A 228,449-nucleotide genomic window follows, 5' to 3' on the forward strand; every position below is an offset into this window, starting at 1 on the left:
TTCGAGGTTGCCAGGAGCTGAGGGGAGGGGGAAATGGGGAGCGACTTCTAATCGGTGATGAAAATGTTTTGAGGTGATAGAGTGATGACAGTTAGTTACACAGGCTGTAAATGGAGTAAAACCACTGAATTGCACACTTTAGAACGGTGACTATTACTGCATGTGAGTTATGTCTCAATAAAATAAAACTAAGTACTGCTGCTTGAGAGGGTTCATTAGAGAAAACGGTTACCTTTTTTTTAAAAATGAAGTTTATTTATTTATTTATTTATTTTTTAGAGAGAGTTTGTGCACACGTGAGTGGGGGAGGAAGAACAGAGAGAGAGGGAGAGAGAATCCCAGACAGGCTCCATACTCAGCACAGAACCCAGCATGGGGCTCAATCCCACAACCCTGAGATAATGATCTGAGCTGAAATCAAGAGTCAGATGCGTAACCAACAGAACCACCCAGATGCCCCAAAATAAGTTATAAACACAACGTAAGATTTAAATTGGGAGGAGGATATAGAAACAAAGTTATGTGGAGATGCTTAATTTGCAAAGGCCCTCCTTGGCCTTAAATATTGGTGACCCTTCACAGCATCATTTTCTTTAACTTACTCTCCGGAGCACTTTTCATCCCTGCACTCACCTATCCCTCTCATTAACCACACGGTAATCATATCCCCATTTTACAGATGAGGAAGTGCAAATTTAAGAGAGGTTGAGCCCCGCTCACAGGCACACCAGCTGGCAAGTGGCAGAGCCAGATTCCAGTCCAAGTTTGCTGGCACGGAGTCATGCTTTTCCCATTGTTCCATCAGCCAACTACAGTTATTATTACCTTTTTTTTTTTTAAAGATTTTATTTATTTATTTGACAGACAGAGATCACAAGCAGGCAGAGAGGCAGGCAGAGAGAGGGGGAAGCAGGCTCCCTGCTGAGCAGAAAGCCCGATGCAGAGCTCGATCCCAGGACCCTGGGATCATGACCTGAGCCAAAGGCAGAGGCTTTAACCCACTGAGCCACCCAGGCGCCCCTATTATTACTTTTTTTAAAGTTATATTTAATTTTACCTCAGAAATTCCATGCTTTAATTTTACTTGACACTGGGGCGCCTGGGTGGCTCAGCGGGTTAAAGCCTCTGCCTTCGGCTCAGGCCATGATCCCAGGGTCCTGGGATCGAGCCCCGCATCGGGCTCTCTGCTTGGCTGGGAGCCTGCTTCCTCCTCTCTCTCTCTCTGCCTGCCTTTCTGCCTACTTGCCTACTTGTAATCTCTATCTGTCAAATAAATAAATCTTTAATTTTACTTGACACAGAGGAGCCCTTCACAGAACAATGCTCATCAGCCATCATCAGAATTATTTCATTTTCATAAATTATACTCATGTAGAGAGTCAAGTTTCTCATTCTTTCATTCAACCGGTGTTTATTGAGCACCTTCAGTGTACCAGACACTCTTCTTGGAATTGGAGATATTATCTATCTTCCTTTCTGTCTCCAAATGATAAAGATCAGGGGAATGATTTTTAAAAATGGAAATAATGGATACTTTTGGGATTGAGAGGGGGATGGCATAGAAAGAGATACAAAGCGTTCATAGTCTGAACTATGCTTGTGTGCCCCCACCTCCAAATTCATATATTGACCCTGATCCCTACTTTGATGATATTTGGAGGTTGGGACTTTGGGAAGTGCCCAGAAACTACACATTTCTTTCTTTTCCCCCAACTTGACCCCTCCCAGCATACGCACTTTGTCCCACTTGGATCGAAGGGGCTCATATCGCTCGTGTAACACTTACTGCATCTCACTGGTACTCTTTGCCTGCCTGGCTCACTTACAAGCTGGGCAGGGGTCAGGGCTGTGATGTTTCCAATATTTTATTCCCAAAGATAATGACTATTACTCCACAGTCTTCAAAAAGTGCTGGTTGAATGGATGTGTCAGGCTTACAAGCCGGGAATGGCAGAGTGGGGGTTGGGAAGCCTGTTGATGGTTATATATAATTTAGACTGCTGTTTGACCAACACTGGGTCCCGCAGCCTAGCCACGTTGGCACATAAAGTGAACCATCACAGCCACAAAACCCAAAGAGGGTGGGTGCCCCTTTGCTGTGATGGTCTCTGGCAGCATTCATACCTGGGCCTGCAGTTGTGGGAGAGGAAAACCTTCCCCACTGGTTTTCCCCTGCCTCCACCCAGGGGTGTTATGGGATAACTGAGCAAAGGGGCAGGAATGTGCTTTGTAAGTACATATCTTGGGGGAAGCACTGGTGAGCCAGAAGGGGAGGAGGCATTTGAGTGGTCTGGAGCCAGGCGGCTTGTGAGTACTGGGAGCCCATGTAATGTTGGAGAGTCCATGTCCTTGGTTCTCTGTGGTCAAGAGGCGACAAAGCCCATTTAACACATGCAGGCTCTCTCAAATCTCAGGCTGCTTCCGTTTCTCAAATTTAATAGTATGCGAAAAAACCAAAGAGAAGCAAAAACAGGGCTCCCAAATTGTGGCACGATTGAAATGGTTACATTTAACAGATAAATGCTTTTAACACAGAGATTTACAAAGCTATATGATTTTGACAGTTCTGCAGCAATTGCCAGTTTTAATCTGTGAGTTAATCTGTGAGGGAGATTAATCTGTGAGGGAGAAGGCTGTAATGAGACACCAGTTAAGTCGTAATCTGAAAAGTCTCCTTCCTTCCTTGTGGGCATGTCTCTGACTGAATAAATAACCAAACCCCTTTAGAGGGAATGTTCAAATTTCACACTTGAAGTTTTTGTGAATGTGAAGCCTAGGCAAAAAGTCCCTCTCCGCCTGGGCAGGGCTCCAGATACAGCTTTCACATGCTTGAATTTCTAGTGATTTTTATGTCCTTAAGGGGGGGGGGTCCCAGACAGAATTAATAATGTGGTCGTGAGTCACATCCTCAGGCCTGGCCTCATACTTTTTTTCCAGTTATAGATTCACACTCCGCTGAAGTTATAATTCCTTCTAGGATTTAAATTTTTCGTCAAGGCCAGAAAGGATTCATTCATTCATTATTGAAAGCTATGACTCTATGCCAGCCACTGGGCTAGAGGCAGTGGGTAGAATAAATGTCTCTACCCTCATGGAGCTTATACTCTAGTGGATGGAAACAGAAAACAAGCAGTACATATGAGAGGAAAATTAAGTAGTATGTTAGAAGATGGTAAGCGATATGGGAAAAAAATCAAGGTAAATGGGGCCAAGAGTATGGGGGTAAGAGGAGACATGCTATAGTACTAAATAGGGTGGTCACGGTAGGTCTCTCTGAGGAGACATTGAGAAGACTCAGGCAAAGTCTGGAAGGAGGTGAGGGAGTCACCCGGAGGAGACCTGGGAGAGAGTATCCACGGCAGAGGTAACTATCTCAAAGGCTCAGTGTGTGCGTGTATGAATTTGTGTGACGATAGACTTGAGATTCAGCAAAAAAGCCAGTGTGACTGAAACTGAATGATCAAGGGGAGAGTAGTAGGAGAAAAGTTCAGGGAGGTAATGGAAGCCAGATGATGTATTGCTGTGTGGGAATTTGGTTTTTCCTCTGAGTTAGTTGTTGTCAACCTTTTTTTCCCCCCATAATTCTCCTTCGGAGAGTCTTTAGATTTTATTTCCTAATTGGTGCCCTCTCATAAAATTTTCATATCATAAGTAGACTTATATTTGTCTATGTACTGTGGCCTTCCGAGGGCCACAAACCATTGTAATATCCAAGAATTTTTTTTTTGACCCCCGACCCCTAAGAAACAACTTTTATCCCCCTGGAGATGATATTGCTTCTGTTGAGAATGCATACTGGGTGAACTAGGAAGTCATCAGGGAATTTAAACAGAGGAACAACATAATCTTACTATTAAAAGGATCATTCTGGCTGTTATGTTGAGAAAAGACTGTAGGAAGGTAAGTGTGGAAGGAAGAAGACCAATTAGGTAAGAGATTATGGTGCCATAGACCTGGGTAGTGGAAGTGGAGGTACTGAGAGATAGTCAGATTATAAGCCCATTTTGAAGGTAAAACCAATGGGATTTCCTGATGCACTGAATGTAGGATGTGAGAAAAAAACAAAGCAATAAGAATGATTTTGTTTTTGACCTGAGCCACTGAAGGGACGGCATTATCATCAACTTTGATTGTTAAAGCCAAGGGTCGAGTAGTTTATTTAGAGGGCATTTGGGGGTGGTGGCAATAAAGTTCAGTTTTGCCACATCCTATCCGATGTATTGCAAGTGGAGATTTTGAGTAGATAGATATGAATCTATAATTCAGGAAAGAGGTCTGTGCTAGAAATATAAATTTGGAAGCTGTTGGTAGATAGTCCTTAAAGCCACGAGACTGGATGAGCTCAACAAGGGAGTGAGTGTCAATAGAGAAGAGAATCAGGGTCTGATCCCTGGGGCATGTCAACATCAAGAGGTTGTGAGAAGAGAAGGAATCAGTGAAGAAGTCAGAAGAAACAATCGGTGAGGGCGGAGGAAACCAGGAAAGTGAGGTGTCCTGGAAAACAAGTAAAGAGCATGTATCAGGGAGGAGGGAGTATCCCGCTGGTGCAAACACTGCCGATGGCTGCTGAGAACCTTCAGTACATGATTGATTGTTGGATTATGTGCTATAAAGGTCCTTGATAACTTCAGGAAGGGCAGTTTCAGTGGTATGGTCAGAGCAAAGTCTGGTTATATCAAGATTAAGAGAGACCAGGAATGGAGAAATCAATGACATTGAGTAACGTCATCTACGTTAAGAGTTTTAACTGCAAAGGGATCAAAGAAATGGGGCAGTAGTTGGGTAGAAGGGCCAGATACATCAATGATCAGAACAGACCTCCGTCATCAGTGAGGTCAAGGGAGGAGGGTTTTATCAAGATGAGAGAAGAAAAGCATAGATGTACGCTGATAGGAATAACTCAGAAAAGAGGGGGTATATGGTGATGTAAGAGAGAGTAAGGAGAAGTTCTGGGGCAATAGCTTTGTGAAGGTGAGGAAGGATGAGGTTTAGTGAAGGATTGTCTTTAGATACAAATATAGATGATTTATCCATGGCAACTGATAGGCAGGCCGATTACACGGACACAGATTTTGATAGCTAGATAGAAAATGGAGGTGGGGGAGTCTGAGATTTTTTCAGCAATGGGAACCACAGTCACTGCCTGAGAGAGAGGAGGAGATGACATATTTGGAGTTTGAGGACAGAGGCCCAGCTGTGAAATGATCAGCCCAGAATGAGTGACTGAAAGGCGGTGGATAACAGCGTCATCGATGGAGAGCCGCTCACAGAAATGAAAAGCTGTATATCGTGTTGAAAAGATTCACCTACGTGGATTTTCGAATTGCCGAGTGTTAGGTCAGGTAAGAAATTGGAGAGAGTGACACTGAGCCAGGAGGTGACATTGTTGAGAAATGGGGGTGGGGGGCATGGCAGCGGGCAGATAGCAGGGGCAGCTTACGGGATCGGAAGGGTCCTGACCAGTTATTAGCTTGAGTCCCATTCCTGGTCAAGGAAGTGGAGCTGGGAGTGCCGCAGGTTAGCGTGGGCAAATGTGGCCTCAGAGGAGTGGAATACTGAGCCCGGAAGCCAAGGCCCAGGGGCAGCCAGTCAGCAACGAGTGAAAAAGCCGACTGGGAGCTAGAGTAAGAAGTTCTTACGCTTTCATTAGAGGGTGAGTGTGCACTGGTGGGGGCAGGCATTTGTATTCCAAGGATCCTGATAGTGAGATGAGATGTGCAGATTCTCAAGCTGCTAGTGCACATGAGCCCATGGGGCCTGATCGCCACGAGTCCCGTTGGCACCACTGTGAACTTGTTAAATAACATTTTCTTGGCTTGTGGAGTAGTAGTCCTGTATGACCTGTATTTGAAAATATCAAATCATCCTTATCCTCTCTTAAGCCCCTAAAACCTCAGTTCAGGGCTGTTAGAATTTAGCCTTTGCCTTGCAAACCAAGATCATAAGCTAGGGCCATATTTTCTCAAAATTTGGCAAAACAAAATCAAATAGAATTCAGGCCCACTAATCCAATGTCATCTTTTTTTCCAGCTAGCCCTCCCTCCCCTTCATCCCCACCTCCCTTTCCATAAAACCACCCATGAGAGGTAAGGCAGCCAAATGTGGTGACCCTTTGCTCTCCTCGACCTGGGCAAGTCTTGGCAGATAGTGTGAAGAGAGGAAGGGTGGGAGACCAGGAAGGAGCTAAGATGGGGGTGGGATGGTAATGTGAATCTGAAGCATGGGGGTCTAACCAAATTCCAAGTCAACTCAGAGACAGAAGGGGTTGGGCCCATCTAGGAGAACTTTTCTTGGTTGGATATGGGATTTTTTCTGACTTTGGTTTTTCCCTCAAAAAGTCCTTCCAAGGGTGCCTGGGTAGCTCAGTCAGTTAAGCATCTGCCTCCAGCTCAGGTCATGATCCCAGAGTCCTGGGATGGAGTTCCAGCTCCCTGCTCAATTGGGGGTCTGCTTCTCTCTTTGTTCCCCTCCTTGCGATCTGCACACTCTGTCTCTGTCTCTCTCTCTCTCTGGGGGGGAGGGGGAAGCCCTCCCAAGCTGACTAGATTGTAAGGTGAAGCTACGACTTAATTTTATTTCATGATTCTTAATCTTTTCATCACCAATGGTCCCCTTTGTTCTGGACTGAATGTTTGTCTCCCCCCATCCACATTCATATGTTGAAATCCTAACCCCAAGGGTGATGGTAGTAGGTCAGGCCTTTGGGAGGTAATTAGGTCATGAGAGTGGGATTAGTGCTCTGATAAGAAGAGACAGGAGAGGGTGGGAGGTTGGGGAACCGGGTGGTGGGTAATAGGGAGGGCACGTATTGCATGGAGCACTGGGTGTGGTGCAAAAACAATGAATACTGTTGCGCTGAAAAGAAAAAAAAAAGAGAGAGAGAGACAGGAGAGAGCTTCCTTCTGGTCTCTGTTCTCTACCAGGTGAGGATAAAACTAAAGTCAGCAGTTTTCAACTCAAAAGAGGGCTTCCACCAGAACCTGACCATGCTTTTAGTCCATACCTGACCACATCCTTTTTAGTCTCTTTTTATAACGTTGCATTTATGATGGAACCTTTTCCCCATTTTTGTTTCAAATTTATTAAAATCTTCCTTTCTACTTTCACTCTCCATTGGATACGGATACCTTCAGGATCCACTTCTACTAAATATTTTAAATACTTCCGAGAGTTCACAGACCTCACTGTGGGAACCCAATGTCCTCATTTCCTGCGCCACCTGGGTCGGTTCCTGTGTACTGTGTCAGTCCTGTCCGTATTCCCGTTGACCTCCATCAGGACTCAAACTGCACAACCACATAGAGCCCCATGCTCAGAAGGGCCTATGCTGGGTTTAATGCTCTGCTGTCCCCATTTTGAAATTTGTAATAATCTTTGAACAAGGGGCCCCATGTTTCCACGTTGCACTGGGCCCCCCATCGTTGTAATTCGTCCTGCCTGACTGTGGGAGGCCCTGGGGTTGGTGGGAAATTATGGCCCTGAGTTACTCTGGCAGACTGCTCAAGACCCTGGTAGGACATAAGGAGACTTCCCTTTCTCACTCACCTCAGACCCACTTTATTTGCATTAAACAATGGAAACATGGACATTGATCCCCTCTTGCCTCTTTGATTGGAAACCCCCTGCCGCAAATCCTGTGCCTGTCGCTCTCACTTTTGTTTCCTTGTGCTGTATTTCATTTCCCCCCAATCAGGTGTGTTACAGTTAAGCAAATGACCAAGAGCCTCCTCAGTGGGGATCCCCATTCACCTCCCACACCACCCTTCACCCCCACTACGTGGGCACCCATGCACTTTCGCAGACTTCCTAGCGCTATCATTGAACTTTCTGGCTCCAAATGCACCAGGAGCTGAGAGTATCAAATGGCAAAAGGGAAAGGAGATGGCAGGAAGAGGAATGGAGGGGAAGGAAGGAAGAAAAAGAAGGAAGAGAGAAGCAAAGAGGGAGGAGGTGAGGGTTAGGAAGTGCTTGGGATGAGACCTTGCTAATTCCATCTGCACAGCTGGTACCTGCTAACCCCTCCCCACCTAGGTTGGCAGACTGCTTCATGATCCTGCCAGCCCACTCCTGAGACCACAGCAAAAAGAAAACCAGGAACCCCTGAGCTGGGTTATTAAGTTCAAACTCTCAGGTTTAAAAACATCCCTGATGTGGCCGTAACCTTCCATCTTCTGCCTCTGCCTTTCTGGGATTACCCATGTTTTTCTCAGTGCACGTGGCCCTTCTATCTGGGATGCTCTTCCCTCCCTCCTCTGCCTATCTGTGAACGACGTCATCCTTCAAGGCCCTCTTGAAACCACCAGTTCCCCTGGGAAGACTCCCTGTGCCCAGATTTTGTCGCAGGGTCCTCTGTGCTGCTCTATCTGGTATTAGACATCATACGGCAGCTTCTGGTGTAGGAGACAGGTTCCCCACTTTAGCTGTGAGCGCTTCGAAGAACCCTAGCAGTGTGCCTGACCCAACTGGTGATCCGTGTTTGCAGAATGAACAAATGAACAGAGGCGAGGAGGGAGAAAATGGGAAGGAGAAGGAGCAGAAAAGGAAGAAAATCTAACAACAAGAAAAGGAGGCAGGAGAGCAAAAGAAGAAATTAGAGAGGGGAAAAAAAATTGCCTCCTTCAGAATTTATAAAGTGTATTTTATGTCTTCGGAACATTTACAGGTTGTATTTATCAACACAACTACGCTGCAACGCAAATAAGGTCGATTTGATTAATTTAGTTACCGATGAAACAGGTGAAGTTATACCAGCTGTATAGTGAGTAGCTGATCGTAACCGTGAGTGTGACCTGAATCCAGGATGGTGTTTGTAGGGAGGCAAGTGGTGCTGGTACGTCACCTCTTTCTTTTCAGGGAAAAGGAGAAAAAAGATAAAGTCAAAGGAGAAGCTCCCCCGATCCCCGCCGCCACCACCAAAAACAAGAAAGGAAAAAAAAAATTTGAGAAGGGAGGGGGTAGGTTTTATGTCTACGCTTTTCTCTTTAAGTCCGCAGTCACGTTTAGCTGTTGGACCATGTATTGGTAGAGGGTGGATTTGATGTTTGTTTGTTTTGAAGACCTGGAGGCATAGGAGGTATAAGGGGGGAAGGAAACAAATTGAGTTTGGGAGTTGAAAACAAATAGTGACATCTGTGTCTCCTGTTATCTGGACTAGAGACAGCTCGGGATAGCACTGTCTGGAGCCTAAAAGTTTCAGAAATGGGAAGGGGATGATGGGAGTGTTATAGGTTTTGTGTGAGGTCTCTAGATTATACTGTATCAAGAAAATTATAGTTAGCCACAGTCTATCATTCAGAAATACTATCAGCGTCTGGAGTCATTCAACTGTGTACACACATATATTCAACAACCCATTTAAAATAGCTACCTCTTGGGAAACCTGGGTGGTTCGGTCAGTTAAGCATCTGCCTTGGGCTCAGGTCATGCTCCTAGGGTCCTGGAATCAAGTCTGACATCAGGCTCCTTGCTCATGGGGGGGGCCTGCTTCTCCCTCTGCCTGATGCTCCTCCTGCTTGTGCTCTCTCTCTCTCTGACAAATAAATAAAAGATTTAGGGGCATCTGGGTGGCTCAGTGGTTTAAGCCTCTGCCTTCAGCACAGGTCATGGTCTCAGGGTCCTGGAATTGAGCCCTGCATCAGACTCTCTGCTTAGCGGGGAGCCTGCTTCCCCCCTCTCTCTCTGCCTACTTGTGATCTCTCTCTCTCTGTCAAATAAATAAATAAAATCTTTAAAATATATACATATTAAATAAATAAAGAAATAAAAGCTTTAAAACAGCTACCTCAGTTTCAATCATGTAATTTATTTAATTTAATAATTTTGTATTGTACACCTGGATATTTAAATTGTTTTCAGTTTTCATTTTTAAACAACATGCACTGAAAATTCCTGTGCACATCCAGGATGATTTCCAGGGGATAACTTTCTAAAAGGAGCATTTTAAAGAATGACATTTGGGGTACCTGAGTGTCTCAGTTGGTTATGCGTCTGTCTTTTATTCAGGTCATCATCTCAGGGTCCTAAGCAGGAAGTCTGTTTCTTCCTTTCCCTTTGCCCCTCACCCCTCTCTTGCATATGCTCTCTCTCTGTCTCTCTCCCTCAAATAAATAAATAAATCTTTAAAAAAACCATAAAAATAAAATAAAAGATGGCAGTCTACAGTGTAGAGTAGTAGCTAAAGTATGGATTAAAAACATTTGTGGGGCTCCTGGGGGGCTCAGTGGGTTAAAGCCTCTGCCTTTGGCTCGGGTCCCGATCTCAGGGTCCTGGGATCAAGCCCCACATCGGGATCTCTGCTCAGCGGGGAGCCTCCTTCCCCCTGCCTCTCTGCCTACTTGTCATCTCTCTATTAAATAAATAAATAAAATCTTTTAAAAAAAATACTTATTTGCTATGTAATTTAGTTACATCATTTAGTTTCTCTGTATCTCTGTTTGTGCGTCTGTAAAATGAGGGCCATAGCACGCTGCTCCATAGGGCTGCTGGGAGGATTAAAAGAACTAATAACACAGTTAGCCTAGAGGCTGAACATGATAAGAGCTCAGTAAATGTGAGCTATTATTATTGCCAGACAGTTCTTTCAAAAAGTTGCACAAATTACAGAACACTCTATGCTAGGATACACTGTCACTAGAATTAATGTTGGATATTATCATTCTTTTAAATTAGTAATTCCCAACTTTGACTCTACATTGGCATCATGTGAAAAACCTTAAAAATGGTCCCACTCCCAAAGATTCTGATTTAATTGGTCTGGGATGTGACCTTGGGCGTTGAAATTTTTGAGGCTTCCCGGATGATTCTGATGGACAGATTGGTGAATTATCACTGTTTTATTTCCTCTTTGATGGGAAAAAAAGTATCAATGGTGTTAGCAGCTGTGGGGAGGGGTAATGAGGAGTAACTGCTTAATGGGTACTAGGTTTCCTTTTGGGGTGATGAAAATCTTTGGAACCAGAGAGATGTGGCAGTTCTATAACATTGTGAATGTACTAAATGCCACAGAATCGCTTACTTTAAAATGATTAATTTTGGTGTTACGTGAATTTCATCCCAATAAGAAAATTAACGAAGAAATATTAGATCTTTTAATTTCTTTATTTACAATTATGGTTGAGCATTTAAGTATATGTTTAGTAACCATTAGGATCATTTTTCTTTTATTCTTTTTCTTAGGCCTGTCTATTGCCTACTTTTCTGCTAGGAGGGTCATTGTACTGCTTGTAGGAGCTCTTAGAATGTTAACCTTTGTCTGACACAGGTTTTAAATATTTCTCCAGTTTGCTTTTTGTCTTTTAATTTATTCATGTGTTTTTTGATGTATATAAGTTAAATTCTTTCCTTGTAATTAAGCTGTTGGGTTTTTTATGATTTTGTCCTTTGGCGTCAGGCTTATAAAGCACACCCCCCCCCACACACACCCACACGCTAGAAAAAGAGCAAACTAAACCTAAAAAGAACAGAAGGAAGGAAATAATAAAGATTAGAGTAGAGATATCCAAAGTAGAGAATACAAAAATAATAGAGAGGGGTACCTGGGTGGCTCAGTGGGTGGGCCTCTGCCATTGGCTCAGGTCATGATCTCTGGGTCCTGGGATCGAGCTCCACATAGGGCTCTCTGCTTAGCAGGGAGCCTGCTCCCCCCATCTCTCTGCCTGCTGCTCTGCCTACTTGTGAGCTCTCTCTCTGTGTCAAATAAATAAATAAATCTTAAAAAAAAATAGAGAAAATCCATTAAGCCAAAATTGGTTCCTTGAAAAGTTCAACAAAATTGACAAATCTTTAGTCAGACTATGAAAAAAAAGAAAGAAGTTTCAAATTAATAAAATCAGAAATGAAAGTGATAACATTACTACTGACCTTACAGGAAAAAAAAAATCAAAAGAAGTTTCTGAACAGTTGCATGCCAATAAATTAAATAATCTAGATGAAATGGACAAATTCCTAAAAACACACAATGTAACAAAATTGACTCAAGAGGAAATAAAAAATCGGAATAGACCTGTAACAGGTTAGGATACTGAATCAGTAATCAAAGTTATCCCCAAAAGGAAAAGTCCAAGACCAGATGGCTTTACTGATGTTATCAGTGAAAAGTTCTACCAAATATTTAAAGAACCAATTCTTCTCAAACTCTTTCAAAAAATTGCAAAGGAAGGAACACTTCCTAAGTTACTCTATTAGTCCTTATACCAAGGTCAGAAAAATACATTGAAGGGAGGAAAACCGCAGACTAATATTCTTTATGGACACAGATGCAAAAATCTTGAAGTATTAGTGAACTAAATATATTGAAAAGATTATGCACACCACAAAGGGGGATTTATCCCAGGAATGCAAAGACGGTTCAACTTACAAAAGTCAAGCGATGTAATACACCACAGTAATAGAGAGAAGGAAAAAAAAATCCCCACACAATCACCTCAATTGATGCAAAAAAAAAAAAAGCACTTGATAAAATCCAATATCCTTTCATGCTAAAACAGGAAAATGATGCCTGATTTTACCTATTCAGCATTGTATTAGAAGTTCTAGCCAGAGCAACTAAGCAAGAAAAACAAACCACATCCAAATTGGAAATGAAGAAGTAAAACTATATTTATTTGCAGATGACATGATTGTGTGTGTGTGTGTGTGTGTGTGTGTGTGGAGAGAGAGAGAGAGAGAGAAATTCCAGAGAATCCACAAAAACAATATTAGCATTAATAAACCAATTCAGCAAAGTTGCAGGATACAAAACACACAAAACCCAGTTGCATTTATATTCATGAACAATTAGCAATCTAAAAATGACATTTAAAAAACAATTCCAGGGATGCCTGGGTGGCTCAGTTGGTGAAGCAGCTGCCTTCGGCTCAGGTCATGATCCCAGCGTCCTGGGATGGAGTCCCACATCGGGCTCCTTGCTCGGCAGGGAGCCTGCTTCTCCCTCTGCCTCTGCCTGCTGCTCTGTCTGCCTGTGCTCACTCTCTCTGACAAATAAATAAATAAAATATTAAAAACAAAAAAACCCCCCAAAAACCCAATTCCATTTAGGATGCATAAAAAGAATAAAATACTTAGAAATAAAGTTAACCAAAGGGGTGTGAAACTTGTACACTGAAAACTACAAAAAAACTGCTGAAAGAAATTAAGGAAGATCTAAATAAATGGAAATACATCCAAATTCATGGTCTGGAAGACTTAATATTGTTAGGATGACAATATTATATCTGTCATACTACAGAGTGATTTACAGATTCAATGAAATCCTTACCAAAATCCCAAAGACCTTCTTGCAGAAATGGAAATCACTTCTAAAATTCATAAATCAAGAGAACTGAAAACATAAAACTTATACACAAATGGTTGTAGCAGTACTACTGAAAAAGGCCTGACATTTGCTTGTGGAAGTGGGACCGGAAAAGTTGCAGCTTCAGCATTGTCAAGTGTCCAAAGAGGAAACCTAAAATGGGACAAAGCTGTAACGTGAGATCTGGGGGTGTGTGGCTTCTCACACATCTAGGGAGCTGAGGGAGCGGGAAAATGCTTAGATGAGTGCACTGTGGGTTTCCTTATTCCTATGTGGCTGGGCTCAGCTGGGTGCAGTTTTCTGCATTACCTGGTATCCCCCTTGAACATCTCTCACTAACCCCTTAAAGCACTGTTTCCAGCAGGTTCCAGAAGGTAGGTTTACAGCAAGTTCTGAAGCTGTGACACCACAGTGACTTCTCTGCCATTCAGCAGGCCATGACTTGAGTCCTCTCCAAAAAGTCTGGAACTCAGCCCTAAGAGTGGTAGCTGCCTTTGTATCTACTATTCCTGCTCATCATTGTCCTCTGGAGTAATCCACTCGGACACTCTCAGATAGATACCCTTTTCCTACAGTGGGAATTTGTCATGCCAAAGTCCTCCCATTTTAGAGTCACAATATATCAATAAAACAACTACAATGAACACCAAATACGTTTTGTGAAAATTTAAAGTGAATGACAAAATGTAGAGTCTCTCACTGTTGGCTTTTGGATATGGTGAATTATTATCTAAAACAGTTGTGAAAAAAGTGAGACCTCCGATGTGTAAACCAGACTTCATGCAAGGGCCTGGAGTGGGGGATGGAGGATTCTTGGCACGCCAGAATGGAATCCGCCTGCTTATAGGAGCTGTATTGGTTCCAAAGGACAGAAAGTGAGACTCAAGGATTCCAGGGCTTGAGAGGGGTGGGATGGCGGGGCTAGGACTCAGAAAGGTGGATTTTGAGAGACACGGGGACTGGAAGAGTTTGTAATATCAGGCAGAACATACGTATCGCAACATACCAATTTCCACACCCTTTCTTGGAAAGTTGCCAGAGTTAACTCTTTAACGTTAGGAAGGTCTATTATTGTTTTATGCTTTTATTTTATTGTTTTATGCTATACATGGGTCCGTGGTTCATACTGGACATTTGAGAAAAAACTCCGAGGCTGTCATGGATCCCTTCATGGGGTGCAAGATTCTGACTCTGGGGTTGGTCTTTCTGGCTTCGGGGAGTACCACGCTCGTCCCTGCTGCCTCTCATCATTGACTCTTGTGTTCTCTCATTGAGCGACCTAAGGTTTGGATTGATTAATGCTTTAGTCTGGGTGAGGGGACTGAGGGAAGCTCTCAGTGTCCTTCCCTGTGTCCCTGTGGGACTCCAGGGGCAGCCACTGCAGGGTGGGACATCGTCCTTAGGAGGAGGGTGAGTGGTTGGGAATCCAAAACACAAATCCCTAAGAGATTGTTCAAAGAAAATCCCTATGGAGGGGGGGAAAAAAAAGCAATTCCCATGGTTCTCCACTCTCCTCACCCTTCAAAAGTGTTTCCTCTCTGTCCCAGTGTAAAAGAAAGAAATTGAAATCTATGGTGTCCAGTCCTAATTTTTAGAAAAGAGGGGGGGGGGAAGGGCAGAGATTCAGAGGAAAAAATAAATCTATGTCTGGAAAGAGAGTGGGTAATTGGCTGTGTCTTTTGGAAACATGGGTATGGCAAGAAGCTAAGAATATCTCTGAGAGGGGCAACTGGGTGGTTCAGTCGTCGTTAAGCATCTGCTCAGGTCATGATCCAGGGTCCTGGGATGGAGCCCTGCTGAGCAGGGAGCCTGCTTCTCCCTCTCCCACTCCCCCTGCTTGTGTTCCCTCTCTCGCCGTGTCGTTCTCTGTCAGATAAGTAAATAAAATCTTAAGAAAAGCAAAGGATATCTCTGAGAGAAGGCATTTCCCTGTTTGTCCATAAGTCAAAACTGAAGTTCTGGGGCTTAATGTACCTACAGATGTATTTTGTTTGGACTGTTTAAATTCACGTTTAAAACAGTCGAATGGGTTGTTGGTAGTTAAACAGTAGGGGCTTTCAAAAGAAAATAGGATTTCTGGTTCCATTTAAGTGGTTGATCTGGCAAGATTGGTCTTTATTTTAAAAGTATGAAGGAATTTGGCAGAGAAGCCCCAATTCCTTAATAATCTGGTCCAGGGAAAGTGTTGATTTCATTTCCAGAGTAACCTTTCACTGTGAGAAAGAAAGAGCCAGGCTTCTTGCTGTAGCAGCCAAAACTTTCCACCTTTTAAAAAAGTTGAACTATCACATGCATGGAAATATATAAATCATACGTGCGCAACGAAATAAAAGATAACACACCTGTGTAATCATCGCTCGGGTCAGGAAATAGACATTACCAGGGTCCCCAGATACTTCCTCTCAGGCCTTTATCCCATCACCGGACCCTCTCTTGTTTCCAAATATTAACGCTATAGTTTATTTTTGCCTGATTTGACATTTTATAGAAATAGAAATACATTATATGTACTCTTTTATGCATGTCTTCTTTTTTTTTTTGACTATTTTAAATATTGCTTCTCTAAATCTTCTTGTTCATGTCTCCCGGTGTGGGTATGCATGCCTTTCTGTTGGGTATACGCCAGCAAGCGAAATTGCTTTGTCCCAAGGTATATTATGTTAAACTTTGGTACTTACTGCCAAACAGTTTTCCAAAGTGGTTTTCCTGATTTGTTCTCTTGCCAGAATAATAGGAAGCATTCAGGCGCTTCACATCCTCATGAATGTTGGTATTGTCTGTCTCTCAGTTTTAGCCATTCTTTGAATATGTAGAGGAACTTCGTTGTGGTTTTAATTTTCATTCTTTTCTTACGAATTCCGTTGCGCATCTGCTCATGTGTTTACTCACCGTTTGAATTTCCTCTACGGTGAAATTTTTAATTGGGTCATTTGTCTGTTTCTTATGAACTTGCAGGAATTCTTTTATAGATTTTGGATACAAGCTCCTTCAGCTCTATGTCCTGCCTTTTGTGTCTTTTGATGAAAATGCCATTTTTTCCCCCAAATTTTGTTGTGATGAGAACACAGTGTGAGAGCTACCTGCTTAACAATTTTTAAAATGCACAACACAGGGGCGCCTGGGTGGCTCAGTGGGTTAAAGCCTCTGCCTTCGGCTCAGGTCATGATCCCAGGGTCCTGGGATCAAGCGCCCCCGCAGTGGGCTCTCTGCTCAGTGGGGAGACTGCTTCATCCCCTCCCACTCTGCCTGCCTCTCTGCCTACTTGTGATCTCTGTCAAATAAATAAAATAAAATAAAATAAATAAAATACACAACACAGTATTAGAGGAACAATGTTGTAGAGCAGATCTTTAGAACTTACTCATCTTGGTTAACTAAAACTTTATGCCCACTGCTTAGTAACTCCCCGTTTCCGGTCTCCCTAGCTCCTAACAAATGCCATTCCATTCTTCAGTTCCATAAATTTGACTCTTTTAGATACCCCTATTAGTAGAATCATTCAATATTTTTCTCCTGTGACTGGCTTCTCTTGCGTAGCGTAATGGCTTCAGGGTTCATCCATGCTGTGTCATGTTGCAGAATTTCCTTCTTTTTTAGGCTAAATAATATCCTGTTGTATATACATACCATGTTTTCTTTATCTTTTCGTCTGTCGATGGATATTTCCACATCTTAACTATTGTGAATAGTGCTGTAATGATCATAGGAATGATATCTCTTCACGATCTTGATTTCAATTCTTTTGGGTAAATACTCAGAAGTAGGATTGCTAGAGGCGCCTGGATGTCCGTTGGTTAAAGCGCCAACTCTGGATTTCAGCTCAGGTCATGATCTCAGGGTCCTGGGATGGAGTCCCTGTGGGGCTCCAGGCTCAGCAGGGAGTCTGCTTTAGGATTCTCTCTCTCTCTGCCCCTCCCCCTGTTTATGCTCTCTCTCTCAGTGATAAATAAATCCTAAAAAAATAAGTATGATTGCTAGATCATATTGTAGTTCTATTTTTAATCTGGGGAGGACATCTACACTATATTCCACAGCAGCTACACCATTTTTCATTCTTGTCAACAGTGTTGCAAGTGTTCCAATTTCTCACATCCTCGACAACACTTTGTTTTGTTGGGGGTTTTTTGTTTTGTTTTTAATAATAGTCATCCTGGGGCACCTGGGTGGCTCAGTCGGTTAAGTGTCTGCCTTCAGCACAGGTCGTGATCCGAGGGTCCTGGGACTGAACCCCACATCAGGCTCCCTGCTTGGCAGGAAGCCTGCTTCTCCCTCTCCCACTCCCCTTGCTTGTGTTCCCTCTCTCGCTGTGTCTCTGTCTGTCCAATAAATAAATAAAACCTTAAAAAAAAAGTCATCCTGACAAGTGTGAGGTCATATTGTGGTTTTGATTTCCACTTTCCTGATGATGAGTGATGTTGAGCATCTTTTCATATATCTGTTGGCCATTTATAGGTCTTCTTTGGAGAAATGTCTGCTCGAGTCCTCAGCCCGTTTCCTAACTGGGTGTTAGTTTCTTTGTTATTGAGTTGTTGGAGTTTCTTATGTATTTTGGAGCTTAAGTCCTTATCATAATATGGTTTGCAAATACTTTCTCTCTCTCTGTAGGTTGCCTTTTCACTCTGTTGATTGTTTGTTTTGCTATACAGAAGCTTTTTAGTTTGTATGTCTATTTGTGTTTTTGCCTGGGTTTTTGGCGTCATATTAAAAAAAAACAATTGCCCAGACAAATGTTAAAAAGCTATTTCCCTAAGTTTTCTTCTAGTAGTTTCAGGATTTAATGTCTTACATTTAAGCCTTTAATCCATTTTGCATTAATTTTCTATACGGTATGGTGCCTCAGTGTTTTTTTTTAAGATTTTATGTATTTGGGGGCGCCTGGGTGGCTTAGTGGGTTAAAGCCTCTGCCTTCGGCTCAGGTCATGATCCCAGGGTCCTGGGATCAAGCCCCACATTGGGCTCTCTGCTCAGCAGGGAGCCTGCTTACCCCTCTCTCTGCCTGCCTCTCTGCCTACTTGTGATCTCTGTCTGTCAAATAAATAAATAAAATCTTTTTTTAAAAGCCCATATCCCCCATGCTGCCCTGGGATTCCAGGCCCAAAGCCTTCTGGTTTCTACCACTGGGATGTGTGGTACTTGCTTTCCTAATCTCCCCACTCCTCCACTCTTGACAGCATCCTGGGCTGCCTGACTGGCTATGGCCACACGTTGGGGGACTCCGTGCTTTGGCAGTAGTGGAAGTACCTGGGAGACACCATGTGCTATGGGTGGCTCTGGGACGAGAGGGCAGGCCATGAAGGAAAATGTGAACAAGGATGTTGAGAGACAAGGCTCCTACGGTTTTTGGTAGCGGGGTGGGGCAGGATGCTGGGTCATCACAAGGCAAGGGAACAAAGGAGTCTGAGCTAGGAGAATGTAATTATTACTGTTGAGCTGCCTTTCCAGTTTAGGTAACCAGATATTATGTAATGAGGTCAAATGACAGTGTTAAAAAAAAAAAAAAGCCTTCAAATAATACGATTTCGGATAATACAAAAAGCCCCCCCCCTTAGTTAATAAATAAAATCCCCATTTACTCTCTTTTAAGTAAAATTAATGTAAACAACAAAAAATTCAAATTTTTGTCCCACACTCTCCCTCAATTTCTTTTTCTTTTTCTCTTTCTTTCTTTCCCTTGTTGGGCAGCAGCTGATAGAACAAGCCATGGTTCTCTTACAACCAAAAACTTGAGTGACTTCTGGTCAGTGCACGTACTCTTCTCAGCCCTTCCAAACTTAAAGTGATCCAAACCCCAAACCCCCCATGTGTACCATTTTTCTAGATAGTCAAGATTAATGGAAAACAGAAAACTATCATAGGGCCTCTGAGTTACTTCCCATTTAAAAAAGAAAAACATCTAGCATCTCTAGAAGTTACATAGAATGTCTCAATATAGTATGTCTCAAGAAGGCTGTACCTTATACAAAGTTATTACTGATCTCGAAAATATCTGGGGAGCGGGGAGGTAGAATAGAAAAGCTAGCCGTATGTTCAGTGATCACACCCTCTGTGAACTCAGATGTAAAGTTACCAATAAGCTAATTGCGACTCTGGCTTACCATGTTTTTGAAGAATGTCCATCTAAGCATAGTATCTCTGATCTCAGATGGGAAGCTCAGAGACATTCCTTTCTTCCTACGAAGTTTAGAAATTTGTCATACTATCACTGTCAGCCACGAGACTAATTGGAGTTTCTCCTATATTCTACACAGTTCATTGAAATTTAATTGACAAACCATAAACATACTTAAAATGTGCAGTTTCGGGGCACCTGGGTGGCTCAGATGGTTGGGCGTCTGCCTTCGGCTCGGGTCGTGATCTCTGGGTCCTGGGATCGAGTCCCAGCCGAGTGCTGGCTCTGCAGGGAGTCTGCTTCTCCCTCTCCCTCTGCCTCTCCCCCTGCGCATGCTTTCTCTCTTTCTGTCTCAAATGAATATATAAAATCTTTCAAAAAAGTGTGCAGTCTTATAATATATATGTCCACCTGCAAAACAATCTTCACAAATCAGTTAATTAACATATCCACCCAGGAAGGTTTCCTCATGGCCCTTCCTAATCCTTCCCACTCCTCCACTCCCACTCCCCCCTCAGGCAACCACACATTTTCTTTCTGTCTTTCTGGCTTAGTTTGCATTAGCTAGAACTACACAAATGTAACCATGCAATATGTACTCTTTTTTTTTCTGTGTGGCTTCTTTTGATCAACATAATAATTTTGATGTTCGTCCACATTTCCGCACGTGGCAATAGTCCTTTCCCTATTTACTGCTGTGTAGTATTCCATTGTATGTATATACCATTCCTTGGCTATCCATTCATCTGTCAATAGACATTTGGATTGTTTTCAGTTTAGCTCTTACAAATAAAGCAACTATGAATATTTGTGCACAAGTCTTTGTATGGATATATGATTCATTTCTCCTGAATAAATACCTTAAAGTGGAATGGCTAGATCATATGGTAGGTTTATGCTTAATTTTTTTTTAAAGATTTTATTTTTTATTTGTCAGAGAGAGAGAGAGAGAGAAGGATCACAGGCAGACAGAGAGGCAGGCAGAGTCAGAGGGAGAAGCAGGCTCCCCGCTGAGCAAGGAGCCCGATGTGGGACTCGATCCCAGGACGCTGGGATCATGACCTGAGCCGAAGGCAGTGGCTTAACCGACTGAGCCACCCAGGTGTCCCTTAATTTGCAAGTTCAGCTCCACACTTTGCCCGACTGACACCAGGGACAACTAGCATTTCTTCACTTCACCTTGTCTGCCATGTTGCTTTCAGGTGGGAGTGGAAGCTCAGATCCCTCCTGGAGTCACTTTTATCTCCATCCATGTAGATGTTACATTGTATTCTTTACATACTACAAAGGACCAAGTAGGTATCTTCCAAGTGGAAATATTCTTTGGAAACACTCAGTAGATGGGATAAATAGAATGGATACCACTTTAGAGCAAATTAGTAAACTAAAAGATTATTCTAGAATTCAGGTTCTCTCCTTCACCTCTGTAGTGCTGTTCAGAATTCTCTTTACCCTCTTATAATTAGTAATTCTTTACGTTTACTTTCCCTGTTCAGATTAAATCCTGTGTGTTTCTTTCTCCTCACTGGATTCTAACTGATACACTAGTAATTCCCGATGACTCAATTTTTGACATTCCTCTTTTTTGCATAATAAAAAGAACCCGTATCTAAAAAAGAAAAAAAAAATTTAAAAAAGGGACGCCTGGGTGGCTCAGACGGTTAAGCGTCTGCCTTCGGCTCGGGTCATGGTTCCAGGGTCCTGGGATCGAGTCCTGCATGGGGCTCCCTGCTCAGCAGAGCCTGCTTCTCCCTCTCCCTCTGCCTCTCCCCCTGCTTGTGCTCGCTCTCTCTCCAATGAATAAATAAAATATCTATTAAAAAAAGAGGGAAAAAAATTTAAAAATAAAATAAAAAGAACCCTGCAATTTCAATGGCCTGATACCAAACTTTGCTTTGAACTCTGAAGTCTAGTAAGTGTTTGGGAGCAACCTTCCATACTGCTGTCCTTTAAGCAGTGACTCTAGAATTAAGGTCCTTTTCATCCTAAGCCCCCACTGTCCCTCAGAGCCTCCCAGGGTCCCTACTGGATCCTCTGCATCTGGTCCACTGATAGACTGAGAGAAAGAGAGAGAAATAGAAGATTATATGGGGTGTTTAATGCCCAGACAGGGAAGTGTTACACATCTTTGCTGCCCAAATTCCAATGTCCACAGTCCACTCAGGGAATTTAGGAAACAAAGTCTTCAGGAAGAGAAAATGGGGTGGTGAGCAACTATCTAGGTCCCTATTTTTCCAATGTATTTACATTAATTTTAGACTTACTGGTGAACTGTTTCTATTTTTGTAATTATCTAAGTTTTCACTTTGTTTCTCTCTCCTTTCTTTCCTTCTTATTTTTCACACCCACTTGTTTTTCATCCATAAATAATTATTGAGAACCTCTGCTGTTCCAGGCACTGTTCCAGGCTCTAGGAAGGTAGCAGTGACCAAAACAAGAAATCAAGGTTCCTGTTTTGTTGTGTGCATGAACTCTAGTGGCAAGACCCAGAAACAAGTAACAAAATAAACACATACACATACAACTCTAGACAGTGGGAAGTTCTGTGAGAGAAACCAGCATGAAAGTGCAGGATGGTGGAGAGGAAGAAGATGGTTAGATTAAAAGGTCAGACAAGGTGCTTCTTGAACAGTTTCACTGGAGCCAAATCCAGAATGACAAGAAGGAGCCCCCCGTATGATCATTTTGGTGATCATCTCTGGCTCTGGCTCGTTCAAAAAAGCGTTGCCTCTTTTGCAAGCAGGCCTGGGCGGCAGAACACACCTGGAGAAAAAACGTCCCATCCCGCTGCCAGTTCTCTCTTGAAATGCTAGACCATACACCTCAGGGGGGCCCTAGGGAAGCACAGTAATCACTGTGGTTCTCGAAATGTGGTCCCCAGATGGGCTGCATCAGTATCACCTGGGGGCTTGTTAGAAATGCAGCTTCTCAGGCCCAACCCCAGACCCGCTGAGTCAGAAACTCTCGGGGAGGAGCCCGTCTTTGTCCTCCAGGTGCTGCTGACGTGCACGGAAGCCTGAGGGCCACTGCCCTCGTTCCACTGGGCCACTCCTAGGTGACTGCTTCCCCCGTGTCTCCTCTCTCCTGGAACCTTCCCCAGCCTCACCCTCAGCAGATGACCTAACATATTCTCTTGAACAAAACAAAGCAACTGGAGACGAGGTTGCAGACTCTCCCACAACCACATTTCCTTACCTCCTGGAGACTGTACTAGAATTCTCCATCTTCCCACCTGTTTTTGTAAACTGCTCTTATCTATGACTGGTCCTTCCGCTTCCGCTCTGGTTCTCGTCCCCTCTTGCCTGTTCAAGGACATCATTCCACCAATTTCTCCTCCCTCCTAAATCACTTTCCCTCTCAACAGTGTTATTTCCATGACGTTCCTGTGGCATATACCTGTCTCTTTTTACTTTATTTTCGTATGCCCGAGTATTTGAGTCAATTTCAGAATCGTGATGTTCCACTCCCAAATATTTCAGTATAAATATTTTAAAAGGGGCGCCTGGGTGGCTCAGTCGGTTAAGCGTCTGCCTTCAGCTCAGGTCATGATTCCCTGCTTGGCAGAGAGCCTGCTTCTCCATCTCCCTCTGCCTGCCACTCCCCTTGCTTGTGCTCTCTCTCTGTCAAATACGTAAAACATCTTAAAAAATATTTTAGAAACAGAATATGTTTATACATAACCAAAATAAGATTATTACAGTGAACAAAATGAGTAATAACTCCTTAAATCTAACACACAGTTCAAAATCAAAATCAAATTTCTTCCATTGCCCTTTAGGAACCCATACAATTGTTTTTTTCAAAGTCAAGATCTATTTCAGAGCCTGGTCATTTATCCCTTGATTTCTTTCTTTCTTCATTTTGTTTTTTTTGGGCTTTTTTGTGTTTTTTTTTTAAGATTTTATTTATTTATTTGACAGAGAGAGAGATCACAAGTAGGCAGAGAGGCAGGCAGAGAGAGAGGAGGAAGCAGGCTCCCCGCTGAGCAGAGAGCCCGATGTGGGGCTCGATTCCAGGACCCTGAGATCATGACCTGAGCCGAAGGCAGCGGCTTAATCCACTGAGCCACCCAGGCGCCCCTCTTTCTTCATTTTGTTTTAAAGATTATTTATTTATAATCTCTACACCCAATGTGGGGCTTGAACTCACAACCCCAAGATCAAGAGTCATATGCTCCACCAACTGAGCCAGCCAGGCGGCCCAATCCCTTGATTTCTTTAAATCCAGGCTAGTCCTTCCTTTTCCTTATCCTTTTTAGTGGAAAAGTCAGGGCCAGTTGTCCTGTGAAATGTCCCACCTTCTGGATATTTCTGTTTGCTTCCTGATGGTGGCATTTAGTTAGTCCTCTATTTCTTGTGTTTCCTATAAAAATAAATCAAGAGTTAAAGACTTGATAGATTTAACTAAGGCATTGGCAAAGGGAGGTTGTAAATTCTTTTTGCAGTGCATTGGGAGATATGCACAGTACCTGATTGCTTACCGCCAATGACCATGACCATGAGTGACCACTGGATAAGGTTATATAAGCCTGATCGCTCCACAGCAGTTATGTTTTCCCCTTGGGAGCAGAAAGGAATCTAGTGGTATCATTTTGGTCTTGTATGAATTCCAGAAATCCCCATTAACCATTCTCCTAATGATTTTAACTGCTGATAATGACTGCCTGACTGTATGAATCATTGCAAACATGTTTCAAAAGGGTGATTTTCTTTCTTTTGAAAACTTTTAGAGGGTGGGGATAGGCAGAGGGAGAAAGAGACTCTTTTTTTTTTTTAAGATTTTATTTATTTATTTGACAGACAGAGATCACAAGTAGGCAGAGAAGCAGGCAGAGAGAGAGGAAGAAGCAGGCTTCCTGCTAAGCAGAGACCCCGATGCAGGGCTCGATCCCAGGACCCTGGGATCATGACCTGAGCCAAAAGCAGAGGCTTTAACCCACTGAGCCACCCAGGCACCCCAAGAAAGAGACTCTTAAGCAGGCCCCATGCCACCCAGCGCAGAGCAAGACAGGGGCTTGATCTCACAGCCTGAGACCAAGACCTGAGCCAAAATCAAAAGTCAGATGTCTTGGGGCACCTGGGTGGCTCAGTGCGTTAAGCCTCGTAAGCCTCCGCCTTCGGTTCAGGTCATGATCCTAGAGTCCTGGGATCAAGTCCCACCTCGGGATCCTTGCTTGGCAGGGAGCCTGCTTCTCTTTCTGCCTCTGCCTGCCACTCTGCCTGCTTGTGCTCTCTCTCTCTATTTCTCTCTCTCTGACAAATAGATAAATAAATAAATAAAATCTTAAAAACAACAACAACAACAACAACACTGAATGAAGTTAAAGATCTGTTTATAGATGACCAGGGTTGTATTGAAAGGACTCAGAAGCCAACCTGAAGAGGTCCACTGGACCAAAAAAAATAAAAAAGGACATTTGATTGTCAACAAGGACAAAAACTGCTGTACCAGACTGAAACACAACCGACATGGTTAAATCCATGAACTTGTAATGTAACACTGGAGAATTCTAGGCAATCAAGTCATTATTTTAAAAACTGAAAAGTAAAGGAAAAGAATCAAGTTTTTATCCTGTCTTTCCATAACCAAATGGTTGGCAAGGGGAAATTTCTCTCTACAACGGTACTCCAGCTGATACATCCGGAAAGAATGATAACACTAGAATATCATCATTTCATAACTCCTTGGGAATTGATAGAATTAGTCCATAATCATCAATAGCAGCTCATAGCATGAAAACATAGAGATATCCAGATAATATTGTTCCTGAGGGAAGCAGAGTCATTACTTTTGAAGCTCTGTGCCCCCCCCCCAAAATGGAATCTAAGTTTGATCAAGACTCTAGATATAATTACTAATTAACAGGAAATACAGAGGTTGAAAGAAAATGTTAAACAGTATTGATGTGAAAAGCCAGACCATAGGAAACTCTACAGAAAAAACAATCTGGTTTCTTCAACCAATAATTGCAAATAGGGGGGTGGGGCAAGTGGAGGAGAGGGGCGGGTAGACTGGAAAAGATGGAAGAGACAGCCGCCAGTCACAAAGTGCGAACTCTCTCTGATTTGAACCAACTGTGATACTCCTTTGTAAACTTTTTTTGTCCTTAGAATGCATTCCCCCTAACCAAGTACAAAGAACTATCTTGTTAAGTCCCTTGAAATAAATTCGTTCTCTTTGTGGTTGTTAGCAATTTGATAATTATTTCAAGTTGTTCATTGTGTTCCCAATTTCAGGGGCTGCACTTTTTAGATTTTTTAAAAAGATTTTATTTATTTATTTGACAGGCAGAGATCACAAGTAGGCAGAGAGGCAGGCAGAGAGAGAGGAGGGAGCAGGTTCCGTGCTGAGCGGAGAGCTGATGCGGGGCTCAATCCCAGGACCCTGACCCTGAAGGCAGAGGCATTAACCCACTGAGCCACCCAGGGGCCCCTAGATTTAAATTTTTAATAGGTATTGCATATATACGAACCAAAAGGCAAAACTGTACAGGAAATTATGCAAAAAGAAGTCTTGTTTCCATACCCGCCCTTCAAACTCTATTTCCTTTCCATCTATAGGCAATTATTTTGTTTATTTAGGCATCTTTGTACAAATATAAGGATTTTTACAAATACAAGGATTTAAATGCATATGTATGCATGCACATATATAAAAATGGATGTACATAACTTTACTTAAAATTTTATTAGAAAATATAATAAAACAGAGGAAATGCGTAAAACAGTTCAACAAATAGTTATAAAATGATCATTCATATAACTCCCACCCAAAATGAGAAAGAGAACAAGACCCTCACTCCAGAAGCCTCGGACACCATGTCTCTCCCGAGTTGTAGCCCCTCCCCTTCTCCAGTTACGCTGGATGTACTCATTATTCTTTTATAATATTTTAATATAGGTTTTTCCAACTTATAAGGCATTCCCAAACAATACATGTGCATTTTGCCTGATTTTCAGCTTCTTGTAAATGAAAACACAGACTATAAATTCTGTTTTGTCTGGCTTCCTATGCTCAAATACAGTATTTAAGATTCACCTGTATTGGGGCGCCTGGGTGGCTCAGTGGGTTAAAGCCTCTGCCTTCGGCTCAGGTCATGATCTCAGGGTCCTGGGATCGAGCCCCGCATGGGGCTCTCTGCTCAGCACGGAACCTGCTCCCTCCTCTCTCTCTGCCTGCGTCTCTGCCTACTTGTGATCTCTGTCTGTCAAATAGATCAATAAAATCTTAAAAAAAAAAAAAATTCACCCGTATTCTTCATGTAATTGCAAACCATCCATTTCCACTGTCATACGATGTTTCGTTGTATGATTATATCACAATATATATTTTTTTAAGATTTTATTTATTTATATGACAGCCAGAGATCACAAGTAGGCAGAGAGGCAGGCAGAGAGAGAGGAGGAAGCAGGCTCCCTGTGGAGCAGAGAGCTCTATGCGGGGCTGGATCCCAGGACTCTGGGATCATGACCTGAGCCGAAGGCAGAGGCTTTAACCCACTGAGCCACCCAGGCGCCCCATATCACAATATATTTTCACATTGTACCGTTGATGGGCTATTATGAAAAACTGCTGTATTCTTGTGCCCGTGACTTTATAGCCTGCATGGACAGGTGTTTCTGTAGGGTGTCCCCTGGTGGTGGCTTTGCTGATCAAAGAGCAGATGTATCTTTTGACGTGCTGGAGTCTGCCAATTTTTCAAAAGTGGTTTTGCCTGTTCGCTCTTTCACAAGCAGCTCTAGTTGTCCCACATGCTTGCCAGCCTCTGATATTATCATTTTTAAATATTTGGCAAAATTTGTGGGTGTGTAATAGCGACTTACGTGGTTTTCATTTGAATCTCTCTGGATTACTTATGAAAGAACATTGAAAAAGAAAAAAGAGGGGCGCCTGGGTGGCTCAGTGGGTTAAGCCTCTGCCTTCGGCTCAGGTCATGATCTCAGGGTCCTGGGATCGAGCCCCGAATCCGGCTCTCTGTTCAGCGGGAAGCCTGCTTGCCCCTCTCTCTCTCTGCCTGCCTCTCTGCCTCCTTGTGATCTCTCTCTGTCAAATAAATAAATAAAATCTTTAAAAAAAAAAGACAAAAAGAAAAAAGAGTTTGGGATGTTTGGATACCTGACTGACCTGGAACGCTGAATGAGAAGTCAGTCCATTCCCTATAGCTCTGCAGTGCGACTTCCTCATAAATCAGGTGTCAGTTTATTGGTTTGTTTTGGGGCTGTCTATTCTGTTCTGTCTGTCTGTACCAACACCAATACCACCCAGTCTTCATGACTGTAGTTCTGGAGTAATTCTGCATTTCTACAGGACAAAACCTACGCTTTTGTTCTTTAAAAGGATCTGGGCAGGGTTTTTTTGTTTTTGTTTTTAGCCTTTTGTGCTTCCGTAGAAATCTTTTAACCAATTTATGAAATTGAAAAGAAAATTCCCGTTGGATTATGTTATGATTTATTGAATAATTGTGATTATATTGTGATTATATTGAATAACTGTGATTATACTGAATTTGTAGTTCAGTTTGGTTTCCGCTGAGATATAACGAACATCTTTCCCCTCGTACTATTTTTGTCATTGATTTCTGATGTAATTACATTGTGACCAGAGAATATATGTCATAGAATTTAGTCTTTTGAGATTTGATGAGCCTTGCTTTTGGGTCCAGTATACAATCAATTTTTGTAAATGTTCCACATTTCTGTGGAAATTATGGATTCTGCAATTAATAGTTCTATTGTCGATGTAAGACTGGTTGGTTTTTTAAAGTATTTTACTTATTTAGGGACACTTAGCTGGTTGAGCATCTGCCTTAGGCTCGGGTCATGATCTCAGGGTCCTGGACTGAGCCCTGCAGTGGGCTTCCTGCTCAGTGGAGAGCCTGCTTCTCCCTCTCCCTCTGGCCCTCCTCCCCGCTTGTACTCTCTCTCTCTTTCTCAAACGTTTAAGAGGGAGAACACACACACACCAGTGCAAGTGAACAGTGGTCATGGAATGCTCCTTCCTTTATGACACCCTCTTTTCTCTCAGCTTCTGTAATATCCCATCCTTTGATTCAGATATGAGGGCAGCTGGGTGGCTCAGTGGGTTAAAACCTCTGCCTTCGGCTCAGGTCATGGTCTCAGGGTCCTGGGATTGAGCCCCACATCGGGTTCTCTGCTCAGCAGGGAGCCTGCTTCCTCCTCTCTCTCTCTGCCTGCTTCTCTGCCTATTTGTGATCTCTGCCTGTCAAATAAATAAATAAAATCTTAAAAAAAAATAAGGTCCACACAAGAGTCCATTTTGCTGGAAAGAGTGACATCAGAGGTATGTGTCTGGCTGGCTGGCTTCCTTCCTTCCTTCCTTTCTTCCTGCACGGACGGGTGTTTCTGTAGGGTGTCCCCTGGTGGTGGCTTTGCTGATTCTTCCTTCCTTCCTTTCATGGCTTTCAAGAGTAGTGGTGGTTGCAAGGTCAGACTCCTGACACAAAAATGGCACCCTTGGGGCCACCTGGGTGGCTCAGTCAGTTGTCTGCCTTTAGCTCAGGTCCTGATCCTGGAGTCCTGGGATCAAGCCCTGCATCGGGCTCCCTGCTCAATGGAGAGCCTGCTTCTCCCTCTTCCTCTCTCCCTCCCCCCACTTGTGTTTGCGTGCTGGCTCTCTCTCTGTCAAATAAAGAAATAAAATCTTTTTAAAAATTTGGCATCCTTGGTGTAAACAACAGTGGGAATTTCTCCTACTGCTTAGGCAGGCGGTAGCAGTGGTGGTGAATGCCTGAGCTGTCATGGGCAGAGCATGGTGTGGGGTATAATTCCTAGAAGCTTAGCATTCAAGCTTGCTTTTCGAGTCTCCCAGCAGTATTTGGGGTACCCAGAATCCTCCTATTAATATCCATGATTCCTTACTCGGCTGAATTAATTCCTGTTTCTGGAAAGTAAGAACTCTGATTAATCAGAGTAAGCGATCATACTGCCCCTGATAACTGGCAATTCCAGTTTCATGTGGTTAAGGGGTGAACTATGAGAGTATACAGGGTAGGCATGTGGCCCAGCCTTTGGGGCCTAGGGAAGAATTCCATAAAGGGAAGACACTTGAAGTGAGTTCTAAAAGAGGATTGTGAGTGGGGCGCCTGGGTGGCTCAGTCATTAAGCGTCTGCCTTCAGCTCAGGTCACAACCGCAGGGTCCTGGGATGGAGCCCCACATCAGAATCAGACTCCCTACTCACTGGGAAGTCTGCTACTCCTTCTCCCTCTCTCCGCCTGCCACTTCCCCTGCTTGTGCTCTTTCTATCTCTTTCAAATAAATAAAAAAATAAAATCTTTTTAGAAAAGATTAAAAAAAAAAAAAAGAGGAGTGTGGGTTAGCCAGGCACAGAGCATTTAGGAGATTCTCAATCAAAGGGCATTCCAGGCTGGGAAACAGAGATGCCCAGGGATGATATAAATCACATGGCAACATTTCTGAGTTGGGGACAGGGTGAGGGAAGAGGTGAGAGAGGAGGCTTAAGCAAGAAGAAGATCCCTGAGGATTTGTATACTATGCCCAAAGTGGTTTCCTGGACTAGCGGCACGGCTTGAGTCCTTGCCTTGGAATGTATACCCTAGGAAAACGTAGATGCTTGACACTTCCTGCCTGATTTTAGATGAGTATGTACTCTGTATTCAGCTCTCAACCTTGCCTGAAAATTCAGGAAAGAGCTAGCTGAAAGTGACCGTAGCCCGTGATGGAAACCCCTGACCCAGAAAGAAACCAGCGTGCTGGACCCCCACCTTGCAAACTCCTGAGCACAGCTCCCCTCCCTATGTCAGCTCTGACCCAACTCAGCCAAACTCCATTCCCTTAGAGACCTTGTTCTCTCAAGTTCTCCCCCAGACAAACTTCCTCCCTCCCCATGTCTCCTGCAGTTGAGTTAACAGAGCATTTTTCTCTAAAGCTGTATCTTACTGTTCTATATGGATAGATGTTTCTGTGATTTGTCCTGCAGACCTGACCACCTGGACCTGTACGTACACGGGCAGGCTAAGGAATATTGTTTGTGAGACTTGTGCCATGTGAATGACCTTGGGAACCTGATGGTTTGAGATATATCATCTGGCCTCCAGATCAGAACTGGTCCTTCTGTTCTGGACGCCAAGAGCGACAAGTCTTGTCTCACATCCCCTCCTGCTCCAGGATGGGCTGGACCCCCAGAATGGAATCCAGGAGGGGAGGCAGACACACATAACCCAGGCTCTTTGAAAATACAGAAAAATGATAACATAGAAACGCAGCTCGCTCCAAACTGCACCTAGGCCAACAAATGTTTAATTTCAAACCCCATTATTTGCCCTATAAATACGGCCCTTTGGGGAATGGCCAATTGGAAGCCTCACCTGACAGGAGGACACCCCATCCAGGCCTCTCCATCGGAACCCCAGCCTGGCTGTTTCCATGGGGTTCCCCCAGCTGATGGGGTTGGATGTTGTAAGTACCTGATCTGATGTAACGTAGCCTTATTTTCATTTATTGCCTGCTGTTAACCTTCGTCTGTATGTAGATTCCTTTCCTCTTCTGTGTCTATCAGGTTTCTATGATAATAATACAGTTTTCTTTCCTTTTTGGAACTGAAACACGGCTGTTGTGAATCTTTTGTTCAGAACGCTTCACTTCACTGGGAAAGAAAACATTTTATATCCCTTCGTGTTGGCCTTGCTGCTAGAAAACGCGAAGATGATTGCTCACACGGAGCAGTTTCCAAGCAACAAATTCACTTACTGGTTTGTCTGCCTCTGCCATTAGACACACAATTGTCCCTCAGCTCCAGACTTATCCTTCCGTGCTCAACTTTGGGAGTCTCGGGCTGGGACTCTGCAAACATCTCTGCTCTACCTGCTGGTTGCCTCTTAGGACCTTCCAGTAGAAGATGCCAGAGGGAGAGGGCAAGGCTTCAGGAAAGAGAGGGGGACTTGCTATTCCTGTCTGCTTCTTACGGGATCGCTGCTTGTGTCCCATTCCAATGCGCATCAGCTGCCCTCCTCATGCTGACAGCTCCTGGTCCTTGCACAGAGGCTGACGGAGTGATGCTTTTCCCACCACTTTCAGAATGAGTTGAACAGTGCCCTTCTACAGTGTTATCTCCATGGACTCCTATGTTTCTAAATTTTCATCATTCTAACTTCTCTCGGCTCCCTCAGTCGCAAGGGTGGTGGCTGCTTCCTGCGGTTGGAATCCACCCGACACAGTGTTCTCATTCTGCTTTTCCAATTACCTCTGCACAACTCTGTGTACCTGTTAATGATTCATTATATTAAATTCTGTGTGTGATCTGGTGGGATATCTGTCTCTTTACCAGACCCTGACCCAAATACTTTCCTCTCTGCTTCTTGAGTTTTCCTTTTTTGTAAGTCAATCTTTCTTATTTTGTCTGGTCAAATAATTTGCATTATGCATTTTGGAAATAGAATCAAAATAAGATTTTCCTATAGAAACTGTGGATTTCAGAGTTTCTCTTTTCCCCCAACCTCCCATGCATTTCCTATAGCCACAGCATTGGGAACCCTTCTCCCAGCGTGAGCCCCTTTTTCTCCTCTTAGTGCTTGAGTGCTACCTAGAAGACAATGAAAATTCGCCCTCAGGGAAAAAGCACTGTCTTTTTTTAAAAAACATATTTTTAAAGATTTTATTTATTTATTTAACAGAGAGAGAGAGACAGCAAGCGAGGGAACACAGCAGAGGAGTGGGAGAAGGAGAAGCAGGCTTCCCACTGAGCAGGGAGCCTGATGCGGGGCTCGATCCCAGGACCCTGGGATCATGACCTGAGCTGAAGACAGACGCTTAACGACTGAGCCACCCAGGCGCCCCAGCACTCGGTCTTTAAGCAAGGACATCATCCCCTGAACATTCCCCACATCTGCTTAGGTATGGGATTCAAGCCTAGTTTCTCTTTAGAAAGGACACATACATGGCCCTCTCCCCAGGATGTTGCTCTGTTCTACAGATGTCAGTAGAAAACGCCTTCTAGTGAGTGGGAAGAGAATATGCTTTGTCTGGGGGTTTGGACAGTAGTGTTCTACAGTGGTTAAGCTCCTCTTGCCTGCAGACTTATTCCCACATTTCTTCTTTGCTGTTGCGTTTTCAGACTCTAAGGTTATTCTGCTGCGAAGCGTGGCTCTCTTTCCTACAACAGCGGTCGTCTCTGCACATTGGACTTCATTCTGGGGGCCTGACTGGTTCCATCATCCGCATGTTTGGAGATGCTCTACTTTGGAAATACTTGAAGCGCTGGCACCATGTTACCCTGTGAGTTGCTATGAGGAGAGGAAACAAGACTTTGGGGACTTTATAGAGGAAGGGAAGAAAGAGTAAGAAGCACTGGGAGGTATCCTGAGATGAGGTAAGTGGGCTTACGCTTCAGAAAGGAAATGTGAGGGGCGCCTGGGTGGCTCAGTGGATTAAGCCGCTGCCTTCGGCTCAGGTCATGATCTCAGGGTCCTGGGATCGAGCCCCGTGTCGGGCTCTTTGCTCCGCAGGGAGCCTGCTTCCTCTCTCTCTCTGCCTGCCTCTCTGCCTACTTGTGATCTCTCTCTCTGTCAAATAAATAAAATAAAATCTAAAAAAAAAAAAAAAAGAACCTTCTTAAAAAAAAAAAAAAGAAAGGAAATGTGAGTAAAGAAAGTAGACACATGGGCAGACTCAGGTTGAGGGAACAGAGAATTTGGGCTACTTGTCAAGCATGATTTGCCCAAATCATGATCTGGGCAAATTACTGTCTTTAATGTTGTGTGGAATACAAAGAAAGGCACGAGATATGGTGCCTGGTTTTGAGAAAGTGAGATATAAAACTAGAACATTGGGTAATGCCCACAGAAGGGGCGTGTGAGGCAGCGCCAAGTGGTCAAGAAGACAGGAGACTCCGGTAAGGCTTCAGGGTGGAGAAAGTCAACAGTTTCAATACTGCTGGGAAACTTGAGAAAGCTAGTGGAGGAAGAGACCTCAGAGAGGGCAGACCGCACCCTGTGGAGAACTGGAAGCAGGTTCATGGTTGGGGGTGGTGGTGAGATGGACCTTTTATTTCTAGAAGATTGGAGTGTCTCTAGGATAGGATACCAGATGTCCACCCCTGAAAGCCAGTAGCCAGCATCCAACTGTACAAAGACAAGGATAATGTCTAAGCCATCTTGGAGTGTGGTGCTACACTAGGAAGCCCATAGCTGACCCTGTGGTTCTGTAACCTACCTCATGGTTTCCCTGCGAGCTCATTCTCATTCATGAACTGGGTGAAAGGGGAAAGGGAGGTGGCATTGGGTGGCAGGGGACCACCGTGGTTCTTATTTCCCTTTTTGCTCCTATCGACCATTGTCTGATGCATGGCAGTCATCTAGATGGTCCTGAATACAGTGCTGGCTGGGGAACCATGCCTGCTGATTGCCACCCAAATTTCAAAAGTATGTTCAAGTCTAGGTACAGTAGTGACTCACTCGTCCACTAGCTGAACAGGCTTCTCTGACATGACTTTGCTGGCCTCCCTTTGGGGATTGAGTTATGACATCAACTTGACTCCTCCCTGGGCAACATTTATAATTAGGTAGATTGATTCCTCCTCTTGGTCTGCCCTAGATGAATGTGTCCTCCTAGGTCCCAGAGCTGTGTTGGGGAGAATACAGAACCTACAACCTAGTCCCAGGAGTGAAAAGGAGCAACTGAGGGGGTAGGATGTCTCGAATTTCTAGGGGAGGATGGTCTAGATTCCTAGGTCTTCCAACAGCCCCAACAAGTAAGTGCAGAGGAGGACGTCGCTCCTTCCTAAAGGAGGAGCTGGAAGGGGAGGAATCAAAGAGGAGGCAGCAGTTGCTTTATGAAGTTGGGAAAGAGATACCTGGCTCCTTCCCAAGTGAAATTCTCTTACTAGTATTTGCCTTAGATTTGGTAAGATGTTGAATAAACATGATGTGGTAATAATCTGGAAGCAGATGCCTGACAGCGTAGGATGACTGACTGCATTTATTACAGCAGAGTCAGTAGCTCTTACATTTTTTTCAATTTTTAAAAATTTATTAATAGATTTTTTTATTTAAAAAATTTATTTAAAAATTTTTTTATTTAAAAAATTTATTTAAAAATTTTTATTTAATTTATTTATTTATTTGAGAGAGAGAGCGTGCGCACAAGGCGGGGAGGGGCAGAGGGTGAGGGAGAAGCAGACTCCCCCGCTGAGCAGGGAGCCTGACATGGGCCTCGATACCAGACCACAGGATCATGATCTGAGCCAAAGGCAGACACCTAACCGATTGAGCCACCCAGGCGCCCAGTTCTTAGATTTTTAAGGAAGTCTGTCCAGTGTTATAGGTGCAAGAAAGCAGGGCTGGAGTTTCTAGGTGCTTGATGGAGGTGAGTAGGTGAGTAGAACTTGGGGCCAAATCCTCGCATTTCAAGAAAAGAGATGGAATGCGAATGTTATCTGGAATTTGCTAATAGCCATCGGGGAACTGAATCTCTTCCCCCTGCCTCCCATCTTCATTGGGGCAGAAGCTGAAAATCTGCCCAGGTGTCCTGTGTTGCTATTACTATTCTTGCTGTCATTATCACTTCACATTTTTATGGGGCCTCATGATTTTTTTTCTTTTTTAGATAGAGAGAGAGCAGAGGGGAAGGACAGAGAGAGAGAGAGAAAGAGAGAGAGAATCCCAAGCTTAGCGCAGAGCCTGACGTGGGGCTTGATGACATGACCCTGAGATCATGACCTGGGCCCAAATCAAGAGTCGGGTGCTCAACTAACCGAGCCAGCCAGGCACCTCTGGGACCTCATGATTTTAATTGCACTTGCGTGTTGTATATTTACTTGGTCTCCACATAGGCACTGTTGAAGACCGTAATATAGAAAATTATAATGGCATTGGTAACACCATTTACTGGCTTTATTGCTTTGGCCCAGGCCTTTTTGCTCTTCTGGATTAGAGAACAGGCAGAAATTAATGTAGATGGTTGGGGTGCCTGAGTGGGTCAGTCAGTTAAGCATGTACCTCTGGATTTCAGCTCAGGTCTTGATCTCAGGGTGATGTGTTAAAGCCCTGTGTATGTATCTATGTATTAGGAATGAATGAACGAATGAATAAATAAGAAACGAATGCAGAAGGCCAAGAGGAGTCTCGGTTTATCCTCAGCTTGATGGTCCCCCCTCCTACCCAACAGCCAGGTTGCCACTGCGTTTGGCAGAATGAGCTCTTTGCCACTCCCGGGATTCATGCTGGACAGCGGAAGGCCTAGTTCTCAAGCTCCAAACCAGGTTTCTAGTGGAGGTATCTCCCTCGGGCTGTAGACAGCTTGAAAGGACCCCCAAGCCTGTGTGCCCTGTAGAAGTAGTCCTCTGGGCCCTCCCTTGGCTTTGCTTCTGGGCCACCAGGTCCTTCTTTAGCCCTTGCCTCAAGTCCTTGGTCTTCTACTTAAATATGTCACCGAGGCAGTACTTAGGGGTATGCTTCTCTTTGCCCTCACTTAATCCTGTCTTTTCTTGGGATTTAGCAGAGGAGGAAGATAATTCCTCCCCAAAAGTACACTTTTTACTTCCACAATTAAACTGTGATTGTATAGGGGCACTTGGGTAGCTCAGTCCGTTGAACATCCGTCACTCGATGTCAGCTCAGGTCATGATTTCAGAGTCATGAGATTGAGCCCTGCACCGGGCTGGGCGAGCCTGCTTGAGATTCTGTCTTTCCCTCTCCTTCTGTCCCTCCCCCAGTGCTCTTTCTCAGAAAAAAAAAGTGATTATATAAATAACACATGATTTTTATTTGAATTTGAACAACCCATGGAAATATAAAGAAGAAAATAAAAGACCCCTGAAATCTCATTACCTTGAGAAAACGAATTCTTTGGTAACCGTCCTTTCAAGAACCTCTTTATGCATGCAGGCATACGTGTGTATAGTTTTACACGAATGGGATCGTATTACACATACTTTGTGTGTGTGAGTGTGTGTGTGCGTACGCACACTTTAAGTCATGGATTTTTTTCTCTCTCCCTACCTCTTCTTCCTAAATGAACACTCTCTCTGCCTCTTTCTGTCCTACATATGATCAATATTATTATCTGCTGTGTACCTTTCTATATTCTTCCTATCCTATTACTATCATACAGATATAGATGTATGTTTACATATCTATGCTTATATAATATGTATGTATTTTATAAATAATTAGATGGGTTTTTTCCCCTTGGTTTTGAAATGTTATATCCTTTAATCCATACTTTCTTTCATCATGTTTTCTTTTTCTTGCTAGTTGTTATTCAGCTGTAGGAACATATCAAAACACGCTTATCTAATCTTCCACTGGTGGGTACTTCTGTTTTCTTTTTCAATTTGGGAATATTATGAATAAGACTGCTATGAACATTCTGATGTGTTTTTTTGTGGACATAAATAGAATTGCTGGATCGTAGTTGGTCCAAAGGTGTGCTGGAACTTCTTCACTGGACACCTGAACTTGGGCAGAAGCCTTCTCATCCACGTCATTGTCATTATTGGTCTTCTTTGTAGGGGAGACCGTAGAAAACTCTGACTTCGCCATGTCCATAATGACACTCCTTCTGATTTTACACTTTTATCTACCTAGGCTCTTGATCACATACCAGATGTCTAGTAAACCACTCCAGGTTCCCACAGACCTGCTCATCAGACAGTTCAAGTGGCACATGACCATGATTGTGGGATCAGTTGTTGCAATTTGTGTAAGTATATTTCCTTCCATTCGTCTCTGTCCCTAAAGCTTGAACCAGTTCCTTTCCATCTAAGAGAAAGAAGTTGAGGGAAGCTCTCCATTTTGTCATTCCTTCTTTCCTCTTTCAGAAGTGACATAGAGGGACAAGCTCTTAGAAAAACAATGAGCAGGATGCCTGGGTGGCTCAGTGGGTTAAGCCTCTGCCTTCGGCTTGATCTCCTTTTTCTGGGCATCAGTTCAAAGTTTTTGTCATGGGATGAGTTTATGTTGTTGCTATGACTAGTTCTGGTGAAACTGAGAATCTCTTCTTTTTTTTAAATAAGATTTTTATTATTTATTCAACAGAGAGATAAAGAGCACAAGTAGGCAGAGTGGCAGGCAGAAGGAGAGGGAGAAGCAGGCTCTCTGCTGAGCAGGGAGCCTGATGCAGGGCTCAATCCCAGGACGCTGGGAGGACCTGAGCCAAAGGCAGAGGCTTAACCGACTGAGTCACCCAGACACCCTGAAAATCTCTTCTTGAACATCCTTTCTTGCTTTGGGTTCCTTATCAGAGAACAGGGGATGATAATTCAGTAGAAAAGTGCCATCTTAGGATAGAGTATATATTTTAGGGATATGATCCTGACAGAGGAAAAGATTACTCCAAGAGATGGCATTTCCTCATATCACTACAGGGCAAGAAACCCTTGGGGTTGTGGAGGAGGGCAGTTGAGAAGGGTAGTTGCTGGGCAAGAGCAGGAAAAGGTGGGGAAATTGGTTTCATATGGGGAAATCAGGCAAGTAAGTCAATGCATTGGGGATAATGAGAAACCAGTTTCTCATTGTTGAAGGAGTTACAGATAATGGAAAAGGGAAGACTAGAATAGACCCTGAGGTGTTGGACTGGAGTTGAAGGGATAAACGGAGTTATTTTATAACGTTAAGAAGGAGCAGTTCAGGGGCGCTTTTGTGGCTCAGTGGGTTAAGCCTCTGCCTTCGGCTCAGGTCATGATCCCAGCGTCATGGGATGGAGCTCCGCATCAGGCTCTCTGCTTAGCAGGGAGTGTGCTTCCCCCCTCTCTCTGCCTGCCTCTCTGCCTCCTTGTGATCTCTCTCTCTCTCTCTGTCAAAAAATAAAAAAAGGGAGCAGTCCACCAACCCATCAAGAGGACATAACAGACCTAACTATTTATGCACCTAATCACAGAGTTTCCATATATACGAAGTAAAAACTTACAGAACTTCGAATAAAAATAGACAGATTCACAATTAGAAACTTCAGCATCCCTTCATCCATAATTGAAAGTACAAGTCATCTACAGTGTTGACTCTCCACTCCATTAACCTGTTACAGGTGGTGGCTTTTCAATGTAGGGTTATTGGGCCTGCTGGGACACTGAAGAGGTGATATCTCGTGTAGGAAGGGACTGTCCGTTATCTATTCAACACCTTTTTCTAAGAACAGAACCTCTAAACCAGCACTTTTTTGTTTTTCTAGAGAAAAAAAAAAACTCAGAAAAACAAAATTCAGACTGCAACCTGCTTCGATCCCTACCGAGGCCGTGGGCAGCATGCGAGCAACGTCACGTGATTCTGTAAATTTTACAGTCGTAAAATATTTCGACCTTCATCTGTTAAGGTCATGTACCTATTACAACTTCCTCCATGTCAGGTGATATTGGAGGGGTTGATCACCAGCATTTTCTTAGAGCCTGTTAAGAGAATTTGAGTGGAGGAACAATTTAGCTTTGATGTAATGTGGTTTGCAGTCATTCTTGGGTATAGCTAAGTTGTAGCTAATTGTCTTGGTATAGGAATGGCTTCCAGGAACGCTTCTCCCCACACTGTGCCAACCCAGCATCACGACACAAAGAAGCAGCCAGAAATCCTATCATGTTATGAATGCTTCCTGTGACCCCCAGCACCAATAGTGGAGGTATTGGAGGAGAAACAAAATTTGACACAGCATATTGCAAGATGGCCGACACACCTCCAGATAACTGAATCCATATCGCAGGTGGAAACAAAATAGGGGTGAAAATAAAATTGGTGAGTGACAGCTGTCTCAGATACTTCCCCTCAGACCTCTCCTTGTATCTTATTAGCCAGAACTGAGAAACTCGCAAGAAGACTGGGGAAGTGTAGGGGCACCCGGGTGGCTCAGACAGTTAAGCATCTGCCTTCAGCTTGGGTCATGATCCCAGGAGTCCGAGGGGTCAAGCCCCACATTGGGCTCCTTTCTCAATGGGGAGCCTGCTTCTCTCCACTCCTGCTCTCTCTCACTATGTATAGTCTCTCTCTCTCTCTCTCTCTCTCAAATAAAATCTTAAAAAAATAGCTTGTGCTGCATGTAAAAAAGAAGGGGAAGTGTGGAATGTGACTGTTGTGTCTGACCCAAGCCAGTAATAATACCCCACATGATAATAATGTAGCACATTTGGCTATACTATGTCCCAAACAAAAATGGGGTATTGGATAGGCAACCAACAGTGTCTGTCACAAACACCCTCCCCGAGTCTAGACCTAGGGAAACCTGCCTGCAGGAGAGCCCAGATCTGCACAAGAGACACACTCCTACAGCATCACTGTCTCACATACACATGCCCTGAGTGTTTAGAATGAAGGAATAAAGAGAACAAGGAAGAAGGGCCTTCAGGGCCAATGGGACTCCCACACTATTCCTGTGCCAGACCCATGCCCACCAAAGTTAGAAAATGATAGCAAAATCCCACCCCTCTGAGCAGTGAACCCAAGAAACGATGTTCCCAGAGCCTAATACAATTCAGTCTCTGGTTTTGGCAAAGAACAAAGCTGAGTTTCAGAGGTAGCTGAAGGCATGTCAGTAGGCAAAGAAGAAAAAAGCTTCTCGGTTTCGGCCTCACCAGAGGCTGGTCTGCACTGGTTGTCTGAAGTCCACCGCCTATGAACTTAAATTCTGCTGGGACATTTCCCACAATATGTCCTGTGCATATTTTAGCAGGAGGGAAAAAACCATGTCTGCCCGTTTCTTCCTCTTCCAGACAGTAGGGTGTGGGACATTCCCTTCCTTCTGAAAAATGTGGAAATGCGTAATAGCAAAACCTTCATCGTCAGATCTTACTGGAAGGGCCCATCTTCCGAGATCATGTATGTTTGAAACATCTCAATTTCCTGTTCTCCTTTAAGTTTCACGGTCCTGATATCCAACTGCTGTGTAAAGTGTGGGTTCTATAAATGACCAACCTTGAGAAATATAGCAAAACCCACAGACATATGGTTTTAAACATGAGTTAATATCTGCATATGTGTTTGGTGGTGACTGAGACACCAGCTTTGGTTCAGAAGCAGCATGAGGTAGGGCAGGTAGAACTAGGTCTGGCGGACTGACGATGCCTTCCCGGCAGAAAGGTGAAGAGACACCAACCACTGACAGGTTCTTCTTTCTCTACCCACAGATCTTGTACATCAGAGTTTCCTGGCGTGACAGCACCGTGCCTCTGCCCCCATAGCCCCACCCAGCCTGCAAGTCTTCTGCCTCTCTCCTCCAGGAGCTCTCGGACCTGATCCATCTTCTGCACTGGCCTCCTACCCCAGGAGATGGGGGGAACCTTTTGTCCCCTACCAGTCCCCAGACCTCCACTTACCACCTGAGGGCACCTCCCCAGGCCAGCTACACCCTGGGCGGCTACCTGGAGGCCATTCTTGTCGCCAGAGACCACCAGGGCAGGCCCAAGACCCATGGTGGGGATCTGTTTTGGGCACAGCTCCTGGGTCCCTACCTGAAGGCAGGAGTCCCTGGAGATATCCAGGATCTGGAGAATGGCACCTACCTGCTGACCTTTCCCCTGCTCTGGACTGGACAGGTCCAGGCGCAAGTGCGGCTGATCCACTCCAGCGAGGCCGTTGGGGTCCTGCAGGGAATCTGGAGAGACCAGTGGGCCACGGTCGATTTCATGGGCTATTTTCGAGGACCCACAGGACATGAAGAAATTGTGACTTGCAATGTGAACCCCCTGCTAACTGGGGAAGAAGAGTCCACCTGTCACTATAGGGATGAAGATACTGGTGAGCTCTGGTTCTGTGCTCGGCCTCCCACCCTGCCCTGCGACTCACTGGTGGGCCATTCAAGTGGTCATTATTGGAATGTGACCACACCACACGAGGAGGCCCTGCTGGCATGGTAAGAAACCGAGCATCATCTGGGATCTCTGCCCCCAACCCCCGAACCCTGGTCCCTGTGATTTTTGTGCCTCAGCTGCTACCTTTATTCATCTGTTCCCTTCTATTAAACATGTTTCCTGCTGTGGGCCAGGTCTCCTACTACTTTTATGCAACGGTTGGCACCCCTGCCCTCTACACATTTTCAGTGAGGAGACTCATGGCTTTTGAAAACACACAGTGTGACGAGTACTTAAGTGTAGTATTCACAGAGTGCTGTGAGGGCACGGACAAGGGGCATCCCACCTGGTAGGTCAGGCAGGTGGAAACTTAGCTAAGCTTCAAAGAGAACCAGGGACCTCTGGCAAAAGAAAAACACTCCAGGCCTCGCTGCTCTTCTGATGGCCCTTGGGAGGAGAGAAATGGTGCTGAAATCACCAGCATATGTGGTCAGGGAGTGTGGAGGATGGATGTGACCTCCCTGAGTGAGAGGGGAGCAGAGCCTGCAGCCTGGAAGCTGGGAAGGGCTGAGAACTGTCCTCAGTCTTGGGGGAGCAAGCCTTTCTGGGGGGACAGAGAGATCCCAAGGAGGAGAGGGGTATTTTGAGAGACCCCAAGAAAGAGGGAGGCATTTTTTAAGGCAGGAGACATGGGCATTTGGTCTCCAGCGGGGAGATGGAGACAAAAGCAGGGTCCCAGAAGAAGGCTGGGTGGGGCCGAGTAGGGGTGCGGGGACACCCTCACTGAGTGAGGGAAGAGAAGAGTCAGAGGTGTTTGCGGGCTGGGCTGGCAGCTGGGATGTGTGCTGCTCCGTGGCCCCAAGGAGCACGGAAGTTCTCACGGGCTGCCATGAGGACGGGAGGAGGTGAGCCAAGCTGGGGACACCCGAGCTGCCAGGGTGCCTGCCGGCCTCACAAGATGCTCGTCTCTGGCAGGCTCTCGGGAGCTCAGTCTGGGGAATTCCCACTAACACGGACTTCCTGGCACCAGAATTTAGTGCCAAGAAACCTTGGTCTTTCCTAACCAATTCTTATGCTCCCTTTGGAGAAAAGGAGAACCACACATCCTTTTCGCATTGGTCGATTAAAAGTAACTCTAAGATGAAATTACAGGAGCCATCTCGGGATGTTGCTGGGGGTACAGCCCAGAAGTCTCTGGAGTGAGAGTGTGTGGGTTCTGATCCCGGCTCCACCTGCTCTGACTTGCCAGCTTCTATCTGTGTGATCTCTGGGAAGTCACGTAACCTCTCTGTTCTCTCCTCTGTAGAGGGGAATAATAATAGTACTTCCCTCAGAGGCTTGTGGTAAAGAACAAATAAATGAATGTATGTAAAGTGCTTAGAGCAGGGACAGCATATAGCGGCTCTGATGGCTCTTACATTCGTGTCCCAAGCATTTTCCTGCTGTCGAGTGGCCCCTGCTCTATGGGACATTGTCCAAAGTCCTGGAGGTCCTGGGGATGGGAGAGCAGGGCAGAAGTGGCCCCGTCCCGTGGGAGCCACCATGTGCTGATAGAAGACGGGCGTTAAAGAGATAACCACACATGTACACATGTGACAAATGTGTAGTGGACATGCATTTGCAGCCCCAAGATCAGGTGTTTTCTTTACATCAACTTTAATTCCATCTGAGGACCCCTGCAGCTGGGCTGGTGGCAAGAGCTCCCTCTCCTGCAAGAGCTCTGCAAAGAAACTGACACCTTGGCCATCTGGGATCCTTCCTTGGTCCTCTGGTCACCCCAAGGTGCCCACTGTCCAAACTTGTGTAACCTTGGGGTCTGCTGGGAGGGCAGCCAACCTCACCTGAGTCCAGCTTGGGACCATCCTTCACCTGCTTCCGGAAGCTTTTGCCTCTAGAGGGCGCTAGAGCCCCGACATTCAAGGAAGGCCATACACAGGCATTTTTCTAGATTGTAGGAATCTTCTCATCCCTTTCCTTCCAGAAGCAAATTCCTCTCTCCTCCTCAGACACAGCCCTTCAGGCAGTCCGTTCCTTCATTCAGCAAATGCAAGCTGAGCACGCCTGCCTGCATGGGCCTGCTGGAGGCACTGGGAAGGCAGCCACATGTACTCTGCTCCCGTAAAGCTTCCTTACGACAGGAGGGAAGGTCAGAAACAGAGAACATAGCAATACCTAAGTAGTGTATAGAATATTAGAAGGAGATATGGGGGCGCCTGGGTGACTCAGTTGGTTAAGCAACTGCCTTCAGCTCAGGTCATGATCCTGGAGTCCTGGGATCGAGTCCCGCATCGGGCTCCCCGCTCCACAAGGAGTCTGCTTCTCCTTCTGACCTCCCCTCTCATGCGTTCTCTCTCAAGCTCTCTTTCAAATAAATAAATAAAATCTTTTTTTTTTTTTTTAAAGAAGGAGATACGGGCGAGGGGAAATTTAAAATACACAGGAGGTGAGGATTAGGGCTATGGTGGGGACAGGTTGCAATGTTAAATAGGGAGTCAGGGTAGACTTCATTAAGAAGGTGCACCTGAGCAAAGACTGGAAGGGGATGTGAGAGATGACCCAGGCTATTCCCGAGAGAAGAGGTTCGAGGCAGAGGAAATGCCGTGCTGTGCCCGGTGTGTCTGAGGAACAGCAAGGAAGTCTAACAGCTGAGATGGGGCGGAGGACAGGGAGGTGGCAGGTGAAGATCAGTAGCATTAAGGGAAGGACATGGCATGGCCGGGAAGGGCTCTGTAAACACAGTAATTTTGGGTGTAAGTGAAAAGGGAGTCACTTGCAGGATTTTGAGAAGACAGGCACCCCGATCACATTTTTTTTGATATTTTATTTATTTATTTGACAGAAAGAAAGAGATCACAAGTAGGCAGAGAGGCAGGCAGAGAGAGAGGAGGAAGTAGGTTCCCTGCTGAGCAGAGAGCCTGACGCGGGGCTCGATCTCAGGACCCTGGGATCATGACCTGAGCCACAGGCAGAGGCTTTAACCCACTGAGCCACCCAGGCGCCCCCCTGATCACATTTTTAAAGGGTCTCTCAGACTGTTGTTTTGAGGATGGATTGCAGGTTAAGGGAGAATCAGGGAGACTGAAAGGTGGGAGGCCTTTGCTTCAGGTGGCGATAGTCAAGGGGTCTAAAGTGATTCATTTCTGGGTATATTCTGAAGGCAGTACCTATAGCATGTCCTGAGAGAACACGGAATGTGCCAAAAAGTGAGAGCTCGCAGACGAGTGTGGGGTCTGGGGCCTGCTCGCATGGAACGACAGTTGCCATCAGCTGGAGAGAGAAAGTGGCAGGTGGGGTGTGGGTGGGTTGGAGAGAGGGAGTTTGGTCACGTGTATTAGACACCAAGTAGGGATGTTGAGAAAATGATTAGACTCACAAACCTGGAATTTGGCAGAGAAGACTGGGCTGGAGATCTTGGCTGAGTGAGACCACCAAGGTAGGGAGTGCGATCTGGAAAGAGGAGCCAAGGGCTGTGGCCCAAGCCTGGGGAGAAGGGGCTACTTACTAGGGGAGGCAGGGGTCCCAGAGACCAGGGAGCGATTGCTGGTTTGATGGTGGTCAGGGAGAATCCAACAGGAGTGGGGCTCAGTGAGACTAGGAGGAGAGGAGCACTTCTTGCAAAATGCTCCAAGCCTATGAATCATGCTTTTTGTTGTTGTTGTTGTTGTTTTTAAGAGAGCTCTGTGCCTGGTGCAGGGGGAGCGGTAATCTTAAGCAGGCTCCACCACACTCAGCGCAGAGCCCAAATCGGGGCTCAGTCTCATGACCTTGAGATCATGACCTGAGCTGAGATCAAGAGTTGGATACTTAACGGATTGAGCCACCCAGGTGCCCCAAATCATTTTTTTTAAAAGATTTTTATTTATTTATTTGACAGAGAGAGAGATCACAAGTAGGCAGAGAGGCAGGCAGAGAGAGAGGAGGAAGCAGGCTCCCCGCGGAGCAGAGAGCCTGATGCGGGACTCGATCCCAGGACCCTGAGATCATGACCTGAGCCGAAGGCAGCGGCTTAATCCACTGAGCCACCCAGGCACCCCATGTTTTTAATTTCCTGTACTTCTGTGATGCTTTGACACCTTGGGGCCTTGTGGACCAAGGAGGGGTGGCCACTCCCGGGTTACCTAGCTCCTGGAGAGAGCAAACAACTTGCCTTGAGCACAACCACCCAGTCCTGAGCGCACACCACCCCCCTGCCTCCTTTTATCGGCTCTTACAGACCCGGCCAACAGCCTGGCCTGAAATCACCCCAGGGCCCGTACTGACGATTAGAATCTCCTTCTACAGCGCAGAGCCTGCTGACATTACTCAAATGACGCAATCCTAAACCCCCCTGCTGCTTGCCCTTCCTTGCCTATTCCTTCCTATGAAAATCACAACAAAGCTTTTGCCTCTGCCCTTGCTCCCTCTGCCCCCAACTGACCCTGGTGCTTCTCTGTGTGCCCCTGCCTCTCAGGAACTCTGGGTAATACCTGATCTTTCTCATGGCATCATCTCCTGCTCTGTTCGTCTCCCCAGTGCCTAAATAAAACCAAAATCCTGGGTACATTGTCAGACAGCTCTGCTTTCTGCACTGACCGAATCCCCAAGGCCAAGAACTCGGGTCCCCGGATCCCTGAACTCCAGCTTCCAATCCTCTCCTGCCCCCAGACCCTCCCTGTCTCCCAGAAGCCCTGACACTGGACAGATGCCCTGGACTTTGAGGACATCCTTTCCTCCAAGAAGCCCCATGTCACTTCAGCCCAGGATTCCTTCCCATCACACATTCCCATGAAGGGCTCCCCTCTCGCCAACTGGCTTCTCTTCAGGAATGTGACAGACAGGGTCCTTCCTCAGGGCGTTTCTCCAATCTGGGTGGCCAAGGAGAGCAACAAGAGTCTGGGTAAGTGACACCGGGCCTTGCAGAAGAGGCAGCACTTATTCCGGGCCTGCGGCTCCGGACTCTCCTGTACGCAGAGATTGCGTTGCTTACAGATACTTATTTACAGTCGTGTCCCCTCGACACCCGTGCCGCCCTGGGATCCCGGGCCCGAGGCCCTCTGGCTTCTACCACCGAGCTGTGTGGCACTCACCGTCCTGCTCTGGCCGCTGCTTCTCCACCGCTGCCAGCCTCCTGGGCTGCCTGGCTGGCCGCATCGTCCACATGATGGGGGACTCCACGCTTCGGCAGTGGCGGGAGTACCTGCGGGACACCGTGCCCTGTGAGTGGCCGTGAGCGCAAAAGACGGATGTGGGCGGCCATTTGCTTACAGAAGTCCTAAAAGAAGTCCTAAAAGTACCCGCTGCCCCCACTTAGAGGCTTTGAGGTCTGTGGGATGTCGTCTACCCTCCTGCTGCAGGGATCGAAGGCATTTGCCTCCCGGGAGGGTTAGCCTGGGTGAAGCCCTTCCTTTGGGGGAAAACAAGAGCTCCAGTTCCAACTAATCTGATGTGTAGGCAACGTCAGATGACCCCGCAGGGTCACTTGGGGACAAGTCTGCACATGGCAGGGCGAGTAGGTGACTTTACAAGCAGGAGATGTCTCTGGAGGTGAACAGAAGCTCGTGACAGGGAGTGCGGAAAACCAGATCCTCTGCTAGCTGATTTGGTACCTTCCTGTGAGATAGAAAAAGGGGCCCCCTGTGCCCACAGAGCCCTGAAGCACCAGGTGGGGCAAGCAGGAGGGCCTGTCCCTGCAGGAGCATCTGGCTATCACAACGAGGGGACAGACCAGACGTCAGAAGCCTCTGGCCCCCAGCTGGCCACCGTTGCACAAGGACAGAAACTGGACAGCTTGACTGTCTCGCCTGGGGCAAGTCTTCATCCAGGGCTGGTTGAAGGGAGCTGGTGGGTGAATCCGAGTTGAAGCGCTGGGTCAGAGAGGAGACCGCAGAGAGTGACCACGTACTGCGAAGGAGGGCGGGGGCAGCCAAAGGAACATCAACCAGACAAATTGTTCCAGGGGATCAGGGAGGCCCAGGACCGAGAAGAGGTCTTGGGACTTGGAAACTGGGAGGTCACTGGCGATCTAACAGAATAGGGAGAGCACAACCTGCTGATAAGGCCAGAGGCTACTTGGGTCCTAAGAGGAAAGTGTTCTTAAATGAGGAAGTATAGTCCCAGATTAACCCCTAAGCCTCCTCTTGTCCTCCCCACAGCTCTGAAGCCTGTGGATCTACACGTCCCGTATCACCCGGGGCCCCTGACGGCAGCGGAGACCACTCGGGGCATCGTGCTGCACTGGCGGGCCCACAGCTGGCCCCCGCGCTCCCTGCGCACACCAGTGGCCTCCCGGCACTCTGTGGTGCGGGAACTGGGGGACCTGGCCGGGGGCCCCCACACCGTGGTGGTGCTGGGCCTGGGCGCCCACTTCACCACGTTTCCCCCGTCCGTCTTTGTGCAACGTCTCGCAGGGGTCAGGGCGGCGGGGGGCGGCGCTGGCGGCCCGGGAGCCCCGCACTCTCGTAGTCACCAAGCTGGCCAACGCCAGCTACAAGTCCGTGTATGGCGGTGACTGGTTCACGCTCCAGGTGAACCGGCTTCTCCGAGCTGCCTTTGCGGACCTCCGTGTGGCCTTTGTGGACGCCTGGGAGATGACCTCCAGTCTGGGCCTGCCCGACAGGATCCACCCGGGCCGGCTTATCGTCCGCAATGAAGTCAACTTCTTCCTGTCCTTCGTTTGCCCCACGTGAGTGCTGCTGCGGGTCCTGGGCTCTGCGGACGGAGAAGCTGATGGATGGTCAAGCCTGGACATCCTTCCCTTCAGCCGTCCTCCCCTCTTCGCTTACTTTTCTCATGCCCAGGCCATGTATCAGCCAGCAAGAATTGGGAGGGAAGCCTGGCAGTGGACCAGTGACATCTGTCACATCTGTGCCTGTAAGGATTGTCATTTTGTGTGTGGGGTCTCCATTTAGAGCGTCAGCGAGCCTTCAAAGTCAAACTTCAGTCCAACAAGAGATTACTGATATGACCCGGCAATTCCTTTTCTGGGTATTTATCTGAAGGAAAGGGAAACACTAACTCAGAAATGGATCTGTATCCCCGCCTTCACTGACGGCAGCTTTATTTACAACAGCCAAGATATGGAAGAAACCTGAGTGTCCCCCCGTGGATAAATGGATAAAGAAACTGTGGCCTATATGAGATGGAGAAGGACCCCGGGAACAAGGCCCTCCCTGTGGACGCTCACCCCTCTCCTGCAGAGCAGGAACCAAGGAGCAAACTCAGACTGCTTTCAAAGGATGCCAGACAGATGGTCGCCAAAATGGACTTTTCATTGACTTTCCTCCTCATTTTAATGCTAAAAACACGCCCAGGGGTGGAGACTCCACATGCAAATGAAAGCCCAGGGTATGAAGGAGCAGGTTGTGTCAGCTGCCGGTGCCGCCCCATCCTGGGATTCCCTGCTCCTGCCTGCTGAGCATCATTCCTTTTCTCCCACATCAGCCCCTTTAACACTTGCCCTGGCTGTTCTTGAGAGAGCCAGTGTGACACCTTAGTCGTGACTGTCTCCCTTCAGCGGCAGCTGTTGCCCCAAGAAAGCCTTTCCTGTACCTTTAAATTTGGGGTCCAGCCTTGTTTTCTATTATAGCTGGGTACAAGGACCCAAGTCTGGTAACGAGTCTGGTAACATATATACACAATGAAATATTAATCAGCCATAAGAGAGAAAGAAATCGGGACGCCTGGGTGGCTCAGTCGTCAAGCATCAGCCTTTGGCTCAGACCGTGATCCTAGGGTGCTGGGATCGAGTCCCACATGGGGCTCCCTGTTTGGCGGGAGGCCTGCTTCTCCCTCTCCTACTCCCTCTGCTTGTGTTTCCTCTCTTCCTGTGTCTCTCTCTGTCAAATAAATAAATAAAATCTTAAATTAAAAAAAAAGAAAGAAGGTAGGAAAGAAAGAAATCCTGCCATTTGCAACAATATGGTTGGGGTTTGAAGGCGTTATGGTTAGTGAAATACACCAGAGAAAGACAAATGATCTTACTTACATGTGGAATCTGGGGAAAAAAAAAAAAAACCAAGAAACTCATGGGGAGAACAAAGCAGTGGTTGTCAGAGGTGGGGAGGAGGCAGCATGGGTGGAGGGGATCAAAAGGTACAAACGTCCAGCTATAAAATAAATAAGTCCTGGGGATATAGTGTACATCGTGGTCACTACGGTTCATCATACCGTATTGCATATATGAACACAGTAAGAGTGGCTCTTCAAAGTCCTGACACCAAGAAAAAATTTTTTAGCCATGTTGGAGATGGGGGTCAACTAGACTTATTGTGATGATCATTTCAAAATAATACAAATATCAAATCATTAGCTGTGTTCCTGAAGCTAATACAGCGCTATATGTCAATTATAATTCATTTTAAATCATTAAAAGGAGTGTTTCTTGGGTTAGTTGTATGATAGACTTTTCCCAAGACCTATTTGTGTTCTTAGACAAAGGAATGTTGTCTAATTTGGCATTGCTGTCGATAACAAAATAAGTGATTTGGAAATATTGAATATCACAACATATTTAGTGCTTTTTCAGAGAGAAAAAATAATTTTTACAACATAAATATATAATACTTGAAATTCCACGTCCTTAAATGTCCTGCAAATATCGTCAACCCAAAACAGAGCATCCGGGCTCATGTAATAATAATCAGTACAGTTGTCTTTGTTTTGCTAACTTTTTTTTTTTTTAAGATTTTATTTATTTATTTGACAGAGAGAGATCACAAGTAGACAGAGAGGCGGGCAGAGAGAGAGAGAGAGAGAGGGAAGCAGGCTCCCCGCCAAGCGGAGAGCCCGATGCGGGACTCGATCCCAGGACCCTGAGATCATGACCTGAGCCGAAGGCAGCGGCTTAACCCACTGAGCCACCCAGGCGCCCCGTTTTGCTAACTTTTATTTGTGTAAAAACACATTTCTCACCTTTGTATTAGGAAGGTAGACTCCTCAGGGCAGAGAGATCTTATTTGGCAGATTATGATAACTTAAATAGTCGCCATAAGGCATGGGGCTGTGTTTCTGCTCTGACCCGGGTCTCACACAACTGATAGGCGCAAACCCACCATCCAGAAGGAAGGTGACTGGACCCACAGTATACATGACGACAGCCCTGCAGGGCACTCCTCCGCTGGCCTGGGACCCCAGGGGCCCCCACGTGACTGCATCCCCCGCCCCCAATCTGGATCCTGCCACTGCTCCCATTGGCTGAGCACAAGGCTGCGTCCATCCATCAAACCAGGAAGAGCAGGTGCAACCCGAGCTCAGGCTGGTGTGGGAGGGAGAACGCCCCGTGGCCCCACAGGAGGGCATGTGCCCTGCTTTGCTAGAGGAAGCCCACTTCACCGTGACGCTGCCTGCTTTTGGTATCATCTCCGCCTTTACTTTTTTTTTTTTTTTTTTTTTGGTAGATTTTTGTTTATTTCTCAGAGACAATGAGAGAGGGAACACAAGCAGGAGGAGTGGGAGAGGGAGAAGGAGACATCCTGCTGAGCAGGGAGCCCGATTTGGGGGCTCTGGGCTCGATCCCAGCACCCTGAGATCATGACCTGAGCCAAGGGCAGACGCTTAACCGACTAACCCACCCAAGGGCCCCATTCACCTTTACTTTTTTTTTAAATTTTTTTATAAACATATAATGTATTTTTATCCCCAGGGGTACAGATCTGTGAATCTCCAGGTTTACACACTTCACAGCACTCACCATAGCACATACCCTCCCCAATGTCCATAACCCCACCCCGCACTCTCTACCCATCTCCCCCCAGCAACCCTCAGCTTGTTTTGTGACATTAAGAGTCTGTTATGGTTTGTCTCCCTCCGGATCCCATCTTGTTTCATTTATTCTTCTACCTCCCCAACCCCCCATGTTGCATCTCCACGTCCTCATATCAGGGAGATCATATGATAATTGTCTTTCTCTGATTGACTTATTTCACTAAGCTTGATACCCTCTAGTTCCATCCACGTCGTCGCAAATGGCAAGATTTCATTTCTTTTGATGGCTGCATAGTATTCCATTGTGTATATATACCACATCTTCTTTATTTTATTTTTTTTTTAATTTTTTTTTATTTGCCAGAAAGAGAGATCACAAGTAGACAGAGAGGCAGGCAGAGAGGCAGGCAGAGAGAGAGGGAAACAGGCTCACCGCTGAGCAGAGAGCCCGATGTGGGGCTCGATCCCAGGACCCTGAGATCATGACCTGGGCCGAAGGCAGCGGCTTAACCCACTGAGCCACCCAGGCGCCCCCCACATCTTCTTTATCCATTCATCTGTTGATGGACATCTAGGTTCTTTCCATAGTTTGGCTATTGTGGACATTGCTGTCATAAACATTCGGGTGCACGTGCCCCTTTAGATCACTACGTTTGTATCTTTATGGTAAATACCCAGTAGTGCAATTGCTGGGTCGTAGGGTAGCTCTATTTTCGACTTTTTGAGGAACCTCCATGCTGTTTTCCAGAGTGGTTGCACCAGCTTGCATTCCCACCAGCAGTGTAGGAGGGTTCCCCTTTCTTCGCATCCTCGCCAGCATCTGTCATTTCCTGACTTGTTAATTTTAGCCATTCTGACTGATATGAGGTGATATCTCATTGTGGTTTTGATTTGTATTTCCCTGATCCCAAGGGATGTGGAGCGCTTTTTCATGTGTCTGTTGGCCATCTGGGTGTCTTCTTTGCAGAAATGTCTGTTCATGTCTTCTACCCATTTCTTGATTGGATTATTTGTTCTTTGGGTGTTGAGTTTGCTAAGTTCCTTATAGATTTTGGACACTAGCCCTTTATCTGATAGGTCGTTTGCAAATATCTTCTCCCATTCTGTCAGTTGTCTTTTGGTTTTGTTAACTGTTTCCTTTGCTGCGCAAAAGCTTTTGATCTTGATGAAGTCCCAATAGTTCATTTGTGCCCTTGCTTCCCTTGCCTTTGGAGATGTTCCTAGGAAGAAGTTGCTGCGGCTGAGGTCAAAGAGGTTGCTACCTGTATTCTCCTCAAGGATTTTGATGGATTCCTTTCTCACATTGAGGTCCTTCATCCATTTGAGTCTATTTTCGTGTGTGGTGTAAGGAAATGGTCCAATTTCATTTTTCTGCATGTGGCTGTCCAGTTTTCCCAGCACCACTTATTGAAGAGGCTGTCTTTTTTCCATTGGACATTCCTTCCTGCTTTGTCAAAGATTAGTTGACCATAGAGTTGAGGATCCATTTCTGGGCTCTCTATTCTGTTCCATTGATCTATGAGTCTGTTTTTGTGCCAGTATCATGCTGTCTTGATGATGACAGCTTTGGAATAGAGCTTGAAGTCCGGAATTGTGATGCCACCAACTTTGTCTTTCTTTTTCAATATTCCTTTGACTATTCGAGATCTTTTCTGGTTCCATATAAATTTTAGGATTAATTATTCCATTTCTTTGAAAAAAATGGGTGAGATTTTGATAGGGATTGCATTACATGTGTAGATTGCTTTAGGTAGCATAGACATTTTCACAATATTTGTTCTTCCAATCCATGAGCATGGAACATTTTTCCATTTCTTTGTGTCTTCCTCAATTTCTTTCTTCAGTACTTTATAGTTCTCTGAGTAGAGATTCTTTGCCTCTTTGGTTAGGTTTATTCCTAGGTATCTTTTAGTTTTGGGTGCAATTGTAAATGGGATTGACTCCTCAATTTCTCTTTCTTTTGTCTTGCTGTTGGTGTAGAGAAATGCAACTGATTTCTGTGCATTGATTTTATATCCTGACACTTTACTAAATTCCTGTACAAGTTCTAGCAGTTTTGGAGTGGAGTCTTTTGGATTTTTCACATATAGTATCATATCATCTGCGAAGAGTGATAGTTTGACTTCTTCTTTGCTGATTTGGATGCCTTTAATTTCTTTTTGTTGTCTGATTGCTGAGGCTAGGACTTCTAGTACTATGTTGCAGTGGTGATAATGGACATCCCTGCCATGTTCCTGACCTTAGCGGAAAAGCTTTCAGTTTTTCTCTATTGAGAATGATATTTGCGGTGGGTTTTTCATAGATGGCTTTGATAATATTGAGGTATGTGCCCTCTATCCCTACACTTTAAAGAGTTTTGATCAGGAAGGGATGCTGTACTTTGTCAAATGCTTTTTCAGCATCTATTGAGAGTATCATAGGGTTCTTGTTCTTTCTTTTATTAATGTGTTGTATCACATTGATTGATTTGTGGATGTTGAACCAAACTTTCAGCCCTGGAATAAACCCTACTTGGTCATGGTGAATAATCGTTTTAATGTACTGTTGAATCCTATTGGCTAGTATTTTGGTGAGAACTTTCGCATCTGTGTTCATCAAGGATATTGGTCTGTAATTCTCTTTTTTGATGGGATCCTTGTCTGGTTTGGGGATCAATGTGATGCTGGCTTCATAAAATGAGTTTGGAAGTTTTCCTTCCATTTCTAATTTTTGGAACAGTTTCAGGAGCATACGAATTAGTTCTTCTTTAAATGTTTGGTAGAATTCCCCTGGGAAGCCGTCTGGCACTGGGCTTTTATTTGTTAGGAGATTTTTGATGACTGCTTCAATCTCCTTAGTGGTTATGGGCCTGTTCAGGTTTTCTATTTCTTCGTGGTTCAGTTGTGGTAGTTTATGTGTCTCTAGGAATGCATCCATTTCTTCCATTGTCAAATTTGTTGGCGTAGAGTTGCTCATAGTATGTTCTTATAATTGTCTGTATTTCTTTGTTGTTAGTTGTGATCTCTCCTCTTTCGTTCATGATTTTATTAATTTGGGTCCTTTCTCTTTTCTTTTTGATAAGTCTGGCCAGGGGTTCATCAATCTTATTAATTCTTTCAAAGAACCAGCTCCTAGTTTCGTTGATTTGTACTATTGTGTTTTTTTGTTTCTATTTCATTGATTTCTGCTCTGATCTTTATTATTTCTCTTCTCCTGTTGGGTTTAGGCTTTCTTTCTTGTTCTTTCTCCAGCACTTTAGGTGTAGGGTTAGGTTGTATATTTGAGACCTTTCTTGTTTCTTGAGAAAGGCTTGTACCGCTATATATTTTCCTCTCAGGACTGCCTTTGCTGTGTCCCACAGATTTTGAACTGTTGTGTTTTCATTATCATTTGTTTCCATGAATTTTTTCAATTCTTCTTTAATTTCCTGGTTGACCCATTCATTCTTTAGAAGGATGCTGTTTAGTCTCCATGTATTTGGGTTCTTTCCAGCTTTCCTCTTGTGATTGAATTCTAGCTTCAGAGCATTGTGGTCTGAAAATATGCTGGGAATGATCCTAATCTTTTGATACTGGTTGAGAACTGATTTGTGACTCAGGATGTGATCTATTCTGGAGAAGGTTCCATGTGCACTTGAGAAGAATGTGTATTCTGTTGCTTTGGGATGAAATGTTCTGAATATATCTGTGATGTCCATCTGGTCCAGTGTGTCATTTAAGGCCTATATTTCCTTGTTGATCTTTTGCTTGGATGATCTGTCCATTTCAGTGAGGGGAGTGTTAAAGTCCCCTACTATTATGTATTATTGTTGATGTGTTTCTTTGATTTTGTTATTAATTGGTTTATATAGTTGGCTGCTCCCACGTTAGGGGCATAGATATTTAAAATTGTTAGATCTTCTTGTTGGACAGGCCCTTTGAGTATGATACAGTGTCCTTCCTCATCTCTCATTATAGTCTTTGGCTGATAATCTAATTGATCTGATATAAGGATTGCCACCCCAGCTTTCTTCTGATGTCCATTAGCATGGTAAATTGTTTTCCACCCTCTCACTTTATTATTTTTTTAAAATATTTTATTTATTTGACAGAGAGAAATCACATCTAGGCAGAGAGGCAAGCAGAGAGAGAGGAAGAAGCAGGCTCCCTGCGGAGCAGAGAGCCCAATGCGGGGCTCGATCCCAGGACCCTGGGATCATGACCTGAGCTGAAGGCAGAGGCTTTAACCCACTGAGTCACCCAGGCGCCCCCACCCCCTCACTTTAAATCTGGAGGTGTCCTCGGGTCTAAAATGAGTTTCTTGTAGGCAACATATTGATGGGTTCTGTTTTTTTTATCCATTCTGATACCCTGTGTCTTTTGATTGGGGCATTTAGCCCATTAACATTCAAGGTAGTTATTGAGAGATATGAATGTAGTGCCATTGTATTGCCTGGAAGGTGACTGTTACTGTATATTGTCTCTGTTTCTTTCTGATCTACTACTTTCTTAGGCTCTCTCTTTGCTTAGAGGACCCCTGTCAATATTTCCTGTAGAGCTGGTTTGGTGTTTGCAAATTCTTTCAGTTTTTGTTTGTCCTGGAAGCTTTTTATCTCTCCTTCTATTTTCAATGATAGCCTAGCCAGATATAGTATTCTTGACCGCATGTTTTTCTCGTTTAGTGCTCTGAATATATCATGCCAGTTCTTTCTGGCCTGCCAGGTCTCTGTGGATAAGTCTGCTGCCAATCTAGTATTTTTACCATTGTATGTTACAGACATCTTTTCCTGGGCTGCTTTCAGGATTTTCTCTTTGTCACTAAGACTTGTAAATTTTACTATCAGGTGACGGGGTGTGGGCCTATTCTTGTTGATTTTGAGGGGGGTTCTCTGCACCTCCTGGATTTGGATGCTTGTTCCCTTTGCTGTATTAGGGAAATTCTCTCCAATAATTCTCTCCAATATACCTTCTGCTCCCCTCTCTCTTTCTTCTTCTTCTGGAATCCCAATTATTCTAATGTTATTTCGTCTTATGGTGTCACTTATCTCTCGAATTCTCCCCTCATGGTCCAATAGCTGTTTGTTCCTCTTTTGCTCAGCTCTTTTATTCTCTGTCATTTGGTCTTCTATATCACTAATTCTTTCCTCTGCCTCATTTATCCTAGCAGTAAGAACCTCCATTTTTTATTGCACCTCATTAATAGCTTTTTTTATTTCAACTTGGTTAGATTTTAGTTTTTTTATTTCTCCAGAAAGGGCGTTTATCTGTCCAGAGAGGGTTTCTCTAATATCTTCCATGCCTTTTTCAAGCCTGGCTAGAACCTTGAGAATCGTCATTCTGAACTCTAGATCTGACATATTACCAATGTCTGTATTGATTAGGTCCCTAGCCTTCAGTACTGCCTCTTGTTCTTTTTTTTTTTTTTGTGATTTTTCCTGCCTTGTCATTTTGTCCAGATAAGAGTATATGAAGGAGCAAATAAAATACTAAAAGGGTGGCAAAGACCCCAGGAAAATGTACTTTAACCAAATCAAAAGAGACCCCAAATTATGGTGGGGAGAAGGGGATAAAAAGTTCAGAAAAAAAATTTTTTTAAAAGAAAACAAATAAAGAAAAAATATAGAAAAGGAAAATATATATATATATATATAAAATAGATAAACTAGTTAAGAAAGTTAAAAAGGGTAAAAGTTAAAAAAAATTTAGCAGAAGAAAAAAAATTAAATTAAAAAAAATTAACCACAAGACTAAAGAATCATGGGGAGAAAGCCGTGAGTTCCGTGTTTGCTTTCTTCTTGTCTGGAATTCCGCTGCTCTCCTTGGTAGGTGAACTTGGTCTTGGCTGGATTTCTTGTTGATCTTCTGGGTGAGGGGCCTGTTGTAGTGATTCTCAAGTGTCTTTGCCCGAGGTGGAATTGCACCGCCCTTACCAGGGGCCAGGCTAAGTAATCCACTTGGGTTTGCTTTCGGGAGCTTTTGTTCCCTGAACACTTTCCATACAGTTTCAGAGGACGGGAATGAAAATGGCGGCCTCCCAGTCTCTGGCCTGGAGTTGCTGAGAGCTTGGGGCCCTACTCCTCAGTGCGCCCTCAGAGAAAAGAGCCCAGTCACTCCTGTCTCCCTGACCTCTGGCTGTGCTCCAAGCTCACGCAGCCTGCAACCGGTTCAAGGTTACCCCGAGCTGAGAGCTCACTCCTTGGCTCTGTCTCTGTAGCGGGCTTCCCTGCCCTAATACCTGCGAGCTCTGTGACACTCCGACACCCCCGATCCTTCTGTGACCCTGCGGGACCTGGGGTCACGCTGACCCCACGTGGGCATCACCCTGGTTTAGCCTCTGGAGCAATGTCCCTTAGTGGAGCAGACTTTTAAAAGTCCTGATTTAGTGCTCTGTTGCTCCGCCGCTTGCTGGGAGCCGGCCCCTGCCCCCGCGGTTTATCTTCCCGTCCCGTTGGATTCACTTCTCCACTGGTCCTAGCTTTCGGAAAGTGGTCGATTTTCTGTTTCTAGAATTGCTGTTCTTCTTCTCTTCGATCTCCCGTTGGCTTTGTAGGTGTTTGCAATGGTTTGATAAGCTATCTAGCTGATCTCCTGCTACCTGATGTAGTCTCAGCCTACTACTTCTCTGCCATCTTGACTCCTCCTTCCCGCCTTTACTTTTTTTAAAAAAGATTTTATTTATTTATTTATTTGACAGACAGAGATCATAAGTAGGCAGAGAGGCAGGCAGAGAGAGAGATGAAGAAGCAGGCTCCCCGCGGAGCAGAGAGCCCAATGTGGGGCTCGATCCCAGGACCCTTGGGATCATGACCCGAGCCGAAGGCAGAGGCTTTAACCCACTGAGCCACCCAGGCGCCCCCCGCCTTTACTTTTTAAACAGATTTCCTAAGCAATTCATGAACCAGGCAGCATCCCAACCCACAAGTGGAGATGCTCCCCTTCTCCGCCTTCAGAAATGACATTCTCCAGTTTGTACCGAGAAACAGTGACTTTGGCTCCAACCGAATAATTCCTTTTCTCCAGAGACCACAAGTTAAAATCTTAAAAAGAAAAAATTCCTTTATCTCACAGGATTGCACTGAAAATGAAAGGTAACAGACAAGACAGATCCTCTGTTGGGTCCATGGTCAAAGGAATGAGACTGATACAAAGTGAAGGTCAAGCAAAGCTTTATTTCACGCCAAGCATCGAGAATCAAACTGACTGTCCAGGGCCATATCTTACAAAGAGGCGACCTCTCTCTGCCTTACAAACTAGCTTTTAAGGGCAAAGGTCATGTGATTGGGCCTGGCCATGCACAGGTGGCCAATGTGATTGTAACACAGAGAAAGCAGCAGTCATGCTAGGTCACACATAAGTGGCCAATGGAATTACAATTTACCCTATAGTAGATATTTGAACCAGCCTATCACCTTGGTCAGAATTGGCACCCAAAAGGCGCCCAAAGGGCGGGGACCATACTCCTTGGTAGCTAGGGAGACAGTATGCGCCCCCCACCCCCACTGATCGGATACCTCCACCTGGCCTGACCCACCCTTGTGTTTGGGCTTTGTTACCTGGGACTGGTTTCTGGGATTTGTTTTTAAGTAAGTTAAAATGTGGTGCATTCCCACCAGCAGTCTATGACATCCCCAGTTGCTCCACTTCCTTGTCAGCACTTAGTATTGGCTGGTCTTTCAGTTTGAGCCATTTAACAGATGTGATGTGATTTCACTGGAGTTTTAATTCACATTTCCCTAGTGACTAATGCTGTCACGCATCTTTTCACGTGGTCGCGAGCTGTATGTCTTCTTTGACAAAGTATGTTTTCAAATCTTTAGCTCATGTTTGCAATTGGGATTTTTTTTCACAAATTTTGAGGGTTCTTTGTATATTTGGGATACAGATCCTTTGTAAGTTACATGATTTGCCAGTATTGTCTCCCAGTCTGTAGTATCTCCTTACACTTATTGATGGCATCTTTTGAAGAACAGATTTCATTTTGAGGGGCTCCAATTTGTCAATATTTTCTTTAATGCTTTCGGTGTTGAATCTAAGAAATCTGTGACTAACCCAAGGTCAAAAGGATTTTCTCCCAGTTTTTTTACTTGATGTAAATAATTTTAGGACTTACGTTTAGGCTGATGATTCATTTTGAGTACATTTTTGAAGATAGCGCAAACTATGAATTAAAGTTCATTTTTAAATGTAAATTTCCAGTTGTTCAAAACACTATAATTTCTCCACTGAATTGTCTTTGCATCTTTGTTAAAATAAACTGACCCCAGAATTGTGGATCTCTTTTATTACTCTGTTCTGTTCCATTGATCTATTTCTCTGTCTTGACACCAATACACTTTGATTATAGTAGCTTTATATTAAGTCTTAAAGTCAGGTAGCATAAACTTTGTTCTTCATTTCCAGTTCTCAGCCATTCTAAGTACTTTGAATTTCTGTAGGAATTTTAGAATTGACTTGCCAATTTCCACAAAAGAGCCTGCTGAGATTTGGTTGGGATTGTGTTCTATGTACATAAGAATGGGGGGAGAATTGACATCTGAACGGGATTGAATACTGTTCATACTTAGGTATGACATCTCCATTCATTAATCTTGAATTTCTCTCAGTAACGTGTTATAGTTTTTGTGTTCAGATCTTACACATCTTCTCTTGTATTTATTTCTAAGTCTTTCATATTTTGAAGCTATTGTAAGTGGTACCATTTTGATTTGACTTCCATTTTTTGTTATTAGTATATGGAGAAACAATAGATTTTCGTGTATTGCCCTTTATTCTGTGACCTTGCTTAAATCACTTACAGCTCTAGTAGCTTTTTTTGTCCATTCCATTGGATCTTCTACATAAACAATCAAGTCATCTATAAATGAAGAGATTTTCCTTCTTTCTTTCCAATCTGGATTCCTTTTGGCTCAATTCTTCTGAAGGGGGGGGCGGGCTTTATTCTTGTACTCACAGGGTTTTAATTTGTACAGGTGACTGAGTGATGACACAGAGCAGGTAATAACAGTGAAAGAAAGCTTTCAGAACTCACATTTCCTGCAGAGAATGAAAATGCCATGCCAGAGAGGGCCACCTGGGGAAGCACTAGAGGAAGTAGAGGCAAGACCAAGGGAAACGCATAGACCATACCTTTTAGTGTGTTTTCCCCGGCAAGATAAGCAAGGAAGGGGAAACAGCTTAGGACTGACTAGTTTGACTAATTCTCATGGACTTTGGGTTACAAGTACTATCTCAAGTTCTCTGGCACCTGGCACAGGACTGACTCAGGGCAGAGGAAATATTGACTTGGTGGGTGAGAGTTAGATAAAGGAGGTGGTTTAGAGGATGGGACTTGGATCGATTAGTTCGCATAGGAACTAGGAATGCCGCAGGAATGCCCTTTGCTATAAGAACAGGCTGGGCCTGGGAGGGGCCGTCTCTCCCCAGTCAGCAAGGCCTCATGTGTCAGAGCATCAAGAATGCAGATAATTTTTGTTTAACTTAATAAATTGCACTGGATGAATGAATGCCAAATGCATAAATGCAAAATCTAAGAAAACACAGAACACTTTTCTTTCTTTGTCTTGCCTTACTGCAAGACAGTAAGGGCTAGAGCCTCCATCACAATGCATGGGGGTAGTGAGACCAGGCATATTTGCCTTACTCCTGGTCTTGGGGGAAATGCAGGAGCAGGGTGAGGTACCCTGGAGAAGAAGAGACTGGGGTGGTGATAGATGTGGCCAGTGAGGAGGGGAGAACAGAAACTTAGGAGAACTTGGGAGAAGATCTGAGGTGATATTTTCAAAAAGTGGTCCACCGCTCATAGCCCTTGCTCGCTCTCTCTCTCTCTCTCTCCTCATCACATGGATTCTGACCCCTCCCATATGACCGACCATCCTCTGGGCTGAAAAGCTATATTTAGGCTCTGCCCATCTATGAATCAGAACTCCAGGCCCTCCTGCTCCCAGAACCCCACTCCGTGAGTAGAGCCACAACTCAAGACTGATGACTGGTCCCTCTCATTGCTTCCACTGCCAGAAGATGAGGCCACATCCTGTGATGAAATCATGCTCTCCCATCAACACCATCTACTCAGTAAGCCAATGCCAGCCTCATCGGGGGGAGGGAGGGAGCAGAGCCTTCTAGAACCTGCCCAGTGAGTCACCAAAGGTCCCAGCCTCACTGTCTCACCCCCACCCACCACCAGCCACAAGCTGGCAGTGCGCTCCTTTGGAGATGGTCCAGAGACTGTCACCTGGGTGACTCTGTTGCTCTGGGCCTTAAATCCCTCCTAGTCAAGGAAGCCTATGGATGAGTCAGGACTCTCCGAGCTGTGGAGGGAATCACCTGAGGAGCACTAGAAAAATATGGCCTCCTGGGAGTCACCCTCCAGAACTCTGCTCTCAGGTGCTGAGGCCCAGCAGTTGTGTGGGACAACTAGACAGAAGCATCCAGAAGGAGCAGAATGCTCTGTGCACTCAGCAAGACTGGAGTTTGGGTCCTGGACCTACCATCTGAGAGTCATGTGACCTAGGGCAGGTCTCCTCTGAGCCGTGGTCTCCTCATCTAGAGTGGAGAATAGAAGGACCTACAGATATGGTCTTGCATCCTGGGGGGGTCAAGGAATGGCCTCCAGAAGGTCCACCCTTACCTCTTAACCACAGGGAGGTTGTGAGATTGCACAAAAGGATCCGATCAGGGTAGGAAAGGGGTCTGGTAGGCCTGTGTCCTGGGAAGGACAGCAGCGGAGGGGCTGAAGGGGAACCCCTGCCGGGAAGGAGAGGGACCAAGAGCAAGCTGGTTGTTCCTGGTGCTGGGGCTGGAGGTGGAGGGCATCTGACCACCAGTGGTTCCCTCCTCCTTCTCTCTTCTCAGAGACTCCTCGCTGCCTGTCCTCTCGCTGGCAGACCTGGAGCTGGTCCTGCTGATGCCCCTTCCCCTGGGAGGACAGACAGAGGCCAAGAGACACTCAGCCAATGTGTGTCCAATGAAAAGGAGAGCTAGAGAGACAGAGACTGACTCCTAAGGAGAGGTAGAGGTGCGGGCAGGGGCCAGGAGTGGAGGCGGAAGAGGAGAGGCCACACATGGCCAAGGGCAGAACCATGGCCTTCAGCAGGAAGATAGAGGCTGGGGCCTCTGTCATGGCTCTCTGCGCTCTGACCACAAGGAAGCACTTTTGCAATATAGGAAAAGAAGACACCACATTGATAAAGGAAGTGCTGGTCACTCTGGGGGCGGGTGAGTTTGGGGAAGGCTCACCCTCCTGTGCTCTTCTGAAAGGGCCTGATCCACGCTCTCCGGGTGTCTCCTGCCTCCCCAAGGAGGCACCGCCAGGGTCTCCCCTCTGGCCTTGACGGAGCTGCTGTCGTCTCCTTCTCGGGGAGGAGAGCGAGGCAATGGGTCTGTTCCTGCTGCTGTCTCTGCTGCTGCTGCCGTCACGTCTGCAGGCTGGTGAGTGTCCGGGACACCCTGGCTCTGCCCTGAGGCGCAGCGAGTCCCCAGCAAGGGCTGTGGCTGGGCAGCTGGAGAGGGGGTCTGCTGGGGGAGCTGGCCAGGCCTCCCAGCCCCAGCAAGAGACAGGCTGGTCCCATAGAGCTGGTCAGCCCCAACCCTTCACCCTCCTCCCTACCCCATGCCTGGCGAGGGGACCACCCAGGCCAGAGAGCCAGACCTACCATCTGTCCCACTACTGCCCGTGGGGGACAGTGTCAGAAGAGCTGGGGTTATCTTCTTCATCCTCCCCGTGGCTTCAAGTCTCCTCTCCCGTCTCCTGCAGGAAGCTCAGCAGAATGTGATCTAAGTACTAACTGTGGAATCAAGCAACCAGACCACCTCTCAGCCCTCAAAGGTGGCTCCGTCCGCATCCCTTTCTCCTTCTATCACGAATGGGAGTTAGCCAAGAAACCGAGAGTGAGTGTAGCCTTGAGACGGACGCACTTCCATGGGGAGGTCATCTACAACAGTACTCTGCCTTCCATCCATAAGGACTACAAGAACCGGATCTCCCTTGAATTGTCAGAGGCTCAGAGTTCTGGCTCCCTGACGATATCAAACCTGCAGGAGAAGGACGGGAATATGTACTTTTGCCGGATCCAAGTGGAAACATTAAGATGCGGCAAGAAGGTGGTACAGGCCCTCAACGGGACCAAACTCACCATCACCCGCGGTGAGTCCAGCTGCCCCGGCAGACACCACGCTCACCCTGAGGCTCTTAAAGGCCATGGTACCCCCATCCGCCAGGCCTGGCCCAGGTTCCACTCTTCCTGTGTGCCCTTCTCTCAAACTCCTCTCCCCACACCCACCCTCCTCCCCAGCCCTCTGACGACTTTACTCTTTCTCCTCCATCTCCCCAGGCCTTGCCACCCCCTCACTGCCCCCTCCAGATCCAGGCCCCACTCCCCCAGCCTCAGCACCTTCTGGGCTCCCCAGTTATCCTCCCTTCTTGCCCTAAGCTGGGGCTGCAGCCTGCATCCCTGCCCTCGCCCCCAGGCTGTCCTGACTAGTTCAGGATGTGGGCCGCCTTCCCTTTGTCCTGCGTCCACGTGGGCAGCCCCAGCCAGACCCGACTCTTGCATCCCCAGCCATGGGCTCAGCCCAGCACACCCAGCAGGTGCCCAAAGATGACCCGAGAGCCCGTTCCCCTGGCAACGCCCCATGACCTGTTTTCCTGATCCCCCCACTTCCTTCTCCTGCTCTGCTCCTTGGAACCCAGACCATGATGCTCCCCACCCAGCCCCATCCCTCCTCTCCTTTCCCATCTCCCTCTTCCCCTGACTCCATCCTGTTTCCCCTCGTTACTCCCCCATCTCTAGTCCCCCGCCTCTGCCTGTACTGTCCCCGTTGTCCCCTCCGATCTCGCCCCTCCGTGCTGGCCTGTGAGAGGCATGGCTCCAGCAGAGGTACAGCCGCTCCCGCTCACTGTGCGCTGTGGGGGGAACAGCTTGGTATGCGTCTCCGTGGTCAACCTGCCCCACGGCCCTACAGTAACAGCAGGTACTGCCGTCGTCTTCCTGCCACAGATAGGGACACTGAGGCTCGAACAGCCTGAGGACCTGCCCAAAGTCACCCTCGTAGTGTAGGTGGACTTGAACCCAGCTTAACCCTGGAGCCTCCACTCTTAACCAGTAACTGTCAGCCTCACCGGCTGACCTGAGGCTATCATTGTCTTGAGTATTTTTCATGGATAATGGATGTGCTGCATTCCTAGATCCTCCACGTAACTCAGCAACCCGTGGGGACTTGAACCTGGGTTTGTCCCCACAGCACAGGGGGAGGGCATCTCTCCCAGGAGCAGGCACTGGGGGGTGCGCTGTCTGTAGGCTTCCTTAAAAACGAAGCCTACAGCTTCGTTTTTCAGCGACTCGTGCTGACAGTTCCCAACTACACATCACTGCTCCTGGCGGGAAGGACACCGTCTGTGTCCCCAGCCCTGGTAACCACTGCCCCGTAGGACCACCGGGCTGGTTTCAGAGCAAATAGAAATCGGCTCACGACTGAATTAGGCCAGACAGGCTTGGGTTTATATTTCGGGCACCTCCTCCATCTTCCCTTAAGTGGCCATTTGGGGGAGATTTTGGCTCTTCTCAGACCCCTCCTCCTCTTCCTTCCTTAATTCTCCTAACTTTTCTCATTCCTCAGTTTCAGTCACATTCGCTATGAGTTTTTCATCAATAAATAAATTTTTTCAATTAGCACAATTAATTGGATATTCATGCTCATAATTTTTTTAAAATACAGGGAAGTAATAAAAAGAGAAGTTTTAACCTAAGTGAAGTTTCATCACACAAAACATCCCCCTAAGGGAAATTTGCAGCAAATCGAACTGAGAAGTCTGTGGTTGGCTTAATCATGCTTTTTACATACAGATGTTTTCTTTTTGTATCCAAAGCTCACTGTATTCTCCTCTGTAAATTCCTCTTATTATGTCTTAGCCCAAAATCCTGTATTCTCCTAGGGGCTGAAAATGTTTTATTTTCTTCTGATTTTTGTATGCTTTCTTTTGACAGTAAAACTCACTCATCTAGTGAGAATTTCTTTTGGTATATGGTATGAGGTAAAGAACTAAATTGATCTTCATAGCAAGAAACAAATCAATCACTGTTCTAGGGATTGTAACATCACGGTTCAATGGCTGGTGAGTCTATGTCCATAGAACCACGTTACTTCCTCAAAAACCTTACTATTGTTTTGCGCTGTTGTTTCACATAAATATTAGAATAAGCTCACCAAGTTCTGAAGAAAACACTTATAGGTATTTTTAAAACCAGAATTGCATTAAACCTATAAGGCAATGACAGAAACGGAAATCAGTGTGAGTCCAATCTTCCCACCAGAATGGCCGCTACTTTATATCCCTCAGTAACCTCGGCAGTGTTCTTCCACAGACCATGTAAGTATCTCACAAGACGCTTTCCTCTAAATCCTCTATTTCTTTAACTAATATGCAACGTTATTTTTTGAATGTTCATTTTCTATAATTTTCACTAGAAAATATTGCATAAATTCGGGCCAAATGCTGGGTTATGTGCACGTTTACCTCTCCTCCCTACCAAACTCTACTACAATGATAGCAAAGGGAATTTTTTTTAAATTTTTAATTTTTTAATAAACATATAATGTATTATTAGCCGCTGGAGTCTAGGTCTGTGAATCGCCGGGTTTACACACTTCACAGCACTCACCATAGCACACACCCTCCCCAATGTTCATAACCCCACCACCCTCTCTCTACCCCCCTCCCCCCGCCCCCCCCTCAGTTTATTTTGTGACATTAAGAGTCTCTTATGGTTTGTCTCCCTCCCGATTCCATCTTGTTTCATTTATTCTTTTCCAGCTCCCCAAACCCCCGCACGTTGCATCTCCACGTCCTCATATCAGGGAGATCATATGATAATCGTCTTTCTCCGATTGACTTATTTCACTAAGCATAATACCCTCTAGTTCCATCCACAGTGTCGCAGAGGGCAAGATTTCATTTCTTTTGATGGCTGCATAGTATTCCATTGTGTATATAGACCAACTCTTCTTTATCCATTCATCTGTTGATGGACATCTAGGTTCTTTCCATAGTTTGGCTATTGTGGACATTGCTGCTATAAAACATTCTGCCTCTTCGGATCACTACGTTTGTATCTTTAGGATAAATACCCATTAATGCAACTGCTGGGTCCTAGGATAGCTCTATTTTCAACTTTTGCAGGAACCTCCATGCTGTTTTCCAGAGTGACTGCACCAGTTCGCATTCCCACCAACAGTGTAGGAGGGTTCCCCTTTCTCCGCATCCTCACCAGCATCTGTCATTTCCTGACTTGTTAATTTTAGCCATTCTGATTGGTGTGAGGTGGTATCTCATTGTGGTTTTGATTTGTATTTCCCTGATGCCGAGGGATGTGGAGCGCGGTTTCATGGGTCTGTTGGCCATCTGGATGTCTTCTTTGCAGAAACGTCTGTTCATGTCCTCTGCCCATTTCTTGATTGGATTATTTGTTCTTTGGGTGTTGAGTTTGCTAAGTTCTTTATAGACTTTGGACACTAGCCCTTTATCTGATATGTCATGTGCGAATATCTTCTCCCATTCTCTCAGTTGTCTTTTGGTGGTGTTAACTGTTTCCTTTGCTGTGCAAAAGCTTTTGATCTTAATGAAGTTCCAATAGTTCATTTTTGCCCTTGCTTCCCTTGCCTTTGGCGAGGTTCCTAGGAAGAAGTTGCTGCCACTGAGGTCGAAGAGGTTGCTGCCTGTTTTCTCCTCAAGGATTTTGATGGATTCCTTTCTCACATTGAGGTCCTTCATCCATTTGAGTCTATTTTCGTGTGTGGTATAAGGAAATGGTCCAATTTCATTTTTCTGCATGTGGTTGTCCAATTTTCCCAACACCATTTGTTGAAGAGGATGTCTTTTTTCCATTGGACATTCTTTCCGGCTTTGTCAAAGATTAGTTAACTATAGAGTTGAGGGTCTATTTCTGGGCTCTCTGTTCTGTTCCACTGATCTATGTGTCTGTTTTTGTGCCAGTACCATGCTGTCTTGATGATGACAGCTTTGGAATAGAGCTTGAAGTCCGGAATTGTGATGCCACCAACTTTGGCTTTCTTTTTCAATATTCCTTTGGCTATTCGAGGTCTTTTCTGGTTCCCTATAAATTTTAGGATTCTTCGTTCCATGTCTTTGAAAAAACTGGATGGGATTTTGATAGGGATTGCATTAAATGTGTAGATTGCTTTAGATAGCATAGACATTTTCACAATATTTGTTCTTCCAATCCATGAGCATGGAACATTTTTCCATTTCTTTGTGTCTTCCTCAGTTTCTTCATGAGTACTTTATAGTTCTCTGAGTAGAGATTCTTTGCCTCGTTGGTTAGGTTTACTCCTAGGTATCTTTTGGTTTGGAGTGCAATTGTAAATGGAATTGACTCCTTAATTTCTCTTTCTTCTGTCTTATTGTTGGTGTAAAGAAATGCAACTGATTTCTGTGCATTGATTTTATATCCTGACACTTTACTGAATTCCTGTATAAGTTCCAGCAGATTTGGAATGGAGTCTTCTGGTTTTTCCACATATAGTATCATATCATCTGCAAAGAGTGAGAGTTTGTCTTTTTCTAGCAAAGGGAAATTTTAAAGACAAAATCCACAAGGACAAAAAATATGTGAGTCATGTGGTCAAAATCAGTATTTGGGAAGCTGGAAACACGGAGACTAATGTACCTGGCCTAGGAGACCAGGGAAGCTTAACCCTAAACCAGCAGTGGGGAGACCGGGAAGAAAGGTGATTTTTTAACTACAGAAACCCCTGACGGTTCAGCAAGGGCGACCCCAGAACACCTGACAGTGGGAGTGCAAGGGGGTCAGAAAGCTGGAGGATTGGGCGAGAATCTTTTTAAGAAGCAGGAAAACCTCTATACCCCTCCCCACCCAGCAGAGACTGGAGATTTGCTTTCCAGAAAGGATGGACCAGAAGGACGTTGGGGGCACTACCCCACGCATACTGGGGGCTTGGGATCAGTCTTTAAAACTGGAGATTTGGTGAACTGATGAGACCCTAAATGCCCAGCCCCCTTAGATGCCTCCCAGTTCTCAGGCAACCCAACTGGTATCGCCCATCTCGCTAAGGGCAAGAAATCAGGAGATTCTTCTCTGGGAAATCGATCTGGTGGAAACCCCAAAGGATCCAGGAATCCTAACCGATCCTACAGTCCAGGAGCTGACAAGCACTTTCTTCCAGACCACATACACTGCCTCCAGTCAGCGTGGCTTCTGCTCATCAGCCTCCAAGGGGACAAGGACACGGGGTCTTGGCCTCTCAGGGAATCTCCCAGCCCTGAGGATTACCTCTGCTGTCCCTGGGATGCCTGAGGCTACAGTTTAGAGATCCCTATTTGTCGGCGATGAAATGAGGTTCTGAGGTCACACCACTGATGGGAGGTAGAGTCAGCATCTAAGCTGGGTGATGTGGATTCATTACCCGCTCCCTGTGTGGGAGCTTCAGAGAGTGGTCCCCCGCCCCCAGTATTCCCCAAAGTAGGAAACAAGATGTGACAGTTTCATCCAGAAACCTCCAGTCCTCCAGGGGAAAATCTGCTAAATTCTCATGTCTTCTCAGCTCTCACGACGACCACCCCTGCCCCCACCACCGCCGCCCCCACCAGTGGTGTCTCGGAAGGCAATAGGAGCTTTGTACCTTCACCCATGGGTGTGGGACCTGTGCTCATTATGACAGTGGCTGACATTGTGCTCAAAACTGCAATTTTGGGACTGATACTCTACCTCAGGTGGAAGAGGAGCACAGGTAAGTGGTTCCGGGCCATGCCCCAAGCTTCCCTACTGGGTGTTTCTCAGAACCACCTGCATCAGAATGACCCCCATGCAAACAGTGAGGGTGGTGAAGAGGTCACTATCCATGCAGGGGCAGGAAGTCAGTGAGGAAACTTTTGGTAACTCAGTGCTGTGGAGGAGGCTGGCGATGGGAGAAGAGAATCTTGTAAATGACTCCCAAGAGCCTCTGATCCCAGGGGCAACATGAAGCAGGAAGTGGCCACCTCAGGTCGGCCTTACAGACGCATCAGTCTGTGCTGGTGGGGCCAGAGGTGGGCCAGGCGGGGCGAGTCTAAGGCAATGGCAGTGGGTGGAGGGAAAGACCAGATCCTGGAACAGTTTCAGAAGGAAAACCAGTAAGACTTGGGGATTGGGCTGGTGTAGAGGCGAGGGAGTGGGAAGGACTAGGGTGAATGAGCCCGTGGGGAAACCACCAAGCAAATTAGAGAACACAGGGGTTCAAGACCATGTTTGGGGGAGAACGATGGTCCCTTAGTCTGGGATATGTTGGAGATGTGCCCGTGTGGCCTCCGCGGACAGATGTCCCTCAGCAGTGTGGGTGTCTGCATCTATAGCTCAGAGGACAGGGCTAGAGGCGTTCATCATTTACACCCCACCAGTCTCCAGTATTGATCTGAGATTCCTCTGAAGAAAACTTTCAGTGAGAGGAGATTAGCTGCGTGAGATACTAAAGCACAGAGGTGAGGAGCACAGAGTCCGGACGGCTGCAGTCAGGTCCTGGCTGCAGAAACGCTGGTGCAATGGTACTACTACTCTCTGCCTCAGCTCACCCGTCGGTAAAATGAGAAGAATAACAACACTCACCCCGGGGTTTGACATGACAATCACATGTAACGCATCGAGACTAGATCCTGGCACAGCATAAGGACCATATGAGCATTAGCGCCTGCAATTTTACGCTGTAATGATTTAAATGATTCGATCCTGTCCTATATGGAAACACAGATAAACCAATATCCGAGAAGAGAAAAGCCCCAATATAGGCAGGATGAAACAGATCAAAATATATTCAGGAATTTAGTGGGCTAATAAGCAGCATTTCTAATCAATAGGGAAAGATGAGAGTCAATCAGTAGATGGTGCTGGAACCATCTGGGAACCAACATAATGCTAGAAAAAGTGAGCAGCCATCTGGGGAAAATAATATTATCTCATAATTCGCACCAAAATAACTTCCACAGAGATCAATCAAAGAGTTAAATGAAGGGGGAAATAACCCCAGTACTCGAGGAAAGCGCGTGAGACCATCTCCGGTCCATGCAGTGGAGATGGCCTCCCTAAGTATGATGGAAAACCTAAAGCCATGAAGAAAAATATTGACAAACTCAACATACACAAATTGTTCTTCATTCTGCGGAGGAAAAGTCACAACAGTTGTCTCTAGAGTGAGGCTGAGGGTCGGAGAAGAAGAGCTTTGACAGTCACTGAGGGAAGAGAAGAGGGTATTTCAGGATTCCACCCAGATGAGATGCCAGAGCTCTGTAAAAGCATCACTGCGCATGATCATGTCTCCCCCACGCAGGTGTAGAAGCTTCTAGAACTTGTTGGTTAGAAGTTATGTTCCCCGGCTGGCACCAGAGAAGAAAAGTAATAGGGCTTGCCTACGACAGAGTTCCTTGTTTCCCCTCACAGAAAAGGATGAGGAGGCAGATGGCAGAGGCTTCTGTCCTCGGGCACTCAGGCTTCTAGCTTCCTGCTCACTGTCCTAGCTACTGGCTTCTGTCCTGAAGATTGCCTCATGATCCAAGATGGCTGCGGCAATGTGGATGGAACTACAGGGTAATATGCTTAGCAAAATAAGTCAATCAGAGAAAGACAACTATTATATGATCTCCCTGATATGAGGACGTGGAGATGCAACATGGGGGTAGGAAAAGAAAAAATGAAAGAAGATGGGATCGGGAGGGAGACAAACCATAAAAGAGTCAATTTCAAAAAACAAACTGAGGGTTGCTGGAGGGAGGGGGGGAGGGGGAGGGGGTGGGGTTATGGACATTGGGGAGGGTAAGTGCTATTGTGAGTGCTGTGAAGTGTGTAAACCTGGCGAGTCACAGACCTGTACCCCTGGGGATAAAAATACATTATATGTTTATTTAAAAATTTAAAAATTAAAATAAATAAATAAATAAAAATCAAGGTTCTGTAACTGAGTAGAAAGAAATGAATGGAAATTGGGTAAGCAAAGAGCGTCCGCTGCCATAGGCCTCAGCCAGAATTAGAGATGTGTCAACTAAGTGTGGCCTAAGGACAGGGGAACAGGAGAGGTCAAGGAGCTCGTGAGAGGGGGAATGCAGAGGAGAGGATCAGCAGGGAGCTTGGACAGCCTGAAAGAAAGTGGATTATTAAGGGACAAGAGTTCATAGGGTCAAAGCGCACACATAGCAAGCAGGATCATAATAGGAGAAAGCTGGAAGGAAAGAAAGTTGCAGCATAAAAAGGATGCTGGCGCTTAACATTTCAGAGTTCTCAGTCCCTGAGATTTAAAAAAAAAAAAAAAAAAAGTCCAGGGTATGGTGGGATAGAGGGTCCTGGAGTTTGGGGGATGTAGGAGTCCCGTGTGTCCATGGATGGTGGAACCTCCCAGATGGTGTTGGGTGGTGGAGGGCATGTCTGTGAAGCAGGGGCCAATCCTTGGGAAATGCCGCAGAGAGACTCGGAGGACGAGGAGGGAAAGTGTTGGTGGGGAGACTGGCGGGTGTCAGTGGCGGAGGGTGGAGAGGAACGGGCTGCAGCTCAGACCCGGGTCCCAGCCATGAGGCTCACAAGGCAGAGAAATAGCTGCCACTCCCCGTCCACAGGCTCACCCCCTTCTCCTTCCTTCTGGCCAGGATGAAGCCCAGGACAACCCCATCCTCTATGCCTCCCTCACCCTCTCCAGCTCCTCATCACCGGCAGCACCTCCCCGCCTCCGTCCCAAGGAGGACCCCCAGGAGGAGACCCTATATTCTCTCGTAAAGGCCTGACGAGTGGGACTGGAGGATGACTTCCTTAGACTGAGCTGCCCAGCGGGTCACAGCCTCTGATAATGACCCCGGCCAGACACGGAAGACTCAGAAGCCAGTGGGCGTGGAAGGCCTCCAAGGACCACAGAGAGACAGGCTGCTCCAGCCCCTCTCCACCTCCCCAGCCCGTGCCCACAAGAGTCAAAGGACTGGTGGGATTTGCCCGAAGGCATCTAAGGAGAAAACTGATGGCACCTTCCATTTCTGGCTTCTGCTTCTCGCCAGGAATGAATTATAATAAAAGGTCACACCCGAGATCCCTCCCCCAGTACTGGAGTTGGGTGACTGCCTCGGGGCGGGAGACAAGAAACCCCGACTGGTAGCCAGCCCAGAAGCCAGGGTCTGCCCCTCCTCTACCCCTTCTCCTTCCCCTCCCATCAGAACGAACACGCAGGTGCCAAGTGCACCACCTCATTTCGGCTCCGCCAAGCTGAGCCGGACGGGATGCGCTCACCCGAGCCGTGAACAGGACCACAGGGGTTAGTGCTTTTCTCCAGGCCACGCACCTAGTAAGTGGCTGAGCCGGGGTCTGAACCCAGACCTGCCCTCCCCGACGAAGGCCTTCTCCCAGGACTCAGGTGTCCCGGCCTTCCCAGATCCCTCAGACTGTGCCAGCCTCCCACAGACACAGGGACGTGCCCCAGGGAGGGGAGAAGAGGGAGGGAAGCTGAAGGGAAGCCCATGGTTAGAGACCAGCTGTGGAGAGCTGTAACCTGTTTTATTAACATGGGAAATGCACAGCTAGGACTTCGGCCAGTTGACCTGTAGCCGATGAGCAAGCCCCACACTTAGCAGCTTCTCAGGGACCCTCTGAGGGGCTTTCCCTGCTGCCGGCAGGAAAGAGGGTGAGAGAGAGCAGCAGGGAGCCAGGTGCACATAGCTATTCCTCGAAGAAGGTCAAGGTGAAGTCCCCGGCATCATCTCCACACCACGGCTCCTCCAGCTGCTCTGGCTCTTTCCCAACATCTTCCAGGAACTGCTCCAGGTCCAGGTCACTGGAGGCGTCATCGTCAGGGGGGACACTTCCAGCCCCCTGAGGCTGTGGCTCCTTGGGTCCCGGCCCTTCTTCCCCCTCCCCCACCCCCACCATGCGACAGGCCCCCGGGATGAGCTGGTGGGGTCGGGCCCTTGGGCACCATTCTAGCTTCTCTGTCCTCAGACAAGCTGGTTGCTTGCTTGGGGGATCTTCTTGCTTTTTAGCCCTATTATTTTTTTCTCCCTCCTACAGCTTTGACCCATCAACTCTCATCCCACCCTGGGATCCCGGCCCCAAAGACCCCTGGCAAGACTCCTGGAGCTTCCTGTAGGAAGAGGTGATCCAGGAGGACTTTGAGCGGTGCCCCGGTGTTTGCAGCGCGGGCAGGATACTGGAGCTTCTCCAGAGGCTGGGCAGGGTCAAACACTGAAGTCCTGGGCAAGGAGTCAGAGCTGGGCCACAGGTAACAGATGCCCAGAGAAGTCAGGAAAAGAGCATTGTTTATCACATGGTGTTACAGACAAAACACCAAGTTCTGGAGCATTCAGAGAAACATTTTTCTCAGTTTCTGCTCTCAAGGGACAGTGGGGCAAGGACGTGGCCCAAAAACATGACCAACACCAGTCCTATTTACTGCTACGTGAATCAAACAGGGAATGCGTTAAAGGAGTTCAGAGTAGGGGTGGAAAATTCAGAGGGCATTTTTCTGTAGGAGATGAGCTGAGTGAGCCTGGATGGTTGGGATGGTACAGGAGAGAGGGGACAGCAGGAAAGAGAGCGGGATCAGAGGCCAGAGGGAGAAGGAACAAGCAGGTGAGACAGGCAGGCAGTCCCAGCCCAGCTAGAGCAGAGTTGGTTTTAGGACTGGGAGAAGAAGTTTGGGTTATTCTGCAGGCAAGGTGGAGCCCCTGAATGTTTGTGAGTAGAAGCATCTAACTATATGGGTCAAGTTTTCCCAAGAGTTTACCCAAAAGGGAAGCTGGAAGAAACGTCTAAGAGGATAGTCACTCTGGGCCTCACCCTCCAAGGCTGCCTTCCACAGTTTTCAGCCTCCCTAATGGGTCATTTCCACGAGTGTTTGTATCCTCCCAGGACTCCTCTTGCTGTGACTGAAACAGAAAGCAGCTCGGGCGGCAAAGGGGGGATTAGCCCAGGTGACTGGAGAATGCAGGGGTTGGTGTGGCTTTCAGAGCACTAACTAGTCTCTCTCAGGATCTTTTTCTCTGAACTGCTCACTTCTGCCCCCTACTGTTCAGCTTCATCCTCGGCCTCCACTTGGTCTCAGGGCCCATGGGCTCTTGCCACAAGGTGGCATATGACCTACTTTCTCATGTCAGTTTTTTTTTTTTAAGTTTTTATTTTTTAAAAAAGATTTTATTTATTTGACAGATGGAGATCACAAGGAGGCAAAGAGGAGGCAGGGGGCGGGGTGGGGGGCGCAGGCTCCCCGCTGAGCAGAGAGCCTGGCGCGGGGCTCAATCCCAGGACCCTGGGATCGTGACCTGAGCTGAAGGCAGAAGCTTAACCCACTGAGCCCCCCAGGCGCCCCTACGTTTTTATTTAAATTCCAGTTAGCTAACAGTGGAGTATTGGTTTCAGGTGTACACATTGTCATATATGTAACTATAGGGATTCAACAGTTCCGTACCTTTCCCATATCAGTCTTTCAGGGAAGAACTACTTTTTTCCACTAGCTCCAGCAAAACCCCTCAGATGGCCACGCCTCGACTAGCTTAGGTGACCTGTCCATCCTGCAGACAATCAGTGTGGCCAAAGAGAAGTGTTGCTCTACATGACCAGACCTGAATCATGGGCAGAGGCCCACATTCTGGATATAGAGTCAGGACTGGAGTTTTATTTGCATGAGTTGAAAGTGCATTGTTCTACATAACCCCCATCCGCCCCTTTTTCACCCTCCCTACAGCCCTGAAGCTTTTGGAGCTGCACTCCACATATCAGACAGGGCCCCTGAAGGCCACAGAGACACAGTGCTGCATTGATGGGCCCACAGCTGGTGCCTGTACTCTCTCCACGCACCGGTAGCCTCCCAGCACTCTGTGGCCCAGAAGCTAGAAGAGCTGGCCAAGGGCCCCCGCAGCATGGTAGTTCTGAGGCTGGGTCCCCCACATGGCCACCTTCACTCCATGTGTCTTTATCTGGTGACTGGCAGGGATCTGGGCAGTTGTGGCTGAGCTGTTGGCCTGGGAACTCTGCACTCTGTGGTCACCAAACTGGCCAACACCGACTCCAAGTCTGTGTGTGGGGCAGCTGCTGGTTTCCTGTCTAGGTGAACCGGTTCCTCTGACCTGCATTTGGGGACCTCCACCTGGCCTTTGTGGACACTCGGGAAATAACTCCCACTCAGGCCCTGCCCCGTGGCACCCCCCCACCCCATGGTGGTTCATCTGCAACAAGATGGATTTGCTCCTCTCCTTCATCTGCCCCACCTGAGTGCTTCTGTGGGTCCTGGGACTGTGTGATGGGGGCCTGGGACACAGTTGTGAAGAGGACCAGAGCCATAATAGGAATTCTAGGATAAAAGCGGGTGTCACTGACTTCTCTGGACTGGAAGACCACAGTAGTTTCTTAACCAGTCCAGCCAATTCTATTCTTGTCCTACTCTGACCACGTCTCCACTCAGAACAAGAGTAGTTACTTCATTATTTTTTTAAAGAGTAGTTACTTTAAATGAGACCAAGTCATTAGCCTGCTCAAAAGCCAAAGCTGAATTTGTATCTCAGTATAAATCCAAACCCCTAACTGTGGTCCTTGATGGCCCGGCCGAACTCTGCATCATTTGTTGTCACTCTCCTCTGCCGTCCAACCCCATGCTCTTCTTCTTGCTCAAGCAAGTCAAGTCGTCCTACCTCAGGACCTTTATACCTGCTGTTCCTGCGCCTGGAATGCACATCTGCCAGCCCCTCATATGGTTGGCTTTCTTCCCATTCAGCTCCCTGATTAAAAATCATCTCCTCCTAGGCTTTTCCGGACCACCTTAAATAAAAGAAGCCATCTTCCCATCCAGGCACTCTACCACTGTCTTGCTCTCCTTTTCTTTCATATCACTAAACACAATCTGTAATTATCTGGTTTACTATTATTAGTTGTCTGTCTCTCCAGAGTGTAAGCTCCATAAGGAACAGGGTATTTGTCTAGCTTGCTCACCATCGAACCGCCCCCCCCCATCTAGGGCAGTGCTTGAATCATTCCTCCAATGAACAGATGGATCAAAGGCAGGTGACTAAGGTGTTACCTCTATGCCCTGCACCTTCTCTCAGCAAGCCTGCATCTTGTGAGAAATAAGCAATTGGCCGAAGTGTCCCCCTGTGGCAGTTGCTAATTACCAAATTTGCATAATTATCACCATTAAGGATTCGCATTTACTTTAGGTCTTTATGATTTTCCATGCAGTTTCCTATGTTTATTTTGGACGACCCTCCCAAGAACATTCTCCCACTTTACGGGGACCCTGAGAGGTGGCACAGGGCTGAGCCAGTCCTTGGTCCTAGTTTGGTTGCAGAACCAGTGATAGGGATGACTGTCCTCGCTGGAAAACCGGCCTCTTGCAAGGGGGTTTGGAAGCGATCACCCTGACCTCTGGTCTTCCGGACATCAGTTCCGTGGCTGAGGGGCTCCTCTGACGACCCTAAAGGGGGCTCCGTGACCAGGCACGACTACATCCGCAGTACCTAGGACCCTCTTCCGGCTCCGCTCCTGGGCCACCGGGTCTTCGCTCAGCGCTTGCCATGAGTCTTCGTCTCCGCTGCGTTCAAACACGTCGCCTGCCACCACCACGGTGCCCAGGGCCGTGCCCGCCACCACCACGCTCACGTCCCGCTGGCCCCCGTGGCCCGGCGTGGCCCACACCTCGAGCCCGGGGCCCAGCTGCAGGGGCCGCTCCTCACCTAGCCCGTGGGGCAGGTAGCGGCCTCCGGGGAGGCAGAAGTCGTGCGAGACCAGCAGAGCCGCCCTAGGAAAAAGCCCCAGGTTCCCGATGTGATCCGAGTGTCCGTGGGTGCCCACCACCAGCGTCACGTCTCCAGGGGCCACGCCCTGCCCCGCCAGGGCCCCCAGGAGCGCCTCCCGAGCCCAGGGGCCCCCAGTGTCCACGAGGATGGGGCCACGGGCCGCCTCTTCCAGGGCGGTCTTCGCCCCGCCGCTCTCGGGCGGGGACTCTCGGCTGGAGGCTGAGCCCCAGGCCTGAGGCAGCACTAGCGTCACGGAGCCGTCGGCGCGTACCGCGTCGTCGACCCCCTCCGGCTCCGCGTAGCCCTGAAGCAGGACCACCACCGAGTAGCGGTCGCCGCGCACCAGCAGAGGCGGCTCCCCGCGCAGCGGCTCGGTCCGCACCACAGCGCTCATGGCAGGATCGGGACGGCTGGGGATGTGGGCGACCGCCCAGTCCCTTTGGGTTCCCACGTGCGCCCCGCCTCCTCCAAGTAGCACCTTCCAAGTCTGTTCTTTGCCACCCCTTAACTCCCTCAAGATGGTATCGCCCTAACCCCCCATCCGTAGATGGTATCGTCCAAGCTTCCCTTAGCGGGAACCCCGCCAGTCCCTCTGTTTTCGGCTGTGGCCACGCTTCTCTTGTGGTAGGTCCTCACCCATCATCCCTCCAAGGATATCCTCTTTATTTCCCTCAGTCTAACCGAGGCGCTCCCCGCCTTGGACCTAGTCTCACCGCTTCTCCTAATCCTTGCCTCACTGCAAGGTTAGACCAGATCCTCGGAAAAGCGCGCGAAATTTTGTCCTCTGCGAGCTCCCGTAAACCCAGAGTATGGTGGCCGAGACGCACTGCCGGACGCTGATTCTTAATTCCGGTGCATTCCCCCGCACGCGCCCAGAGGGGTGGCACGGACCCGCGCCTAAATGGTTATCAGCCGGGGCACCCCTGCCAGCCTCCCTGGACTGCAAATTACAAACCACCATTTGCTCCCAACAGCGGGCGACCAACGGCCCCATTCTCTGGCGCTGCTATATCGGCCAGGTATGATGTGTGCAGGGAAGTTGTTTGAAACTAGGGGCCCAGGTGATATTTAAAAAATTTTTTACTAGCGATGTAGAAAATTTGGCACCTGTGAAATTACGTGGTGGGCCCTCGGTGAAATTAGTATGAAGTAGACCAAATATCTATCCCACCTAACTTATCAACATCACCCCATCTTCTTAATGTCCCCTTTTTGTTCAGTTTCTTGGGTTGTGGCCTTGACGCAGGCAGTGTGTATAGGTCGTGGAGAATGTCCAAGCTGGCTTCTTCCTTGTAAAGGTCTAAAAACGGACCCGGAGGGCAAAGTGCCTTTCCCCTGAGACCCATAGCTCCAATGGCTTCACTGACCTCTGGGTGGGGTGGGAAGTAGTAGAGATTTAAAGGGGAAAGCCTTTAGCATTGTACACACACACACACACACACAGGAAAGCCTTTAGCATTGTACACACACACACACACACACACACCCCACCCCACCCCCCCCCCCCCCGCCCGCCCGCCAGTTAAGGGGTTAGATGGCAGGCAGAGGACTCATCTGTCTGAGCAGGCCTTCCGCCTCCTGCTCCTGCTTTTGTCCCCATAGCCTTTGCTATGCTGCACCACCAGGATCCTACCTGAGACCAGACAGGAGAGAACAGCTACAAGCTCTGGGGTGGGATCACTCACACATACACACATGCCCTTATGTGGATCACGAAGAGCTCAGATTTCAGAGGGTTCTTCTCCATGACTCCTGCCCCTCCTGGGGGCTCAAAGGCAAGAGTCAAAGATCCTCTGGGTCATGCTTGGAGTGCCCTGGTGTGTTGATCCTCTCTTCCTCTTCTTCCTCTTCTTCCTCCTCTGGATCTTGTTCCTCCTCCCCTTCTGTCTTCTCTTGCCCATCTGTGATCTTTTCCTTTCCAGTCCAAGTTTCCTGTAGACACGCTAGGTTGGGTGTTAGAAAAACAATTTAGATATTGGTCTGGGGGGGGGGGGTAGGGGAGGTTGTGGCTTGGCGGCAAAGGGGCTAGCCCCACACACTTACCAGTTTCAGCAGGGGGGAGCACATGACCTTCACAGAGAAAATGCTGTAAGGGCTTTTCCTGATGATGGAAGTACCAGTCTCCCACGACATCTTCGAACTCCTCCAGCATTGTCTCACACTGGTCAAGTACAAGGGTCAGAAGGGAGTCTACGCTCCCGGGCTTTGGAAACCCTCCTTTCTGCGCTTCACTCCTGTCTGCCCACCCCACCCTGAAGAGCAGGAAGCTAAACTTGGCTTCCGAGGTGGTGATCCTCATTCATTCGACAAACGTTTACCTGCACCTCTTCTGCCAAGTAGGCTATCAAACTCTCTGTCTCAGCTCCTTGCCTATAAAATGGGACATGGTAACAGTACCGACCACATAAAGTTATTGTGAGGGTAAAAGGAGGCAGCAGCTGGAAAGTATGTGGGTCCAAATCTGGCACATAGTAGGCGCTCAATATGTGGTAGTAGATATTATCAGCCTCTATTATTATTCCTTGATGTGTTTCTGGGCCCACTTCAATCAATGACAGAGTCCTCATTCTGTCCCCTTCTCCCTGCTCAGAAGTGGACTTCCCCAAGGATCTAGGTTCCCTTCTCGTTGCCCTGGGCAGTGCAGTATCATGTCCTACCTGCTTCTTGAGGAACGTGACTTCCACGCTGGGCTCGTCCCACAGCTCCAGAGGGATCCCCAGGTCCACCTTCACCCCCTTCTGCACCAGACCTTTCAGCGTTGCCATGGTCTGACTCTGACCCTGAGAGATAGGAATGTGGGATCAGCCCAGCTCACTGCCCCACCTCCTTCCCCTCTCGGCCACAGCTGCATTTGTCAACTACCACAGACTGAGGGGTGAACTCCATGAGGTCGACATGAGGGAGTCTAACAATGGGGAGGGGACACTCTCCAGAGCTGGAGGGAGATGGGTCCCAGGGGATGCCCACTGTTGTTTCTGAAAAGTGGGACGGTGCCCTAGGGGAGAGTCTGACCTTGGCATATCTCAGTGAGCCCTTACGCTCGGCGTGAACACTGTAATCCAGGATCCGGTCGCACACATTCTCCAAGGCCTCTTCCAGCCTTGTCTCTCTGTGAGAAGAGGGGAAACAAAGATTTCTTAGATGCTGTAGGAGCTCCCGGGCGTCCCTCAGGCGTCAGAAGGTAGAGAAGCAACAAGAGTAACTCACGAAACACTGTAGGGGATGTGCCTCTTTCTCTTGCCAGTGTCTAGCACCTGCCCCAGCTCCAGCACCTCCCGAGATCGGCCAGTGCGACTCAGCTTTTCCTGCAGCTCCAGGCTCAGCAGTTTACACACTAGATGTCCACAAGGATGGGAAAGATAAACAGACACTCCCACAACTCATTCTGTAGGTGAGCAAAAGCCGCAGACTCGAGCCGGACTAGCTCGGTTAGAATCCTGACTCAGCCACTTAATAGCCATGTGGCAATTCTGCTGTGCCTTGATTTCTGCATCCCTACAACGGAGATAACAATAGCGCAGAACCTCCTTCGTAGGAGTATGGCGAGGATTAAATGCATCAAGCTCTGTAAAGCCCCTAGAATAATGCCTGGCATAGAGTGGGCACGGTATAAATGTTTGCTTTTATTCTGCAGTTATCTTTTGAGCTCCTGTACGCATGAGAGCAGTAAGGCCCACCGTCCCTATCCACGGGACATTGCTGATGTAGTTGGGTAAAAATGATAACAGTGTGGTGTGATGGGCCCCACACTGGAGGTTAACAAGAGATTCCGTCTCTTTAGGAAACACAGAATGCACTCAGTGGTCCTTTACTGACTTGGTGCTAGCTTGTGATTTCCTTAAGGATAAGCATTGCGTCTGGTGCCATCCCGTCCGCCAGCAGCTAGCACCTGACCTGGCATGAGGTGGGTCGCAAGAAAGGGAGTGGCCTACACAGAAGTACCAAGCAAGCTAAACACAGGGCAGGTAATAAAAGTGCCTAAGATGTTCCAGATGCTAGGACCTTGGAGACACAGGTACTCTCCTTCCCTCCAAGGGCTTACTACATAGTGGGAGGTGACAGAAAAGAAGGCTTCCAAAGAAACTGACATCTAAATTCGGTCTTTAAGCATCAAATATAGAAGGGAGAGGGTTATTTCAGGCAAAGGGAAAAAGTGTGCTGAGCCACAGAGCGCAAGGGGATAAGGCCGGCTCAGCGACAGCTGTGAAGTTCCATGTGGCTGAATCATGGGCACTTTGAGGACTCGAGTGGAGGTACAGAAATATAAGAGCGGTGGGGGCCATAGAGCAAACAGACTTCTACAGTGTGCCGGAAACGGGTGTATTCTGATTACAGCAGGAGGCCTGCAGAGGTGTTACAGCAAGGAGGAGAGGCGAGGTAGGCTCAGGTCATGCGGAACACCAGTACTGAAATGCAGGGTGGGGTGGGGTGAGGGGAAAAAGAATCCAGGGAAGAAATTAAAGTGAGGAAGGCAACAAACCAGGGAACTCCGTGGCACAGCTCTGAAGTGTTTCCCCTTCCCCCCACGCAGTCACCACTGTCGTGCAGCCACATAAGACGCTGCTCACAGTAAAATCCACAAGTACACACCCTCCGCAAAACCTCACAGGTACGGGGAACCTCCTCCACTTCTGAGGCCTCCTCTTAATGAGCTTCAGGGCCTCATTTACATAACACCCAAACCCTCCCCACAGCGTGGGGCCTGTAATTTGAGAGCTTCTCTGCAGGGGTGGAGCACAGGATGTCCACAGGTATGAGCCTCACACCCAGCTGCTGCAGGCTTTCCAGGCTTAGGTTTAGTGTCATGGGGAAAAACACTTTAGATGCTCAGTAGAGTGAGTGATCCCGGGCCTATAGTCTCTGAACTACAATTCCCAAAGATCAGTGGGGCTACGCAAGCAAGAAAAAGCGGACTTCCTCTGGATGCCCTATGGGAATTGTAGTGCCACGGCTGTGGGGTAGCTCTATGCGTTCCCTCCCTTGACCCCCTTCGAATTCAGCCAGGCTCCACCAGAATCTCCCTCAGGTCTTCAAGGAGATCGAGTGGCCCGCCAATCACGGTCCATTTGGTCCTGTCCGGACTGAGATGGGCAGAGGGATGCGAATAGGGGCCACTCCCTTTAGATACCTTCACATTTGCTGGGCAAGCGTTCTGTGTCATCGTCTTCCTCCTTCGGCGTCGCAACCCAAGCGCCATACACAGCCAAAATGAAAAGCAACATCCCCAACCGAACAGGTCCCATGACAAAGTACTGTCCACAACCAACAACTCTCGCCTTCAAACCAACTTCGGGAAGGCAGCGGGCCCTTTAAATTCCGAGGGGGTCGGTGGGAATTTCCATCCAGCCTGGCGTGGGAGGCGCATGCGCAGTTCCGGGCCGGAAGGGGGTGGGGCCTCGTTGCCCTCCTGGCTATCCCGCCTAGGTTTTGTGGCTTTTTCTAGGGTCCTGGCCGCCGGGTAGTAAAAGTATAAACTGAAGTAACTGTAGCAGGAGGGTGTGCTCCTCGCACGTAGACGAAAAAACCCGTTTTTAATTCCACTTCAGGCCGTGAGCCTAGGAGACTCGTTCCGGCTCGAGGAAGGGGCAGTGACTGCCTCTCCGTCTCTGCCAGGACCTGCTCCCGGGAGGGGGCGGGGCCAACATGGCGCCGAGCGCCGGGTGAGCGGCGCTTTGGCGGCGGTGAGAGACTTTTCTGCGTGGGGCGTTCGGCTGGCGGGGGCGGGTCTGAGTGCCACCCGGGACTAGACCCTTTGAGGGGTCTATGTGGGAGCCTGGAGGAGGACGGTGGGTTGTGTGTCCGCGCGCGTGCGGACTCTCTGTGTGCGTGTGTGTTTGCACTGGAGGATGTTGGGGGGATGAGGTGGGCTCTCAGCGCCTTCTTCCGCGCTCGGGGAAGCTTCGACTCGCTTCCTTGCTGGGGAAGCCACTACCCACATCCAGTTCAAGTTAACCCTCTTCTGTGAAGCTTTCCTGCCGACTCCACTGACCCGAGGGGCTCCTGAGGTCGTAGCGTGTTTTGTGAGCTGTTACTGGCAGAGGGTACGGAGGGTATCGAAGGCTTAGTAAGGGTTCGCCAGTGACCTCTGGGATACGACAGTCTCTGGTATACCCGGCGCCAGGCACAGAGTATGCGTGGAATAAATGTGTTCCCTGAACATAAGACAACAGTGAAGGAGGAGACCAAATTCTCTTTCGCCCCCCGTGCTCACCCCTCCAGCACGCCCCCAGCAACACCCCGCAGTCAGCCCTAAACACTTTTGACAGTCGTCTTCCTAGTGCCAACTTCAAGCGAGCCACTTTCCTTCTGGCCACAAAGCAGGTTCCAAGCTGGGACCTGTATCTTGTTCATCTTGACAGTCCTGGTACCGTGTATTTATTGAACACTTACATCTCTAAGCCTTATAATTCACTGATTTATTCAACAAATGATTTACTGAGGGCCGATGCTCAGGTACCAGTGTGGGATCTTGTAATTCAATAGTGAGCGTAATAGATTTTTGTCCGCACAATATGGGGGGTGGAAAGGGAAGGTGTGGTGGTGATAAACAATTAGAAATGATACAGTATCTATTAGTAGATGTTAAATACCTTGAAAGGGGAAAACCAGAGTGGGACTGGAGTGTGGTGCTGAACAGGGTGATGGGAGTAGGCAGCCAAGCTGGCGTCTGGGGAAGAGCATTCGGGGCAGAAGGAAAAGGGCAAAGGTCATAAAGCAACCGCTTACCTGGGAGGTTTGAATAGTAGGAGGACACTGGGCTGGAACAAGATGAGGAAGACCTTGTCAGGAGACCCGTTGAAGTTAGCCAGGCGAGAGATGATGGTGACTTGGCCATGCAGTGGGAGTGGAGAATCAGGTTGGGTCACCGCGCCCATTTGGTGTGAGGGCTCATGTAAAGAGTGAGTGCTTGGATAGATGGCATTGCCATGAAGATGAAGAAAAACGAAGCAGATGGGGAGGGAGGTTTAGTTGTCGAAGTTGTCGAAGTTGTCGAAGGTAGAAGAGATTTTAAGTCGAGAGTTTGGTACACACATTTGATGTTAGGAAAGAACATTCTTGGCTGAGGATATAAACTTGGCCGCTGTCAGCCTGTTGTCAGTATTGAAAATTGAGAGTAGTTGACATCACCAAGGGAGCATGTGTAACGACAGAAAAACACCAAAGACTGAGCCCAGGATGCTCCAGCATTAGGCAGATGAGAAGAGGAAAAACTGGTCAAGGAAACCAAGAGGGGATGGCCAGTGGGATAGGAGGAGAGCCAGAAGGCAATGGAGTAAGGAATTTTCAGGAGGGAGTAGTCAGCTGTGGTGTGTGCTGTTGGCAGGTCAGTGTGATGAGGAGGGAGAGTGGACCTTGGATTCAACAATGTGGAGTCATCAGTGACCTTGATGAGTGGTTTCGGGGACCTGGTGGTGTCCAAAACCTGCTTGGAGTAGGTGCAAGAGAAGAGAGGAGAGGAATTAGAAAGTTAAGATAACTCTCGGCAGGGTTTTTCGTTGCAAAGAGGAGCTGAAAACCGGGGCATATGTTGGAAAGTGGAATGAAGAAAATATTGTTTTATAATTATAATTGTGAAATACACAAAAACTCACCATTCTAAACCAATTCAAGTATACAGTGTAGTGGGATTAAGTATGTTCCCATCATTATACAACTGTCACACCATCCGTCCTTCCAGAATTCTTCATGTTGTAAAGCTGAAACTCAGTTGCCATCAAACACTAACTCCCCATTCTTCCCTGCGCCACCCGCGGCAACCCAATTCCACTTGCAGAGTCTGTGAATTTGACTCCTCTAAGAACCTCATGTAAGTGGAATCGAATATCATTTGTCCTTTTGTGACTGCCTGATTTCACTCACCAGCGTGTCCTCAGGGTTCATCCATGGTATGGCACAGGTCCGAATCTCCTTCCTTTTTAAGGCTGAAAACTTCCATTGCACGGATAGACCACCATTTTGTTTTCTTAAGATGGGAGGAATAACCGCATTTTGTAGGTTGGCAGGAATGACTGCCCTTGGTGGTGATGCCGGGAGGAAGCAGTGTTGGGAGTTGGTGAGGGGCCCAAGCAGCTTCTCTTAACAGGTTAGGGACGCCTGGGTGGTTAAGCGTCCAACTTTTTTTTTTTTTAAGATTTTTTATTTATTTAAGAGAGTGCATAAGCAGAGGGAGAAGCAGACTCCCTACTAAGCAGGGATCCCAGATGTGAGGCTCGATCCCAGGACCTGGGATCATGACCTGAGCCGAAGGCAGACGCTTAGCGACTGAGCCACCCAGGTACTCCAAGCATCCAGCTCTTGATGTCAGCCCAGGTCTTGATCTCAGGGTTGTGAGTTCAAGCCCCGGAATGGGCTCTATGCTAGGTGTGGAGCCTACTTAAATATTTAAGGTAGCAGGTGGGGACGCAGAGGATGTGGACGCCAGCGCTGTTAGGTCAGTAGATGTCGTGGGAATCTGTGGAGGTCTCTTCTGATGGCCTGAAGGAGGTGTCACATAGGACAGAGGGAGACTGAGTGCACAGAGGTGTAGCAGATGAAGAGTGATTGGCAGCAGGAGGGGGTTCGTTTGAGGTTCACGGCCATGAGTTTAAAGTAGGAACTGGTCGGGATGGTTGTGTGTGTGCTCGTCACGCTCAGTTGTATGGGTGTATAGGCTCAGAGCGGGAGCATCGTATCGAACTGTTACTGCGTGTGTGTCAAGCGCGAATAATGGTGCAGGAAGGGGCAGGAGAGGCGCAGGCGTACACAAAACTGCCTCAGGAAACAAGGCCCGTTCCGCATTCCAGATATGAGGAAGAAATCCAGAGCTGGGAGAATGTCAGTAATTTGCCCAAACAACCCAGCTAGGGAATCGAGGGCCAGGATTTCCACCGAGGCCACGTCTGTTCACCGTGCCTCACTTGCCCAGCACTGGGTACAGGATCGGAGCTCAGTACACTGTGTGCCACTGCGGATTGCTACCTGCTTCTGTTACCCTTGGTGCTGACTTACTGTTTTTTTTTAATCTCTTCTGCCCGACCCATCCACCTGCCAGGGTCTCCATCTCTCCACCCTGGGGTGTCACTCTTTGGGAGAGGGAAGGCGGGGCTCCAGAATGGCCGAGGAGAAGAAGCTGAAACTCAGCAACACGGTGCTGCCCTCGGAGTCGATGAAAGTGGTGGCCGAGTCCATGGGGATCGCCCAGATTCAGGAGGAGACCTGCCAGCTGCTGACCGATGAGGTCAGCTACCGCATCAAGGAGATTGCCCAGGTAACCTGACCTGTCCGCCCAGCTGTGCATCGTGTCAAGGCCGCGCTGCCCAGGACCCTTCTTCTTCAAGCTGTCAGGCTGATGTCTGTCTGGCTCCCACCCCCCAGGATGCCTTGAAGTTCATGCACATGGGGAAGCGGCAGAAACTCACCACCAGTGACATTGACTACGCACTGAAGCTAAAGAATGTCGAGGTGATCGGGACACTGTAGGGTTGAGGCGGGTGCGGGGGCCGGGGGCGGCGGCAGGGTGGTGAGACCCGTTCTCCCAGGTGCTGCTTTTGCCTTCAGCCATGCCTCCTCAGGCTCCCTTCTTATCCCGGTGTCTCTCTCCTCCTGTAGCCACTCTATGGCTTCCACGCTCAGGAGTTCATTCCTTTCCGTTTCGCCTCTGGCGGGGGTCGGGAGCTTTACTTCTATGAGGAGAAGGAGGTTGATCTGAGCGACATCATCAATACCCCTCTGCCCCGGGTGCCCCTGGACGTCTGCCTCAAAGGTCAGGGGCGGGGAGAGCAAGGTGGTGGGGAGGAGGGAAAGGGGGTAGGGGTGGCAAGTGGAGAAGCCCACTGCGTGAGATGGCTGGTGACTTGCAGGAAGTGGGAGCAGCACAGGGGGGCTCCTTAGTGTCCACGTCCAGCCCGTGGTTCAACTTGACACCTTCTTTTCCTCGCAGCTCATTGGCTGAGCATCGAAGGCTGCCAGCCGGCCATCCCAGAAAATCCGCCCCCAGGTAACCTTGTCCAGAGCCCACCCCCTCCGTCTCACCTCCCCTTTCCTTCCTTTCCAACCCCTGCCACTCTCGTCACCCTGCTGTGACTGCTTTGCCACCAGCTCCCAAAGAACAGCAGAAGGCTGAGGCCACGGAACCCCTGAAGTCAGCAAAGCCAGGCCAGGAGGAAGATGGACCCTTGAAAGGCAAAGGTCAAGGGGCTGCTCCAGCTGACGGCAAAGGTCAGTACTGCTAGGCCAGGCCTCCCCCGGCTCCCGCCCCAGAGCCAGATGGTGAGCTGTGAGCAGCTCAGGGCTGGGCAGGGATGAGACCTGTGCGGAGAGCCCTGAAGGGAGCCGGGCCCGGGTCTCACTGGGTGGGGAGCACAGGTTTGTCTTGTCCAAGGACTCTCCTGGAGCTTTTGTCTTCAAACCTTCTTCCCGATTCACCCAGGGAAAGAGAAGAAGGCGCCACCCCTACTGGAGGGCGCCCCTTTGCGGCTGAAGCCACGCAGTATCCACGAGCTGTCTGTGGAGCAGCAGCTGTACTACAAGGAGATCACCGAGGCCTGCGTGGGCTCCTGTGAGGCCAAGAGAGCGGTGAGGCCCCACTGCCCCCGCTTCCTCCCCAAAGCCCACGGGTCCCTGCCTGCCCCCCCACTCACACCCTCCCCCCACAGGAGGCTCTGCAGAGCATTGCGACGGACCCGGGGCTCTATCAGATGCTGCCACGATTCAGCACCTTCATCTCGGAGGGGGTGAGCACAGGCAGACGGCCGGGACGGAGGAGCAGGTTCCGGGCGGTGAGGCGGCGCTGGGGGAGCTCACCCGAGGGCCTCGCTGTCCCGGCACGTCTCCCCACAGGTCCGTGTGAACGTGGTGCAGAACAACCTGGCCCTGCTCATCTACCTGATGCGCATGGTGAAGGCGCTGATGGACAACCCCACGCTGTACCTAGAGAAATACGTGAGCCGCCCTGCCCGCCCCCCGCCCCACCAGGGTCGGGACACTTCGCTGCCGTCAGCGAGAAGCCATTTGTCTGAATCCGCCAGCGAGAAGCCGTTTGCCTGAATCCGCCAGCTCTCGCCTCCTTCCTTAGGTGCACGAGTTGATTCCGGCTGTGATGACCTGCATTGTGAGCAGACAGCTGTGCCTGCGGCCAGATGTGGACAATCACTGGGCCCTCCGGGACTTTGCTGCCCGCCTCGTGGCCCAGATCTGCAAGCATTTCAGCACAACCACTAACAACATCCAGTCCCGGATTACCAAGACCTTCACCAAGGTGAGCAAGAAAGAGGAGCGTGGGGGCGCCGGGGCAGCTCAGCGGGCTGGGCGCCGGGCTCTTGATTTCAGCTCAGGTTGTGATCTCGGGTCGTGGAATTGAGCTCTGGTGGCCCACGCTCAGCAGGGAGTCTGTCTGAGAGTCTCTCTCCATCTGCCTCTGCCCACCACCTCCCCCTCAGATAAGTAAATAAATCTTAAAGAATGAGAAGTGTAAACAGTTTCGCCTCTCCAACCCAGGGTGGTGACCAGGACAAAGGTCTTCAGCCAAGCCGGAGGCCGGTCAGTGTGAAGCGAGGAAAGGACACTGAAAACATAGGGCAGAGGGGCAGGGCCTCGAACTCGGGCCCTCTCTGTAATGCCTTAATGATCCACAATAAAAGTGTGGTCATGAGACTCAGTCCTTAATAGTTAGTCTCTCAGCCCCCCCCCTTTTTTTAAGATTATTTATTTATTTGACACAGAGATCACAAGTAGGCAGAGAGAGAGGAAGGGAAGCAGGCTCCCCACTGAGCAGAGAGCCCAATGCGGGGCTCGATCCCAGGACTCTGGGATCATGACCTGAGCCGAAGGCAGAGGCTTTAACCCACTGAGCCACCCAGGCGCCTCCTCTCAGGCCCCTTGACCCGGGTTTCTCTTCCTTCCCCAACAGAGCTGGGTGGATGAGAAGACTCCATGGACCACACGTTACGGCTCCATCGCGGGCCTGGCAGAGCTGGGACACGACGTGAGGCCCCGGGGGCAGGGGGAGCATGGGGGAGAGGAGCTATCCTGGGTCCTAGTGGGCAAGAGCCCTACCCAGGAGACCCCCTGGTGACCCCCTGGTGACCCAAGGTTCCTGGCTTCATCTTTCCAACAGGTGATTAAGACTCTGATTCTGCCACGGCTGCAGCAGGAGGGGGAGCGGATCCGCAGCGTCCTGGACGGCCCCGTGCTGAGCAACATTGACCGCATCGGGGCTGACCATGTGCAGAGCCTCCTCCTGGTGACCAGAGCCCCCATCCCTACCCTCCCCGCCTCCTTCGCACTTCTCTCCCCCCCACCTCACTATCTTCAGCCGGGGTTGGCTTTTATTCCCTCGTCCCATCCTTGCCTCATATATTCAGAGCCCAGTACTGTTGTGCAGATGGAGACCAAAGCGCCGAGAGGTTAAGTAAGAAATGAGATCATAACTCTCAGCCCAGGGTGTCCCCTAGTCGGGACTGCCCGAGGCTTCTGTGTCACTGCGCTCCGTTCCATGCAAGGCCTCACCCTGTGGACCTGCCACCGCTTAGAAATCGCCAGTGTATTCAGCAAGCCGCCCAGTCACACCAGTGGGTGCTTGTTCTCTTCTGAAGAAAAGCCAGTGGTCCTCACCCACACGGCGACCCCAGCAGTCCGGCCCGCACCAGGAGCATGCTGAAACATCAGGCTCTCCTCCTCACCCCTTCCCTGTCCCACCTCCCGAGGGGCCCGCCTTCTACCTACTGGCTTTTTGCTTTCTCGGCAGAAACACTGTGCCCCTGTGCTGGCAAAGCTGCGCCTGCCACCTGACAATCAGGACGCTTATCGGGCAGAATTTGGGTCCCTCGGACCCCTCCTCTGCTCCCATGTTGTCAAGGCCCGGGCCCAGGCCGCCCTGCAGGCTCAGCAGGTCAACAGGACCACTCTGACCATCACTCAGGTCTGTGATGGCGGCGGTGGGGGGCGGGGTTTGGTGAAGAAACACGTGGAGGGCGGCACTCACACAGACTCGAGCTTGCTTTTGGAAAACACAGGGCCTCTGAGAGCAGTGTTGGGGGGACTCTGGGCCCCCTTCATGGATGATTCCCCTACCCCAGGGAGACCCGCCGAGGAGCAGCAACAGGGGCTCTTCCTTTTCTTAGACGTTGACGTTTTCTTCCCGCCTCTTCTTCCTGCAGCCCCGGCCCACGCTGACCCTCTCACAGGCCCCTCAGCCGGGCCCTCGCACCCCTGGCTTGCTGAAGGTTCCAGGCTCCATCGCACTGCCGGTGCAGACGTTGGTGTCCGCGCGAGCTGCTGCCCCGCCTCAGCCGTCCCCTCCTCCGACCAAGTTTATTGTAATGTCGTCGTCCTCCAGCGCCTCCTCCACCCAGCAGGTATGGGAGCCATGTGGGACCCCCTTGGTCGGGAGCATGAGCAGGGTTCCCTCCAAGTACCCTGGGGGCCCCAGAGTAGAGCCCAGTTCCCTCTGGGCCCAAAGATGAGAGCAGGAAGGGGCATTTTGAGGAGGCCCACGAGGCCATGGCCGCTCGCCCTGAGCAGTGCGCTCGGGCGGGCAGCAGCCTCCAGGCTCCCCCAGGCAGCGCCTTGCCTTCCCTCCCCCAGGTCCTGTCCCTCAGCACTTCAGCCCCCGGCTCAGGCTCCACCACGACCTCTCCCGTCACCACCACAGTCCCCAGCGTGCAGCCCATCGTCAAGCTGGTCTCCACTGCCGCCACCGCGCCCCCCAGCACTGCCCCGTCGGGTCCGGGCAGCGTCCAGAAGTACATCGTGGTGTCTCTCCCCCCTGCAGGGGAGGGCAAAGGAGGCCCCACCTCCCACCCTTCTCCAGCTCCTCCCCCATCCTCAGCCCCCTCCCCGCTTGGGGGCAGTGCCCTGTGTGGGGGGAAACAGGAAGCTGGGGATAGCCCCCCTCCGGCTCCAGGGACTCCGAAAGCTAATGGCTCCCAGCCCCCTGGGTCTGGCTCCCCTCAGCCTGCGCCTTAATGCTGTTGCACATAGGCCAACTTTCTCCTGTCCTCAGCTCTGTCTCTCTCTCTCTCATACACACTCGCGTGCGCGCGGGATCAAACGAAGTAATAGTTTGCTTCCTCTGTGTCAGGTTTTTGTTTGTTTTTTTTTTAGCTATTGTACAGCCAGTTCCTCAGAATAAAAGTCTGATTTGGAAGTTCTGATCCACCTCGGCCCTTCCTGTGTCAGGTACCCGGGGAAGGTGGAGCCTGCCGGCCCGGCCTCGTCTCCTGGCTTCTCAGAGCCAGCCCGATCCACAGCCACGGGCCCCAAGGTGGCAAAGACAGGGTCGTCCTCTCCAGCTCCACAGACGACCCCCTTTGCGGCCTGTGTCCTGGTCCGGGAGCCTCAGATCCGGATGACATAAGCATCACTGTGGCTCAGGTGTCGCACCCACTTGTGGGGACTGGCGTTGCCGCAGGGTCTGAACGCCAGCCTGAGGAAGCGAACCTGGAGGCCGGAGCACGTGTGCCGGGGAAGTTCAAACGAGAGGCTGGCAGGGCCCAGACCCAGAGGGGCCGAGGTGGAGGGTCCTTGACCGGGAGGCCCGGGGAGGCCTGGAACATCCATCTGTAAGGGACAGAGGCCGGGGAGGGGTACTGAGGCCCAGAGAGGATGGAGAGCAGGGAGGCCCACCACGTGAGGAGGGACAGGTTGGGGCTGAACGCGCAGGCGGAGGAGAGGATCTGAGAGTCGGCAGCTTGTACCTGGAAAAGGCCTGACAGCTGGGAGCCGCCCTGAACCCGAGGCAGGTCCCAGCGAAGGGCGCCCTCCCCCAGCTCTGCCTTCTGCTCGGGGCCGCTCAGCTCCTGAGACAGGCTGGAATTGGAAGAAACACTGGGCTCAGTCCCTGCCTTCCTGGGGCAGGCCAGTTCCACCCTTCCCGGGGCCACCCTATCGTCCAGGGAAGCAGGTGCAACTGCCCAAGCCCCCGTGGCTCACCCACTAACCTGACCACCCCTCGTGGCAGGGGAAGGTGCAGCCTGACATTGAGAGCTTGGCTGCAAAGGAAAAAGGAACAGAGTCAGCCCCGTTGTTCATGAACGTCACAACTAGGGATCAGCACCGGTGCTACCCCGTCCCCTTCCCGAGCCCTCCTGCCTCTAATGGAACCGGATTCTGAAGCCGGTGGAGGCATCTGAAGGCGGGAGCAGTAGGGATGTGGGCCCCGTGTCCTTCCCCGCAGAAGAAGCCTGGCCAACCCCCGCCTGTACCTTTTTGGGGGCAGGTCGCATCGTAACTTCAGGTAAACCTGGAGCCTGGGTGGAAGGGCACGGTGGTGTTACTGGCAGCTCACGTGCTCCCTCTCCGCCCCCCCTCGCACCCCCACAACCCGGGGGCCTCCATGCATGGCTGCTGGTGGGTCGTGCCCCAAGCAACGGGTCCACTAAGGGCTGAATCCACATTGTGGGGAGGGTGTCTTTTTTCTGACTTGTATCCTGTTACCAGCACTCCTCCATAATGAGTTTTGGGAACATCTTTGTATTGGCTTAGACTTCAGAGAAGTTCCAGAACAGGGAAATGGTCTCACCTGCCCGAGCCTCGGTCCCACTGCACAGAGGGAAAAAGCCGGAAGGGGAGCGGGGAGGGGAGGTCGTCTGAGAGTTGGTACCGCATCACGGTCAGCTGGGACCAGACAAGAACAGAAATCAGTTTGGTCTCCTCACCCCTGAACTGCCTCCCTTCCCCATAGTGGATGGAACACGCTAGGCCAGCCCGATCCTCACCTCACCCTGAGGGGGCTGTAGGCGCAGAATTCGATGAGACTCAAACTCTTCCAGAAGCACTGAGCTGTGAAACGAGACCTCATCCACCCGGATCCCCGGTCCGTAACCTGGGAGGAGAGAGAGTCTCTTGGAAGCCACATGTGGGAGAGGAGAGCAGCCGGGGAGAGCTGGGCGAGAACCTGTCTTTGTCCCACGCCACTGCTGGCTGGTGATGCAGGAGCGAGAGGCCTACTTTCTGCTCACCTCTCAGTTCTGACTTCCCCACACAGAATTCTTCTGTCAGACCGATGCGCATTTCTGTCAGAGAAAAGAATGTCAGAAAAGGCTGTCAGCTACCACCGTACACGGCACCAAGGAGCCTGTCCCAGACCCCACCCTGGGCCAAGCCTGCACGCTTCTCACCAGAGCCACTGGGAAGAAAGCTCTTGAGCCGGATCTCTCCCTGCACGTCTACCTTCAGCAGCGAGCCCTAGGAATGGCAGAGAGCTCAATGCCCAGAGGCGACACCCCCCCCCCCCCCCCGGCGCCCCATACATTTCCCAAATGTCTCTGTCCTCAGCTTCAGGGTTGGAGATCCAAACTTACATTAGAGGCTATGAGCACGGACAACCTCTCGACCACATCCAAAAACACTTCGTTCTTTTGGCTCTGAGGAAGAGAGATTTGGACGCTTGGAGGCTGAACGGCCTGTGTCCTCAAGTGGACAGGCAGAAAGGACAGGGCAGTAGAGGCTAGAACCCTGGGGTCGGGACACGGGGGTAAGGGAAGAGATAATCCACATCTACCAACGTAAGGATCTCCATCTCTGGCGCCACAGGAACAAATCAGAGGGTCTGAACCCATCACGCCCGTCCTCACCTGGTCAGAGCGGCTGGCCAGGACGGGGCGGCTGGCTGCACTGCTGGGGGCCACTTTGCTCTGCTGCGTCTCGGCCCCGAACTGGAAAGCACCCCAAGCAACAATCTTCAGGTTTGACGCCACCCACCAACCCTCCTCCCCCTCCTCCCCTTGACTAACCAAGCCAACACTGCTGAGATCAAAAAGGCTGAAGGGCTTGCTGACCACAGCCTCTGTCTGGATGAAGTTTCGCAGCATCTCCATGGACGTGGTCTGTACGTAGCCATAGTCCTGCGGGCAGAGGAAGGACAGCCATTGGGTGATCAGCGGAGGAAAGGGGTGAAAATGAATGCACTCAGCCTCCCCATCACAGCACACGTCTGCAGGGCATGGGGTGCCGTGGGGGAGACCCCCTGGCGCTCACCAGCACTTCATCCAGGAGTTCGTAGACAAGAGCCACGTTGCGGGAGATGGTCCCCTCATTCAAGGAGCCACAGTAATCGCCCAGGAGAGTGGCCAACCTGAGAAAACAGGACGGATGGAGTGTGCATATCCTCCTGCGCTCGCATCCCCGCACCCAGGTGCCCAGCCCCGCCCTCCTCACCGGGAGAGCAGCTCTAGGAGGCTGAAGGGAGAAATGTTTTCTGAAGTCGTGGCCACCAAATAGAGGCCGCTGTGTCTGATGTGAATGAAATGACGGTCATCGTGATGCTGAGGCAGAGGCGGGGAAGAGAGGGTTAGGGAGAGAACGGTGCGAAGGGCCCGCGAGACTTCCTAGCGGTGGGCCCTGGGGTGAGCCAGGGACACCCCTACCCCCGCCCCGGGCCCAGCTGCTTAATGTGTCAGCGGAGGGAGTCCCCAGCACCTACTCCGGAGTGGCGGAGCTGCGCGCGGTATAGCGTTAGCGCTCGAGAAACTGTCGCTCGGATTATTTGGCAGGATGTACCCCCCACCAAGCACAAGCCCTCAGGGAAACAGCCCCGGGAGGAAGGAGGCTCCCCCCCACTCCCAGTCCGCCGGGAGCCTACCCCACGCCGCGCCACTGGTTACCATGACAACCGGGGACTCATCTCCGGACAGTCCCGTCAGCTTCCGGTAGAAGAGCTCGGCCACATCCCGACCGCCACTGTCCCCGCGGACTGACCGGATGGAAGGACAGCTAAGGAGTCAGCGACACAGGCTGGTTCTGGGGCGCTACTTCCACCCAGGCCCCTCCTCCCGCCCCGCAGGTCAAGGATACGATCCTTGTAGATGAGCGGGTCCCCTTTGGAGGACAGAATGAAGAACTGGGAGATCATGGCGGTTCCGGAGAGTAGGCAAGGAGACAGCGAAAGCTAGGCCTGCCCCGCCCTACGGCCCCGGAACAAAAGGACGCGAGGAGGCTGGCCCTTTAAGAGCGATCTCTCCTCGGCCGGTGCCAGCTCGGACCGCGGGAAACCCGGCGCCCGCCCCGCCCCGCCCCGCCTTTTCCTCCCGGTGCCGGCGATGCTGCCCAGTCACTCAGTCCACGCTCGCCCGGTAATTGGCCGAGGCTGGGGCCTGCGGACGAGTGGGAGGGGCGAAGAGCCTTCTCTCTGATAGGCCTGCTCGCAGCGGCGCCGGTCACGTGGGGCGCGACGTTTCGCGCCAATTTCGGTTGGTCGTGGGTAGCCCGCCGCGCGGACGTTTTCTGCCGTCCCGGGAGTGAGAACCTTGAACTCGCCAACTGCTGCCGCACGGGCAATGGCAGTTAAGGACTACGTGCTCGAGAAAGGTGAGGGTGTGCAAACTTGGGAGGAGCGTCCTGCGAGAGAAGCCTTCCGGCCAACACCAGTTGTTGTGAGCCGGCGTCCTGGGGGTCTGGGGTTGGCGCGCGAGGCCAGAGGCAGGGTCGGGAGGCGGCGGGGCCGAGGCAGACGGTGACTGGGAGGCGCGCGGGCCATCGAGGTCGGAGAAGAGCCGGTCATCTTGTTTGGGGAAGGAGTTGGGGTTTGCGGGGTGTTGGGGGTCTGATAGCCGGGCTGGGGGCTCCAAAGGAGAGGGTCGCGCCCGGAGAAACCAAGAGCTCAGGAGACCCTGTCCAAGGGCCCTGCGTCTCCAGGGACGGGCACCCCGGGTTCGCTTCCCTCCGCGCCCTTAAGCATTCGGAGCACCCGCGTCCTTCGGAGACGCGCGGGAGTCCCGCGGGCGGGCGGGCCCGGGCCGCTGCGCGTCGGGATTGGCCACTTTAGGCCAACCTCCAAGCGGAAGTGAAGGCGGGCGGAAGTTGCGCGACGTCGCTGGAGGGAGTGTCGTGTGTAAACAGTGTCCTTCCGCGCGGAGGCCGTAGAGAGAGCTGCTCGGGGCGGGGGCGTGCCTGGAACTGGGGGGCTTCGCGGGAGTCCAGGGGAGGAGGTGGTGCGGCGGCACGGCGTGGCCTTTGACGAGCCGGCCAATCGCTGGACGGGCTCCCGCCCTGGGCGGAGGAATCCCGGGCTGTGAGGCGGCTGCATCTGGGCCCATGTGCTTCTTTGTTTACTAAGAGCGGAAGCAGTGGCGGGAGAGGGGGTGGGGTGGAGCCCGGGCCTAGTGGAGAGGGTGAGGAGCCCGAAAGAAAAGGGGGACTCTTAGGCGTGTTAGAAAAGCTGAGAACCTTGAGCTCGGAGTGTGTGGCGAGGCGTGGGAGCCCTTTGGGAAAGGGTACTGAGAATTTTAACTAAGAGCTTGGAATTCCCTGGGGGCGGGGGTGAGTTGTTGGGTAATGCTCTAACTGCCACGGCCCCTTCTTCCGTAGGTAAGAACGGACTTGTTAGAAGGAGTTCTGCCCGACTTGGGGAGAATTACAAAGGCTTTCTTCGATGTTCATGTAAACTGATTACTTCATACATTTTGTGAGCAAAGCGAGTTTTTTAGGTTTGCATCAAGGGGTTTTTTGGCATAGTATCTGAGAGACTGATTCTTGTGATTTTACATTTTTCTTCCAGAAAAGGTTAAGAAATTCCTACAGGAGTTTTATCAGGATGATGAATTTGGCAAGAAACAGTTCAAATATGGGAACCAGTTGGTAAGTTTAAGATAAAGTGGAGGGAACGGGTTTTGTTTAAGGAGTTGTAAGAGGTGTTCCGGCTAATTTCCTTAAGTATGTGTTGTAAGTGATCGCTGCAGTGTTCTACTTAATACTTAGTAAGTGGGTGTAGTTGTACATGTTTAAAGATCAGAGTGTATTTTACGAGTTAGGATGTCTTTGGGGGGCTGAGAAGGGAGTATTGCTTGGTCTTTCCCCGCTATGGCAGGTGGACACTGCCAGGCCCGGTAAAGCATGGCTCTGTTGCTGTATCTTCTTGCCACAGGTTCGACTGGCTCATCGGGAGCAAGTGGCAATGTACGTAGACCTAGACGATGTAGCTGAGGACGACCCTGAGTTGGTGGACTCGATCTGTGAGAACGCCAGGCGCTATGTAAGGCTCTTCGCCGACGCCGTGCAGGAGCTGCTTCCTCAGTACAAGGAGAGGGAGGTGAGTGGTTGCACAAAACCGCAGGGCGAGCAACAGGTTGCTTTCGGGACACTTCTCGGATACTGGTGATTTTCTGAGCCGGCAGAAAGAGAGCAATCAATACTGCCTCTTGACCTTTATGGTTTTTGCGTACCTCATCCAGCTTCTCGGGGGTTTTTTTGTCTTTTTTTAGGTGGTAAACAAAGATGTTCTGGACGTTTACATCGAGCACCGGCTGATGATGGAGCAGCGGAGCCATGACCCTGGGGCAGCCCGAAGCCCGCAAAACCAGTACCCCCCTGAGCTCATGCGCAGATTGTGAGTGGTCTCCGTGGGGGAGGCTGTGGGAATTTGTTCTCCAGGACGTTAATGTGACCGTTTTCTACACTTAGCGAGCTGTACTTTCAAGGCCCAAGCAGTAACAAGCCTCGTGTGATCCGGGAAGTGCGGGCTGACTCTGTGGGGAAATTGGTCACTGTGCGTGGAATTGTCACTCGTGTCTCTGAAGTCAAACCCAGAATGGTGGTGGCCACTTACACTTGTGACCAGTGTGGGGCGGAGACCTACCAGCCGGTATGTACAGAGCTAGGGATAGGAACATGTTTAATTGTTGGTGGTTTTGCCCAGAATTAGTTTGTGTGCTGATTTATTTGTTGTTTATCGTATTGTAAAACGTGATTGTGTTCACCTGCTGGTCTTTTTCTGCTCTGTAGTGGTCGTTTCGTCTGTTGTGTTTTCTTCGTTCCGATCATCATTTCACTCAGGACAGGTCAAGACATCCTTCACCATTTGTGCTGTGTGCTGGGAGGAGGAAGTGATCACTCAGGTGACTGACTGCGTTTCCTTCTGCATTTCCTTTCTCACATCCCAGATCCAGTCCCCTACTTTCATGCCTCTGATCATGTGCCCGAGCCAAGAGTGCCAGACCGACCGCTCAGGAGGGCGGCTGTATCTGCAGACACGTGGCTCCAAACTCGTCAGATTCCAAGAGATGAAGATGCAGGAACATGTGAGTTTGGGGTATGGGGCCCGGGGAGGGGGAGTTGAGGTGTCCACTCAGGTTCCGCAGCCACTCGCAGAGCGGAAGGAGGAAGAAACAAAGAGGCTGAGGCAGAGGGGTGACCTAGAGCAGGAGGGAGATTTGGCAAAGATGATCTCGGGGTCCCTTCTCTTGGCTTCTCTGAGGCTGAGACGGAGAGTCTGAGAAGTGGGATGCGTCGGCCCAGAAGATGAGGCCTCATTGGCTTCATGTACCTTCCTCTTCGCCCGCGGGCTTTCTCCCCTATAGAGTGACCAAGTGCCTGTGGGAAACATCCCTCGGAGCATCACTGTGCTGGTAGAAGGCGAGAACACGAGGCTCGCCCAGCCCGGGGACCACGTCAGTGTCACTGGCATCTTCCTGCCGATCCTGCGCACTGGGTTCCGACAGGTCGTACAGGTAGGAAAGGGGCTTGAAAGGAGGAAAGATGTGCTTTTCTCTGCCTCTGCTTTTGCCACCACCCCCCCCACCGCCAGAGAACCGTCAGTGGCAAAGTAGCACAAAGGCCAGTGAAAAGGCCTTCATCCGTGTCCTGACGTTTTCCTGCCCAAGGGTCTCCTCTCTGAAACCTACCTGGAGGCCCATCGGGTCGTGAAGATGAACAAGAGCGACGACGACGAGGCTGTGGCTGGAGAGCTAAGCGCGGAGGAGCTGAGGCACATTGCAGGTGAGGGGCCTGGGGGAGCCTGGGAATGGGGTTTTCTTTCTGGTTCCCCCCAATCCCCCCAGCAAGTACTCTGAACTTTCCCGCAGAGGAGGATTTCTACGAGAAGCTGGCGGCCTCCATCGCCCCAGAGATCTATGGGCACGAAGATGTGAAAAAGGCTCTGCTGCTTCTGCTGGTGGGAGGGGTCGACCAGTCGCCTCGGGGCATGAAGATCAGGGGTGAGACGGGGGAGGGGAAAGGGGGACAGGGCGGCGGGGAGGGAGCCAGAACGTCAAGGGCTGGTGTTCTGTGACAAGTCAAGTCTGGGACCTCTGTCACGGGGTAAGAGAGCACGCGGGCTCCGTGGGCACGGGGGGATGAGAAGTAGTGCCGGGCTGTCGGGGAGGATCTCAGGAGTGTGTGTTGTCGGGCAGCACGCGTGGAGAGAAGGGGTCAGCTGGAGTTCAACCCTTCTTCCAGGCAACATCAACATCTGCTTGATGGGGGATCCTGGTGTGGCCAAGTCTCAGCTCCTGTCTTACATTGATCGCCTGGCACCCCGCAGTGAGTAACAACCCTGGGAGGGGTGAATGTACCAGACAGCGGGGCCCCGCACTTCTTTTCAGGGGCCTCGGGAAGGCCTGGACCTGGCGGGCGGGGAGAGCGGTTTCACTGCGGGCCGCACCTCCGACTTGTTCTTGCTTCTTCCCTTGTTCTTTTTCTCTTCAACGTGTTTGCTTTTTTTCTGTTTCTGATGCTGCCGTTTAGGCCAGTACACCACGGGCCGGGGCTCCTCGGGAGTTGGGCTCACAGCAGCTGTACTCAGAGACTCGGTGACCGGAGAGCTGACCTTGGAGGGCGGGGCCCTCGTGCTGGCCGACCAGGGCGTGTGCTGCATCGATGAGTTTGACAAGATGGCTGAGGCCGACCGCACGGCCATCCACGAGGTCATGGAGCAGCAGACCATCTCCATTGCCAAGGCCGGCATTCTCACCACGCTCAACGCCCGCTGTTCCATCCTGGCTGCCGCCAACCCTGCCTACGGGCGCTACAACCCTCGCCGCAGCCTGGAGCAGAACATACAGCTTCCTGCTGCGCTGCTCTCGCGATTTGACCTCCTCTGGCTGATCCAGGACCGGCCTGACCGGGACAATGACTTACGGTAAGTGGAGCTCAGCGCTCTAGGACACACCACCCCAGTGCTCCATAGGGAGGGAGAAGGTGTCGGAAACGTCTCCAGTTCCCTGCTTACGGGAGCTCTGGAGCCTTTCCCTCTTACGTGGGGGCTAGTCCTCAGTTCTTCAGGGAGATGGGGAGTCAGGACTAAAACCCTGGTGAAGATTCCACACTGTGAAAGCTGGCGAGCTGAGGCGTGGGTAGAGGGACGGGGGCATAGGGTGTGTGGCCCCAAGGAGAACGTGTCTGCTTGCCTCCGCTCTCCCCAGGTTGGCCCAGCACATCACCTACGTGCACCAGCACAGCCGCCAGCCCCCAGCCCAGTTTGAACCCTTGGACATGAAGCTGATGAGGTAGGACAGCTGGGGCAAGGCCGGCGTGGCCCGTCACCCCACATGGCAGCAGCTTGGGCCGTGTGTGCGTCTCCTGGAATGGGGTGTTTCTCACTACCACCCCGTGCTCCTCTGGGGCTGAGAGCAGGGAGTCTGTGCCCACCCCCACCCCGCTGGTGGCCTCACAAGACCCAGCATCAGATCCTCTAGCCAGCTGCCTGTCTGAGGGTGGAGGCAGGTCCAGATTTCAGGAGTGGCTGGACGCTGCTCCCTGTAGTTGATGGGTTTGCTCCGAGGGGCCCCAGGAGCCCCCCGTTTTCCTTTTCTTGTCCCTGTTCTCTTCTGTTGCAGTAAACAGAGTACGGTCAGGCCCCCGTTCTAGGTTCAGGGGAGGGGACTTGACTATTTTTTATGACAGGTAGATTTTTCTTGTAAGATCCTTTTTCTGAAAACTTCAAAATCGGAAGGTGCCATTGGGAGAACTCCAGTGATGCTCAAGCGAATTTGTTTTTCCTACTTGGGGGAGCAGGTGTTGCCTTCAGTGGACTCTTGCTTTCCCACAAACCTCTTCCGCAGACGTTACATCGCCATGTGCCGGGAGAAGCAGCCCACGGTGCCGGAGTCTCTGGCCGACTACATCACGGCCGCGTACGTGGAGATGAGGCGGGAGGCCTGGGCCAGCAAGGACGCCACCTACACTTCTGCCCGGACCCTGCTGGCCATCCTGCGGCTGTCCACGGCTCTGGTGAGCGCCCGGGCCCGCTCCGCCGGCGGGGGGGCCGTTCCAACGTTCCCCGGGCAGCCCCCAGCCCTCTCAGCACCCCAGCCCCACTGTGCCCGCGGCCGCCCCCCTCCCGCTCAGGCCCTGCCGGTGCTAAAGTGCCAACAGTGCAGATAGCGGTCCCGCGGGCTACCGCACTGTGGGCGCTTGCTGCGCCGGCAGGGCACGCACGGCGTCCCTGGAGGGAGAGGCCTGCCCCCGCTGCTCCAGCCTCACGGCGGGGGGAGGGGGTCGCCTGCGCTCCCCGTGTCCTCCGTCCTTGCTAGAAACCTGCAGTTCTGTCCGCACACCTTGGACCTTAGTCCCGGGGGCTCCAAAGTGCTGTTCGTGCAGGTAGTGTGATTACCTGACCTACTGCTGAGCTAGCACTTCCCGAGCCCCAGGGACGCGACCTCTCTGCCAGCCGCCTTCCTGGCCGAGCTCCCCCTGCTCTGTCTGTCGTGGTGGGGAGCCCAGGGGTGCTCCGGAGGGTCTGCTCTCCCTCACAGGACAGCGGAAGCCCGGGACTGGCCAGCGTTGCAAGGCGGAGACTTGGGCAATTGCTGGACGCTGCCCGCGCATTGCACTTGTCTCGGTCTGACAGTGCCGGCCCCGCACTGCGGCTGCTGGGCGGGGGGCTCTCCTCTCGTCTTCGGGGCTGCCCTTCTTGAAGCTGGAGCAGGGTGGGGGGGTCCCCTGAGGTGGTTCCCTCCCCTCCTCCCGTGCCCATCTCTCCCTCCCTTCCCCGCAGGCGCGGCTGCGGATGGTGGACACGGTGGAGAAGGAAGATGTGAACGAAGCCATCAGGCTCATGGAGATGTCCAAGGACTCCCTGCTGGGCGACAAGGGGCAGACGGCGAGGTGAGCCCCATGTCTCACCTGCCCCGGCTACTTAGCCTTACGGCTCCCGCATCCTCACGTGTGTGGTGTGGTGTGGCCTTGGCGCTAACGCGGCCAACGGCCCTCTGACCTCACACCGCCCTGCTGTTCCCTGCAGGACCCAGAGGCCCGCAGACGTGATATTTGCCACTGTCCGGGAGCTGGTCTCTGACGGTCGGAGCGTGCGCTTTGCAGAGGCGGAGCAGCGCTGCATCTCCCGGGGCTTCACCCCTGCCCAGTTCCAGGCGGCGCTCGATGAGTACGAGGAGTTAAACGTCTGGCAGGTTAATACCGCCCGGACACGGATCACTTTTGTCTGAGTCCATCCTGCTGGTGAGACTCTGTGTTCCATGTGGTGACCCCACTCCCTCAAAAGAGCTTGTGGTGCCTTTGAGGGGGAAAGAGGACCCCCTCGTTTCTCCTGAGCCACACTTGTTGTTTTCTTTTTGCTAATAAAGTATTTGTAGGTTGCTTTATTCTATTCAAACAGGGTTTTAAGAATTTTCTAGAGTCTTGCCTTGTTCCCTTCGTGCTTCTTACCCGGTTCACTCCATAAACTGACCGAGTAAGGCGCCCGCTCTACCTGCCAGGCACGTTACTCCTTGCTGCGTCCCCAGCCTGTAAGTCCCGCTGTGCGGAGATGACGTGAAAGATCGGTCTCCAGTCCCCCTCCCGGCTCTGGAGAGACTGTGCCAGTATGAACTGCAAGGCTTCCCAGCAACTCCTCCCCTTGTCTACTTCCTGAAATGCCTCAACGCTCGGACCTTCTGTTGCCAACTCTCCCTCTAAAGCTTTGTTCGGGGGTGAGGATAGGGAGGTGGGACACCACGGACAGGTGTACCTGTCCACCACGGACACGTACTAGTCCCCCCGTTCACACCTTGTCTCCAGTATGGCGACTGGAGCCCCCCTGCCTGCTAGGGGCGAGGTGCCAAGGGTCAGGTGTAACACTGTCATGAGCACTCTGAACATCAGCAGGAAGAGAAGACTCTTCCTCGTGGCAGTAGACAGGGCCCATAGAGCTTCTGGGCTGTCGAAAAAAGACATTCACTTAGCTTGGAGAATCGGTCGCTACTAGTCAAGTGCACAGGGTTGGTCTCTGCATTGCTGTCCTCGGGAGAGTTAGGAACGGTCCGCTTGGTGGCAGCGGGCAGCCTTTGGCTCACTGTAGACCACCTGACCAGACCCGGGGTCACCTCAAGTGGCAGCAAGCTCCCCACCACTGTAGCCTTTCCTGCCTGAGCGAGGCTGGAACCAAGGGCCTCTAAGATCCAAGTTGAGACGGCTGTGTGGTGGCCAACAGAGAGGACAGAGCCACTGGAAGGGGTGCGGAGGGGCTGCTCCCCTTTTATTATCGACAGGAGGTTTCTCTAACGGGAGTGTGACACCCCTCCCCTGTGGGACCACTGTCCGACCTGTGCGTTGTCCCTTCAAATACCCTCTCAGAAGAAGAGTCCCCGCATCCGCCTGCCAATGCCTTGCCGATCGTAGAGGACGTTGAACTTGTTCACAAACTGGTTCATGGTGTTGCAGGTCTTGGTGATGGTGCCGAGGTAGGCCATGAGCCCCACGTCATTGCATTGCTGGAAGGAAAAGACCAGTTGTCCGGGGGACAGCAGACTGTCCCGTGTCCTGCACACAGAAATGTACAAAAGCCCCACCTCCCCAGCCTGGGTTTTATACTCACATCATAGAAGTCTGTCTTGAACTTGTCTGTGCTGAGCACCGGTAGGCAATGACACAGAGCATAGGCCTCCCTCAGGATCTCGTGGTTGAAGGGGACCTCTCCTAAAGGCACAAGAGGACTGCGGTAATGTAGACGCTGCCACCTCCCCAGTAGGGAGAGGAGTGCCAGGGAGACTCTGTCCTACCCGCTTCTGAGGCCTTGACGTACTCCAAGATGAGCTTGACCCGGCTGTGCAGCATCTTAATGGCGCTGTGTTGCGCGATCAGGTGCTCGGCCACTGCAGGGAGACGGGAACAGGCCAACGTGTACGATGAACGTGGCCAGACTTTGCAGCCCCACAGCCGAGGAAGCCCCTCCAGCCTTCCTTACCGGTGGAGTTTTCGCCGCTGCCGGTGGCCGTCATTCGGGCTACGTGGTCGACACCAATGCGTTCAGCTTCCTCTGTGGCCAGAGTGTAGGTCAGTTCAGCAAACAGCATGGTGGCCTGTAGGGCACAAAGGCAGAGTCAGAAGCAGGAGAGGCCGGGAGCAGAATCGAAGGGTTGAAGGGCAGGCCATTACCTCTCCATTGATTATATCGATGACGGACTCAAAAACGCTGACGGGAAGCTGTAAAGAAACAGCGGAGACGGCGTGACATCAAGCGCCCCCGAGCTACTACAGGCCAAAAGCTGGGCTTGGCTCTCCCACCGCAGACTTTCCATCCAATCTTCCCAAAGACCCACTGAAGTAAGGATAATCCCCAACTCACGCGTGAGGCAAGAAGCACTTTAGAGGTTTAATGACTAACCCAAAGTCACAGCTGCTGAGTGGGAGAATTCCCCTTAGGTGAAGACTCAGCCTTACGGAGACGGGAAAGGAAGGACAGTGGGGGGAGGAGGCTACAAAACAGGCACGGGGTCAGCATTACTCACATCTGTGTGCTTGGTCATAGGGTTCAACTTGAGAAAGAGCGGGCTCTCGATGATCTCGCACACCTGAAGAGGGGATGGCGGGCGCCAGGTCATGGCCCATCCTTCTCCCTCCCCTCATCCTCCCCCAGCACGCACGTGTGAGCACGTGTACCTGCTTGTGGACGTGGATGTCGGAGGGGTCCGGCGGCCCACCGGTGGTATACCAGCCCAGAAACTCCAGCTCCTTGAACACCTGTTTGACTGCGGAGACAGAACCAGAGCACAGGGTTATTTCTTTAAACCACCCTCGGGTAACTGGAAGCGCCTGGTATATTTTTCATCAACTCCTCCCCTCCGCACTCAACTCCTGGCTCAACTCACAATAATTCATCCCTTCTGTCTTCTCTTGTCCTTTACTGTCATTTGGGGGGAATGCCTAAATGTGTTCTCTTTCTGAGATCCTTCCCGCTACTCTCACTTCTTGTCCCATTCTATTTCTTCTCAACACACTGCACCGTCCCCACTCTGCCCTTGTTTCTTACTCCCACTCCTCCCTCCCCCTCCAAGCCTCTTCCCCTCTCACACTGCTCCTCCTTGGTGTAGTAATATTCCTTGTCAATGATAATCTTCTCCTCCACAGTGTGGGAGAGCAGCTCAAAGGAGTTCATCACCTCGATATTTCGGCCCTCCTGTTTCCCGATCAGAGCCCCGATCACTGCGGGGAGAGAACGACACGTGAGACATGAGGGCTGGGAATCCTGTCCCTCATCACTACAGCCCAAGGGTCGAGGTCAGTGTGAACCAAACGCTTGGAGACACGGTGACCTGGGGGAGGGGGAACCGGTCTCAGGGACGGAATGGGCAAAGACCCCTGTTTGGGGGAGGTGACCGAGAGGAGGTGGGAGAATTACGCCGAACACGCACCCTGCATAGGCCGCCCCTCCTGGGAGCGCATGCGAATCCAATGGTCTGAAATGTTGAGAATGACGAGGGGATGAAGAGCGACGGAGACGCTCCCCGTCACGCCGGAGGCCATCACACTGGGGACTACTGAGGGTGGAGGAAAAGGAGAGCGAGTGAGATTCGGCGCGGCACATTCTGCCCCGAGGCTGCGAGCGGGAGACGGCGGAGCCGGAGCCATACATCCCTCCTGCAAATTAGTCCAGGGGGAGGTATTGCCGTCCCGCCTGCTGACTCCTCCCGGGAGCCCAGGGGGGCCTTGTCGCTCCCCGAGGGGCGTCACCAGAGGAGGCCCCCGCGAGGCCCGTTACCTGCTGCATCCACCTCCATCCCGCTGCTCCCTCCAGTCCCGTTCGCCGCCGCCGCCATTTTCCCCGCGCCCGCCAGCCTCGGCCCCGCCCCCTCCCTGCCGGCTTCCGTAGGTCGGCGGCGCATGCTCAGTGGGCGCGGGGCCTCGGCGGGCGGGGCGTGCTGCCCCGAGGCCGCTCGACTCCGGAAGACCGGGTCCTGGGTGTCACCTGCCGCTGCGGAAGCCCTGAAACAAGTTACTTAACCCTGACCCCTCCCAACCTTATCGTCCTCGTCAGTAAAATTGGGATAAAACGGGCTAGTTCCTAAGGCTGTTGCAGGAGAAATGAAAAATCGTGTGTTTGCCCTGGGGATGAAATCCAAGCCGCGCGCAAGGCCCTGCAGTATCCGGCCCCGCCTGCCGGCCGGCCTGTCCTCTACTCTGTCCCTTGGTCCTCCTGCTGCAGCCGCACGGGCTCTCGCGGCAGTTCCCTTCGCATGCCCCGCTCGCTCCCACGTGAGGGCCTCTGCGACCAACGCCACACCTGACACACAGGAACCCAAGTAGTTTTTCAGCGGATGGTTATTTTGAAGTGGTTTCCCCCGGTGGCTTCTGGCAAACCTCGCCCTCTCCAGACCTCCCCCCACGCCTACACTCGAGCATTGAGTGTACCCCCCCTTGCTGCCCCCCCAAACTTACCCAGTTTGTCCCGCTGGCTCTTTTACTGTGTGTCTGTGCCACACCCAAAGTGTAAGCCCTCAGAAAGCCGGTGGACGCCTGTGTCCCGACCCCGCAGAGCCCACCCCAGCGCCCACAGGCAGCAGGTACCCGGAGAGGTGTGCTGCTTTATCGCTTTCCTCATCTTCAAGTCCAGTCTTTCAGCAGCGTCTTCGAATCTCTTTCTTTGTCCCTCTGTTCCCTTTGTCACATCACCTTCGGTAACAAAACCGCCTCCCTGCTTCCTTCCTATAAAGACACCCTGCATTCCACGTAGTGCCCACTGGGATAACCCAGGATAATCTCCCCATCCGAAGATCCCTAACTGAATCATAAATCCCTGACAATCTCCCAATCTGAAGATCTTAATTGTAAATCCACAATAATCTCCCCACCTGAAGATCCATAATTTAATGAGATCTGCAAAATCTCTCTTCCCTGTAAAGTGACATTCACGCGTTCTAAGGATTGGGACCTGGCTGTCTTTGGGGGCCACTGTTCAGCTCACCACAGCACACTGTGGGGGAGCTGGAGAGCATTGTCTTCATGATCTAACAGTATGTCAGTCCATGAAAAGAATCCTGGTGGCTGAAGCAGAATTAAGTTGGAATTCTCTAAGCTCCCTTTTGACTGGGCTGTACCCAGAGGATTGGAATTCCCTAGGCTCCCTTTTGGCTACTACCTGGCTGGCCCCGGGGTAGCCATGCAGAGGGGGGTGGGGGGAGGGAGAGAAGTGTCAAACCAAGGGATGGTTAGGACAGAATCTTTAATTTTCAAAGTAAGTCTAGAAAGCCTTCCTTTCATCCTGATTGTTAGGATCGCTGAGCAGGAGGAGATGAACACTTTCAGGGAACGGCCACATTTAGCAACCAGGATGCCATACTAAGGTCTGTGGGCCAGGAGGAGGTAAGGGAGGTCGGGATGATCTGGAGGAGGCCGTTCCAGCCCTTGGGACTCAGATGCTGAGGATGGTGGGGAGTGTAAGATGTCCATGCAACACCTTGACTACTGACCCGCTGTCGGGTAGTTTTGTGAGATAAAGCTTCATGCACCCCATGTCAGACTGTAGATGGTCTGCAAAACCTAAAACATGACACAGTTTAGTTTCACGGGCCATAATGATGTAGCCTAAGTTAGGGGATCAGACTAAAATAGGGACATCAGCACCAAGAAAGACCTGAGAAGGTGTCGAAGTTTCAATGGAATCAGTTCAGGTGTGGGCGGGAGCTTCTGGGCAGTGCGGGCTTGATCAGCACCTTAAAAGTGCCAGTCTTACAAGAGACCAGGTCCCCACCATGGGCAAGCACACGAGTGACTCGACTGTCAGAGCTAAGGTGTGTTTACTGCCCCCAAAGCACGTGCTTTTCATCTTCTCCGTCAGCTTCAAGTGGCCAAGCAAGCAGCCAGACCATTGGCTGACAGCCCAAGTCAGCGAACTGTCACCAGGCTCCTCGTGGGGAGTGCTGGCCAGATTTATGATGAGAACAGCCTTGAGTTCTGCCCACTGAGCAGAGCTGTGACATTGGCTTTCAGTTTGGGGCAGCTGGCCCTGAAGCTGGGCAGCAGCAGCTCTCCAGTGGACCCCATCAGGGCTCACTCCATCAGGGTTCATCAGGAGCCATCAGGGAACCAAGCCCAGGCATTCGGGGGAGACTCTGAGAGCTCCAGTCCCTACTGATCCACGTCTCGGGTTCAAGTTCCTAACAAAGCAGTAGTACCACTTCATGTAAGACCCCTCCGGGAGCACACAGACTGTGCCCTTAAATAGACCATTGCTGTCTCACCAGTGAGGTCTGCTAGGCTCTGCCCATCTTGCCATCCATCAGCTTTGACTTGATTCACCCCAGAATGGGAGTATTGTGTTGGAGAATTAATTACCAAGCCCTCAGGGTCTGGAGTCCTTCAGGAGCAGGTGCGCTCCTGACTGTGTCCCGCAGGTGGCGCTGTTGCACCGACACTGACGGCGCCTCCGAGGCAAGCTGTGATTTCCCTTCCTCCTCCTCTGCTTAGCCAGATGTGGGTCCCACTGTCCCCCGCAGCACACAGCAGGCCCTGAATGGGAAAATCCCCTCTAACTCTTAAGGGGCTGGAAAATTGCAAGCATATCCCCCTCCAGTTCCCACTTACGTCTTTGGGTGTAGAAGCAGCAGAGACGTGGGGCCCCACGCAAGATGGCTTGGGCTTGGCTTCTCCACCGCAAACCCTGTCCAGACCCCGCAGCTGGATTCAGGCATGTCTTGCCCTACAGGAACAAGGACCAAGGAATGTAACCCGTTTGTCAGGGGTTACAACAACAATCAGCAGGAGACCACACTAATCCTCCAGACCAGACAGGGAGGGCAGGGCCTGGTGGGGGCCCCTCAGGGAAAACAACCCTCAGACCGGTTTTTGACTTTGGCCTCAAGCTCTGGGGTCAGCAGCCACAATTCATACTGCCAGGTGGGGGTACCTCCTGGCTCTCTGTGACAGGCTCTCTCCCCGAGCTTAGTTTGGGACGGCTGCCTTCCCTCAGAGGCCTGACGAGGATTGCAAGGGGCACCTTGGCTCCCAAAGTAGCTGCTGGAACGGGTTACCAGCTGCCACAACCACATTCCCAGTGTGGCTTTGGGAATAATATAGCTCATGCACTTGGCGTTTCCTCTGGGAGAGATTTGACCGTGCTTCTCAGCTGCCTTACCTCAGGCTGCAGCCCCAACCCTACAGGACGACTGACCCGGCAGCTGCCCCATCTCCACGGCTTCAGGGCAGTCCAGACGGGGATGGAGGGAATGAAAAAGAACTTGAACCCATTTGGTTCACTGAGAGACACACTGTGGAGAGGGCAGCTGGCCTGTGCTTGTCCCCAGGCCAGCCCAGGAGCAAGGGCGGCCCTCCTCCTCTCCAGCCTCCCCCTCAGGAACCCCCACCATTAGGTGGGGGGCAGTTTCCTCTGATTGCCCGGCCCCTCCTGTCCAACATCCCAGGGCAGGGCCCAAGAGAAGCCTCTGACTACTGGGGAGTCCCGGACATGTGGGGACAGAGCAGGCCGAAGCGATGGAGAGGGACAGACAGGACATCTGGACCCCGATACTCCAGCTCGGTTTTAGTTGTTATTGGAAATGGATGCCTGGTTCCACAGTTCTCTGTCCCCTTTAAACCAAGTGCCCTGAGACTGTGCGCGGATGGTCTCTGCGAGCCGAGCCGTGGAAAAAGAGGGGTCTCTTAATACTTACCTTTGGGTCAGAAGCGCTGGGCTAGTTCTTTGGGGTCACCCCTTCACCAGGCACTTCCCCGTGGCAACAGCAGCTCTGGGGCGTCACCATGCAGAGGGCTTCCTGCCCGGAATTGGAGGTTCACTGTCCCAGGGAGTGCCTAGTGCCGTGACCCAGTGTTTCATCAGTGCTTACAGCCGCTCCTCCAGACTAACTCCAGGGGAAAGTGGGGAAGGGAGGGTGATGCAGGACGCAGAGGGAATCTGAAGTCGGGATCCAAGTCAGGGCTGGGGCTCGTGGGACCGCCGGGCCACAGCTGCTGTCTAGGCAAACGGGCCCAGCTTTCTCCCTGTGCATGCGAGCACGAGCCCCTCTGCTCACCCACGAGCACGCACGCGGGACCGCAGGATCCATCTGGAGACGCAGTTAGGGGCTCGGCTGTACCTCGTCTGTCCTGAAGGCTTCTCTAAGGCTAGAGGGCCGGCAGAACCAGACTCACATCCACGAGTGCTTCCCATGGACGGCACAGGGCAGGAAGGCCTTAGCTGGGCTGTGGGAGGGCTGGCAGGTGAGTTCAACTCACTGGACCGGCAGTATTTTCGGCTGTGGCAAAAAGTCATGCGGGTTTTGTGCAAGTGAATTTTCCCTCCTTCCTTCCTTTTTCGAGAAGGGGGAGAGAGTGAATGGGTACAGGGGGGGCAGGGATGCAGAGGGAGAGAGAATCTTAAGTGGGCTCCACACTGGTCTCAATCTCACGACTCTGAGATTACAACCTGAGACGAAATCAAGAGGCTACCGCTTGCTTAGCCAACTGAGGACCCCCGTCCAGGGCACCCAGAATTTTTCACTTTCAGTTAAATAGCTACAGTGCCTGGGCGGGCGAGCCCCGTGAGCCACTCTGTGCACAGATGCGGCTGGGCTGGAGCCCAGAGCCTTGCTGCCTCTTTTCGGTGGAGGGAGCTGCCCTCCTTACACAGGCCGTGTCTCCCAGCGGCCACAGCTGGTGTGACCCGGGCCCTTGTCCCCACAGTGGCTGCTCATCTCCCCAGGCATGCCTGCAGCTGATTGGCTTCTAATAAAGTTGGGGAAGACTGCAGAAACCAAAATTCAGTTTTTAGATTAAATAATTGATTTTCCTAATTTAATAATACAAGAGGGACGCCTGGGTCACTCAGTCAATTTGCCTTTGATTCAGGTCATGATTCCAGGGTCCTGGGATCGGTCTGCATCAGGCTCCCTGCTCAGCAGGGAGCCTGCTTCTCCCTCTGCCTGTCACTCCCCCTGCTTGTACTTGCTTGCTTGCTCTCTGGCAAATAAATATTTTTTAAAAATATGAGCATTGAGTCAAACAGTATTTCCTTTAAATTTTTTTGAGTAATGTCAGTCAATATTGTATGATGTATCACATGGCTTAACCCAGAGTGGGTCTGATCTTTTACTTGGAGTCCGTTTCCGTGGCGGTTGAGTGGCCCATAGCAACAGGTTTGCCTCCTGGCCAGGCTGGCCCAGCACATGCTGTGAAGAGGGTTTGCTTGTGCTGAAGAGCCTCATTTAAGAACTGGGCTGAGGTGTGTATGGGGGGCTCAGTTGGTTGGGTGTCTGCCTTCAGCTCAGGTCATGACCCCGGGGTGCTGGGATCGAGCCCCACATTGGGTTCCCTGGTTGGTGGGCAGTCTGCTTTGCCCTCTGCCCATCCCCCTGCTCATGTTCTCTCTCTCTCTCTCTCTGTCTCATAAATAAATAAAATCTTTGAAAAAAGAAGAAAAAAGAACTGGGCTCAGAAGAAGAACATAACTCGGGCCTTGTTCTCCTTCAGAAGGCAATTCACTGGAAATTAACCATATTTTCTACAAAAGTTAGTGGATTACCTTGATTTGTCCAAAGATGCGTTTAAAATGTCAACAAGTCTAGGAGCTACTTCCGTGCCGGCAGAATCCAGCAGAAGGTATTAAAGTACAAAGACAGACTCCAGAGAGTTGTTTTCCACATCCAAGGGCCACCTGTGATATCAGCTTTCATCCCAGCAGCATCGTCCTCCTGCCAACCAGAATGTTGACCCTGGGTAGATCATCAGTCTTTGCTGGACCCCTTTCCCAGTAAAGAATTTATAATCTCTATTCTGAAAGCCGAGGATTCTTTTTAGTTCTTTGGCTTCTGTTATTAGGGTGAAACCAGAGATATGTGAGAGAGGTCGGGTGTTGGAGAAATATGTCCCTGCGGAGCTCCTTCCACTCACCACAATCACCTTAAAGGGATTCTCCTCCTGAGCCGACAAGGTCAGAAATCCTCTGGGCCTTCCTTTCTATGAATCTCTTCCCAGCTCACGGGATCGCTACCTCCGTGGGATCAAGCACAAGAGATCTGGGTTCAGTTTCCCCACAGTTAAAAAGAACAGGCTGAGCTCATGTCAAATACCTTAACTTAATTAGATCTGGGAAGACTGCCTTTCCAAATAAAATAGCATTTAGAAGCTCCAGGGATTAGGGCTTGACACCTTTGGGCGGCCGTCACGGAACCTACTACGACAGAATATCTTAACTAATGGCAAGATCTATTTGGGAGGCGGATCTAATTGGAAGCAGGACATGACGCTTATTCTTCAGTTCTTTTTCCTCATCTATCAGATTGAGCCCTTCTCCACTTCTCCGGATGAGCTACTGCTTCCAGTGTGTTGACGGCATCCCTCTGTCACCCGGAGACCACAGGTGGTGACAAAACCTGGGTTACAGGCTGGTTGGGGACGGGGGGCAGGGACGCAGAGGCAGGCGCAAGCAGGATAGGCCGCGGCTAGAGCTGAAATATCTTCCCGGGGAGATGCAGGGAGCAGGGGATGGAAACATCAAGAACATGGACGTGACGCTGATTATGAGCGTGGGACACGGGGCATTCTTCTTAAATTCTTCCTCTTCTTGGCGGCTGTCAGAAGCCCACACTGACCTCCGTGTGAAGGACAATGTACTTAGCTAGTGTTTTTTGTTGTGGTTGTTATTTTTATGTATTAATTTCCGCCCCCCCCCCCCCCCCCCCCAGTAATCTCTCCATCCAACGTAGGGCTCGAACTCACAACCCTGAGAGGAAGAGAAGAGCCGAACGCTCCACCAGCTGAACCAGCCGGGCGCCCCAGCAGGTGCGTTTGGGCAATGACACCAGCTCCTGTCTCCTGAATTCATAGGGCAGAGCCTGAGGCCTTCACACACATTCTGTACCCAGAAGAATCCGTGAACGAGGCCGTGAGGAAACGGACTCAGGGCCTCCACAGAATTCAGGGGGGAGTCAGAATTCTCGCTGCGGCTCTGTCTGCCGTGAGTGCGGGCTGCCTGCCCCTTTATCTCAGAGGCATGTAACTCATTCTAGACTTTTCTTTTTTTAAGATTTTATTTATTTGACAGACGGAGATCACAAGTAGGCAGAGAGGCAGGCAGAGAGAGAGGAGGAAGCAGCCTCCCCGCTGAGCAGAGAGCCTGATACGGGGCTCGATCGCAGGATCCCGGGATCATGACCTGAGCTGAAGGCAGAGGCTTAACCCACTGAGCCACCCAGGAGCCCCTCATTCTAGACTTTTTGTGGAATGCCTCTTTTATTTACCACAGAGATTGATGGCATTTGCCTTTTCTATTTTCTGTTCCCTTAGACCAAACACTGACAACCAGGAATAAGCGGAGTACTTCAGGGGGAGCGGATATAAAAGGAAGACTTGATGAGTATTCTAAATCTGAAAGCTGTTTAGAAATGGTGGCAAAATTCCACAGGAAAGAGAGGAAAGTATCCCCTTCCCCCAAGTGTTCAAGGAGAGCAACAGTCTTCCCCAGAAAACCACACTCCATTTGAGAAGAAGCCTGCAAGCAGAGGAAAGCTGACAGAAATGTCAATGTCCCATAAGAAGAAGGATCTTAAGGGACGTCCAGTTGACTCAGTTGGTAGAGCACACACCTCCTGATCATGAGCTTGTGAGTTAAAGCCCCACGATGGGCATGGTGCCCACTTAAAAAAAATTGGGCAGTGCCTTGGTGGCTCAGTTGGTTAAGCGTCCAACTCTTGATTTCAGCTCAGGTCTTGATCTCAGGGTGTGAGTTCAAGCCCCGTGCTGGGCTCCACCGCTGGGCATGGAGCCTACTTTAAAAAAAAAAAAAATCTTAAAAAAATGTTTAAATACAAAAAAAAAAAAAAGAAGAACAAAGATGATCCTATAAGAAATGTAAATTGGCGGGGGGGGGCGTGTTGCCTGGATGGCACAGTTGGTTGGGTGTCTGACTCTTGGTTTTATTCGGCTCAGGTCGTGATCTCTGGGTCAGTGGGGAGTCTGCTTAATGTTCTCTCTCCCTCTGCTCCTGCCCAATCATAAATAAGTATTTTTTTTAAAAAAAGGAATGTAAATTGGGTTGCTCAGCCATCGGTAAGCATCAGAAAATCCCCCGACTAAAGAAATCCTACTATGTGGTGATTGTGGGCAAGCCTGTGTCAGAAGCCACACGTTCTAGCATCTGAGGAAACACGCAGGAGGGAAGCCCTTACTCAGCTCTGGAAAATCCATCATGGGGAGAACTCACTTCTGCACACTGACTGTGGAAAAGCCTCGAGGCCGAACGCGCCTCACTGACGTCAGAGAATTTGTTCTCTGGGGAAACCATAAAAATGGGAGCGTGGAAAAGCCTTCAGGAATTGCTCACAGCTTTCTCAACGCCAGAGGTTCCACCCTGGAGGGAAATCTTTCAGAAACCAAGTCTGATCACACACCGGAGGGCGCACACTGGGGAGAGACCTCACACGCGCGTTCGCTGTGGGAAAACTGTGGGGGATCAGGTTTTCTCACAGGACAGAGAATCCGCGCTGCAGAGAAACCTTATAAATGCAGCAGCTGTGGGAAAGCCTTCTGCCAGAGTCGAAGCTCGTCATCACACACCAAAACGTTCGCATCAGAGAGAGGCCCCACATGTGTGAGCAAACCTTCTGTCTGAGTAGGGATCTTACCAAACCTCACGGTGCTCACGCTGGAGAGAAGCAAACAGCAAGAAATGCTTCTCTCAAAAGTCAAGTCTTCTCACCCATCAGTGTGTCCCCACTGGAGAGAGTCAGCAGACACCAGAGGGGCCAGGCTACAGAGAAACCCTATAGTTGTCGCACGTGTGAGACCGCTTTCAGCCAGAGCTTGAGTCCTATGATCATCAGTACCACACGAGAGAGAAGCCCCAGGCACGTGATCAGTGCGTGAGAAACTTCTGTGTCAAGAGGACCTTAGCCGGGCACCTGGGTGAGTCAGTTGATTAAGCATCTGACTCTTGATTTCAGCTCAGGTCATGACCTCAGGGTCCTGGGACCGAGCCCTACATCGGGCTCCCTGCTCACTAGGGAGCCTGCTTCTCCCCCTGCCTGCCACTCCCCCTGCCTGTGTGTGTGCTCTCTCTCTCCTTCAAATAAGTATATAAATCTTTAAAAAAATTAAAATAAAATTAACCCCCCAAAGTGTATTGTGCTTGGTGTATGCAATAAATCCCACTTTTTGAAAGATTTTGTTTATCAGAGACAGAGAATGAGCAGGGAGAGGAGCAGAGAGAGGGAGAAGCAGGTTCTCCGCTGAGCAGGGACCCCGATGCAGGCCTTGACCCCAGGACCTCGGGACCATGACCTCAGCCAAAGGCAGACACCTAACCATCTGAGACACCCAGGTGCCCCGAATCCTCCCCCCTTTTTTTAACAACAACAAAAAAAGGCTAACAGATATTTGAATCATATTCTGCAACTGTGGAATCTATCTTTGGAGGAAATTTAGAGTATGTTAAAGACAGAAGATGCCTTATGGTGGCTCAAAAGTATATCAAAACTGGGAATTCCTCTTATAGCAGATGAGATTAATCTGAAACAGTCTATAAAGGCTCTTTAAAAATGGCTCGAGGCATGTCTGTTGTGTCTAGAAAGACACCAGGGGACCTGCCCGGTGTCCCTCTAAGCCGTGGACTGCTCATGGGGAGACCCCCACTGAACGGTTAGTAATGTGTCCTGAGCTCACACCCCGCCCAGCCTCTAGGCAAACACTCTGCCCAATGCCGGCTTCGAAGCCTCACAGAATTCTTATCAAGTAACTCCTGTTCACAGAAGCGACAGCTGGGGCTTCGAGAAGGCGAGTTGTTTGCCAAGGGGTCCAGTCACAGCAAGTCAAGGGACACAGCTAGGAATATCTTACTCTCAAACCCGTCGTGCTGGCTCCGGGCAGACTTGAACCGTCTCTGAACAACGATCCTCAGCGGCGGTTAAGCTGCCCATCGTAGCGTCTGCTTCGGTTTGTGGTAAGGTTGCGCACCGAGAACAGTCTATGAAGTCAAGACAAGGGGGAAACGGCTCGACAGGTAACGCCACGAGGTCCAGGATCTGATTGGACAAACGTTTGTTTCAGTTCCAGGGTGCCTGGCTGGCTCAGGCAGTAGAGCATGTGACCCTTGATCTCGGGGTCACGAGTTTGAGCCCCATGTTGGGTGTGGAGCCTACTTAAAAAAAAAAAGGGAGGTGCCTGGGTGGCTCAGTGGGTTAAGCCTCTGCCTTCGGCTCAGGTCAAGATCCCGGTGTCCTGGGATGGAGCCTGCTTCTCCCTCTCTCTTTGCCTGCCTCTCTGCCTACTTCCGATCTCTCTCTCTCTCTCTGTCAAATAAATAAATGAAATCTTAAAAAGAAAAAAAGGTGTCTCAGTTCCACCAGGATGCGATCACATTTTTCGAGTTCATTGTGCTATTCACTCGAAATAAATAACTCAATAAATACACCCGGTGCCTGTTGCTTTTCCAGTCACAGCGAACTAACAAAGAAACGGCCCATGTTTAGGACACATCAATTTCGTTCCTAATCCTGATTTTTCTTTGCTGCTGTCCAACAGGAGTCCTTGGTGTCAGAGGGAGCCCTTGTCCACGGGAGTCAGACCACAGATCATGGGCACTTGGGTGAAGCCCTCCTGTGGCTCAGGCTCACTCGGGGAACAGGTGGAACCGTGGGGGGCTGCCAGCCGGTACATGACACGCCCCCATGTCAGTCGGAGGAGAGATGCAGACCGAGAGCTTTCCTGAAGCGGAGTGGCTTGGCGGATTGCTGGGGCCTGGCCAGGCTAGTGTGAGACCCATAGGGCAGGCCATCAGGAAGGAAGGCCGCACACCCACTCAAGCTAAAGCCGCTGCCCATAGGCAGAATTCCCTCTGGGAAAGGAGCTCTGCTCTAAGCCTTCCAGGGGCTTGACTCAGTCCCACCCAGGTTACCAAGGACAATGGCACTTAGAGCTCTGCTCACAGGGACAAACTACACGCCCCTTAGCATTTGGTTGAACAGTCATCCCGACAAGCGGACACACGAAACCATCACATCCCCTTACCTCTTGGACCTGACTTTCTCCTGCTTCACCCCGTTCTTTGCTGACCGGTTATCTCTGGCCCTGTTTGAACAGGGGCTCCAGGGACTGCTGGGTTCCCGGCTGTACCCACAGGCCTCCCCCAGGGCCCGGGAAGCTGCTTAACAAATATTAACTGAATAATGAATGTGCAGCCTTTCAGGCGATGCTTGAACCTCTGCCTTAACCTTTAAGGTTAACTGCCTTAACCTGGGCCTCTTTCTGAACTTCCCTGTCCCCAGGACTGGCAGCTCGCTCGCCCTCTGCTCAGGCCTTCACCTCCCGACAACCTGACCAAACCTGTCCCCGGCCGCTGACCCTGGTCGGCCTTCGTCTCCTGTCCCTGGCATGACCCTTCCCCCTTTTCCTTGAGCACGGGAGCATGGGCTGGCCTCTGCCACCGCCCAGCCCCCACGCCTCCCCAGCGCACGGTTCTCCCTGCTTGTCCCTCCCGGGGTGCAACGGCTCTCACGTCCCACGCCACACCTGCACCACCTCGGACCCGGGGGGCTTTGCTGTCAGGCCCGATGTCTCTTGCTCAGCTACAGACAAGCACTCTTGAGTTTTTCACAGGATCAGCTTGCTTGTAAACCTCTGACTTGCTGAGACCCGGCAGAAGGTGAGACAGAACTCAGCCTGCCATGAAAGGCCCTTCCCAGTCTGATTCTCACCAGGGCCTCCCGCCATCCTCCCCGGGCGCACCCTCTCCTCGGCCACCTGCCCTCCTCCCCCTACACACCGGGTCCTCTCCAGCCGGAGATGAGCGCACCCCAGGTTTCTCCACCATGAAAGACTCCCCTCTCTCCACCCTGCAAACTCGTGTCCTCTGCGGGGACACGCGCTGGCCAGCAGAGCCACTCGTCCCGCTTTGGTGAGTTTACTCCGTGGTTAGAGGCCCGGCAAGTCGCGTTCTCTTCCCAGGAGCTGTGCCTCTCAGCCTCAGCTCCCTGCAGCCGTGACCCCAACCGCCACCCGGCCCAGGGCCAGCATGTCAGCGGGCCGGCCTGGCCGTAAGGTGATGGGTTTAGACAGGGAACTCCCAGTCGCTGGCCGCAGGGATTCAGGGGGTCGGGAAAAGTCCACAACGTGGGTGCGTGTTCTACCGAGCAAGCGGCAGGGAAAGGACTGGATGAACAGGCCGGGAAGCGAGCGCGCTGTGGCTTTCCCACTTCCCCGGGGCGTCCACCCGCGTGCACTGCCAGCTGGCCCGCAAGGGGATTGAAGTCGGGGTTCCCAAACTTGGTTATGCATCGAAATCCCCCTCAGGTCAGGGTGGGGGTTTGTAGGGAACCTGAGCATTGCAGGCCCTGCCCGTAAAGGCCTGACCCCACCAGGGCAGCGTGGGGGTGCTCAGATCCAGAAATCCGGCCGTGTGGGCGGCATGGTGCCACAGTCTGCAGCCTCCGGGGTCGGAGGGGGCCAGAGGAGTGAGTCCCGCACTGCCTGGACAGGGGTTGCTGGGGAGGGCCACACCCCCCCCACACACACCACCTCCACCTCTGGCCCCTGGGTCTGGAGGCTGGTCCGGCAGGGGAGGGGCTGTCGCGGTGGTCCCCGTGCTCCCCACGCGTGCAGTTGGTCTGACGGTCTCCCGCTTCCGTGCCGGGCTGGGGCGGGGGACCCTCTCCATCTGGCAGGACGTGTGGGCTCCGCGGGACCCCGTCCCCAGCTCCGCACCCCTCTGATCAGCCCCCCACCCCAGGGCTTCTCAAGTCCTCTTCCCTACCTGTCAGCCCCGCCTTTGCCATACAACGTGCTTCCTGTCTCACCAAATCAACCTGCCCTTGAACATCAGGAGCCCATCAAGTGCACTGTGTTCCGCACTGGACATACGTTATTTCCTCTACTCAACAGTTCATGAGGCGGTTACTTTAAATTTTAAAATGTTTTAAAATGAGGGCATCTGGGCGTCTCAGTGGGTTAAGCGTCTGCCTTTGGCTCAGGTCATGATCCCAGAGTCCTGGGATGAGTCCCCTGCAGGGCTCCCTGCTCCGTGGGGGGCCTGCTTCTCTTCTGCCTCTTGCCTCTCTCTCTCCCTGTCTTTCCTGAATAAGTAAAATCTTTAAAGAAAAAAAAATTTAATGATCACGCAGTGAGTTTTTCTTCTGTTTTCCAGTTCTATGAATTTTAGCGCATGTGTACGGATTCACGGAACCCCTGCAGAACGGCCCAACTTTTCCAGGACTGCTGTACCATTTTCTATTCCCACCAGTGACGGTTTCTTGGGACACGGGGAGGGATAGTTTTACATGGCAGTGTGACTGGGCTAAGGGATGCCCAGAGAGCTGGTAAGACATTGTTCCTGGGTGTGTCTGTGAGGGTGGCTGCCCAGGGATTAGCATTCACACAGACTGAGTAAAGAAGTCCTGCCCTTCTTTACTCATGTGAGCGGGGCATCGGCTTGGCTTGCGGGTTGAGGGCCTCAACAGAACAAAAAAGCAGAGAACAGGTGCGCTGCCTCTCTCCCTCTCTTCCCTCCCTCCATCTCATCCATCCTCTGCCCCCTGGCATCGGGGTTGTCCTGGCTTCTCAGGCCTTCAGACTCTGGGAGTTACACCGGCCCTTTGGACTCAGACTGAATTACACCATGAGCCTTCCTGGTTCTAGAGCTTGCAAGTGAGATATCATGGCGCAGGAGTCAATTCCCATGATAAATCCTCTCTTCTGTATCACTCTATATCCTATCGTTTCCGCTTTTCTGGAGAACCCTAACTACTGACACGCAAAGCATAAGGAATCAAAAGATAAATGGACAAACTGGACACCACCAAAATTAAAAACTTCTGGCTTCAAAGGACACCATTAAGAAAGTCAAAGGAGGGGCGCCTGGGTGGCTCAGTGAGTTAAGCCTCTGCCTTCGGCTCAGGTCATGATCTCAGGGTCCTGGGATTGAGCCCGGCATTGGCATCGGGCTCTCTGCTCAGCAGGGAGCCTGCTTCCCCCCCCCTCCACCCCGCCTCCTTGTGATCTCTGCCAAATAAATAAATAAATAAATAAAAAGTCAAAGGAGAACCTATAGAATGGTAGAAAATTTTTGTAAATCAGGCATATCTGATAAGGCTTACACCTAAACTGTATCCTACAACTCAATAATAAAAAGCCAACCAATTAAAATATAGGCAAAGGGTCTGAATCGACATTTCTCAAAAAAAAAAAAAAAAAAAGAATACAAATGGGGACACCTGGGTGGCTAGGTTGGTTAAGCAGCTGCCTTTAGCTCAGCTCAGGATCTCAGGGTCCTGGGATCTAGCCCTGCATCGGGCTCCCCACTCAGAAGGGAGTCTGCTTCTTCCTCTCCATCTGCCCCTTGCCCCCACGCATGTGGGGCTCTCTTTCATATACATAAAATCCGGGGGGGAGGGGAAAGATACACAAATGGACTATAAGCAAAGGGGAAGATGCTCACCATCGCTAGCCATCAGAGAAATGCACATCAAACCAGAATGAGAGCACTTCGCGCCCAGTAGAACTGCTATAATAAGGATAGTGGCAAGGGCCGTGCAGGATACAGACAAAGCAGAAGCCCGTCACTAACTGCTGGTGGGCATGTAACATGGGACAGCCACTTGGGGAGAGTGTCTGGCATTCTCTCAAAAGGTTAAATAAAGCATTTGACCCAGAAATTCCTACCCTGAGTCTATAGACCCAAGAGAAATGAAAACACATATCCGGACAAAAACCGGTACAGGACATTCACCGCACATCATTCTTAATAGCCCAAACGCGGCAATAGCCCAAAATGCCCCCCAGCGGAGGAGAGAATGAACAACAGACTGGCAAACGCATACAATGGAGGGTTGTTCAGCCGTTACCGAGGATGAAGTGTAGTTTCACATGGCAACGCACATGAATGAAGCTTGACGTCGTCATGAGAAGCGAAAGAAGCCAGACACAACAGGCCTCCTATTGTGCCCTGGTGATCCCATTCCCGTGAGATGTCCAGAATAGGCAAATCCAGAGAGACAGACAGTGGACGGGTAGTTGCCAGGGGCTGAGGGAATTAGGGTGGGCGGGAGTGACAGCCGAAGGGTATGGAGTCTCTCTTTGGGGTGATGAAAACGTTCTCAAATTGATTTTGGTGATCCTGGAGAGCTCTGAATACTAAAAACCACTGAACTGTACACTTCCAATGGGTAAGTTGTGCAGTGAGTGGATTATAATACCGCGGGTATTTAAAAACACAAGCACGGGGCGCCTGGGTGGCTCAGTGGGTTAAGCGTCTCCCTTCAGCTTGGTCATGATCCTGGGGTCCTGGGGTGGAGCCCCGTTTCTCCCTCTGCTGCTGCTCCCCCTGCTTGTGCTTGATGTGAAATAAATAAATACATCTTAAAAAATAATAAAAATAAATAAACACATACACACAAACCCAAGCCAGCAAGCAATTAAGGGACCGTAAGGCACACAGAGCCTTTGCCAAGGGGTGAGCCTCGGTGGAGCAGCGGGGATTCCCACTGAGGTGAACCCTGACCCCTGAATGTCTACATAGGCTGCTTTTTTTTTTTTTTTTTTTAAAGATTTTATTTGAGAGAGCGAGCCTGAGAAGGGAGAGGGGCAGAGGGATATAATCTCACGTAGAATCCACGCCGAGGGTAGAGCCCAGTGCACGACGCTGAGATGATGAGCTGAGCTGCAATCAAAAGCCTGGTGGCTTAAGCCGAGAGTCCCCCAGGCGCCCCTCGTGCTGCTGCTCAGGAGAGACTGCTTATGAGGGCCAGACGCGGCTTGACATGAAAAGATTCATGCCATCAGGTACCCTTGTGTGTATTAAAGGCAGCCAAATTTTCTCTCAGGATTTCAAGTGGATTAAGGATCCAGGATTTTGTAGAAGAGCCCCTCACATCTGATCTGACTTTCAGACTGCAGAGCCCGTCCTAGACCGCAGTGCCCTCGCTCGTCCTGGAAGGTGACCAGCACGTTCCTCCTCACATTGCTGGGGAGAGGGCTAAGGAGATGAAGCCGGGGCTGGGGGCTCCAAATGCCTCACGGCACCATTTACTGTGTGCCTGGGGGGCTCCCCGCTGTCCCTCCTTCCTTCCTCCTTTTCTGAGGAAAGGGAATAGAGACAGGGACAAAAATAGTAACTACTGTCACAGAATCGTGATTAGGACTGAATTCAGTTACACATAAAGTACTTAGAACAATGCCTGACACATAGTAAGTGCTCAATGGATGTTGTCTCTTGCTATCTTTTTAAAAAAGATTTATTTATTTTAGAGAGGGGGGAAGGGCCGAGGGAGAGGAAGAGAGAATCCCAGCAGACTCCCGCTGAGCACGGAGCCCTTCAGGGGGCTTGATCTCATGATCCTGAGATCATGACCTGACCTGAAATCAAGAGTCAGTCGCACAACCAACTGAGCCACCTAGGTGCCCCTATTTTCGCTTTCTTAATATTTACTATTTTCTTTTTTAATTTTTAAGAAAGATTTTATTTTTATTTTTTTGACAGACAGAGATCACAAGTAGGCAGAGAAAGGGGGAAGCAGGCTCCCCGCTGAGCTGAGAGCCCGATGTGGGGCTTGATCCTGGGATCATGACCTGAGCCAAAGGCAGAGGCTTTAATCCGCTGAGCCACCCAGGCGCCCCAGTATTTGCTGTTTTCTGATTAAGAAAACGATGCTTATTTGTGGTAGAAAAGTGTGAAAATGTAGAGGAAAACACCACAGTGGGGGAGTCAGATCCATGAACCAACAACGAGTAAGCCCAAGAGTACACACAAGATGCAGAGGTGGCTCTCGGGAAATGAGGGGTGGAGGGCGGGGGGAGGGATGGGCACAATTTCTGGAAAACTCCACAGAAAAGGTGAAGCTCTTGAGGTTTGCAAAGGTGCACGGGGGTTTGTTAGGTGGACAAGGAGGGGTGGGCCTTCACTATACGACTCAGGACTTCAAATTTTATTCCTTAAGGGAGAAGCCACCGAAGGAGTGACAAGATGGGTGCAGTGCTCTGGGGAGATGGAGAGAAAATAAAGAGAACAATCCATGAGGAAACTATTTATGTAACCCCGGGGAGAAGAATAGGGGCCTGTACTCTAGCCTTAACAGCGATGGAGGCAAGGTTGTAGAATCGTTAGGCACAAGGCAAGGGATCACCTGGGTGAGGCTCTCTCCACACACGCCTCCCCACCTCACTCGGGAGCCGTCCGGGCTGGGGGTGCAGCCTCCCGCCAACTAGAGCAACGCAGGGTCTTCCATTCTCTGAGCTCACGGTCATGTCTCATCCGGCAAGTTCAATGGTTTCCTCATCTGTAAGATGGGGTACCTCACACAGAGTCGCGAGGATGATTTAACTTCGGAAAACCACTTGGAAGAGGGCCAGGCGGGGCACATGCCATGTGTCGGCTACTCTTGCTACCACCACTTGGAAATCCCACCGCCCCCAGGACCTCAACTCTGATGAAACCCTCCCCTGCGACAATAACCTCTCTCCACTCCAGGCCCACCGCGCCTGCCCAGGACTTGACGCCGTTCAGTTGTAGGATGACAGTAACCAAAGAAAACTCGGGCCATCTGACCGAGTTTGCAGCAATTCTGAGAGGGGGCAGTTTATGGGAAAGACATATCTGGTTTGAAACACCTGAACTTGAACCTTTTAGAGGTCCAAGTACGAATGCCCAGCAATCTGCCGGAGACCCAAGGCTGGAATCTGGGAGAGGTTAGGAACACAGGGGCAGATTTAAAACTTACTTGCACAGATAAGAGTTGAGACCACAGGAGTAAGCGGTCCCAAGGGTAAGAGTAAAGGAAGAGACAAACGGGTGTCATAACCCAGCATTAAGAAATACTCAGGGATTTAAAAAAAAAAAAAAAAAAAAAACAACAAAAAAACGCAGGAACTGAGAAAAGAGGAATTATGATGGGAAAAAGAATAATCAGGAAAACCAGATGAATAAAATGCTATGGCAGCTTCAAAGAGATGTAAAAAATAAAAACAATTTTCATACAACGGTTGAGATCATTCCCAAGTCTCACGGAGACGCTCTGAAGGAGTCGGGGGTGGGGGCAGGGAGGGGACCAGCGTGCGGGCAAAGAAGTGGCTGGTCCCTCGTCTGTGTTGACTATTCATGACCTAGCAGTTTGACCTGTTCGGGGGTCTTTCCCAGACCTCCACAATCTCAATCTCCCCGGGAGTGGCCATGTTCAGCGCACCCCCCCCCACTCCCCACCAAACGGTCCTATCTGGAGCCCCTTCTCTTCTAAAACAATGTTTTACAAGAACTTGCTCATCTCCTTCCAGAAATATCTTCTGTTCCATGACTGTTTCTTCCTTTTCAGTGGATGTTTTTAGGCTCTAAGCTCAGAAATTAGCTGACAGGTCTGATTTGGGGGTTCCGAAACCTGCATGACTAACAAGCAGCCTAGTGATTGCCATATGGATAGTCCATGGCCGAATCTCAAAGAAGGGCCAAGAGTGAGGAGTTTCACTACAGCTTTAAGAAATCAAAAACACTGGGAGGTCGATCACAACATATGCTCCAAGCTCTTCAGACGGCAGTTCCAGACAGTTCCCCAACTTCTCCGTAACTCTTTCATCTCCTCCTTCTCCATGAATGACTTCCTCTCACCCACAGCTGGAACAAGACCTCTACTTATGTCCCGTGACCCAAAACCCAAGTACACACTGGTAAGGCCCCCCCCCCCCGACCCAGTAACACCTTTCTAGTTTGGGTTGCTGGTCCTAAGTATCGTACCACACAGAATAATAGGCCGCACATGAAATCTGACATGTGGGTACGAGGTGGGAGGAACTGTGTGCGTGACCGAGTCTGTGGCGGTATCTAGACGAATAGGACAGGAGTTTTGACAGCCCGAGGTTGTATGTGTGTGAAAGAAAAACAGTTGTTTAAAAAAAAACAAAACAAAACTTAGAGTAAATTTTAAAGATACTAGTCATGATTTCCTATTTTAATTCAAATAAATTTGGCTCCTGCACAAAAACACACTCAATCTCTCCTTCTAAAAAACTATTCTGTTTAATAGTGCACTTCGTTTATGCTACAGGATGAGCAGGATTGGGAAAACAGAACGGAAGATCATCCCTTCAGCTGGGCAAACTCGGGAGCTCCAGCCTAACCCAGCAAGGAGCCTGGCGGCCAGGTCAGGCCAGAGACTCCCCTTCTCTGGGCTTTGCGCTTTCTATGCTGCCGAAGTCAGAGATGGGGTCACGGGAGGTCTGGCTGCTGGGGCCAGATGTCACAGGTCATAGGTGACAGAGGGCAGGGCAAGCTGGCTGAGGGAGCTCCTTAAAAGCATTCTAGTCTTAGCAACTGGGGGTTTGGATTAAATCACTTTTCAACATAGGAGCGGGGAGAGGAATAGGGAGAGAGGAGAACAGGCCAACGCTTAATGCTTTCAATCCTCTCCCTGTGAGACTTTCTTCATCAGATGGATTTCCCAATCGACCCATCACAGTAGAGAAGGACAAGGAGCTCTCCAAAACCGCCTCGCTGCTCTTGGAAACGGGTCTGCTGCTCCAAGAGCCCCCCCAAATACAGTTATCACAGAAAACCTCACGGCACCCCTCCCCAATAAAATAACAAATCCCTCAGCACCAAATTTCCATTAATTGACAAAATCTTGGAACAAAAAAAGAAACAACAAATAGCAAAGGTTCTTTATCAGAACCTAAAGCTGGATTAGGGACAGTGGCTTTGAAATACAGCCTCTGTGTCCCCTTGTTAGCAAACAGCAGGACCTGGAACATTCTTTCCACTGCCTTCGGTGCCGACTACACGGACTCCAACCAGAGGAGTCCTTGGAATTTTATTCCTACTGTGCTTCCACTCCCCACCTTGGAAGGAAAGGCTCCTCTGGTGTGAGAGAAACGGGCTAGTGCAAACTCCCTTCCAAAATGGAAGGTGACCGGTCCCAGAGCTTCCCTGGCGTTCCCAGCACTCAACCTGCCGCTCGCCTCCGGGTGTCACTCCTGGGGGAAAGTGACCGGGTAGCTCGTCCTCAGGGTGTGCCGGGATGATCTCCCCCATCTGCCCTGTTCTCTAAAGTGAAAGGTTTGAGCCAGAAGGGACACGTTCTAAGATGTTCATACTTAATATAGTAAGGCAGGAGCTCGTTAGACTCAGAGGAAGTGAGGAAAACAGGTATGAGGCTCTCTCTCAGGTGGACTCTCTGATATTGAGTTCGGCAGCGACTCTGAGAGAACTTTTGCTCATTCCCATTACATTCAAAGGCTTCTCTCCAGTGTGAATTCTCTGATGGCGGACCAGAGCCGAGCTGTATCGAAAGGCTTTCCCACACTCACTACATTCATAGGGATTCTCCCCCGTGTGGATTCTTTGATGCTGAATAAGGCCTGAGCTGTAGGTAAACTTTCCTCCGCATTCCATACATTCATAGGGCTTCTCTCCAGTGTGGATTCTCTGGTGCTGGTAGAGGTGCGAGCTCTGGCTGAAGGCCTTCCCGCACTCGTTACATTCATAGGGCTTCTCTCCAGTGTGGATTCTCTGGTGGTGGATGAGGGTAGAGCTCCTACTGAAGGCCTTCCCACATTCATTACAAGCGTACGGTTTCTCTCCAGTGTGGATTCTCTGGTGATGAGTAAGTGTAGAGCTCCAGCTAAAGGTTTTCCCACATTCGCTACACTCGTAGGGCTTCTCCCCGGTGTGGATCCTTCGATGGAGGATGAGAGCAGAGCTACAGCTGAAGGTCTTTCCACAGTCACTACATTCGTACGGCTTCTCTCCGGTGTGGATTCTCTGATGCTGAATGAGATGCGAGCTCTGGCTGAAGGCCTTCCCACACTCACTACATTCATAGGGTTTCTCCCCAGTGTGGATTCTCTGATGCTGAATGAGGTCTGAAGTTCGATTAAAGCTCTTGCTACATTCCTCGCACTTGTGGGGTCTGTCTCCCACAGGAAGTCTCTGATGCGGAATAAGGTTAGAACTCACAGCGACGCTGTTCCCAAAATCATTGTATTTCTCACTTCTCTCTCCCACAGGGGTTAGCTTTTCCTCATCCGTCACCTGACCGAAATCTTGGATCTTCCTGGTCAGTTTTTCTCCAGAGGAGCTCCCCAGTTGCCTCTTAAGACCGACTTCTTGGTCATAGGCTTCTTCGAATTTAAGACCCTGAGAAATATCCTTTTGGAATCTTCCCAACAGCACCCCATGTGATCCCGTATCTTCGGAAGTTTCTTGATCATGCTCAGTTCTGGTCTCACCATCTGGCACAACACAAAATACAAACATCATTTGGTCCTTGTAGAAGAAAGGATCAAAACCAACGGATAATGACGACAAGGGTGTACAGGGCTAAAAAGCACACGCTTCTCATCTGCGTGCAGACCTGCCTGGACTGGGGCCAGCTGGAGCACACAGAGAGATCAGCGATGAGGAAATCAAGAAGGAGAAAGGCAAGAAGCAAAATCAAAGCGGAGAGAGCTGGAAGCATAGAGAAGGCTGGAGATGGGAGGAGAGGAAGACAGACCCGGCAGGGGTGGGAACCCAAAACAGAAGGGAACAGTCATGCTGTTTAACGAAGTGGCAAACTCCTCACGGAGGTCAGATGCTGGAAATGCAAGTGGGGAGATGGTGGCTTCCAGAAGATAGGGGAGAAAAAACATAAGCCAGCGAGCGCAGAAGGGTGATGGGAAATAGTCACAGAGCAGGAAGAAGCGACAAAGGGGAGGCCACAGGGACTGCCACAGCCCCAGGTGAAAAGAACGATATCCAGCAGACCACACACTCCCAACCCATGGAAACAGGCGAAACACGGAGCTCAGTCCGCCTCTGGGCCCAAGGCCTCAAAGGCTGCGCTAAAATGTGCGGATCCATAAACCGTCTTCTTGTCTGACTGCCTTATTTTCACTGCTTTAGGGTTTTCAAAGGGAGCTCTGAGCAGAGAGGATGATGGAAAGTGTCTAGACAGTTAGCATTTTTAGTCTGTCAATATTTGAAGAAGGAGAGACAGGGCAATGGGCGTCAGAGAAGGGAGAGAGCTGTTTCTCCTTCACCTGAACAGGCATCCTCAGGGACCCTGCTGTTCTCAGCTGCCTTCAAACCCAGCACCCCCGGCTCTTCCTCTCAGGGCAGCCCAAAGACTGTTAAAATTCAGAAATGGAAATCCTGCCCATGGGACAAGTCCTGCTCATACCAAGTGGTCCCAGAGCTGGGTTCCGCACCCTGGATTTCAGGGGCCAGCGCGGAAACAGGCAGGCAGTCTCCAGTGGGAGTGAGGGAGACGCCCTGGACCCCCCCAGACGATGTTCTCGCTGCGGTGCGTGACGGGCAAGGAGCTAACGGTCCACAGACTAAAGGTTAAAGACGCCAGCTGCTCCCTGAAACAAGCGGAGAAACTTCTCCAGCAGCCGCAGCCGCACTGGTTCTGAGCAAAGCAACAGATCCCTCGACGTGGTACAATGGAGAAGGGAAGGAGAAGGAGTTCCAGAACGCGCACGTGGGCACAGAGCAGCACCACACGCAGCACCACACGTGTTGAGGGATCCTGAGATGTTCACCTTTTGGAAAAGGCTCTGAATTATTATCCATGAAGAATTACGTGGCAAAAACGCAGCAGATTCGGAGCTGAAAGCCCAGGGCTCGAGTCCCGCTACTCGCCAGCACCACCCATGCGGCACTGAGGACCTCTGACTTCTCTTTCCTCACCGAGAACACAAGAAGAACACGGGCGACCTCGGTTACTGTGTTACTATGGGGTTTCCACGAGACAACGTATAGGAAAGCCCTTTACAAACTGCCAATTACTCTACAAGCAGGAGTTACTCTCAGCATTGTCATCAGAAGTTTCTGAGACGACATCCATCCTCAGCTGATCATTTTGTGACTCAGGTGTCCCTCGTCCACAAGGGAACAAAGAAATGCCAAGGGAGTTTGACTGAGAAAGCGTTAGCTCCTTACCCAGCGAGAACACATTCCCGTAATTCTCCAGCATCACATCCCTATAGAGGTCCCTCTGAGCAGGCTCCAAACGCTTCCACTCCTTCCGGATGAAGTACACAGCTACGTCCTCAAACGTCACCAACTCCTGAAACAACACGGTCTTGCATGCAATTTCAGGGTAAGGGATGGGACCAGCAGCACCAAAAATAATTGGGGATGAGGATGAATCACGAGTATGTAAGAGGGAGGGGAAAGCAGCTTACGGTGGAGGAAGAGGGGTCCATTATTCAGCAGAAAGGACCGTGTTCCTGACGGAGGGAATCACGGTTTGGGGCACTGAGTGGATGTCACGGCACAAATGTTTCCACGAAGACGGAAGGAAAAGAAGGATAAAGGGAAGCACAGCCCACCTGGGACTTGGCCTTTAGGAGTGCAGCTGCCAACATCTCATCCCCCAGGCTGTCCTTGTTGGAAAACGCAGGAACTTTCGAGGAAGGAAGAGCTGAAGGGCGAGAAAAGGGTCCGCGAGTGAACCCATCTGCTCTCCGGCCTCCCAACCCCCAGAGACGTCACAGGGTCCTAGGACAACCTAGGACCCCCACCCTCGGGAGGTGAGGCGTCCAAAGCAGGATCTAAGGATCCTACTCTCCATCTGCCGCAGGTCGCCCCTTCCTTTCCGTCTAGTCACTGCGCCCTCCTAGAAACCGGCCCAGTCCACCCACTAGTGAGAAGCACCTTCTTGTCCTTTCTCCCAAGCTTGGCCAGCAACACAGACAATCCTGCTCACATGCCTTCCACCCCTCTCCGCATCTCTGAACTCAAACTTGTGCACAAAGGTCTCTTAGACCAGAGGAAACCAGCAGCCTCACTCAACCCCAACTGAACACCACAATGCCCATTCTTCTCTCTCTTTACCCCCAGGTCAAATCTAAACACTACAAATGTTTCCTGTTTCTGGGCTTAATCACGTCTCTTCTTCTATAATTCTTAAATTAACATATTTGTCCCTTAGAGACTCTAAACCCTTAGAGACACAAGACTGTGCATAATCAATGGGACAAAGAGATCCTTAAATGCTTTCTCCTGATTAGTATACCCTTTCAATGGCAACTGGCTCCACCGTCAATGGCACAGGCCACGACAGCAGAATACGAATGCTCATTTCATCCTTATGCCTGTGACCTACAAAGTGATTCCCCAAGAGCCTCCCATAAGTGCCTGCTCCTAGAGAACGCAAAGTAGGACTACGGGTCAGTTGCTGCCACGGGCCTGGAATTCTGTGACTGGGTCACAGTTTTCTGAATCCTGCACGAGGTCCCAACGGCCCTTCACAAATGCCTCGGCTGTAAAGTCCACCAAGCCATACATCCATTGCTGGCTTCAGTCAGCTTTCCCACTAGGCTGTAAGCTGGGAAGGACTGTGTCTTAGCCACACCTGGATTCTAGCGGTTAGCATAGTTCCTGGTGAGTAAGACGGGCAGCGTGACTGCCGAATGGCTGAATGCAAGAATCAATGAATCTGTTTCTTACCACTCTCAAGCAGGGCCTGCGGTTCCGGAGATACACAATCAGCCTGAGTTTCCATGAGTAGGGCGGGACGTTCTGGGTCTCCGGTCTGTTGTCTGCAGACTCCGCAGGGAGCACTGCAGAAGCAGAGTTCAAGGTTCAATGATAAAAAAAATAAAATTTAAAAAACAAAACAAAACAAAAAAACAAAAAACCCCCACCTCCCGGAGCTAGCATTTCAGTTAGTACCCAAGATTAGCAAGAGGAATCGCAGCCACCACCGGGACCGGTCTTCCGGATTCTGGTGAGGACTGCCCTTGCTCCCTTTGGTGAGATTCCATGAGCACCACAGAAAGGGCCCCTGTTCCTAAACAACTTTCCATCTTCGGCTCCCACAACATACCCAGTGATATTTACAACAACAAAGCACCGTGGGACACTGGGACGATGACGCTAACAGAACGAAATACTACGCAACGACTGAAATTAAAAAAAAAACAAAACAGGATAAAGTGTAAAAGTGTGTACACATAGATTTTGCAAAATGTGTATGTACTGTATAAACTTTTTTTTTTTTAAGATTTTCTTTATTTATTTATTTGAGAGGGAGAAAGAGAGGAGAGAGAATGAGAGGAGTGGTCAGCAGGAGAAGCAGAATCCCTCCTGAGCGAGGGATACTGACGTGGAACTCGATCTCGAGACTCAAGGATCATGACCTGAGCCGAAGGCAGTCGCCCAACCAGCTGAGCCACCCAGGTGCCCTGTACTGTAAAAACTTTTAAGAATGTTTGGGATAGAGGCGCCTGGGTGGCTCAGTGGGTTAAAGCCTCTGCCTTCCGCTCAGGTCATGATCCCAGGGTCCTGGGATCGAGCCCCACATCAGGCTCTCTGCTCCGTGGGAAGCCTGCTTCTCCCTCTCTCTCTGCCTACTTGTGATCACTCTGTGTCAAATAAATAAATAGAATCTTTAAAAAAATTATTTATTTTTAAGTAAATGTGGGGCTTGAACTCAGGATCCTGGGATCAGACCTGAGCTGAGATCAAGAGTCAGAGGCTTAACTGACTGAGCCACCCTGGTGCTTCTGTTTACAGATTGTTTTTAAAAACCTCATAACCAGTAGAGCCAACAGAAGAAAAAAATTTACTTTATTAGGTTTCTAGCTGTTGTATTACACTGAGGGTGTATTATACTTTGAGGAAAAGGGGTCACAAAACAGCACCCAAATAAAAAAAGAGATCAGTGAAACTTTCCATGAGCTCTCCGTCTCTCGTTTAAAAAACCCTGGGGAGGGCGCCTGGGTGGCTTAGTGGGTCGGGCCTCTCCTTATGCTCAGGTCATGATCTCAGGGTCCTGGGATCCAGCCCCGCATCCCTGCTGAGCAGAGAACCTGTTTCCCAGCCCCTCGCCCCCACCCTTTTCTGCCTGCCTCTCTGCCTACTTGTGATCTCTGTCTGCCAAATAAATAAATAAAATCTTTAAATAAATAAATAACCCTGGGGATATAAGAGCTGACACCCAGAACTGGGGCAAATAGTTCCAGTCTATTAATTATATTAGAGAAACGCTTTCTGCCCTTTCTAAGACAGCTGTCTGCTTCCAGTCTCAGCTGCAGGCAGGGTGTTACTGGGGGATGGGCCCTCTGTGGGCCTCAGTGCACTGTCACCGCAGGGAGCCAGAAGCAGCGGGCCTTCTTTCTATCTCCCTTTTCTCCTAATACATTTCCTTGGATCGGAATGTAAGTCCCTGACACAGGGACCAACACTTTTTTTTTAACATTTAAAAAAAAAAAACAAACCCCAAAAAACCCCATAAGATTACTTTATTGGGGCGCCTGGGTGGCTCAGTGGTTAAAGCCTCTGCCTTCGGCTCAGGTCATGATTCCAGGGTCCTGGGATCGAGTCCCACATCGGGCTCTCTGCTCAGCGGGGAGCCTGCTTCCCCCACCCCTCTGCCTGCCTCTCTGCCTACTTGTGATCTCTATCGAATCAATAAATAAAATCTTTTAAAAAAATTACTTACTACTTCATTTCTATCCCTGCTGATGTCCCCATTCCCCAGATGCTATGACAATCAAGAGAGGTCTGTTCTCTGTGGCTCTACTGAATAAAACAGAACATGTGAGCATCTAGACAAAGGTTTCGATCTCAGGTAGAAGATTCTACTCCACACTTGAATGCCATGACAAGAATCAACAGGCCAAGAATAGAAGAAGCAGCCACCAGAGCTTTCTTACACTTGGGCAACAGAAAAGAAAAGAAAGCCCTGGATTTTGTCTACCTCCCTCTTTATTTATTTGCTCATGTAACAAACCACTGTTGAGTCTCACTACATTGCAAGGCACTATTGAAAGGAACGTGTGAACCGTATCTGCTTTATCATTACAGACAGTCGCATTCACATAAAAGCATAAAAAGGGGAGGGGCCCTGAGAGTCAGAGTTCACAGACCTCCAGTGTTTGGGCAACAAGGGGTTACAGAATGCCCCCTGATGCCTTTACACAGAGAAAGGCACTGAATGAGGTGTGAGCCAGGCCCAGGGGCAATCAAGGTGCCACAAGTGCCCTCCTCCCGGGGTCCCTTCCACTCTCAGAGCCAGCCAGCTTTTGTTCCTATGAACCAACTTTACGATTTCCAGGACTGTTTATAAGCAGACACCTCCAACAAATCAGCTCTGAATCCAAACTCTCTTTAGAAAGGAAACTCAGAGGCTCTGACTCCAGAGAAAAAAGCAAGCCTCCCTCCTCACAGCTGGGTTAACCAAAGCTGGAACTCAAAGGCATATTGTTAAGAACAAGTCCCCAGTGTCTGCATCAGCACGCAAATGTTTCTCACAGAAAAATCTCCATTGTGCCCCGACAGCTTCAGGTCCAGGCAGTGCCCTGCCCTGCCCGGCTGCCAACGCCTCTCCCTAAAGCTGCTCCTGGGGACTCACGAAGATGACCTGGCAGTGAGAACAAGTCATGAAAAGCTTTACCTCCTGGACTCTTTCCTTCCTTCTTTGGAGTTAGGTCCTAGAAGACCAGAGTAGCAATTATCGGGGATTTGGAAGCCTCTGTGCAAGTTCCTGGGAATTCTAACTTAAGTTGATGCCAGTGCTATACGGTTAAGGGGGGAAAAGGAATTAAAAATATTCATTTCTACTCAAATACAAGAAAAAGAAGAGAACATCCATTAATCAACACAATTAAGACACAACTGGTTATCTGTGTTGCAGCCCTGGAGAGCTCAAAGGCAACTGAACGTTCTCCAGGTTAATCTCACCCAAGTGAAAGAAATGCCTTCTCAAGTTCTCAATGTTCTGACACCTAACTTGCGAGAAACTCTCAACTTCAGGACAGAGTCTGGTCTTTTGATATAAAGCTTCACCACCAGAAAGGTTTTGGGCTGGTAAAGTGAAAATCTATCCCCTCCTTGCAGAGGCCCAGCACCCTGCAGTAAGAAGCTTCAAGAGTACAATTTTCTACTCCCACACAACCGCTCCTCAAACGCCTGTAAACCACATGATGCCCACTGTCCATTTGCTTCTTTTCTTGGGAGTAAGTACCTTTAGCTCCTCTCATTATTCCATGTATTTCGGGTTCATCACCCTGCCTAGCCTCGCCTGGGGCTTACGAATGCCATTCAGAGCGGAAACATCCATCTGCGTTCAATCCCACGTCAGGGATCTAACACAACTGAGAGCGGGAGCCAGACACCGCTATATCATTCCCCGTAAGGAACTCGGTTTACTGAGCGCCAGCGGGATTATTCCCGGGATCTAAGTTAGCACCGCCACCCGCCCCCCCCCCCCCCGCCACCCCCGCATTCCAGACCTAGTTCTAACTGCGAACACTTCGTGGAACTCCTACTCAGATCTCAGAGCCGGCGAAGTACAGAGACTTCTCCTGCCACTGGCGCGAATAACTGTGTTAACACCAAATAAAAACGTCTGGGAGAATTACCAAGTTAGGGGAGCTGTCAGCAGCTGTTCTAAAGAGAGGGGCCCGTTTACAGCCATACTGGAACTTTTATGGGCTCGAGCTGGGCTAAGTCACAAGCCCAGAACCGGAGCCCCTTTCCTCCCCTCCAGGCAGGGCCCCGTTTGGCGGAGGGAGGTCCCCGGGGAAGCGGAGTCGGGGACCGGCTGCGGGGGAGGGAGCGGCGCCTCCGGCACTCTGCTCCGGGCGGGCCTGGGGACCCCGCGGGCCGCAGCGGCGCGGACACCACCCCTTTCCCTGGCGGCCACAGCCTCCGTCTCACCGCGAGCCCCGGGGGCCGCCGGACTCACCCTGGGGGCAGGGACGGGAGATTTGGGGGGCCGGACACAGACCAGGCCCCGTTGGACCCTGTCACAGACCCACACACCGGGACAGAACAAAGAACGGAAGTTCTCTCTATTTCGCTTCCGGGTCGGACCTTTTCACTACCCATCCCATCCCCGCAGCCCCCACGCCCACTTGTCCTCTCTAGGAACTCTGGAGGAGTTCGCCTCTCGGTGATTCGCTAACTCCCGGCCTAGGCCGCGCAGCTCCTGCGCTGACGCCAACGCCCGCCCGGGAGCTCCCGCCCGCCGCCGCGCCCCCTGATGGCCGGGCGTGGCGAAGCGCCGCCTCCCTCGGCCTCCGGGCGTAAATTCGGGCGCCGCAGACCCGAGGCGGCGGGGGCGGCCTGGGTACCCAGTGTGTCGGCGAGGGCAGAGGGAAACGCACCTTGTCGGAGCTACCGGGGTGCCGAGCCGACCCGCAGCAAACAGGAAGACTTCTGAAGTTTTCATCACTAGAAAAAATTCACCTTTATTTGAAAGGTCCAAATAAACCGAGTTTTGTGTTGGTTTCATGTAAAAATGCCCTCTTTAAAATCCGAAGAGAATATTCCAGCCCAACCAGAGGGTTCCCGTGAAGGCAAAACCCGTACAAGCGATGAGAGAGAAAGCTCGGGGAAAACTGGCGAGGCCCCCCCAGAAGCCAAATGTGTGAAATGCTTGGGGGCGGGAGGGGACGGCTTCGGGGTTCGTGGTTTGCTCCGTCTTGGGCCCTCACGGGAGTAATCCCGTAAGTGTCGGAATCAAACCCTTCCAGGTCACGCACAGGACGAAATCTTGTGATATTCTGAGTAACGAGGGCGTTCCTGGCGCCCCTTGCGGCCCTGCCTCCCCTGTATTCCCAGTTTCCACTGTATCCCGTATTTGTGGCGCCCACAGTCCCCTGTGCGAATGCAGCAGCCCTCACTCTCCCGGGACCGCAGTCCAAGCACAGTAATTTAAGTGACCAATTCTGGCAAGGAAAGGAGACTTTCCAGAGGCACTGCAGGGCCCGGGGGCGGGGAAGGGGACCTACAGGCAGAGGGAATAGCCAGGATCAAGGCCCGGAGGCAGGACAGAGCAATGCACAATCACTAATACCACTTGAGGGGTGGCCTGAGATGGGTGGGGGCGTGACCCGTCTGCAGTCCTTCCAGGCCATAGTGAGAATTTGAGCAAAAGCTTGGGACAGTCAAGCCACTCAGTAAACTCCATACCCAACCCTACTCCACCAAAACAAAACACACACACACACACACACACACACACTCTCTCTCTCTCTCCCCACCCTGGTTTTTGCATTTGTTTTTAAACTCTCCTCAATTCCTTTTTCTTCCACTTCTACCTCCAGGACAAGAAGAACAGAGATGAGGAAGGAGGCAGTGGAGTGGCAAGGAGAACAGGGTGGAAATGGTCTCCTCAAAGTGCGATTGTTCTGGAAAAGGTCCCCTGATGACTATCCAAGAAAGGAACAGCTCTAACTCCCAGCACGTTCAGTGCTATCAACTAACTCTCTCACTGGGGCTGAGAAGTCAATTTGTAGCTCATGGTTGCTGTTTGCCCCAGAACCCAGCCAGCTGGGTAATTCCCAGCAAGTTCTCGAAGACCATGCTCTGAATGACCTTATTCTTTGGAGCGTCATAAGTCACCTAGGAGAGGCTCAAGGCAATCCACCAAGGTGGGAAAGGTGGGAAAGGGAGTGTTTGAACTTCTGTAAAGCTTTTATCTAAAAAAAAAAAAAAAAAAAAAGGAAAAAGTAAGAGTAAACAAGTAAGCCTACGAAAAGTCAACAGAAGGGAGGGTACCGGTGTCCTCACTGGGGTCTTGTGTCAGAATCTAGCCGTCTTCAGACAAGGATATGACCAAGCTGGCAGGTAGGGATGGAGGATGGAGAAAACAAATACTCTCAGAGTGTCTGTGTAGACATCTAGTTTTGGGGGGAGCCGTCTATTTTCTATCTGTACACCTTTAAAATTGCTCCCTTGGCCAGAGTGCCCTCCTTCACGGCCATCTTCCCTCCTGATGAAGATAGTCCGGTTTCCCACCCCGAGATCTGGCTTCTTAGACTACATATATGACAGTCAGCCTCAGCTCAGAGAGAGAGCACAAGCAGGGGACATACTGGGGTTCACATTATTTCTGGGCAACTGCTCTTGGACAGAAATAAAAAAAGGTATCTTATTGTAAAGTTAATATTGATACTGCCAATCCATTTTTAAATTCTTTCTTACAACTACATTCCGTTACCTTCTATGGGTAAACCTTCATTTAAAAAAAAAAACTTTAAAACTTTTAAAAGATTTTATTTCTTTATTAGAGAGAAAGAGTGAGACAAGGAGCAGGGAGAGAGGGTAAGTAGATTCTCTGCTTTAGAGGAAGCCCGACGTGTGGGGCTTGATCCTGGGACTCCAGGATCATGACCTGAGCTGAAATCAAATACTTAATCGAGTCAGGTGTTCCCCCCAAAAAACTTTTTTAAAGTAATCTCTACCCGCAATATGGGGCTCAGAATCAAGACCCTGAGATCGAGTCACATGCTCTACTGACTGGGCCAGCCAGGTGCCCCCTTCATTTCAAACTAAATAAATATAATGGTTATTTTTTCTGACATTTCAAGTAAGTAGTTCTCAAAATAACAATACAGTATTCATACAAATGATACAATTACTGAATAAAGTGTAAAATTTTTAGTCTTTTTTTCCCATTACTGTCTTTAATGCTGCCCCCTTTTTAAAAATTTTACTTCCAGGGGCGCCTGGGTAGCTCAGTGGGTTGAGCATCCAAACTCCTGATTTGCTCTCAGAGTCATGGGACTGAGCCCTGCGTTGAGTTCCGTGCTGAGGGTAGAGGCTGCTTGTCTTTCTCCCTCTGTACTCCCCGCTACCCCAGCTCTCCTTCTCTTAAATAAATAAAATCTTTCAAAAAAAATTAAAAGATTTTTTTTTAAGATTTTATTTATTTATTTGACAGAGAGAGATCACAAGTAGGCAGAGAGGCAGGCAGAGGCAGAGGGAGAAGCAGGCTCCCCGCCGAGCAAGGAGCCTGATGCAGGACTCGATCCCAGGACACTGGGATCATGACCTGAGCTGAAGGCAGAGGCTTAACCCACTGAGCCACGCAGGTGCCCCGAGATGTTTTCTTTTTTTAAATATTTCATTTACTTGAGAGAGTGAGAGAGTACGAGCGGGGTGGGAGGGGGGTGAGGAGAAGAGGGAGAGGGAGAAGCAGACTCCATGCTGAGCAGGGACCCCAATGAGAGGGTTCGATCGCAGGGCCCTGGGATCATGACTTGACCCGAAGGCAGACACCCAACCAACTGAACCACCCAGATACCCCTAAAATGAGATCTTTTCTATTAGCTTGGAATAAATTTAAAGCTTACATGTCTTTAATAAGTTATATATTTTTAAGGTGTATAACATGGTAAATTTTGTTGTGTATTTTACAATTTAAAAGGTTGAAAAAAATGAAATGTGAACACATATTAGCTCTGATATTACTACAAATGTAGTAATAAGAGCGAAAATTGGTTTATTCATCTAGAATCGTATTTTGGAATCGTATACTTGGACTATATGTAAGTCACGGTAGATAGACTGGATGGGGTGAAACTAAGCCATGACATAGAAACATGCAAACAGCTATGTGTTATTTCCCATCTCAAGCTAGATCGGGCACTTCCGTCTCCTAGCAGCAGGCGATCTCCCCCAGAGAGAATTCTGGAGGTGGGCTGCAAGGAAAGGGCCACTGCCCTGAATTCCAGGCTAGCACTGAGGGACTATCCTAGAGTTTATAGTCACAGTGTATCTCCTGGGGTGCACAAAGCTGCCACCTCATCCACAATTACACACTTTGCGGGTGCAAGTGAGTCCCCTCAGGTCATCAGATTACCACATTTGGGCAGACACAGGGTTGGAAGCACTGCTGCCCCCAGGTGCCAGGGGCGGGACTGCAAGATACAGGAAGCCCAGCGAAGCATTTGAATTTCAGGTAAACGCTGAATCATTTTTTGAGAGTTAAGTGTGCCCCCAATATTATGTAGAATCCAAATGTAAGTCTTGTGCATTTGTCTGCGTGTGTGTAAAGATGCATATTTGGGTGATATATTGGGGGGGGCGTGGCTCACAGCATCTTCAGACCAAGACGGCCTTAAAGCCCCTGGGGACAGTTTCTGCCCAGTCTACCAGGGGTTCTCAGCCACTCTCCCCGAGCCAGGGAGGCACTGCGTCCTAACCACAGCCAGGCACTGGGATGGGAGCAGAGCTCGGGTATACCAGTTGCTGCCATTTGTTGTGTTGTTCTGGAAAGGTCCCCCGATTCGAGTACTGGTTGCTACAGAAGCCACCAGCTCAACAGTGCACCCACTCTTGGTTTCGTCCTCCCCTCCTTTCCTGCTCCTTCACACCTGGCTTCCTGGAACCATCTCCCTAAATAAACTATCTGCCCTTAAGCCCTTGTCGCGGGCTGTTTTAGGGGAAATCCAACCTGTTAACAGTCGGTACTGAAGTGGCCCTAGAAACGGCGCCCTCAGGATGGGATTCCGAACAGGTCACTCGCCGGTCAGATGGTTAGTAAGAGGAGCCTGTAGCGAGCGGGGTAGTGATGACTCCTGGCATACTCTACCATGGCCATTAGCAAGGTTCCCACCAGTTAGGGCAGGGGATGAGATTCAGGTAGAAGAGGAAGCATTAGCTTCTGTAGTAGTCCTAGAACTTGAAACATTACTGGCATGGTGGCAATAACGAGGACTCCAGTTTCTCTCTCAAGCTTTGAAGAAAGAAAATTACAGGCTTAGTTCGGCCAACTATCATTTCAGGGCATGTTGTGAAAGCCCGAGCCGCCCACAGGAGGGATTACAGAGATCCCCATCTTCTGCAGCAAGAGCAGACGGGCCTGAACACCAGCTCACGGCCGGCTGCGAGGCTGGCGGAACTGCAGAGACAGCTAAATGCAAAGTCTTGTCAAGTCACTTATCCCCAAACTCTAGGCCATGACTGGGAGAGACTAGGATCCTGATGCATGGGACATCTGGGGAGGTGTGCTTGAGTACCTCAAGCCCCAAATTCTCCAGAACCCTCCGGCCCAACAAACGCACCTCCCTCCCCCCCTTGCTGTAGGAGATGGACTCTTCTTGGAGACCACGCGAAGATCTCACCTGACTCCAGGCAGGGGACAGACAGGATGGACTTAAAGGAATCCTGCTGGATATTACTGAGGTGTGGAGTTTAGAAGGAAACTTCAGAGTCGGATTTTCAGACCGTGGCAGAGGCATATACAATCAAAATGCACACGAGGCTGACAAATGTCCTCCCTGATGAAAACAATGTGTTCGGCATACAGAAAAAAATAAAATAAAGCACAACGTAGACTAAGACACAGCTGCTCTGCCCCAATTTCCTGATCCAAACCTTCACGAGTATGAAAAGTTCTAATTACCCCAAATCCAAATTTCCCCGAAGCTAAAACCAGTGGGAAAGGTTTCCTCTCTTGAGAACAGTGTTCAGTAACCAGCACACCATTTAACAGTCCGGAGGCACGTTTACAAGATGTTAGAAGTTTATTCCGAATCAGATTAAATTGCTTTCCATGTGGCTCAATTCTTTACAAATCCTATTTCTTGAATATATGTTAAAAACGGTTAAACAGTTTCATTGTTTCTTCCTTAATTATACGGGATATACTCAGTTTTAACTATACAAGAAGCAGCGCCGGCCTGGCTGATGGGACCCAAAGCGTGGTGAGGGGACTGCGCTCCGCCGCCCACCAGCACCTCCTTCCCACGGTGCCACCACCGAGCACCCTCTGCTCCAGCACCCCTTGATGTCGAGTGAAACAAAATCTACGACTAGAGTTTATATCGCAATTACTGGGCTTCTCCCTAGCATCCAAGGGCTAAAGTTTAATAAAAACAAATGCCACCGAGAGAGCACTACTTGTCAGTTAAAGCCCTTCTCCCTCTCCGGTGTGGACTCGCTGATGTTTGGAAAGATTGGACTTACTACAGAAGGTTTTTCCACAGTGATTACACCAGTAGGGCTTCTCCCCAGTATGGATTCTATGGTGTTTATTAAAATTTGAGCTGTGGTTGAAGGCTTTCCCACACTCCTTACATTTGTATGGCTTCTCTCCGGTGTGGAGCCTCTGGTGAGAACTGAGACCTGCGTGCTGACTAAAGCTCTTTCCACACTCGTTACACTGGTAAGGTTTCTCCCCAGTGTGGATCCGATAGTGTCGGATGAGGCTGCCTTTCCCACTGAAAGCTTTTCCGCAATCTTTACACTGATAGGGCGCCTCTTCCGTGTGCATTCGCTGATGTTTAAGGAGGTCTGAGCTCTGACCAAAGGCTTTCCCACACTTACAGTCATAGGGCCGGTCCACCAAGTGTGTTCTGTAATGGAGGGTGAGATTTGAGCTGTGGCTGAAAGCTTTCCCACATTTGGTGCACACATAGGGCTTCTCCCCAGTGTGCGTTCTCCGGTGCTTAGTAAGATTTGAGCTATTACTAAAGGCTTTTCCGCACTCGGCACAGATATAACGCCTCTCTCCTGGGGCAGGTTTAGTGGGAATCAATTCTCTGCCTTTCTTGGAACCTTTGTCTAGAAGAGGAGTTTTTGTTCCTCTTTCCTTTTCAAGGTTTGCCCACTGCCTTTCTAACCTGGCCTCACATTTACTGGCAATGACCATGGGAGTAACCTCCCTTTTGAGTTCCGGAGACCCTTCGGAACTTTTCTGCTCATCTATAGAGTCCTCACTCTGGGTGTTCGAGTTACGATCTGAAACAAGAAGCAGAGTAAGAGCAGGTCAGTTGTTTTATATCCTGAGAAGGAACTTGAAGGAGACACAGAAACGCCAGCTGGCGTTGGGAGCAAGTACCGCTCGGTGGCAGGTCACAACGTGATACTGCCACACGTTGCCACCAGACGGGGCTTACAGTCCAGGTTTCACACCAGCCCCCGCAGCAGCTAGACAGTATGACGAGCACACAGCTCTCCCTGCCAGGAGAAGAGCTGCGCATAAAGAGGGTAGGAGGGCCACACCAAGCCTCCTGGGACAGCAGCAAAGGAGCTGGGTGATGGTCAGGCACAAACAGTAAGTAAAAATATGACTGAATGGTCCAAGTTGATTAAGGAAAATAAAAAGTAATTAAGGGAGACGAGGCCAGTGGCAAACTCATGAGATCCGCGTGCTCACAGAAGTGGAATGTAAAAGCAACGAAAGAGGACATTCAGTCCGCGTAGACCAGGCTAGCCCCAGATCGTCTTTACATCAAAGAGCTCACCTCCCCGAAGGGTTTGATTCCCAGCACGTACTCTACACGTGGTTGTGTCTCACGCTTCTTTCGGTTCTAACTTAATACTGCTAAAGCCAGACTGAAGCCAACCATCTTTTTTAGTGGCCGCCACACTTCCAGGTGCACACATACGGAAAAGGGGAGTAAGAAGGGCGCCTGGGTGGCTCAGTGGGTTAAGCCTCTGCCTTCAGCTCAGGTCATGATCTCAGGGTCCTGGGATCAAGCCCCGCATTGGGCTCTCTGCTCGGCAGGGAGCCTGCTTCCCCCTCTCTCTCTGCCTGCCTCTCTGCCTGCTTGTGATCTCTGTCAAATAAGTAAATAAAATCATTAAAAAAAAAAAAAAAGAAAAAAGAAAAGGGGAGTAAGAGAAATCCACACTGAACTAGGGGCCCCGAGACCTGCTGGCCCCCCCAGAAGTACAGAAGTCTCTGTCAACACAGTACTTTCCTCTAAGCCCCTTCCCTGATCCCTGGAGCTCTCTCTCCACTCTACCATCTCTTTGTCCTGGCCACCGGCAGCGACAGATACACATCCCTTTCACTCTGGGTGATGAGCAGTGGCCTGGCTACATGTACAGTCTTTCCTTCAAGCTGCCGTGTACTACGTGTGGGAAATAAACAGCTCAATAAATAAGCAAAATATTTTAAATAACCTTATGAGGCAGAAGCTGAAAAGAAATTACCTGGGACCATTTCTGCACAATCCCATGCTGATTTTAACAGCTCCTTCGTTCAGTCATTAACAAATGAACAAGCATCATCTCTCACTGTTCCTTCAACCTGTTACACCTCTGTGAACAGTGCGCCCCCCCCCAACTTTTTTACAGATTTTCTTTGGCACAGAGAGAGAGAGCACAAGCAAGGAGAGCAGCAGACAGAGGGAGAAGCAGCCTCCCCACCGAGCAAGGAGCCTGATGTGGGACTTGATCCCAGAACCCTGGCATCATGACCCAATCGGAAGGCAGACGCTTACATTGACTGAGCCACCCAGGTGCCCCAAACAGTCCCACTTTTAAACTCACTTTAACCAACCCTTTTAAGAGTATGTCCTGTCCCCATGCTGACTCTATGTGTGAGACTTGGGAGGAAGGGCACTCAGGCACTCATCCTGCCTAGGCACCCAGACCGGGTCAGTCAGTCTAGGGAGACCGCCTCACAACCAGTAATTAGAATTATTCTGTTTCTTCCACCACAAAGGCCTGGGGCACCAAGCACAGAGCATGACAAGACAGTCCCTACCTTGACTCTTTCTCAGGTCTGGAGTGAGATCCTCCTCTTCCCCAGTCTCCTGGATGTACAAGGGCTCCCAACCCTCGCTTTTGTGACTGGTCTCCGCAGACTGGGGCTGTGTGCTGCTTGGAAACGTTGCTGTTCCTGAGGAGGACCTCTTCTCCCACACCTGTTGCTGTTCGTTTGGAGGAGGTGAGACCTAGAGACAGCCAGGAATGGCAGGGTTTGTGCACAACTCATCTCAGAACTACAGGTGATCCCTGAACACGAGTCTGAACTACACAGGCCCACTTATACGTGTATTTTTTTTTTTTGATACATACAGTACAGTAAATGTATTTTCTCTTTTTACGGTTTTCTTAATGTTTTCCTTTCTCTAGCTTACTTTATTATAAGAACATGGCATATAACACACATAACATACAAAATAAGTGTTAATTGGCTATGAATGTTATCGGTAAAGCTTCCAGTCAACAGTAGGCCATTTAGAAGTTAAACTTTGGGGGAATCAAATGTTAACCCGGGATTTTCAAATGAACGTGTGCTGGAGCGGGGGGAGAGGTTAACAACTCTAACCCCTGTGTTGTTCAAGGGTCCACTGCAGAATGAAAGCAAGCCCCAGGAGAGCTAAAGTACAACCGCTTGGAAAAAGAAAGCAAACATGTCCACAGATAAAGACCAATACTGGCGAGGAGAAGGGAAACAGGAGGAAACGTGATCTAAGTCAGCAGAAACTTCTATTCAGCTCCTCCCACTGGACAGATAAACCCAGTCCTACTCAGAGTGCTCCATTCCCAGTCTCCCCAGTCTACCTGCTGTGCTGGCTCGTCCAGTTCCTGCTCCAGATCCTCTAGGAGAGTGACGGCCTCTTCCGCGCTCTCCGGGCAGTGCTCCTGCACCCAGGCCTGGAGCTCCTGGGGCAGGATGGTCAGGAACTGCTCCAGCACCAGCAGCTCCAGGATCTGCTCCTTGGTGTGGATCTCGGGCCTCAGCCACTCGCAGCACAGCACCCGGAGCTGGCTCAGGGCCTCCCGGGGGCCAGGTGTGTCATGGTAGCCAAACTGCCGGAAGCGCTGGCGGAACACCTCCAGGCTAGGAAGGCTCTGCCTTCCCTCTTCGTCCTCATCTTTAACCACCAGAGGCCCCCTCTCCCGTGGAGGCCGAGGGCCCCGAACTGCAGCCATGCCCAAAACCTTGGTCATCACACCGATTCCAGAAACAGCCTCACTACAGGTGGGACTCTGTGGAGCAGGAGTATCGGTTCCTTTGGGTTTCTGGTTCTTTAGGGCTACACGTTAAACCTAAGAAAATATTTACCATAAATTACAGAAAGAAGAAAAAAAAGGATGCCTTTTAGGTCTTGACAGCCACACCTTTAACAGACAAAATTGTGGAAATTATGGCCGCTCTAAAACTATCACAAAAATTACGGTTCAGGGGCGCCCGGGTGGCTCAGCTCTTAAGCGGCTGCCTTCAGCTCCGGTCATGATTCCGGGCCCTGGAATTGAGCCCTGCATCAGGCTCCCTGCTCAGTGGAAGCCTGCTTCTCCCTCTTCTACTCCCCCTGCTTGTTTCCCCCCTCTGTGTCTCTCTCTGTCAAATAAATAAATGAAATCTTAAAAAAAAAAATTACGGTTCAAACTCATTCAGGAGTCAGCTCAGGATATCCTACTTAATCTTACTTTGTCTCTACTCTAATAAAAGGTGCACAATGTTATAATTTTAAAATTACTTTAAATCAACTTTGCTCCAAAAACTGTTTCAGAATCTTACAACTCTGGGGCACCTCGGTGGCTCAGTGGGTTGAAGCCTCTGCCTTCGGCTCAGGTCATGATCCCAGGGTCCTGGGATCAAGCCCCACATCAGGCTCCCTGCTCGGTGGGAAGCCTGCTTCCTCCTCTCCCACTCCCCCTGCTTGTGTTCCCTCTCTCGCTGTGTCTCTGTCAAATAAATAAATAAAATCTTAAAAAAAAAAAGAATCTTACAACTCCTGAGATTTCAAAAGAACATCGACAGGCCAAACACAGCCTTTCTAAATCGAAAACTTTGAGCTTCAATACTAAAAATTTGCTAGCCAAGGGTGCATGGCTGGCTCAGTCAGTAGAGCATGCGACTCTTGACCTCAGGGTTGTGAGTTCAAGCCCCACATCAAACCCCCTACTTTACCCCCCCCAAAAAATAAAGCTAGTCAAATGATGGGGCTAGTCAGCATAACCAGGAATCATGCTAGAAGGCTAGAATTAACTAGAATATTTTAAAATAATTGAGTGTAATTAATGATGTAATTTTAAAAAATCTGTTTCAAAGATCCCATTTATTTATTTGAGAGAGAGACTGCAACCATGTGGGAGGCAGGGGGAGACAAGCAGACTCTGCACTGAGCTTGGAGCCCTACAAAGGCTGACCCCATGACCCTGAGATCATAAATTGAGCCGAAACCAAGAGTCTGGTGCTTAAGTGACTGACTGAGCCACCCAGGTGCCCCAGTGATATAATTCTGAGCCTCACTTGACCCACTTTTAAGTAGGGCACATGAAAGTTTTTAAATGTCCTTTACCTTTAGGTTTCACAGAAGGACAGGGGGAATGATAGAGATTAGACTAACAGTAACCTATACTCTTACAGAGGTATTCACTTTTGATGAGATATATATTACTGAGAAGAAACTGGAAAAAAATTAAACACAGTAGATGATACAAATACAAAATGCTTAAAAGTATTTTTCTTTTAAATATTAAATATTTTAGGGGCGCCTGGGTGGCTCAGTGGGTTAAAGCCTCTGCCTTCAGCTCAGGGTCATGATCTCAGGGTCCTGCTCGGCAGGGAGCCTGCTTCCTCTTCTCTGTCTGCCTGCCTCTCTGCCTACTTGTGATCTCTGTCTGTCAAATATATAAATAAATAAATCTTTAAAAAATTTAAATATTTTAAATATGTCAGTCAGTTGATGCATAAGAACATCAAAAATATCTGCAGTAAATACAATTACTTTAATTTTCTTCATTTGCCAAACAAGTGAAGTCCATTCACTCAACATTCACTGGAAGGCCTGATGCGGGCTTGGTGCTCGGAGTGCGGTGATGAGCAAATGAGACGTGCTCCCACCCCCACGGAGCTTGCAAGTTTGTGGGGGAGATGGAAAATACATGAGTAAAGAGATATCAGAATCAGACTATAAATATCAGCATTCATTAAGCATACTCTGAAAGAAACGTGCATAAATTAGCCCTCCGTGCTGTGACTGGCTTTCCTGAGCCTGTTTCCAAACTGTAAGCAGCTCTCGTCGTGTCACACAGACGTCCCATTCTGGGTATGGATAACTGACAGCGGGAAAACTCCAGCGGAAGTCTCAACAAAGAGCCAAACAGACAAAAACCTGTGTGTGTTTGGGAGCCTGGGTGGCTCAGTGGCTTAAGCATCTGCCTTCAGCTCAGGTCGTGGTCTCAGGGTCCTGGGATGGAGGCCCACATTGGGCTCTCTGCTCAGCAGGGAGCCAGCTTCCCCCCCCCCTCTTCCTGCCTCTCTGCCTGCTTGTGATCTCTCTCTCTGTCAAACAAATAAATAAAATCTTTAAAAACAACAACAACAAAAACCTAAGTGTGTTTTTGTTATGCAAACCAAGTTGATAACAAGGGGAGCGCCCCTAATAACAAGGAGGCACGGGCGGCCTACAGAAGATGAGGAAATAAGATGAGGAAACAGGAATCACAGGTAATCTAAATCTAAAGCATTTAAAAACGTGAGTATGAAAAAAAATAAAAATGAAAATAAAAACCTGCGTGTGCTCATGGCTCATACGCACATCGTTTTCCACAGATGTGGCTTGTATCACTTGGATATCAAGTCTTGCATTATGGCCCCATAATCACAGCAAAGGAAAAAGGGTAAGATGCGAACAGTGATATTGCTGGGTTAGAGATGACTTCAGGTTTTAGTTTTTTTATATGTATGTATTTTTAAGATTTTATTTATTTGAGACACACAGAGAGAGAACGTGCGGGGAGGGGGTGAGAGCAGAGGAAGAGGAAGAAGCAGACTCCCCGCTGAGCAAGGAGCCTGATGTGGGGCTCCATCCCTCAAATCCTGGGATCATGACCTGAGGCGAAGGCAGATGCTTAACCGACTGAGGCACCCAGGAGTCCCTGACTTCAGTTTTTCATATTCTTTTTTTATTTCCCAAATTTTCTAGAATGTATTATTACTTCTATATCAGAAAATCAGAATATCATTAAAGACAAACAAAACAGATTTTCCTACCAATGCCCAAACTTCATGCCCTCCAAAAATAAAACGACCCCAAGAAAACAAAAAAGCAATGCCACACCACACAGAAACCCCCACCACAAATGTACGTTACAGCTTTTGTATTGAGTTTTGTATTAAGTTATTTAGGTTCAAACATTTAGTAAACACACATTAAAAACATATATTTTATATGAATTGCCGATTCTGGTAATTAAAAAAGAAATGGGATTCTAGGACTAGAACCTCAGTATGTAACCTTTTAGGAGAAATGCAGTAATTATCAGCTGCTAATTATAATCAGTTCAGAATTCTAGGGATGCCAGTACTTGGGACTCCCCTCCACATACGTTCTGAAGCATCCTATGATGTCAACCGTGGTCCTGACAGGGTGAACCAGAATCAGCACCACCCACTCCCTCCCGCTGCCCCGCACACCCAACACACGGCTAGAGTGCCCAAATTCAGGATAACTCGACGACAGCCGGGATAGGAGCACACCAGCTCGTTTCCTAAAATAAAGGCACTAGCTCTCAAGGCTAAACTAACCTCAAAATAAGAGAGGTAGCAGTGCCAGGAGCATTCATCTGAAATGCTCAGAAGCACGTCTCCCCAGTGCTGAAACGCTTTTTCGTAACCGGTTACAAAATTTCACACTCCACCCAGAGCAGGGCAAACCTACAACAGGACACTGTTCCAACAGACGCTGGAATCCATTCGGGCTGCTCAGCTTCTGGGATCACGCCTGGGAAACTCAGCGAGACACGAGGAGTTCTAGAACACAGGTGGCATTAAACAGGGAGTGACCTATCATTCCTGGGCATCTGTTCCCAGAAGGGCATATCCAAACCCACAGATCACATAACTACCTCTGCAAAACATGTATACAGAGACAAATAAAGAAAAAGTTGGGGTGCTTATCTAGCTCAGTTGGTCGAGTATGTGACTCTTGATCTCGGGGTTGGAAGTCTGAGCCCCACACTGGGTGTAGAGATTACTTGAAAACAAACAAAAAATCTTAAGAAAAAGTTTCCCTTAGATGCTGCCCACAACTTGAATTTATGTCTTTGCAAGACCACAAATGAGCGAAGGGCCAGGTGCCTGGACCCCTTCCTCCTCACTGCATTCATTCTGCTTGGAGATTTCATCTGGTTACGTGGCTCGGACTGCCATCCCCACGGCCAGTTTATCTCCAGCCTGGACCTCTCCTCTGAACTCTAGACTCTTAAGACCAACCACTACTTGCCGTCGCCACCTGCATGTGCAATGGTACCTCAAGTTTAACATGTCCAAAACTGCAGTCCCCATCATCGCCCCCAAAACTGTTCATCTCCGTTAACGGCAACTCCACCATTCTGTTTTCTTGGACCAAAAAACCTGGTTAATCCCACAGCAATTCCTGTGAGCTCTACATCTTAAAGACCCAACGTTCAACGAATTCTCTCTGCCTCCAAAACTGCCATCCTAGCCCATCACCTGTTGGCCCATGCCCTGTGAGAGCCTCTGAAGTTGTTTCCCTGGCCCTCGGTTTATTGCCGAGGAGCAGCCAGAGTGATCCTATTAAAATTCAAGTCAGATCACAGCATTCCTCTGCTCACGCCTTCCAAGGCGGTGTCTCAAGAGGAAAAGGCAAGGTCATCACAGAGGCCGACAAGGCTTCAAAGGTCTCAGCACTGTTGTCTCTACTTTCATCTACCTCTCTCTCGTTCATTCCACCCCAACCACACTGTTACCAGAATGTGGGCGGCACCTCAAAGCATTTGTTGTTCCCTCTGGCTGATGCTTCCTCCAGATTACAAATGGCTGATCTGTACTCCTATGTTCTCACTGAGCCATCCCTGGCCACCCTCTTCTGAACCACACACAACCCTCCCTCACCCCAGAACTCCTTATTCTCCGAATTGACGCTTTCCCTCCACATCACTTATCTCTAGACCTAACATGGAGCTCAAACCCACAACCCCAAGGTCAGGAGTCCCGTGCTCTTCCGACTGAGCGAGACTGGTGCTCCTACTCTTTAAAAAAACAAAAACAAAAAACAGAAACCAGGGGCGCCTGGGTGGTTCAGTGGGTTGAAGCCTCTGCCTTCCGCTCGGGTCATGATCCCAGGGTCCTGGGATGGAGCCCCGCGTCGGGCTCTCTGCTCTGCAGGGAGCCTGCTTCTCTTCCTCTCTCTCTGCCTGCCTGTCTGCCTACTTGTGATCTCTGTCAAATAAAAAAAAAACAAACAAAAAACCAGAAACCATGTTTCCTTCCTGAATATCAACTCCTGAGGGCAGGGACTTTCATCTGTTTTCTTTTTCTGCTATTTCCAAATACCTACAATATGCCTGGTATTTGCAGGTACTGAGTTACCTGTGGAAAGAATGAATGTCATATATGGATCTTTGGGGCTACTCACAGGGTAAAAAACTGTAAAATCAAGCTTTACAAAAATATCAGGACAGGGCGCCTGGACGGCTCAATTGGTTAAGCCTCATCAGCTCAGGTCATGATCCCAGACTCCTGGGATCGATCCCTGCATCGGGCTCCTTGCTCAGTGGGGAGTCTCCCCCTCTCCCCAACTCATGCTCCCTCTCTCTCAAATAATAAAATGTTTAAAATTTTTTTCAGTACAAATTTAAGCTAAAAAAAATACAGAAGCAGCATAAAGTCATGCTTAGTTTACTACAGATGCAGGAAGATACAGAATTGGGTAAGGGTGTGCACAGGAGTTAGTATACAGACATTTATTTCCTAGCTCTGTCTGCTGTGAAGGTTTAGAAGCAATGACATCCCACAATCAGCACCCCCAGAGCCCAGGTCTTGGTTTCTAAGTATCATTCTCCAATAAAAACTACTAGAAAATGGAGAAATGGTTGATTCTAGGCTGGGGAGCATATAAAATGAGCCTGGAGCATCCCGTGGTGACAAAAAGTTCAATGATCACAGCTCAAACAATTTGAGCAACAAAATAATACAGTACTGGGTTATAATCCGGAAGCAGACATAATTATCTGTCCACGCTACGTAAAGGGGGGGGGGCGGGAGGAGGGTGGGAATGAATAAACAGAGGAAAAGAGACAAATCTCGCATGGAAAACTTATTTACGTAGATACTCCTCTGTCAAGAAGGTGGACTGCACTTAGGGACTTGCTTCCACAAGGAGAATATGGAAAGGGGCTGAAGGCAAGCACTCACTGGGAAGGGGAACCGGCTCACCAGGGTCAACATCATCGGTGGTTATGTTGATGATAACGGTGACAAAGACACATTACCTCTACGGCCTTCCTCCTCCACACCCACCCTGAGGGACAAGCTATAGGATATCTGACCTGTACTTCTCCAAACTATCAAGGTCATCAAAAACAAGGAAAGCCTGAGAAACTGTCACTGATCAGGCGGCACTAAATGGCCTTGAAAACAAATATAAGGTGGTACCCTAGATGGGATCCTAGAACGGAAAAAGGATATTAGGGGAAAACTAGTGAAATTCCAAGAAATTGTGCAGCTTAGTTGATAGTAATGTACCAGTGTTGGTTCCTTGGTTGTGACAAATGTAGGCAGTAACATAAGCAGTTAAGAGTAACTGGAGAAGAGGTGAATGGGAGTTCTGTACTATCTTTGAGCTTTTCTAGAAATCTCAACTATTCTAAAATAAAACATTTACAGGGTGCCTGACTGGTTTAGTCAGCAGTGCATGTGATTCTTGATTTCAGGGTTGTGAGTTTGAGCCCCACTACAGGTATAGGTATCACTTAAAAAAAAAATCTTTGGGGGCACCTGGGTGACTCAGTCAGTTAAGCGGCCAATTCTTGATCTTGGCTCAGGCCATGATCTCAGGGTTATGTAATCGAGCTCCACATCAGGTTCTGCACTCAGCGGTGAGTCTGCTTGAGATTCTCTCCTCCTCGCTCCACCCCTCCCCCTGTGTGTGTGTGCTCCCTCTCTCAAATAAATAAATCTTTAAAAATAAAATACAATCTTAAAAAACCAATAAAATATTTAAATTTTAAAAATATGGGGAAGTGGGGGGAAAGGAGCTTTCATAAATGCTATTCTACTATGGAGTGATAGTAAAGAGAAATATGTTAGCTGTTAATTTCAATACTTATGATGTTGAAGCAGACCATTGTTAGAGTTCATTAGATAGTTTTAAAAAGTTATGGAGCGTTTTTCTTTTACAATTATTTTTTTAAAAAGGTGCCTGCTTGGGGCGCCTGGGTGTCTCAGTGGGTTGAGCCTCTGCCTTCGCCTCAGGTCATGATCTCAGGGTCTGGGATCAAGCCCCGCCTTGGGCTCTCTGCTCAGAAGGGAACCTGCTTCCCCCTTTCTCTGCCTGCCTCTCTGCCTACTTGTGATTTTTTAAAAGACTTTATTTATTTGACAGAGAGACCACAATTAGGCAGAGAGGCAGGCAGAGAGAAAGGGGAAGCAGGGTCCCCACTGAGCAGAGAGCACGATGAGGGGCTCAATCCCAGGACCCTGAGATCACAACCTGAGCCAAAGGCAAAGGCTTAACCCACTGAGCCACCCAGGTGCCCTTGAAATAAAGTTTCTAACAGACCTACTGTAAACATTACATAATGCTTACTTTCACTTTTATCAAACACTTTTAACTAGTTGACAACGTTATGACAATCTTATCCTCCTTTGAAATCACACAAGTCATTTTCCAGTTTGGCAACTCCAACTCCAAAGCTCAAAGGCTACCAGCAGAGGTTTACTGATTTATTTTTTATTAAAAAAAAAGAAAGAAAGAAAAAAGATTGGGGAGGTGGGGGCACCTGGCTGGCTCAGAAAAGCATGTGACTCTTGATCTCGGGGTTTTGAGTTTGAGCCCCACATTCGGCATAGCGCTTACCTTAAAAAAAAAAAAAAAAAAAAAAAAAACTCAACAGGAGAAAATCAAATTCTGCTTTGTATGTACAGGGACCCACACAGACATGAAATTCTGAAGGCAGTCAGGCAACATGGAGGCTTAAATAACAACCTGAGCTAAGGAGAGCAGTCTGAGGATACTAAGATGAGGAAAATCATCAGCAGAAAGGTGAGGAGATGTTTGGAAAACTAAGGGTGCCCTATCATGCAGGTTTTTTAGGTAAAGAAAAATCTCTTTTAATAGCTCTCTTTATGGTATAGCCAGGCACTTGAGGAGAAAGGTGAAGAGCTTTTCCTGAATCTGCTGGGTTTCAATTGCTTTTAACTCAAAATACCACTCATGCTAAAGTGTCCCATCTTGCATTGCAGCAGCCTGCCCTTGGCTCCTAAGTTCCCTCCTCTGAAAAATCGAAGTTTCACACTTTGTTAAGTCTGGTACCAGCAGAGGTTTAGCATACAAATCTGCATATAACAGCCAGCTGTTTACAATCATTTTATTAACTTCTCTGTTTGGCACACAGAAGTCACAGCCTGGCCTCTGCCTCCTCACACCGTCTCATCAGTGCTCAATTTTCAGGGCAGATTTCTATTGACCTTTAATAATAAATACACAAAAAGGTATTTAACCTTAGTTATAATAAAAGACATGAAAATGAAAGCTTCAATGAAATGCTTCCATCTATCAGACTGGCAATGGTTTTTTTAAAAAATTCAATAATGCTCAGTCTCGATTCCCTCCCCCCGCCCCGCAGCAAGCCGGTTATTTCACATTTGGTCATGTTGAGTGTGCCTAAAGGTTCACTCAGGGATGCCCTCCAGGTCTTGGCTTCTGAATTTTTCCCTTTTTTTTTTTTAATTTATTGATTGACTGACTGTAAGCTCCAAGCCCAGTGTGGGGCTTGAACTCACGACCTTGAGATCAAGAGTCACATGTTCTACCAACAGTCAGCCAGGCTCCCAGGCTTCTGAAGTCTTCCTAACAAAGTGTTTATAAAATCAAAAGCATGTGGATAGAAAACAAGAGCCTTAATTACTAAATCACATTGTCTTCAACCACAGTGAACTACCTTTTTTTTTTTTTAAAGATTTCATTTATTTATTTGAGGAGAGAGATGGATAGCGATATAAATTGTGAGAGAGAGCACAAATGGGGAGGAGAGGGAGAAGCAGGTTCCCAGTGAGCAGGGAGTCCAATGTGGGGCTGGATCCTAAGACCCCAGGATCATGACCCAAGCCGAAGGCAGATGCTCAACCAGGTGTCCCACAGTGAACTACTTTCTTTAGGTTACCGAGAATGTTTAGCACAAGAAACTCCTAAGTTCACAGTCTACCATAACCAGAAGAGAATCGTTCCTGTTCCCACGGTCTTGTGGGTTTCTTCCCCTCTTTTATGACAATTCCCCAAAATGTATACTCTAATAAAAGTGTCCTAAATCCATTATGAAACAAGATGAGGCATAAATAAAACAAATTATCACGGCTTCTAACAACTGAATGGTACTTACCAACTAATTCTAGAATGCCTTTAGCACATACCTTGTGTACCTGAAAACTCGCAGGCAGGCAAATTTGGTAACTGAGGTACAGAATTCTACTGTGCGGTACCTACTTTCTTCATAGCAGCCTTCCAATCCTTGAAAATAACTGCTTTTTGGCTCTCAACTCCCTTCTTCACAGTTCTTTCAGCTGTTCCTTACATAACATAGGTTTCCAAGACCCTCACCTACCAGATCACCTTGGTCTCGCCCAACTATTTATAAACGGTAAAATAAAAATGCGTTCCCAAATTCGAGCAGATGCCTGTTGTGTGTGTGCTTTCTCATCTGAACAAAGCCCAACGGTACTATTCCCCCTCTTGGATGAGTCACGACCCGGGACTTCTAACGAGGCTCTGTTTCCCACAGCAGGTCCCCAAGCCCCTCAGGCGTGTGTTCTCATCGATTAGTCCTGAGTTCGGATTTCCTATTGAGAGCCAGGGAAAAAGAACGCAACCCGGTCCGACTGACAGACGGTTCGGCTCAGGGAGAGCACAGAAAAACAGCTCTGGAACGAGAATGAGGCAGATTCTTTGTGAAACCACCGGGGCGGGGAGAAAAAGGCTTTCCCGGGAGCTGGCGCCTCCACTACCTGGGGCTGGGCAGGAGCACGGGGCTCCTCCCTGAAGACCTCCCGGGACCGGCCTGCGGGGGTTCTCCAGAGGCCACAGCTGCTCAACCTACTCCTCCCTCCCCGAACCCTTTCGGCCAAGGCTCCCTCCCCCGCCCGCCGCGCGAAACAGGAACCGACAGACTCACCGGATTTGAAACCGCTCGAAGCGCTCGGACACCTCGATGCGCCCCGCGGCCGGCGCAGCCGGAAGTGCGTCAGAGCCCCGCCCCCGCGGGAGTCCAACGGAGCCATAGCGGTCCCTCTAGGAACTGGGAAAGTCTTCTTTTCGTCTCGGTGTCTCGGGTTCGTCGGGGGTCTAGGTGCTTTAAGAACGGGAGGAGTCGCTCCACTACGGAAACAGGGACCTAGTTCCACCACCCCCACCCTTTTAACCAAGGAAGTGCCAACCAGGTGAAGGCTTTGGCGGTTCTCCCACCCGATCTCCGACGTCCCCGTCCAGGGAGAGTGTTCCCTTCGTTGACTTCAGAGCCCGGTTCACCCGCGACCCGGGCCCGTCACTTGATCCACGTTTATGGACACGGAGCCCCACGTTTGGCTTACGAAGCCAGAAACTGAGTGATCACGGTCAGACTTGAGTCACGGTGGCAGAATTCTGAACAGAATTCTGGGCAGAGATCTCAGAGGCTGCTGCCTCCTAAGGGGCTCCTGATGCTGGGGGGCTTGTGAAAGAAGTCTCTGCCTACCGCTTTCTCCCGCTGCTTCTGCTCGGTTGCAGGGTTCAGACCAGATTCCCTGTTTATTTCTGCACCACCCCGCCAGCCCCCACTGAGTTTGATTTTGCCTGATCCCTCAAAAGGCGCACATGCTGAAGGACAGCAGCATGCCTGCACGTGAAATTCCCTGCCTAAATGCACCCTAACTTTATAGAAACATGGTATCATTTCCCCCACTTTTTGGGGGGGTCGTGACCTTTTTTTTCTTTTTTCTTTCTTTTTTTAAAGATTTTATTTATTTATCAGAGACAGAGATCACAAGTAGGCAGAGAGGCAGGTAGAGATAGAGGAGGAAGCAGGCTCTCTGCTGAGCAGAGAGCTCGATGCGGGGCTGGATCCCAGGACCCTGAGATCATGACCTGAGCCGAAGCAGAGGCATTAACCCACTGAGCCACCCCGGCGCCCCCTCCCTTTTTTTCCCAAAGACGTAGAGAGGATGACAGCGATCCTCCATGTACCAACTGGCCAGTTTCAACAGTCATCACATGGTCAGTCTTGTTTCATTCGTTCATTCCCCCATGCATGGTCAGACATCTAAGATGGGTGGGTTCTGGCTGCCACCTGTTAAGAGGCACCCAAAAACTAATGGTGGCCCAGAAATAGGTAAATTGGAGAGTGTGAGGTCTGAACACCATACCATTCCACTGGAGAGAATCTGGAGAATTTTTCCTTTCTTTAGGTAGGAGAAGAGGAGGGGAGAATGAGGAACAAAGTAGTCACAGTTTTCAAATATGTAAAGAGTTGTCATTTCCAAAAGAAATGTGTTTTATAGGACCCCGGAATTCAGAACTAAGACCAGTGAATGGAAATGCTAGAAAAGTTCAATATAAGGAAGAAGTTCCTAATGGAGTTGCTCAAAGTGGCCTCTTCTGTATCATCTGGTGCTCTCTTGGAGAGGTGGGAGAGCCCTGAGGATGGGAGGACAGGAATATTGCAGACCGCATTTTTGCGCTAGATGACCTTTAACATCTTTTTTTTTAAATTTTTTTTCTTTTTTTTACAGATTGAGAGAGAGAGAGAGAGAGAGATTACAAGTAGGCAGAGCAGCAGCCAGAGAGGGGAGGAAGCAGGCTCCCTGCCAAGCAGAGAGCCCGATACGGGGCTCGATCCCAGGACCCTGAGATCATGACCTGAGCTGAAGGCAGAGGCTTAACCCACTGAGCCACCCAGGCGCCCCGACCTTTAACATCTTCATACAGCTTGCCCCGTACTCTTATTGATTTCTCCTTGACTTCCAGCCTTTTCACAGCACTCCTTCACTGTTCCCATTCCCTCCATATATGTCCTTAGAGCACTTACTATGGGCAAGGTACTGCTAAGCACTTGGTTTCACTTCCTTATTGCTACATAAAAAAACTCAAAACTTAGTGACTTAACACCACAGTCATCATTTCTCATACAAGCTGACAAATCTGTGGGTTGGCTGGGTTCTCCTGCTTCCTGTGGTGTCAACTAAGGAGCTGGGATGGCTGGCAGGTGATGTTGGCCCACAGATTGGAAGCTCAGCCAGGATGTCGGCCTGGGGGTTCAGCGCTCCTGTGTGAGTGTCTCCCCATGGCTCCCTGGGCTTCCTCATGATGTGCCTGGTTTCCTGAGGAGGTCAAGGTAGAACTTGCTGATGTTTAGGGCTCAGCCTTGGAAGTCACACAGCATTATTTCCACCATATTAGATTGTTAAGACAGGCCACTGGGCCAGATTCAAGGGGAAGAAAAGACAGACTATTTCTTGGTCACATTGCAAAAGAGTATGGGAGATAATGTGACCATCTTTGGAAACAATCTACACACATGTATCTTTACGATATCAATCCTATGAAATATTACAGTCTTGAGAATACTTCCCCTGTAAAATATTAAAATCTGTTTTACATGCCAGGAAACTGTAAGCACCAGCACAGAAAAGTAATTACCTTGACCAGGGTCATACAAAGTGATCTGTGGGAAAGACAAGATTCAAACCTGGCTCTTTCTCCAAAGCCTATGCTTTTAGGCACTCTGCTATCTCTGAATTAGGCTGGGGGAAGAGATGATTGAAGGGAACAGAATCACTAGGGAAAACCAGGAAACCCACACAATTCCATGAGTCGCATGTGTGTTGATGCCTTGATAGTGCTCTATCCAGCCTCTTAGTCAAAATGATCTTTGCCTAGCCATGCAACCAGTGAGCTGAGGCTTGAAAGAAATTCTTCCAATTCCAAGCTTGTTGCTCTTTCTAAAGCAAAGGAGGGGCATCTGGGTGGCTCAGTCTGTTGAGTGTCCGACTCTTGATTTCGACCCAGGTCATGATCTCAGGGTCATGAGATCAAGCCCCTGGGAGTCGGCTTGAAATTCTCTCCTTTTCCCTCTGCCCCTCCCCCTGCTTGTGCACTCGCTCACTCTCTCTCTCTCAAATAAAAAGTTAATTTTAGAAAAAAATTTTTTTAAAGATTTTATTTATTTATTTGACAGAGAGAGATCACAAGTAGACATAGAGGCAGGCAGAGAGAGAGGGGAAAGCAGGCATCCTGCCGAGCAGAGAGCCCGATGCAGGACTCGATCCCAGGACCCTGAGATCATGACCTGAGCTGTAGGCAGCGGCTTAACCCACTGAGCCACCCAGGCGCCCAATTTTAGAAAATCTTAAAAAAAAAAAGAAAAGAGGCCCAGAGTTGGAAAATATTAATGCCAAAATAGACCTTAAAGATGATCTGGTTAAGCTCTTGTTTTCAGGTGAAGAAACCAATGCCTGGGGAAGTCAGATCCAAGGCACACGAGTGAGCTAGTTAGTAGTGGACCTGAGAGTAGGTCAAGATTCTCTAATTCAATCCTGTGTCCTTACTGTATCTCAATAGATTTTTAAAAATAGCATCAGGAAGATCAATATGCTATCCAAATCATCCTATATTATAGCAATTAACTCAGGATGAGTTATTCTTTTCTTCCATTAATATAACAATGACCAATGGTACAACCATAAGCAAATGAGAAGTTAGCTACCTCACCTAGTGGCTCACTGTGGTGTGTTGACTGCATTTCCTCTTCAGAGCAGTTTTGAACCTCGTCTTGATCGGTCCTGTTCTCTCACAAAATGCAGTCGTTCTTCTTGTCAGTCCTTCAAAATATTTGAACACTATCATGTCCCAGCGATCTCCTACATGGTTCCATGATCTTATCTGAAGGTTGCTTCTGAATCTTGGACCATACACGCTTGCTTTGGTGGCACATACACTCAATCTTGGACTGTAAAGTGTTCGAACTGACCTAAGGCCCTTGGAGGGTCCACAGTTTCTAAATGACCTCCACACTCCCATCTTTCTCTATGCTACAAAATTGTCTTTTGTCTTAAAAGAGAAAAAGAGGGGCACCTGGATGGCTCAGTGGGTTAAGCCTCTGCCTTCGGCTCAGGTTATGGTCTCAGGGTCCTGGGATCGAGCCCCGAATTGGCCTCTCTACTCAGCGGGGAGACTGCTTCCCCTTCTTCTCTCTCTGCCTGCCTCTCTCTCTCTCTGTCAAACAAATACAAAAAATCTTAAAAAAAAAAAAAGAAAAAAGAAAAGCATTCCCCTTTCCTTTGTGGCTGAAGTCTGAAAGGGAAAAATCTACCAGTGGTTACTGTAGGCTCTAGCCTCCTCCTTCCCCTTCCAGCAGCATGGTGGTCATGTTTCTCCCTCATATGGTGGCTTTCTAGATCTTGCTTGCACATTCTGGCCTTGCTTATTTTTGCTGCTGTCACTATGCTTGGTCAGTAGAGGGTAATCATACCTTGACCTCTCCTAGAACACGGCCGGGCAAACTTCTCACCCAGGACAGCTGTGAAAACTTGCTTTTTTATTTCCCAGAAGGAGTCCGCATGTACCGCATGCTGGGGAGCTGCAAAGACATTCATTCAGCTAAAGAAAATGAAAGGAGGGGTGCCTAGCTGGCTCGGTTGGAAGAGCATGCAGTGTTTGATCTCAGGGTTGTGAGTTCGAGCCCCATGTTGGGTGCAGAGATTACTTAAAAAAAAATAAATATTAAAAAAAGGAAAAAAAAAGAAAATGAAAGGACAAGAGAATACAAGCAGAGTGATGTAGTTAGACAACCTGTAGTTTTTAGCTAGAGCCCTGTGGCTAGTGAGCCTTGGGAAATTTAGATCTGCAACTTGATTACCTGGAAAACGGGCAAAACACTACCTTCTCTGACAACTTTAAGAAATCCCTACACCCACAACCCTGAGGTCAAGAGTTGCATGCTCTACCAACTGAGCCAGCCAGGTGCCTCACCTTCTCTGACAACTTTAAAGCATTTGGATCACGTGAAAGTGAACCAGCTGTGTAACTGACTATCCCGACAGTATGAGATTTATAATCTTTAACATTCTTATATTGTTTCTGATCTCCTCTCTGGTTTAATGTTACCCCCTTGCCCCCTTCCCCAGGGATAGAGATGTGGCTCTACCTGTCACAGATCCTTGTTTTTAGTTCTGCCCTCTCTGGTGAGAGCCCCCTGCCTTTTCCTTATTAAGAGAGGTTAGGGACGCCTGGGTGGCTTGGTTGGTTAAGCCTCTCCCTCTCTCTCTCTCTCTCTTTTTTTTTTTTTTAAGATTTATTTATTTATTTATTTGACAGAGAGAGAGATCACAAGTAGATACAGAGGCAGGCAGAGAGAGAGAGAGAGGGAAGCAGGCTCCCCGCCGAGCAGAGAGCCCGATGCGGGACTCGATCCCAGGACCCTGCCTTCAGCTCGGGTCGTGATCTCTTTTTAAAGATTTTATTTATTTGACAGAAAGAGCAAAAGAGGGAACACAAGCAGGGGGAGTGGGAGAGGGAGAAGCAGGCTTCTGTTGAGCAGGGAGCCCGAATGCGGGGTTCAATCCCAGGACCCTGGGATCATGACCCGATCTGAAGGCAGACCCTTAACAACTGAGCCACCCAGGTGCCCTAAGCCTCTCTAACTCTTGACTTCGGCTCACATTCTGATCTCAGGGTCATGAGATGGAGCCCCACCTCTGAGCCCTTAGACCTGGTCGTGCTCAGAGGGGAGTCTGCTTGACATTCTCTCTCCCATTCCCTCTGCCCCTCTCCCCACTTGTACCTTGTGCTCGTTCTCTCCAAAAAAATCTTAAAAATAAAAAGATTAAAAAAAAATAAGAGAGGGTAAAGCTTCCTGCCAAGACTTTTACAAGAGCAGGTTGCAAGCTGTTCCCCTAGTTTCCAGAAGAACCCGGAAAAATTTGCATTCTCTTAGAATAGAAGGAGATCACAAAGGGCATCTGGCTCAGCCCTCCTTCATGCAAAATCCCTTCCCGTGCGGCTCCCTGACGTCCCCCAGCCCAAAGCCTGAATTGATGCAGCTCTGGCTGGTTCTGCACCGGGTTCTTTCTTCTGCCTGTGGCTTCCACAAAGGCTGCTCCCGCTTGTGCAACACCCTGCACCATCCCGGGGGGGAGGGGGGCCACCATTCACCTTATCAGGGAGTGATCAGTGAACTGTACAGTTATCACAACTTGCTAACTGAAGGCAGTCAAGTAAGTGCCCGGAGCAAGGGGTGCCTTTTTCTAATTTGTCCGAGTCCTGGGAGCGACTAGACCTGCCTCGTTCATCAGTCTTACTCGTTGCGGTACCGCTTTCCTTTTCTTATTCCTCGTGCACGGCCTGACAATAATGTTTGTTGAAAAGGACTTTTGTTCCTATGTCTTGGACGCATGCAGAACAAACCGAGTCCTTCTCACATCCCTTTTCAGATATTTGAGGGCAGAGACCAAGTTCCCAGTGAGTTTTCTCCTCAACCAGGGAAACCCTTTGTTGTACATACGAGGTGGTTTGCTTTCCTTATCCTGCACTTGGACCATTTCTCTTTTAAAATGTGAAATCCAGGGGCACCTGGGTAGCTCAGTGGGTTAAAGCCTCTGCCTTTCGCTCAGGTCATGATCCCAGGGTCCTGGGATCGAGCCCCGCATCGGGCTCTCTGCTTGGCAGGGAGCCTGCTTCCTCCTCTCTCTCTCTCCGCCTGCCTCTCTCCCTACTTGTGATCTCTACCTGTCAAATAAATAAATAAAATCTTTAAAAAAATAAAATAAAATAAAATGTGAAATCCAGAAGCAAGTTTCGGACACACAATAATGATCATGCAGGTAGGGGAGACAAGAATCTGGAGTGGAGGCCATGCTTTAGACTTGGGGGCAGCGGTGACTACTGGCAGAGGGACTTGGGTGGCTTGGGATGAGTAAGGCCGCTAAAGCCTGGGCAGCAATTTCCATTATTCTGGGGGTAATCTGGCTCCTTGGAGGATCTGGGATTGCAAAGGGACACACATCAGCTGAGGGGATGGGGGGAACTTGAGAGAAGCCCAGAGGCCATGTGAAATTTTGTACCTAACATTTGGGACCGAAATGGGCCCAGAGCCAGGGTCCCCAATTTCACAAAGACCTGATTTCAAGGTTACTTGTGTTTCAGGGACTCGTGGGATGGAGGACATGCCAGCATGTTTCATTTAAAAAAAAAAAATGAGACTTTAGTGAGGGGTAAATAAACATTGAGAAGATCGAGAGGCCCCTGGAGGAAGTACGAACAGGTAATATTTTTGCCACACTTATGTCAGGCACGGTGGTCCATGCTTTACATAACGGCTCATTTAATGCTTATAGTAACTCTAGGCCCATTTTGCAGATGAGGTAACTAAGACACAGCGAGTACGTGGTGGGTAAAGGATTCGATCGTCCACTCAATGCCTGTGGACAGTTAACCACTGTGCTAGGCTGCTCCATAAACGTAGCTGTGGGATGACGCAAGTGACTTATGAAGGAGGGAGAATTGAGCTCATAAAGGAGAACAAGGGGCAATGAAGCAATGGAGAGAATCTAATTGTTGCTAGAGTCACACGCTCGAAGATCCGGCTCTGGGCGCGTCTGCCTGCCTCAGTGGAGCCTGCGACTCTTGATCTCAGGTTGTGAATTCAAGCCCCGCGTTGGGTGTAGAGATTACTTAAAAACAAATAAGTAAACTTACAGAAAATACAATAAAATCCAGCTCTGCCATTTATCTGGTAAGCTGCTTCACCTCCTGGGCTCGTTTCTGCACTTGTAAAATGAGGCAACCATCTCTGCAAAATTGTGTGGATTAGAGAAAATTCATGGTTATCATTTGTGAGTGAAGGAGAGAGAGGGGCTGAAGGACAAGGCCACTGACAAGAGTTTCAAGGAAATGGCCAAACGTTCTAGAAAAGGGAGAATGGAGATGAGAGAAAATGCTGTCAAGAACACCCGTGAACTATTGTGATGTGGTTTAAGTGGCTGGGGAAGAGCTGAATTCCCGGAGCCTCAAGCGGGAGCTAGGCATAGGTGCCTGGGTGGCTCAGTGGGTTAAGCCTCTGCCGTCAGCTCAGGTCATGATCTCAGGGTTCTGGGATCGAGTCCCAAGTCAGGCTCTCTGCTCAGCAGGGAGCCTGCTTCCCCCCCGCACCCCCTCCTGCCTCTCGGCCTACTATGATCTCTGTCAAATAAATAAATAAAGTCTTAAAAAAAAAAAAGAGGGAGCTAGGCAGTGGAGAGAAGTGGTCATGGTCCATTTGGGAGAGGAATTTGGTCGTCAAGAGGAAAGGACAGTCAAACAAAAGATTGTCTTGCTCCTTAAGGCTACAGGTGTTTTGGGGTGACCAGAGAGCAAGGCCAGGGGCTCCAGGGAGCAGGAAGGACCAGCTGGTGAAGCATGTCCCAGGGGCCTCGGGCCCTTGGGAAGGAACACAGAGTGGCATCGGCGGAGAGTGACGTGAAGCCATGATCAACATGGGGCTTTGGCGAGCGGGAGACATCTGCACCAGGAACCCGCGTCTGCATGTTTCCCTCGGGCAGCTGTGACGAAGGTCCAGGCATAGAGGCAGGGGTGGCAGCCACCAGGTTTGGTTGCACAGAGACTGTGAGTCTGCACAGAGTGGAAAGTTGAGGAGGGAAGCTCCTGGAAGGAATCCTAGTCCTTGACTTTTGTGTGTCCTGAGGGCTGCAGTTAAGGCACTATCCTCTCCGTGCTGAAGGTTTTTTTTTTTTTTTTTTTTTTTTTTTTTTTTTTTTTTTAAACTGGTTCCTGGAGGAGTCCAGCCGCTCTGCCCTGCCCCGACAGGCATGCGGGGGAAGCCGGGACCCCAAGGCTGATTTTATCAGCTCAGGGCCGGAATCTGCCACGGGCCCCATCCACCACAGCAGTGACCAAGTTCAAGAACCTATTGGATTTCTCCCCATTTCTGCCTGCCCTGTCCCTCACTTTGGTTCTCTGGAATCACTTCCTAATGCACACAAGCCCTCACTTTAGGTTCTGCTCTCTGGGGGGCCCAGGCCAGGACAGTGGCCCAGGAAAAGGTGAACTTCCCCTGAACTGTGAAAATCAACGCAGAAAAATATTTTTTTCCCCCACATGCCACCTTTTACTTACTTCAAGTTAAAAAAAATTGTTTATTCCCCTAATGCCCTGGAAAGCAAGCAGGGAGGAGTTAGTATTCCTTCAGGACCCTGAAGCCAAAGCAGATAGAACACTTTGTGCCTTGATTCTGGTCTCTAAATAGGGCGGAATAAATCATTTATTTAAATGAGACAAAGTAACAAAACAATCGGAGTTTGTTTCACTATATTATGCAATAACAAAACCAGGTTATTGGGTGAGAGGTGTTCTGTTTTTTTCTGAGTTTCATAAATCAGTCAAAGGTTTTACTTTAACGGTTCCATCTTCTGAGAAGATTGTATTTGGGGGGGAAATCACTGAAAGCTACCTTACTCCACGGTTTTTGATCTGGATGCCCCCTTCCTTCCGAGAAGCTACCTAGAACTTGGAAGCTTGCGTGAAGAACATGTTCATTTGCGCGAGGAGGGCCTGCGGGTCACAGTTCCAGTTTTTAACGTTTGAAATTATGATTTGTTTTGTTTTTTTTGCCTCATCCAAAATGTGTGCAATTATGCAACCAAGAGTGAGAAAAAACGCCACCAACACTGCCACCTAGAGGTGATAATTTATTGTTTTACCATGACCCAGAAGAGAAACGACATAAAGAGATATTTATTACAATTCCCCACAATTTCCTTCCCCATCTGCTCTAACATTAGTCAGACACCGCCGGCCTCCTAAAATGGACCATTGACTAGAAATGCACGTAAATGGTAATTTGCTGCCATTTCTTGTGATGGAAACTTTAGTCCTCCATCAAGTTTTCAAATTATTTCAAGAGGAGTTCCCTAGCTTTTTAAAAAACAAACCACTTTTCCTCTAAGATTCCATTTACTCAAAGCAGCCTTCCTAGAAGGGTTAATGAGGATTTTAAATGAACAGATTCAATTTAAAAATCACCTACTGAACATCTACCAAGCATCTGGATTCTTCTACGACTAGTGAAATGAAAGGCCAGGTTTCAACAGTAATAACTTAATTCGCAGGTATACAAAGACGAGTTTCTTCTTTTGGTCTAATTTACTCTAAACTAAGAAACTAGGGACTGACAACACAGGAAAGGTTTGTCTTACCCAGTCTACAGATAAACAAGACAATGCCTGAGTTAGCTCTCTATATAGATTTAGGCTTATCATGTTGACCTGGTTGTAATAATCTATATTTAACTACAAGTTAATAAAAATACATATGTTCATTTTAAAATAATCGCTGATTTTCCTTGCAACGTACCCCCCCCTTAAACTCATATGATTTTTAGACCAAGATTTTCCTGCACAATCACCATCCACTGTCCCCCACCCCCCCCCAATCTATTTGATCTCACGGAAGAACCCCGGCTACTAGCAGAAGCAGCTCTAAGCCTAACATGCTTTGTCCTTGCTAGGGCAGAAAGAAACCTTACCTAAACTGTTCAGAGGTTGAGGTGAGGGGGAAGGCAAGCGAGCACAGACCCACACACCTGAGTCAGGGCGCCTGCAGCTGCCTAGTCCCTTCCCTGGACCCAAGGAACTTAAAACCCAAATCTGAAACCGGAATGAAATCCGAGTTTTAATACCACCTTTCACTCACAGGTCTCATTTTTTTTTTCCAGTACCTTAAAACACTCAGCCTCACTGCTTAATGAGTGCTTGTGGAAGGGAGAAAGTTTAACTTTAGGACCAATTAGCTTTGCTGATGACTGTGTTAACTCTTAGATGAGCCATGATTCTTTAAGTAAATGGAGGGGAGAAATCTTAAAGACATTTCTTTTAAAGCTGTTGAAATAACATTGCTTAGAAGTCAACCTAATGACTCTCCTTACCTTCCACTGTTTCAGGATAAAGAGAAAAACATGAGGTTTGTGGTATTCACTGTGAAAACAGGACCAGACAATATGAAAACTATGTTCTCACATTAAGACATTCTGTCGGATGAGACGTTCGAAGTGTTTCTCCAACCTTTGTGTGACCTGCAGAATTGGAGATGGCTTAGCCTCCCTAGAACTTCAAGTTTGTTTTACAAAGCTTTGAAAAGTAAAACAGATAATTTCATCTTCAGATAGAATAAAAAATTAATTTGAGTAGCAAAATAAGTAACTGCTTTTAAATGTACAGTAGTGTGTCCATTCTAAGAACAAAACCTAAACCTATGTTAGGAAAGCTTTTCAAATAATGCTTTTTATTGAATTCTCCAGTAGTAGTTGAAATAAAAATCTACTCTAACTTCTATAAAAAGATCTATTTATACCACTTAATTTCCTCTTCTCTGATTCTACATTTCACTTTGCAATCTGCAGACCTTCATTTGGTTTCCCAGATGGGGAACCCAGCCCCCTCATAAGTATTTCTGAGAAGTTGCTCAGAGTGGGACACACAAAACCATGGCCCCCCTGGTAAGTATTGCTGTCACTGTCTGACTACGTTTTAATACTGTTACTCCAATTCGCGTAACGAATCTTCCATGAGGATGGTAGGATGAATCTGGTTAGCTAGCTTCTGATGAGGACTTCGGGGTGACCAGACCCTGGAAGAAAAGGCGATCAACTCTAGGGTAAAAAGGAGGAAAAAATTCCTTCACAGCTACGAATCTTCACAAGCCTTTCAACAGTCGTGGGGAAGGAACCACCCGGGGAAGAGAGTGGGGGGCAGGGAAGGTACACAGGAGCGCAGCCAAAGGGAATACAAAAATGCTTCTCCAGCCTTGTCAGAAGAACTTCCTGCCATGCCAGGAAGTGGCATGCAACCGTGCCCATTTTCCAGGAAAGGGCCCATCTTGCTGCTTTGCTATCCCAAACTTCCTAAGCATGAAGATGAGTTAGTAGGGGAAGTAGGACTATGGCTTCCACAATCTGGTCAGGTGAAGTGGTCCCACTGGCCTTTCCAGGGCACTCCCACTCTCAATTCATGGAGAAGCCCCCCCCCAACCCCCGAAGCTCAGAGAACCCATTTTCTTTGCCTGGAATGGTGAGCTGGCAGCTAAGGGGTCTGCTTTCTGGCTTTGAAGAGAAAACACCCAAGAAGCTGCAGATGTTTCTAGGAACCATTCCATTTTAGGGCCCTATTCACCTGTCTCTCCTAAGGAAACTTCCTAATCTCCTCCGGATTTGGTAAGCACCAAACTATGAAGGTTTTCTCTCATATTCCCCCTTTTCAGGTCAGTAAACGGACTTTCTGTCTACACCCACCATCACCCCCGTCACTACTCACCCCAAAACTTTGTTTTGGAGTGATGTGTTCTGTCAAATAGATTAAAATAAAACACATTATCTGTCTACAGGGAATATACAGAATAACAACTGGGGCCGGAGGTACAAAACACGGACACGGACATTGTGGTCATACAAAATATACAGAAGTACTCAGCATGAACAATTTTTGCCTTCTTTTTAGCATTTCCCCACTTTTTTTTTTCTCCTTCTTCTTCTTCTGTGGATCCTCTGGGGTTAAGATCGAGTTTCCTCTGCAGTGTTTCTGAAAGTCAGCACATGATTGGAACAGACTGACGGAATTCATTTTCTGTCCGAAGCAATGAGTGGTATACGTGAAAGTTTCCCTCACATACAATATTAATAAAGTTTATTTACAGCGTAAGCTTTCTGATGCTAAGGGCTGAGATGGCATGGAAGGCTTTGCCACACGGATCGCATTCATGAGGTTCCTTTCTGGAATGAATTCTCTGATGTGAGATGTCAACCGTCACACACGTCAACCACGGCGAACTCTCTGTACATTTTGCACAGTCTCACATTTATGCCTTTAATCGAATACTAAGCGTCTTACTATCAAGACGCCTCAGAGGTCTATAGTCTCAGGCTGTCGCCTTGCCTGCCAGGCCCGAGCAGAAACAAATTCCCTGCAACCTGAAGAACTGCACTTCCCGTCCTGGCAGCCTTCTTTCATAAGGTATATTCTGAAGAACCTTCAAAATCTTCCATGAGGTCAACGAGCATGCTAATGGTTAACTACGGAGTTCTTCGCCTGTGAACACACTGCGGCCCGTCACGCGCTTCTGAACGTCCCGGCGCTGAGGAGCCGAGGCGAGCCCGTCTGACCATGACCCAGTTACGCTTCGCACTGGGCGGCCGAGGAATGGACGCGACGTGAATGGTTTCCGTGAACAGCCGGAGGCTGGCTTCTTCCAAGAGCGCGTTTTCGGATGGCTGCTTGAAGGAAGTGCACCTGCCACAGACCTGTGGTCCCACAGACCCTGGGGACCACCCTGTGGCTGGCGTGGGACAGAAACGCAAGGCGCAGGCTGCGCTGAACTACCTAAAACAGCCAAGGGCTGCGTGAGGCCAGCGTGCGGCTGCGGCTCGGGAGAGGCTCACGTGGAAGCAGCCGGAGCTCCCTGCCTCTCCAGAACAGTCGCCGCTGTATGCGGTCCCCGGGGCTGAGGTGCCTCAGAGCTCTCACGGCTTCCCGGGGGGCGAGTCTTGGCGGCAGAGCCGGCGGGGGCGAGCGAACCCTCCGCGGCGGCTCACTGGCCGCAGCACACCTTCAGGGCTCTTCCTCCGCCGCCGGACCTCCTTGATGCTTCCGCAGGCAATGCTGGCGGCCCTGCTCCGGAGCTCCAGGCAGGTCATGGTTGGTCGCAGTCACAGAGAGAGGCCAGAGACTCGCTGCTGCGCAGAATGTTAGTTTGGTCTGGAGCTGAGGCCCCAGCTGCCCCCACTCGCTGGCTCCCCATAAAGCCAGGCTGGCCACGGGGCTCGAGTCGTCGGTCAGCGAACAGCTGGTGGAGGGTGACAGTTTTCGTTATTTCTTGAGGGATAAACTCAAACTCTACGTGGGGCTCTCCCGTTAGGGGCAGAGTCTTCGGGTCTGCTCTTGGTCTGCTTCTAAGTTCCCGCGGGGCTGTCCACCATCATCTACACGCTCTCAAGAGGAGAGACCTCTCCACCCCAGTCCCTGAGGGCTGCCTACGTCCCCCATGATTCCTGGCTCCCCCGGGTGTGTACCCGAAAGCCATCTGTCATTAGCTTCTAGGCGGCGGGTTGCTTCTTCCTGCTTTCACAGCCCCCCGCCCACCCCCGTCTTCAGGGATGAGAAACAGAGAAGACCCTGTGCAGTCCAAGTGTGATACGACCAACCACATCTCAGCTTGTCGCCTGTCGGTGAACTCAGAGCAATGAACACAGTAATTGCCAGCTAACGGCATCAAATACCTTTGCAAAGCTTCTGGAAAGTATGGGGGTGGAAAAACGCACTCCACACCTTTCCTTGTTCTGAAAAGCAATAAAAAAAAAAATCACATCTTTTGCACTGTATTATTTAATTACAAATGATTCAGAAAGTGCCTAAATGATCATGTTGTCCATCAGGTGACTGAAGAGAATTCTGGCTAAGATATTTTTGCCCCAGAAAGGTGTCAAGACACGGCCTTAGGAACAGTTGCTATTTTTCTGAAGATGACTAGAGACTCATTTCTGACGTTCCGTGGTATTTACTCACAGATCTGTGTGTAGAACAGTCTATGCAGGCAGGCAGCCAGCAGCTTTCTTCTATAGTCAGGACAAAAAGAGCATCAGACCCTGGAGCTGTGGCATGCTCACACTCCCAAGGTCGGCTTCACAAGCTGGGCCAGGCTACCCTACTTCAGGTACTCACGATTGACACAGGACTTCACCAGAAGCGTAGAAGTCCTGCTGGAAGTCAGGTGGAACGAGTGCCTCTTACACGTTCAGCACCGTGTCCAGTGCTGTCGGGATACAGACGGATCCCCTGACGATCGAAGCATCTCTCTGGGGAGGGGGCGTGATGAAAACTCGCATACACGAGACAACGGAGAAGTAAAAGACAGTCTACGACCGATCAAGCGCTAACTTGTGGAGAAATGCATTTCGGAGTGCGATAGTGCTTTCGGGATTTCGAGACGGGAGAGAAGGGTTTCGAATCGTTGTTCCTGTTTCAGGAGGATTTCTCTCAGCGATGAGGATAGAACCATCTACATTTGTTGCGATCCTTTGGAACTGTAGACTGGTGCACATACCCTCTTTCAGGAAGAGCTAGAAATCTTTGGTTTGACACCGATCAGCACAGTCCTAGATTTCTATAGCTTTGGCAGGCTACCAGTGATCATATATATAACTTATCGTATATATAACTAGGTTGAGCAGCATGTCCCAATGCAGTTTATTTAAGCGATGCCTTTTTTTTTTTTTTTTTTTTTTTTGAGAAATAAGGTATACCAAGATGTTGGCCGAGTAGGGCTTGTTTGCGGAAAGCAGCTTAAAAAACCCCAGTATGGCTTTCCCGGAGCCAATCTTAATCTTTCGATTCTATGTTGTGGTTGCTGAGTCCGAGAGCGCCTTAAAGGTATCCTCATTACTGAAAAGCTGGATGTTTGACTCTATGTGTGCTTTTGTCTTGTGTGGAAAGAGTGTGTGGATTCTCCAGAGGACTGGCTTTTCCCTGCAGGGATCGTGTGGGAGGATTACACGCCCACCAGATGATGCCAAGGCGGAACACTGCTGATGGAACTACAAGGATCCTGAAGTGTGAGTTTTTTTTCCTTTTAATCTGTTGAGGCCCTCTTTTTTTCCCCTCCGTGGGCACACGTCTCTGAAGCAGTTTTGGAAACAAAAGGGGGAAACGGCTTGTTGACGAATCCTGGAACTCTCGCTCTACACACAGCTTTTCAGGAAGGCGCCAAACGCATCGAGGGAGGCGGGGCTGTACTCAGAGGCCCGCTCTCTGGTGTGGATCCTGTGATGCAGAGTGAGCGTCGAGCTCCGGGTGAAGGCCTTGCCACACTTAGTGCACTTATAGGGCTTTTCTCGGGTGTGAATTCTCCGATGCAAAATAAGGTACGAGTTTCGGTTGAAAGCTTTCCCACATTCACTACATTCGTAGGGTTTCTCCCCCGTGTGGATCCTCTGATGTTTAGTCAGGTCTGAGCTCTGGCTGAAGGCCTTCCCGCATTCGTTACATTCATAGGGTTTCTCTCCAGAGTGGATCCGCTGATGGAGAATGAGATTCGAACTGTGACTGAAGGCTTTGCCACACTCGTTACATTCATGAGGCTTCTCTCCTGTGTGGATTCTCTGATGCAGGACCAGGTTTGAGTTGAGGCTGAAGGCTTTCCCACACTCACTACATTCATAGGGCTTTTCTCCGGTATGGATTATTTTATGGCGAATAAGGCTTGAACTCCTCGTGAAGCATTTACCACATTCATCACATCTGTGGGACTTCGCTCCTGTTGGAGCTTCTTCAGGGGCGTTAAAGTTTGAACTCAGGCTAAAACTTCTTCCCAAGCCTTTACCCTTCTCCCTTGGACCTCTCTCTCCCGCTGCGGGTTTTTTTTCCTTGACCGTAGCTGGCCCCGAATCTTTTTTTTCTCTTCCAGTTTTTTCCTCAGGGTTTCTCTGCTGCCTTTCTACTGTTCTGCCCTGCTGTTCACGTTTTTCTCCAAAATCTTTCTGGAATCTTCCTGCTGTCTCCCCACGTGATGCTGAGTCTTCTGCGATTTCAGCCTTTGAGGTTGACTCCTCATTCTCACTCCTGTTTTCACAACCTGACACAATAGAAAATACAAATGGCACCATTTTCTTTTGAATATGTGGGTTAATCAACTGACACTGTTTTCCTGGAAGCTTCTACTTGCCTGCAAGATGACCTCGCAGTATTAATCGGAGAGGAAATCGAAGAAAAACAGGGGGAATGAATCAGGACAACAGGGAGCAGAGCTAGGGAAGGCGAGGGCGGGCTGAATGGGACGACAGCAGAGGGAGCATGGGGAGAGGGTCGGAATGCACACATTGGGGGGTGGGGGGGGGGTAGTGAAGACCAGAGGGAGCAGAACAGGTTAGGGAAGGAAGGGAGGGGAAAAAAGTAACATAAGAGGTCACAATTCACAGTTCTAGGATTGGATCATCCAGTCATTAATATGAAGGAATATACATTAAAAAAAAATCATGTTCTGTTTCTATGAGTTTGCACAAAGGGAATAGAGAGGTTCCTCCTGGAAACGGTAAGTGGTACTAGCCCACAAAGGAAGGTATATACATAGTTAATAAAGGAAAAGTGAATACTCTGGTTCTGTGAGATTTTTAACCAGTCCATAGTGAGCGGACAAGCTCTGGCCTTGGCAAGTTACAGCGTCTTCAGGTGGGAGTTTCTCTCCTCCAACGACAGGAGCACGGAGCTGCCTGTGCCCCACTGTCAGAGATGAGGGTGAGGAAGCAGCTGATTGGGGCATTAGTAAATGTAACTAAACCCGTCACTGACAGACCAGGGAGAACATCCGAGAACAGAAAAGAAACTGAAAACAATTCTGGATGCGGCCCATGAAGGAGATGATGTAAAAAAACCCAAATTTTACAAATGCAAAGCTGATCCTGTCATTCAACCAGCACATTAAAACACTGAAATGCGTCTTTGTTGCAGTCGGCTAGATTCAGTCTGTCATTGTTTTTAAATTGAGAGTGAATTTTAAATTTTAATCTTAATTTTATCAGAGTAAAATGCACTATTTTATAGCTGTGCACATTTATCTAGGGAAAAACCCAAGTTACTGCAACTCTATTCTTTGTTTAGCGGGTTTCAAGAGCCCTTTCCAGGTGGGCCTGCACTACCCCACAGAGGCCCCTGAATGCAACCACGAAAAGTTGAGTAGTACCTATGCTCTGACTTTAGTGATGAAATCACTGGAAATACCGAACCAGTCATAAGAGGAGGAAATCGGTCCACTTCTTTTGAATTCCAAGCCAAAGTCCTTGGTTATTGGGATAACTCCCAGACTGTCTGCAACTAGTGTTTGCTTTTTGAAGTTGTCAAGGGGTAGGTAATACCCAGCTCAGAAACACAGATCAGTTCTTTGGCTTCATTTTCAGAATCTGGTCCAAAGAGCAAGTACCAAGAAACCACCACTCGGTTAGGCCTATGGTTCAAAATAAAACCTGAGGCTTCTTTAGTAACATTCTTTCTTCAGTTCCTTCACTCACCCTCCCTCTGTCCTCCCGAGGCAGAAGTCTCACTGTGGACATCCCATGACACAACTCATTTGAGAGCTGCTTTGCAGTACGGTCTTCCGGGGATTGAGGGAAGGGGACAAATGGGAATGGTTGTCAATTGTGTCGCCTTGTCTTATATGGCTGATGCCTCTGAGAGCTTGTTTTTGTTCTTACTACACGTCCAGGAGCAGACCTCTCCGTAGAAGATCACCATTAGGTCTGGAAACGGAGGATCCTGATCGTAAGGGACAAGTCGTGAGTTAACACAAGGCTGCCTGGAAGCAGTGCGCACGGGATGGAAGAAGACAGAAAGCCCATGGAAGGATGACTGTTAAGCCCAGAAATGCGGTCCTAGGTTAGGATTAGACTGATGATGATTAGGTCTCCCTTGGACCTCTAGAACAGGAAATACAGAATCCATCCCCTTGACAGAGGCGCCTACACTACAACTGATGGGGACTGGAGAAGAATGGCTGAAGAGCTGAGAACTCAGAACTTAAGAGTATTTCTGATTTCGAACAGCAAAAACTACCTACAAGTAAAAAATCCACTTGGAATCAGGGACTCACGGTATCAGGCTCTGCCGGTTAAGCGAACACAAATGTGCTCCCGCTCTGTCTAGCCTGAAGAAAAGGGGCTCAGTAGCCTCTCAATCCTTGTCAACTCGCAAGTGAACACATCAGAGATCCCACAACTAACGAAAACAAGAAGCTGCAAAACAATCTTAGACAATAATCCTGCATCAGTCTTACCCTGGGAAAACACGTTCCCATAATTCTCCTGCCTGTTGTCCCTATTGAGATTCCTCCGGGCCAGGTTCTGACATCCCCATTCCTCCAGGATGAGGGACACGGCCATGTCCTCGATCTTCACCATTGCCTGAAATAATACGAGATCCCCACACTCAGTTCTCCCAAAGCTCAGGGACAATCCCATCACCCAAACTTGGCAGTCAGGGACAGAGTTGACTGCAAACCTCCAGGATGCTGGGAAAGAGAAGGTGATCATGCCAGGCTCTGGTGGATGGGGAGGGCAGGACTGGGGCCTCAAGATGGGGTCCGGGGTGGAGGGAGCTAAAAGAGCTCCAGGAAGAGAGGCAGACACCAGGGTCTCAGGAAGGCAGAGGGGCCCGCCGCTCACCTGGGAATCTGCCGAGAATAGTGCAGATGCCATCGCCTGGTCTCTGGGACTCCCCTCGTGATGAGGGGCAGGAACGTGGGTGGCAGGGAGAGCTGAGGGAGGAGAAAGGAGCTGTGAGTAAAACCAGCTCTGCTCTGGGCCTCCCCTCCAAGAAGGGCCCGGGGCCTCTCTTTCCTGCCCCAGCATGTGTGATGTTCGGTGTTCAACTACAGAATAGAACCGAAGAGAATCTAACGAAGAGAAAGTATGACCTCTGCTATTCCAAGTGACAAGGAGTCATAAAAGGGTCCTGAAAATCACCTGGTCCAATCCCTTTCGTTTAAAGAGGGGGAAACCAAACACAGAGAAAGTCAACGACTTGCCTAATGTCACACAGCGAAGAATAGCAGAGCCAGAATTACAACCCGGCTTCCTAGTCTTCCTCATCTACGGAAGTGGGTAACTTCCGGTCCATGATTCAAGTCTGGCTCACCATTTAATTTCCTCCAGTCCAAGGAACAACACCAGAGCATCACAATCTCATTCAGTTGTGGAAAACATAACACGAGCGTTAACAATCTTTAGTAGTAATATCTTGAAACACAGGGCACAAAGAGGGGGTCTTTTCTGGCCATTTTTGGTCCTCCTACTTTTCTCCCTCACTTAGCCACAGTTTTCTGACTAAACGTTCTGTAAGGTTCAAATGTCGATGAGACATTTGCTAGTTCGCAGAAATGTGGGTCGACACTGATCTAAGACAAGATGTCTATCAGATGATCACCAACTGACGGTCACAAACTGCCATGTATAAGAACAACTATACAGATTTTTAAACTGCAAAATTAAAATCTTCCTTCCCTTGCCAAGCTGTATTAGATTTGGAAACGTTACTGGATAAACAGATGATATTACTGAGCTGCAAAGACATAAGAGAAATGAATTTGAAACTGATTACTAAACCTTGTAACTATTTCAGGCCATACAGTTACAAAACAAGCTAAAGCAAAATGGGCAGAAAGAGCAAGTATCTAGCATTTTCACCTTCTGAGAATTAGGAAAAAGACTCTGGAAGAACATCCCTGAGAGGGACCTTGAGGGTAAAGGCGTATGGCTGAATTCCCTGCAGAACTATTTACTAAGCATCAACGGCCCGGGTTTCTAAACTGCTTTGCTGGGGACAGGAAGCTCTAATCTGGCACTGAAAGCTACCAATATCCTCTTCAATTTTTCTGATTCCCTCCGTGTAGAGCATGGAAAGACCACCCAAACCCTGTACAGGACACGAGAGCGACTGGATGGACAGTGGTGGATCAATCACCACAACGCACTGATTTACAGATTCCTCCAGAATGCAGAGGAGAATGTTTTCTGAAGTTCTAATATTCCCGCCTTAAGTGTCATCACAAACGAACATAAAAACGAAACATAAATGTGCCCTTATCAATGCTTCTTGAACAACGGGACTTTTAATATGTTCTTGTTTTTACCGATGGTCTACGTACCGACTTTGAGTTCGAAATTAGATAAAGATATTGTTAATATTTTCCTCAAAGGAAAAAAAATTTAAACTGATTTTTACGTATGATCTTGAAATGATTTTTCTGCTCATGTTCCTCAAACAAAAACAAAATGTTTTTTCCATCCTTTTCTCACTGTTTAAAATTTCTGAAAGCTAGAAAAAGAGGCTAAACAACATTTCTATACATTAATAAAATGTATTTTAAAAACTGATCCTCTTGGGGCACCTGGGTTGCTCAGTGGGTTAAAGCCTCTGCCTTCGGCTCAGGTCATGATCCCAGGGTCCTAGGATCGAGCCCCGCATCGAGCTCTCTGCTCCACAGGGAGCCTGCTTCCTCCTCTCTCCCTGCCTGCCTCTCTGCCTAGTTGTGATTTCTCTCTGTCAAATAAATAAAATTAAAAAAAAAAAAAATGATCCTTTTCAGGGCACCTGGGTGGCTCAGTGGGTTAAGCCTCTGCCTTCGGCTCAGGTCATAATCCCCGGGTCCTGGGACCAAGTCCTGCATCGGTCTCTCTGCTCAGCAGGGAGCCTGTTTCCTCCTCTCTCTCTCTCTGCCTACCTCTCTGCCTACTTGTGATCTCTAACAAATAAATAAAATTAAAAATAAAATAAAATAAAAAATGATCCTTTTCAAGGTAACTTATGATATTAACCAGTGTTTCAAAACCCAGGCTGGAAATATATTACCTCTTCCCAGCAATTTTGTGTTAAAAAAAAAAAAAAATCTGCTGGACATTCAAAATGCTAACAATTCTAAGAAAAATGTAATGTCTACCCAAGTTCATGACATACATTTCATTTACCTTCTCAGGAACATTATCTCCTGAGGTTGGTCTGTAAATTAGATTTTCCCTATATGTAGTAATACTGACAATAATGTATAATGATTTAAAAAAAACAGCTTTTTTTTTTTTTTTTTTAAACTACAGGCCCTCAGCAACACAGTAAAGGCACCCCCACCCAGTTGGGTTTTTTCCCACATGAAACCTTGCTTCTTACCGCGTGACTGTAAGAGGCGAGGTTTCCGAGATGAATGCTTGAAATGGGACTGGGTGGCCTCATGATGAAGGTCAAAGCTCGAGGACTCCTGTACTGGATCCAGAGGCACCATCCCCCTTGCGAGCATCTCAGGTCCATGAACTTGACCTGGCACCTGAGGACAAACAGGGTGGGCTTGTGGGTAAATCACTTTTAAAACAGGAATTTAAACAAACCGAAAGCTGGTAAGCAGACCCGTGGATGCAGGAGCAGGAGGACGGCACACCTTTCCGCAACCAAGCGGAGCAGAAAGTCACCACCACGAGGACGACGGGTGCCAGCTTTCCACTGTAACTTGCTCTTTGCTCCAGGCTTAAAGCTCAGGCGCTACTTACACAGAATCGGTTTCACCTCTTCTTACCTGCTGTCCTGATAAATCAAGCTCCAAATCTTCCAGAAGGGTCACGGCCTCCTCCCCACTATCGGGACGGTATTCCTGCAGCCAGACTTGGAGCTCCTGGGGCAGAATGGAAAGGAACTGCTCCAGCACCAGCAGCTCCAGGATCTGCTCCTTGGTGTGGATCTCGGGCCGGAGCCACTGATGACAAAGTTCCTTCAGTCGACTCAGGGCCTCCCGAGGCCCAAAAGTGTTCTGGTAACAGAAGTGCCTAAACCGTTGGCGGAAAATCTCCGGGTCGGGAGGAGGCGTCTCTTGCAGGCTGGAATCCTGCCCCCACATGTGGTCTTCTTCATCTTCCTCCTCTACCTTCACTATCACGATCCCATCCTTCTCCTGGGCAGCCTGGGGGGACAGACCTGTGGCTTCCCTCGACTCTGCAGTCATCATTCAGGCTCAGGCAGCGGACTTGATCCAAATAGGGTCTGTGCTCTCCTTCCTGGCCTGGGAGATGTTTGCTGGTAAGTTTCGGTGCCGTTCCTGACACAGTGAACAAAATTATTAGTACTTTTATGAACAGTCACCTGTGTTAGCACTTCACACAGAGCTGGACATCGAGGCACTGAAAACACCTCTGAAAAGGAAAAGAAAAAGCCTCGAGAGGTGCACTGTTTTCACTGTCACTTTATATATTAAGGTTTGCAGAGGGGTTCCTGGCTGCTTCGGTCGGGAGAGCAAGTGAAACTCTTGATCTTGGGGTTCTGAGTTTGAGCTCCACACTGGGTATAGGGATTTCTTAAAAATAAAATCTTAAAGGGGTGCCCGAGAGGCTGTCACTTAAGCGTCTGACTTAGGCTCAGGTCATGATCTCAGGATCTTGGGATGGAGCCCTGAGTTGGGCTCTCAGCTCAGCAGGGTGTCTGCTTGGCCCCCTCCCTCTGCCCCTCCCCCTGCTTGTGCTGTCTCCATCTCTCTCAGGTAAAGAAAAAAATTTTTTTAAAGATTTTATTTATTGGGGCGCCTGGGTGGCTCAGCGGGTTAAAGCCTCTGCTTTCAGCTCAGGTCATGATCCCAGGGTCCTGGGATCGAGCCCCGCATCGGGCTCTCTGCTTGGCTGGGAGCCTGCTTCCTCCTCTCTCTCTCTCTGCCTACTTGTAATCTCTGTCAAATAAATAAATCTTTAAAAAAAAATATTTTATTTATTTGACAGAGAAAGAGATCACAAGTAGGCAGAGCAGTAGGCAGACGGGGAAGCAGGCTCCCTTCTAAGCAGAAAGCCCAATGTGGGGCTCAATCCCAGGACCCTGAGATTATGACCCCAGCTAAAGGCAGAGGCTCACCCCAATGAGCCACCCAGGCGCCCCTAGGATAAAGAAAATCTTAAAAAAAGAAAAAAAATGGTTTGCAGAGAGAAACCTCCACTAGGCCAATTCCAGCCTTGTGTCTGCCTGAGTCCGAACACCTAACCCCCCTGGGGGGGGCAGCAGATTACGACACCAGACACTTAAGCACTCAGCCTGGTAAGAGCAGAGCCTTAGCAGGCACCAGGCACCAGGCTTCAAGCAGTCCTCACATCATCTTATTTTCCTCCCCCAGCGGCCCTAGCAAGGAGGGACCACTAATGCCATTTTACAGATGGCATGTTGCGACTGCCATTAACACCCTCCCTTGGTTCAATGCTGACCGGTCCCATGTCACTGAGCGCATCCCAAGGAAAGAGTGGGAGCCTCCCCCCCCGCAGAGAGCTGCCAAAATGCCCTGGTTTCATGTGCTCACTCTTAGGTACTGTGGTATTTCCCAGTTTATCTGAGACCAGTTATGTGGAATAACAGATTATTTTATCTACGTTGAATGAATCCTGCCTTCATAAAAGAGACAAGAAAGGGGGCCGGGCAAACTGGGCGAAGGGGGTCAAATGACAGACTTCCAGGTCTCAAATAAATGAGCCACAGGAATATAATGTACACAGTGGTGACCAGAGTTAGTAATACTGTGTCACGTATCCAAAAGTTGCTAAGTGATGTTAAAAATTTTCATCGTAAGAAAAAACATTCTGGGTGCCTGGGTGGCTCAGCTGGTTTAGCGTCTGCCTTCGGTACAGGTCATGATCGTGGAGTTCTAGGATCGAGCCCTACATTGGGCTCCCTGCTCTGCAGGGAGTCTGCTTGTCCCTCTCCCTGTGCTGATCCCCCTGCTTGTGCTCTCTCTCTCTCAAATAAATAAGGAAAATCTTAAAAGAAAAAAATCTTTATTTTTAAAAAAAGCCCCCAAAATCTGAAATTTCATGATAGATGTTAACTAGACGTACTGTGATCATTCTGCCCAAATATCAAATCATTACGTTGTATACCTGCAACTCACGTATCGTTACATGTCAATTACAGCTCAAAAGGAAAGAAAAAAGACAAGCAGCTTAAAGGCTCTGGCAGAGAAACTCCATTTGAGGAAATGCTAATGGTGCAAATACACCACGTGAAGAAACAATCGCACAGATGAAGCTTCTAGCCCCAGATTAGGAAGTAAAAACCAATGTCAATCTAAAATCAAACAAGATGTCAATCAGTAAGTGACAAAGTAGCCACTTTAGAGAGGGAAAAAAAAGTGTTAGGAAAGACTGTTATGGGGGCGCCTGGGTGGCTCAGTTGGTTAAGCGACTGCCTTCGCTCAGGTCATGAACCCAAAGGTCCTGGGATCGAGCCCCACATCTAGCTCCTTGCTCAGCGGGAAGCCTGTTTCTTCCTCTCTCTCTACCTACTACTCCACCTGACTCTCTGTCAAATAAATAAATTAAAAGGAAAAAAAAAAAGACTATTATGGTAACAGTCCTATGCTGGGAAACAGTTTCCACTGTTATGTAATTTTAACTGCCAAAAATGATACTAAGTATCCCAGAAAATCCTCATCATCTATACATTTGAAAAACAAGTCAATATTTTCTAGTTTAAAATCTTCCAAATGAAGAATTTTATGAATCTTAAAAATCTGTTTTTTAAAAACATGAAACACCTTTTGATTTTTTTTTTTTTTTTTAAAGTAGGCTCTATGCCCAGTGTGGGGCTTGAACTCATGATCTACAAGATCATGCCCTACTGACTGAGCCAGCCGGGCATCCCACCTTTTGATGAGTTGTTAAGAACAGGTGATTCAAAGGTATGGGAAATGGAGATGTACCCGCTGAACTTCAACCACCAAAATTTAGCACGGTGGACAGGGCTAGTCATGAGTTACTAAGCGGAGCTGACAGTGTGTTTCTTCCACCTGAACCGACAAATCTTTCTGAGGTTTTCTTTTTCAGTTCAACAGCACCAAATTCAAGCTTTAGAGACAGAGCATCCAACTGCTGTACCATCCAAAGCTAGAAATTTTATTTATATTTTTAAGATTTTATTTATTCGAGAGAGACAACACAAGTGGTGGGGAGGGGCAGGGGGAGAGGGAGAAGCAGTCTCCCTGCTGAGCAGGGAGCCAGACACGGGGCTCCATCCCAGGACCCTGAGATCATGACCCAAGCCGAAGGCAGACGCTTAACCAATGGAGCCACCCAGGCACCCCTCAAGTCAGGAATTTTAAACTAACAAGGCGATTTTAATTACATAGCTCTCATTAAAAAGATTATTAATAATTTTGGTGGAAAAGGGATCTCGTGCATTTAAAGCACAAAAATTATTTTCCAATAGCGCAATTTAATGGATTTTTTGTTTTATTATACAAAAATGCTGGGATAAGAATGCAGGTATACAATTTTTATAAGTAATTTTTACAGATAGGAGTGTGTGTCCAAAAACAGGTTTGGAGATGACTGCTTTTTGTTTCATTTTGTCTTGGACGGAATGCTTCATGAATGTGCATGGCATCCCAGTGCGGACGCCATGCTCATCTTCTCTGTATCATTCCAGCTCTAGCGTACGTGATGCCGAAGTGAGCACTGGAGGGGACTGTTTCAGTGGCAAAAACTATGACTTCAATCTGACATTTACCACATGGATTAGTTTTTCTATCTTAACGTTTTTGCCCTTAAAAAAAATTAAAGTCCTACTAAAGTAGCAGACTATGAGGATGATAAAGAACACCACCTCCAAAAGGGCTTTCTATATCAACTGAGAGAATGTGGGGATTCAGTCCTTTTTCCCCCTTGATTTTTAAGCTGGTAAAGCCCAGGGCAAACCATCCTCAAGCCCTGCCCGCTGATTTCCTTCAGACCAGTTCTGCACCCACCGTCCTTGCTGCAGTACAACAGATGTTTTTCAACTTCAGAGCGGCTTTTGTAAAGTCCTTCAGCTACAATCATTCAAATTCCTAAACATCTCCAGATCTGCAATAGGCAGAGTGTCCTCCTAGACTGCGGGGAACACAGAGATGACTCCAATTTTTACATAAATAATTATAGTACAAAGCTGAACGTGCCAACCGTTCTAAGGAGGTTTCAACACCAGCGCTAGAGGAGCCAGGGAAATAACTCATGTGTCAACAATGCAACTTCTAGCAAGAGGCACCCTGGAGCTGGGGCATCAGAATGGCCAAGCCCTCCCTGGGAAAGCTTCCTCCACCGGAAGAGGCAGTGAGTGGGCAGGCCGAGAGATCACTCCTAGCGTCTTCTCAACCAGAGGCTAAATAATTCCTACGAGCCTTAGTTTCTCTAATTTCAAAGTCAAAAGAAAGACTACCTTTTCCTGCTACGCCTCCCACAATTACTTTCCACCATCCTAATTCAGGCTCCCCATCTCCCCTCCAGACTGGTGACAGGGTCCTCTGGTTTCCCAGCTGCAATCTCTCCCCAGTCCAACACGAACAACAAACCGAGGTTGGTGCAGTATTGTCAAAGAATGCTTCTGGTCATTCCCTCCTTCCCCTCAATTAGAGTCAGTGAATCCTTCCTATCTACCAAGTTCATGTCCAAAGAACATATCACACCCTAGTCTACTTTTCCAGTCCGATCTCCCACTACTTTTCTTAGTAATGACCCCCCCCGCGCGCGCACCCCCCCCCCCCCCCCACACACACATTTCAGCCCATCTGGCCATTTGTTCCCTACGCACAAGGTGTGATGTTCCCTCTTCGAGCCTCTGCTATGCACAATTTCCCACCATAACAACTTTGTTGGTCCAATTTGTACTTACTCTTCAAAATGTAGACTCTCTCCTGATATTCCAAATTAAGTAAGCTACCTTCCTCTTCTGAACGCCCTCGATCTTTCTTTGTTCCTATTTATGCCACGTATATTCTCCTCATATTATCTGGGCTGCAGTTTCTATCACCTCCCAACTAAATTCTAAGCCCCTCGAAGACGGAAAGTTTTCTTTGTACTTACCCATGAGAGGACCTGGCAGTTTAATTCCAGAAACAAGAACTACTCAAAATATCACCTCTCCCCCTGCCACTTATTTCCCTTCAGTGGCAATCAGCGGTCAGATATTCTACTAATACCTTCGTCATTAAAAGCCAGGATCTCACCTTCCTGGATTCCTCTCCTTTGTATGGATTCAGTCTCCAAGCACCAGGGAGAATGATCGAGTTCCATCAGGCCCCGCTTCTCTTTGCTTCCCTGCCTTCACTCCCCTCCCCGCTACTACATGCCCTACCTTACTCTCCGATTATTCTTACAAAAACCCGATGGCCTTCCAGGCACCACCCCACAGTACCTGGTCCTAGCTTCCCCTCACAATTCACCATCCATCATCGATTTCTTTCCCTCTCCTGTGTGAGCCTTGTCCAACCACAAAACGAGTATCTCCTGATGAGGCCTTGGATTCTGATCGCCATCCATTTCTCACAGCACAGTCAGTGTCTGGAATTTCCTCTCCCCGTCTCCTCTGCCTTTTCAAATCCTCCTCATTCTTCAGAGCTTAGCTGAAATGCCACTCCCCCCTCACTGTTGTTCAAGAACATTCGCTCAGAGGCACAACAGTAAGGGCGGGTGTTCACTGAGCGCTGTCCGCGGAGCAGATAGGAAGTCTTGCAAAGTCTTGCACGTAACAGTCTCCGCAGACGGTAGCTACAATTATCACCTCACTTTACACCGACAAAACTAAAGTTTACTGACGTTAAACAACACACCCAAGGTCATACAACAATTAAAGGGTAGAGCCAGGATTTGAAATTCCGTCTGTGGGACCCCCTCAGTTCAAGCTCTAACCATCATGCCAAGCTCATTCTGTCCCAACACGTGCGGTAAGCAAGAGCTATGGTGTACACACAAATTCTTTTCGAGGGGGCGGCCGATGGAGGTGCCTGTGAAGGATGGCGACCCAGCCCCGGCCTCATCTGTCACCCGCTGTTTTCACCAGAGAGCGAGCGGTGTGGTTAAGGAGACACAGCAGGAGATGCGGGTAGGAATCATGTCAAAAGTAACGGGGGCGGGGGAGACACGGACCATCCAACAGGATAACTAAGCAGGACAGGTGCAGAAACTAGCCTAGCATCACAAAACTCTATTTTAATGAAAATTTTATCCTGTCTCAGCTATAGGAAGAAGGGAAAAGGAAAGGAATCTTGATCTGTGTCCCACGTAGACCAGAGTTTTAAAGAGTGGGATATTTTGGAGGGCAGTTGGCTGGTTCAGTCGGAGGAGCGTGCAACTCTTGATATCGGGGTTGTGAGGTCAACCCCCATGACGGGTGCAGAGCTTGCTTGGGGAGGGGGGTGTAAAAAAAAGAGTGGGATACTTCTTGAGTCAGTGGGACTCAAAAGGAAGAGGAAGTGAGACCCAAAGGGACAGAGATGAGGGCGCGGGCACGTTCCCTCTTCCCCAAGTCTGGACATTTCTGCTCCTGCTCTGGGGAAGAAAAAGTCCCAATGGCAGTTGAAGGGCTGGGTTTTATTTTAGGTTTCTCAGATAGTCGCAGCAAACAATCTTTTCTCCTCTCTCTAAACTTCTGGCCCAAATGCTCTCTGCCAGGTATCTGCCATGGAAAGTTCTCTGTATCTTTCTCTGTAATTTAAATTTTCATGCTCCTTCCTCAACTGGACTAGTGCTAGGGGTATGCTCCTTTGTTTCCTTACCTAAAGCAAGCTCTACTCTACGCCCAAAGTGGGGCTTGAACCCACCAACCTGAGAAGAGTCACCCGCCCCACCAAATGGGCCAGCCAGACTCCCTGGGCCAGGCTTCTTTGTACCTCTTAGACCACTTAGTACCATTCCTCGCGAACATTAGTTTTTAAGAATTAATTGACTGAATCTGTGGTATTTACTATTTTTGTGCCCACCCCTTCAGCACTCCATACTTCCCTCAAATTTTAGCCCCAGGGGCCACCTGGAAGAGTTTCAATAAGCTGAACCACCACTTACCAGCCAATAATTTTAGGCAGGTTAATCTCTCTCTGCCATTTGTGCAATGGGGATAAAAAACGTTACTCTCCTCACAGGGTTGTGCGGATTATGTGAGTTAACAGATATAAAGCACTTTTTTTTTTTAAAGATTTTATTTATTTGACAGAGATCGTAAGTTGGCAGAGAGGCAGGCAGAGAGAGAGGGGGAAGCAGGCACCTTGCTGAGCAGAGAGCCCTATGCGGGGCTCGATCCCAGGACCCTGAGATCATGACCTGAGCTGAAGGCAGAGGTTTTAACCCACTGAGCCACCCATCCGCTCTGATATAAAGCACTTAAAACAGGATCCAGCATTTGGTAGGCAAGAGAGAAGCGCTTTAATTTTTTCAATAAACAGTAACAGAGGTAACTGTGCTTTCCAATTCTCAGCTCGCTTAGAAGACTAAGCAACAGGAGAATTCCTGTAATACTGAAAGCAGCGCAGGTTGGAATACCTACATTCTAGTCTCCCCAAATAAGTTACACACCCCCGAGTGAGTTATTTAACCTCTCTGGCACTTAGTATCCTTATCTGTCACATGGGGGAGGGGAGCAGAAAACTACCTCTGGGATCCCTCCGAGCTGAAAAACATTCTGACACCCTATCCGATTTAGATAAGATTACCCCCAGCAACTGGTTTTCACCGAGGATGAATATCAACAATTTTCTTACAAAAAGGGCTTGGGAGTTACAAGCTCAGTTTATTTCAAAGGCTGTCTTCTAAACAGGCCAGTCTTTTCCAGGGCACAGTCTTGAAAGTTTAAACAAACTGCATCCCACCCCAACCCGATTTTTGAACAGAGCTTTAAAAAAAAAAAATCTAAGATTTTACGTATTTGAGAGAGAATGCGAGAGAACACAAGCAGGGGGAGCCGCAGAGGGAGAAGCAGGCTCCCCACTGAGCAGGGAGCCCAACCCGGGTCTGGATGCCAGGACCCTGGGATCATGACCTGAGCTAAAGGGCTGAAGGCAGACACATAACAGAATGAGCTACCCAGGCGTCCCCCAATTTTTTTTTTTAAATATGAAAAAGCTCCCTTTAAAAGACAGTCACCTACCCAAAGAATACCAAGTACCTCAGAATGACAAGGTAAAATTTAACATAACCACTCACCTGTATTTAGATGCAATATAAAGTCAGAAAAAAATTAAATGTTTAGATCAAGTAGAGAATCGGTAAAAGACTATGTATGTTAAGTAGCCAGTTTCCTTGTTTATTCATTAACACTGGTGAAAACGGCCTGAAATAACTAACGGGCATCTTGCACAATAATTCAGAGACAACACAAACTCGGAGATATATTCTGGGGCAAATTATCATTCTGGTTCCCTATGTAATGTAAGCTATTTCTCCACAATTGGCCAGCATATATACCAACAGTACTTCGTTGATCTGGTTACAATGAATTCTCCACAATTCCATTCAACAAGTATTTACTGACCACCTCCAATCCGCCTTGCACTGGCCTGTACAATAAATGCTTTCTTTGGTCCCAGGCCATGCAACAGCCACTCTCTATAATGAAAGTATCTTATTGTGTGCCGGAGGCACTGCAGGAAAGGGAGGGGAGGGGCGCCGTGTCAGGCTAAACTGTGGCTGAATTTTTCAGTTACAATGACCCAATACTTTCAAAGCTGGAAGGGCCTTTGAGAAAATCAAGTTCATTTTATTCAGAGATGACAAAACTGAGAGCTGGAGAAGAGAACTGTTATCATCCAAGGTCACTCAGACCATCAGTCGCCTAGTGGCCTGGTGCAATTTCCAAAAACTCCCTTCACTCGGGCACCTGGGTGGCTCAGTGGGTTAAGCCGCTGCCTCCGGCTCAGGTCATGATCTCAGGGTCCTGGGATCGAGTCCCACATTGGGCTCTCTGCTCAGCGGAGAGCCTGCTTCCCTTCCTCTCTCTCTGCCTGCCTCTCTGTGATTTCTCTCTGTCAAATAAATAAAAAAACAAACAAACAAACAAAAAAAAAACCTCCCTTCACTCTTCACCCGCTCCAAGACAAGCAGTGAGTAATCCAGAACCGGGGAAAAGAAAAATCCACCTAATCTTCCGGACAGATCATTTTTAAAGGTCTTCAAAATATTCCGCAGGGCATAAAGCGAGTAGGATGTATAAAATCCAAATCACGTCTTTATCCACTCTAAAGCTTCAAATACTCTTTTAATAACCGCTTGGGGGTGGGGGTGGTGTGAGAAGCAGGTGATTTGGAAACACGTAAGCGGCACCTCGAAACGTGTCCATTGCTCAACCTTCCCCTTTTTTCACCTCGAGGTCCTGAAGGACCCCGAAAAAAGAAAAACAACAACAACAAACTCCCCAAACCCTCTCACTGGAATCAAAGCAAACGGCGACGAAGGGAGGGCAGTAATATCAGACAGGGGTCGGCTCGCTCGCGAACCCGGTTCTCAGAAACGTCAAGTGACAATGATGACACTGCAGGCGAGGGGCCCGGAAGGGGCCCGCGGACGGCTTCTCCCCAGGTCTCCGTGCACCCCCGGCCACTAGACCCTCGCCCCCTCCCCGCCTGGGCCCGGGGGACGGGTTGGGGCGGGTTGGGACGTCTCCCGGGCGACGGCGCTTCTAACCGCCGGGTCTGGGGACGGACGGGGGCTCGGGCTCTCTCCACATTCCGCCCGAGCCGTCTGGAGGGGACCCCGGGGCCGCAGCTGCAGAGCCCACCCTCACGCACACACCCTGCGGCGCCGCCCGCCCTCCCCAGAGGCCGGCCCCAAGTCTCACCGTGAGCCCCGGGAGCGGCCTGGGGGCGCTGGGCGAGAAAGGGGAGCTGACTCTGGGGCTCAGGCCGGCCGAAGGGCGCTGCACACGGACCTAGGCCCTCCCGACGCCTCGACACAGACACAATGAGTCACAAAGGCCGGAAGTGTGTCAGCAACTCGCCTTCCGGGACTGCGCTGTGCTTCCGGGTTCTCTCTAGGAGCGCGGGAGGATTTTGCATCTCGGTTCCCGAGTCGCTGGACCCCGCTCCCGGCCTCGGTGCTCGGCTCAAACCTCCAGCCGCGACGCTCCCCCGCCTGGCTCGTGCGCCGGGAGTTAACGCGGGGGACCGGCGCGAGGCGGGGTTCAGAAGTCCTACAGACAACCAGGCTGCCCGGCTCACACAGCAGCCCATATGATAATTCGATTTCTCCTGTGCTTTCCATCCAGTAATTATCGTTATTATCAAGCAATAATAATTCTTAGTAATTGCATGCCTGTGGCAGAGCAGCTGAAGCAAGGGTGCGTCAACAGAGGACGAGCAAGAGGAAGCCGGGGTGGCTGGTTTCACAAAGCTGAGCTGCTAGCTTCTCTCTGGCCCCGGAGGTGTCGGCCAATGGGGTGCGTGTGTTTTCAAATATTTTGGCCTGTGGACATAGGATGTATTTCCACAATCAACGTAGATATATATAACGTAGATATAGCACATGTTTTGTCCATGTGGCATAGGCTGCTACAGCAGTTTGAAAGGAGCTTACTCTGAAAACTTTTGCCCTCCGGGTGCTTTCACAACCTACAACAACCCTGGCTTTCACTTTTACCTGAGACACTCAACCTTGCTCCACTTTTCTGTGCTGCAAGGCTGACGGGGCTTTAACGGCTGCAAACTTGCTCTACGTTCCAAGTCAAGTTCAGGAGAGGGACTGAACTTAGTAGTGGATGCATGACTCCTATCGCTTGGGAGGGATCACTTGAAAAAAAAAAACAAACAAACTTGAAAACTAAAAAGCAATTACAGGGAGCGCCTGGGTGGCTCAGTGGGTTAAAGCCTCTGCCTTCATCTCCGGTCCTGGTCTCAGGGTCCTGGGATGGGGTCCCACATCAGGCTCTCTGCTCAGCAGGGAGCCTGCTTCTCACCACCCCCTCTCTGCATGCCTCTCTGCTTACTTGTGATCTCTGTCTGTCAAATAAATAAATACAATCTTTATTTTTAAAAAAGCAATTACAGTATCATTAAATGAAAATCGCAAAGTGGAGAAACGAACTCACTCCTAATCCCTTCCCCGTCACCACTTACCCCTTTTCCCTCTGCTTTCAGATATATGTCATATCTTTTTTATTTATATTATTATTTTTTTAAGATTTTATTTATTTATTTGACATGAGAGAGAGAGCACAAGCGGGGGGAAGAGCAGAGGGAGAGAGAGAGAGGCAGGCTTCCCGTCAACCGAGGTGCCTAATGCTGGGTTGGATCCTAGAACCCTGGGATCAGGACCAGAGCTGAAGGCAGACGCATGACTGATTGAGCCACCCAGGAGCCCCATGTTTGGGCTTTTTAATAAACTCTCTCTAAGCTTTCAGTTTTTTAATCTGTAAAACGATGGCAGTTAATAACTGATAATTACAATATTTGATAATTATTGATAATAACCGGTAGCTGATAATGGTGACGCCAACCTCACGATGTCTCTGTGTGAGTTAAATGACTAAAGTACTTGGCACACAGTGAACACTCAATGTTACTTACCACGATTATTGTTATTTGTATCATAATCTAGACCAGAAGAGGAAATCACAGCATTGACATCAGGATGGGGGGAAAGAGACAATAACCAAAGAAGACACTTTGGTGGCAGCATTACGGAAAAACCAAAACATCTGTGCCCATGATCATTAAAGACATCTCGGATTATTTCCTAAGGACAGAATACAAGAAATGAGATTGCTGGTCCCACACGTAGTCAGAGGGTCTACATGAAATTTTGCCTGGTGACCCCAAGGTTCTACACCTATTGGCGAATAGCCCTGTTAATGAGATCAGGTGACGTCCCCGTAAGAGTTTCGAAAGAACTCGAAATACCACTAAATGTAATGATTTACTATTACAAAGAAACAATGTACTTTAGGCCTGGCAGGTTGCCCAGAACAAATAAAAGTTTCGGAAGGGCACTCCAGAAACTGTGGGCTCTTGCTTGGGAAAACTGGTGGGGTTAATTCTGAAGGGACGCATCCCCAAATGTACAGCTGACACCAGGCACTAGGGCTCTTGGGGGTGTTTTCTCAAGTATCTAGTGATTTCCTGTTGTGAGCTTCTCAGGGTTCTCCCTGTGGGAGCCAGGTGGGTGCTGGGGTCTAGAGTGAGAATCTGTTTGATTCAGTCTTGTACCCAGAAACATGAATACGTTGGGGTCAGTATAAGCTAAATTTAGCTAGAGGGCTGGCTCACTGATGGAGCGTGCAGCTCTTGATCTCAGGGTTGTGACTTCGAGTCCCATGCTGGGTGTGTAGATTACTTAAAAATAAACTCTTTTAAAAAAAATATTTTACTGGGGGGTGCCTGGGTGGCTCAGTAGGTTAAAGCCTCTGCCTTCGGCTCAGGTCATGATCTCAGGGTCCTGGGATCGAGCCAGCATCAGGCTCTCTGGTCAGCGGGGAGCCTGCTTCCTCCTCTCTCTCTGCCTGCCTCTCTGTCTACTTGTGATCTCTGTCAAATAAATGAATAAAATCTTTAAAAATATATTTTATTGGGGTCCCTGGGTGGTTCAATCATTGGGCATCTGCCTTCGGCTCAGGTCATGATCCTGGGATCAAGCCCCACACCTGGCTCCCTGCTCCACGGTCAGTCGGCTTCTCCCTCCCCCACCGCTTCTCTTCCCTCTCTCACTGTGTTTCTGTCAAATGAATAAATAAAATCTTTTAAAAATATTTTATTTAGGGGCGCCTGGGTGGCTCAGCGGGTTAAAGCCTCTGCCTTCGGCTCAGGTCATGATCCCAGGGTCCTGGGATTGAGCCCCGCATCGGGCTCTCTGCTTGGCTGGGAGCCTGCTTTCTCCTCTCTCTCTGCCTGCCTCTCTGCCTACTTGCCTACTTGTAATCTCTATCTGTCAAATAAATAAATCTTTAAAAAATATTTTATTTATTTGAGAGAGAGTACGAGCTGGAGAGAGGCAGAGGGAGAGGTATGACCTGATTTCCCGATGAGCATGAAGCCCAACATGGGGCTCGATCCCAGAACCTTGAGATCATGACCAGAGCTGAAGTCAGATGCTTAACGGATTTTAGATGCCTCTAAAAACGAAATCTTTTTAAAAATGTACTTAGAGATCTTTTTGGTCACTCAGTGTGATTTCAGGCATCAAATCTTTGTCAGGGTGGCCTTGTGCTTAAGAATTTTCCAAGACCCAAAATAGCCACATATTCCCATGGTCTTCTCTGGTGTGCGTTTTACTTTTATTCACCTTTTGTGGTGTTGTCCTTTGAGAGTCCTAGCTTTAGGCAGAAGACTCAATCCCTGGCGTTGTCTCCTATCCCCCTCACACGTGGCCTATTAAAACCCACATTCTGGGTGCCAGAGATGAGCAGACACTCCAGGGAAAAACCTCTCTGAGGATGTGCTTATCCCTCTGGATTACGGCTTTCTTGTCATTTCTGGTCTCCAAGGAATTCCCTTACTTTCCCATAAGCTCATTCATGAGTAAGTAGAAGATGGTTTTTGCACGGAACCCATCATTTTTCAGTGCGCTATATGGAGAGGGTTTCTCTGCTCATCTTGCCTGCCATATGGCCAGAAGTGGAAGTCTAGGAGGATATATATTTAAGATTTGCGAGTCTGAAAAATTATAGATGGCGTGGCTGGATTAAAACAGGCTTGATCATTATCTTGGAACACTAGAATGAAAAAGCTCAAGCAGAGTACAAAGGACAAATACCAGGGGACCAACCATAAGAGACTCTTAATCACAGGAGACAAACTGAGGGTTGCTGGAGGGGAGAAGGGTGGAGGGACGGGGTAACTGGGTGATGGACATTAAGGAGGGCATGTGATGTCATGAGCACTGGGTGTTATATAAGACTGATGGATCACTGACCTCTACCTCTGAAACCAGTAATACATTATATATTAATTCATTGACTTAAACAACAAAAAAAAAACAACAACAAAGGACAAATATCTAGAGATACTACTTTATAGAGAAGATAGTTTGTTTGTGGATCTTATTCTGGGGGGACAAGCCCTCCATGAGTGCTTGCTGATTGGATGGAAGCCAGGGAAGGGCAGAGTTGGACGGAATTTTTAGTTGGTTGAATTACCAGACCCAAATCATATTAACAAACTCACAGCAACTTTGAATGTACTCTCCAGAGCCAGCTATTACTGGGTTCTCTCCCATTTCCTGTTCAACAGGATCCTTTTATATATACTTTATGCAAACTGTTTCCTGTTTTATCAGTATTATATATGGGAATGTTGGTGACAGAAAGTTAGATTTGTACATGACCCTAAGCCAACAGCGTTAACTTGGACGTCGAAGGAGGAAAAGTAACCCTTGTCCCGACACCCATGCCCCAAACAAGGAATGGGTGAGTTAAAATGTAATGGGGCCAAATGTTCTGCATGCAGATGGAAAAGTTTACAACTCCTCCTGTAGCCACCATCCACGATGGAACATCAACCTGGAAAAAATAAGTAGGAAAGGACCGGATGAGGAAGATGGAGCTTTTGACAGCAATAGTGGTGAGCAAGGCCCAGGACTCCTCATGGGCTGTGAACTCCGAGTGAGCCAAGAGTGTAGTTCAATAGCAGTTGTACAAGTCTTGGCCATGGACAGCAGCAGCACACAGTCCAAACATGAAGCAAGAGGCATGGCTTCCTCTGCAAAGTCTAGGACACCTGGGCACAGGGCTTTGCCTTCCAGGCACCTGGACAAGCCAGAGTCCAGGGAGAAGGAGATTAGCAACACAGGGAAGGAGGCTTGGAAGCCTCTCCTCTAGGATTCTGCAAGAAGAGCGAGGTTGGCTTAGATTGAAGTGGAAGCCCAAGAGGGAGACCGTGTTAGTCGGCTGGAGTGCCATAACCAAGTACCACCACTAAGCAGCCTCAGCAATGGATACATATCATCTTAGGTCTGGAGGCTAGAAATCCAAAATCAAGGTGTCAGCAGGCCTGGTTCATTCTGAGGCCTCTTTCCTTGGTTTGTAGATGGCTGTCTTCTCTTTCCTGTTCATGTGCCTTCATGTGGCCTTCCTGCTGTGTGTCTGTATGCTTTTTTTTTTTTTTAAGATTTTATTTATTCATTTGACAGACAGAGATCACAAGCAGGCAGAGAGGCAGGCAGAGAGAGAGGAGGAAGCAGGCTCCCTGCTGAGCAGAGAGCCCGATGTGGGGCTTGATCCCAGGACTCTGGGATCATGACCTGAGCTGAAGGCAGAGGCTTTAACGCACTGAGCCACCCAGGCACCCCATGTGTGTCTGTATCCTAATCTCCTCTTCTCTTAAGGACCCCAGACCTTCTGGGTTAGGGCCTACCCAGTGATCTCAAATAGTTGTTTTTTTAGATTTTTATTTTTAAGTAATCTCTACACCCAAGGTAGGGCTCGAATTTACAAGCAAGAGACCAAGGGTTGTGTGCTCTATGGACTGAGCCGGCCACGCTCCCCTGTGCTTAAATAATTTTTAAAAATTGAGATATAATTGGCATATAATATTATATTAAGTGTGTAACATAATGATTCGATATAGGGATATATTGCAAAATGATCACACCAATAAATCTAGCTAACATCTGTCAACATAGTTACATTTTTTCTTGTGATGAGATCTTTGAAGATCTTGGCAACTTTCAAATATGTAATGCACGTAATTAACATTAGTTGCCATGATGCACATCATGTCCTCATAACTTATTTATTTTTTTTAAACATTAACTTATTTATCTTTTAATTAATTAATTTATTTGAGAGAAAGTGCGAGCGCATGCACAATTGGGGGGAGGGGCAGAGGGAGAGAAAGAAAGAATCCCAAGTAGACTCTACTCTTGAGTGTAGATCCTGAGACGGGCTCATTCCCACGACTCTGGGATCATGACCTGAGCTAACATCAAGAGTCGGTCGGTCGCTCAACCGACTGAACCATCCAGGCACCACCCCCCCCATGACTTATTTATTTTATAACTTGAAGTTTGTACTTTTTTTTTAAAAGATTTTATTTATTTATTTGACAGAGAGAGACCACAAGTAGGCAAAGAGGCAGGCAGAGAGAGAGAGAGAGAGAGAGAGGGAAGCAGGCTCCCCGCTGAGCAGAGAGCCCGATGCGGGACTCGATCCCAGGACCCTGAGATCATGACACGAGCCGAAGGCAGCGGCTTAACCCACTGAGCCACCCAGGCGCCCCATGAAGTTTGTACTTTTGACCCCTTTTACCCATTTTGCTCAACCCCCTACCTCAGCCCCCTCTGGCAACCACCAATCTGTTTTCTGTATTTATGAACTTTTTTTAACCCCTCGATTCCACACGTAAGTGGGATCATACATACGTCATTTGTCTTTCTCTGTCAGACTTATTTCACTGAGCATAATGTCCTCGAGGTTCACCCTTGTTGTACCAAATGGCAAGATTTCATTTTTTATGGCTGAATAGTATTCCATTGTAGGAGGATATCTATCTGTGTATATTATATATTACATTTATGTATACATTATACACACATAAATGTAATATCTGCATAAATGCATATTTTATATATATACATCAATAAATTAGGTTATTTGCATGTCTTGGTTATTGCAAATAATGCTGCAATGAACATGGGAGAGCAGATATGTTTTGGAGTTAGTTTTAAATTTTTAAAAATTAATTAATTAATTAATTAATTAAAAAATTAACATATAATGTATTATTAGTCCCAGGTGTACAAGTCTGTGTTTAAATTTTAAATGTAGGGATTCTGATCCTTATGCTTAGAACAGTGGTTGGACTGCAACAAAGTGACCCAGAGGGAGGAGGAAGTCCAGGCCAGTTCGGTTCTGCTCGGTTGGGACCATTGGTGCAGGGGAGCTGCCCCCTCTTGGCAGGCCCATTCATATCAGGGAAGGATGTAAAGGAACCCAGCGGACCAGTGGGTCCCAGCAGAAGGTCACTCTAGAAGGTCACTGTAGGGTTCAGAGGGCGCTGGTTCTAATCTTATCTGTACTGTGTTCTCTCAGGCTAGTTATGTGACCTCTTGGAGCCTCAGTTTTTTTGCAGAACTGGGATTGTACCAGCATCAGGCTGCAATGAGGCTCTAGCTGAACTGATCCACGTCAAGTCAGAGGCAGAGTGCGTGCCATGCTGTGAACCACGTGGCTAGCAGCGCCTCTGTTACCATGATTCTATTTTCGGACTCACACGGAACACAAGATGGGTTGAGGGCTCTGGACTGTTGAATGACCCATGGGTTTAGGCTGCACATGTAGGCCCATCCGCCAGCCCTTCCTGCCTGTATGTGAGCGACGGGCAGCCCCTGTCTACAGCACACAGAGGAGCGGGGTTGTAGGAGAGCTCACCACAGCTCCAGTACCTCTGGCCAGCAGCCAGCTGCAACAGGGTGGCCTTCCCCACCCTTTAAGAACCAAAGTAAAGAAGACACTGATACCACTGGGCCGTATTCCCGGGTCTGGCCTTTCATTTGCCCAAGGTGTATGCAAATTTTGCACGACCCTCTTTGAAATTCTGGGACTCAGCCTGAGGACATAATACTAAGGCTACTCCGATCATCATCAGAGCATCAATCACAGGCAGACTGAGAGTCATTTATAACAGTGCCTCCCCCCGGGGGGCCCCTGGGTGGCTCAGTGGGTTAAGCGTCTGCCTTTGGCTCAGGTCATGATCCCAGGGTCCTGGGATCAAGCCCCACATTGGCCTCCAAGTACAGCGGGGAGTCTGCTTTTCCCTCTCCCCATTGCCCACCCCCACTCCTGTATCTCTCTCTGCTCTCTTTCTCGAAAAAGAAAAAAAGAAATAAAAAATCTTTACAGGGCCTCCCCCAAATTGCCTTTGGTACAGGGCAAATGGCAGAGGAGAAAGATACATGCATAGAGATGCATCTCCGAGTCAGGCCAGAGCCTGGAGAGCCGCTGAACCAACCCCAGAGCTCAGAGCTTCCTCTAAACTTCAGAGCAGTCTGTCAAGGGAGAGGATCCTCCCCCTTGCAGGGGGAGGAAGCACACAGGGACCTGCCATTCGCGACCAGGTGATCCCTAAAGCTTCCGGTTCCGGGAGTCACAGCCCGATTTTAACAATCGATGACAGGCACTGAATGTCAGGAAAGAATAAGGAAGGACCCAGGAGAGGGTGAGTTGGAATTTTTGGAGGAGGCGAAGTGAGGACTTTGCATTAGGAAGAATACTTGAAAGCATATAAATAGCATTTCATCGGGAAAGTAATGACAGGCAGGTTGGTTGGAGGGAGGATGGCAGGCCAAGTGAGAGGCATTGAATGCAAAGATAAAAAGAAAACCGAGCAGGTTCGGTGGCTTGGGCAGAGATGAGCGGAGATCCGGTGGGGAGGAGGAGCTAACTTCGGAACGGGACTCCTCCGTGTGAATGGATGTCAGCGTGTATGCATACAGATATGCTCTGCAAGCTGCAAAACTCAGGAACGCACTAGTCATTCTAGAAAGGTGCTCACTGAAGGATAAACAGGCAAGAAGAGAGGAGGGCCAGGGTGGAACGGTGGGAAAGGAGAGCCCAGGAGGCTGGGCTGGTGGCTGAGTCAGGTGCAGGGGCTGGGCTAAGGGTGGCGGGGACAGAGCTGAGGAGTATTAATCAGTCACACACCTCACAGCAATTTGGCTTAAGCTGGCCTTAAGGGACAGAGATGAAGACAGAAAGGGAGGAGGCTGGACAGTTTGGCATCTGGGGTTATCAAAGGGAGGAAAAAGGGCTGGGAAGAAGTAGCCAGGGTGGTAGGTGGAACCCAGCTAGTGGCTTCAGGGAGACACGCTGGGGTTTGAACGCAGGGAGCCACAGCCCAAGAGGAGATGGGGGAAGGAACGTGGAGGCAAGTTTCAGGGATTCTGTACCTCGCATGCTCGCCTCTATGACTCTGCCGGTGGACAAGTACGGTGTGTATGTTACACACAGTTTCACGCGGTTGGTCCCCAGGCTCTCCATCCATCTGGCACCCACGGAACGCCCCATCGGGATACCCCGGGACAGACCCATGGTCCTTGCACAGTGCCCCTGAGGCTCATTGCTAAGGCTTCCGCCGTGTCCCCGAAATGCAATGCTCTCTCCCGGGAGCCACCTGCCGTGAGGTGGTTACAGGTTGGAACAAGATCTCTGTACATCTCGATTTATAGCCAAGTGGGGAGGCGGGGGGTGGGGGGAACTCCATGCAAAAAGAGCGTGCAAACTGTAGTCACTTGGCCTCTACCTCTTGCTGGGTGTGTGTTTTGTGCGAGCAACTTGACCTCTCAAAGTGTCCATTCCTTCTCTGTAGAATAAGGGTGATTTTGGCCACAGCTACCCACTCTGCTGTCTTGAGGATCATGGTGGATATGACAATGCTTTATAAATTATTTTCTAAATTCATTTTTTAAAGTAATCTCTATACCCAACGTGGGGCTCAAACTCTTGATTAAGACTCTACTGACTGAGCCCAGCCAGGCACCCATGACCATGCTTTTTAAACCACAAGTCACCTTACAGGCGGCAAACATCACCATTTTTACGTGCTGAAAATGGCCTTTCTCCCAAACTTGCAAAAGGCAACCGAGGGAAAGATCCTGGACAATTTGTCTGGTGTAGGTCTGGATTAAAGGAAAAAAAAAAAAAACAACCCAAAACAAAAAACCAAACCCAGTACTGTTTTTACAATTTTTTTCCCCAAATCGTCCACATTCACGCTCAAAGAAGAGACACCCATTTCTTCAGAAAGACTGTTGTCAGGGGGTTGTCTCCCCAGAGGCCCTAGAACACAGCCGGTGCCTGACCTGCAAATGCCCCCCCCTCCACGGCCCCCGCCAAAAGGCTCTGCTAGAGAAGGGCCAGATGGCCAAGGCCACCTCCCTCCCTGTGCAAACATCTGTCACCCAGCAGAGTAAACAGGCCTCCCTGGGTGAGAGGAGCCCCCATGCTGCTTCTGTGTGGTTTAGCCCAGAAACAAGGAGGCTCGGCCAGCGGCTCTGCACTGGGGCTCTGTCTTCAATCCGGGCCCCCAAGCAACAAGGTCATCTGTTTGGGCTCCTTCTCTGTGTAAACAGGGCTGGCAGCCCATGTGGTTTGAGGACGGCCAGGCCCTGCTCTCCCTCCTCCCCATGCAAACACATTACAAAGAATCTTTGTAACTGTCCAGCAGAGTGGCCCAGCCCAGAAGAAGGGAGCCTGCGTCCGGGAGGGGGTGAGGGGAGAGGCGGGTGGCAAGGGGAGGTGGCTGAGGGATGGTGCCCAGCAGCTCCCCAAACTGTATGACGTGGGGGCATCAGCATTGCTGTGTCTAACCACCAGAGGAAAGGGTCTGTCACCTGCAGCAGAAACCAGGGGGCTGAGAGAAAGGGAGGGAACGGGGGCTGATATCCCGCAGTTCCAACACCTTTTTCAAAAAAAGGACTAAGCCCAGGGCCCCTGGGTGGGGCTAAGCCCTCCAGCTCAGGCTAGAAGAAAGAATATTAGTTGGAAAGTTGAGAAAACAGATTATATTCCTGCCTCCACCCTGCAATGAGCTGTGTGCCCTTTGGATGGTGCCTTAACCTCTCTGAGATTCCTTGTCTGGATAAATTAGAATCATACTCTCTGCCATTCGTTGAGCTCTCTCCATGTGACAGGGACTTCAGGTATGTTAGTATATGAATCCACTCGGCTACCCAGCGAGATCGGAGTGGTTATTCCCACTTTTGAGATAAAGAAAGTGAGACTCAGCAAGCAGAACGGACTTGCACAGAAAAACACACCAAGTGGCAGAAGGACCTTTTCTCTCTGCCAAACTCCATCCTGCCCCTGCAACTCAGGAAGGTAGGACATCTTTCCTTGATGTGAAAGTCGAGACTAGACAGGTACTGGCCTACCTAGAACAGGCTTTATTGCTGGAAACAGAGGCTCTGACTCAGATAAGCCCGTGGCTTGGGAGTCAGGGATCTGGCTCTGAGCCCCCACCTTTCCCAGAGATCTCCTCCCCTAGTCCTCATTTATCACCTTGGTTAAAATCCAGGGAAAGAGAACAATCAACAACTTGTTCCACCCCGGGGAGAACTTGGCAGCGGGTCTTGGAGTTCCTGTTACCACGGCTTCCACTCCGAGGCATTTCATAAATGTCTAAATTTCCATGCGTGGGGGAGGGAGGAAACCTGTAACCCTTATACCTACAGACAAAAATGAGCACTGGGAGGCTTCGCTAAGGGGAAGAGTAAGACAGGTTAAGAGGATTTTTTAAAGACTTATTTATGTATTTGAGGGCCCATGGGTGGCTCGGTGGGTTAAAGCCTCTGCCTTCCCCTCAGGTCATGATCTCAGGGTCCTGGGATCGAGCCCCACATCCAGCTCTTTGCTCAGTGGGGAGTCTGCTTCCTCCCCCCACTTTGCCTGCCTCTCTGCCTACTTGTCATCTCTGTCAAATAAATAAATAAACAAAATCTTTTTTAAAAAAGACTTATTCATGTATTTGAGAGAGAGAGAGAGAGAGCATGAGTGGGAGGGAGAGAGAATTATCAAGCATACTTGTGCCTAATACGGAGCCCGATGGGGGTCTCGATCTCACGACCGGGGGATGATGACCTGAGCCAAAACCAAGAGTCAGATGCCTAACCGACTGAACCCCCCCTGGCGCCCCTAGGTTCAGAGGATTTTGACGATAATCTCTTAATGATGATATTCTAGGAAGGGAGGGTCCTTAAACTTCTGCCGTTGGGCCAAAAATCAGCTCACCACTTGTTTCTGTAGTCAGAGAGCTAAGAATTCTATGCTTTAATTGTTGAAAAAAGGGGCACCTGGGAGCTCAGTCAATGAAGGGTCTGCCATCGGCACAGGTCATGATCCCGGGGTCCTGGGATCGAGCCCCGCGTCATCAGGCACTCTGCTCAGAGGGGACCCTCTTTTCCCTCTCCCTTTGCCTCTCCATCTTGCTGGTGCTCTTTCTCTCAGATGAACACAGAAAACATCTTAAAAAGAAATTGTTGAAAAACAATAAAAGGAATAAAAAGAATTGTGACATGTGAAAATTACATTAAATTCAAATTTCAGTGTCCATAAATAAAGTGATTCTGGAATGCAGCCACGTTTACAGAGCGGCTGCGGTTGCTTCTGCCCTGCGGTGGCTGAGTTGGGTAGTTCTGACATCAACCATGTGGCCGGAAAAGCCTAAAATATTCACCATCTGGCCCTTTCCAAAAAAAAAAGTTTGCCGTCTCCCGTTCTAGGAAGAGGCACGTGCTTGGGGGAGGGTGCCACTGTCCTGGAGGTAGACATTCATTGACTCCCTAGTTTTCGATGTAGCACCCACCCCTCTTCTGGGCCTGATGTCCCCAGGGCCAGCAGGATCTCGTGGGTAGCCTGAGGGGCGTGGCCTCGCAGACCCACCGTCCCTCCATTGGTCCTGCTCTCCCTGGTCCCACCTTCAAAGTTCAAGCCCCCCATCCCCCAATCCAGAGTGCTGGCATCCAGCCAGCCTTGGGCTCCTGGGGAGGGAGACTGGATGGTACCCGCCCCCCCTCTAGACAGACCAAGAGACAAGATGAAGACACTGAGTGTTGGGAGTCACGTTCCCACCAGATCATCTAAGGGAAGCTCATAGGGGACAAAACCTGCCCACACGCAGAGCCTTGCAAGGGAGCTTCCCCGAGTCCCACACCAACATGTGTGAATGGACAGCCAAGACGTTTGAGGAAAGCCCTTATTTTAAGGCTGGGTGTGGTGAGGGCCCCGCTTGGGGCTGATCCAGAAGACAGGACACCACGTGACAGTGCCGTCCAACGTGTTTTACTGGGTGGACCGTGCACAGGATTGCATGTAAGGGACCTTGCGGACACAGCGGCAGCACGGGATGGGGGTGGGGAGTGGGGCGTAGGGCAAAAGAACACTCAGGAGAGAGGGGACTAGGAGAGAGGACTTGCCTGTCTAGGTGAGGTCGCCCAGCAGCACAATGGGGGGGGGGGGGTCTTCTGGGTCGGGGAATCCTAAGAGCAGGATTGGCTTGGGGGTTTTTATTGCCCTGGGGTTGGTCTTACCTAGAGCTAACCGATGTTGGGTGCAGTTTTGCAAAACAGGCAGGCTCTCCATGACTAAAAATACGTTTGTGTGTCTATGTTCAAACCAATAGGAAGTGTAAGAATTTGAGATTAGCGCTGGTGGGCTCTGAGCCTGCCTGGAGGTAAACAGTCCAGGGGCCATCTTTATCCCGTTTCTGTATCAGCAGGCCACAGCAAGAGAAAGACCAGGAAATCGTGACAGACGCGGGAGCAGAAGGGAACATTTAACCAAACCTCTGCACTTCTGTCTGCAGAGATAGGAGAAGAAATTGCAGGATGTTCTATAAAAGGAACATTCAAAAACCAGAAGGAGTATCTTGGGAAATAGTATTAGGCAAAGATGAACACTTAGGAGAGTGAAGGAAATATGCCAGCAATTAGAATGAAAAGGACTTGGGGTGCCTGGGTGGCTCAGTGGGTTAAAGCCTCTGCCTTCGGCTCAGGTCATGATCCCAGGGTCCTGGGATCAGCCCCACATCGGGCTCTCTGCTCAGCATGGACCCTGCTTCCCTTCCTCTCTCTCTGCCTACTTGTGATCTCTGTCTGTCAAATAAATAAATAAAATCTTAAAAAAAAAAAAAAAGAAAAGGCCAAGAGGTTGGGAATATGAGTGAAAAACATGAAGATTGGAGAAGTCAACCCAGGAGCTCCCACAGCTGAGTTTCAGAAATTTCGGAAAGAGAATGGAGGAAGCGAAATGGGGGTGGGGCGTGGTATCCTCAATAAAAGAATTTAGGAAAATGTCAGAGAAATCCAAAACAGGTACAGCCTGCTGCATGCTCAGTGAAAATGAATTTGGTGGAGGGGGTGCCTGGGTGGTTCAGTCGGTTAAGCTTCTGCTTCGGCTCAGGTTAAGATCCCTCACTGGGCTCTCTGTATCGGGGGATCTGCTTCTCCCTCTCCCTCTGCTCCTACCCTCTCTGGTGCATGTTCTCTCTCTCTCACACACAATTAAATAAATAACATCTTTTCAGTAAATGAGTTTGGGAAAGAAAGAAATAATATCTACTCATCGATGTGAAATTTACTATCCAAAGGTTTCCAGAAATTAAAAAAAAAAAAAAAAAAAAGGTCTCCTATGGAGAACTAAGAATCAGAATGCCCCCAGATTTCTTTTTTAAGATTTTATTTATTTATTTGACAGACAGAGATCACAAGTAGGAAGGGAGGCAGGCAGAGAGAGAGAGGAGGAAGCAGGCTCCCTGCCAAGCAGAGAGCCCGATGAGGGGCTCGATCCCAGGGCCCTGGGATCACGACCTGAGCCGAAGGCAGAGGCTTTAACCCACTGAGCCACCCAGGCGCCCCTGCTCTCGGATTTCTTAACAGCAACACTGAAAGTTAGAAGACAAAATTCCAAGAAAAAAGGTGTCCAAACTAGAATTTTATACCTACACTGGAAAAAGGGTGATGAGAGCAGAAAGACATTTTCAGAAATGCAAAGTCTCAAAATATTTATTTACTCGGTGGGCACTCTGTCTCGGGAAGCTTGTGGCAGGATGTGGGTCACCCAAAGAAAGTGCACTTGGGAGAGATATGGGCTCCAGCAGCAGGAGACCCAACATGGGGTGGGTCTGGGGCTGACGTTGGGTCTAGGGCTCCCTGAGTGCTGCTGACGGGAGACAGATGTCCTGAGGTCACAGGTGTGAGGGAGCTGGGATGGCAGCATGGGCATTTTGGAGCAGGAAGAAAGAGCTCTAGGATTTTTCTTTTTCCCCTTCTCCCTCCTCCTCCTCCTCCTCCTCCTCCCTGCCACCCCCTCCTCATTCCTTTTTTTTTTCTTTAAAGATTTCATTTTTTAAAAAGATTTATTTATTTATTTGAGGTAGGGAGGGGCAGGGGGAGAGGAAGAGAGAGAATCTTAAGCGGACTTCAAGCCCAGCATGAAGCCCAACGTGGGACTTGATCTCGTGACTCTGAGATCACGACCTGAGCCAACTTCAAGAGTCAGACACTCAACTGACTGAGCCACCCAGGTGCCCCGAAAAGATTTTATTTTTGAGTAATCTCTACACCTAACATGGGGCTCGAACTACAACCCTGAGATCAAAAGTCACACGCTCCACCCACCGAGCCAGCCAGGCCCCCCAAAAGAGTGCCAGGATTTTTTAAAAGAGTAAAATACATAGCTATGCTTGGGATATAGATCAAATTGTTCTCAAACCTAAAAAAGAGGGGCGCTGGGTGGCTCTGCCGTTAAGTGTCTGCCTTTGGCTCAGGTCATGATCCCAAGGTCCCGGGATTAAGCCCTGTGTCAGGCTCTCTCTGCTCAGCAGCAAGCCTGCTTCTCCCTCTCCCACTCCCCCTGCCTTGTATAGCCTCTCTCTCTGTCAAATAATTAAAAAAATAAAAATAAAAACAAAACAAAACTAAAGAGACATTGTACCTCTAGGGAAAAGGACTTTTCTTTTTCATTTTTAAAACTCCCCTCCCCCATTTTTTTTGTTTTGTCATTGTTGTTTGGCAATTAAAAAAAAAAGATTTTATTTATTTATTTGACAGAGAGAGCGGGAGCACAAGCAGGGGGAGTGGTAGGCAGAGGGAGAGGGAGAAGCAGGCTCCTCGCTGAGCAGAAAGCCTGATGTGGGGCTCAATCCCAAGACCCTGGGATCATGACCTGAGCTGAAGCAGACGCTTAACTGACTGAGCCACCCGGGGGCCCCTTATCTTGAAATAATCTCTATGACCAAGTGGCACATTTTGGGCGTCTCCCCCTGCACCGCTGTACTGCCCTGGAAGTCCCACATGTTACAGGTTGAGCTGGTAGAGAGCTGGTCTCACTGAGCCAGTCTTAGTCCCGACGATAGGTCAGTTTAGTTAAACTCATTTTAAGAGGCGGTATCATTCAGCAATTTTCAAAAAGCAATGAAGTCCTTCAGGGTTTCCACGTCATTTATCATTTGTGCATCTACTGGGTAAGAGGAAGAAGACAGAGTTTCTTGGAAGGAATATTTTGTCATCTCTGGCTATTTCGTACGACCCTTTATCTCCAACACCTTAATTTTCCTCTTCTACATTATGTAGCAAAACTTCCCCCAAATGCTCACAGCTCAGGGGCTTTCCAGACAGGCTGGAGCTTGTTCTAAAATGCACGCGCAGGTCTGGGAGACGTGCTGTGCCTCTCAGCCAGCCTCCGGAGCCCTGATGAATTCCTGCCATGCCCTCCGCTGGTGGTTAAGCATCTGAAAGACAGCTCTTGTCTTCATTCTGAGTAGAGAGGAAAATAAGAGCCTCTATCTGGAGAAGGATTTTAGGGAAAAGAGCCCGAGCCTTGAACCTGAGCTGGCTTGACTCACTGGTCGAGCTGTCTGCGCCTCTGTTTCCTCATTAAGGTTCTGGGCATGATGATGCCAACCTCCCAGGGTTGTTCTGGGTTTTAAAAGTGATCGGGTCATGGATACTAAGTATGGCGTAGCTTTCCTGGTTCCCAGCAGGTGCTTAACACTTTGTGGCTGTTGATGTGTGTTAATGCTACACTGTTTCCACCAAGGTTTCCTCTGTCCTATCTCACTGATCCCTCAAGTATTTTTCTTTTAAGATTTTATTTATTCGTTTGACAAAGGGAGAGAGATCACAAGTAGGCAGAGAGGCAGGCAGAGGAAGGAGGGGAAGCAGACTCCCCATCTAGCAGAGAGCCCGATTCGGGGCTCGATCCGAGGACCCTGGAATCATGACCTGAGCCGAAGGCAGAGGCTTTAACCCACTGAGCCATCCAGGCACCCCTGATGCCTCAAGTGTATGTCCTATTTAAAAACAGACAAACCAAGGCTCAGCAATAGGCTAGTAGTATAGGATTGTTCCTTTGGGGCACAGCATGACTGGGCAATGTTATAACACAGACAGAGCCCTTGGGAAAGGAACTTCCTTCAAAGAGCAGTCATCCGCCAGTGTTTTTTTTTTTTTTTTTTTAACCTTCAGTCCCTTTACAGCAGCAGAACCCCGTGGTGGAGAAGAGACTGCGATTACAGACCTGCTCCCACGAAGAGGGCGTTTTAACGTTCCAGGTGGGACCCGTGGGTTAAGTGATGACAGGGGACAGAGTGGATTCACCGAATAATGTTTTTATAACCATTGCCCAAAAGGAAATTGGAAAACAAGTGTGTATGTGTCATTTCAGTCTTGTAAATACACTGACTACATAAATGGGGTCAGAAATACCAGGGAAGTTTGCAATAAGGTTTGAGAAATAAGCACTAAGTTCCAAGCAAAGGACAGAGTTTATTTGTTTTATTTTTAAAGAGGCTCGGGGTTCCTCTTTGAACATTACAAGGTCAATATTTGTGTCAAACCCTGTTTTTACAATGGTGGGCGTATGGAAAGGGTTGTGCCAAGGATTGAATTTTAAACAAATTCAGACTTCTTGAGTCACTAAAATAACTTTTAAAAACCTGAGAGACTATTGTAGTAAGTGATATGAAAGCAGGATTCATGTTTAATTGAGCAAATTTTCTGAGTATATGAGGTTTCAGCTTACATTTTCTTTGAAAAGAAATGTACAGAGAAACTAAGAAAGTTATGTAGATAGGATCACTTCATGTTAGGCAAAAAACCCACAATGTCCCTGAGGACGTCACTGTGTAAAGGTTGTGTGTCATGTTGACTGAGGCAGGAAAAATGAGTTAAATCACGTCCCCGCAGGAAAGCGTCATAAATTTTAGCCAGATTTCCATGCAGAGTGATTAAAAGTGTTATTTCTCAAAACATTAGCAAGAAGCCAATAAATGAGGGTTGCATGCAGAAAAAAATTACGTCCAACAGCAAAGTATTACAAGAGTAAAATACTAACATATAAACGGTTATTTAAAATAAATGATTGTGGGCGCCTGGGTGGCTCAGTGGGTTAAGCGGCTGCCTTCGGCTCAGGTCATGATCTCAGGGTCCTGGGATCGAGTCCTGCATCAGGCTCTCTGCTCAGCGGGGAGCCTGCTTCTCCCTCTCTCTCTCTGCCTGCCTCTCTGCCTACTTGTGTTCTCTCTCTGTCAAATAAATAAAATAAAAATAAAATAAAATAAATGATTGAGGTGCCCCCCCCCGGCATTTCATGTGGGTGTTTGTGGCCTTCTCTCTTCCCAATACCCTTGTATCTCTGGATAATCCTTGGTAAATTGACCATGATTATATTGAAATTCACAAACGGGGAAAGAGTGTGAGATGGTAGAGGGCAGCACCTTTCCTAAGGTAAAGGCAGGTGGTGGAAAATGTCCCTGTGGCAAGGACACAAAGAGGGGACTTGTGTGCCTGTGTGCATGGCTGCCTGACGTGGTCCAAGGGAAGAGTGAGCAGTGACGGGCAGGAAAGGGTGGTGCTGAGGACAGGGATGTCGGGGGTTGGGGGTAGGGTGGGGGGGTGGTTGTGGGGGGTGTGGGGGTGTGGAGGGTGTTTCCCTGGGGTGGTGACAAAGAGGTGCCAGATTAGCTGTATCCTGCTTAGCTCCTGCTTCCCGGTCAGAGCCTTCAGGGGTAGGGGATGGGGAGGTGGGGGTGGGGCTGGGGCAGGGGAGGGTGAGAGAGGAGGAGGCAGGTGCGTCTGGCTGCTGTCCTCAGAACAAGTCATTTAGGCGCTGGTAACTTGAGGACTTCCTGTATAGTGTATACTTCAATCGCATCCACCCACCCTTCTCTCCCACACATTTTCCCAGCTTCTGATCACTGCGCATCTCTGCTCTAGAAGCAAAAATTATTATCCATCATACCGGCTCCTGAGCATTTAAGAAAAAAAAAAAAGTAGCTTGAGAGGTCACGAAAGGACCAGAAGAAAGCGGGATAGTCTGCTTTGCTAGAATATGTTCCTGGGGGTGGGGGGTGGGTGGTGGTGTGTGATTAGCACACAGACGCTTGGTAAACGGGGAGAACGGTGTTAGCGAAATGGCAAGTCCTGTTGTTTCTGTGCAAGTTTTCTCAGCATGTTAACGTCTTGTGCTGCTAGGCAACAGCACGGAAGCACGGGGAGGAAAGCTGAATTCGGCAAGCGGTGGGCAACTTGAGGACAGCACAAACCCTTCCTCCCCCCTGGCAGCTCAGGTAGCTACCTGCTTTATTTCGGAAAGGCTTATTGCACGGTTGGCTCAGATCTCCGTGTATGTGCCCATGTCTCCCTAACTCAAAGGCCTCAACCTCACCTCTCAACCTATGAGTCAAGCTATTTGCTCCTTTTCGATTATACCCCTTTTTTCTTTTTAATTTTAAGTAGGCTCCGCGCCCAACGTGGGGCTTGAACTCATCACCCCAGGATCGAGAGTTGCCACTGACTAAGCCAGGCAGGCAGTCCACACCTGCCTTTTTTTTTTTTTTAAGATTTTATTTATTTATTTGACAGAGAGAGAGATCACAAGTAGGCAGAGAGGCAGGCAGAGAGAGAGAGGAGGAAGCAGGCCTCCTGCTGAGCAGAGAGCCCGATGTGGGGCTCGATCCCAGGACCCTGGGATCATGACCTGAGCCGAAGGCAGAGGCTTAAACCCACTGAGCCACCCAGGCGCCCTGGGATTTCCTTCTTTTTTATGGCTGAATAATACTCCATCATATATACGTGTGTGTGTGTGTCTGTGTGTCTGTGTGTGTATCTGTGTATCTGCCATTTTCTTCATCCATTTATCTACAGGACACTAGTTTGTTTCCACGTGTTGGTTATAAATAATGCTGTGATGAACACATGGGTATAGATAGCTTTTGGAGACAGTGATTTCATTTCCTTTAGATAAATACCCAGAAATGGAATTGCTAGATCATATAATAAAAATAGGTCACTACTCAGCAATGTCCACAATAGCCAAACTACAGAAAGATCCGAGATGTCCACGATGAATGAATGGATAAGGAAGTTGTGGGGTGTGTGTGTGTGTGTGTATACATATATGTACATATACATATATACATATATATGTATGTACACACACACACAAGGGAATAGTATTCAGCCATCTGAAAGGATGAAATCCTATCATTTACGTCAAGATGGACGGAACTGAAGGGTATGATCCTGAGCAAAATAAGTCAGTCAGGAGTGACTGGGTGGCTCAGTGGGTTAGGCAGCTGCCTTCAGCTCAGGTCATGATCCCAGGGTCCTGGGATCAAGCCCTATATCGGGCTCCCTGTTCAGCGCAGAGCCCGCTTCTCCCTCTCCCTCTGCCTGCTGCTCTGCCCACTTGTGCTCTCTTATCCTCTGTCAAATAAATAAAATAAAAATCGATATCTTTAAAAGAAATAAGTCAATCAGAGGAAGACAATTATCATATGGTTTCACTCCTATGAGGAGTATAAGAAACAGTGCAGAGCATCATGGGGAAGGGAGGGAAAAACGGAATGGGAGGAAACCAGAGGGGGAGACAAACCGCAAGAGACTCTCAACTATGGGAAAGAAACAGGGTTGCTGGAGGGGAGGTTACTAGGGGTAATGGGGTAACTGGGTGATGGGCATTAAAGAGGGCACGAGATACAATGAGCTGTGGGTGTTATATGCAACTGATGAATTATTGAACTCTACATCTGAAACTAATGATGTTCTATATATTGGCTAATTGAATTCAAATTTAAAAATTTTAAAAATAGGTAGCTATTTTAAATTTTTTGAGAAACCTCCATACTTCTCTATTCTTCATAGTGGCTGCACCGATTTATACTCCCAACAGCATTGCATGAGGCTTCCCTTCTCCACATCCTCACCAGCTTGTTAGGTCTTATCTTCTTGTGGGTAGTCATTCTAACAGGTGTGGAGTGATGCCTCATTGTGGTTTTGATTTGGATTTCCTAATGATTAGGGCTGTTGAGCATTTTTTCATGTATCCGTTGGCCATTTGTGGGGGGTTTATTCTTTTATTTACTTATTTATTTTTTTAAAGTAATCTTTACACCCAATATGGGGTTTGAACAATTGACCCTGAGATCAAGTCATGCTCGACCGACTGAGCCAGCCAGACCCATCCTTTATCATTTTTTAGAAAAGATTTTATTATTTATTTGACACAGAGAGAGAGAGACCACAAGTAGGCAGAGAGGCACAGAGAGAGAGCTAAGCAGGGTCCCCGCTGAGCAGAGAGCCCGATGTGGGGCTCGATCCCAGGACCCTGAGATCATGACCTGAGCTGAAGGCAGAGGCTTAACCCACTGAGCCACCCAGGCACCCCCTATTTATAATTTTTTAGAAAAGATTTTGAGGGGCGCCTGGATGGCTCAGTAGTTAAGCGTCTGCCTTTGGCTCAGGTCATGATCCCAGGGTCCTGGGATCGGACCGCATTGGGCTCCCTGCTTGGCAGGAAGCCTGCTTCTCCCTCTTCACTCCCCCTGCTTGTGTTCCCTCTCTCACTGTGTCTCTCCCTGTCAAATAAATAAAATCTTGAAAAAAAAAAAAAAAAGATTTTGAAAGAGGGAGTGAGCTTGAGCCCGGGGGAAGGACAGATGGAGAGAAACTTTCAAGCGGATTCCCCCGCCCTGGCCCCACAGTGAGGAGCTGGATGTGTGGGTTGATCCCACAACTCATGAGATCATGACCTAGCCCAAACCAGGACTTGGACACTTAAGCAAATGAGCAATCCAGGTACCCCTTCCTTTATTTTTAACATATATATTCCTGTACATTACAGTATCCCTTTACTTGCTAGGAATTCAATGTCTTTTTAAACTGTGCCAACATTTTATTTTATTTTGAAGCAGGCTCCACACCCAACATGGGGCTTGAACTCACCACCCTGAGATCAAGAGTCCCATGCTCTACTGACTGAGCCAGCCAGGTGCCTCTGTGCCAACATTTTAAATTAGGATTGTTACTGTTTTTCCTGAAGTTCTGGTCGCTACACACATATATACGTATATATACATATGTGTATATGTATTTATTTTAGAGAGAGAACATGAGTGGGAGGGGCAGAAGGAGAGGGAGAATCTCAAGCAGATACCACGCTGAGCGCAGAGTTCAACGTGGGGCTCAGTCTCAGGACTCTGAGATCACGACCTGAGCCGAAACAGAGTCAGATACTTAACTGTGTAACCTAGGCACCCCCAAAATATATAGTTTTGAGGAGTCCCCAACTCTATTAGCCTTGGTCTTATTTTGAGTGATTTTGGGAGGGGGCATGAAGATTTGCAGAATATCAAGTTCTTAGGAACGCATAGATCACAATTCAGCAGAAAGGTCTGTATGTAAGCCCAAAGAAGAAGAATACATTTGACTTCAAGCCTGACAAAGAAATGAGAGAGAGAGAGAGAAAAAAAAAAAAAAAAAAAGGAAATGAAAGAAGAAAGTATAATCAAAGAAACAAAAATCTTGAAAAAGCAGAACAGAAAGACACCAAGACACACACCTGTACCCCTGAAACAAATAATACATTATATGTTAGTAATAATAATTAAAAAAAAAAAAGACAGACACCAAGAAAAGTGCCAGATATCTGGGCTGATAACCAGAAAAAATAAGGAGGGCCATTACTTCAAATCAAGCGCGGAAAGATATAGGACTATCCTGTCCTATCCCATCCTATCCTAGGAGGACCGTGAGTACCTGCCACACATTTCAGGCAGGTGCTTATGGTTATTACCTCATTCACTGGTCCCTCTTAAATACTATTATTATCCCTCCTTTAGAAACAAGGACCTGAGGGTCAGAAAGATTAAGAAAATTGCCCGAGGTCACACAGCCTGTTAAGTGGAATTCAGATATCATTTTGCCACACTATCTCTAGAAAACAAAACCAGGTGTTTTTATTTTTATTATTTTTTTAAGAGTCTCGGCTATGTCCAGCAGACGGGTTTTAACAATCTCCAGGGCGGGCCTTGCGGTCACACACATTCTGCCATCTCCACAACTCAGCACAGGATAAACATTTATCGGGATGGTGCTGAAATATGCACCTCTCTCCCGGCAGCTCCCCCCACCTTTCCACCTTTGTGCTTTTGCTCCAGCCCCAACTGGAACGTTCCAGGCCGGTAGGCGGTTGCACAGCTGCGCTCCCAGCCCCCCTCGCACTAGCTGCCGCCTCCCGAGCCGCCCCGCCCGTGTGCCCGGAGAGCTCCGCGCCCGCTCTCGGGTGCATCTCACGCCGTGTCAGGAACACACCCGTCCATGCCAGTCCGTCCCTTGCTAGGGTCCCCAGGCTGGGACAGACAAGAACCTTGTGGGTCCTCACTCCTCCTCCCGCTCCTAGCCCAGAGCGCGGGGGGCTAAGTGTGCCTTGAACCACGAAAACGCGCAGTCGAGGGATCCAGAGCCCATTCCGCCGTTCAACAACCGTTTCTTTTCAAAACGGCCCGCCCTGCGCAGCAACACGGATCAGGCAGGGAGCGGGTTTGGCCCGAATTCTGGGGCAGAACGAGGGGTCAAACCGCGCCCCGCCCCCACCGCACCCCTAGTCTTGGAAGGTTCCTCGCCGGCCGGGGGCACAACGGGATGGCGAGGCCGGTACGCGGGGACAGGTAGAGACGCGGCCCCCGCAGCGGACAGCCGGGACTCCTCAGGGGTCCCCCAGGTGACGCCGAGCCCCGAGCTGCGCGTCTGCCTCGGCCCCGGGGGGTGGGGAGCGCCGAGCCACGCGTCCGCAGGGACCCCGGCGGCCGAAGCTCAGAGCACTGACCCCCCCGGGCCGCCGTCCGCCGCAAACACACAAAGGCCGGAAGTGCGCCCCGCCGGCCTGCGGCGGCGCCCTCTCTAGGATCCGGGAGGTCTCGTCTCTCGGTGGTTCCGCAGGCTCGCTGGACGTCCGGGACCGGACCACGCCAGACCCCGGACGGTACTCCCAGGGGGCCCGCCCAGGGGCAGCAAAATGAGTCAAAAGGAAAAAAATGGAGATCGAATCCAGGAACTCACCTGTGGGAGAGAATGTCCACTTCACATGTATCCAGGCCTGCGTTTCAGCTGAGGGGTTGGAGCGCGATGCCCTTATTTATCTTGCTGGCTTCCCGCAGAGGAGGAGCAAACGAGGCCTGGAGAGACTTCCCTCCTGCGCGGGGTCCCCCAGCGACAGTGGAGTCAGAACCCAGGACTTGTGCCACCGCGGCCTGGGCACTTGCCACTGCCTGGGGCTGCCTCTCATCCGAAATGAACACCCTGGAAATGTAAAACCTACGTGTTCAAAATGGCAGGAAATATCGAACAGTTTCAAAATCGATCAGATGGGGGGGGGGGAAAAACCCACAAAAAGTAAAAAGATTAAAAACAAAACAAAGCACCAATATTGACCAAATGGAGTGTGCAAGAATTCAGAGAAGACCATCTCCTACCCACGAGGATGGCTATTAGCAAAAAACAAAAACAAAAACCAAAAAAACCCCAAACTCCAAATAGCAAGTGGAGAAATTGGAACCCTTGTGCATGGCTGGTGGGGAGGTAAAAACTGCACAGCCGCTGTGGAAAACAGTGGACAGTTCCTCAAAAGATCCAAAACAAAGTTACCATGCGACCCCGCAATTCCGTTGCTGTATGCCCCGAGAATTTAAACCAAGGACGTGAAGAGATATTGTATACCTGCGTTCATAGCAACATGATTTACAGTAGCCTCGAAGTAGAAGCAACCTAGTGTCTACTAACCAGTGGATAAACAAAATGTGGCCTATACATACAATGGAGTATTACTTGGCCGGAAAAAGGAAGGAAAGTCTGACACTGATCCTACTGTGGTAATACATTTTGCGATATACAAGTGTATCAAACCATCACACTGTACACCCTGAACTGACACTATGTTATATGTCAATTATACCTCAATGGAGGTAGGGGGATCTACGTATTCTCTTAAAAGAAAAAATTAAATGGGGTGTCTGACTGGCTCAGTCAGTAGAGCATGCAACTCTTGATCTCAGAGTCGTGAGTTCAAGCCCCATGTCGGTGTAGAGCCTACTTAGAAAAAAAAAAAATTACACTGGAGGAAAACCCAATGAGTCACTCAAATCAGGACCCTCCTGAAAATAGTAAATGTGGCTAAAGGCATACAGGCATTTATCAGGACTTCTTATACATCTGAACATTTTACATTGGTCAGAAATCCTAGCATACGGGGGGATGCTTCCAGTTGTAAGTCAAGCCTGAAGAAACATTAGAAAAGCTACCCTGGAGAAAAATACATTTAAAGAAGGTTCAAGTCTTCAGTGGGGCAGGGGGAAGCACCTGGGGGGCTCAGTGGACTGAGCGTTGGACTCTTGGTTTCAGCGCGGGTTACAGTCTCAAGGTGCCGGGATGGAGACCCTTGTCCGGCTCTGTACTCAGTGTGGAGCGGGCTTAGGATTCTCTCTCCCTCTCCGTCTACCCCTCCCACTCATGCACGTGTGCTTTCTCTCTCTCTCCCAAATAAATAAACCTTAAAGAAAAAAAAAAAGGGACTTCATTTGGCTTTAAACAATTTATAGCAGAGGAAAACGGTTACCCAAATACGTGAGAAAGCCTTCCCTCCTACCTCAGCTCTTACCACAGCAGAACTGGAAATGCAGCTTTGTGAAAAATCATTGCATTCTGTTTGATGAACGGGGGTTTGGATTTGGCAATGTTCTGCGTTAAGTATCTTCTTCAGCTTAAGATTCTAGTCCTACTTTTACCAACAGGATAGGCATTGGCCCCCACGTGTGGCTACTGAACACCTGACATGTGTCTAATCGCAATCAAGGTGTCCTCTGACGTAAAACGCACACTGGATTTCAAAGACTTCATATGTAAAAAAGGAAGGTAAACCTAAGATATATCAGTAACAGTTAAAATGAATAATTTAAATATTTTAATTAATTTTAAAGTGCAAAATATATCACTGAATAGCTTAAAAATAATTTAAAAATGTGTATGTGGCAGCGATATTTTGGACATACCACATTAAATAAGATATAGCATTAAAGTCAATTCTACTATTTCTTTCTGCTTGTCAAAATGTGGCTACCAGAAAATTTAACGTTTCGTACGTGCTTGCATTATATTCACATCAGGAAGCGCTATTTTCGTTCTTTGGGTCCTGATGGGCTAATCAGACTGATGACAACAGCAGCAGAACTGCAAGCTTGTTGATAGCCGACATTTTATTTTATTTTAAAGATTTATTTATTTGAGGGAGAGAGCTTGAACGCGTGCAAGCAGGAGAGGGGGCAGAGAGAGAGAGAGAGAATCACAAGCAACTCCCCCCCCCCCCCCCCCCCCCCGCGCTGAGTGCGGAGCCTGAAGAAGGGCTTGATTCCAGGATCCTGAGATCATGCCTTGAGCTGATCATGACCCTGCTTGTGCTCTCTCAAATAATAAATAAATAAATAGATAAATAAATAAAGTCTTTAAAAAACAACAACAAAACGTAAGAACATAAATAATTTGCCTAGAGTGCTCGCATAGGAGCTATAAGACCCAGCAGTGGCTCCGGAGCTGACTAACTCCCTGCTGGTGTGTCCTCTTAGTGGCACGAAGCAACGTCAGACAAATTTGCAGTAACCAAAGCCAAAAAGCCTTGTTTGGAAACCTGAATGCCAGCCTTTTACTTTTTAGGCAAAGCTATTCCCAAGTAGAGAACGAAGATGGAGAACTTCCCTTGCTTTCAGGAAAAAGATCTACTCAGAAAAATAAACTCAGCCCAGACATTTCCCTTCTTTAAAAATGGACATCAGAGGGGCGCCTGGGTGGCTCAGTGGGTTAAAGCCTCTGCCTTCCGCTTGGGTCATGGTCTCAGGGTCCTGGGATGGAGCCCCGCATCGGGCTTTCTGCTCTGCAGGGAGCCTGTTTCCCCCTCTCTCTGCCTGCCTCTCTGCCTACTTGTGATCTCTGTCAGTCAAATAAATAAATAAAATATTTTTAAAAAATGGATATTAGAGACCAAGGAAGTGTCTGATTTAAAGGTTTAGTTCAAATCAGCGTATGTCAGAAGTAGATCCCTCTGTCACATCCTTGGCTACGTGCTGGGACAGTTGTCTCAAAAGCCTGGCCTATTGATAAAACTATTCTGGGTCCAACAGTTTGTTCTGGAAGAATCCAAGACCTGCTGTCCCTTAGCATGATGTCCTCAAGGTTCATCCGTGTTGTAGCATGTGTTCGAATTTCCTAGCTTTTTTTTTTTTTTAAGGATTTTATTTATTTGGGGCACCTGGGTGGCTCAGTGGGTTAAGCCTCTGCCTTCGGCTCAGGTCATGATCCCAGGGTCCTGGGATCGAGCCCCACATCGGGCTCTCTGCTAAGCGGGGAGCCTGCTTCCTCCTCTCTCTCTGCCTGCCTCTCTGCCTACTTGTGATCTCTGTCTCTCTGTCAAATAAATAAATGTCAAATAAATCTTAAAAGAAAAGATTTTATTTATTTATATGAGAGAGAGAGAGTGCGAGAGAACACAAACAGCAGCAGAGGCAGAGGGAAAGGGAAAAGCAGACGCCCCTCTGAGCAGGGAGCCCGATGTGGGGCTCCATCCCAGGACCCTGAGATCATGACTTGTGCAGAAGGCAGCCACTTAACCCACTGAGCCACCCAGGTGCCTCTGAAATTTCCTACTTTTTAAAGGTTGGATAATATCCCATCGTACAGCTAGACCACATTTTGTTTACCTAGTCACTCTTCTATGGACGCGTTGGTTTTTCCACCTTTCTTGACCTTTAAAGAAGGAAATGACATGATCTCACCTGTGTTGTCAGGGCGTCAAGGACGATAGGAAAGGCCAGAGACTGGCGAGGACTGCACACTACCCCAGGGAGGCATAGTCAGACAGGAGCAATCTGGGTGGAGAAAAGGACGGGAATGGGAGCGTATTTTGGTTTTGGTGACATCTAGGCTGTCTGGGACGAAAGGGAGGGGACAGGAACGAAAGGTCTTAATTTGGATGGTTAGGAGGGCAAGGATGCCCTCAATGGAGATGGAGAAATCCGGAGGAGGGGGAAAGGAAGGAGAGGGAGAAGAGGAAAGAGGAGAAGGGGGGAGGGGGAGGATGGAGAGAGGAGGGAGAAGGAGGGAGGGGGGAGGGGAAGAGGGGAAATTGTTTTGTTTTCCTCTAGGGATGGGTTGGAAGGGGAAGATCACGCTGGTATTTGAATTCGCGATTCTGAGGGGTCTTCAGGATATTCAGGTGGAAATGTTTGGGGGGCAGCTGTGAAAACGAAGTGAGATGACTTCCGAATTATAAAAGGGATCAGCAAACATAGTTGAAGAGCCGGGCCAACCAGGCTTCTCATCAGCCCTACACGTCTTTAAAGCTCCTGGGAGAGCCTCTCCCAAGCCGTTAGCGTGGCACATAGTGCCCTCTCGTGGCAATACGGTGCAACTGCAGCGGAGCCTACCGCCTAGATAGAAAACACCTTTCTGAATCCTGATAGGGGCCAGTTCTGCCGCTTAGCCTGAGAAGGAAATTTGACATTGACACTGACTCGCCCGAGGGAGGACTGGGTGCTCAAGGGTCCAGGGAAGCGGACTGCTCCCTCAGCAGGTGTTGTGAGCCTAGGAGACATCTGTGGGACAGCATGGCTGAGAGAAGGCAAGGCAGTTAATGGGCCGTAGAGAAGTGAGAACACCATGTATAAGGAAAGTATTTCGGGGTCACCCTCATGCTCCCACATTTCCTTTCAACTATTAACGTACAGCTATTAATATTTAATTTTCCAGCCAGGCAGCTTTAGTTTGAGGAAATTGTCTGCCTGGGTGGTCCCTAAGCAACATTACTACCTGGGAAATATTTTGCTTTTACTTTGGGCTTCTTTCTTCTTCTTTTTAAAAAACCCTATTTATTTATTTAAAGTAGGCTCCACACCCATCGTGGGGCTCCAACTCACAATCCTGAGATCAAGAGCTGCCATGTTCCACTGACCTATCAACCCCGAGGAAATTCCTAGCCATTCCTGGGCACTTTATTTGTACTCCTTTTCAAGAGATTGTGGTTGGGTTCCCTTTTTTCTTTGGTGTTTCCCAACTATGTGTTGGTACATACGCAATCTTTTGATCTTGTGTATTTGCTTGTCGCCCACATTTCTGAAGTCTTTGATTTATTTCAGGGAATTGGCCATTGATTTTCTTGAGTGTTCTGGGTAGGAAGGCAGAGCGTCTGCTAATAAGTGCCAATTCATTTCATGGTGGTTAATATTTGAACTTCCCATTTCCTCTTGGGTTAAGGAATTCTTAGAAGTTCCAGAAAAATCCTGAATAATTGTGGAAATAGGGATTCTCTTTTATTCTTGACATTAATGGGAATGTGCTAATGTTTCATTAAGTAACGTAACTCCCTGAAGTTGGCACTGGGATTTGAAGTGCAAAGCCAAACGCAAGTCCTTGAACCAGAGCAGGCGAGAGTGTAACGGGTCAGGTCTGCAGAAGGAAACAGAGTCTGGGGCAGCCACCGGCAGGAGCAGGGCCAAGAAGGCGTGTTCACGCAAGCGTTCAGTTGGATTTTTTCCTCTCTCTGCTGGCTCTTAGTTTCGGAATGATCGAAAGCAGTTATTCACCAACCATGTTGAAAGCATTTCTGCTTCTCGGAGCTCTGCTGTTGTCAGGGATATAAATCCAGCCACCTTGGCTTCCTGGGTTCCAGGGGTGCGCGTACATTTCCTCGCACTCAGGCGTGGGGGAGACCCCCCCAGGTGAGCACGACCAGCCTGTACCGTTGCCTTTCCACCACGAGGGGGCGCGTGGACCACGCCGAAGCTGCATTTGGAGGGCCGGGGAGGAGAAAGGTCTGGAAGGAGCAGCTCTTCCGAGAGTGTCCAGGGAGGGTGGGGCCCGGTAGGGGGAGGAGGCCAACGGGAAGCGAAACTGGGATCTTAGCTTGCAGCTCGGGGCTGGTGGGAGAGGAGACAGAGATCTGAGCTGTAAGAGCGAGGAAGGACGCAGAAAGGACGAGCACGGGTTGGTTTGGAGGCTGACTCTGGGGGGAGTTACACTGGAAACCAGGGCAGGGACTGGGAGTATTCTATTCCGGATATTCTATTTCATCTTGAAAATGTGTCCTCAGATGAGAAGCAGGAAGCTTCCAGGTGCCGTAGGGATCAGGTGGAGTGAGAGCCATCCAGGGGGCTCAGGCAGGAGGCTGCGTGAGACATAGCCTGCCAGGAGGGGACCTCCAGAAATGACTCAGATCCAAGACCTGGGATTCGAATTTGAGTCACCGCTCGGGTCTTCCCCGCCCAGCTCATATCTAACCCCTCAGCAGACTCAGGGCTCCTTGGGTCCATCTGCGAGTCCTGCAGGCTTGATGTCCAGAATGTATCCTGAACTCTGGCTGCTTGCTACCTTCACAGCTGCTCCCATCCCAGTCCATTCCAGTGCGAGTCCTTCCCCGGGACTTGTTTCTGGTCTCCCTGTTTCCATCCTTGTGTCACCATTGTCCCTTCCTCACACAGCAGCCAAAGCGATGTTTTAACACCCTAAGGCAGGGGCGCCTGGGTGGCTCAGTGGGTTAAGCCTCCCACCTAGGCTCAGGTCATGATCTCAGCATCCAAGAATTGAGTCCCCGCTCATCCGGGAGGATGCTTCTCCCTCTGCCTCTGGCCCTCTCCCTGCTCCTGCTCTCTCTCGCTCTCAAATAAATAAGATCTTAAAAAAAAAAAACAACCAAAAAACTAAAGCAAATCCTATCGCCATCTTGGTTAGAACCTACCAGGTGAGGCCATTTGCCGTAGAAACTCCTTCTCAAGGCTAACCATGCCTTCCTTGCAGGATCTGACTGCTACCAGCCTTTTCCACATCTTCTGACTCTCCTCGTGTTCATGATGCTCCCGCCCACTGGTCGTTATTCTGCCTTTCAAACACCACAATTGTTCCTGCCCTAGGGACTTGGCATTTGCTGAGCCCTCTGCCCCAAATTCCTTTTCCCCAGATACTCCCATCTTTGATTCTTTTCCTTTCACTTGGAAAGGAACAAAAAGGAGAATGGTCTGGGATGCTGAGATGGTGTGGCCATTGGCTTTACTCATTGTCTCTTTCTGGAAATCTTCCCTGATATTTCTGAGAGACATCACAGCGTGGACGAGTCTATGTTGGGATTAGTGATCATGGTGGTGGTCACGGGAGGAGGTAAGATGTGGGTTGAACCTTGACAGAGGATATTGTTTTAATAAGCAGAAGTGGGTAAACTCCACGCAGGGAGGGGAGGCACCCACTTGTTCTGCTTGGTCTTTATTAGAGTACCAAGCAGAAAATAAATAATATAGAATTCTTGAGTGAATGCACAATACATGAGCAAAGGAAATGGAGAACTCTAAATGTATCTGTTTGTCATGTTCTAGTGACAAGCCAGGTTGAAAGGCAGCGTTCAGCCAAATTGCAGAGGACCTTAACAGCGACTACGATTAAGTCCTGTATCCTGGTGACATCTCCTGCGTAAACCCGAGCCCTCCATCCTTACAGTCTAGCTGGTGAACTGTCTCCAGAGGAATCTTCGAGAGAGACAAGGTAGTACTAAGTGACTGAGGAATGGCCAAGGAGAGAGTTTGTGGCGATGAGGTCCTCCTGGGGTGGGGCATCTTCAAAGAGCACCTGAACTTGGTCCTGCCTGCAGGAGAATCTGTTGCTGGTTCTCTCTCTCTCTCTCTTTTAAGATTTTATTTATTTATTTGACAGACTGAGAGAGATCACAAGTAGGCAGAGAGGAAGGCAGAGGGGGAGGGGGAAGCAGGCTCCCTGCTGAGCAGAGAGCCCCATGCGGGGCTTGATCCCAGGACCCTGAGATCATGACCTGAGCTGAAGGCAGAGGCTTAACCCACTGAGCCACCCAGGCGCCCCCATTGGTGGTTCTCTGTTGGGCGGGCAGGAGGTGCTCATGAAAGGATCTACATTTGTTCCTCTAGGTCCCTCATCCTCCCTGATGATCCTGCCTGGAAATGCCCCAAATTCCACAGTCCAACCCCACCATCACTCATGTCCCTTGTCAGGTCCCTGTGGCCCTCCCCTCAGCCATCTCACGCCCCACTGGTCAGGAACAATCTTTTCTTTCTTCTTGGCAGCTGTCTTGGCAGCTTGTCTTCACTTCCTCCTCTGAAATCTGAATCCCTCCAGGAAACTTCTCTGGGTGTCTGAGTGGCTCTGGGTCCCTCTTCCCTTCCCCCACAGCTGGCCAGGACTGGGGTCTCTGCCCACCCCAACCCATCTCTCCTGCTGTGGTGGGGTGGGATCTCGCTTTCCAGTCTGCCTTAGCCTGGCCCGTTCCTGTGGACTTTGGGTTTCCTTATTGATCTGAAATTCTTCTCCCGTCACGTGGTTTTCTTTATCTGTTCATGGCTATATTTTCCCTTCTTGACTATGTGGATTGTTTTCCTCTGCAGCCTCTACTGTTCAAACAGGAGTTTTGTTTTTTTGTTTTTTGTTTCTTCCCATCCGGTTCCAGAGGAGAGGAATGTGGATTTCACACAGGCTGAGGAGATATTTCTTCGGCTTTGATTTCCGTACTGGGTCAAAGTATCAAAAATAACAAGACGAACCTTCACATTCAGGCTCTCAAGAAAGATTAAGGGTTGGCTCAGAGTTCTGGACGCTCGGGGTGATTTCCTTAAGGAGATCAGCTTGGAGGCCGGGGCCGGGGAGGGAAAGGGAAGGAAGTCTGCGTCACGCAAATGGGCTTCATAGAAAGGTCAGGTGTGGGAGCCCTGCTGTGTCTTTGGGGTTTTTAAACCTGTGGAGGGTGGTGGGTAACTGGGTTAAATAACCAAACCAAAACAAAAACACACTCAAGTGAATCTGGAAGGAAACCAATGAGCTATGGTCTGGGGAGTTTCCAAGGCCCAAAGGTGTGCGGAAGGTGGAGCCCCTGGAATGGAGGAGGGCTGCGTCTCAGGGAGGAGGCAAGTCTGGGCCACTGAGGCACAGAAGAGACGTGGGTTTGTGTTAAAGAGGGTCTACGACCTCACAACAGAGGAGATGTCCCCAGTGGGCTCTTGAACAAGGCCTGAGGGCCCAGCTGATCCATGCCATGCACAGAGGGACCCTCCTCCCCCACCCCCCCACCCCCGCCAGGGCAGGATGCTTTGAGTGGATACAAGAATTTCAGATGAATGAAGGCTTAGGAAAACAGGACGAAGGGTCATATCTACTCCCATTTTTATATCATGTCCATTTAAAAACACCTTTCTACACTGGGTGCTAGGCAAGGGGATTACTGGGGATTTGATTCGATTAGATCAGACAGATCAGATCATGGGGCTTTGTAAGTCAGTTCAGCCCAGAGTCAGCTCAGGGGCCGGTACTGGAGTCTTCCCTCCTCCGAGTGTCTGAACTCACCACCGGACCCCTAGCTCGGACCCCTAGCTCGTCTCTCCTGCTGTGAGGTGGGGTGGCTACTGTCCCCGGGGGCCCTCGGAGCCGTCAGCCCTCCCTCTGGGCCACACCACAGTGAGGGGCTGGGCCAGGCTGCTGTGCTTCACACGGCAGGAGTAGGAATCCGGGGTCCCGTCCTGCGGGGAAGCTGACATTACCACCCAGGACTGGTAAGTGCTGTTTCCGCTGGGAAGCACGTCTCCCCCCGACTCAGTCTGCTGTGTATCGTCCCCCTGAATCCAGTGCAGCTCAGTTTCTCGTGGGTAGAAGCCATCAGCCCGGCACTTGAGTGTCTGAGTTTCTCCTGGGGTCCCGTGACTGGTAATGGACACGGAGGGGGGATCTGTGGAGGGACAGAGCGTGGATAGCAAGAGCCTGCTCTCGATGGCTCCCTGCTCCCTCCCCTCTCTGGGGGTCAGTGATGGGCAGAACTCCAAGCTCTGTGTCTGTCTCCCCAGGGAAACTTTGCGAAGATCAGGGAAGGCTGAGGGTTCCCAGGAGCCTCCCCGTTGGATCGTGGAATGTGGAATGACCGCCGCCGCCCTTGGGCTCCCCGTCCCTCCACCGTCTATTGACATCTGATGGCAAGAAACTGTGACTACCCTCCCATACACTTTTCTGTTTATTCCCAAACATCTGAGTGAGCTTTGAGGTTCCCTCCTCCCCCAGTCTCAGCTCCATGCCTTAGTTCTGCCTGTGGCTCTATCCATTAGACCCCTCCCTGCTCTGTCCCACAGGACGCTCGTTCTCACTCCTTCCCAAACCCAAGGCTTGCGACAACCAGGCTGTGACAGGCAGGCATTTCCCACACCTGCCTGCATGCACAGCTCAGCCTGGAGGCATGTCCTAGAGACACCACCATGGGACTGGCCGGAGATGCCCCCCCCCCCCAACGCCCCCCCCCCCCCCACCGCACTCCCAGCCTGAGATCACCTCGGTCTTTCTCAGCTCAGCGTGCGGGAGCAGGACAGAGGAAGCGGGGTACCTTGTCGGTCCAGGTAGGTCTTGCCCTGTTGCAGGAACCTCCGTAGCATTGCCGGGCACTCCTCTTCCAGGTAGGCCTTGGCCCGCAGCACGTACACTTCTTCCGCCTCCCACTTCTGCTTGGTGATCAGAGCGGCGGGGTCCTGGGGGACCCAGGCTGGGATTTCTTTGTTGAACTCGATGAAGTTCCTTCCGTCATAGGCGTACCTCCAGAATGCTCCGCTGTTTTTGTCATTCCGGAGCTCACAGCCAAACATTCCCTGAAAGGTGTGAGACCCTGCACCCTCCCCAGCCACCCCCGCGGGAAGTTAGTCAGCTTGGCACGCACTGTGCTGCGTTTTAATAACTTTCCCTCCTACACAGTTTGCAGACACAACAGGAAGCAAGGTTTTGGAGATCGAAGCACGTGGTCCCTTTATTTTGGTGAATGGGTTATGACCGTCATAGAGCAGAAGAGGGAAAGGTGCTTTGGTTTGGTGTTTCAGGCCCCTCCGGGCTGAAATGCATCCTTCCTGGCAGGGAGGGTCAGGGAGACCAGACCACACACGGGGTTCCCAGCCCCCCCACCCCCTTCCTGCTGTCATCTCATTTAGTAAACTGCGAATACCCTGGGGGTTCTTAGGAACCGACAGAACCACACTGAAGTGCTATCTCCAAGTTAAACAGAAATTATCTGGAGTTTTATACAGATTACCAAATCTCTCCTTCTTTCCCTCTGTTCTAAGTGGAGCTGATGTCGCCACATGAGTAAACTCTTTCCTGGGGTTTGCTGTCCTCATCAGGAATCTCTGAGCCGCCTCTCTGCCCAGGGAGCCACAAGTCTTAGAACCTGGCCTCCTCTGGGAGGACCAGTGTGGACCCGATACCGATTAGCGCTGTGATTTCAAGTTCCCTGGGCTCAGACCGCAGATCTCTCTGAGCCCCGATCTGGCTTGAATGTGAGCGTTTAACCTCCCCCTGCTTTGGTCTCCTCAGCTTGCAAACAGCAGCGGCCACTGTACTGGTTCGGAGGGTTGCTGCGAGCGTTACCAGCATCAACACCCGTGCCCGGCACACAGTAGGTGCTCAGGAAATGCTCATGATTCTCTCGCACCCTCCGTTCCTCTCCTTACCAATAATGACTTGCTTCAGCATTTTTATTCCAGCCAATCAGATATCTGGTGGGGTCCTTCCCGGGCCCCTGTGCCTCACCCTCTCCTACTTCTGATGCACAGTGAGGGCCATTTTCCTTATCAGGCCTTCCCATTTCTTATCCTTCAGATTTGTGCATGGCTCTGGCCTCCTTTAGGACATTTTCAGATTCCACATAGCTTCTTAGGCATTTTTGTGCTCAGAAACCCATCTCTTGGGGAGCCTGGGTGGCTCAGTGGGTTAAAGCCTCTGCCTTCGGCTCAGGTCATGATCCCAGGGTCCTGGGATCGAGCCCCGCATTGGGCTCTCTGCTCAGTGGGGAGCCTGTTTCCTCCTCTCTCTCTCTCTCTCTCTGCCTGCCTCTCTGCCTACGTGTGATCTCTCTCTCCGTGTCAAATAAATAAATAAAATCTTTAAAAAAAAAAAAAAAGAAAGAAAGAAGCCCATCTCTCGACCCTCACCCTATGATGATTTAGCATCAAGAGTTCACCAGCCTGTGACTGACTGATTCAGGAGACCGGCGGTGGGGGGTGGGGGTGGGGGTGTCTCGGCTCCCTATCTTCCTCCTACCACAAGTCTGAGGCCTTCCAAGTCTGTTCCTTACAGACAGGGGGATCTTCAGGACTCCATGTAACTCTATCAGTGTGTGGTTCTGAAGTCAGTCCCTACTGAGCTCCCAGTATGGGCCACGTTTTGCGTGAGGCATTTTCTCTCAATCATTCAATATATTTCATTGGAGCGGGTTATTCGTGGCTGTCCCAGGTGATGGGACGATCAGGGAGACCAAGACCGACGAGGTTCTAGCCTTCATGGAATTTGCAGAGGTAAGTTTTATGGAATCCCTTGGAGGTTCCGGTTCACGGATTCAGACCAGGTAATTAAGAACATGTTCACTGTCAAACAGCTAGTGACTGGCTGGGCCACGATGTGAACCAGATTTGATTGACTCTAGGGTTAGCTCATTCCCTCGCTGACATCCCTAGGCAGAGGAGCCTGATGCCTTCTAAAGTAGGATCAGCCTCAAGCAGGTCAGGGGGTGGGGCAGAGAGGTGACACGTGCCTGGATGAGAGCTGACTCTGACGTCACTTCCTGGGAGACCCGAGACCTGGGAGTGAGGATGGGGATGGGATGGGGCAGGAGGAGAGCAGATGCGCTGTGGGGTTGGGGGCGATGCTGAGTGCCTGCGAATTTCTACCCTCGTCTCTGTTATTTTCATCCTGCTGACCCCTTTCCACTTACCCCTGCAGGGCTGCCCATTGAGCTAAGACACCCCCCCACCCCAGAAGTCCACTGTTCACTGACCTTCTTTGTCCTTGTAGTAGTCCATGATGTCCTTCAGGGTCACCATGAAGATCTCCTCCCTGGCCTTCTGAAGTTCACTCTCCTTCTTCCAGTCCTCTATTCCTTCCATCTGGCTCCATGGATACCGGGGTTTGGCCTTCCTGTCTTCACTGTCATAGTGAAAGAAATCCTGGTCATTGAGGTAGGCTGTGGCCTGGAAGCTGGGGAAGCCATCCCTGGGCCTGGAGAGCCCGGTGTAGAAGAAGCTCAGAGAGTAAGACCCTGAAAAAGAGAAGACTTTGAGGTGTGGGGTCCATGCAGGGGAGGTCCAACGTGGGGCAGCAGAGGGCCAGGAAGGGGGCCGTGGCCACTGGGCCCCTCTGGAGCCTCACTCAAATGAAAAGGGCCCTATGTCTATCCCGGGGATGGTACTTTAGACACCATTCTGTGTCTTCACTGCATTGTTTCTTCTTGACACATAAGAAGATAATATTTCTCAGCCTCCTTGTATATATGTTGGGATCATGCTATTGAGGTCTGGGGATGTGAGAGGGAATGATGTCTTTTTTCTGGTCTGAGGCCCTATGAACTATTCATTCTTTCATTCATTTATTTATTTTTAAGGATTTTATTTATATATTTGACAGAGCACAAGTAGGCAGAGAGGCAGGCAGAGGTGGGGGGAAAGCAGGCTCCCCACTGAGCAGAGAGCCCAGCATGGGGCTTGATCCCAGGACCCTGAGATTATGACCTGAACTGAAGGCAGATGCTTAACCGACTGAGCCACCCAGGTGCCCCTGTCTTTCTTTTTTTAAATGTGATGACTGTGGAGACCTCAGGATGAAAGCAGGAGTTCCAAGATGCAAAGAGGACATATTCCTGAGTCACCCCAGGGAAGACAGGAAAGTTGCTTTATCTGTATTCACTTTACATGAGCAAGAAATAAACATTTGTTAGGGTAAGCCACTAAAAAATTTGTTACTGGAGCATAACCTAGTCTAAGACATAGAATTCGAATGCATAGGAAGAATTTACCAGAAAACTCAGGAGATGACCTAGAATGGATTGGCACAGGGTAAGACCAGGATCTGGATCTCAGAATTCCCAGGGTTGCACTTTGAATTTTGGCAGGAACTTGGAGAGGGGGGAGTATTTCCAATAATTAATTTGTGATACAGTTCACATTGGTATTAATAATGTTGGAGGTCATATGGCAGATTCCTAGATCAAGTGCTGAAATTATTCCTGGTAACTAGTTTCTAAATGTGATTAACTTTAGACCTTGTGTAAAGCAAATTACCCTTTACAGTGGGTGGGCCTCATCTAATCAGTTGAAGGCCACAAGAAAGAAGCCCAGTTCCCCAAAGAAGAATTCTGCCTTTCTGCCTTCAGATTGCCTTTGGACTCAAGGCAACAACACTGACTCTTCTCCACATCTCCAGCCTGCAGATTTCAATCGTGCTGGCCAGTTCCTTAAAATCAATCTCTTTTTCTATATACATCCTCGTTGTTCTGTTTCTCTAAGAACCCTGACTAATACAGATTTTGGTGTAGGATGCGATTAACATTTTATTTTGTTTTTAATTTTTTAAAAAGATTTTATTTATTTATTAGACCCACAGAGAGAGATCACAAGTAGGCAGAGAGGCAGGCAGAGAGAGAGGGGGAAGCAGGCTCGCCGCTGAGCAAAGAGCCCAATGCGGGACTCGATCCCAGGACCCTGGGATCATGACCCGAGCCGAAGGCAGAGGCTTTAACCCACTGAGCCACCCAGCCGCCCCATTGATTAACATTTTAAAATAAAACATATATTCTCATAGTTTTTAAGTGTCATAAATTTCAAACATGCACAGTTTACTTTCCATTTCTTCATCCTGAAATTGGTGGCCGAGAAACAGCCTCATTTTCCTATTCTAGTGTTGACTCTGGTGCTTCCCAGATTCCAGCTGGCTTCTTTCCCCCAACTTGCCTTCAGGGCTAATGGGTAGCACTGTGGTCTGATGGCAGGGGGGAGGGGACAGATTTCCTTCTACAGCCCTCCAGTTAACCTGCCTTCACATCTGCCACTGAGGGTTGTTCCCTCTTTCTCTACGAGCCAGACAGACTCATCCAGCCACTGGAAGAAAGAAGGAACAGGATGTTCTACTTGTGTGGCTCCTGCACCGTCCTGGCTGTGTGACCCTGGACAGGTCACTTCACCTCTGTGGTCTCGGTTTTGTTCATTTGTAAGCTAAGGGTTTTAGCTTCTGATTCTCTAAGGCCTCATTTAGCATGAGTCCAGAGGCTCCCTCAATCCTTCTTGAAGTTTGGGAGCTGAGTTAGGTGGCAGCCTGGGAACCTCTTCCCACAGTATCCCTGGGAATCTCCGCTGCACTAGAGGCCCTTTTCCAGCCCATCTGTCCCTCAGAGCCACCCTGGTTTCCTTACTCACCAGCTTGGGTTTCCTGAGGGACTGCAGGCCCCAGAAGGAGTAGCAGGGACAGCAGGACAGACACCATTGTGTCCATGGTGCCTGACCAGAAGGTTCTGGACTGCCCTGGTGGTAGAGCTCGGAGCAGACTACTTGGAAATAAAGCCAGGTGTAGTTACGGGAATGGTCGGGCTGTGAGCCCAGCCTGGGAAAGGTGACTTCACAGCCAATGGGCCTGCAGGACAGGCTCCTCCTCTGACAGTGACAGAGAAGGGTGCACAAGCCACCCTGGGCAGAGGTGGCCCTCAGCCAGTTCACGGAGGGTGTGTAGACTGAGAGCCACAACTCAGCTGTCTGCAGGTTGGGACTTTGTGCACCTGCGGGTGACCGAATGTAAGTGGATGAGGGAGGAGAGAAGGGGGGGCTGTTAAGTGGCAGATGCCTGGGGTGTGTGTTCCTTTCGTGGGGGGACTGGGGTGATGTCAGACGCCCTCTGGAAAAGCTCTGCACATGGCCAGAGCCCGGGCTTGGGCAGACCCCAGCTAGGGTGGGACCCCCTCTCTCTCACACCCTGCACACTGGAGTTCTGCACGGAGCACATTCACATCTCTGGCTCCCTCCCTTCCTTCCTTTTCCTTCTGTTTTCTTTTTTTAAAGACGATTTATTTATTTATTTGAGAGAGAGAGAGTGTGTGTATACTTACACATGTGGGGAGGGGTGCAGGGAGAGCAAGAGGAAGAGAACCCCTAGCAGACCTGTAGCGGAGCACCAAGAGCCAGACATGGGGCTTGATCATACAACCCTGAGATCACGAAAGCAAGAGTGGGATGCTCAACCGACAGAGCCAACCAGGCGCCCCTGCCTCCCTGCAACCCCTTTCTATGCTTGGGGAATCCAGGGCTTTCCATCACGGAGGCAGAAGTAGCCCGATTCCCCTTTGGGCTCGGTCCAGCAGACGCTGGTGCCCTGGACGCTGAGGCTGGTAACAGTGAAACAAAGAAGAAGGCAAGGTGGGCAGCTCTTTCTGGGGAGCTCAGCAGCGGCTGTCACTGCTGTGTCCTGGGAGCCGCGGGGCTATAAGCTGTAGGGGTTCCCACGTCCGGTGAGGGGGTGTCATTTGCCATACAGCTGGCAGCAGTGGGTGTTCATAGGACTTGCTCTGTGGCGTGATTTTCCCCTGCGCTTCTCCCGCCTAACTCTGAGCCAGGGTTTTCCGGTCTCTCCGTTGATTCTGAGAGCTAACCGATAAATCTGTTTATTTTCTGCTTCAAGTCAGAATTAGATTCTGTTTCAGCAACTGGGGATCCTGACTGATAATGAAATTGGGACAGGGAGATGGAGGGAGGGTAACTGGACTTGACCATGGGGCTGGACTGCGGCTGAATAAAGACACGATCCAGATGTTTCCGGAACTTTCTTGCAGGCTGTGGTTTTACTCTGCGGAGGGCTAACCACCTGACTGAGTTATCTCTTGTGGTCGGCCAGAGGGAAATGCTCACTGAAGGCAATATTTTAGGTCCTAAGCAGCTGCTACCATAGGACAGTGCGAAGGGCTTAAGGAAATCAGGGGCCAAAGCCTGGGAAGGTAGAGTCCAGAAGTGTTGGAGAGCTTGAAGAAAAAGAGTGTAGATTCAGAAGCAGGAATTACTGACTTCAAGCACAGCCTGAAAATCAGGCAATTTTCTATGACAGTGTGGAGAGAATCTTTTGTCTTTTGCAATGGCAAGGATGAAACAGGCGAAAAGCCAATACTGATTAATGATTAGAACCGAACTAAAGAAGATCAGGTTGCATAACCTAATTACAAAATTTATTTATCTGACAGAGAGAGAGAGAGTGCACAAGTAGGCAGAATGGCAGGCAGAGTGGGAGGGAGAAGCAGGCTCCCCGTTGAGCAGGGAGTCAGATGCGGGACTTAATCCCAGGGTCCTGGGATCATGACCTGAGCTGAAGGCAGACGCTTAACCAGCTGAGCCACTGAGGCACCCCGAAAACCTAATAAATCTAATAACCAAGAGGGGTTAGGACTTTCCTGCTGCTCCCCTATGATGGATGCCAATAAGACATTATTAGAGAAGGAACTCAAATCTGGAAGTCAGGAAGAAGGCAGCATGGGAGATGTTGTGGTTGAACAGGACATGGAACAGGATACATATATATATACATATTTTAAAATTTTTATTTGAATTATTTATTTAAATATTTTAAATATTATTTAAATTTTATTTTTAGGGGCACCTGGGTGGCTCAGTCAGTTGTGCTCAATTAAGTGTCCAGTTCTTGGTTCAGCTCAGGGTTTTGAGTTCAAGGTCCAGGTTGGGCTCCACACTGGGCATGGAGACTACTTAAAAAATATTATTTTAAAGTAGTCTCTACACCCAATACAGGGCTCGAACTCACAGCCCCAGAATCCCGAGTTGCATGCTCCATCGACTGAGTCAGCGAGGTGCCTCAGAAATGCCAAATTCTGTTGGTGGATAAAGGACAAATTGTGTAAGGACAGGGCTGGTGTCTGTCATGTTCGTTTTTCTGTCCCTAGTGCTTGGCCCATTGCTTGACAGAGAGAAGACAATCAAATAACACTTACAAAAATAGATCAGTGGATACATGAGCAAAGACAAAGAGATGTTGCTGGACCTATGTGAGGGTCACTAAGGCCAATTTGGTGCAAACTGGGCTCATGAGGATTGAAGGGTTGGGAAGGTGGGATGCCAAATTCAAAAAGGAGGATGGAATCAGGTTCTGGAGGGCCCCCATCCAACGAGTATCCAATACCATCCAACGAATGAGTCACGTCCTACTCCTGCGTCTTGTCCGTAACAGCCCGTGGGCTCTGCATATCCCACCCTCTCACTCAGTGGTTCTTGGCCTTTTCTTTCATCTCCTCCCTTGCCAGTTAACCTCAAGATAATTTTATTTTTTTAATTTAAAACTTTATTTTCTTTCAAGATAATTTTTTCTTTTTTTTAAGTAGTCTCCACACCCAGCATGGAGCCCAGCGCAGGGCTTGAACTCAAGACCCTGGGATTAAGACCTGAGCCAAAATCAAGAGTCAGATTCTTAACTGACCAAGCCACCCAGGTGCCCCCCAAGATAATTTTAAATGCATAAAATAAAATACGGAGGATATGAAGGAAGCCAATTACATGGAAACACAGGTCTTCCCATGTACACTGGGGGCTGATGGGCTATTTGCAGAGTGGTCCCCCAATATAGAGCAATATGCAATTCCAAAGTGGCTGAGGAATTGCTAAGAAGAAGACAGTTTGTGGCAATGAGTTCCTCTTGGGGTGGGGTGTTCTCAGAGCCCACTTGAACTTG

The 228,449-nt window shown here is 49.0% G+C and overlaps 10 protein-coding genes and 1 non-coding gene across 17 annotated transcripts; 4 read left to right on the plus strand and 7 right to left on the minus strand.

Annotated features, from left to right (window-relative positions):
* Positions 1-40,039: 40,039 nt before the first annotated feature.
* Positions 40,040-47,808, plus strand: LOC123934156 (NXPE family member 3-like). Its single transcript, XM_045994152.1, is given in 6 exon segments — positions 40,040-40,069; positions 40,535-41,205; positions 45,946-46,019; positions 46,126-46,338; positions 47,275-47,543; positions 47,545-47,808. Coding segments are annotated over 6 exon segments (1,521 nt in total).
* A 14,192-nt stretch (positions 47,809-62,000) lies between these two features.
* LOC123933371 (paired immunoglobulin-like type 2 receptor beta) lies at positions 62,001-71,818 on the plus strand. 2 transcript variants are annotated; one of them, XM_045992438.1, is made up of 4 exons: positions 62,001-62,208; positions 62,534-62,923; positions 68,359-68,544; positions 71,420-71,818. In XM_045992438.1, the coding sequence occupies exons 1-4, from the start codon at positions 62,154-62,156 to the stop codon at positions 71,422-71,424; spliced, it is 636 nt and encodes a 211-aa protein (XP_045848394.1). In that variant the 5' UTR covers positions 62,001-62,153; the 3' UTR covers positions 71,425-71,818. The 2 variants fall into 2 exon arrangements, with proteins under 2 accessions (XP_045848394.1, XP_045848395.1); XM_045992439.1 differs by lacking the exon at positions 68,359-68,544.
* A 4,124-nt stretch (positions 71,819-75,942) lies between these two features.
* MBLAC1 (metallo-beta-lactamase domain containing 1) lies at positions 75,943-77,059 on the minus strand. The gene has a single exon (XM_045992436.1). The coding sequence runs from the start codon at positions 76,929-76,931 to the stop codon at positions 76,182-76,184; it is 750 nt and encodes a 249-aa protein (XP_045848392.1). The 5' UTR covers positions 76,932-77,059; the 3' UTR covers positions 75,943-76,181.
* A 117-nt stretch (positions 77,060-77,176) lies between these two features.
* On the plus strand, positions 77,177-90,669 carry TAF6 (TATA-box binding protein associated factor 6). 3 transcript variants are annotated; one of them, XM_045992425.1, is made up of 15 exons: positions 77,177-77,556; positions 85,569-85,784; positions 85,892-85,978; positions 86,126-86,279; positions 86,457-86,513; positions 86,615-86,734; positions 86,946-87,091; positions 87,172-87,249; positions 87,356-87,457; positions 87,591-87,773; positions 88,425-88,499; positions 88,632-88,757; positions 89,262-89,435; positions 89,674-89,871; positions 90,101-90,669. In XM_045992425.1, exons 1-15 carry the CDS (start codon positions 77,347-77,349, stop codon positions 90,479-90,481), a joined length of 2,307 nt encoding a protein of 768 aa, XP_045848381.1. In that variant the 5' UTR covers positions 77,177-77,346; the 3' UTR covers positions 90,482-90,669. The 3 variants fall into 3 exon arrangements, with proteins under 3 accessions (XP_045848381.1, XP_045848383.1, XP_045848384.1); XM_045992427.1 differs by lacking the exon at positions 77,177-77,556 and adding an exon at positions 81,982-82,218; XM_045992428.1 differs by lacking the exon at positions 77,177-77,556 and adding an exon at positions 82,186-82,323.
* CNPY4 (canopy FGF signaling regulator 4) lies at positions 78,051-81,896 on the minus strand. The gene is made up of 6 exons (XM_045992437.1): positions 81,666-81,896; positions 79,745-79,871; positions 79,550-79,646; positions 79,195-79,317; positions 78,581-78,698; positions 78,051-78,480 (listed from the first exon to the last, which is right to left on the minus strand). The coding sequence occupies exons 1-6, from the start codon at positions 81,778-81,780 to the stop codon at positions 78,320-78,322; spliced, it is 741 nt and encodes a 246-aa protein (XP_045848393.1). The 5' UTR covers positions 81,781-81,896; the 3' UTR covers positions 78,051-78,319.
* AP4M1 (adaptor related protein complex 4 subunit mu 1) lies at positions 90,593-94,590 on the minus strand. The gene is made up of 15 exons (XM_045992433.1): positions 94,310-94,590; positions 94,120-94,208; positions 93,674-93,780; positions 93,494-93,590; positions 93,250-93,360; positions 93,091-93,171; positions 92,818-92,880; positions 92,635-92,701; positions 92,476-92,529; positions 92,233-92,339; positions 92,037-92,131; positions 91,720-91,764; positions 91,456-91,506; positions 91,213-91,324; positions 90,593-91,075 (listed from the first exon to the last, which is right to left on the minus strand). The coding sequence occupies exons 1-15, from the start codon at positions 94,365-94,367 to the stop codon at positions 90,854-90,856; spliced, it is 1,359 nt and encodes a 452-aa protein (XP_045848389.1). The 5' UTR covers positions 94,368-94,590; the 3' UTR covers positions 90,593-90,853.
* Positions 94,591-94,687: 97 nt separating this feature from the next.
* Positions 94,688-101,840, plus strand: MCM7 (minichromosome maintenance complex component 7). Of its 4 annotated transcripts, none has more exons than XM_045992431.1 (16): positions 95,095-95,727; positions 95,822-95,918; positions 96,012-96,091; positions 96,378-96,542; positions 96,715-96,839; positions 96,914-97,094; positions 97,393-97,530; positions 97,810-97,959; positions 98,113-98,227; positions 98,314-98,445; positions 98,687-98,770; positions 98,975-99,368; positions 99,652-99,735; positions 100,291-100,459; positions 101,226-101,335; positions 101,472-101,840. In XM_045992431.1, the coding sequence occupies exons 4-16, from the start codon at positions 96,408-96,410 to the stop codon at positions 101,671-101,673; spliced, it is 2,019 nt and encodes a 672-aa protein (XP_045848387.1). In that variant the 5' UTR covers positions 95,095-95,727; positions 95,822-95,918; positions 96,012-96,091; positions 96,378-96,407; the 3' UTR covers positions 101,674-101,840. The 4 variants fall into 4 exon arrangements, with proteins under 4 accessions (XP_045848385.1, XP_045848387.1, XP_045848388.1 ...); XM_045992432.1 differs by having other exon boundaries at positions 95,822-95,893; XM_045992429.1 differs by lacking the exons at positions 95,095-95,727; positions 95,822-95,918 and adding an exon at positions 94,688-94,822.
* Positions 101,841-102,675: 835 nt separating this feature from the next.
* COPS6 (COP9 signalosome subunit 6) lies at positions 102,676-105,342 on the minus strand. The gene is made up of 10 exons (XM_045992434.1): positions 105,204-105,342; positions 104,857-104,982; positions 104,516-104,647; positions 104,105-104,193; positions 103,954-104,016; positions 103,601-103,648; positions 103,410-103,524; positions 103,225-103,317; positions 103,041-103,141; positions 102,676-102,936 (listed from the first exon to the last, which is right to left on the minus strand). Exons 1-10 carry the CDS (start codon positions 105,325-105,327, stop codon positions 102,796-102,798), a joined length of 1,032 nt encoding a protein of 343 aa, XP_045848390.1. The 5' UTR covers positions 105,328-105,342; the 3' UTR covers positions 102,676-102,795.
* Positions 105,343-125,419: 20,077 nt separating this feature from the next.
* ZKSCAN1 (zinc finger with KRAB and SCAN domains 1) lies at positions 125,420-186,129 on the minus strand. The gene is given in 12 exon segments (XM_045994153.1): positions 125,420-126,313; positions 140,025-140,864; positions 142,621-142,810; positions 143,424-143,908; positions 167,024-167,136; positions 167,371-167,514; positions 169,585-170,473; positions 172,664-172,790; positions 173,052-173,143; positions 175,549-175,702; positions 175,949-176,464; positions 185,974-186,129. Coding segments are annotated over 11 exon segments (4,212 nt in total). The 5' UTR covers positions 176,375-176,464; positions 185,974-186,129; the 3' UTR covers positions 125,420-125,561.
* Positions 179,744-179,850, minus strand: LOC123934312. The gene has a single exon (XR_006816777.1). It is a non-coding gene; the product is annotated as a U6 spliceosomal RNA (small nuclear RNA).
* Positions 186,130-219,087: 32,958 nt separating the features above from the next.
* Positions 219,088-225,305, minus strand: LOC123933469 (zinc-alpha-2-glycoprotein-like). The gene is made up of 4 exons (XM_045992660.1): positions 225,149-225,305; positions 222,739-222,999; positions 220,306-220,581; positions 219,088-219,663 (listed from the first exon to the last, which is right to left on the minus strand). The coding sequence occupies exons 1-4, from the start codon at positions 225,222-225,224 to the stop codon at positions 219,341-219,343; spliced, it is 936 nt and encodes a 311-aa protein (XP_045848616.1). The 5' UTR covers positions 225,225-225,305; the 3' UTR covers positions 219,088-219,340.
* Positions 225,306-228,449: the final 3,144 nt, after the last annotated feature.

This window comes from Meles meles, chromosome 21, assembly GCF_922984935.1.
Source record: "Meles meles chromosome 21, mMelMel3.1 paternal haplotype, whole genome shotgun sequence".
In the NCBI taxonomy this organism is placed as follows: domain Eukaryota; kingdom Metazoa; phylum Chordata; class Mammalia; order Carnivora; family Mustelidae; genus Meles; species Meles meles.

Coding starts and splice junctions, on each gene's coding strand:
- LOC123933371 (XM_045992438.1), top strand. CDS start 62,154: ATGGGTCTGTTCCTGCTGCTGTCTCTGCTGCTGCTGCCGTCACGTCTG. Junction 62,209..62,533: donor GCCGTCACGTCTGCAGGCTG/GTGAGTGTCCGG, acceptor CGTCTCCTGCAG/GAAGCTCAGCAGAATGTGAT. Junction 62,924..68,358: donor CAAACTCACCATCACCCGCG/GTGAGTCCAGCT, acceptor ATGTCTTCTCAG/CTCTCACGACGACCACCCCT.
- MBLAC1 (XM_045992436.1), bottom strand. CDS start 76,931: ATGAGCGCTGTGGTGCGGACCGAGCCGCTGCGCGGGGAGCCGCCTCTG.
- TAF6 (XM_045992425.1), top strand. CDS start 77,347: ATGGTGGCCGAGACGCACTGCCGGACGCTGATTCTTAATTCCGGTGCA. Junction 85,979..86,125: donor TGAAGCTAAAGAATGTCGAG/GTGATCGGGACA, acceptor CTCCTCCTGTAG/CCACTCTATGGCTTCCACGC. Junction 87,092..87,171: donor CCTGTGAGGCCAAGAGAGCG/GTGAGGCCCCAC, acceptor CTCCCCCCACAG/GAGGCTCTGCAGAGCATTGC.
- CNPY4 (XM_045992437.1), bottom strand. CDS start 81,780: ATGGGACCTGTTCGGTTGGGGATGTTGCTTTTCATTTTGGCTGTGTAT. Junction 79,872..81,665: donor CTTGCCCAGCAAATGTGAAG/GTATCTAAAGGG, acceptor GTGGACATCTAG/TGTGTAAACTGCTGAGCCTG. Junction 78,699..79,194: donor TCACGTTCCTCAAGAAGCAG/GTAGGACATGAT, acceptor GTACTTGACCAG/TGTGAGACAATGCTGGAGGA.
- AP4M1 (XM_045992433.1), bottom strand. CDS start 94,367: ATGATCTCCCAGTTCTTCATTCTGTCCTCCAAAGGGGACCCGCTCATC. Junction 93,781..94,119: donor ATGAGTCCCCGGTTGTCATG/GTAACCAGTGGC, acceptor CCTCTGCCTCAG/CATCACGATGACCGTCATTT. Junction 92,702..92,817: donor CCGTGCTCATAGCCTCTAAT/GTAAGTTTGGAT, acceptor TGCCATTCCTAG/GGCTCGCTGCTGAAGGTAGA.
- MCM7 (XM_045992429.1), top strand. CDS start 94,792: ATGGCAGTTAAGGACTACGTGCTCGAGAAAG. Junction 94,823..96,011: donor GGACTACGTGCTCGAGAAAG/GTGAGGGTGTGC, acceptor TTTTTCTTCCAG/AAAAGGTTAAGAAATTCCTA. Junction 96,092..96,377: donor TCAAATATGGGAACCAGTTG/GTAAGTTTAAGA, acceptor TTCTTGCCACAG/GTTCGACTGGCTCATCGGGA.
- COPS6 (XM_045992434.1), bottom strand. CDS start 105,327: ATGCGCCGCCGACCTACGGAAGCCGGCAGGGAGGGGGCGGGGCCGAGG. Junction 103,649..103,953: donor CTATGACCAAGCACACAGAT/GTGAGTAATGCT, acceptor GTTTCTTTACAG/CTTCCCGTCAGCGTTTTTGA. Junction 102,937..103,040: donor TCAAGACAGACTTCTATGAT/GTGAGTATAAAA, acceptor TTTTCCTTCCAG/CAATGCAATGACGTGGGGCT.
- LOC123933469 (XM_045992660.1), bottom strand. CDS start 225,224: ATGGACACAATGGTGTCTGTCCTGCTGTCCCTGCTACTCCTTCTGGGG. Junction 223,000..225,148: donor CCCTCAGGAAACCCAAGCTG/GTGAGTAAGGAA, acceptor TCTCTTTTTCAG/GGTCTTACTCTCTGAGCTTC. Junction 219,664..220,305: donor GACCTACCTGGACCGACAAG/GTACCCCGCTTC, acceptor GTCCCTCCACAG/ATCCCCCCTCCGTGTCCATT.